Raw genomic sequence first — 236,387 nt, 5'->3', positions numbered from 1 at the left:
ATTTATTGGAGCGACAGAATTCAAATTTAAAATATCTATAATTTATTTAGAATTTATTTATTTAAATTTTAGAAGAAAATTTAAGATATCTGGAATTCACGTTATTCACATTTGGATAGTCAGAACTGAATTGTAGATATCTTAACTTCTTTTTCCCATTTAAGTCAATGGGACTTTCGCACTAGTCAAAATGTAATTATAGATATCTTTAATTAAAATTCTGTTTAAAATAAAATGTAGTTGCAGATATCTAAAATTACAGATTTGACTAGTCATAAATATATTGTTGATATCTAAAATGCAAATCCTTTCTACCTGCTAAATGTTAAAAAGGCTTGCCATATCGTATTGTATTTTTAATGTACAGTATTATAGCGGTTGGATAAGGTTTTTCTCTAAAACTACCAACTCTGAAACCACCAATTACTTCTAAAGGTCCTGTATTTAAATTTTCATTTCAAATTTTTGAGTTTGAGAAGTACACTTTTTCATTTTTAAAGTCATATCTAGAAAAAGCATTTACAAAAAGAAAATGCAATGTCAATGCTTTGGTGCTGAAAGGATTTTCCAAGCAAAGCTGAAAAAATGTGAACTGTTTGCTGAAATAGCTGAAAGTTTTGCTTTTGCTGAAATAGTTGAAACAAATTTGGGCTTCCTTGTATACTGGGTAAGCAAACATCAAAGCCAGATATCCTTAAAAACTTCAAAGGCAATTGTGCGATGCCACTGATGATGTTATCTATGTCTCCATCAAAGCAATAATTTTAAAAAGTGTAAGTTTAGAAGAGATTAAGCTATATACACGTAATAAAGTCCTTTATAAGCTGAATGTTTTATGGTTTAAACTGTGTTTCCATCTGAAACTATGGCACAGTTGTTAGGTGCCAAATCCATACAGAAGTCATAATAATGATAATAGTAATAATAAAGATTAGGATATCATTACAGTGAATGCTGGAGCCTTCACAGATAATACCCCAGTGTACAAATACACTGTTATAAATACAGGCCTACAATTCAATATGTTACTTGAGTAGAAGTAGAAGGAAAAAGTAACAGCAATATAACTAAAGTTACTACCAAAGTACTCATTTTTGAAATTGGCATTTTAGAATAATATATTCAATGTTGAAGCAAGTAAAAGTAGAGCTTTTTTAACCCGCGATATTAAATAATTTTTTAGTTAAAAAACAAACAGGAAAAAGAGGTTAAATTCTGTAATCCATCTTAAACGTATTTATGATATTCCATGTCTATGTTACTGTTAGGTTCTAGAACTTTGGTGAAACCTTTTTTTCCAAACACATACAACCAGGAACACAGAGAATAATTTTCTCTGCAATGCACAAGCCCAAATTCTGTGCTTTTATTTGTGAGACAAATATTTCCATAGGAACATATCTTGCTAGCAGGTGTTGACTTGACACGTTGACAGCCCCCGTGTTGATCTAGCAGTGGAAATACTGTCACCTTGTGGCCATTGAAGGTGAGTTACCAGATTCAAGATTTAAGATTCAAACAACTTTATTGATCCCAAAGGGTAATTTGTGTTACCTTGTTACAGCTGCTCTTCACGTAAAAATTAGAAAAGAAAGGAAATAACTTCCACCAAACCAGTAAACAAGTTAAAGTACAAACTACTGATCAATAATTAAGAAATAACCCAGCTAGAGCGGTAAATATAAATTAAATAAAAATAATAAATTAAATAAAAACTATAAGATTTGTCCATTTTGACCATTTAATCCCCCTCCTTTTTACAGAAGGGAGATGAGTTGAACAGTTTAATGGCCACTGGGAGAAATGATCTCCTGTGTTGTTCTGTGGAGCACTTGACTGTGATGTCTTTGTTCGAAAGTGCTCCTCTGTGGAGCCAGCACACAGAGGAGTGGTTGGGAGGAATTGTCCAGGACTGAGAGGAATTTAGACAACATTCTCCTCTCAGCCAAAACATGCAGAGGGTCCAGCTTCTCCCCCAGAACAGAACCATCCCTCCTTATTAGTTTGTCCAGTCTGTTACAGTCTGCCACCTTCATATTGCTGCACCAGCAAACCACAGCATACAAGATGGAGCTGGCTACCAAGGACTCATAAAACATCTGTAGCATGGTGCTGCAGATGTTGAAGGACCTTAGTCTCCTTAGAAAATACAGCCTGCTCTTTGTTTTCCTGAATGTTGATGCTGCATTAACTGACCAGTGCAGTTTATTGTCCAAGTGGACACCCAAATATTTTTAATCCAAAACTACTTCCACCCCCTCTCCCCATATGGAGGGAGGATTGACAGGAGTCCCAGACTTCAAGAAGTCCACCACAAGTTCCTTTGTTTTCCTAATATTGAGTTGGAGATGATTGTCCCCACACTAGTTAACAAAACTGTCTACCACTGATCGATACTCCGTGATATCTCCACCCTGGATTAATCCAACAACCTGAAGTCAGAGGTGTATGGGGTGAAGAGAAAGGAAGATAGAACTGTCCCTTGGGGAGAAGCTGTGCTGCAGGTCACAGTGTCAGAAAAACAGTTCTACAGACGGAAATACTGGGGTAGTTTCCCAACACATCCATCATAAGGGACTGAAAAGGCTTATTTCTATTCTTATAATGACTCCCCTTAACCTTTCACCTAAATTTCTTACCCCCTATCAGGTCTCTGTAAACTACAAAGATGTAAAATAGCATGATTCAGCTTATGATGAATGTTGGCTTTTCAAATGTACCATAGGGAGTACAAGGCACTTAAACATTTCTTACTAAAAGAACTTTGTATTCAGCTGTGTTTTTTAGTTTTGTGTTTACCATTAGTGCTCAGAGGATACAGAAGCTGGAAATATTTACTTACATGTGTCATAGTAAGTAAATATTTCCAGCTTCTGAAATCCTCATATTTTGAAAGGGTGGGAGGGTTGATCACTGTAGGTTTTTGTATATTTAGACACGTTCAAACCTGTCCACTATTTAACCGAACAAATCTCATGAGTCTTTGTTCCATCTCTGGGCTTTAGTTACCTGGCTAAAAAGAGAAATAAAAGGAGGAAAAATAAAATAAAATGTAATTGCCTTTGGTCTAAATGCAGATGAGTCATAAGTAAATGTTGCCATGTGTAAGAGGTCTGTAACATTAGAAACGTTGCTTTCGCTTCACAAAAATTAGTACACGTCATAGAACGTTCCTAGATATTTTACAACATTAAAAAAAATGAGTGCTACATGGGTGTAAACATATATATGTATGTGTAAAATATGGGAAAGATGCAGACTTATTAAGTGGAAGTACAAACGTCTACATCGGAGCATGAGTGCTACAGCTGTTTAACATCTCGGCTGTTCGCACAAACTCTTTGCTGCGTCTGCTTTGACAGCTACCGAAGGACCTCCGTTGGCGCATGCGCACACGGAACTCAGATAACTACAGCAGTAGTGATAACGGACAAACATTTAGTGAGAGGTCGCTAGCGTAGGGAAGTCACATTAGCAATTCTCTGAACAGAAGCTTCTTTGGGCTGTATAAAGTAATGAGGTAGATAGAACAAAAGTTAATTTAACTAACCTCGTTTGAAACAGACTGGCATTGTCACAGTGAAAATGGACCAGGAGTTTCAAGACATAGACTCGGAGGGCCGGTGGCAGAAACTGTACCTAGTAAGTCTGTTAGCATAGCTAGCATGAAGCTAACCTAGACGGTCAGTACTTCGTGCGCGCATTTAACTTAGCAAGCAAACAGCTCGACTAGCTTATTAGGAGTGCGATATAGCCTGCTAGTTACCACCGATGTCCTTTTTTATATCTTTATTACTACGCGAAGTTTTCAAATTTTTAAGTTTTGTTAAAAGACACACTTAATAGAGCAAGTTGTTGTCACCGTAAGCCTAATAAGCGTGTGAATGTGGTTGAAGCTCTCTGTAATTAGATACGCGATCTAATGTTAGTTTTTCATTTGTTTCTGTTTTTGTACTCCATAGTATGAGCATATTGCTGGAGAGCGTATTTTGTTCACTGCTGAAGTAGCTTAGCTGTGTCGGTATACACATATATTTGAGATAGGATGTGACTGGTTTCCTGCTTCGGCAGTTTAGCAATGACATTGAGCCCCTCGGCGTGAAAAAAATGGATAAACGTGCTTAGTGACTTCTTCTTTCAAAACAACCTTTCTGTTTTCAGGAAATCAGGAATCAGTCCCATGAGTGCTCCTACAAAGTGGCAAAGTATCCAGAGAATCGTAACCGAAACAGATACAGAGATGTCAGTCCGTGTAAGGAAACATTTGTAACAAGTCCATTTTTTTTTTTTTTTTACAGTTCACCATTTCTCTAGACCAACAGCTGTCTATCAGTTTTCAATTCATTAGTGTATCTTGTCGTTGTTGCTCCCTGCAGTTGATCACAGTCGTGTAAAGCTGAACAACACAGAAAATGACTACATTAATGCAAGTCTGGTAATAATGGAGGAAGCCCAGAGAAGTTACATATTGACTCAGGCAAGTCCAATACTATTTATTCCTTTAATAATAATCATGCATACAAGTTGGATTATGTAGCGACAAAACAATATTGTTTACTGATTATTCCTTTCATTTTTAGTCTTACGAAATGTAATAAATTTAAAACTTGTGGCACGTTTTCAGAATGCTTGATTTGTTCAAACACTCCATATAGGAAAGAAATTCAGTTTACTGAATATCACATAATTCAAAAGCAGAAAATCCTCACAAATAAAATTATTGTAAAATATTTTATTCACTAACTTCTATATCTAAACATTAAAAGACCTTCTTAAAATGTTGATTAGTTATTATTTAGATAATGTAATAATTTATGTAGAGTGATTCTGTGTTTGAGGCCAGTAATTAAAATACAGTTGTCAAATGCTCCTTTTGATGCTGTAACTAGTAAGAAAAGTAGTTTTTTTGCATGATGACACCACCAATTATATTGACAAATAGGGTGAAAATATTTCCTTGTTTAACTGAGTGGGTTTATATGATGAGTGTATTGTTCAGCCTTTATGCTATTTGTGTACTTAAACTATTACAGAAACCACTTTAAATGTCAGGATCACAGAGATTATAAATATAATTATTATATAAAAGAAGAAGATAATCTCCTTAGTGTTAACCCAGAAACATTAGTTTTATCTGTGGTGAAACAACTTTTTGAAAAACTTTTCTAAAAATTTGTTTCAGCATAAAAGCAAATTGATCAATATGGTTAAATCAGCCCATTACATAAATACAACAAAAAGGGAAAGCCGAATAGGCCAACATACCTGAAATACCACCATATAATCAATATATTACTGGTTTAGTTTCTCAGTATGGGTCACACTGAAATTACTGTAGTTTTCTTAGTTGTACGCTTCAGTACTTCTAGCATTGATATTTTGACTTTTCTTCCTTCCTCACTAGTGTGACAATGGAAAAACCGTCTTGGCTGACAGCACTTTTTACTGATCACTGATCATGATTTTGGTCCCCACATACTGAATACTGTGTCAGACAGGGATTTGTGGGATAATATCCAGGAAATACATTTACATAACCTTTTTGTAAATACTTTGAGTTGCTCAATGTCATGCACTGAATTGGCGTCACTGCAGAATAGGTGGTATTTAAAAGAATTGTCACAGTTCTTTGAGATGAGCCAAAACTAGATTTTACCATTTATCTATTATAATGTACTGCACAGCTCATAGGCAGTTATAATATTAATGGGTTTCTAGAATAAAATGCATAGGAAGAAAAGGCAAAAAAAGATATTTGCTTTTCCAGTTAATTATAGCTTTCCTGATTTAGTGGTAGATTTTTGTTTTATAGTTGTGTAGTTACCTACATCCTTATCTGCATGATGTCAAAGTTTGTTACTTTACATGATGGTGTTTATGTTAACCCTGTTTCTGAAACATTTTATTATATTTACACAACAAAACAAACGAGCAAAGCAAAGACTAGTTGACAGTATCTCAGCATTGTCTATGTCTTTGTATTTGTTATCTCTACTATATTATTTGTCAGAGTGGCATTTGACATTTAATAACTCAGAGTGACATTTTCTTGAACTAACCACATCATAACCTTTATCAGTGTTGACATTAAAGTAAACTCTTATCATTTTGCAAATCTCTGTTACACAGTTATTACTTTGATAAAGCCCAGCCTCGGCCTGTTTTTAACCTAATGAATTCAGTGGATCTGCTATTATTGTTCCTACCTGGTCCTTTTTCCTTCTGCTATGTAGAGTAGGTGATTAAAGTATATTTGTCATTTACAGGGCCCCCTAAGAAATACCTGTGGCCACTTTTGGCTCATGATCTGGGAACAGAAGACCAAGGCAGTCATAATGCTCAACAGGGTCATAGAGAAAGGCTCAGTAAGTGCACATCAAGCACAGACATCTTATTGTCTTATTATCTGCTGCAAATACACCCACATTGCATAAATACTAAGACGACCACAGATAGCCTAGTCATACTTAGACCACTTTGTTACAGTTTGCTCACTGACTGTGTGAAATATTAATATATGCAACTTGGTTAAGTAATGAGTTTTACATGAATGATCCATTGTGAAACATCCTTTTTCTGCCACTGGGATTGTTGGAATTTAGTTTTGACGTGTTTACGGATGTTTAAGGATACACCTTTAAACTCTTATTTCCAGTGATTTAGTGATGTTCTTATCAGACACACACAAATGCTCCCTAGTACACAGAAAAGCTAAGATATCTCTTTTCTTTCCTTAGTAAAGACAAGTGAAAAAAAAAACTTGCTGGGTTGTGACAATTCATTTCACAGAAATAAAAGTTACACAGACCTAATACATAGATATGCACTATTACTCTTATGAAGGCCAGCCCTGAATTCCAGTCTTGTCTGTTTACTAAGAAATCATTCATATGCATCAAATATGCACACAAGGGTGTTGTACCGGGGATTTTATTTTATTTTTTTGTGGTTTTCATTTTAAATCCAAGAAAGACCTGTTGACAATTTGTATTTGTATATGTTTCTTTGAGTGTGTGTGTGCATGCGCAAGGAGAGAAAACATAAAAACATTAAATGAAAACATAAAATCTAAGCTGATTTCAGCTCTATTCAAGTTCACATCCAGTTTCAGTTTCCTTCTCTTAGTTATCAACTGCTTTACTTCAAGGTCAACTTGGATTCTCAGATAGCATTTTCTGTTTATTGGGTCAGATGTTGGGGGGGATATTTTTTCATGTTTGTTTCTCGGCTCTTCTTCTGTGACAGGAAAAGTGTGCGCAGTACTGGCCAACGGCTGAGGAGAGGGAAATGACCTTCAAAGACACGCGTTACTTGGTCAGACTGTTGTCAGAAGAGACAAAGTCTTACTATACCACCCGAGTGTTGGAGCTGCAGAACATTAATGTAGGCCTGAGGATTATTTAGTACAAGGGTATTTTCCAGTACAAAGTGACAAAAGAGAACTGAAATAGTTCAAGGGTGTCACACCATGATGCCTTACATGCATCTGCTGCATATTGTATTTATGAAGTTATATTTTCAACCAAACCTCATAATATGAAGTTCTGTGTGTTGTCCTTGTTTTCAAAATTCAAATAAAACCACATTTTATTTTTTTCAAAATGGTAAATTACACCACCCCACAAAAAACGAAATGTCATAAGGAGCACAGGAACAGCAAGAATGAAATGCAGCTCCACACATGGTTTGCTTTTGTAGTGTCCGGTAACCCGAAACTGCAACTGAAAATGTTATGCTTGGTTCAGCTGTTGAATTCACATGAACTTCAAGTAACATTAGCCAATACTAAGAATCTGCTGACTAAGAAAATAAAAGTTTGTATTTTTTTCCTAATAAGCCCTCTGTTTGTCTGCTTTCACAGACTGGGGAGAAGAGAGAAATCTACCATTTTCATTACACAACATGGCCTGATTTTGGTGTCCCAGAATCCCCAGCATCCTTCCTAAACTTCCTTTTCAAGGTGCGAGAGTCTGGAGCATTAGGGGTGGATCATGGGCCAGCCGTGGTTCACTGCAGTGCTGGAATTGGTCGCTCAGGGACATTTTCATTAGTTGACACGTGTCTGGTCCTGGTGAGTCCTGCCTCTTTGTAATTTCACAGTTACAGCACTAGGCAAAAAGAATTTCCTTTTGGTGCTTTGATACTATAATTATGGATCTTTGCTTGAGCTAACACTTTGTTAAATTTTTACTCGGCAGCACTTTTGTATTTAATTTAGCATGTATTTAGCCTTACATGCTTGTTATGTGTGTATTTCTCTTAAGTGTATGTACATAAAAAGGCACAAAGCTACAGACATCATTTTACAGCTGTCTCATTACCAATTATTATGTAAATAAATAAAGATAAAGAAATAAAACCATTAAAAAGTGATATGACTGGTTGATAAAGTAGTTAAGTGAAAAGGTTTATGTGGTTGTGCACAACCCACAGGCCAAATGCAAAGTTGTTCTCTTTGGTTGTCTCCAAGAATTCCCAGAAATGCACAAAAATATTAGATAGATGAGGTACATCTAAGGGAAAAAGGTCCAATAAAGTATTTCATCTCAACTGTTGCACTAAACTGACTGAAGGAGGAAAAAAAAAAAAAATTCTGGTTAGCAGTGCTCATTTAAATTGGTGTCCTCTCTAGATGGACAAGAGGAAAGGCCCCTCCTCAGTGGACATAAAAAGCATCTTATTGGACATGAGGAAGTACCGCATGGGCCTGATCCAGACCCCTGACCAGCTGCGCTTCTCCTACATGGCTGTCCTTGAAGGAGCCAAGTACATCATGGGAGACTCGTCTGTACAGGTAACTGCAACCTACATGCCGTGACTACTTTAATCACTCAATCACTTTTTCCCCCCTGGTTGAGAAGACATTCTCTCAGAATCATTTTGATGTGTCAGCGTGTATTGTGTTTTTCCTGTGCCTTCCTCCATTGAGCCTACTTAATTTCAGAAAGTGTTGTACCTTGGCCTTGGAGCTCAGCTTGTATCAGTTTTAGCGATTCCCTTGTTTCTTTTTCTACTGTTCAGACTTCCCTTCAGTTCGGTCCGGGTTGCATTTTTCTTCTTGCGACCAGGACCAGGGAGGTTCACCGTGGACCTTAAACGTCTGCGTGGTCACAGGAACATCAAGCTGCTTAGAGATGCTCTTTACTTTGGCCGTAATATCTCATTAGACAACTCTCTGTTCTTCTCTTTTCTTGCCCATGTTCAGTGTGGTACACACCATGAAATAGTACCAACCACCACAATGCTACATTTTAAGTTCACTTCTGGTACAACTGATCAATAAATGGTTATAATGTAAGACATCTGTCATTCAATATGAACAGAAGGTTTGCTTAAAATAACACTACAATTCATTCATTTATGGGTAGAGAAAATTGTGGTCAGACCATTTTTTTTTTTTTTACAGCATCTTTGTTTTAGAATGATACTTTTCCTTTATATGTGGTGAGGTGCTTTTAACATGTTCTGATCCATTCATAGCCTCCACTCTTGCCAGTGACGCTAAAACTTTGACAGTGAAACTGATTTTTTTGGTGGTTTCATTCAGTTGAATTCATGTGGCTTATTGACTTTGTCAAGAATATATAGAGAGAGAGATTTAGAGAGAGAGTTTTTTACTGTGTTACCGCAAAGAGCCACATCATACACATGAGCACACATGAACATCACCCCATCCCTTCCTCACACACACACACACACAGACCTCTGATCAGCCAGACAAATTGTTTACTCAAATGATCTTGCCCCTACTGGGAAACTTTGCAGTACTTTTATCTCATGCACATGCGCGTTTGCCGAAAATACTGTATTGAACTCAAGCGAAGCGAACACACACATTAAAAAAAAAACACAAACTTCGATATGAACACAAAAGCCGCATGAAACCAGGGAAAGAGCCGCATGCAGCTCGGGAGTGGGTTGACCTGTGGTAGTAGATGAAGATCTTTCACTTTTCTCTTCCCACTCTCCTGCGCTTTTGCTTGTAAATAGAACCGTTGGCGGGAGTTGTCTAGAGAGGATCAGGAGCCGACATTGGAGTCACCCCCATCAGCTCAGCCTCAGGCCAGGTGTCCACCAGAGAGATGTAACGGCAGCCAACGAGGAAGTCTTCTTGAGGAGGGTGGTGACTACAGACAGGATGGCAAAGTACCCGCACAGTCTCACTGCAAGGAACAGGAGCTGGATGGGACCACAACACAGTCAGTACACACTGTCTGATGCACCGATTATTATCAGCTGAAAAATCATCAATGTTTACAACCACTTAAAATAGAAATGTTTACATTTCTGAATGAGAAATGTTAAATTAATTCAAAAAAAAAAATCATATTACTGAACTGTTACATTGCCTAATATATAAATAATGGTAATGACATAACACAATAATGCTATAATGTTTATTTCTGGTCTAGTGTGTATGTATAGAACACCAAGTATTTACTATTTCTCCCCTGATGAAAAATCTATGAGGTGGAATCTGGTTGACTCTTTTGCCAACCCCAAATCTTGCTCTGCCTTAAGTTTCCTAATGTTTTATTTTTTTTAATGTTGTAGAAAGATCTCTTAGCTCATTTTAAATGTGTTTTACTACAGCAAACGGCGCAGAGAAGACAGTATCTCCAAATCGGGCACGGCCAAAACATCCCAAAGCAAGCCCCGGACAAATGAATCGGACAAGAAGAGAAAAAGGTGAGGAAATCTATTGTCTGGAACCACTTTTATTCTCTATTTGTGATGTTTTATAATATGTACTAATTACCTTTTGACAAAAAGGAAACGCAGCCTTTTGCATCTTATGATTTAAAACAGAGAACAGAGAAATTATGACTAAATTTCCATCTTAATTTTTAACCCCACATAGGGAATCCAGGCTTTCTAAGAGCATGGCTCAACCTCCTTACAGCACAGACCTTTTAATAGTTTCTTACAGCACTGAGGCTTCATTTTCACTCTTTGTTTTTTCTTTAGTGTAAAATGTTGAGATTAGCTAACTGCCATCTACTTCATGTTGTCATAGAGCATATAGCAGGAATGTTAAACCTGATGAAAAACGTATTTCTGATGACTGTGCACATCTAAAAACAGCTCACAAAGTAATTTCCGAGAACTCTGCTGTGTGACATGTCAGTGTTGTTCCAGTAATAAGGCCAAAATGATGCCAATTGTGATGAAGTCTTATGTTGTGGTTCTTCTGGACAGTTTGGGTTGCATTTGCTGCACATGACAAGAGCTCGTCTGTCCAGTTGGGGGCAGTGTATCTTTACCCCCCTCTGAGGCAGAAACAACAACCATGAAGAGCACATATAGAGGAGGAAGTTTACCAGCAGCTTTTAAAAAGAACGCCTTCTCTTTTACATTGAGGTGTGTGTGTGTGTGTGTGTGTGTGTGTGTGTGTGTGTGTGTGTGTGTGTGTGTGTGTGTGTGTGTGTGTGTGTGTGTGTGTGAGAGAGAGAGAGAGAGAAAACTTGGGTGTGTTTTTGTTTCTCTTGGGGTTTTGATCTCTTCATGATTTGCTTGGCTCCTGTGGTTTGAGTTGTGTTAATTTTGGCTGCACTTTAGCATGGTGTGTTTGTGTGTGTGTGTACTTGTGGTTAATGGTTGTTGCTCTGAAATGTCAGACTGACATGGAATAATGCAAGGTGCTAATTTACTTTGTGCATTATATACAAATTTGGTGGCAGCTTTCTTTTTGTCTAATCCCACAAAATGTTATTGAGCAAGGAAGTACAATGCACAGTGTTGACAACAACCACTATTTTGCACATAAAGTACTACTATTGTATTGCAAAGTAATGTGGCTTTGACAGAAATATAAAATTACGTATGATTTGTTGAAAGTCATACAGTGTAGTGCTTAAGTAAAGAATAAATTCTTGTCCTGGTTGACCCAGTCAGTGCAGTAAATCAAATGAGGTGGGTCTCATTAAGGTTTGATGCTTGATCCTTCTTTTTCTTTTTCCTTCTATCTTTTAGATTTGTAATGAGACTTTTCTGAGTCTTCTGAACCTTAGCATGGTGGTGTTCCTAATTGTAATGAGGATATTAAAGTGCATCAGTTGGGCCTTGGCTTTCCTAAACTTTGATTGGTTTAGTTTTTATCAGGAGATTTCTGTTCAGGTCCTGTCAAACAGGCTAAAGAACCTGTTGAATAACTGAAGGTGTTTGTTACCAATATATGTACATTTTATTTACATAAACTGTTTATGCGAGTAGGTTATAGCACTTAAAAAGCACAAAACAGTACACAGTACAGCTAAAGCTAAGTAGCTTGACAACATCAGCTACCTAGGATTTTTCTCTAAACCATAGACTAAATAAATACAGTTTACAATATCAATCAACAATTGAACCGCAGAGGTCTTCACCCTTTTTGCTTGACAGTTGACCTAAACATTGGTTAATTAGTTCTTACCTTCAGAACCTTTCAAAATCATCTGGGACTTCAGTTCACAGATAATCAAATGTATTGACTCGTTATTATGCTGCAATAATTGAACTTTTCTTAAAATTAACACATTGTGACATGGTGCTTTTCAAAGGTCATGGCTGCTTTTGCTGCATAATTAAATGAACCTAATGTTGGTCATGATCAAAGTGATCCAAGATGCTGCATTGTGCCACAGCTGCAGTTGGCAGTTCAGCAAACTTCCTTTACATTCCTGCTCTTTGAAGTTTTATCTTGCAAATTTGACCAGGCTTAACCCTCTAACTGGATTTTGTGGCGCGTGTCATTTTGATAACTGTTAAGCTTCACTGACAATCTAGGGAAAAAAATGTGTTCAACATCTTGAAATGTTTTATGTCTTGTGACAGGGCGAAAACCAGTGACTGCTAACAACCTCCACCTATGGCCCCAGCTCTGGCAGGCCAATGTCGGCAGGGATGTCAAGCTCTCTCCCAAGCTCTGTCCTTCTTCCTCACCTCCACGTCAAAAGCTGTCGTCTTTTATTTTTTCATAGCATTTTTCTTTAGCCTAACAGCATTATTCAGCCACAACACACCTCTTCTTTACTCCTGTTGGCAGCGCATCATTCCCACACCCTCAGTCTCCTACATCTCTTCTTCTCTAAACTGTTTACAGACAGACACTCTGACATTCTGTGAAGTGAGCACATTAAAAAAGGCAGACACACCAGCGCTTTACCCCTTGGCCTCAACCACAGTCTGCGTAGCTTCTGGAGTGAGAAAATCTAATTTGTGCTTTAATATTATTATTTGTAGCTTGTCATCCTAATATGCTAATTTTGCATTTATAAAACTAAGACTGATAATAGGGGCTATGCATTGCCAATTTGTAATGGTGTTTGTGTATTTTTAGAAAACCTTTTTTCAAATGCAAAAGTTGGTAAAAATATTCTATTTTTTATAAGAGATTACTTGAAGTTTTTCACATTGACTGGGGGCGGGTTGACTGAGAAGCACTGCCACCTCCTTATAAATACAGTTGCAAGGAATGTTTCCATGATGTACATAGTGTTCTTTTTAAAAAAGACGTGTGTAAACAACATATTTTTTGCTTGTTTAAAAAGACGAAAATGTTACAGATTTGAAAACAGTAGAAAGCTGATTTGATGATCTGTTCTCCTTTTGAAATGTCTTAATTTGTTCTCTCTTTCAGAGTGTAATCTACAAATAAAACTGGTATCATCTAGTTTATGTAATAACCTGTTTTTGCCCTTCTCTTATTTTACCACAAATACACCTCAGAATTTGTTAGGTAGAAAGGATTTAATTTTAATTAATTTGAGGAAATATACTTTAGTGGCTGGAATTTGTAAAAAACAAACCAAAGTAAATCAGGACGTACAGCAGTCCACCAATTGCAGGGTCACTGGTTCATATGATGGTGTCTTTGAGCAAGATGAGAACCCCCAGCTTAGTTGCTTCATGTTAGTCAGGCCAGCTGCATGGGAGTTCCCCCATGGATTTCTGCTCAATGGGAGGAACAGAAGCTGTGTTAAGTGCTTTGGGTACAGATGAAGAAAAAGGGGAATACAAAAATATAGACCATTGACCATATTCTTCACAATTTCAGGCTAAATTATTTATGCAAATATACTTTGAGAATTTCCTACCATGTGTTTACCAACATTATTTAGGTAAACGTATTAATGGCTTAGTTAATAATAGATATACATATGGTAGTAGCTTTCTAATAATGGACATCTCATTTACAGAGCCAAAGTTTCATTTTATGGTGGTTCTGAGATTTCCTTGAGAGATTCATGCCTTTTTCTACAACCAGTCTACAAAAATCCCACCCAAAATGATTAATAGAAACCGCAGACTGGGGGCAAATAAGTTGTGCAAGGTCAAAGAATGAATCATGTCTTGTTAACACCATGTAACTTGTTTAACATGTTGGAGAACAGAATCAAATTACCGAGAGGAGGGACTACCAGGAACACATTGTGGCACCTAGCCAAACCACTTTCAGTTGAGTGGGCGGGGTGAAGGTCCGGCAAGAGTAACACAATCAAAGTCTTTATTATCTTAGATAAATTCACACTGGAATCTTGTATCAACCTTTTTATTGGAAAAAAACATTTAAATGGTGCAATACCAGGAAACTCTATTCCACAAGTGCATGTAGGGGCCAATTCCTGTACATGATGCAACATTTGTACATCTAAAGATATTAAATGAAACTGGAAACAAATTCCCAAGAGTGGAAAGGCTCATTATATCAGTATAACATTACAACTAGTATTATACACTATGAAGTGTCCAGTATGATCACTAAGCAGATGTGATACCATCCTTCAGTACAATAAGGTTTGAAAAGTACATTGCTGGACAGCACAAATTTCAGGGCTTTGCGGTATCAAAACAGTGCAGGAGGGATGCCACTCCCAAAAAGAAGACTCCAGGAGGTTGGGATTTTCCATTTGTTAGGCTGTTGGCTCTGAAACAGAGTAGATTATTCTAAAATAAATACTTAGACATACAACAACAAAAACCGAACTGCTGTGATGGTTGTCTTGTTTTCTTAGGCTGGTCACTTACAGGATTGTCGAGCAGATGAAGCCAGTCATTGAGGTGGTTGACAAGGGTGAAGGCATCTGGGATGTTATCACCTTCCGAACAGAAGAGCAGCAGCACAGCCAGTGGAACATCTTCTGCACAACTTATGACAACATCCAGCACAAATGGTCAAATATACAGAAAAGCCGTTTTAAAGCCAAATTTTAAAAAGTCCTGTAGTACACCATGTTATATTATCTGCATAGAAAGAGGTTATTCTGCAGGTCTTATTAGCGATATTTAAGTAGACATTGTAATGAATGCCACAGGAGATAATTTTTCCCTTTGCTTATGCAGATCAATAACAATATGAGGTCAGCTCTCTGTCTTTACCTGTCTGTGTAGAGCCCCTTGGTAATGCCTCCTCCAGGGATGTAAAGGCGTGGTTCTGTGTTGGCATCTGTCAGTCCTGGGAAGGCTGGCACTTGCTCCATCTCCCTCCAGCCCAGTTCCTTCAGAGCATCTGCACTTATCTTCAGAAGGGAAGGAGTGACCAGGTACCTCAGAGGAGTGCTAAAATTTACACATTTATTAGAGATTACGGTAAACAGCGAAGGAAAGGAAATGCAGTGATGCAGGTGAAGTAGAGCGTTGTTTACCCTTGCAGCTGTTGGTCATCCCTCTGGTAGGCATGGCTGCTGGACAGCACCACAGTTCTGGAGAATCCACTGGCTTTGATCCATGACACGATCAGCTGACGGAACTTTTTGGATTTAGTCTACGAATAAAACAGAGGTTGGACCTGTAAATATAATAAAGCTAGTTCCATTATCGGTCCATGGAAATGCAAACTACAGCAACATTAGGGATAAAGATGTAGTTTATGTTCTGTTAGAAATCTAGATTATCCAATTAAAAATGTTAGTTTATTAATTAAAATGTATTAATAAAACAACTACAGCAGTATTCTTCTTCTGTTACTTCTTTTATGTCAAATCCCACTGGATCATAAAATAAATTATTTTTACCTGAATAACAGGAGCTCTTATCTGAAGAACTGCCAATTTCAGTTCTGGTGCTGTATAAACTGTGAGAAAAGATCAGTTAGATTTTATTTTATCCTTTATAAATGGATACAGTTAATGAGAGAGAGAGGAAATGGCTTCAAAAAGGTTTCAGTATATATTTGTGTGTCTCAAGGTTAAGAATCTATCTTCTCAAAGAAAATGTTAAGCTAATTCTCTGCATAACCTTAACAGAATTTAATTCATTACAAAGAACATTTTCACCAAACAGGTCTCTCTGTGCTGATTTAATGAAAACCAGCAGTGATCAAAAGGTACCTTCTGCAGGGGTGTGAATCTCCTCAGAGTCTTCCTTGCATGTGGCATAGGGGTTGTTCCCAGCCATTGGGATGAGACAGTCTGTGTGTACATATCCTACTCTGTTCATATTAAGAGTGGACACAATGAGGTCCACTGCCAGCTGGCCCACGTTACCAACAGCCACCGCTGGCTGGAGGAAGAGTAAAGAATAATGATGAGCAATCTATGAATAGTCTTTTGAGTTTTTTTTAGTCATTTTACATGCAAACATTTCATAACACCAGCTTTTCGTTTGTATGTATCTGCTGATTTACTTTGTTCTAGATTACGGTAAACAGAATTACAATCACCTTGGGCTCTGGGTAACTGTGATGGGCATCAGTCACTATTTACTGATGTTATACAAATTAAAGGATTCATAAATTAATAATTAAGAACACAATCAGCAGGTTAACCTATAGTGACAATAATCATTAATTGCATCCACATATATACCAGTAAAATGCAGCCTTCACATAATGTGAGAGTAACAATAATGTAATGATATAAAAAATTGTGGTCACATTTTTAAACTCTTACACTGCATGACAAGAGTTTGAACTTTTGCATCAGTGCGTTTATCACTGACAACCTGTGACTGATGTAAGATAATCAACAGCCAACAGAAACTGGGCCATATGAGCCACTGGGTTTCACGAACTACAGATATCATTTAAAAATTTTCAGTGTAATATATCACAGTGAGGCGGCCGTGAAATATTGTTAGAGAAGTTACAGTCGTTGCCTTGGCTCGACTCACCATGACCAGGGTGAAATCTTTGAAGGAGGGCGTCGACTTTTCTGAAGCGATAAACATGATGCTGTTCAGGTAGCAGATACACAAAACCAAACAGGTACAAAAATTTGTTATTTAAATACTTCTATATTAAACAAAAGTATATCCTTCCGGCTCTTTCACTTCTATTTTCATGCCTTTCGCCGAGGACCTTCTGGTCTTTCGCTCAGCGTCGATTGTTGATGATGGAATGAATTTAGTGTCTGTTGTAAAGTGCCTGAATAAAATCTCAAAGTTAAACTTTTGTTTGGGGAAAATGTTTAGTAAAGGTCTACATCAACTGTCACAATCGATGTGTACCAGTCTGTATGTCTTCTTTAGGATATATAATGGAGAAATTGTTTTAGGTGCTATTTTATTAATCACGGCTAACGAAAGTTAAACCACAGCTCCGCAAAGATTAACTGCGTCGTAGAGATCTGCAACTCTCACGCTACTCCGAATCAGTAACATGTTTACCTCAGTATTTAGGTAGTAATAATAATAGTAATAATAATCATCATCATCATAATAATCATCATATTAATCATAATTAAAAAATTGTCATTACTACGACTAACCATCAGAATCCTCATGAACATCCTCTTCATCATCATAACCATAATCATAATTTCATTTGAACCATTGTTATAGATTGGACTTAAGTTTCAACCTTGCTCTTTCCTCAGGCTAATCATATAAGTCCTGTCATTTAATCATTGACCAATGTTACTTTAGTTGGATTTTATTTTCCTTTGTCTCCAAGTTTGAGGCCAAACAAAATAAGGTAATTGAAAAACAGCAGCGAGAGCACGGATGTTGTTACCAGTTTATTATTTATATCAAGTAGATTAATGAGAGATTCCATCGTTGAACCTTTAGGCTCCATCCACGCACAAATACATCGTCATGTATTATTCTTAGTGATATTATTGTTAGGTGAACAAGTGATCTGAGATTGTGCTGTGCCCCAATTTATTGAGAAATTAGGAGGACTGTGTAATGTGTGAAATTTAAGGTAGATTTATTGTGTGTGTATATTTATTTATATATTATAAACTGACAGGACGTTATCTGACTGATAGCAGATAGATTAGCAGTTACTTCATCTTGGTTTGACTTAATTTGACTTCATTAGGAACAGGTTGGTTGTTGACTACAGCCACAGCATTTTCTACCATAGTCTGTACCATTCTTCTTACTGTAGAATAAGTGTTGATGCCCATGTGTGGAGTGATCAGCACATTGGGAAGGCCAAGAAGAGGATGATCTCTGCACAAGGTGAAACAGAGGAGTTGTTAAAAGTGAGCAGAGAACTGGTTGAGTGACATTAAATGTTCAAGAATTAATTATAATTCAGTCTGGGTGTTTTCACAGAGGTGAGACCTTGGTAAAGGTTCAGGATAAGTCACATCTAATGCAGCTGCATGGATTTCTTCAGACTGGAGAGCTTTAACTAGAGCATCCTGGTCCACCACCAGACCTGAGGAGAAAGAGCCAAATTAGCCAACCGTGTTTCACATAGTGCTTGGTTTCTTCTTCTATAGGACACACATTATCGCCCACCTCTGCTCATGTTGATCAGTGTTGCAGTGGGTTTCATGAGGGACAGCTCTCTGTGGCTGATCAGACCAGTGGTTTCTGGGGTCAGGTTGACCGCCAGTATGACAAAGTCTGACTCCTTCAGCAGGTCATCCATATTTTCACATTAAGTTGCTCCCACTCCCTGCTCATCCTCATAACTCCTGCACATGACAGGGAAATATTTAAGGCACTAGGCAGAGAGCCTAATCTCTGTTCATCTTTAACAACATATTTCATTATTATTTTTTGTACAAAAATTTACACATTTTATTTGAATAAGACCCAGAAGATGACAGAGGGTGTGGAATACAACACACACGTTAGGATATTTTACCACTCTACTATCCACTATAATAATATCTTTTTAACTTAAATCACATTTTATTCATTAAACTTTTACCTTCTGCTTTTGTTATGATAGCGGATCTTCATGTCAAATCCTTTACTTCTCTGAGCAATTTTGTATCCGACGTGTCCCATTCCAATGATCCCCAGAGTCGACCCTGTGACTTCAACTCCCATTAGAGTCATTGGCAAATGGGTGGTTTGCGGATCAACAGCTATTTTGTTACCTGTGAAGAGAAACAACAAAAACACTTTAATCTTTATACTGTAGTTTTTACAAAAGTCTTCTACTGCAGGAGTCTGAAACACTCACGAATCTTCATGAATGTACTGTACTAACATATTATATATATTTTGAGATTAAATAATTAAACAAAAGAGCTTTACTTATTTTACAAAATATATTAAATGTTACTGTACAATAGTTCATCTTTAAATAAAAAATATAATAATAAAATAATCAAATTTTCATTCAAAAAGTGACAAAAAATAATTGAATTTAAAATGCAATTATTTTTAATCAATCAGGTTTATTTCAACTGTAAGTTAATTCAGATCTACTATCATGCAGAAGTTTATTTCCAAAGCTTCCACAGACAGCTGAGGGTTTTTACCAAATCGGTGAGTCTATCACTATCTAAGTAGTTCAGTTTTTTGTCATTTACAATACAAAACTGCTGAGGTCTTGGTTTTGGAATTGTTACATTAGGTCAGGTTTGAGAAAACCTCCAAACTCACCCTTAACAATCCTCCGTGCTGATGCCAGAAGCAGAGCCATGCCCATGTCTGCAGTGGCATTGCTCACCACATTGGGCGTGTTGGTCACCTTCACCCCAAGGCTGGTGATGTATTGCAAATCAAGGTGGTTGATGCCCACTCCTCCATTGGCAACCATCTTCAGTGATGGAAGCAAACTGAGCAGTGAAGGCTCGGATGCCGGACGGTTGAACCACACAAACATGGCCTGGATTTTAGGGCCGTGCAGCTTAGGGTTTTTTAAAAAGTCTCTGTAGCAGATGATGTGGAAGTGTTGTTTCATTATGTCAGTGACGCCTTCAATGTAACCATGTTCTCCCACCTCTGAGAATAGAGCCCACGGCTTATCCCTGTCGTTCATCTGTAGCAACAAATCAAGTAAATTATATTTATTAACACTTTTCAATACAGATGTTGCAAAGTGCTGCACAGGCAAATAAAAAGGGGAAGAACACTAGCACACAAGAGTAGCAATACCACTGTGTAAAGTTACTTTGTCAATAGTAAAAGTCCTTTATTCACTATTTCAATTTAAAGGGCGACTACTCTAACTAAAACCAAAGGAAGCAAGTTCAAAATCGGTGATCAGCGTCCTTTAAGCAGAAGTATTAGCGGCAGCAAATAGTATCAAAAGTAAAATATTATATTAAGTAAAATATATTACTGGATTACTGGCCAAGATGGAGCTAATTACTAATGCTTCTATAACAATGCATCACATTTCCTAAGAAGACACACTGGGTTATCTTCACAGAAGCTGTTATTTATTAATTTCCACAATGGATTCCTCAGTTACTTCGGTCACTTATTGGACCTCAGTGCATCACTTACCAAATACATCTGAAGTTACTATGAACTTAATAACAAACTGCACAGTTCTCACAGGTGTTCTGATTTCCTTCAGATGTTGAGACATAATGTACTTGTCAGATATTATTTACAAGTTACATGTCAAATTATTCAAGAACTGTTCAAAAAGTGCAATTTCAAAGTAAAGCTGATTTGATGTTTGAAGTAATTTGCATTAGAGGAAACATTAAGAACAAATGAAAGCATATTCACTCTACACATCAATAAACAAATATTAGATGCTGCATGTAGTATCAATTCATTTAAAAAATATTTTAAATCAGAATGAAATTCTCACCTTTTGAGCTGAGGTTTTCTCAACCTTTCCACTCTGGAGCACAAACAGGGTTATGACAAAATCTGTGCCCATTTGCTTTTAAGTAAACTAAGAGGGGAGGTGGGAAGACATTCATTAACCTCAATGGCCATGCTGGCAGGTGCCCAAGATTGCACCAAATCAGACATGGCAAATTGATAAAAGGTCACTATCCAGCCATCACCTATAGTATAGGAAAGTGAGTATGTTCAGGTCATTTACATTTTGAGAGTTGGTGGCTCAAAAGTCAATTGCACAAGCAGCAAGAAGCATGTCCAAATATCCAGTGGCTATGGATTCTAGTGTCAACACAGCGTGGACAATATGTGAAATCATATGAAATGTGTACACTATGACTTAAGTAAAAGTACAAATACAAACAAGTATGTGTTCTCTAGGTCTCTAAATGCACCTGTGTGCAACCCCTTAAAATTCTTCATCAATCAGCAATCAGCCCGTATTCCTCTAAAAAAGATGCCAAATCTGCTTTTTGCAAGCGTGGATTGAAGATGCCAAAGGCACATAATGATAGTTAGAGGCCGTGGTAGAAGGGCCTGAGGAAGAGGGGATTGCATGTGTGGTGGAAGAGTTGTAAGAAGAGCTCAGGCATCAAAGGATGTTATCAATCGTGGCTTGTGGTTTAAAAAGTTGGCATTTATTTGAATTTTTCAAAATGAGAATAGCTAAGTCATGATCTTACTGTACAACACTGCATTGCCAATTTTGATCACATACAGAGGAGCAAAATAGGCTTAAACTGGCATTCACAATTGTTACTAGAATCCATCACAGTTAAGATTTCACTGACACTTGTTTTGTTTATCTGCGTGTGTTTTTATTTAGCGATGCACTAAGTCACAGTGCAGCAGCAAACATTCACTCAACCACATGAAAGTGAGTGTCGAAGCTTCACATGAGAAAACAATAAAGAATGAAAGGCAGAGGAGGAGGATGGAAACATATCAGTCGAACCACAAAATCCAAAGTGACATTTACAAAGAAACAGGTCACGTTTGAGGTGATTTTGGCATGTGTATATTTAAAGGAAGCTCCTCGAAACCACCTGTGGAAACGTGTCAGCTGCAGAGTGAGGCTGACAGATTAAGGGTAGCCACAAATAACAAAGAAACCAAATACAAGCAAAACAAAACTGGTTAATATGAATGAAAAAAGAAAGTTCGTGACCACTAAATAAATGCATTGTTTCTCTCCTGGACTGGTCTATGACAGCAGTGCAAACTGAACTTGAACACGGTTTCCCCTTTAAAATTCAATACATAAAGAAAAAAATAAAAATCTGTAATGTCACCAAGCCTGTGCCTTTGAATCTACAGCAGCCTTCCCCTTAGTCATGTTAGGACATGTCATTTGACCTTATAATCACTAGGTGGCGTGTAAGCATTTACCTGAGTCCTTGTAGCACCATGTAGACAACATGTGCTTCAGGAGAAAGCTGCATCTCAGATTGCATCTGGTAGTGTGTCACTGTCCACCTGAGTCGTGTTTTGTCTTATAGAAATGTAGCAATTCAAAAGACTTCACACACCATATGTTTCACTGTCCTTTAAAAACTTTTCATTTGGACTCAGTCAGTTGTTTCACTTCAGACCTTTATCTTTGCATACATGAAGCTTGATTCTAAGTGCTACAATTTTGCAAGAAATATTTGTTGAGCACGCATGACACTTTTAATTTAGCTGCAAGAATTAGAACCGGCAGTCTCTCATGACCACGTTTCTATTGCAGCTTTCCTCAGTGACCTGATGCGCTGGTGATCAGTGAACCTGCAGGCTAATTTCAGTTTTCACTCTAATGATCTATAAATAAAAGTCGATAAAAAACTCTGCATAGTCACTTCCTTTTAAGATCATCAAGAACTTCCCTCCATTTGGTGCAAGTTGGTGATAAGGAAATGTGTTTGTGTGTGTATCTGATCTTGAAGTGGTGCGGGCCATGTGTGCATGGCAGCTGCAGATCAGCAGCAGCTTACCTGCTTTTCACTGTTGCATAATCTCCCGACTTACCTTGAGGTATCTGCTCCTCCTCCTTCTCTGCCCTTACACTCCTCCACCACTTCTGTGGCTGCCCTTCTTCCCCACCTTCTCCCAGCTCTACCTCTCCTCCTCCCTTGTTTCCCTCTTCATCCTTGATATACTGTAATTCTGCTGTGACTTATGAGGGTGCAACCTTCTCGCTCCCCTCTCAATCTCTGGCAGCCAGGAGCCATTTAGGCTTTCATTAAGCCAGTTCAGATCTCCAGCCAAGCCACAGTTCCATCTGTAGCCACGCCAGACAGCAGGTGGCCTTTTAGCAAAGTGCTGACTCACGTGGTCGGAGACATAGCAATTATTTCTGCATCATTACACAGCATTTTGAATCTTGTCATCAGTGGTCTTTTTCTGATCCAGTAACAAACATTGCAGTATGATCCAAGCCATGTCTGAAAGTCAGAAAGAGTTTTTTGCTAAAGAAATTGCATCACACCTTATCAGGTTTTCAGCTTGAATCCCATTTTCAGTAAGTCTCTTCCCTATAAACATCCTAAATCATGACTTATATGACAGCATTGTGCTTTTATGTCACGCTCCAATGTCTGCGAACAGGTGAGGACTTCGACTAGACGTTTGGTGTCACAGGTGTCATGGCACAGCATAGAGAAGACACTAAGTTAAATAGTCCCCACACAAACTCTGGCTGTCTCTAATAGATTAGCTGACATGTCCACAGGCCCATCCTGACTCAGCTTATTGACATCACACAGCTCTTTGAAGCCAACGTGTCATTGCTTTTCTGTCTCCTCTGAGCAGATAAAAATAAAACTCCAAAACAAGCTGCCAGTTGAAGGTTTTATAAATGCTGCTTGAGGTGCAGTGTCATATTTACTTTCTTGTACTTTCTGGCAGCAGCAAGCTGCAGTGAAAAGTTACTCTGGATTCTACATATACTCTTTATTTCTTGTCTACTATTGCAGGCAATTAAAACAGCTAAGGTGCATTCTAAATTTCAACTGAGTAAAAGTACTATTAAGAAACAAACTGTAACTATAGCATCAAGGGTAAAAGGTGCAAAATGCTTCCTGTCTGTGTTGTATTACTGGTCATTGTGGTTACTTTAATGCTTTATTTATTGATTAGGTAGTTTACTCTCTAAAAGGGAAACATGTTTTATTTAGTTCATATATTTACTGTTTTAAATATTCATCTGAAATGTGAAGTAAAGTGTACAGCAGTGTAAATGCAATTGCTAATAAAGTAGAAATACATTGAATTTGTGCTTAACCAGTAAAATGTTATTTTACATTGATGAGCAAACCTTTGTTTTTTAACATGTTTTTTGTAAACTAAAATTATTAACTGGCAGTCCTTAAAAAAGCTGATGTTGTTGACATTTTTTTTATATTTGTGTATATCAATTATGTTTTAATACTGAAATATTGTGAATTTGCATGTGTGTATATTGGGTTTTTGTGCATGTAACTCTTTTGGGATTTCTCATGTCAAACTCTTGTTGAGACTCTTCAGCATCTGTTGTACATTGCTCGGACTGATAAAATATTGAATTGTGGTATAATTAAACACATATCCAATGACTCAGAGATCGCCAATGCTTTTTGCTCATTGGCTGTTCCTGACCAACTTCCCAGAAATTCCCATCCTGTATGTGCCATCTTGCAGGTGTATATAATAGACACGACACTTATATCTCTTTAGTGGTTTTGAAGAAGCTCAACACACAACTCTCAGTATACTTGAGCATAACTTCATCTGCTGGTCTAATCCAGTCAGGCCGTGCTACAGTTTACTACTCATGATGCACAGTGCTGGGCAGGCTGACTCAGTAGAGTTGGACTTTACACCCCTCTGGTGTCCAGGGACTCCTGCTTTAAAGCAGGGAACACCAACAGCATCAATAACATCTGTAAGCATTCCTTAATGGTATCACTATAACACATAGTGATGGATTTGGCCCAGCGTCTGAAGACAGAACTTAAATTCAGATGTAAAAGCTGGTTCAGCAGTGTGCTGAGACACTGTGATACATACCTTCAGATGAATTTCAACATTATGGGTAAAGTGCACAACAGTGTGTAACTTTCAATGTCTTTTTCACAATAAGATCTCAGTCCTGATGCAGGCTTTTTCTGCCAGAGAGCTTAGCTTGCCTGGATACTTCTGGCCACACTCATCAGCGTGTTGAGAGCAGCACAAGGTTAGGACTCTGTGGTTAGGTAATAGATAATCGGCAAGAGGAGTTTGTCAGTTCTATAGTGTGCAGCTCAGTAGCTTCTTTGTCCAACATCAGCTACTTAACCTCGACTCTAAAGTCACTGTTACCTAATGACAGAGCCCGTGTAGAGCCATGGGCCAGCTAATTAAGAAGGTGACACTCCAGTTCAAAGCCTCTTGGCGTTGAACCTGGGGTACACCCGACCTCACCTGTGTATGTGTGGATGAGTATGAAGTTGAAGATCGCTCTTCAGTGGACAGTCGGATCAATGTTATGCAAACCTATTAGTCAGAGGCTGCAGTGCTTACTACACAGTACTCAAAGACTCTCCCTCAGGGTCAAAATCATGGATGAGCTCTGACTTATCTAGAGTGAATTACAATGTTATCTGCTAGGGAAGGCCCGTGACAGAGAACCAGGCATTCACAGCTCAAGGCAAAATTACCATTACACTAAATTACTAGAAGTAAAGTTGAAATCCAAAGGTGCTTATACATTTTGTCAGCAATGCACGAATCAGTGTCAACCCTGATTCTGCACCACACTAGACTGACAATCTTTGTAAAGCGATTAAAAATTATATGAATTCTGGGTTTAATCAGATATATGCATTAATATATAAAACTTGAAACCTCACAATTTGTTATTTTCATAAGTGGAATTGCACAGTGCTTTCCGTTTAGTGTATTAAAACTTGTATAAGTTTAATTCTAGAGAGCAGTCTTTAAAAGATTTGTTTTGTTGCACGTGTCACTATATATTCCTTCTTGCATTTAAGTTCTATTTGGCGTTTTGATACATTGCAAAAATGTAGCCTCCACATCATCTATATGCCATAATTGTTTATGAAACATTTAAAACCTATATTTTAATTTTTCTTACTTGAATTTAAGGAATTAATTTGTCAGTGGGTTCAGGGTTTTGCTGACTCAACAGCAGTAAGGGCTCCTCAATGTGCTTTATAAGGCCATTAAGAAAATGCTCTCGGGAAGACTGACTGAATAAGCTCTGGGGCTTTAACTTCTTTTAATCATCTTAGTCAAAGCATGGCTCCCAATGTGCCTCCATGGGAATACCTGTACTGGGCCAGAGGTGAGATACATGCTGCTTACCATCACCATATGCTTTCTCATCATAATCATGCAATCCCCAGAAACAAGTAAGGTTATTATGCTGTAATAGAACATTTCAGACAGAGACAATGCAATGAAATGCAAAGCAAGTAGACTATTTTAAAGTAAAATAAAGCCTTTAATTGTTCTTTGAGATTCCCTGCCAAAAGACTTGCAACTAATACACTTAATTAGGGAAAACAGCAAGACGATAACAAACGTAAAGCATGCAAAACAATAGTTAGAAATCACATTTGCATGAAAACACATTTGCATTAAATTGCATTACTAAATGCAGGACAAATACACGGCTAGACTGCAAAAACAGTCAAAATCTCTTTGTCCTCTTCCCTTAAAACGTTTTAAAACGCTATGAGTCTTGCCTTGTTTTCTTTCAATCAGAAACACAAAGAAATATTTAATAATGTGAGATGTTTTTTAAATATTGATGTAATTTTTTCCAGACTTCGACTAGTTTGAATGCAGTTTTTGGAAAAACTGTTCAGATTCTAAATTATAGTATTTTAAAATAGCCTAAATAAAGTTCCACATTTGCAATATTTATGAATACGGTATATGGTCGTGGAAATAAACAATAAATTAATAAAATATGACAAACCTACTACATGGGCAGAGTTGAATACGTCAAATCTGCTAGTATTTAGTTGTTTTTCCGTCCATATTTCGGTCAATTTATTTGGTTCTCTGCTATTTTCTTACAAAAATCGCCATCCAAGTGCCGGGTTCTTGTTGCCAGGACAACGTGGCTTCTCATTGGCCGCCGCTTCGCCATGTGACGAGGCTGTTGACGTCAGAGCAGAGTCTGCATGGCTAAGCGGAGTAAGATCCGCCGCTCTGGAAAAACCCTCCTGGAGTTTGGACTGTGAGCAGCCAGAAACTCCTGCTCCTGCAACCTGTTGTTGTCGTCGCTGAAACTTTTTACCGTTCGCTCCGGTGACGCGAGGTAATGGACTATTAAAGAGACTTTTAACAGCCCCCACACAACAACTTAAGTGAGGTAAGTTGCAGCTAATAAGACTGTTCCGCCCTTCGTTTGCAGTTTGTCCGCTTCCTGTTGCTGTTTTTTAAGCTTGCAACTCGAGTGAAAGGAGTTTCCAGGTTAAATTGGTTACCGTACCTCACTGGATTAAATAGCTGAAATTGCACGTTTATTCGTCCTTCTGCACAACTTGCGCAGCAGCAGCGTAAGATGCTAACAGCTGATAAAGCTTTAAGTTACCCATTTGTAATTGGATGAAGCTGCCGCTTCATGTCCTTAATGAAACCTCAGAGGAGCTGAAGAGGAGTCGGTTGTCTTTGCCTTTTTAATTGTAGCATGAGTGAGAGCAGGAAGTGAAATTGAGTTTTGCCCAAACACAAAGCTGCAGGGTATCTCATTTCAGCACAAACACATCAGTCAGTCAGGGGATTAAAGCAGGGAGAGGGAAGGTGGTTTTATAGGATTGGAGCTACTTTACCCTCACAAGTGAGTTGAAATATTTATATGTTTGGTGAATTAATGACTTCGATGCGTCCTCTAATTATTGCAAAAAGTATACAGGGTATACATAGTGTAGTAGCAGTGAAATGTGTTCTCATAATTCTGTGATGCTGTTGGGAGCTTTGGTTCATTCAGTGGTGTAAAATAAGACGATAACTCGAAATTAAGGTAATGTTGGTGAAACAATCAGAATGAATTATCAACAGTTTTAATAGTTTACAGTAATTTATTGAGAAAACATTGTTTTGACAATATTTGTTCCAAATGTAGTAAACCATTTTTAAAAGCCTTACAACAACGTAGGGACATAAGTTGTATCTAGACTAAATTTTTAATAAAGGAAAATAAGTTAATAACTGTCTTTCTGACATTAAACTCGCTGATTTAATCTGTAGACTATCAAAGTGGTAAACATGTCTATTGTAATTTCCTTGAGGCTAAGATAAGGTCTTCAAGCTACTTCTATTGTCTGATCTCATTCCCATTTACATACAATAATCATCAACTAGTGCTGAAGAGATTGGTTGGTTAATCAATTAGTCCACCATCAAAATCTAAGTGATTATCAAGGTTTACCTGCAGCCTTTAAAATGTTAGGAATGATTACTCTGTTGTGTGTGTATGTGTGTATAAAGGTCATGTTCACTTACACAGAAGAAACTATTACTGACGGACTCTGAAGTGATGTCTAGTTTTGCTCCCTGGTTTATAAACATTTGATATATTTAGAGGAACATTTCAACAAAAACTGAAATGAAACTACCCCCCTCCTCTTACCTCAGATGATCAGAGCAACAAAGCTTGCAAATTTAAAGGCCTGTGGAGGTGCCGACACAAGGGTGGAGTCGGGATAATGGCCCCCTTGGTGTCAAAAGCAGTCCTCCAAACAGTTCAAGATGCTGAATGCTTACAAATGTTTGCTAAATTTAAACAGATGTTCTATTTTTGTCAGTGTGGGTGTCTTGTGGGTTTGTTTTGGGCCAGACTGACCACATTGGCGGGATCCTCTCTAGTTGGGTTGTTTGAGCAGCAGTCTGCCCTGTTTTGAATTGAATTGAAGCTGAAGGAAACTGGCAAGTGGGGGATCTCTGGGAGAAACTGTCAGTGTCAGGAGAAGAATAAACTAGCAAGAGAGAACTTCAGAGACTGAGAATAAATACAAAACAGATTATGACCTGCCACAAAGATAATGCTTCGAATAGAAAGCCACATTTCTCACATGCTAGGCTTTGCAATGCTATGCAGTAGAATTAGGCAGCACACAGGGGCGGGAGTTCACTCATCTTACAGATTGACATTTCCATTTCTGCAGCATTTGTCTTTACAACAGGCTGTGTCAGAGAGGGTCACACTTAGAAATTCAGTGCAAAGTAAACAGCACTCTCCTCGTGCAATCCCTGACAGTTTGCTGAGAGTGTATGAGTGGTGCCGTGTGTGTTTGGCCAATCCCTAGTCTGTTTTGCAGCTCTGCCTGCCTTCTTGCAGTTGCTGTCACTAACACTTTTTATCTTGTTCTCATTTGCTCCCTCATAATGGCTTCTCTGTCATGATTGTGGTTTTGTGCAGTGTCTTGACGCACAAAGCTCTCAGGCTGACAATGGGAGCTCATGTGTGCTGCATTATGATGAAGTTGCTCTCTCCGGTTTCTCAAAGGCAGGATGGATGACATTTTGAGCAACATTTGGATGGGCAAAAATAGTTTATTCATTATCGGGCACATAAATGATTTTCAGCCATCAATTTATGAAAGTCACATTAACATATTTGAATAGAAACAAAATTCTGTTTAAATGTTCTGTATAACAAAAACATCTCAACTGTGCTAATATTGAGCTACATTGCCTGTCGTATTATAGAAATTTACAATATTCTGGATCCACCAATGTCCACTGATAAGACACAATATTAAAAATTTGCAATAAACACAAATATTAGGAAGTGTAAGTTGTTGCCGTTTTTGAATCATTGCTCTGAAAGTTTGTGTTTTCAGAATGATTGACCTTCATTCTCAGTTTGAACTGAAACTGTCTAATGTTTGGTGTCTCGTAGAGGAAGTTCTAAAACTGGAACAGGGTGACAATGTGGTAGTCATTAATGAGTAATCTGCGGGGTAATTTCTCAGTCCATCTTCAGAATTCAAAAATTAAGAAACTCCATGATCTCCAGAAGATATTTAAGATAGGTTGCAAATCTTCACATTTGAGAATCTGTACCCAGCTATCGGCTTCATTTACAGTCTTTATGATTGGCTGCCTGCTGAGGGAGTACACGAGAGGCTAACGATGCATGTACTGTTTGTAATTTCCGACATATTTTCAGAAATTATTATATTATTATTATATTATATTATATTATATATATTCTCGATTTGAAGTAGCTGCAGTCTTTTGGTGCACAAATCAAAAATAATAAGCCTGGGAACAATCATATACTAAACAAACAAAACCAATAAAGGTACTATAAAAATTCAATGAAATATTCCCTTCACAGCAGTATCTGAAATCCTTATTTTTCCTATTGTCAAGAGTTTGGATCATCATGCCCTCGTGGCTCAACCTTTAACCATGGAAGCACATCATCACAAAGCTATATTGTCAATATTGTTATATAATAAAATTCATATTATGTTTAAGTATTATCATTATATATTGTGGACAATAACAGCACTAGTTGCAAAGTTTCATTTCATTTTTTATGTGACCTTTAGAAGCCTTTTTTGTTTTGTACACATGGTTGCACGGTTTCTTGCCAGCCATTCCAGTTTCTTTGACAGAAACCACACAAAACCTGTGGCTGAAGACGTTTGGTTCCTCAGACTCAAGTACAGGTTGAACCAACAGTGGGCCAGCTCTGACCTTACACTAAATATCACAGGAGATAGAATTGCAGTCAGACATTCAAGACCACTAGAGCACACTACCCTGCACCCATCACGATGCTTGTAATGTGAGCATGGGAGTTCCCAAAGCTAAACCATGCCACCGCAGTTTGGTGGTTTAAATGGTGCAGCCGATTAGACACGTGATCACAACGGGCTGTAGCCAGAAGATGATCTCAGGAATGAACAGAAGTATGTGGTGTGATGAGTTTTAGAGCTCATAAAATTTGAGCCAGAATGGCAGGTGAGAAGTCAACAAGTATGACTTCACAGTGAATCCAGTGTGAGAAATCACTGACACTTTTTGCTACAGCATTTTAAGATTGTTCATATATTCCCAGCCATTGTACTTTACTGCACTAAAGTGATACTGATGATCCTTTGAATAAAAGGTCAAAGGTTGCAGTTGTGGGCTTAAAAGGCTGTACTGTTTGTGTTTTACATTTTCATGCACCAAATGTCAGTCTGTCCCATCATCTGCAGCAGAATAAACGTACCATGAAATTGGTTTAAAAGAAACAAAGGGGATTTGAAACGAATTTGCTTGAACAATATGGGCCTGCCTCATCCAACATTTCCCTCTTTTTATGGCATACGAGCAAAACGTCTGGTGAAGCAATGGTGGAAAAATCCTAACGTTCTTTTAGTGTCTTTGTCTCAAGTTAGTTAAAAATGTGTTTAAACTGTAGCAAAGGTGACAAAAAACAAAAGGCTTTTTCTTTTTTTCTTTAGAAACAAACTATTTTTAAAAATGGGTAGTGCGTTTGATGTTGTAAGAAATCAGAAAACATCCTAAGCCCAAGTCATTACTCATGAAATTGAGCTTCTGGGAGCTTTGACAGCAAATACATTCATTTTAAGCATCTTTAACATACCAGATAGCATTTTTGATACATTATTCGGCAAAGCCATGGGTTTAAACATTTATGAAAAGCAGGATGAAAGGTATTTAACAACTCATTTTAAACTAACTTGTCTTTAATTTCGCTTTGCTTTGAGCTAACACTGTAAGCACTGACAAGGTAAATGAGACTCAATAGTGGCACACAAAATGTTGATGGCTAAAATGCTTCTCTATGAAAATAATAAAAATGTTCAACTCAGATTATGTATCAGAGTGGCAATGTTCTTGCATACCAACAGACAACACAATTGAGGCAAGGCAAGATTACTGATAAATTATTTGATTTGAAAGCGGAGAAGAGATGGTGGCCTGATGGTGCAGTCCTCAAAATGGTGTGTGTCTGAGCTGTGGCTTTCAGGATGGTCCACATTGTCTTTGGCTCAACGTTTCTATTTTGAGATGAGCTAAACTTAATATCTCAATGTAGCTGAGTTGGTTTAATATTGAGCTGTAGGTGAATATCAGTTTGCACATCCTCCAAGTCTGGTAATTGCCTGTTCAGTCATCAATGGCTGCCCTTAGCCCTGCAGCCGGTCACAGATTAATCAAATTTCATTATGATTGTATCATTCATTGAGTTGTTATCTGTGATCGAGATTTGTTCGGTCATTCTGACTCCCTCTTGGTCTACAGCCAGCTCTCTGTTGCTCTCTCTGTTCTTGGATTATCTGTGGGACTCTGGGGTTGAGATTTACCTGCAGGATATAAATGGAGAGACTTCTGCCTGTTACGTAAGCGGGCAACGAGATGTTCTCGGATAAATGCTGTTTCAATGGCCTTTTGTTCAAGTAGCAAGGATGAGTCAACTGTTCAGCTGGTACACTGCAGAATTTTGAGGGAGATGCATGCTGCACAGTTGTGTGGGACGTCTTCATGTTGCTTGTGTCATGTCCGTACCAACAAACCAGTAACTAGAATATTCCTTCAAAAACTCTGTGCCCAGACAAATGACTGACCATGTCACAGTATGTAATAGTCTTTTGTCTCATTGGCTGATTTTCTTTTTTGGTGACAAGCAGCCCCAAACCAAAAGTTTGAATATAGAATATTCAGATTTAATTATCAAAATAATATATACATGACTCCAAAGGATAATCACTTATTAAAATTAGACACACATTGATTTTTCTTGACCGTTTTGATTTTATCTTGATTTCAGATACTTACCAGTTTAAATTACGAAAGTTTTCCAACTCAAACATTTCATGCTATTTAGTCAAGCTGAGAGGACAAAAAAAAAAAAAGTCAAACTTGTTTAAACTTCAACTTCAAAGTCATCCATAAAGCTGTTTTGTATATGTTATATTTAAGGTGAGTATTACATTATCTCCAATATTAACAACTAAATTCTTAAATTAACAAATATATACTTTTAAATTGCTTAATTTCTTATTACACTATTTGTGTTATAAATTAACTCAATATTTTTAATTTTGGACTGTTGGTTAGACAAAATAAGAATTTGGAAGACCTCTCCTTAGGTTCTGGAAATGTGTGATCAATTTGGTTTACCTACTGTATGTTCTGCTTATAAACCCTGCAGTATATTAAGAAAATAACACAGATTACTGTGTTGATACTTGCATATTGTCCTAGAATATTAGGGTTCTTCATATTCATGCAAATTGAAAAAAGTACTGACATTGTATTTCCTGAGCTCTAAATTTTTTTTCTTGTGTGCATTTTACACATTTTCTCATGTGTTGCTGTCAGAAGATATTTGCTTGTAGCATATGCATACAACATATACCGGTGTCCACAGTTAAATGCTGGCATTATGCAGTTGTTGCAGGATCCATGGTTAACCGGGAGTTAACTCTGTCCTTTCAGCACCTAATGTCCATAATGATGATGTTTGTACTGTCTCTGTTGTTATACACTGAACAGGACAGCCTGTTCTCTGTTGGTTATTACCTGACTGGGCTGAGATCACTGTAACTCAGATGTGCTCAGAAAGTTAAACCAGGTCCGTGTATTCACGCACTTGTTGTGACCTTGTGGGATAGGCAAGGCAGAAACTTGGCTCAACCACGTGACCTGCCCACTTGACAGAGCTGGGGTTAGGTAACAGTCAGGTTTGCCAGCAGCAGGTAAGAGTCTTAACAGTTAATTGAAGGCAGTGATCTCAGAGGGCCTGAAATAGCTGATTCGAAAATTGACAAGTTGAAAGGACGTTAAGTGGATGTCTGAGTTCTTTACTTATTCCTTCTCCTTTTAAAAACACTTGGCTGAATTATAAATAGCTCCTTACAGTAAATGTTTGTATAGTGTTTATAGGTAGCAATAGCACATCATGACAATGTACTTCACCTGCGTTTATGGACTGTGGGAGGAAATGCAAACTCTACACAGAAACTACGCCCAGCAGTGAAATCCGGACAACCAGAGAAAAAAGATATATAACACAAAAAAAAGCTGCAACTAACAGTTAATTTCATTATTGATTAATCTGGCTGTTTGTTTCCCCAATTTTGTTTTCCACTTATTGTCATAAAATAGTATAAATTATAATTGCAGTGCTTACAAATGCTGAAGGGGGATGTGTTTATTGTCCATTTATGAGAAAAAAGGACCAGAAAAAAAATCATAACAATTTTAAGACGTGACCTTGTGCTTTGACTAATTGTGACAGGCATTATTGATTTTTTTTTTTTTTTTTTTTTTTTAAAGCATCTTAGGATTGACTTTAAAAAATCTTTACTTTTAGGCTTTGTTAGAAAGTGTTTGAAATGTCAAACATCTAAAAAATAAATGGAGTACATCCTGTAGCTTTTGTTCTGTTGTTGTAAAGCCTCTATGACCCACACTAATTAACCATCTCTCCCTCTTTTAGAGTAATGGAGAGAGAAACATTTAGTTGGCTCTGTTCCTCCACATTAATGTGTAAACAGTCTGGCTGGAAGAAGTCTGTGCGATTAGGCCGGCCGCTGAAAGCAAACAATTAAACAAGCTGCCAGTCTTTACAGAAACTATGTGTTAATGAAACACTCTACTTGAAGTAATATGTTTTTCTGCCAACTTGCTGCCAAATCCGAAAGTGATTGTATGATTGGTTGTTATGACAACAAGGCCTCAATAATCATGGAAAGGTTCCACAGTTCATTCAATTGAAATGCAGATGGTAGAGTATTCGACTGCCACGGCATCAGACAAAGAATGAGATTATGAATGAAATGAATAGAGGTAGCCTGTAGTGTACTCTGGTTGATTAGCTGAGGTACGTGTGTCTGTGTCTGTGTGAGTGTAAGAGAGGAAGGCTTTAAGTAATGTTGCTAGTTCTGACTAAACTTTTCACATTTAGAAATTTGACACAGATCCATCCATCCATCATCTTTTAACAGCTAACCCTATGTTGCTAAGGGGCTGGACCCTATTCCAGTCATTCATCTCAGGGCCAAAAGGGAGAGACCTACACTGACAGACAACTATCCATACTTACATTCATGGCTATGACCAATTTAGAGTCACCAGTTAACCTAACATACATGTCTCTGGACTGTCTGAGGAAACCGGGGTACACAGAGGAAAACCTATGCAGCCATGGGGAGAATGGCTAGTTTTTTATAAAACAAGTAACAAGCTTTGGAAACAGCTGACAGGTGTGTGCAGGCTTGTTTTTAGTTTTAAAACCAGCACTTAACCCCTTGTGTGTTGACCAGGTGTTTATGGGTATTGTAGCAGATTAGACATCTGCTCAGGTTTAGATAGACTTCTCTCTTACAGCAGACATCTAATTCGGATAAGCACAGGAGTACTTAGATTAATAACATCAACTAACTAACATTAATATTGACTTGATGAAATAAGTTATAACTTATTTTATCTCAGTTGTTCCTCCTGCTGGAAAATGTCTACTGTGGAAGAGGCCCATTAGTCAAAATATATTGGAAAGTAAGTGAATTTATCAAGGTAAAGTGTCCCCTGTAAACGTGGAACTACAAAGTGATGGACATTCTCCTATGTTTCAGATGTAGATGTGCATGTAAGCATCCTCACATTAGTTTTACATAACATATAGCGGCCTAATAGATTTATGAACCCTTCCTAAACAACCCCCTCCTTTCTCCATCAAAGCATCAGGTCGAGTTTGCTTTCGTCTATTTTAAAGTCAGACATTCGTCCAGTCTGTTCACGCTGGTCCCTGACTGTGTAGCTGCGGATGTTTTGTTCCCTGGGTGATGAGTGTGTAAACGGGTGTTAATCTCCTTTTCACACCGCTCCAGTGTTCACACTGACATTAAAGTGAAAGATGGGTAACAGCAGGGAACGCATTAGAACTGGCTGCCACATTGCTAAAGCCCATTGTTTACTCGGAGTTAATTAAAGGATTACAGCTAGCTGTTTATGGTCCGAGCAAGTGAAATAAAGAGTTTGTGCAAAAAAAGAGTTGACAAAACAAATGGAATTGCAGGGTTTAAATTCACACTGGACTCATTTCTTTACAAATCCACTCAAATCCACTTTTTCAATTTAAATGCCCAAATTGCTAAACAACAGGTGTACCAAAGTCTGTCTTCATTACTCTGCTCTATATATGGCTTGGGTGGTTTTTGGACGGGTTTAATCGTTTTCAGTAGGGGCACTTTTCATTTATTTTAAATTGTTGGCAAGAAGCGCATATCTCTACTACAACATCTATTTTCCAGGGAAGTAAATATGATGTTTTCTTCCTCAGTTGGCCTCTATCAGTTAATGGATCAGTAAATGAGTGCACTGTAGACAAATCAAGTGGGATGGATAAGGGCCTAGGTTTGAATACAGTGTTGTTTTGAAAGGAAATGTTCCATTTGGCTGCATGAGTGTTGTAATCCATCCTAAAATACTCCACACAAGGGCTTATGTTATGTTAGGCACTAAAACATTATATGATCTATTATTTTAGATTATTTCCCCCCCAAATGTAAGAGAAGCTACAAAAACTGAAACAGTGATAGAGCTTTGTGTCTTCCTTAAACAGGCTACCTGTACTATAATTTGCTTTGATCATTATCCCAGTCTAAGCTTCTCTCTTGTATTTAGACTTTCCCAGCACCAACTAGTGGTCTCACAGGGTAAAGTGCTAAGCACATTAGCTGCAGGGTCAATTGATGTACTGCATCCTCTGAGTGCAAAGAGTGAGTGTAAATGACTCATTTATTTCAGAGCGGTGTGGCATTTAGTGTGTTATAGCTGCTGCGTTTGTGTTTTAAATAATGTGCTTGAACAATATTAAACATGCTGTTTAGACTTAAGTTAAAAAAGGACTGAATGTTTACTATGATATAGTCTGATTCAGTCTATTACTGAAGATTTTGTTTTAAATGCCTCATCAAAACTAAAGCTCTATTAATAATTTATTTTCAACTATTAAGAGGATGCGGATGTGTGTGTTACAGCATCAGAGTTCCTGCAGGAAATTGAAGCTGCTTCTGCAGAGATGCACGCACATGCACGGGGTTGTCAACAGTGTGCCTGCCAAACTCAAATTGTGGGTGTGTTTGTTGTATGTAATGTGTGTGGTAGTTTTGCACCATGAGAACATTTGGTGGTCTTGTGTTGCACGTGCATGGGAGATAGAGCTTACCTGTGCATGAGCCCATATACCGTACACCTTATCTCCTTGGTTTTCTTTTATCTGGTGTACTGTCATTGCATTTTGCATTATTCACATTTTGACAGAAAATGGAAACAGACTACATTTCAAAAGGAGATGCCCAGGCAAGATCATAATCTTGAAAGTTAATTTTCTCAACACACAAAAAAAGTGGTGATCCCGAAGCACCTTGTCTTGTGTACAATTCCTTTGGTAAACAACCAAGAGGCAACAAATTTACTTGTGTTGCTTAAGGTTTATTTAGGAAAAGACGTGGTTAAGAACAAAGCCTGCGACAGAAGCTGGTGCCATTACTATAGAAGTGAAGCCTTTTTACATGGTTCTTGTATTAAAGAAGGCACATATTCCCTGCCTGTCCTTCCTCCTTATTTTTGTTCCCTTTTGACATCACTGTTCCTCCTCCCTATCTTCCCCCCCTCAGATGATTCCTAACAACCCTGTTCTGTCTCTCACTTTCTCCCTCAGCAGTCTAACACACCGCCGCCCTCACACCAGCCGCAGCCTCAACAGAAGCAACAATGGGCAAGCAGAATAGCAAGCTGCGTCCTGACGTCATGCAGGACCTGGTGGAGAACACAGACTTCACCGAGCATGAGATCACAGAGTGGTACAAGGGCTTCTTGCGGGACTGCCCCAGTGGTGCACTCACCATGGAGGAGTTCAAGAAGATCTATGCCAACTTCTTCCCTTATGGAGACGCTTCCAAGTTTGCCGAACATGTCTTCCGCACGTTTGACGCCAATGGAGATGGGACTATAGACTTCAGGGAGTTCATTATTGCCCTGAGTGTGACCTCGCGGGGTCGGCTGGACCAGAAGCTGAAGTGGGCTTTCAGTATGTATGACCTGGATGGAAATGGATACATTAGCAAAGCGGAGATGCTGGAGATAGTAACGGTGGGTCTGCTGTGGAGACATGTTTGATCTTTGTCTTACTTTCTTCTGTTTTTGTCTTTCATTCTTTCAGCTGTTCACACTTTCTGTTTCTCTAGCTTTATATAGCCCTGAGTCTTTCAGTGGCTATTGCATGCCATCATAGTAACGTCATGTTGGTCTTAAATTCTTAAAACTACTCCTGCAGCGCAGCAAGTCTTTGCTCAGCCATCTACACCAGCTGCAACATCATATATCCATCTGCTTCAGTGTTCTGCAGCATCTGAATACCCACAGCAGGAAAACCAGCTGCTGTGTAATTTTAGAAAGCAGCCATTCCAGTCAGATCTAGGAAGAGATGTTCCCCCTTCGTTTCGTCAGCAGCTCCAGTGTTAACGTTATAACAAAAACTAACCCAGAGGCTCTTGGTCTTATTTGATGAGTGTTTCAGACTTCTGTCTTAGCAGATACACACAATCACACCACCTAGCAATCCCTTGCACATGTTGTTACATCACACATCACGGTGCCAAGTTAAGCAGAGTGCTAAAGAATGTGTAATCCTAATCCTTTATTTAGTCAGTGTGTTTTGGGATGGTCCTATACACTAAGAAATATCATGGGTACAAAATAAGGCTGCGAATATTTTTTTTTAGTTACTGATTAATTTGATTTATTCGATTTCCAAAATAAGAAATCTAGCTAAATAAATATAATAATTACCAATGTAACATTGTTGTAAAACCAAAATAAAGTATTTTAGTGATCCTACATAAAGGAAAAGCAGCAATTTGTCCTTTTTGAGAAGTTATCAGGAAATAGTTGAAATTTTGGTACATTGCTTAAATGTAACGTTCAGTCAATTAAATATTTTAGCTCCACTATTTTTACTCTAAATATTTGGCTTATTGCTAATTTTGTGACCTTTTTCTCAGTTATGTCACTCAATGCTGGTAATACATAAACACCAAATGAATAATAAATCATATAGGAAGTGTAAGTGCTCCAAACAACCTACTGCTTCTGACATTTGTCTTAAATACTTGATGAATTGATAATAATTCATTATTGATCTGAAAAATCAGTTATCTGCTGGTTCACCCTTCACATACGTTAAAACTGTTTGCTTTTCGCGATTATTAATAATTACTTCTTATGGCTGATGATCAGACTTTATTTATTTTATAGATAGTGAATTTACATAAATAAATAATCCAATAGTATCTTAATTAGTGACAATAAAAATAATTCACTACCTGCCACATTAGGATGTGTTTGTGTCTGTTATGGATTTACAGCTGCTTTAGTATTAGCCCATTTGCTGTTTGGCGAGATCAAACCAAAACCAAAACTCATTAGGGGAAATTCTCCACCAGCTCTGTGGTTAAAGTGTTTGTAGGAATAAAGGGAGAGGAAGTAAAATGGCGATAGTACAGGAGCTGAAAATGAAAAACGCATTTACAGCAACCATTTCACAAAGAATGTGCTTTTTGGGTTGAAATTTAGTTTGCAGGAGCAACACCTATTTATATCATATTTGATGTTTTACTGATGTTTTTAGACTAAATTTAACAATAACTTAGATGTATTATTAATCAGAACTTATTCTTGACTAGCAATATTATTAAACACTTTACAGTGAGGCAGTTTTCTCTTCTGGTTTCATTGTCTATGTAAAATTCTCAACTACATCCTTTAGAATTGACTACTTCCTGTTTCTGTGCAGTGATAGCACAAATCAGGAATTAGTCATCTGTCTTCCTACTATAAAAGATATAATTTGAAATACACCCACTTTTAGGAATTTGAAACTCTTATGGGAGGATGTTAAAAAAAGAGACATTTTAGTTTTACTCACCAAAACAGACATTTTTACAGAAAGTCTGGTACAAAAACTATAACCCCAATTCAAAAGAAGATGGTACAATGTGTAAAACAAAAATAAATGGAATGGTTTGCAAATCTCATCAACCCATATTTTATTCACTGGGACATTTTACCATTTCATGGAAAATATTACCTAATTTTTAAAAAGTTGGAACAGGGGCAACAAAAGGCGGGAAAAGCAATAACTGCAAACAAAAAACAAATGGAGGAGCATTTAACAACTAATTAGGTTAATTGGCAAAAGGTCAGTAACATGACTGGGTATAAAACTTGTAACATGATAAAAGGAGCATTTCAGAGAGGCAGAGCCTCTCAAATGTAAAGATGGGCAGAAGTTCATCAATCTGTGACAAACTGCCTCTTAAAAGTGTGGAACAATTTAAGAAAAATGTTCCTCAATTGTCAAATTGCGAAGACCCATCTTTACAGTTTATAATATCCTCTGAAGATTCAGCGAATCAGTAGGAATAACTGATTGCAAGGGACAAGGCCAAAGGTCAAAACTGGATGCATGTGATCTTTGGGCCCTCAGGCGGTACTGCAATAAACATTCTCTACTGGACATCACTGCATGGGCTCAGGAACACTTCCAGAAATCACTGTCTGTGAACACAGTTCACCGTGCAATCCACAAATGTTAGTTAATGCTGTGTCATGCAAAGAAAAAGCCATATGTGAACATGATCCAGAAACGCTGCAGTGTTCTCTACAACAAAGCTCTTTTAAAATGGTCTGAGGCAAAATGAGAAAACTGTTCTGTGGTCAGATGAATCAAAATTTTAAATTGTTTGGGGAAACCATGGATGCCTTGTGCAGAGGAGAGGGACCATCCAGCTTGTTACCAGTGGAAAGTCCAGAAGTCTGCATCTCTGATGGTATGAGGGAGCATTAGTGCCAATGTTGTGACCAGTTTACATAACTGGAAAGTCCCCATCAATGCTGAAAAGTACATAGAGGTTTTAGATCAACATGTGCCCCCATCCAGACAACGTCTCTTTCAGGGAAGACCTTGCATATTTCAGAAGATGATGCTAAACAACAAGCAGCATCCATCACAACAGCATGTCGTTGCAGGAGAAGAGTCCGGGTGCTGAACTGGCCTGGCTGCAGTCCAGAGCTTTTACCAATAGAAAACACTTGACTTGATCATAAAACAAAAAATCTAGCAACAAAAGCCCAGGACTGTTGAGCAGCTGGAATCCTGCATTAGACAAGAATGGGACAACATTCCTCTTCTAAACTCCAGCAACTGGTCTCTTTACTTTCCAGATGTTTACAGATGCTAAACAATGATAAACATCACCCTGTTCTAACTTTTTTTGAGATGTGTTGCTGCCATCAAATTCAAAATAAGCTAATATTTTCCATGAAATAGTAAAATGTCTCAATTTCAACATCTGACATGTTGTTTATGTTTCATTATAAATGCACATTGTTTTACACTTTTACAAATCAACTTTTTTGAATTTGGCTTGTACCTGTTAGCTGGTTATACTAAGAATCCGTACTAATGCTCTTTTAATTTCTTTCCCCTTTATTGCCTCATTCTTCAGGCCATTTACAAGATGGTTTCGTCTGTGATGAAGATGCCTGAAGATGAGTCCACACCCGAAAAACGCACAGATAAGATCTTTAGGCAGATGGACACAAATCGAGATGGTAAGTTTTGCTCAGTCGGTCACTTGCCTTCTCTGTATCCTGCTGATCACAGAACAGGATATACTCATTCAGCATACACGACCATCTGATGCTGCTCTTTCGCTGCATAACCTTAGCTCTGCAGTATTCAGTCATGATAGTTAAAATGACTGTAGCAGCAGTTTGTCAGTATGAAGACATAGATCAAACCAAGCAGAAAGGAAGTCAACATATGTGATTAAATGGATTGTCTAAAAAAAAATTTAATTATTAAAGTCTTTCTAGCTTATTTGATGTATCCTACCCAACCGGTGTTGGTGGAAGAATACAGCCAGTGATCAGTTGAGCTGGCAAATTGTCGTGGATGCTTCTTATATAGTAAGCACCAGGAAGTATCACATGGCTAAATCTTGCATTTGCTTTTGTTCTAATAGGTAATTTTAAAGAATGATTTGACTGAAGTCATGTTTTTTCTGAGCCCTCTCAGAGGTTTAACGGATGCCACTCTATCTGCCCTTCAGCATAATTTCTTGTTTTCCTTAAGCCTTACAATGGAGCCAGTGATGGCAAATTAGCACTGGCTATAGAGTCAATATACTTTCATGGGAAATACAGCAGGTTAAAAAAATTTCTTTTTAAATGGTTAGCTTAAATAGCATTTTGAAGTAACATTGCATCAAGCAAGTTATCTACTTTGTTTTTGATCTTGGTCCTTCTGCAATGAAATAAACAAGATAGTTAGCCGATAAAGTCTAATCTCTCTCTTTTTTTCTCTCTCTCTCTCTTTTTCTCTCTCTCCTCTCTCTTTTTCTCTCTCCCTTTTTTTCTCTTTTTCTCTCTCTCTTTTTCTCTCTCTCTCTCTTTTTCTCTCTGTCAGGTAAACTGTCTCTCGAGGAGTTTGTTGAGGGAGCGAAGAATGACCCTTCCATTGTCCGACTGCTCCAGTGTGACCCCAGCAGTGCTGGGCAATAGAAAACTGGACTTTTCCCACAGCATTTTCATTAATTTAACAAATTTCTTAAACCTCTCCCAGCTGACCCATCTGAGATTGACATTTGAGCTATAAAGGCACATGCACTCCCATTTATAAACAACATGTAGTTGTGCATACTATGAATACCAAAGCCTGATGCATTTACAATATTTCACGTGTTCACATGCACGGATGGTGCATGCGCCTCTATGCCTGTTTAAAAGCTAGAGAAGACACAGGTCTCATATATGGTATACATATAACTCAAAGACTTGGCCAACACTGAATCAGAGCTGTCCAACCTCTATCTGAGACGACAGCCAGTGAGGATAATCAGAGGTTTGTGAGGTACGTTGAGCTGAATACAAGTTCATTATTTTTTTTTTTTTTTTTGAGAGCGTAATTCCAAATTTTCCAAAGGGAATCATGCTCATTTTTTCTCTGTAACTGACTGGGGTTGTTGTTTAATCCTTACAAAGTATTGCAGTCTAACTCCATGTCAACACTGGATGAAATGAAGTATGTAAGTCTGGGACCACAAGTGTTCACAGCACAGTGTGGCTTTGTAGACAGAAGGTCTGGGAAATGTAGTTTTTATAGAAGAATTTTAAAAGGGAGGAACAACTTCTTTCTAATGTATATTTTTGGATGAATGTTACATACAACCAAAACTGACTCAGCTTTCAAATTGAAGGGCAATATTTTGAATATAGATTACAACTCTATCTGTTCTTTGAAAGTGACTTCTTATGCCAAGTTCTGTTTCCACACACAAACACACAACTCACATGATTACACAAATTCACATGTTCAGTTTTACTGATGAGTACAGAAAACTTGACATATGCATAAAAACCGAGCTGTGATTCTTTCTTCAACAATGGTTAAGAAAATGTAAAAAGCAAAAAAAAAAAAAAAAAAAAAAGTTAATGTTATATAAAAATATAGTATGTAGTAAATTTCTTTTATTCTGTGATTAAATTGTGGCAATTTGCTCCAATGTGAGATTCAATTTAAAAATTACATAAATTATTGAAATGTGATGATAAACCTTTTTCTTGACAAATATGAAATGAAAAAAACTTGTACAGTGTATTCACTCATATTTATTCTAGAAATGTTTAAGGAGGAGAGGACCACAGGTATTGCTATGCATTTAAAATTCAACATCATCTGTATTTTGACTTAGCTTTTTTTTTCCCCCTCCCAAAACCCCATGGCAGACTTGATGTTTTAAAAAGCCAGAAAATATTTGCAATCCTAAAAACTTTCAAATACCTATGGAAAACATGGCAGTTATTTCTGCAAATCTGAATGTGCACTTTTATTTATTTATGTTTTATCTGCAGCAAATTTCAAATGCAGTGATATAATTTTACAACTGACACAGTAATAGACACTTAACTGACAGATCAAAGCCCTGATGTTGTTAGTGAGACGCCACATTATCCAGCAAACTTTACGGTCCTTTTTTTGGGATTTACAGTCTTTTTCCTGACCCTGAAAACAACATGGGATACAGTAGTTTTCACGATGAATGAAGACTGTGATAACAGTTTTGATGAATTCTCTGGGCTCTGTACATTTCAAGTAGGTGGTCATCAGGTACGAAACATCCACATTTCAATTTAGTAGCATCTTGTGGTCAAGTGCCAAATATAAAGGAATATATAAAAGGAAAAAAAACAGTATTGTATCCATTTATACTGTACAGTTGTTACCTGTCGAACAAAACAACTTGCTGTATCATTTTGTAGATTTTTTATGTTATCTTGCAATATGTGTTCTGTGTAGGGTGTCCATTTTGTTATTCAAATAAAAACAAAATGGGAAATGTCTTGTTGTTGTTGTTGTTTTTTTATTATATAGGCACAAAGGAACATCTACTAGATAAGTAGCCATATAGGCAACAAAGCTCTGAGTAAACATTGCTAGTTGGTCAGTTTGATGGTTCACTTTATATAAACTGAATTTTGGGGATTTGCCACTTCTATGCAAAAATGCAACATCCAAAGGATAACTCATTTTTTGTGATCCCCTGACTTTTTGCAAATGCGATGTTCACAGTTAGGGTTTTGAGTGAAATGTCCAGGCTCCAACTATTGTTTGGCTTGGAACTAAAATTAGGTTTACACAATCATGTTTCTCAATGTTTCTCTTTGCTTTTAATATTTTACCACAGCAGGTCAAAGGACATTGGTAAGTTATCACCAAATACTTCAAACTAGTGAAAATTTTATTCTCACATATACAAAACATTAATAGTGTTAAATTACACTGAGCTAAGAAGGAAAATGTGTGCATGCTGATCTTAGCATTTTGCCCTAGACCTGTTAATAGCTACATGTCAAATTGTGCTATATAATTTTAATGACTGACTGATTTCACAATAAAACAGATTCTCATCTCTAGTCTAGTTAGTGCTATTTAGCAAATGTTGGCATGCTAGCTAAAGCTTTTTAGCAAAAAAAGTTATTTTACTATAATAATCTATATGCACCTAAAATATAAAATTGTGATGACTAACACATACAGTGCCTTAAATATGAAATAAACCATGGTAGTGCTGCAGAATACAGGAACTAGACTATTTACTTGTTTACCCTGAGTTATTTCTATCTGGAAATACATGACAGACATGATTAATAAGCGTTTTTTGTGAGAGTAACTTATGATCAAAAGAACTCTGGGTAAATTATAACAGGTAACTTTAGCTTTTTTTGTTAGCAACTGTTAGCATTAGCCAAAAGAAATATGTGCCTAGAGCCATTTGATGTTTTGTTTTTATCAAAAATTACATGTTTGTCTTTATTCATGTTAGAACACACACAACAACCAAGCGCCATTTATCACTACTCAGAAGTTGGTTTTTTTTTGTGTTTTTTTACTTCTGATCATGTCATTAAATCCATACAAATAAACACTTTGGCTATTCGTTGAAATGTACATATCACAATAAGTGGAAAATAGAGATAAGCTTTTCAAAACTTCTTGAGCCCTCTCAAAGAGGGTGACAAGAAGGAAAGTCATTGAAATGCAAACGTAAAGTACTTGAAATTCTTGGATAAATTGGCAAAGAAATACAAACCATTGTCAGTAAAAGCATTAATAAATAACACTTACAAAAACAGGCTGGCATGCAAAGAAGCTGCTACGTAAGACCAACTAATTCAGGCTGTGGGGCTACATAACATTACAGCACATCAGGTATTCTACGAGGCTATTCCCGATGTATGATTTGGCAAAACAATATGACTGTACAGAATAAGAATAAAGGTACAAAATCTTTTATACAATAAAAATATTCAGCAATGGTGGAGGACATGGATCTGTGCTCCAGTGAGAGTAAGTCAATAGAGCAAGTTAGTTTCTGTAAAGTCCTCTATTTTTATCGTCCTCTTCCTGCAGGGAAAATGCAACGTGCTTCATAGTGTAACAGTAACAGAGAGCGATCAGGAGTGGTGATGTTAAACACCACCACTGGACACTCTCCAGTGTCAGTCAGCTTATCACCCAATTAATAGCAGCCTCTTAGATTTCAGCCAGCCAGCAGTCATGGCTCATCTCTTTTGTCCCCTCCTGCAGTCTTTCAGGTCGACTGACAAGCTGTCAGATCTCTGTCAGCGTGATCTTGTAGGCATCTGCGTAGCTCTCAATGTTCAGGATGAAGGTGTCTTCATTGGAGTAATGCTCAATGATGTTGTTGTCCATGTTCACCAGGATCCTGACACACAAAGACACAAACAGTTCAAGTTCCATGCATAACTTCAAATCGGAATTAGGCCTACAATTGAAATGTGTTTGCCCACGCACCCTTTTTTACTTTTCTTGTACACTTTGGCTATCCGCTCCGTGGGCACGCTGTACTTCTCTGAGATCTGCGAATGAAGAATGAAGATAGTTTGCAAACAGGTGCTCTGCAAGAAATTGTGCCTTTCACGCTGTTTTCACATGTAAACAGAAAAACGTCACTCACAGCCTCCATCAGTCCTCTGAGCGTGGGAGACTTCAGCATCAGGGCATCAAACACCTCATCGGTCTCCTTTCTTACATACAGCAGCACTACAGAGACGGGAGAAGAGAATAAACCTTCCTTTACCATTAGCTATTAATATTGTTCTTAAAGGCGCGTTTGGAGGATGTATTGTGCAACAGTGAAAACGGGAGTTCAGGAGAAGTGTGCTGTCACTACTTCATCAGTCAACAAGGTGCTCAAGTAGTGTGAGTCCAGAGATTAAAAAGAACTTGGCGTCAGTGGTTGACAAATGGGAAAATACCGTCTAAATGTCTTGGTATAATGAAGAATATTTTTTTATTTGTCAACCATTGATGCCAAGTTCTTTCTATCTTGCAACAGTGAAGACAAACATGAATAAGATGGAGCGAGAAAAAGCACAATCAACATGCATGAAGTGTGATCTACAGTAAATAACATTCATTTCAAAATCAAGCTTGCTCTAATTTTTGCACATCAGATGTGATTATTGGCTACTTTTCTATCACTATAAAAAATAAAAGGAATATAAAAAATATCTTAATGGATGTCACAGTGGTTTCAGGGTAACAATCACCTGTAGAAATTGGGGAGGGTTACCTCAGGAAGGGCATCCGGTGTAAAAACTGTGCAAAATCAACATGCGGACAATGATCCGCTGTGGCGACACTGAACTCACGGGATAAGCCGATAGGACGTGAAATAAAATTACTATTTTATTCTATAAATAATCCACAATTCCATGACAACTGGGCAAATTAAATTTTAGTCAATATAAGTCCTAATTTACTATAATCTGAAACAAAGACAAGCAGCAAATTCTCACATTTTAGAAGCTATAAGACTATTTCCCTCATTTTAAATTGGATATAAACCTACAGTATACTTCTCTAGTCTCAGAGGCAAAGCTCATGTTAGATGCTTTGGAGATAAAGTGAGAGAGGCGGTTTGGACATGTTCAGAGGAGAAACTGTTAATACATCGGCAGAGGATGCTGAGGTTGGAGCCGCCAGGCAGGAGGTCTAGAGGAAGAAGGAGATTTATGGATGTAGTGAGAGAGGACATGAAGTTAATTGGTGTGAGAGAAGAGGATGCAGAGGATAAGGTTAGATGGAGGAAGATGATTTGCTCTGGCGGCCCGTGAAACAGCCGAAAGGAAAAGAAGAAGAAGAAGATACTTCTCAAGTGTTCTCGAGTGTATCTCTCTGTAAAGTAGATCATTTCTTGAAGCTTGCTGAATAAGATAAAAGAGAAAAGAGCTGATGAGTATAGGACAGAGTCTGCCATCTTCTACCTCTCTTTTGTGTCTCTTCTTTGATCTGTTTGTGAGGCGATGGACACAGATCTTCATCTGAGGACCTGAACATCCTCTTCACCAGCACACTCCTGAAAACACGCACACAAAAAAAAATGTCATGTGCATTATGTTTGCATTTGCGGTGACATGCTCTTCCTGTTGATGAGGCAGGTATTTGTACCCGGCTCCATTTGCATACCTTAGATTTGTATGACCTGATGTAAATGAAAATGATCATTTCCTAATGATGCACACTCACCCTTCCCTCTCGATCTCCTCTGTGTTAAAGGTAAACACCTGGCAATGGATCAAACAGAACAGAGAAACCCAAATGAAAAAGAAGAAAGACTACGGTTTAGTAGTATGTTGGAAGGAGTGGAAAAGCAATAATCATCTCTAATTACTGGTTTCATAAATTCCAAACACACATGAAATGCTTTGATCTCAGGCTAAAATCAAATCTATTTCACCTCTCAGCAGATGTACCACACTGACAGAAACCACATTTTCTCACTTTTGTTTATATAAATAATGTCAGTACAGATGATCTACCTGTCCGGCCCTTTGCAGGTTGCCAAAGTGAACATCAGGGATGAAAAGGACAGGCTGGGACTGCAAGTCAGTCATAGTCTTGAAATAGGTGGTGTCAGACTTTTTGGGAACTGTTATCACACCTACACCTCCATCCTTCCCTGAACATGAATGAAGAGAAAAGATTTAGAAGAAAAAAAGACGAGTGCATTAATTATTAGCATTTACAGACAACCAACATGTGACTGCTCAAATGCAAGAGGAGGTGTATTCAGCATGATTTCATGCAAACAGGAATATTTCTTCTGCCTCTCTACATGTTCAATTGGATTCTATAACGATGTTTGTCTATGACCCTGATACCAAACTTTTTTTTTATTAATTTCATTGTTTTGCAGCTCAAACCTTTTGACTTCTTGCGAAAGAGTTTTCTCTCCTCATCCCTTATTTTCCTCTCGGCTCCCTGAGATAAAACACACAAAAAATTGATTATGATGTGAACATGGTTTGGGGTCAGGGTTAGGTCAGGGTTGGGAACAGGGTCAGGGTTCGATCCCCGGTCCTGGCTATATGTCGAAGTGTCTCTGGGCAAGACACTGAACGCCTAACGCCCATTCCCATCCCCAGCTGTGCAGTGCTGGTCCAAGCCCGGTAGAAACTGGGGAGGGTTGTGTCAGCCGAAAGGACAAAAAAAAAAAAAAGTGTTTACAGAATGTGTTCAGGTGTGTCTGAAGGCTCACTGTGCAGGTGAGACCACTAGAGGGAGGACTGATGTCATTATTTAACTCCCTCACTGCATCTCCTGGTCCAACACAATGTAACACATTTATAACATAAACCTGTGCAGTTACACCGGTAAAAGATCTGAAAAGCTCCACACATGGGAGAAACTTTAAATTAAAAACACACAAACTTCACTTAATGTTATGGTAAAAATCCGATAAATGTGTTTATTAAATTTTGTCAGAATCAACAGAAAACGAACTATTAAGATAATAGTTACTTATTTCATATTTATTCCATACTATTTGATAGTTTTCTTTGTGATCTCATTATCCCTTTTTTAACTGATCATCAGAGCAGGGATCATTATCAGCTCTTATAAACTATGTTTACTTCTTCTGACATTCTATAAAACATATTAATAACTGGGAAATTACTTATTAAAGTGACTGATAATCAAACAAATCAGAATAAGTCACAAGTAACGATGAAACAAATCAGTCGAAAAAATAACTATTATTATTATGAAACTGTTTTTTAGTAATTTTTTTAAGCAAAAATGCAAAACATTTACAGGTTCCAGTGTTTCATCTGAGACACTGACCTCATACTGTTACACATCATATACCAGTAATCTGTTTAAAAAACGGTCCAACCGCGGTAGAAATTGGGGAGGGTTGCATCAGGAAGGGCATCCGGCATAAAAACTGCCAAATCAACATGCGGACAATGATTCTGTGTGGCGACCCTGAACTCACGGGATAAGCCGAAAGGACAAAAAAACGTGCATTTAAAATTGAAAAATAAAAATCATTAATTGATTTATTGTGAAAATAACTAGCAGATTAATCCTCGAAGATGACATATACTGCTGCATAATGCTACAACAGCTCACAACAATTTCAAACGTATTCAAATGATACCCTTTATTGGATATGTCGTGAATAAAGGGTGATTTCTCACCTTGTCACAGAAGACCTTGATCTGTGAGAAGGCCCTGTGCAGCGGCTTGTTGCTCCGGTTGTTGTAGCTGTATGTGTCGATCTGGATCATCAGAGGAAGACCCTTCACCCCCTTCTGAGAGGAGAAGTCTGTACTCAGACAGTTGACTGTGATGAAGATCTGCCAATGATACACAGGGGGAAAAAAGAGACGCTTTTACCTCCTAATTTAAACTTTCAGTGTAACTGTAGTTTTTTCTATCTTCGGACAACTGCATCATTAAAATAAATGTTGATTGACTGATGTTTTCATTCTTTAGTAAATTACACAGAAACAGAAGCTGCCTTCATTAAGGTCTGAATTTTAAGACCAAAGACTTTATGAATACTTTTACATAAGTCAAATTAAAAGTGCCTGAGGGAAGACTGTAATTGGGACACTGAGTCTTTAATACCACTGACTCGTTTTTCAATGCTTTGGGGAGCACAAACAAAATTCCTTTCATCTCTGTTGTATGTGGCTGGCAGCACATTCTTAGATATCTAACAATCCTGATAGATAAGAATCAAAACTATGTAACTGCATGGTTACATAGCTCAGGGGAGAGATGAGGATTTGTTTTCTTGTGATTTGTGCGAAGGGATGGGCTGATAAACTTGCAGCCACTACATGTGGTGACATGGACCCTCACTGCTAGGATTTGGCTAATTTTCAGGGGTCTCTTATAACATACCAGTGTTCCTGTTCTCATAGTCTCAACACAAATCAGCGTCTGTGTTTTGTATTTAATATCAATGTGCTCTACATCTCCAGCCAAAAGGTTGGTCATTAACTGGAGCCATAAAATCTATTTGAGCCACAGCAGCCAGGAAGAAAGCCTCACTTTAAATTATTATTACTTTAAATACATTATTAATCAGTAATAAAGCCAAGCACTGCACTTAGGTCAGTGTTTCCCAACCTTTTTTGGCTTTTGATACTTAAAAACAAGAAGAACTATTGTTTGATGCACATACCTAGCAGGTGATACCACTTCAAAAACAGAAAAATTGTTTTAATTCTGTTTGGTTTTTAGGTCTAAATTTAAAATCGTGCTATTAGTTCACATAAAAATGGTAATAATTAGAGGCAAGTCTGACAGAATCATCATCATTTCATCCCCATTTTCTGGTTCCTGTCCTGTTGTTTGACTTGTACGCAATTTTACTGATGTGATTAATGGTTGTTGGTTGTTGGTACTTAATCTTATTACATTATACTAATTCCTGATATTTTGTTTTCTTAAGTTTCTGTATTGATTTATTTCAGTTTTTTAGATAGGTTTCATCTGCAGATTGTTTTATTAAATATATTCTGGGCAACAACAATTTTGATTCACATATAAACATTTATTTGACTTATCAAACAGAGGGATGCTTTATTTGATAAATGATGCCATTATAAACTGAGAGACTGCCTTTCCAGATTAGTCATTAAAATATCATTAAATACTTTAATCTTGGTACATATGCTTAACTTACTCCACACTTCCTCTATCTCACAAAAAATGCCTAACCATGAAATGTTGTGACCTGTTGGCACAAGATGACACTTGACATATTGAGTTTTGTGATTTAAAAAAACACAACCTCTCTTTCTTTGGGCTATATTGTATGAATACTTTTGTTTGGTGTTAGAAAAGTACCAATTATGATGTCAACACTCAAGTGCTTTAAAATAAAGGCCAAGATTTATGTAGAGTTTAATTATTTTATTATTACTTGTTTAGCTTCTTCTCTTGTCATAGTTGAGTCATATCTGAAAACAGAGGGCTTGAATTTACTTTACAGGTAAAGCTCACTCATCCAGAATGATTTGATTTACTTTACCTGAGATGTAAAACACATTTAAATTTGAAACCTTAAACTTTTATTTTTTTAGTTATCCTTTTTATGTTGACACTACTTTTTCCCCTATGCAGAACCTTTACAAGACTTTTTGGATGAAGTCCTCTTTCCCCTCATTTCCTTTTCTTTTTAAACCTACAATAGTGGCATCATGTACAATAAACTGCCTGGGAATTACACCTGTTCAGGTATATTCAAGCACATAGTCACACAGATCAAAAGAAAGAGAGGGATAGAGAGCAAGAGTCAATATTGGCCAAGAGAAATGCGCTTGGATTTCCTCCAGCAACGTCTTTGGCCCTGGGCTGCCATTACAAAGAAAGAGCCTCATAACACACACACGCGCGCGCACACACGCACACACACACAAACACACACACACACACACTTGTATTCACAAAGAAAAATGAGGGCAAAACAAACAACAGAGGGTTGGGACGGGGATAGGTTCGTGTTGGCCCTTGGGGGCCTCTGGTGTTCAAACAGTAACAAGACTGAATTTAAGGAGTGGTCACAAATGAGTGGGCTTTACAAAGTCAAAGAAGACTAACAGTGCCAAAGTACACAACACTGCCCATCAGTTTTATGACAAGACAGTCAAATACATAAGATCTGAAGCCTGGGAAGTACTTTTACATCTATATTCCTCTATTACGACCACATTGTGACCATGTAACTCTTTTTTAGCTCCTAAGTTTACATGATGTCTTCAGGTTTTGCAAGTGTTTGCATCCCAGTTACATGCCGGTTAATTTTGTCAAGAGAGTGCATTTGTTTGCCAACACCTGAATCAGCACAAAAACCTGTCCTGCTGCTTTTTTAACATGTACAACACACCTCCTGTGAGAGTAAACATTGTAGAATGGTTTCTGGGAAGATTTCAATGACATGTAGTTTATTAAACACAGACAATGACTTTAATTATTATGCTTTGTGTTTTACCTTGGCCTCTTCGTTCACATCCCAAGTGAAGGAGATGGCATTGTAGGCGATTTCTTCAATGTTGCCAATTGTGTTGAAGCTCTCCTTGTAATCAGCTGTGCAGACAAACAGGGGACAAGGTTTATTTCTGCAAACACTACTTAGGCTACAAAAAGATCTTCTCAGAAATGTTTCTCAGAATATGTATTTTCTGTAATCTGCATCTGGGAGATACTTGTCATTTAGAAATGGAATCACACATTAGAAAAAAGAAAACTCCACACACACACGAACCGGTCAATAAATAACACAAGCAGGTAGCTATTGTTTGTCAAGATAAGCAATCAAATGGCACGCTTCAGTTTTATAAGATTAAGCCTTATCTCCTTGACCAAACAAACTCAAAAGCTTCAAAGGCAGCAGGAGGAAACCCAGGAGGCTATTTGGATCCGAGAACCATATTAAAAGTCAGTCAGATGAGCGATTGTTGTAGAAACAACCTAAGTTCACTTGTATGTTAGAAAAAAACTCATAGTGGATTGTGATTTCATTTAAATGAAAGGGATTCTAGGGGTCAGAGAAAATTGTCCAGTAGTGGTGATTTACTCTTTTATATTTTTTGTTCATTTGAACTTTCTGCAAAACCTGATAATTTTTGTGCAATCATTATTTTATGCAAATGCTGTGATGCTCAAGTGGAGATCTGGACTGTCCTAATTCTTAGTTCTATGGTCTCTAAATTACGAGTCTCTAAGCAGAGTCTTTTTAAGCTGATTTAAAGAATAAGTCCATTGACATTTGCTTTTTATCCCATAATTACTAGATCATCAAATGTATATTAATCCACAGCTGAACATTGTTACCAACAAATGCACATTTAATTCTTGGTTTAGTGGCATCTGTTAAAAACTACAGGGCTCAGCTGGAAAACCTGACCACTTTTAGTCTTTTTATTCCACAGACAGTGTGTGTGGCCCATTTTTATAAATATGTCTTCAGTAGAAGCAAGCTTTAGACTGAAAGTCATGGTATAAAAGTAGGAAAGCGTAGTTTGTTATAATGTTTTGTGTGATTTGTTAACAACAACAACAACAACAACAACAACAAACATCTAACATGAAATTGGGTTTATCTTGCAATAAAAAGTTAGTCTGTTTAAAACACAGATTTGCTTTGGGCTGAACATCTTTGCAGTCGCAACAGTTCTGCTGGCCACATCTCTGAGGATAAGCCCCCACCCCCAGCCCTGACCTCTGACCTCCTCCATCATCCTCCTGCTGTTGCAGCTGAACTTCCGGGTTCTTCAGCAGGTGCACAAAGCAGCAGGACATGCAGCAGCAAGCCTATATGCCAGTATCCACCGTTAAATAGCCCCATTCAAATGATGCAGCCCAGGGCCATGATGCCCCCTCCCTCAACCCACACTCACACAAGACACACACCGCTATTCAAATCTGCTCTCTGGGCAGCCTCAGGTTACATCCAGGCTGCATCCAGATACAGGACAACCTGGCTCTGAGAGAAAGGGTGGGGAGTGGGCTGAGAGCAGTTTGAATGAACAACCCCCAGGATAATGCTACACACACAATCAAAGCTGTTAAGTAAATAATTAAGCATCTCTAAAGAATAAATGCCTTAAATTCTCTGGGTCAAGATTCTAAAATGTGACTTTGTCCTTTTTTCTCTTTTCTTCTGTGATATTTAACTTTAGACATTGGGCGTTTGGGTTTGTTGGTAAATCACAAGCAACATATTGATGTAGGTAGGCACTGGTATATCTATAGGCAGAACATCTATAAATGATAAATACACAAATATGAGAATAAAACTAACCAGATGAACTGAATGATTTTTCAATACCCAGTTACCAGACACCTTAAGTATTTTAAGCAGTTTCTCGGCACAGTGCGTTTCACGTCACATTGTCTTTGTATATGCAGGAAGCATTTGTGCTTATCTATATGATGATCGGTAAGTGTGTTTACGCGTGCAAAATGGAAACATATTTCAGCCCCCTGGATCAAACTGTAGATGTACACTGTCTATGGGTCACACACAAACACAGACTCATTACACTGGCAAATTAAAAAGATAACACAACACACTTCCTCTTGACATGAATGACTTTCAAGGGGAAAAAAACTGTCTATTGAGACACTATTTGACACCAAATGGGCTGATTCACAAAATTTGCCAGATGTTTTCAACACATTTCCAAGCATTGTGGTTGCCAATGCTTCGTGACCGTTTGTAAGGATAGCTTGACATTTTGAAAAAGATGCAAATGTTCCTATATATAGACAATGCATTCTCATCCCACAGCTTCAGATAGTACCACACCCATTATGTCACATATTGACATTTATAATGTCCTCTCACATCTTCTATGGGTGCTACAGGAAAAATTCAGGCTAACATTAAGTTCAAATATAAAATACATTCAGTAAAAACTTCACATATGTACTTCCTCACTATAATCAACAGTGAAACGGTCATCATGTAAGCACACAGCGTGTCACAGTGGACTCGAACTGTGGTCTCCAGTGAGAAAGGCCTGTATGTTTTTGTTTTGATGCCTTAGCTGGAGACATGGAACGACTCTCGGCTGTGAGCTGAATACAAGGCTGCAGACAGGAGATGGTTTGCTTGGCTTATAGACCGAAAATAGGTTAATATTCTGCACTACCCGCTGTTTGAAGTTCAATACTGTAGATTTGTCAACAATCAGTGCTACAGTTCAAGTAAAATCGTATATATCAACACTTTATTATTTATGAAAAAAACTAAGCTTAAAAAAGTGATTTGCTCTTTTATTGGGGATTATGTTCCACGTGTTCTTGTTAACATGTTTTAATGACCTTTACGTCCTATATTTTTTTATTTCATGCAAAGTAGTAGCTAAGGGTATCTGGGGTAGCTAACTCTTTGAAAGAGGAACAAATAAATGTATTTTCCAAAATGTCCAAACTATTTCCTTGAGTAAAGTCAAGGCAAAATCTCTTTGAGAACCACTTGCTAGAGATATATGTTATAATAAACTACTAAACAAACAAATTTGTTTGCAACCTTGAGTTTTTTCTGCTTTCATATAACAGCAAACATCTCACAATCTTAAATCCATCTTTTGACGCCCAAGTTGGTAACAACTGCTGTAGCAGTTGTAAAGATGTGCATGAACTGTGGGTTGATTTGTGTTGTTGTAAATACAGGAATTAAGATGAAGATCTAAACTGGGCGCGAATCACTGTCAACAGACCAAGACCAGCCAAGGTAACAGTGTGGCTAGCATTCCTCTCCCTGTCCCAACAAGATGTGTGTGAGTGTGGGTGTCTCCCATCCACCCCAAGTCTCCCACATACCTCCGAATCTCTGCCTCTACTAGCAGGCCCAAGCTTGTCAAACGCAAACCGCCTACGAGCTTCTCACACACACTCATTCAACAAGGCGTAGAAAAGATCGGTTTAAATTCAAATCCATCAACCGAAAAAACACCAGCAGACAAAGGGTCAAAAGTGTGAAGATACATTTATGGAGTGGCTTCAGATCTGTACACGTACACCCGTGGGAAACTGGGAGAGAGAAAGTTAGTCACGTTTTTTTTTTTTTTTTTTTTTTTAGAAAATCAGTGTTTTGCTCAATCTCTCAGGCAATGTTAAGGAGATTAGAGGATTTATGTTGTGTGTCCCAGAAACACCTAGACATTAAGAGACTCAAGTGTGTGTGTGTAGAGCAACCCAGCCCCCTGTCTAATGGTGGATGATGGTGGGCAGCTGAACAGCCTCAGGCAGACAGTTGGGTGGGGGCTTGTTTGCTCTCGGTTTGGTCATGCCTTGTTTATTAGCCGAGAGCATTCCAGCATTTGTAATAAATCTGTCCCAGGCTCTTGCTTCATGTGTTTTCATTCATTCATTTGACAAGAATTCTCTGTTGATAACATATAAATGTTGACATTTGGATTAAAGAGCAGGGCCATATAAATCTTACCGATGTCCAGGACTCTCTGTTTGGCTGTGTGCTGCCTGGAGTGCCAGTACTTCCAATATTTAAGCTGCTCGTCCCGGTTCTTATCCTCGCTGAACACCACCATAATCACACTCTGAAAACAGCATCAAAGCCAAGACAAAATCAAGATCCATCTCAAATGTTAAACATGGTGCAAGATGGGAGGACATGTATGTTAAATTACTGTCACAAACTTAGCTGATCATACTGGGTAGAGAAAATGAGTTTCCCTGTGCACTTATGGATTATTACCAATATTCATGTTAGGGTGAGATATAGAAATATACATTAACAAACATTGTTTTCTTAGTGGAATATTTGTACTTTTGTCCTTGAGAAAGTTGAGTAAAGAATTTAAAGCGGTACTTCTTTTTTTACTCGAGTAATAAGTACTAACTTTGTGTACATCTGCCACATCTGTTCGTTTGGCACCATTCAGTACGTTTGTCAAAGCTTCTTTGCTAATCAAAGCTGCTCTGGGAAGCTTTGCTAGCAGCTTGAGAGTGAATTTGTAGTTGTAAAACCAAAACAATGAGCTTAAAGACGTTAAAATGCTCCATAACTGCAGAATTATCCCCAGTGAGTGCTAATGTAATGACCTCCTTCACACGTACAAAGTCATTTATTGTTCTAAAAATACTGATTATAGCAGCCTTTGAATACATTAAGACTTATGGTTTATTCATAGAAAGACTAATTACATGGGACTGAGAGAGTATAAGAAAATTAGGAAAAGAAAAGACTGAAATTATTTGCTGACCCGGACTTTGCTGATGGGGTGACGGAGGCGCTTGTTGGCACTGAGCTCGTTGAGCGTCACAGCGTAAAACTGGCCTTTGTTCAAGTAAGTCATTGGTCCCTCACCCTGTTTCTGACGCAGCGAGCGAGTGGCGTCCAGCGTGTACTGGAAGCTGTCACTGGATATACACACACATGAGATGTGATTAGAAATAACACAATTGCATGAAGGCACAACAATGCAGCCCTTTGCATTCCTCCCTGGATCACTTCCAGTGTTTTGATTTCAAAATGGCACACAGCTGAATATTTACACAGGAAACTATGGATAATTGTGCTGTAATAACCAGACAGGTTAGGTCTACGATTTCTGAGTGACTTACACGCCCTCCTGATGAAATAAGAACTCATTGGCAGCCAGGGAGGAAGGTGTGTGGTACCTCTGTTGAGAATAAAAAACAAAACAAAACAACAAACAAAACAAAACAAAACAAAAAACAGAAAAGAGGAAGTTATTTGGCCATAATGACAAGTTCATTTTGTTGGAGAGGAACTGGTTTAACAATGCTGCTAATGAGAAAAATTCAGACCAGAACAAGGAGATCTCTCAGAGAACAACTCAACAGCCACTTGATTCTTGTTTAAGCAACCAACCTTTGGACTTATAATGAATCATACTCCAGCATCTGTCGGCTTTTACATACCTTGAAACACCCAAACTCCACACAGAATATACTGTTACAGCTATGTGTCGTTAAGTCTTGTATTGCTGTAATTTACTTTTTTAGTGTTCCCATAATCCTCCTTCTTTTCTTCTACTTCTTGTGTCTTACTACATTTCCCAGAGTGTCTGTCAGCAACCCACAGTTCACCTAATAATTAATTAAGGTGTGATTAGTATGTGTAGACAGAGGAGATAATAGGAATAAATTAACAATAACAATCTCTGTAAGATCTGTTGACATAAAGGAAATAGCAACAGTAACAATTGTAAAAGAACACGGTTTTCCTGTTACATGTGCTATTTATATCTTGACAGACTCTGCAGAAATAAAATGCAATCTACAAACTGGACACAGATAAACAAACAACATCCCTTTTGACTTGTGTGCATTTAAAATAAAGCCATGTCTGTGTTTGGATCATTGTCACAATTTGAGCTTGTCTTTGAGCTGTAAATGATTATAATATGGCCTAATTTTAATCATCATATAAGGGTAAAACTTACCACCTTCTTATTAGACAAAAACAATTTATGGGTATAAAGGCAGTTTGAGAAACATAATTGTTTTTTTTAAATTCCCTCCATGCAAGTTATCAGGTGTATGTTATACACAGATTCAAAGCATCTGAACACTTCAGGACAAGACCCTGCTGGCCTTTCTCACCCCGTCACTCTCCTCTTCATATGGGCTGTCAGGTGGACTCTGCTGGTCCTCTTTCACATATGAGCTGTGACTGACGGTGGTCACCTCATACTGATTCTGTTCGTAGATCACCCTCGTCGACTCTTCTCCTTCCAACCTGTAATGAAGCCCCGTCCCTGCCATGAAGACGGGTGCGTACACCTCTGCCTTCACCAGTGCCACAGCTGGCGAGCCTCCTTCCCCTGTCCCCACCCCTAATGAGCTGCCAGACTGCTCCCGTTTGGTCTCCTGGTGGTCTGGGTTTAGTGACAGGTTGACAGGGACTGATTTGAGGACCTGCACATGGTTGTCCACTGTCTCCGCCTCATTTTGGTTGCTGAGGTTGCCAGGCAACGTCGACCTGAACAAACACACAGATTAGATAGGATCTGTGAAGCAATTCTGCACTTTGTTGTTTCTCTTTGCTGTTAGTGAACGGGCTTAACATGTTTGTATATAAAATGCTTCAATATACTACATCAAGAACGACATACAGTATGTGATGCTTGGCACGTTTCTATATTTTCCTTATTGTCAACAAGTCCTTTTAAAAGTCCAGAATCCTCAACAAATTGATCCACAAATAATTATTCTCTGTGTATCAAGACTGCAATGCTGCGATGTCCTCTGTGACATTTGGTTGTCCTATAAATATTAAAAACATGTCAGTGAGTCACTGTTGCACTCACTGACATTGTCTTTTATTATAGTAGTTTATTTTTGAGTCAGTCCTGCATAGTTCTGCTCCTGTAAACTCACTAGTGTAATAATATACTAAAAATCATTCTCCAGCTGAAAATAGTCCCCAACTAATGCAGGGATACACTGATATTATTACTGGCATTAAGCAAACTGTAGAATAGAATAGTTTGCTTATTGTTATTGTAGAATAACAATAACAGCCAGTGAATAGCACAGTACAACGTACTTTACATTATTGTACAAATTTGCACCAGACCGCACATCCATTTAGACTAATGCAGAAGAGCAAATGTCAGCTGATGCATCTCTACTGAGCGCTAGCTTTTTTGGTGTTTCACTAACTGCAGATAACTTACCCTCTTTATAGATAAATCTCTCTTATTCAAAGATCCGAGATGCTAAGATCCGAGATATTGTATGTTTAAAATGTTTTCATTTTTTGCCATTTTACCAGTCACATTTTTAGTGTCTTGCCTAAGATTCTGTCAGTCAGTATCCATGATTCAAGTAAAACAAAACTCACTCATCTGTGATGTTTGCCCACATGCTTGTTTTCTCTTACTATTATCTTCAGAACATAGTTCTTTATCTTAGCATGGAAATTGTTTTTAGTTCTTAGAAAAACTAAACGCTTTGAAAAATAACTGTTTTCCATGCGATCCTACGAACTGCAAGTGCAACATTTGAAATACTGAGCTTCAGGATTTAACTCCACAAACTGGAAAACTCTAATCACAGTTATCATGTTAAAGTCTTTTCTCTGTTTTTCTGTTTACACATGTGCAAACCCTGAGAGATTTGCTGACCTCTTCTCCTGGTCCTCTGCAGCTTCAACGACTTTAGGAACAGGCAGTATCCTCTTTTCTTTAGGTACCTGGAAGTAGAAAAAGAGTTAAGTTGGTCAACATCAATTAAAACTAAACATCACTAAATTAAATATCTTCCTAGTTTCATTTGACATGTTGTCTTCTGTTTATTTCAAATCAAAGAACAATGTACAGCATTTCTATTGTTTTTGCAGTTAGAAATGTGGTGACACAGTAGCAGTTGTGTTTCAAATAATGGATTCATTTGCTAATACATAATAAATTAATGCTTCAAATTATTTTTCTGTGCTTTCAGCTTGAGTTAATTTCCAGTCAAATAAGAAAATAAAGAACTATCTCACTTGAGCTTTCTCTTGAAGCAGAGAACATCAGTGAGTCACTGGACATAGTGTGTTGCCATCCACTGTTAACATTAAAATATTTGTAGCATAAAATTTCAACTTCTGCTCATACTTTCAAGTCAAGAAAATCTCTGGCCATAATTCTTTTAAATGTCTTTAAAGAAAAAGATAAAACCATGTCCTGCACTCCATATTTATATCAACTTTATGTTTGTGTTATATTTGCTTGTGTTCAAACTATACAGTACTATATATATTAGTTACTATATCATAAATAACCATAAGTTATTTGAGTATTTTTTTCAGACCTTGTAGTAGTCGTAGAGCAGCCCCAGTGCATTGGCGCTGTCCTCATCCCCATTGATGCTCATCATGGCCTTGGTGGCGGCTGTCAGCGGGTTCTCGAGGTACGACCTCCATGCCTCGTCCTCACTGGTGTAGGCCCTTCGCACTGCAGGAAATGAGTTTTCATTGGGGACCACCACCACCAGACGTTTACTGAAGAAAACACAGAAACGTACAGAACAGTGCAGGTTAGGTAGATTAGATTAACGAGTTTAGGTGATTTAGTTTAAAATGCTAACATTTGATTTCTCTCTCTCCCACCCCCCTCTCTCCCTGCTACGTGATGCTCTTTTATTATCTGCGACTCTCCGTCACTGTGCTCAAGAATAAGAATGAACCAAAAAAAAAACTAGTTCAATGTATCGGATCAGTTAGAACCTAAAAGTAACGTATATCTCTGCACTGCCGCTAGCAGTCTTCAATGAGCATGTTTCTACTAAAAAATTTTGAAGGAGTTACACACTGTAGCATTAAACTGAAACTGACACATGCTGTTGTCGCAACATCTCTCTGAAGTAAAGAAAATTATTAGTGAGGCTCTGAATGTGTCAACTTGCACTCGGAAAATGTTGCACAATGAACAACTTTAGTATAATGTCACACCCTTCTTAAAAAAGTCTTGGATGCAGTCAGTTATAATATTTTGGCCTTATATATGTTCATTTTGTGTTTGCATGTTTGTGTTTACAACAAAGTGCTGACAAAAAATGGTTCAATATCTCTGTTAACTGGAAAGACAACATAATAGATCTACAACGTAAAATTACTCATTTGAAACTCCTGATCTACATGGCAAAAATTAAACACGTGTCCCTCCCTCAATTTTTAATTCCATGCCGATGCAAACAACATTAACAGAAAATGGTATAAAGGTAGGAAAGAGGCAGTAAAAGCCAGGTTGAAGCTTCTCCATCATATCCACCTATGATAAGCTGGATGTTTTATTTGATACGTTTTACATTAAAACCTATGTTTTTTTCATCTTTGGAATAATATGTTTCATGTCAATTGATAGCTTTTCCCTTTTAAAGATGCAAATCAGACAGTTTTTCTCACACTGATCTTTTATTCAATTTGTGAATTAATTTATCTCGAGTTCAGCTCAACTTCTCCATGGTAACGACATGTGACAGGTTTAAAATAGCAGAGGTAAAGAAACCAAAGCTGGTTAAAATAATATCACCCCACTGTGTCATAATAGTGGCAGCCACCTGTTGTTACCACTGCACTGATGCGAGGATGCATGAAACAGAAACACTGCAGAGTGAGTGAAAAACTAGCTACAAGCAACCACATTTAGCTACTTAGAGACATTCAGCTGTTTAATGTTTAAATACATGTGACTGTGCTGATGCCAATAATACTAACAATAGTCATAAGTAAAATAGTAAATGATAAACAGGCTACTTTCCATGAAAATTTCATGTGTCTTTAATAATACAGTTATTCCCATTTAGAACTGTATTAAAATGTGCAAAAACTTAAATGTTAAAACTAAGAAGTATTGAGATGTGGTTCAACACAACAGCAAGTGCACACACAGTTATATTTAATTGTAAAAATCACTAGCACAGTCCTTCCTAGAAGTCAGTAATGACTGTCCAGGTTGCAATCAGATCCAAAGGCAGACTCTGATCCAAAGGCAATAATTTCTTATTGAAAGTCTATAAAGAAGTACAAAACATTATACTAGGCCGAACTAACTCAAACTGTCCTCTTTCGCACAGCAGATTCAGCGTAGGCCTCAAATATTAAACAAATGTAATGCAATGCAAAGCAAGAGAGATTTTTGGAAAATCCAGGCCTTGCACTTTGAAGACTTTTTCATCAATCAAAAATGGCGAATACAGCTCTAATGAAATCCACGGCGCCAAGTTTTGTTTGTCAATTTTTCCTCCAGGCCTCTATTAGTTTAATACTTTTCAATAATTGTCCAAAGGCAACAATTCCAGAACTGTGGCCTCTTCCCACATCAAATTAACTAATCCGGATTTTAAACAGTCTTTCGTTTGATTAAAGACCCCCAAAACACAAAAACGTGAAAACGTTTTTTCCTTCAACTTGAAATCTCCAAAGATCCTCTCCGCGGGCTCGATCACTTACTTGTCTGTCTCCTGTGACATGTTTTGCTTCCTCTCCGTTTCTTCCTTGTGAAACAGGACTTTCAAGTCGGAGCAGGTAATAGAGAGAGTGAGTTGCCAGAAGTTGGGCTACAGGTAAGTCGACTTTTCTCGCCCCGCTTCTTTTCTCCCTGCGCCTCTCTCTGTCTGTCTCTCCTCCACTCCACCTGGCAGGTAAAGTCGCTTTTGTCCCCCAGCAGCCAATCACGCTGCGTGAATTGTGTTCAGTGTGTACGTAAATTATGGCAAATGTCAACATATCCTGCTGCCATGCATTAGAACATTTGCCTTGGCTTGCTTTTCATGGCAGCGGATCCACTTTGTCTAAAATTCTTTCACTATAAAAGAAACGTGAAGGTGAGGGCGAGTCTGCCAATGATTGGCTGCTGCAGAGACGAGCTGGGCTCTGATTGGCTGGTAGATCAGCGAGGCAGGTAGAGGCCCACCTCACCTGCAAGAGAACGAAAAGATGGCATTGAAGGCAGTGCAATGACAGAGCACATGAACATACGAAGTTACACGCAGAATAAAAAACAATGGAACCTTTAGTTTGGATTTTATTCTTTATTCTTTGAGATTAAAAAGTGATTGATTCAGAATGGTTCAAGAGCTACTTGCCAAATAGCGGAGGGAGTGATGCATGACGGCACAGGCTCTAAATAGCCTCAGACTGACCACTTACAAACACTCAGGGGTTTTCTTACACCCCCCACTAAGCACACACATACACACGCACACCTCCTAATTTTAATAATGACTTTTCTTTGTGTGTTTCTGTGGGTTTCAGGTAATCTCAGAGCAGACCGAAGGCAGGAGGGAGGGCCACTGTCATTAGCTGACACAATGCCATTGTCCTTTTAATGAAGCCATTGTATGAGGAGATCCCAGTGTTTGGGATTACCTAACCAGAGCAAACAATGTGTGTGTTTGTCAGGCAATTATGGGGCACCTCTGCACTGCTGAGGTCATGACGACTGAACCTGTACATTATATAGCTGCACCCATAAACATACTCTTTTTCTGACTTTACTGTCTTTTTGTTTGTTGTACTTGTAGACAGATTGATGAGCAATACAATCATTAAAAGAAATATAATAAAATTATAGAAACCAGACAGAAACAAAAACGAGGACCTCTAAATTTATACAGTGCCTGGTTAAATTCTGACTAATAAAGCATTAGTTCAGGTCTAGTAGTTATTTTGTATCTCATAACATTAAAGTTGACAGTTGTGAATTCATTGTTTATTGTCAGAAGTGTCTAAGTACGTTTGTCTGATCATAACAAACTGTAGGGTTCAGTTTAATAATGTAACACTAAAAGTCTTATATGAAACAAAGACATTTTCATATGTGGCCAAAGTGTCTTAAGTACTGTCCTCCCTGTACATGATCTGAAATCTTCTAATAATGTCATAGCATATAATAAAAATGTCACCCAACTGGTCTGTACCTTTATTACCTGTAAATAATAATTGGCTTATTATAGATGTAAAGTATGAAAGCAGCACTTAAATAGTAAAAATATTTTTCTCCCACATACAAACAGTGCAGAATATTATTATTATATTTAGCCTCAGTTTGTCTTTGTATGAATTGTATGAAACAGTTGAGCTGCACTTACCAAACTGGTTTGATGTCTTTTGAGGATGTTTGCATGGCAGAACACTGGCCTTTTACTTATGAATACCTGTATGGAAATCTAGAAATTACGTTTCAGATTCAGTTTAACCGTCAGTGGTGTTGTGTGTGTGTATGAGGAGCCAAGTGTGTGTTTGCGTGTGTTATGGATGTTCACTACTATCCTCTTTTGTGTAATTTGTTTTTGATAGTCCCTGGGCCTTTGCTGAGCTCTGTCAATGTAAGTATGTGTGCGTGTGTGTAAATGGAACTGCTTTACTGCACAATCGGTACAGGTCGGGTCCTTTTCTTCCGACAAAACACAAACAGCCAGAAAGCAACGCTCTCTATTTTTATTACAAAATAAAAAATGTCATTAAAAATATTAGAAAAAACTAATACAGGAGGAATAGCTAATATGAGCATGTTTTTATGAACACTAAGAACATAGATGATCAAACCCACTTGTGCCCAGAACCTCGAGAGACCACAGAGACATAAAACTACAAACCAAGCTACTACAGAGACAAACCTGCAACACAGAGACAAAAAACTACCTGCAATGCAAAATGACCTCAAACAGAAACGGAACAACCAGACAAACACAGATACTATCAGACAGACATAAAAGAGACTCACAACTACTATTCAGAAATAAGGTTACCACAGACAAACTAAAATAGCTCATGGACATATGATTATCACACAGGGACATAAAACTATCCGAGGCATAAAATCTACAAAGAAATAAAAAAATACCACACGTACACAAAAGTACTACAAATAGATGCAAAATAACCACAGTAACACAAAACCATCACAAAGATACAAAAACACACCAGAGAAACACAAAACTAACAAGGAGACACATAAACCTACCACAGAAACGCTCTAAACTACCACAAAGAGATGCAAAACAATCAGACATAGAACTACCAAAGACACAAAACCACAACAACGTGATGCAAAACTACGTTAAAAGGGCCACAAAGACACACAAAGCAACAAAACATGTTCTGTGTGGGTGCACAGAGGGGGCCTTCTTATGTATATGTGTGCAGGAATCCATAAGCCATTAGGTGTGCTCAGAAAACAAAGTGGGAATGAATTTTTACTTGTCTAGATCAAAATATTGGTTGTATATAATCTTTGCTCTTATCTGCAGCTTTTCTCCTCACTGGAATGTCTGCCATGTGGCTGTTTGACAGCTGAGGTAGTGTGAGTGCTACCGTACAAGCTGCCACAAGCAGGTACGGGCAAGACGGGAAAGTCAGGGGCTGAGAGTCACAGGATACCTTCCTCTGTGTTTGTGTGTGTCCCACTATGTGAGAGAGGTGAAAGGTGTATCCTACATACCAGGAGTTTTTTCACTGGGAGAAGCAGCTTGTCTGGACTTGGCCGGGATTAGTCTTCCCGCTTCTGTGCTGAAAATCACAGCTGAGGCAAAGGTTGGGACAGAGCAGACAGGAGGTTTTGAGTGAAGGAAAGGCGGGGGGGGGGGGGGGGGGGGGGGGGGGTAGTGGGGAATGACATGAGGACGAATGTGAGAGATGACAGGAGAAGAAGAATGGGGGTAATTGCTCGGGTGACTGTATAATTCACGTCATTTTATTTCTAAAACCATTTTGAGAACATTAATGTCACCTGTGGAAGCATCTGTATTCATTGTTTTTGTCAAACCACCTGTTTCCATTTTTGTGTATGACTTTATACGGCAGGGCATCTTTACCAAACTGGGGACCTGGACCACCCTAAAGGTTTGTTAAAGGGTCGAGAAAATGAAATGCGAACAGTTTTCTCCAGGTATACAAAGCATGGTACAGTGTGTTGGGTCATTAAATATATACGTTTGTTTGAATAGGAATTTCTTCTTACATCAAAGCTACTTTTACTTAATCAGGGCTGAAAAACACCTGTATAAAAAAATAAAATTATATTAAAAGAACAACCTCTGTGCTTGAACCTTTGACAACTAAAAATCCTAGTTCAGGCTGTTTCCACACACAGTGTCAGGTCCTCATCATTGGATTGAATGCAGTTGTTAATGTTAAGAAAAAAGTTAAGTAGAGTAATTAGAGTAAAGCAGCAGTTTAGTCAGTTACAACAATTCAGACAAACAAAGAAGTAGTTATTGCATACTGTGTAGCAAAAGATTTTTTTCATTTAAATGCTGAAAGAATTTTTAATTAGGTATTCAAATATTAGTTTTTCTTAAAGTACAGGTTTTTAAAAGATTAACAATTTTTCAAACACTGTAAGTCATTCAGTTGTGTGCTCTATGTAAAATTGTTGTTTATAAACATTTTAATGAAACAAACCCAAATTAAAGTTTAAATCATAAACTGAAAAAGCCAACCAAATGGTTGTCACATCAAGTTTTTCATACACTTTATATTTTATATTTTACAGTTATATGATATTTATGTGGTATTTAATATTCTATATATTAAACTGACATGTATTTTTTATGTTTTTTATATTACATTTATGTTTTCAAATATGTTTTCACACAATTTGACGATTATCTGCACTTTTCTTTTTCTCACTTTCTTGTTGTAGTTTCCCAATTTCATTGTTTGTCACATGTCATTAATTTTAAATCACAGTGATTTACACTGTCTAAAGATTTCTATAAAATGAAATTTAGATTTTTGAAGGATATCTAACTAGCAACTCATTAACATTTAACAAAAAATTGCCCCCCCATCCAAAAAACACATTCTGTAAAAATTTATTTAAACCTCACATTTTCCCCAGTGTTGTTGATTTGACATCCACAGTTATCCCAAATATCAAAAGCTGGTGCTGTTGTTGAGGTTAGCGAGTGCTGTCACCACTTTCACAATCAGCCTCTGTCTGACCAGCTTATGGCTGGCTCGACCCCAGACCTCGGGTCTCTTTCAGTTCCACTCTGTGTGTCAGTGTGTTTGTGTGTGTTGAGGTAAGAAATTAACTTTTTCCCCCTTAAGGCATGGTTTGCCCTTTTGATGTGATTTCCTGGGGCATCTCAGGGTCGGTTTTAATGAACCAAAGAACAGATGCATTTGCATTGCATAAGAAACTCCACTCAGTCTGCACCATTAAGTTTGGTTTGTACTCAGAGAAGAGCTCACCTGCTGAGATTTGTGTGATATTAGTGGTTTAATATTTTACTATTAAAAACTCCACCGACGACTCCACCAAATTCTGTGTGAATTGCATATGTCAATCAAGTGACATGATACAGTGTCTCTGGAGGCAGCAGTGAAAGTTACCATGAATGTGTTGTGACTGTGTCATGGCTTGTGTACAGCCCCGACTGGTCTTGCAACATTGTGACATGTCACGTCGGTGCAGCATCAGCGGCAGTCGGCTGTGGCAAAACCTGTTGGTTCGGAAAAAGAACAAGAGGAAATCATGAGGAGGGGCAGCTGGGAGAGGAAGTAGTTAACGGGGAAGATGAAATCCAACTTCCTCTTCCCTCAACAGCCTCCAGAGAAAGAAGGAGGTCACACTAACCCCTGACTTTCGCTCTGTTTGCTACCAGGTGACATTTGGCAGCCAAGTGAGGCAGAATAACTGTGTCTACCCTGAAATGCATCTTTACTTGAGTCTGGCTTAACCTCATGAACAATCAGTGACCCCAGATACAGTAAATAGCCATGCAGTGAGAAACAAACACCAGAAAGGACAAAAAACAAAAACACACACAAAAATAGGTGCCCTCATAAACAACTTGGCTGAGCTGAAAGGGAACCTGAAAGCCCTTGTGGCTGGAGGAGAGGACCAAAATGTGGAAAAAATCTCAGGCTGTCTGCGGCGAACCCCTGTTTATTCATAAGCACAATAGACAGCCAGATAATATGCTCCTCTACTATTGAATAGCTGACACCTGGAAGATTTGCTTTCACACAGGCCCTTAGGCTGGACAACCCCACCCCAAACATAAGCTAGCAAGTCCCTGCACAACAACCTCCAGGGTGGGGGAACTTGAGCAATGTGTGGCTTTTGTAAAAAATGTTTCACCTTCTTTCTTTTATATTTTGCACCCCCTTCTGAAAGCATAATCACATCCTTCTCTCTTGAGAGATATTTCCCCCTTTTCACAAAAGGCTGAACAGACTGTCTGTCTTTTCTTATGATGAGGGGAAAAAAAGGCAGGAAGGTGGAGAAGGGGGCACAATGGCGGACTGGAGGCTTTTCTCACAATGCTAAGATTTCTCTCAAGAAAGTCATGACACCTCACAGTTGGGAAGGTTTCCCACAGCAATAAGGGCTGGTGAATAAAAATAGCCCCATGCAGTGATTTCTATGTGTCTGTTGACTGATTTATTCTTTCTAATAAAGTAAAAAATAAGCTGAGAAGTTGACAAATAAAATTCACAAAATCATGATTTTATTTATAAACTGATTCATGTGTTGAACTCATTTCGAAAGCATAACAAACCTGTTTTTCCATCATGTGCTAACTGGAGATCCAGTACATTTACATGTTAGCAGAACTTAGTCAAATCCATGAGCAGAGGTGAAAAGCCCCACTGTTCCCACCAGACGGCTAAACCGCAGTCACAGATAACACAGATAAAAAAAATTCAGTGCAGCCCAGTGAGCCAAAATATGGTTTGTCCAGTCCATTCTGGCGCAGTGTTTGTATAGCTGTGATTAAAAATAAATGTTAGTAAATCCTCAACATTGAAAGCAGTTGAACTCTTAGCATTACAACCATTATTACTGAGATAATATCTGTATATTTGTTTTGTCCATGCATGTGTTAGATGCATTGCCTCAGTCATAGTGTATGCCAAATTCAAGACCATAGTTACAAGATATCATACTGTGCTGGTGGGACAGTATATATACACTATAACACTATATTTGATATTTCCCACACACACACACACTGACATACACATACACTATAAGATGCAGTATCACTCAATACCTGCCCTCTAGTGTTACATTAAGGGAATAAGCTTTTAATCACTTACAACTAACAGCTGATGATGATGCTTAGGCTCTCTGTACTGCACAAACTGTATACCAACAGATACTGTAAGTTGCAAAATGCTAAAAGCAAGTAATCTGACAGAAAGCACAGATAACAAAGTAATGGTCGAAATATCCACTTTGGGTATAAATAGGTGACACATTTAAATAATAAAAAAAGGTCAAAGTGCTTCCCAGTAAAGAGAAATTGTCATGAAACAAATACAACATATAGCTTCAAATCTTTGCTGCCTGATACGAAAGTTGTGTTTTGAGACGTTTTTCTAGAGTGATGAGGTCAAGATTAAAACCATGGAGAGACTCAACACCTGGCTAACAGGGTATCATGAGAATCTGAAAATAAAATGCAGACTCAGTATTATTGCTAAGAACAGGTTGGAAAAGTCATTTATCCCAGTTCTATTCAACTGTAGCTGCTTGAATATCTTTCAAATTGCGTGGACGTGTACTAACCGGACTTTGCCATTTGGGGGCAACATTGCCAATGTGATGCATCTGTAGCTGCGGCGTGGTGACTTCAGCCTGTCCTACTGGTGCATTCACGGATTCCTTCCTTTATCCACAAAATGAAGACCTTCCAAACTACCATGTTAATTAGTTTAATTACTTTACTTAATTTCAAAGGTGGAAAGTAACTAATTTGAGGGACCTGTACTGAGCAATGGAGAGCACGTGCATTTACTAAATACAATTTCTAATTTTAATTAAGAACTTCTATTCTCTGCTCCCTCACAGGTTGACTTCACTACATATGTAGGCTAATACGTTATGTTCTCTCCAATAAATTAAATCCAATAAATTATACCAGCTGCAGCGTAAGACATGTTAACAAGGTAATGTATCTGTAATCTTGTTACAGTATTATACTGTAGCATATTATTCAGAAGTATCTAGAATTTATTTTTCGGGTACATTACTTATTTTGATGCTAACCCTTTTTTCATTTAAGTTTAAATTTTGAATGCAGGGCTTGTAACTTTTATTTACATTTCAAGCCTATCTTTTGTATAAAACCAATTTTTGCCAGTGTCTGTGAACGCAGCATTAGTCTTCAGTTGCGTGTGAATTAAGCAGCTGTCACACTCGTGTGTGAGCACCCAGCAAACAACTCGTACCCTTACTCTACACGGGTAAGAATGCTTGTTTTTTAAAATATATAACATAAAAGACGTCGCGGAGAGTGTTTATAGTTAATTTCCTACAGGCTGAACGGAATATCTTTCATAAGGCAAGTTAGTGAGCCGGCTAGCTAACGATTCAGCTGCTAGCATATAGCTAGTAGGTAAACCACGTAACGGCTGATTGACACCTGCATTTTAGCTCTGGCTAACAACAGCTGGATTAGTACAGGGGGAAAAAAATCAAACTAATGTCACATCAAGAGTGTTCCAACGTACATATGCTTGTTATTAAATGTTTTGTCTCTGGAAACCTAATCTGAGATAACTTACACAGCACTGGATAAGCTCTGAAACCTGCGAGCAGAACAGCAACAGTTTGTTTCCCATCGGGAGAAGTATGTCGCTGAAATCACCCATTACATTGTGTTCTCCGTGTCCATGCGGTCCATTGCAAGTACTTTTTAAACACTTCTAATAACATCTGGGGGTGATGGTAGTTAGCATTGAGTATTTAGAAGGTTTACCAGTATTTGTTTTTAACTAACCAACACCAGGTTACACCGAATACTTCGCTGACCAGCTGACTATTTATAGAAGTCCTTGTATGAAAGGCTGGATTACTATCAGGGCAAAGTGGGCTTCGATCCTTCGAGCTTCAGGGGCCTTAGCAGTATTAATGTAGTGTGTATTAACTTAATTATTACCACATTTACTAGCAATATGTATTATTTATGCACAACATAAACTAAAGTGATACAAGCCCTATAGTGGGTGCTGAATTGTAACCTAATCACGAGTGACAGTTAACTAAGGGGCCCCTTATAATTCAGGGGGCCACAGTTAATTTATATGATAGATAGACAGATACTTTATTTATCCCAACCTGAAATTCACAAAATAGGGTAATGTGCACACACTTGTGGCATATTATTCATTCTGGAATCTTATGTATATTTATAAATCTAATGCTGAAACAGGTCAAGGTAGATGGCCGCCCACCCTGAGCCTGGTTCTGCTGGTGGTTTCTCTCCTCCGTTGCCTGTGGCTTGCTCAAGGGGGATTTTCTGGATTTCCTCTACATATTTGTATAGTCTTGACTTTTTTTATGAAAAGTGCCTTGAGATGACTTTGGTGTAAATTGGTGCAATATAAATAAAATTGAATTAAATTAATAATTTTTATCTAAAGCCACATAAACCTTTATCAGGATAAGGTTTTATTGCCATCTACACAGAATGTACTTGACTGGAGAAATTAGTTTCACAGTAGAAATCCATATTTAAATGCCTGTTTGTACAAGAGGGAACTTGATGATGGCCATTTGATGATGTGATATACCTCTCTCGAAAATAACAATTGCAAATAAAAAAGTAGCACAACATGCCAAACCTGCTAAGTTGCTTCAGGGAAAAGGTCCATGCAGATTCACTAACCTAAGCATTTCTAATGTCTAATGTTTCTAATGTTTTTTTTTTTTCACTTTCCTCTTTTCACTTTCTTTCACTTGAGTGTTTTTCATGTTTTGGATTACCTGACTGTGTTGCAAACACCTGCATTTCACTTTAGGTCACATTGGAGCTTTTTCTTATTTACTTTGCCTGATATTGGCCATGTGGGAGTTTTTAGTTTTGTATCCATTAAACTTTAAACTGACTTGTAAGAAATGCATTGCCTTACCCCTTAAAGACACGTGAATTAAATAATATGTAAGACTCAAACTGCTTGTCTTGAAGAAAAAATGCCAAACCTACTTTACCTTTGGTGTCACAGTACACAGGATATTATGTAATCTTTGGGCACTAAAGGAATATGTAATGTAACAACAATAATAAAATGTTAAGACTGTCCACAACTGATGTTAACAGTAAATATTGAGACTTAGTCTTTGCTTCCTCCTGTCTAGGTTTTTCCATTATGGCACGTGGGCATCAGAAGATTCAGTCTCAACAGAAAAATGCTAAGAAACAGGCTGAGATGAAGAAGGCCAAGGGTCATGATCAAAAGACAGCTGCTAAGGCTGCACTAGTGTTCACCTGCTCTGTGTGTAAGGTGAGTATGAATCTCAAATGACCCAGAAGCCATAACTTCATGGATGGTAAAGGGCATTTATTTAACATTTTAACAATTAAATGGTTAAATGTGCTGCAGTTTTTAGATTTTAATCTAATTCTTTATCACTGAGAAGTCATCAACAGAATAATTTTCAGCAAAATACCTTTCCCTAAATTATAAGATTGTTTGCTTCGTCACCCCTTCCTGCAGTCCCAGATGCCTGACCCTAAAACCTTCAAGCAGCACTTTGAGAGCAAGCACCCGAAATCCCCCCTGCCTCCTGAGTTAGAGGGAGTAGAGGCATAAATGACTACCTGGATACCAAACTGAGTTCTTCAAGGCACTTCACCAACTCTGTATATGTCTCAGTCAGACAGCACTGGATGATGCAATGTAAACCACATGACAACATGTGCCCTAATTTAGGCTCTTACAGCACAAGTTGCCTTTGACACAGTCTTTTCTCCCATCCAGTCCTGTTTGCTTGTGTTTACATACATGAGGGGCTAAACCCACAGGCTGCCTTCGATTTTTAGGGTCACAGAAGTTATTGATCCACAAACAATTGTGGTGAATGAAGATCTCTTGCTTCATTCACACACCTTTTCACAACAAACTCCTCGCTGCCCTAATGTGTACTGCACATAGGAATATTTCTTGCTGCCAGTTCTTGTACCTCTTTATCTTAAACTTTGGTGGATTGTCTGATTAAACATTATAGCAAGCAATTTAATTTAGCTTTAAATGTTAAAGTGGTGGCAGTGCTTTTTTCTCCTAATATCATTTCCTCCGCAAGGTTGTCTGCTCTGTGACGCTGCAATCTTACACCTTTGTTAATGATCATTTTTATCACATGTATGTGAGATGATGCTAGCCATTGGAAAGATGCTACTTGAAATGCAGGTTAATAAAACTTTAAGCGCGACTTGTCATCAGAATTGCTTGGAAAAGCTTGGAAAATGAATGTATGCTCTGATAATGTATTATAGCTGTATATTATTAAATTTTACTTTGTTGTATATCTGCTTTTTTCTTGGAACTGAAAACTGACTCAGCCATCATCACGGGAGGCTGTGTTATTAATCTGTGATTTTTTTACATCAATAAATGAACTTGACAACAAACTAACTTTTATCAAGCCACACAATCTATTAAAGCTTTTACATGTCCTGCAAATGGAGGTTTAAATTTCTAGTGTCAGCTGGTCAGAAAATAACCTGTTAAAGGAAATTATGAATTATTACCATTTGTTTTAAAGTGTGCACAAAAATAAAACCCAAAGCACAAAATACACCACAAAGCCATTTCAATGATGATTTGGCATAAGTATGTTTATGCTTTGCATAATCTCATAAGCTGAAGTTAATAGAGAATAAAAAGCATTACATGTGGAATATATACCTTGTAGCAAACATATATCAGTGTTAAATCTGAAGCATATCTATTAGTGATGTAGTGTTGAGTCTGACACCTACTTCTTTCAGAAACACTTATAACAGGAAATGTGTCAAACTGCAGAGCCTGGTGTCTAACGAAAGCAGTGAATCCTGTCTAAACATGCTTGACCACCCAAAAAAAAAAAATAAAAAAACATCTTTGAGTCATATTCACAACAAAAAGCATGCACTTCCTGTATTTCCTTTTCCTGAGCAATGACAAATGCATCCATTCAGCTCAGAGTTAGTAACTGAAATGACATGCAATGTTGCCGCACAAACAATAATTCTCATCATTAGATTTTATTTGTTGGATGCCGTGTGAAGTGTGCAGTCACACAATCTATGTCATAATAACATAAGAATTATTGCTGAAGAAGAAAAGCTGGTTCTATGCTACCTGTTTTTTAATGGTTTAAGCATCCCATCTGAATGAGTCATAGCCGACATTCTTCTTCTGTGTCCTTGCACATAATCCACCTCCTTCCTTCCCATCTGTAGACTTGTGAATGAAACCAAATGCAACACATTCATTCACATAAACAGAAATGCACACATTTGCTATATCTCGTTTTTGTGTTATGGCATGTTACTTTGAATCAAAGCTCAGTGCCTGACAAGAAAATACTTGCACAAAATAGAATGCCTTAATTAGTCAGAGTAATTAATTAAATTCCCACTGGCTTTATAACCACCCACACACTGTTCAAGTGCACTTTTAATAAAGGGGTTTGGATTTATGTGCCAGTGTCTTTCAACATTCTGAATAATGGACAGTTATTTGTAGTTTTAGAAAACTACTCAATATTTTAAAGCTAGTGGCCACCATGGCTACAGCACCTAATATTATTTTATTATTATTATTAATCATCTCTGGCCCAAAACTATCTTCAGTCAGAGCAGAAAGCCATCTACTGGCCTACTTCCGAATAACTTTTAAACCCAAGACACACCCTCATGAAAACTTGAACATTGAGCAATTTTTCTTCAACATGTTGTAACTGGAATAGCTTATTAGTTGAATGAATGAATAATATAACTCTTGTAATATGTCTCTAGATCTTGTCATTTAATTTCGCGAAGCCATTTTAAATGTACATATGGAGTTTGCTATGTGCTATTTTCCATTTGATGAATCATATTTAAATTCTACTTGGGATCATAATTAATGTGTTAGAAATAAGTAAAAAACAAATTTTAAAGTAATGTCAAACAAAGTTGTCGTGCTTGCCACTGATAAGCAAACCCCCTGGCATCCGAAACATTTGCAAACATTTATTAAAGGGTGCTCACCCAATGACCCTGTAGATGTGCATGCACTCTCACACTCACACCTAACCTTATACTGAATGATTTCTTTTGAATTTTTTAAGATTGATAAAGGGATGTGATAGGCATGTGTGGTGCTAGAGGGTCTAATTAGTGGTTATTTCGAAACTGGTGGAACTAGACAAACGGGGATTGCGGCTGGACTAGGCTCCTGAGGGTAGATGAAACCACCTCTCCAGCCAGTTGGGTTGTCAGTGTACTTTCGGCTTAGCACATACACGTATGCTTACAGGTTGGTTAAAGTGCCGAGCATCATCACTTTGCAAAAGCAAGACTGGGATTCAAGGAAAGCTTTAAGGTACGTACAGTAAGGGTAAAGAATATGTATTCTGTCAGAATGTAGTAGTCTGTATTAATAACAGGCACAGCCTATGCTCACTGCTGGGCTCAATGGTCATTGTAATGCTCAGTACATTTTTTATAAAAAGAAAGGAGTTGTGGCATGACATTGTTTTTGTTGTATGTGTTGCTATTACAGGCCTACAAGTGTAATCAAATTTGTTAGATATGAATTTGTCTGTCTTACAGTGTTAGCTATTTAATTTGAAGCATGTCACGACTTGTTTTTCATGTAGTGTCACACATTGGAAGAAAAGGGCTCTATGTAATTGACAAACCTATTTGTTGTTAAAATTCAAATATTACTGTATGTCAGTTTGATTCATAGTGTGGACAGACTGCACATTACTCTCTATGCATGTGTGTGTATGGGGCTCTCAGTTAAAGCAAATATTTATAAATTGACATATTTTTTATATCCGTTACATCTCTCTTGCGGTGATGAGAAACGGAGTTGAAAAATTATATAAACCTGGTGCATTAGCATCCCCATCCTTGAGAAACAGTTTCTATAGCAACCAACAGCAACCTTCCATTAGGACACTTGCACAGTAGCAAAAAAGATGGTAATAAATAAATAATGTAAGATAATTTCGAGCTAGACAGTCTCCACTTCCGGGTTGTATTATGTTCTCCTAATTTTATTATTTAGTTCACTAAGTGCTTAACCAACTACATCTCCCATGACTCTTTGGGGCGTTGTTGGTCATACACTCAGTGCGAGACCCAAGAAAGAATCACAAAAGATATTTACTTTTTTTACTGAATATAAAAAGTGGAATGACAGTAAGCTGCACAAAATATACATTTGAAATTCTTAAAAAATATTAAAATTGTCTACTGAATTAGCTTACGTGTGTTAAAAAATTCTGCCTGCGAATGCGGTTGCCCTAGCAACTCGGTCGTGACGTCATTAGTCCCAGTGCGACCCTGCTGCTGTGTCTTTGATTGGAGGGAAACCCCGTGGACGAGCGGGCTAGAACATCAGCTGTGCGGCCGGGAGTCAGGAACAACATCGTGTAACGACAGACACAGGTTAGCTTACATTTATTTACTACTACTGATCGAAGTATGTTTGACTAAATATCGTTAAATTAGCCCGATGTGCAGTGTGTACGGGATTTCAGTGTTGCTTGACTCGCTGCGGTGAATGCAAAAGTGGAGACCAGTGATGACTCGCTGCTCAGTCATTGTTTGGCGCTTGCTGAATGGGAAGCGCAGCTGCATTGCAATCCATCAATTCCTTGTACTCGCTGTGCTCCGAAGACAAAATTCGGATATGGTTTTAACGTATTACCTTCTGTAATATTACTTACCAAACACCAACGTTTCATGCTCGCTAAGACAAAAGCTCTGGTTTGTTTTCCGGGAAGCGAAAAAGGGCGTTCACTGTGGACTGGACCAAGCCAGGCTCCTTTCATTCTTAGTTTACCTGATTCGCAGACAATGTTTTAAGGTTAAGGTTTTGTATTAACTTCGCGGCCTTGGAGATATTTTTTTTTTACATCACACATCCAAAATATTAAACTCAAATAATACAGAAAGCATTTTTTTTTTAAAAAAAAGGTTTGAATCCTTGCCCACTGAGGTTGGTGGGCAGGTGAGTGTGTGTGACGTGAAACTGGGTGGCCGACATTCCTCAGATGGGTGCAGGTGTCTGCATGCTGGTTAATCTGACTCACCTTTACTGTGTGATTTATTATTACTTTAAAAAAAATCTGGTTGCATAAGTCTTTATGTTTATTTTGATTTAAACCAGTTGCTAAAGCAAATATCTGTATTATTATTTGTGCACTGCAACATCCCTGCAGTTATTTTGAGATGAAACAATGAGGTTGTAAAATCCCTTTGCTTGGAAGTAGCCTACCTCTGAAAAATGAGCGGTAGCTGGGTGGTCTGTGACAGACCTAATGTTGATAATATATATTTAGATTAGATATAGATATGAAGATTAATTTGCTGTTTTGCCTCACCTTTTATTATTCTGAACACTGTATTTTAATAGCACTAAGATTTCTGTTCTGCATTTTGTTAAACATTTAAGTTTAAGTTAATTTAATTGTATGAAAAACTTAATAATGATTAACTCAGCGACAGAAAATAACCTTTTTATGAGTATTTTTCATTTATCTAGCAAAAACCTTAAATATGCAAAGGTTTTAGCAGATTTGCTGCTTGTTTATCTTACGATAAATAAATTTAATTTGTGCTGAATAGTAAATAGATGGAAATAAATGTAATTTTAATTTTTAATTTTATTTTATTTTTTACTATTTGGATGGAAAATACAAATGTCCATGAAAAGTGGTGTCAGCTAATGTAACATTCTATTTCTATTTTATTTTATTTTCAATTTTGTGGTCCTTATGAGGAAAGAACAACTGAACCCAGCCAAAGTGTCTTCAGCGGTGTTTAATTAATCTAGCAAGAAATAACTAAGTGTAGATGCCATTTGTATTTAGTCACCAGTGTAAATCAAGTCTGTGCTAGACTGAGTGCAGATGAGCCAATCTGGTTAAAATCCAAAGAACACTTTTATAAAGCTGGTGTGCACACACCCAAGACTCACTCACTATTGAAAAAAACATCCTAGGCATTGTCAGTAACTGAAACAGCTATATTGTAGCTATACTAAAGTAGCCAAACCCAAAGCAACTGCTGTTTTCAATTTAAAAAATATTTCTCTAATTCAAGCAAGGTCAAAATATGTAATGCCTGTTAGCCGATTTCCATTGAAATTCAGAAGCTTTTTGGGTTAAGTAATTTAGGTTGTTCAGGTTAGCCATGACATTTACATGTTCTGTAGCTATCCTTCATTCCTGTCCCCATTGTTTTGTCCCTCTCAACCCCCTCTCCTCTGTCCTTCCTTCCTCAGCCCACACAGGAGCCATGGCAGACAAAGAGGAACAGGTACAGAAGGCCAAACTGGCGGAGCAAGCTGAGCGCTATGATGACATGGCTGCAGCGATGAAGGCTGTTACAGAGGAGGGCACAGAGCTTACAAATGAGGAGCGCAACCTTCTCTCTGTTGCCTACAAGAATGTGGTGGGGGCCAGGAGATCCTCCTGGAGGGTGGTGTCCACCATGGAGCAGAAGTCTGATGACAGTGGCAGGGCTGCGCTGGCCAAGGAGTACAGAGAGAAGATAGAAAAGGAGCTGAATGAAATCTGCAGGGAAGTACTGGTAAGGGGATAAACTGACTAAATGTTGTTAGGTGGGAAAACAGTGAGTTAAAAATTCAGTTATTGCAGAGGAGGTGGGTGTGCTAGTGAGAACTGAAGAATCTCTGACTGGGGGCAGACATAATGTGAGAAGTAAATATTCGATGCGGAAATACAAAGACCAATATAGTTACATGAACAGAGAAAAGGATGCTTGATATTTTTTAGTTGGTCCCTATGGGGCCTTCTAGTTTTGCATGAATTTCACAGAGGACTATTTCAGTATATGTTGAATGAGACCTCATCCCCACACAGCCTGTTAATCAATGCACAAAGCTGCAGCATCAGTGAAGAATTAAAGGCAGAGTAGACAGTTACAGTGCGGCAGACAGCACCCTGCTATAAGACAGAATTTGAGAAACCCACAAAAGCTTTCCTTTTGAATTCTGCTAAAATATCCTTATCTATCTTATAAACAGGTACATGTATGTCTAGTGCTACACCTTATCTAAAACAGTTGATTGAGCCAAAAATCACCACTTAAAAAAGCACTGCTAATCTGAGCTTTCAGGCTAGGTAGCTAATTAGCTGGTCGACTGCAGCAACTTAAACATCATTGAAATGTACTGGCAGTTGTTGCTTTTGCCTGGTTAGATGCTGGTGTACTGCTTATTCTTTAGTATCACTCTCTGTCTGCCTGTGATGTAGAGGCTAGAGCATTAGTTCATCTCTGTGAGTTTGTGTGTGTATCTATATCTATCTATCGATACATCTACCCGTCTATCGATAGATGGGTAGATATAGTGATGCTTTGAACAAGTGAATGTGCTCTATTAATTTTTGAATTTCCTACAGATGCACAGTATTTGGGTAATACAGATATATCTTCTATTAACACAATCACTGTTACTACAAGATCCAAACCTATACATTTAAAAAGACAGTTGCTTAGCACATTGTGTTATTTATTTTATTTTAAGATTTCCATTCCATGAAAAAATGCTTAACTGTCAGTATATCCGCAAGTTAGAATCTCTGAGCTCTGTGGTACATTTAAAGAAGAGGCTGTGTTATATACATTTAAAAAATTTCTGTTAAGTTTTGTTCAAAGCTTAAATTTCCTACACTTACACTGTAGACAAATAAGACAAACCAAAGCAAAATGGCCTCAATATTAAATTAGGAATCTGCTTAGTTAATGAGCAACCCTCAACAGTGAGGATGGGCTTGAACTTTAAAGCAAATACGCTGAATGTGTGTCTCAAGGTTGCACGTTCTCATTTTGCTCATACTATGCAGGGGTATAGTCTCATCCACTGCTTCTTTGTGACTGATGATACTCAATAGATATATACATTTATTCACATTATTTATAAAATTTGTGTAATACTGTCCTGCCTTCTATAATGTTTAGGCCAAAGATTTGCCTCTTTACTCCATATTTTGAAATTTGTAGTAAAACCAAATCACAATTGGCCAAAGTATGTTTGAATTTTGAAAATTTTGAAACAGTCCTATATAAAATGTGTTTGTGTTTTTAAATCTCAATTTAAATATAAATAATAAATTGGTCTTTTCCCAATCATTAACGTATGCACTGTATAGTGGATGTTTCAAACAAAAGATACAATTCTTAACTTGACTAAATATGGTTGTGATTTAGTCGGTACTGAGGTATCACCCTTCCCTTGCAGGACCTGCTCGACAAACATCTGATCCCTAAAGCTACACTTCCTGACAGCAAAGTCTTCTATCTGAAGATGAAGGGAGACTACTTTCGCTACCTAGCTGAGGTGGCCACTGTGGAAAACAAGGAGAGTAAGTAAAGTAAACTTCTTTGTGTCCTGTAACACTTCCTGACTGTTTTTGTTGTAATGGTGCTAATAGCTGCCTTTATTGTTATCACTCAAAGAAATCAGATGGTTTTAGGGATTGTTATGATAAATGTACATTGAACATTGCAGGACATGCATACATCAGTTTAAATGGTTCCACTTAATCTTTTAAAGAGACCTTACTATGGTAATTTTTATGCATCTGAGGATGGGATGAACATGGGCACATTACCTCCAGGCTTGCTTCACTTGCTTCACCAGAATACTGACATCCTTGCTGTCCTTGACCTACAACTGGCAGCTCAAATGCAGGTGGAGGCTGCTGCTTGGTTGTTATGGCAACAGGGAAAGGAGGACTGTTCTGGAGGACTCCTGGCTGCCATGAGGCATTTTTAGAGTTTATTTGGTGGCAGTCTGAACTGCCACAAAGATGTTTTTCTGTTTTAACTCCTCATATTCATGTTGTCTTGTGTCATTTTGTTTTTTGTTTTGTTTCGGGTGCACATTTGTAATTAATATCATAAATAATTTAGAGCATTGTTTGACCTCATTGGAAAATTCATGATAATGCTTTTGGGTAGTCTGTCACATTTGCTTGTTTAGTATTTATTGCATAATCTTGCAACAATTTATTGGTTGTTATTAGCACAACACAAATGACTTTTCTATATTATCTCAGTTTTCATTGGAGGCAGTGATCTTCTGGATTACTTTTATTTTTTTTTTGTCAATCGTAATTGGTACCCAACATTTAGGGTTGTACACAACAAGAAATTTGAAGTTAAGGAACTAAGACCTGAGCCAGGATTCAGTATAGGGGAAAATTCTACTCGTGTCTTATTGTGTTGTTTAAACTTAAAGTCTCAGGTCTGTGTGTAATGTAGTAGCACTAATAGGTGACAGGGAGAATGGGAACTTCACAGTTTGAAGCCAATCAGATATTTTTTTAAAATGTGATTTCTACACAATTCATGTTGTAAAATCAGTTGTTTGGAAATTAATTCCATTATTATATTGCCCAGCTAATGCCTTTATGTTTATTTGTTGGTACACAATTAATATAGCTTTTAATTATTTATATACTGTAAGATCTCTGAAGGCCTAGTAAGATCTCTGATTTGTAAACATCACCTTGGGCTTTGTTCTCTGTTATAATATTTCACTGTTTAAATGATTGAGAGAATAATCAGTAGATTAGATTGATTTAAAATATTGTTAATAGCTGATTTACTCCCCCCCGCCAGCATAGTCTGGGCTTGGAAGACTTGAATGTTTAGAGGAGTATGGAGGCTGCTCATGTTTTGTTTTTGCTCCTTAATGTGTGTAAACACTGAGTAGGTGATTGCCAGAAAAAAGTCTGGAAAGCAGAAACATCCACAATTATGCACACACAGATGGTGCTCAGTGGAGTATATTCCCATTCATGGTATTTCAGGGTAATATGAACATTTACATTAAGTCACTTGGCAGATGCATTTTAACCAAAGCCACTTATGAGTGAGGTACACTTGAATAAGCACCTGGATATGTTTTCCCATGTGAAGTATCTGCTTACTGACTGGTCTGTCTTCCTGTGTGTAGCCATTATCAATAGCTCACAAGATGCATACCAGAATGCCTTGGATATCAGCTACAAAGAAATGGAGCCTACACATCCTATCCGCCTAGGCCTCGCTCTTAACTTCTCGGTCTTCTACTATGAGATCGTCAATGCGCCTGAGAAAGCCTGCCAACTGGCCAAGACAGTAAGAATCATCCCCTGCTTACGCTATTGTTTTTATTTCTGACTGCTTCCCTTTTGTGTTTGGTTTGATTCTATCATCTGTCTTCTACACTAATTCCTCTATAACACGTCCTCAAATTGTGTGAAACTATGTGATATGTGGTTAAAGTGTGTGTGTAGTGGTTTGTGACAAGTATGTTTATTTGAAAATCGAAGCTTCAGCATTCTGTGAAAAACATCTCTTCACTGTTTTGCTCAGAGTAACCCAAGACGTTTTTCTTTGTCTTTTATTGCTGTTTTCAATACTCCTGTACTGCCAAACATCTAAATCTTCACCAAGAACCCATTATTCACAAGTAATGATATTGTTATTGGGTAAGGACATGTGCACTAATAAGTTGAACCACAAAGCACATACACTAATATGCCAAAAACCATACACTAAGGATTATAGCTAAATAATTGAATCATGGGGATATACTATCATAACGTATATCATACAGCAGCCACTAAAAGAAGTGTGTTGATTTACTGTTTCTCTTAAAATGTTTTTTCCACTGCGTGAAACTGACTCAATACTACTTTTTTTTGGTACCAAGTACCTTGTTATCCACTGCTGCTTTAGTACCCTCTCAACTGGTTGTCATAGCAATACCAGCCGGAAACAAGGAAGGATTTTATAAAAAAAAAAAAAAAAAAAAAAAAAAACACAATTAAGGAGACAATTTTTGTTTCAGAAGAGTCTGAAGGCAGAAAGAATGAGTTCAGATGAAGAGATGACTGGTTGCTCAAAGGTGACGCAGTGGAAGTGACACTTCTCTCTGTCCAGTCAATAGTAGAGACGAATTGAGTTGAGCCTGTGCCATGTGGTGTAGAAGGCACTTTTATTGTTATTTTTTTATCACGTGTTTTCATATTTACTTGCTTTATTATACTCAGATTTTTTTTACTTTATGAGCACTGTTTCTAGAATCAAGCACAGCATAAATGCACACTTTTTCCCTTGAATACTATTAATATATTGTTACTGTTTCTGATGTTAGTTTTTAAAAATACATGTAAACCTGGGTTACAATTACTCTGGGGAACTCCCGCCTTGCTTATAGGTTAAAGCACTAATGGCTGTCTCTTCCAGGCCTTTGATGATGCCATTGCCAAGCTTGACAACCTTCAGAATGACTCCTACAAAGACAGCACCTTGATAATGCAGCTGCTTCGTGACAATCTGACAGTGAGTGCATTCACTTTATTTCCATTCTCTTTCTGCCGCACTTCATAACTGTGCTGATTTGACATTACTTGTTGAACTTGACTAAACATTTGACATGCAAAGGCAAGTGTGAACTAATCCTAGTATCATGCTTTATCGCAGCTTTGGACGTCAGATGCACAGGGCGAGGGTGAGGCAGAGGAGACGGAGCCAACAGCCGAGAAAAACTGAACCCAAGAAACAAAACAAACACATTTTTTACCTCTCACCAGCCTAAGTTGTGTGCGTGGTTGTGTGTGCACATACATGCACAGATATGTATGTTTACACTACACTCACAATGTGTAAAGTACATTATGTGTGTGCAGATACATTGAAGCGTGTTTGTTAAATGTATGAGCACGTCCACAGGGAAAAGAATGGAATAGATTTTCCTTTTTTCGACCATTACTCATTATGTGAACCAGTAGATGTTTAGGTTTTTTGTCCATGGTGAAATCCCATCTTAGATCCACATTAGCCCCACGCTATTTAACCTTAATCACTGTAGCAAACTGCTGCTGTTGCAGGAAAACACAAACAAAACTGTAAATTTGATAATTTGTATGTTTTTACTTGAACATTTACAATTTTTGTGACACTTAGGACTACAAAACATGTCTGAAGCATGTTAATTGTTAAAAATGGTCACAGCAGTTGTAATTTGCTAAATTTTAGGTCTCCCCTAACAATAGCAGTGCTCATATAGAAGGCAGGGTTTGTCCATGGTAAACACGTATTACCATATTGCTTGTATCCATCCTGTCCTGTCTGTGTCCAGTGTAAAAGGTGGTGATTTTATGGATGGTACATATGTCATGGCTCTGTGGGTTCTATGTGCATTCGGGCATAGGAATGCTTTTCTGTATGAATGACCCCTTGCGAAAACTGTAGTTAAACTTTGGTTGATAGTTTTGTTGAGAATTACATTCCATTTTACTGACACCTTTTCACTCAGTGAAAAGTGTAAACTATTATTTTCTGCAATTTTCCATTCATATGAAAAGGTATAGACAGCCTAAGACAATGTGAGCAACTTGACAAAATGGCTCAATACTGTAACCTTTTGATATTTTATCTTTTCAGCAGCACAGAATATACTTTTGCCATGTGCTTTTATGTGGCTTTCTACTATTTTCTATTCAGGTGTTTTTGTATTTTCTTTTTGTGTATTTTAATTCCCTCTGAATCTTGATTTGACTCCTGAAATGTATGTGGTTCTCAGTAGTATGGTGTGAGGGTTAGGCGTGCTTTGAAACGCAGTTTTTGCTTAGGATTTAGTTTGAACCAGATGGTTTACAGTAACATTAACCTTCCTTGAAACTACATTATGAAAAGAAACTAAAACTCAATATAAACTGACTACAAAAAGTAACTTGGTAGAGAGCTGCATTATGGCCATTTAGTAGTCACAAAGTAGTGCCAGTTTTTATGATTACAGTATATTGGGTTTTAAACTGATGGAATGCAGGATGCAGAACTTGCAAGTTACACTCCGAGTACGTTATTTGATTCTGTGCTTTCATGTAAGTGGAATTAAAACATTAAAATCAACTGTGCTCTGCTCATTGCATTTGTTCTCTCTCTTTCTAGGTACACAGATGTGTAGATATGGATAGAATATTTTTTAAATATATATATTTTATTTACATACTAATGCATGAAAAGCTGTGTTTGCTGCTGCTTCATCAGCTTAAACTATCACTGTGTTCTATACTAGCTACTGTCATTAAGATTTTCTCAGTAATCTGAAAATGTACCCATGTCCAAACTCAGAAATGAGAACGATTTCATTTAGTCCTTATTTCTGTGAAGTGGCTACCAATGTAATACTTCACAGCCAGAAATGGCAGTAATGGTCCACATGTTCATATCTATCAACTGGTATGCAGGCCACAACCTTTGATGTATGGTGTCGGACACAAAAAATATAAAATATATACAATAGTCATACCTGCCCTGAATAAAACGATATAAGAATAATATTAGAATAATATGTGTATGTAACAATTCCTTCTTTCCTTCCTTCTTTCCTTCTATCTTGAGTCAAATATCTGTAACAATATGGTGGATCTACAGACACATTTTGACCCTCAGCAATTTTATAAATGCTGTGGCTACACTACCGAAAAACTGGTGAGATTATAAAACTATTCACTACCCGCCTTCTGGTGAATTGAAATGTCTCACCGACATTTCATTTTTCCGACGTTTCACCGACAACACTGCCACCTGCAGATAAGGCAGGCTGTTAAGGGCCATGTTCTGTTGCATGTGGGAATACTGCTGCGATTTCACCGTGGGATAATTGCAAGTCCTCTGAAATGGCCGAAAACAACAGATCATTTGTCACAACACATGGACGTTGTTGTTACTCTCATATTAACAGGCAACAGTAAGTCCATCAAAAGATCACTTTTTATCCTGTCCTATTATAGTGACGTTGATCAAATAGTGACAAGTGGCGTGACAAATTTTGCTCTGTCTTGTTTTCCCTGACAGCAGCAGATACGACTATCGGGAAATCATTTGGTGGTTTTTACAGTAAACTGTGACACCAATTGCATGATCCAGCCCATGAATTTCATAGTACTGTAGGTTGTTGAGCAGGATGTTGTGACAGATAGGCACCGCTCACAGAAAAGCCGTGGAACCTTAATAACCACTCACGTCATCCCCATATAAAAACACTAAATAACTGGGTATTGTTGTCAATTCAATAAGTCCATTTTATCCTTTAACAATACGTTTAACTAGATTTCATCATCTGTACAGTTGTGGTCAACGCCCCTTTGTTGACTTTTTCCTATTATCCTGAACGGTGATTGGTCGAGTTTGGTGACGCGCTCAGCAGTATATAAATGACAACTTCCTGATGGTTTCCTCCCCCTCAACCCCGGCTGTTAGTGCTGTGTGAGTGCGCGTGTGCTCCTGAGCTCGCTCGGCACACATTCTATAAAAAAATAAAAATACAAAAAAAAAACTCAAAATATAAAAAACCAAAAAATTTTTTTTTTCTTTTTGTAACAAGTCGGTGAAGCTGGAGTAGACATTCGAGGACTGGACGGTAACGTACAAGAAGAGGCTGCCTAACGCTAAATCGAACGACAATTTTTTTGGAGTCGACGTGTTAACGTTACCGATAGAGAAGCGAGGCCAAGTAACGTTAATTTTGCTTTTATCATTCTGTCAAATTGGAATGACAGTTTTAATCCCTTTGGAAGTCGACAGTGTTCAATTTTATTAGACTCATCTTATAATTTTTACTCGAAAACACCGCAACTTAGAATCCAGCGTCTGCTAACATTCAACATCAGTCTTCTATTAGGAACTAACGTCGCAACACCAGTTTGCGTTAAACAAGCAACAATCTTACTGTCGCCGAAAAGTTTTTCTTTAGCTTTACTTTGGTAGCGTTCGGAGCCAAAGAAAATGAACCCGAGTGCTCCCAGTTACCCCATGGCCTCCTTGTACGTCGGAGATCTGCATCAAGATGTGACTGAGGCCATGCTGTACGAGAAATTTAGCCCAGCCGGAGCCATCCTTTCAATCCGGGTCTGTAGGGACATGATCACCCGGCGTTCCCTTGGATACGCTTATGTCAACTTCCAACAGCCAGCGGACGGTGAGTAATTTGAGAAAAATAGCGACTAAAATGTGTAAAATGTATCTTCTTAAATATGCTTGCCCCTATTCACTACACGTGACTGCGGCCGACATGTTGTCGGTAGGGTCTCTTCATTTGAACCTCCCAGCAGTGGCGTAGCAGAAAAGCCCCGCGTCCGCCCTGCCCACCCCAATAGTGTTGCAGAGCACTGTCAGCAGCCAAGTCACTATCAATGACTTTTTATCAGTATTCTGTCAGGGGCAACACCCCAACGGTTTAACCTCGGCTGCTGTCACATAACTTGATTAAATCCTCTTAAAATGCTTAGTTGCAGTATGATCATTTATCAGTATAAATTACAGGACTAGTATGCATTTTCAAAAAAATGTATTTGCTATTTGACAAAAAAGCTTTTAGTTTTTTTTTTTTAATTTATTTATTTATTTATTAAACATTAATAACAAATCTCCTACAGTGGTATTGAAGCACTGTCCTGTGGTACTCGCATTGTGTCTAGAACATGATTGATTTCTTTTTGTGGTAAATTAAATTAATGAAGGATAGTTTTGGAAGGCACACACATGTGCATATCAGGTACCACTCACGCTGCATGTCAAGACTAAACTAGGCTTCTAAATGGCGCTTAGGGGCCAGAACACTTGACTATAAATTAGAGATTTCAAATTTTGATTTTTAAAAATGTGGAAATAATTTGCATGTTTGTCATTGTTTGGGGCTTGATGTACTTGGTGAAATCTCCAACCCAATGTGTGTTTAATGTTTTACTTTTTTTAGGGCTTTCAACTATGAGGCAAAAGATGCAACGGAAATAGTAATATATATTTTCCACTTGTTCTCACTGAAATTGTGATTAACATTTTCTACACAGTGCTGTAATTTAAGCATTTGATAACCACTATGCACCTTGTGTACTGTTCGTCTGACCACAAGCACTTTGTCTGAAACTTGAGACAAATTTTGGATTCATGCAGTAACAAAAACTCTCTAGCTGCACCTAAGAGGCTAACACTATGAAGACTTCAAAAAGTAAATTTGTCAATCCAGCATGACTGCTTGCACTCTGGACCGCATTTTTTTCTAAATGGCCTTGGGAGAAGCTGAAAGATCCAGTTTGTGGACATAATTTAGGTTTTGTAATGATATTTACACAACCCCCTTGATACTAACTACCCCACCTTTAACCCCACCAGATATGCACTGGAATTCAGACCTTTTCCAGACTTTCTCTGGAGCCGGTGTATGTGTCAATGCAAACACCCAAGTCTGTTGGCCCTGACATTACCTGGACTTTACAGAGCCAGGTCCCTAGTGCAAAGTCTGGATTAAGCTCAAGCTCATTTGTGAATAGAGGTGATACTCCAGAGGATTCACCATGAGTGAGTGGGCCTGTCGATGACGTCCATTTCCTGCGACTGCCGCGTAACCGGGCAAATACAAATAACCGAAGTTGAAGAACTCATTCATTCATACGAACACAGCAACAATGTCAAGCTGGAAGGACAACAAAATTCGGTAAGGGCAGACCTGGAAATCGTCAAACAAATACAAGATTCTGTGGTATGCGACCAGATTACAAAGCAAAACACTGTCACTTTCGCAGCTTTGCTTTTGCGTCCTTTTCCCCCTCCCAAGCACCATCCCCTTGCCCAATTACACGGCGTATTTCCGCACAAGTGAGAACGCATCTCCCAGGGACTATTTTGTGATGTTGCTTACACAGTTGAAAGGGAAACTCCAGACAATGTTAGGACCTGATCCTCCTGACATTCTCTAGAGTTCATGTCTAAAATAGGCTATATACTGTCATGTCTTTAGATTGCGCAGAATGGGTGCATCCCCAACCTAACGCCAGATGAAAATTTAAATGTATTAAATAACACTGTCTCTATGTCCCTCCCCTCAGCTGAGCGTGCACTGGACACCATGAACTTTGATGTGATCAAGGGGCGGCCTGTCCGCATCATGTGGTCGCAGCGTGATCCATCACTGAGAAAAAGCGGTGTGGGAAACATCTTTATCAAGAATCTTGACAAGTCAATCGACAACAAGGCTCTATATGACACATTCTCTGCTTTTGGCAACATCCTGTCATGCAAGGTAAAATACCTGAGGTCATTTTCACCTTTGTATTTCACCTGAACCAGTGGGATGGTTAGCTATCATAGTTGTGCTTTTGGCCTGTGAGCATTACAAAAAGCGGCAAACTGTATATGTCAATAGAAAAACAAATATGTTCTGCTTTTTCAAAATAAAGGAATCCACACTTTTGCACCCCTACTGTAAGCTTCTAAAATGTGCACTGTTCCCCACAATTTAATCCTACATGCTGTTTCTCTGAACAACCCTAAACAACAGAAATGTATTAATGGGAAATAAGGAGCAGATATTATTTGTTTTTTGCATTCAAGTATCTTAAAATATTTATATTAAAACAATGAAAGGGGACACTGGGATAATCTAACTTGTTTAAATTGATATACTATGTGGCTCTCTATTGCCTACATTAAAAGCATAATTTGTCTTCTTCTCCTAAGGTGGTTTGCGATGAGAATGGCTCTAAAGGCTATGGCTTTGTGCATTTTGAGACTCAAGAGGCAGCTGAGCGAGCCATTGAGAAAATGAATGGCATGCTGCTTAATGACCGAAAAGTGTAAGTGAATGTGTTAGTTTTAATGTCTTAAATAAAAATCCCTGTTAAATTGATATTGCACCTAGTTTCATTTATACTTAAGCAGTTTTTAGCATTATAGTTTGTTTTTTGTCAAAGATCAGACTGAATATATAGATCTGGTAGATCTGATCCTCTTTGCATAGCCCATTTCATCAATATTGTCGTGTAAAATATGTCTGAATCTTTTCAGTCATCCAGGTATGGTAACTGCAAGTCAAGTCACATCAACTGGACTTTTTTCTTAGATGGAAATGGTGTTTGGAGTTACATCCTGACCTACTCACCACCTTTATTGTCCACTTTAACAAGCCTATTCAGGCAAACTTACAAATATAAGACCGTGGCATTGTTGGTGTGCCTCAAAGTTTTCTTCGTCAATTTATATGCAGATTTGTGGGTCGCTTCAAATCTCGAAAAGAGCGTGAGGCTGAACTGGGTGCCCGAGCCAAAGAATTTACAAATGTCTACATTAAAAACTTTGGTGATGACATGGATGATGAGAAGCTGAGGGAACTCTTCAGTAAATACGGTCAGTGTCCATATTTCATACAGTTTGTTGACATAACTTGTCTCGATTTGCAATACAATGTGGAAAAATTGTCACTAAAATTTAAAGCCTTCTTCTATTGTTCAGGAAATGCCATGAGTATTCGTGTCATGACGGATGACACAGGAAAGTCTCGGGGCTTTGGTTTTGTCAGCTTCGACAGGCATGAGGATGCCCAGAAAGTAAGAGATGAACAGAAGGGTTTTTTAAGCCTGTTCAATATTCCACACTTCTACGTTACATTGGTTTTCTTGTTTCCAATAGGCAGTGGACGAAATGAATGGGAAGGAGCTGAATGGCAAACTGATCTATGTTGGACGTGCCCAGAAGAAGGTGGAGCGACAGACAGAGCTCAAGCGCAAATTTGAGCAAATGAAACAAGATCGCATGACTCGCTACCAGGTCGAATTTTCTTTTTCCTCTTTTAGCACAAATTGGTAAAACTCCTAAAGGCAAAATGATGCCCCACAATACAACAATGAAAAACCACTAAATATATTCAGTGAGCTGTTTTCTGTCTTGATGGGTCATTGCCAGTTTTAGTCTCAACTATATTGTAGTAAAATGTAATTTTAAACCCCTTTTTATACTATTCATTCATTACCTTTGGACTTGAGGATTTTATTGAAAACCGCAGCTTTGTCAAATTCAGTGCTCCGTTTTCAGTAGGCTGCACTGGCCAAAATGGCTGCAACACTGATTGTAGTTCATGGGCCCCACATTACTTACAATGGTCTGTGGGGATAAATATGCACTACAGACAAGAAATTCAAATAAATATGTTCATGTTTTCAAAAGAGGACAATAAGTTTATACTTGTCTGTTTTCAGGGTGTAAATTTGTATGTAAAGAACCTTGATGATGGAATTGATGATGAACGCCTGAGAAAGGAGTTCTCACCATTTGGCACCATAACGAGCGCTAAGGTAGAAATGCAGTGTCTAACTACTGGCTGCTGATTTAGTATTGGCAGATTAAAAAAATAGTTTATGAGCAGGAATCCATATTTTGTAATTCATTTAAATGAGCTTTCACCTCAGGTGATGATGGAAGGAGGTCGCAGCAAAGGTTTTGGCTTCGTCTGCTTCTCGTCACCAGAGGAAGCCACCAAAGCAGTGACAGAAATGAATGGGCGTATTGTAGCCACAAAGCCACTGTATGTGGCCCTGGCCCAGCGAAAAGAGGAGCGTCAGGCCCACCTGACTAACCAGTACATGCAGCGGATGGCCAGTGTGCGTGCAGTGCCAAACCCAGTCATCAATCCTTACCAGCCAGCCCCACCCTCTGGCTACTTCATGGCAGCCATACCTCAGGCCCAGAACCGTGCTGCTTACTACCCTGCTGCTGGCCAGATGGCCCAGCTCCGCCCAAGTCCGCGCTGGACCACCCAAGGTGTACGGCCACAACGTGAGTATTCCTCTACCCTAAAGCTTTTTTCCATCACGTTGTCCTCATTTTAAAAGGGCATTGAAACACAATACAACATAGTCACACAATTATTTGTATTTGTCATGAGCCCATCATTTTTTTCGGTGTGTGTTTAAAGACTTCCAGAACATGCCAGGTGCCATGCGTCCCTCAGCCCCACGCCCTCAGACCTTCAGTACTATGCGGCCTGCTTCCCAGGTGCCTCGCATGATGTCTACCCAGCGTGTCGGTCAGTTAGCCGCACAATCAATTTATTTATCTAATGTCAACAATTCAAATGTATCACTGTTACTTTGGAGTTAGAGTTATTGTCTGTTTCCTCTTGACTCCTACTGCAGCCACTCAGAGCATGGGTCCCCGACCAGCCGCTGCAGCAGCTGCAGCGACTCCTGTCCGCGGAGTCCCTCAGTACAAGTATGCTGCAGGAGTTCGCAATCCCCAGCAGCACATGAGTGCTCAGCCACAAGTCACCATGCAGCAGGTAGAAATTGCACATTTGAAACGGCAGACCTGCTAAAGCATTCTGCCTTCATGTTCCAAAAAATTCCTTTTTTTTCTTTAAGGTTCATTTAAAATATTTTGGTCTGACAAATAATTCCTTATGCCCCCTCCTCTTAGCCTGCTGTTCATGTCCAAGGACAGGAACCGCTGACCGCCTCCATGTTGGCAGCTGCTCCACCACAGGAACAGAAGCAGATGCTGGGTAAGTGTTAGTAAACTGTTAGCATGGCCTAAGATGGCCCATTGCCTCTCACTAGACTATATGCATAATATTTTTAGTATATACAGTTCCCGCACCCACCCCCTTATAGGAGCCATAACACAGCTATAACCTTACTAGGTACTTTCTCAGTACATTTGCACAAGTGGCACTGAATTAATAAACCAAAGACAACATTTTAGTGTTTAGCCAATGTGTCTTAAACCCTCTTTTTTTACCGTAGGTGAGCGTCTGTTCCCACTGATCCAGAACATGCATCCGAGCCTGGCAGGGAAGATTACAGGCATGCTGCTGGAGATTGACAACTCAGAACTGCTCCACATGCTGGAGTCTCCAGAGTCTCTCCGCTCAAAGGCGAGTGTTTAGTTCATTAATATTGACTACTGCTCTGTTTCTGTAAGTTTACCAAGACATAAAATTGAAAGTAAGAGTGAATTCTGGCTTTAATGTAAATGTCATTGAAAACTATTGGCACTGGAGTTTTTTTAACACATTAAGCCGACATCACAGAAGTAGCACAGGTAAAGACAAATGGCCACATCCCTTCATGCCGACTTTGTCTGGACCAGCAATTAGCATTTGAACGCACTGAAAACTCTTCAGCCAGTGGCTTACTTGCATGGACATTCTTTCTCTGTGTGAGAGGAAGGGAACGTGAAGATCTAGGACTGCAGATGTGCCAACTGTAAACAAAGCAGCGTTTCCTTACCATTTTCATAGCTCTCTTGCTAACCACCGACTGTTTGTAGCTGCTTGTAATTGAAAATGTCTCAAGAAATAACAAGTGGCACTTCATCTTGTAGTTTCTTCTGCACTGAATATGCTAACCTGTGCGGCCAATCAGAGCGGTCTGTCACATACGGGACTAACACTGATTCAACGTGCTGGTGGGAGCCCAGCTAATGCAAAATGTGTAGAACGCAGAGCACTAAAGGTGGCCAGACTTTGGCTGATGGCCGGCTTGATGTGGTACAAGCTTTAGGCACAGGAAAGTGGATCTTGTGGAAATGAAGCACTTGGAGAATGCACCTTTATGTCTTACGTTTTCTAATACTAACTAAATCAATTTTTTGTAGGTGGATGAAGCGGTGGCTGTGCTTCAGGCCCACCAAGCCAAGGAGGCTGCTCAGAAGACTGTGACAAATTCAACTGGTGTCCCAAGTGTTTGAACCCAAGGTAGAACTACTTTTTCAGAGCTACATTTAGCAAAAGGCAGGACAGTTTTGTCAGGAGATCAGGACTCCTTATGATTATGTTGCGAATTGAGCGCTGGCTGTTAACATGTATAGTGTTTTCATTGCTGTGCATCCAGCTGTAACTTTGTATTGTAAATAGTGTGAGCTTGTTGATTAGGTGAATATGCAGATTTATATTACCTTTTTTTTTTTTTTTTTTAAAGTAATTTTTCTTTCTACCCACAGGAATGGGGAACCTTGAGACTAGCTTCACCGATGGGGGATAAAGACTAACAGTCAAAAACTTAAAAATACTCAAAACAAAGTAAAAATAAATCAAATAATATATTAAAAAAACTAATGGGAACAAGTGTCCAGCCAGGCCTATGACGAAAATAAACCCTAGGCTTGGTTTGCTGAGTTAAAATGAAAAAAAAAACAAACATTAAAAAACAGAAAAAGTTTGAATAAAAATGATGTATTTCTGAGGGGTTTTAGAGAAAATGTGACAAAATAACATTAAAATCATTCCTTTCTGCCATTTTATTCCTTTTAAATGTTTGAATGTTTTGGCTCTTGAAGCCTGCTATTGTGAAATCTCCCTTGACCTTTGCTTGCTTGAATAAAACTTATAAATGGAACTGTTGTGTTTGAGAAATTATTGATTTTGTAAATTATTGATTTTTGTAAATTAAAGCTTTTCTCTTTTAATGCCAACTTGATTATAGAAAGTGAAATTTTTGCTAGTCAATATCAAATTAATTTAAAAGTCAATGGTCAAGTCAATTAAAACACTCCCATAGACACATCATGCATAATGATACATGTAATTATGTTATCTTCCAGGTTTTTATTTGTGCTTTTGGACAGAGATGATATAATGTTAATGAGCACTCAACACATTTTGAACTGCTGTACTTCTGCCTGCTCTTTCAGGCCAGACATAAATGCGGGTAGCTTCAACAACTCTGTCCATGACGATGATGATGGTGTGGCACATTGCATTTTTAGGAACAACAGCTGGTTTAGTTGCCAATGGCCTTGGCTTGCTCAGTCAGCTTCTGCATGATGGCCTCCATCTGCCTCTGGAAGTTGTCGACCATGGGCTGGATCTGAGCCTGAACATTGGCAGTTAGGGGCCTGATCTGGTCCTCGACATTGGTGGCAACACTCTTTAGCTGATCCTGGATCTGAGTTGCTATGGGCTCCAGGTGGGTCTTGCTGTCATCCAGAAAGGTCCTGTCGGGTAACGAATGACAAAGGATCTATATTTTCTAGTGTGTAAACTTTGAATTTTAAAGTTTCTAAAGTGATTATCAAGTGAGTAGAAGCTTTCAGAAAAAAATGAACATGTAGCTTTCACTGTAAGAACAGAAATTTGCAATTTCATTTGAATGTAAAAGGTGCACAAGACAAGTACGATATAACTGAATAGACATGTAACAGTTAATGACTTTAAATCTACAGGCTGTATCCAAAGTACAAATAATGCTGAATGCCCTCTGTAATTTATACTTTTGGAAAATTTGTTGGATTAATATCTAAGCAATGGAAAATCAATATCTTGTACAAATTACTATTTTGTTACTATTTGGCCTCTAACGCTCATAACATTTTAAATTGTTTATAAAATCTAAATTATAACAAAAACTATGTAATAGACATGAAATGAGAATACTATAAATATATCAAACTTGTAAAGAACTTGGGCAAAGGTACTTCTGCCTCTTGGGTGTAACAACAAACAAGCTCCAGTGTAGTGAGCAGTAGAAGATTTTAATCATCCTGAACAAAAGGCGCCTCTAAACTGTGGCTTTATGTGAAGAGGTCGACAGTTCACTGTACTCACTGAGCGTGGGTTTTCAGGTCGTGCTTGCTGATCAGATCTGTCAGCTCCTGAGTCATTTTGTTTTTCAAATCCATAAAGTACTGACCGAGCCTTTCCAAGTCGGCCGCTTCTTGGGCAAAGCTTCCTGTTGGTTTCCAAAGACAGGTTGAGTCAGTGTGTAAGCATTGTTATCCACCATTATTTGAGTTGTATTTGGAGAATTTCAAATGACTGAGAAGATTTTACCCTGTGCCAGAGCAAGCAGGACAACTGCTACGATGAGGGAGAACTTCATGGCTGCTGACTGGTGAAGACCTACAAAAACAGAAGTTATTCTGTATGGTGCGGTATGAAACAACTAAGTCTCTTCATTTTTATCTTATGGTAAGTCGGTGTGGACTAAAGCCCTTTCACCTTTTCCCATAGATTTAAATTACTCTCTAATTTATGTGGCAACAGTACAGTGCACCATTTACTGAATTAATCATTTTTCCCAATGATATGTCTTTTTAAAACCATAATGATAAGCGTTGAATCTCGCCGTTTCATGTGGTTGTTTTCGAGAAGTGTGATGTAGTAAAGCCTGTTACTCAATCAGATGACTCACTGATTCAGGTTTTGTCATGAAATAATTAAATGTTTTGGTACTGTGTATTTGTACAAATCACTGCACACTCATTTGTTTATGTGGCTTATCACAGAACTCATATCAATGGCTCCAGTTAGGTCTGAGTCCCTGAATGAGATAAGTGAACCTTGAGTTCAGAACAGTGTATCACAGATAAGGTAAAACGTTGGCGATTTGTTTTTATTACTTTGAGTCAAGAGCATCAAACAATTAGTTAGCATTGTGTTGTTTTAGCTGTTAAAGTCTTCATTCTTTAATCATTCTTCAATCATACGGACCTTTAAAAAACAAATCCCAACAATAGATAAAAAAAAAAGAAAATGCAGCTTATTATTTTGTAACAAACTAAAAGAAGGGTCTAAAATGTATATTATTTTAGCATTGAATTTGCCCACATTGGTTCAAATTAGGTTTACTGTTGTAATCTATCACAGCAATAAGGTTCAAATGTAATTGAATAGGTGACAAGACAATGCTAACTCAAATTATTGTACACAAATGGCAAATTAAGACATGAAACTTTTAAAAATAATAATTAACATTTTGTGAAAATATAACTAAAACTAATAACCATACTGCATGACTTAGAAAAATCTACATAAATATTTAAAGGGAGAGGATTGCAAAACAAATGTCAAAGTTAAAAGTTAAAAAGGTAAAATGCCTTGAAGCAGAGAAAAAAAATAAATTACAATAGATGTTAACACATGGAAACTTGACTCACCTGTACTGCTGGAGAGTTCGGACCAAAAGGTGCCCTCCTGCTGGACTCCTGCACTTCTTATAGTCCTGCGCTGTGATGCAGCTCTGTCACAATGGGAATCTGATTGGACCAGATAAAGGAACAAAAGATTATTGGATGTTTTTGCTGGTGAGGGAATCACAGCGCTGACCCTTGCTGCTCAGTCTGCCACCAGGACAAACTAAAGCAAAGTCCAATTGTGCCTGTCAAAAGTCCAACATGACAGTGGATCTTATCATATTGATTAAATAAAGACATTTAATCATCGGTAACAGCATCATCATTATGATAGTGACGATGGGGGAAACATTTGATAAAGACACACCAGCTGCAGCAGAGATGATAACACAGAAGATAGTCTTTTATTTGTACTATGTGTGCTTTGGCTTTTTTGTGCTTTTGTTCTTAGACACTGTGTAACTTCTTTTTTATTTTTACAATGTTAGTGCTCCTAATTGTATAAAGAAAGTTTATCATTATTATTCTTATTATATAATCTAACTTCATAGTCATCTTCTAAAGGTTGGACGCATCATGATTATGACTTTTTATGTTTTTACTGTACTGATGAGTTCTGGTTAATAAATTGTTTTATTAAAGCGCTTAGTCTTATGTGTCTAAAGGTTCGATTGTAAAATTACAAATTAAGCTACACACTAAATAAAAGTTATACTAATTAAAGAAAATGCAACATTTTTACAGTTTTGTATTGTGGAAATGTATGATTACCCCTGACTTAGCATCACTGGGCATTCACTATGAAAGCATTAAAAAATCATTTCTAATTATATAAGACTTTATTTTTATTTATATAATATATTGTCCTTATGGTTATCTACATTATGTAACTAACATGTAGCTCCAACCATCTTTTTAGCAAAAATACAAAAGCCTGTATTTTTGAGTTGTAACATTAAATTAATGAACAGTGTTTGGTACAGGAATTAGATGACTGAACGCTATTTTTAAATAGAAAACAAACACATTTTTTAAGTTAAATGTGAAAACTGACCATGTAGACGTAAGCCTTCTACCTTTGGTTTACATCCATCAGGGTGTTCCAGCTGACAGTTTATCTTTATTGTTGGTTGTAAAGTAATTAATACTTTACCTCATTCCATCCTAATCAGTTATAGACAGGACAAATACACAAGTAGATAATAAACAAAGCAAAGTGTTTAACAAAATGTGAATATAATCTTGGAGAAAGCCCTGCACTGGAGTCAGATTTTGACTATAAAGCTTCGATTAAAACCAGATGTGGGAACGTGAAATTATTCTCTGTCCAGAGTTTGTGCACCACTGGCCTGGACTCCTTTGGTGGAAACAGTTGACAGTAGGTTGTTCACATCTAGCAAAGCCTCTTAAAATGTGATTGATGGCACAGACCATTCCTACTTCTGGTGAAAAAAAATGAGAAAATGTAAAGAAAGGAAATCTGTGGTTTGGCTGAATATTACATCGGGAACCGAAGGGCTGAACAAAAGAGACCAAAATAAACCCTGAAAACTTATTTTTGCTAATCTGAAGTGGATGTGTAAAGGTTTGACCTGATGCCTCACCCACACCCAAAGATTAATTTATCTGTAATGTGATAGGTGATACATCTTCACACATACGTGGCAGAGCAAGTACTCACATCTTCCTAAGGACGTCCTGATGCCACAATCTTAAATACGTACAAATAAGTCCTACATTTTAAGTCTTACACAAAACAGTGTTCTGTAAACATACTGTATAGACAAAATGTGTTTAAAGTATTTAGTAAAAATACACGTGCAAAAACAATGCTCCCTTCACTTATACATTGTATTTATTACGTGCTTAGATTTACACAGGTGCAAATGCAGCTAAATGTTAGATTTGAAGTCCAGTTTCCAACACTGGTCATATAACGGTCACATATTCTGATGGATTGTAAGATTATCAATGGGGGTTAAACGAGAAAACAAAGTCCTGGCACACAACTCCGTATTTATATTTTGAGCTTTTCTTTAATACTTGAACTTGAACAATGTTGAACTAAGGGCATCCGTGATGATTGGAGGGGAAATGTCTGTGTGAGGGAACGTCTAATGACTCAGGCATCTAACACAGGACATGGGCCTCAAAATGCGCAGACTTTATAATCTTTAATCACATGTTTTTCCTATAGAATCTGATTTGAAAACCCGACAATGGGCTAAGAAGTACACGATGTGGTCTGAAACAAAGAGTAGTATTAAATGTAACTTATATGTATGTGGTTGGACTTTGTTTGAAGCATCCTGTATCCAGCTCTATCAACGTCTATCAAGCATTTACAGAAAACAGCTGGAGAACAACATTATGAGCCATTGAAGCTGCATAGTTGAGGTTATTAAGTGATAAACTGCAATGAGAGCACGCCCTCCACTGAACAGAACTCTCATTACAATGTTGATATATAGTTTTGTGGATTTTTCTGCTGTGTGTGCACTCTGTTGTAAACAATGTCAACTGGCCATAGCCTCACATTGTTTTTTTTTTCCTTGTATGAAATGTCCACTCTCACTCTGCTCTAACATGTTTAACAATTGTTTTTCAGTGGAACCAGACAAACAGTGAATCTTTGTTTCAATGCAGATTCCGCATGAAAAAGATTCACATGGTTCCTTGTTCCCCCTCTGAACCCCTCTGGCCTCATCCCAGACCACAGAAAGAATGAAAAATTACACAAGGCCCACAACCTCGTAAAAATCACTTTGAAAGTACAAGAGGAGCTCCCATTTCCTCTCCAAGTGTTTGTGCTGTTGGTGGTCCAAAAACTCAAACTTAACCCCAGTAACTTTTATGATCTGTTTGGTTGTCTGTTTGAAGCTTGAAGTCACGTCATTTCTCTTTCGTTCTCTTATCAAGTAAACTGAGCCACTCTGCTTCAGGTTTTAATCACATGCCTCAGGCTGCAGAGTTGGAGCTGTAAATCCACACTGTAGTCGTACTATGTCGGTGCCAGAGGAGAACAGAGGAGGCTCAAATTTCTTGGCTTGATATTTCTCAGACTTTCCACTGCTGCCTTCAAGTTCTACAGAAAATGTCGGAAAAATTACTATAACATCAATGTATGTTAATGAACTACATGCCATAAAACAAAGGTGTAGTTGTCCTATACGCAGCTAACTGAATCATAACATTTAGGTATCAGTTGAAAAAAAATGTTTAAAGTTTTTGGCATTTTATTTATTTTTCCAGCTCTTAAAGCATAGAGACAACTATTGTTGGTCAACATTTGTAACCAAATAGTCACAAATTCACAAATGGCTACATGGCTATTTTTGTTTGGTAAATCAGATTTTAAAACGTGCACTTTATAAAATGGCCGATATGAACAGACAGTAGATATGAACAGACAGTACTGCATGTATGTAGTCAATAGGAAAAAACTGTAAATTACAGTTTAGAGAAAGAATGACATGAAGATTAGTCTGTCAGCTCACTGTTGAAAACAGACACAAAACAATAAAACACACTTTATTGTGACAATCAAGAGCCAAATATTCACAAAACCGTTTTCACTGCCAAAAATAAACAATAAGTCTATAACATACAAAAGTGCACAATGTAATAAATACAAAACTTTACATAAACGTTCACTACTTTACATACTAACAACAAAGTAGTAGTAATAGCAGCAGTATCATTCTTACATAGTACAGTTTCCTACATGTGGGATGTTTTTACCAGTAACTGGCTAAAAACACAAACATAATTGGGTAAAACGTGCAAAAATAACGGCGCAGTGGTCCTAAAGGGAGAACGAGGAGGATATGAGGAGTCCGTAAAGGCACCATTTGACTGACAATCCCGCAGTCTAATCCAGAGAGTGAGGATGCATAGCAGCAGTGTTGTGTGTCGAATCAACATCGGATAAGTGTTTCTTTAGGCTGTGATTGACAAAACCCTGCCACCACTTTGTTCATTCAGCCTTTACCGACCATTTCTGAGCCTGGATCAGTCGGGTTGATCGGCACAGATTTCCTCCAGACCCGGAGTTCGCAGACGTGACGTTGGGACAATGGAATCTAACGTGATCCCGGACAGTATCCGCCCTCAGAGGCTGCAGCCCGGGATCGGGTTCGGTTCAGGACCGACCGGGACCCTGCGCTCCTCTCTCCGGCCCGGGGTGACGGTCCCCATCGCGCCGCTGCTGCCCTCCCCGGCCTCTCTGGCCGCTTCGTCCGGGCCTCCCCCACCGCCCCCTCCGCTGCAGCTCCACAGCCTGTACGGCGGAGTGGGAGCGGGGCTTGGGCCGGGGGCTACCGGCCACTGTAACCCGGGGAACCCGGCGGTGCTGAAGGAGGCGGTGGAGGCTGTGGTCCGCAGCTTCGCCAAACACACACAAGGTTATGGCAGAGGTAAGTTTAATAAAATAATATGATGATGTTAATCTGCCGCTTCAGTTATGGTTGGGGAGGAAGAAAACCACTTTTAGCTGCGCCATCTGTTTAGAGTAGATTAACAAGGAAAACACTCGTATAGCTACACAGAATCACATGTGCCCAGTTTCTATTGTTTTGCCCTGTAATAAGATTCGTTTCACCTGATGTAGCTTCGCCACATTGTTACTTTGTGCAATTATACGTTTCCCTTTGTGCAATTATAAGTTTTCCTTTGTGCAATTATAAGTTTTCCTTTGGCTTTTAGTTACGGCCACAGCCAAATCTGTTTTCAGCCCCTTCTTTAAAGGATTACCAGCTCGGGGGCTTTACCTCCGAGTAACAATAGGCTATTGTACCCTGAGATCCACAGTAAATGTATCTTGTTTTATATTGTAGGTCAGTACTGTGAATTCCAACACTGAAAAACAAAGGAAAGTTTCTTTACACTTTGTCAACAGCAAGTCAACTCTTCTTTCCATCCATGGATTGGAGTCACGATAATAATCTGGAGGATATAGTTAACCCACCTGTTTATTTTTTAACATAACTACGCCACACTGACAGCAGGCATGATAAAAACTACAGTAAAAAAAAACACCAGCTGCTATGATGTTGGCTGTTAACTGGCAGACAATTCAAGTGTTCCTGTTCTGTGCTAATAGGATTTATTTCAAAAACATTGTCCCTCCTTGTTTTAACTGATAGCCCCTTCACTCCTGTGTCCCATTTAGACTGCTTAACACCACCAGAGCTACGGCAAACTGTCAGCACTGGACCATCATAGCTGTATTTCTGTCCTAATATCCTTTTTTACATAGCTTCCTTTCTCAAATTGCATTTGGCAATAATCATTTCCCCCACATTATTATGTAATTTGGCTATTTGCACTTTTTTCCATATAATTATAATTTCTTAACCAGGAAATGAAAGGACATTCTTTTTCCAATCAAAGCATGATTTAGACAGATTAATTTAATTTAAAAAGTACCTTTTCCTATCATGACCGATCATTATTGTCTTTGTAATCTCAACAGTCTGATGCACCTTCATTTTTGTCTGATACATGTTACCTACATCAACAACTGAATTCTTACAGTACAATGTGCATTATTTGTGAATCGAGTTGTGGTGCTTCATATTATTTACAATGTCTTAGGAAGTTTATGAAAATTGGAAGCAGGGTTGTCCTGGTAAATCAGTGGTCCAAGTCACATGTCATCTATTAAACAAGCTTTAAAACATAATATAAAACATACCACATTCCCCCTTCATTGTGAGGTTAAAGTCTGGACTAGCTCCACTGTCACGCTCACTGTCTCCCAGTATTTCCTGTCTGTTCCCACTTCTATCATTAAGGAAATTCTCAAAAACTGACCAAACACATTTTCATCTGAAAAACAGACCAAATGCAGTGTATCATTGTCCTGAGCTGGCAGGTGGGGTCTGAATATATTTTATTGTGGGTGGTACATCCAATGGCTCACCACGGATCTAGTGTTTAACTGGAGTTAAATGTTGAAATACCTAGGATAATATTTTTTTAAAATACACCAGGGAAGCTTCTGGCAGTCCCAAAACGGACTGATCAGACTCCAGAACTTGTGAGTTAGAAGCATCCTACATAACATGTGTTTGAGGTGAGAGGAAGGTGTTGGTGTCCCACGTCTCCCTGCAGACCCAAGTGCAAATAACCATCTATGACTCTGTCTTTGCTGTTGTTTCCTGCAGGAAGACAGGAAAATAATTTGAGCACGTAAACTGGAGTGTTGAGTGTGTCTTTAAGCAACTACTCCAAAATGATGCAGAGTTTCCTCTAAGCAGTCACCTCAAGGTTTTTTAAGCAGGAAAATCCCCTGGCATCCTTGAAATGACCTCCCCCCCACCCATTACATTTCTGTGTTCAGACAGGATGTTGCAGAGCAGAGCCAGCAATTGAAATGCAAACCAATCACAAAAAGCAGGACAAGACGTGCAGGATAAGATTTTTAATAAAAACAAGATTATTGCTAAAAGAATTAGTTGATATACCTAATGTAATAAAGCTTTTCTGTTTGTCTGTTTCCTCTAGTAAACGTGGTGGAAGCTTTGCAGGAGTTTTGGCAGATGAAGCTGACCAGAGGAGCCGATCTGCGGAACGGAGCTCTGGTTGTTTATGAAATGGTTCCGTCTAACACTGCTCCTTATGTTTGCTATGTCAGTCTTCCAGGAGGCAGCTGCTTCGGGAGTTTCCAGGTACAGTATCTGCATTTTTTTATCGTGAATGTTCAACAGAAGAGTTTTCAATTTTACCCTTCATACTGCATGATTAATGTAAATTGATGTTTATTGAAGCTCCATGTAAACAAAAGTCCACTAAACAGCAAATGAAGGGCCAGATAGAGTGATGCAAATGTACCTCCATATAAACGTTGCTAGTCATCAGTATATTATTTCATCAGACTAATGTTCATTTTTTATTTTTTTTTTAATGTTTGACAGTTCTGTCCCACCAAAGCAGAGGCAAGACGCAGCGCTGCCAAGATTGCCCTCATGAATTCTGTTTTCAATGAACATCCTTCCCGTCGCATCACAGACGACTTCATTGAGAAGAGTGTGAGTGAGGCCTTGGCCTCCTTCAATGTAAGTGGTTCTGAATGTTATGTGTTTAAGTTGACTACAAAAGCACATTTATTATTGAAATCTGGTTGTTGCTTTGCAAGTATGCCTTGGACTGACTTCCAATCAGTCACTTTTGACAAGGTGGCTCCTCTCTACAGCTGCAGGGACTTAGTTAAAAGCTGCTCTGTGGAGTAAAAGTGTTTGTATAAAGTCAGTGTGTATCTTTAAGCCCCAGTAAACATACGGATCCTATTTGATTTTTCTGGAAAAATTTGCTAAGCTGATCTTTCTTTTACTCGCCAAAACATTTCTCCAGAGTGGCATAAAGAGATCAATGTAGAAAAAAAAGAATATGCATCAGATATTTTAGTTGTCGTCCTCGGTGTCTGTGGCTGACCTCAAAGTCTAAGGATGCAAGTCATCACATACTACATAACTCAAGCTGCGGCTTTAAGAAACACAGCACACGGTTATTAACCATTTGTTCTCCTTTACAGGGAAACAGAGAGGAGGTCGACAATCCCAACACAGGAATTGGTGCTTTTCGCTTCATGCTTGAGTCCAACAAAGGAAAATCCATGCTTGAGTTTCAGGTGCATAAAAAACAGGAATGTTTGTGTCATGTTAAGCAGCATTTCATGGTACTAAGACGTGATAAAATAATGTGAACATTTTAGCACATGTTGAGCACTGGTTCTAGGTTCAAATGTGTTTCATGTGTTGAGCATGAATTTATAGTTCATAAAACAGAGACTGAAAATGCTGTAGAAGAGATTTGTAACTCGTATCCCTTGAGCATACTAGTGACACTCTTCTTTGACAAATGGACCATCACTCCATGTGAAAGCAGCTCACAAAGCTCCATTTTTGTTACATAGAGTAGATTAAATCCACATGGGATAAGAACTTGGAGCTAGAACATCTTTTCTTAGTGGAAATAGCTAATCTGAAAGCAGCATGCATGGTCATGGTTTGCAACACTGAATTAGTAGATACAGACTTTTTTTTATAGTAAGTTGGGTCTCAAATGTTCCTGCTGTGTTTGTGTTTCAGGAGCTGATGACTGTATTCCAGCTGCTGCACTGGAATGGAAGCCTTAAAGCAATGAGAGAGCGACAGTGTTCCCGACAGGTACTGTATAATATCCATCAATATGTCAGTTTTCACATTTAGTTTTTTTAGGTGAAGTAATTATATGTCAGCATTGCATCCACATAGACCCTTTTTCTTCTCACTCACATGAGAGGGTGCAATGTTATAAGCTGAAAAACAAGGACACAACAGAAGACATTTCGTAGGAAAACTGGCTGCATTAAAGATGGATTTTAGTTACTCAAGCTACACTATGTAACTTTATATGTTTTAGTAGAAACAGTGAGATTTTCCCAGGTTTTGTGTGATTGTAACCAATCAAAAACGGTCAATTATTTGTGCTTTTAGCTTTTTGTTTATTTTTATCGCATTAGAGTAATACCTGAAGGGCTGGACATTGTGGCAGAGTGGGCTTATTTATTCATGATACCACTAGTTCAATTCCCCAACGTTACGTATTGTGGTTTAAACTTTATTATTCAAGAAGTCTCACTGAGGGCAGCACAGTGGTGGAGTCTGTGGCGCTGCTGTTTGTGGAGTTTGCATGTTCTCCATGTGCTTGCATGGGTTTCCTCTCTGTACCCTGTTTTGCATGTTAGGCTAATTGGTGACTCTAAATTGGCTGTAGGTGTGAATGGTTGTCTGTCGCTCTGTATTGACCCTTCTGTACTGTAAATTTAAACATACATTTTAAAAATAGAAATTCACGCTTTAATTGCCACTGGAACTGTGTGCCAATGCATTACTGAAATTTGCAGGAGGTGCTGGCTCATTATTCCCACCGAGCTCTGGATGATGACATGCGCACCCAGATGGCTGCTGACTGGGTGAACCGAGAACAGAGCGTGGCGGGCACCATTGCCCAGGAGCTGGCCTCCACAGAGCGAGAACTGGAGGATGCCAGGCTGGCGGGCAGAGAACTGCGTTTTCACAAAGAGAAGAAAGATATCCTGATGTTAGCTGTGGGTCAACTCAGTGCGGCCAACACTGCCACCCTGCCCTCGCACTAAACTTTCCATGCATTGTGGAAACATGCCTTTACATTTTGTAGGATTCCTGGTTACAGTATTGAACATTTCCTAGATATAAGGGTGATTCGTCTGAATTTTAGGTTATGTGTCTTGTATTTTGTTATGATGACCAGGTAATCAGGCCTTGCTTTTACAGTATGCACATGCATCCATAAAACAAACACTTGCCACTATAGCCATTACCTCTTTGTGCCTAGTGCTTACAGGATATCAGTGCTTTTTAAATTACCTGTAAACTTGCTTGGCATACTGGCTGACTGGGGTTTACATAATGTTTTTTTATTTCATGTGTAATTTGGGAAACGTAGACCTACAGAAACAAAACCTGCCTTTCATCAGTGAATGTATGGGATATAACATTTATATGACCAGGCAAACCAAACACTTAGGATGAGGATAATAAGACACTTGTTTTTTGTAAGGCTTTGGGTGTGTTTACTTGCATATATTATTTTGGACTCTGGCAGTTAAAGATGGCAAAATGTATGGATTCTAAAACCCAGATAGAAGGTAGCTGCATACAGTAATACACAAAACATTTTTAAAATAATTGTGGTTAGAAGTGGTTACTCAGCAACACATCACCAATAAAGTGGATATTAGATCTCGGCGGTAGCATATCAGGAATGGGTATTTATACCTGCTACATGATCTTGTTATGTCTGTTATAATAGGACTTTGCTGTAATTATGTAAATTCCACTAAGCACAGAAAAATAATTATTGGCTCATGTAAAAATTTGTGGGTATTTTCTTGCAAAAATATCAGCAGGTGATTGATTGCTCTGACAGCAGCTCAGGTTTTTGAAAAATCAGATAGTGAACCATCACTTTTACAAGGATTTTGACAACTGTTTAGGTGTTCATCGTATGCTTGTCGACCATGACACTAGCTGAATGTATTTTCTTAGTGTGCTCTCATCTAATGGGCCTGCAAAGCAACTCTGCTTAGACTAGAATTACTCTTGTGATACAGGTTGTGTCTGCCATGTGCTTAATCTAATTAAATGTAGGAGAAGTATCTCAACAGAAACAGAGCTGAAGGATTTTAAAATGAAGTTTGAATTTTTAACAAGCTGATATGTTGTGTGTAAGTTCTGTAGTCTATACAAAACTGTACCAGCAGCACTTGTGCTTAATATATTGGAAGCAGAATTTGGTTGTCAGTTGTGCTATTATGTGTCACACCTAACAGCTTTTAAATATTTTATGTTGAAGGACCTAATTTCTTTTACACTGTAAATGTGATATGTTTGTTTAAATGCATTTGATACATTTTAAGGATGAAGGAATTTCAACAAGTAGCCCTTTAAAGACCCCTTGAAATGAGTTTTTAATCAATAATGTTTGGCTGGAAGAAAATGTGGGCAGCTAGTTGTGCACGTTAAACAGCAGGAGGGCTCATTGCTGCTGAATGCTGGATTGTCAGCAGAAGAAACCCATTACAGAAAATTTAAGGAGACAGCAAATAAAACCAAAAGAAGCAGGAGTATAAGTAAAGTGGTGTTACATTATGTTGCTGTATCTCTTCTCTAAGATAATTGTGCCTTTATGAAATTCACAGCATGCAATAGTTTGATCCTCAAATTGTTGCATTTCATTTATGGGGTCTTTAAAAAATGGTGCTACTCTACTTAAAAACATGTTCTGTCATTTGATATAAAAGTAATTGTATAGAATACATATTATATTTCTGTTTCGATACCTTAACATGTTGTTATGAAGAATTTGTTAAACATTTGGTATACATTTATAATCTCTCTCTCTCTGTCTCTCTCTTTCTTTCTCTTCATCTAAAACATTGTTGGTACTCAGCTTGCATACTATATGTGCAGCACCAGTGGAAATATTTTTTAAAAGGTTTAAACTACACAGTTGATCTGATATAATGCACAATTTGACCTCATTTTTCTGTAGCTAAAATGCAACAAGAACAAAAACAATAAGAACAGAAATGATTGCTTGTGTACTCATGATAAATCTAAAATATAATTAATAAAAAAACTCGGTGACCTGGTTATAGGAATGAGGCTAGACTTCTTTAATCATGTTTTTCGTATGTATTAGATGCTTATTGTATTTTTGATAATAAGGCAATAATTTCTGTGCTTTTTTATTTCAAATGCTTTTAACTTTTTTGGTGATCATTATAAATGAAAAAAAGGGCTTCTCATGATGTGTTGATAAAGTTTGGTTTTTATTTTTTATAAGTTTCATATATCATTTGTAATTTGTTTATTGAGGCTTATTGTGTATTTTATATGAACATTTTGTACTCAATGTTTATACTTTTAGTAGATTTATATAATGAAATAAATTACCTGATAAATGTTTATTAATTTATTCATGTGAGTTTTTAAGGCTGCTTAGAACAAGGGCGACTACTAAAACTTTTGTAACCAGAACTAACTATTTTGATAATAACGCAAGCATTGTTGATGTCAATTTGCGAATTTTACAAAGTGCTTTTTCCAGACATCTACACAAGTCATGTAGGTATATAGTAGATGTTTTCCCCCAAATCCCGTCAAATTCGTAAAGATACTTGAAGATACTAAGAACTTGAAATAGCTTGGTGAAAATTCCTGTGGTGCATATGTGGTGATATGAGGATATAAAAGGATCCTACACAATCTTTGATCTGTATGGCATTTTCTGTGCCAAAGAGACCACAGCATATTATGACAATCAAGTACCTAAAAACATAGGTATGCATACACTTGAAATACATACCTATGTTTCACATCGCTTAGTTCGTTACTACTTCCGTATCCGGCCCAAACCGGAAGAGGCGAGGCTTTAGTTTGAGACTCTCGCCTACTGTTGTCTATTCAACATGGCGGCGGGACCAATTTCAGAAAGAAACCAAGGTAACTGCTACTATTTAAAGATTCATATAGCATTTTGCTTTCGTCATGTATAAACCTGGTCGCGGGTTACACGCTACACGGCTCACATTGATTAGTTGAGCGTGATCGACGCACCAACCGTGTGTAGTAAACAACCGGTTCGATCACATGGAAGTGTGCAGTCGTTAGCTTAGCTTGTTGCAATTGTATCCGTTCATGTTTTTTGTTTTATTGTTAACCGGCTTGCTGCAGAAGAATCAGGTGTATCGCTTAACTGACCCACGTGGGCAAAAAGGTAGTAGTGGCAAACTGTGTGGAGCAGTGGAGCCGAAATATCGGGAAAAAAGAAGAAGAAGCTAATGTTCGAGACAAAGTTATCTTTGCATGTTACTCGTAAAAGTGTGTCAACTAAACCAGTAAAAACGTTTTGTTTCTCAGAGTACAGTAAAAAAAAAAAACAAGCTAGTGGTGGGAAATAGGGTACTATCTCATGGAAAACATCTTTACTATTCCAAATATTAGTGATGCATTTACATATTTCTATATGTTTGTTGTGAATATAACTTTAGCTAGTGGTCAGACAAATTCCCTCATCGGGAACTTTCTGAAAAGTCAGACATTTCTAGTCCTATTAGTCCTAATCCTTTTAGTCCTATTACAGCCTTAAAAAACAATAATATTCTTGTTTAGAAGCCCTCATCAAAAACAAAACCAGTGTTCGTCAATTATTACTGTATGAAATTTTGATTTGTAATATTCAACAGGGTAGGCTCGCAAAACGAGAAATACAAAACACAGATAAAAGAGGACGAAATCCACGCAGGCCTTGCGCAGGAAAGACCTGAATGCTTCGAGTAACGTCAGACCAACGTTACACGTACATGTTAGTGTGTTGGCGAAGTCGCAGGCTAAATCATTGAGAGGCGCTGTGTGCGTTAGTGTGGTGATGCTAGTACAGCATGTCAGTTATGACTGCTCATTTATGAAATATTGACTGAACACAACGTTACTTAACTTTCTGCAACTGAAAATTTCAGCAACGTTATAACAAGCCAACGTATGGCTGAGTAGACTATAGCAAGGTGGAGGGAAAAAGGTTTTCCCTATGGTTTACTACAGTCGACTCTTTTTTTTTTCTCAAGCCCTTATTTGGTTTCTCATTCATTTTAAATAGCATGGGCAAAACATTAGAACCATGTCTTAATGTAATGCACTCCTGTACGAGCCAACCACCATAGTATGACCTCAATAATAAACGCATATGTTTGCTTTACTTTTCACTAGTTGTTTTAATGGTGTTTTGTTTGTCGACTCAAGTTATGCTTTGATTTGCACTATACAAAGACAAATGGCCCTGCATTTTACATCAGTAACACACTTATTGAAAATGATTTGTCAAGTGAGTGTGTTTATTTTAATTTCTCAGTAGTTTTATTCAGCTTGTGTGTACTAGTTGACGAAAAGATGCAAAGTTTATTTTTTTCATGCTTATTTCTATTTTTCAGATGCCACTGTGTATGTTGGTGGCTTAGATGAGAAAGTGTCAGAGCCATTATTATGGGAGCTTTTCCTGCAGGCTGGTCCGGTGGTTAACACACACATGCCCAAAGACAGAGTCACTGGGCAACATCAAGGTCAGTGTGAACTAACAAAAATGTCCTTGAAGGGCATATCAAACCTCCAGAAGTCTTTGTATTTCTAACAAATGTCTATTGTGATTTAAACAACAAAACATAAAATTTCCTTTACTCCTTCTCAGGATATGGGTTTGTGGAGTTCCTTAGTGAAGAGGATGCTGACTATGCCATCAAAATAATGAATATGATAAAGCTTTATGGCAAACCAATTCGAGTTAATAAGGCCTCAGCCCACAACAAAAACCTGGATGTGGGTGCAAACATCTTCATTGGTAACCTGGACCCAGAGATTGATGAGAAACTACTCTATGACACGTTTAGCGCCTTTGGTGTGATCCTCCAGACACCAAAGATCATGCGAGACCCAGACACTGGCAACTCCAAAGGTTACGCTTTCATCAATTTTGCCAGCTTTGATGCATCAGATGCTGCTATTGAGGCCATGAATGGCCAGTATCTCTGCAACAGGCCCATCACAGTTTCGTACGCCTTCAAGAAGGATTCTAAAGGTGAACGGCACGGCTCAGCTGCGGAGCGACTCCTAGCCGCTCAGAATCCTCTATCACAGGCAGACAGGCCTCACCAGTTGTTTGCAGATGCTCCGCCACCACCATCTGCTCCTACGCCGGTCCTGACCGCACTGGGAACCGCAATGCCCATTCCAGGTATTACTGGAAGACATTGGTTATATATGCAGACTGTAAACATATACAGTGTTCTGTTTCTCCCTTCTATTATATTGCTATTTAACCATTTGACAATCAGCTGTCTCCTTTTAAACGTTATATATTAAGTTGGTGAATGCAGGGAATGGGATCAGTGAAGATAACAGGTTATAATTACAGGCAGAAACATGTAGGAAATGTAGAAGTTTTATGTAGGAAATGTGTGTTTTTAAGACTGGTGCATCTGTCATCACTGGGTAGTAATGAGAAGGAGTTGAGTCAATCTCGAGTGTGTAACTAAAAGTGAACATCACAACATACAAATAAGCTATGAGATGCTAATATAATACTAAAAATGATAAAATAACCAAGGCTATGATTAACTCTAATTTATCAGTCAGTCTGGCTTTTTAAATACAACTTGTTTCTATGCAGGCATGCCACCTCCTGGTGCTTTCCCTCCTGTTCCTCCACCGGGATCCATGCCACCAGCAATGCCTCCTAATATGCCAATGCCTCCCAGTGCAGGGACACCAGGGCCACAGTCTGCTGCTGGTGGGCCGCCACCTGGACCACCACCTTTCCCCCCAGGCAACATGCATCCAGGTGAGGTCTTGTAAAACTTTCAAAAATGTATAGGCTTTGTGTTGTATTTATTATTATAATTTAAATTTGGGTTGAAAGAGATTCCCGGTGGCTTAGTTGTTGTCATGCTGTTCATAGCCACAGCATCCAAAGTTTATGTCTAGCTAATGATGTTTTCCATTATGTCCTTTCAATTTTCAGCTATCAGCTATCTGACTAAAATGCCATTACATTTGGAAAATACCCCCCAAAAATCCTGTGTGTCTGTGTTCATTGGGTGTATTTACATGATTTAAAAGCTGTTTTTCAAACTGGCAGCAAAATATAATATGTGTACATTCCAGATTTGGAAAACTGTAAATCATAAGGGCATTTAAAATCACATATTGGCATTTATTGGCCATAAATGCCAGTGGTGCTTTCCCTTTTTCTCTTTGAGTAAATTTACTCTTTAATTACAAAATTTTTTTTTTTGACACATAGGTATGCCACACATGCCTCCTCCCGGTCCTCCTGGCATGGTGCCTCCACTTCCTGCTCCTCCAGGGTCAAATCAACCACGGGCACCACCACCCCCTGGCATGCCCCCACCCCCACCTATGGGTATGCCACCCAGAGCACCTTACGGACCCCCCATGGGTAAGCAATTTGTCTTTTTGTTGTCAAGCCTCTCTGCATCTCTTGAGTATGGTCTCTTAAATTTATGGTTGACTTAACGAGTCTCATAACTGATGTTTGTTGCATTTTAGTCAACAGTGACTTGAAATCTGTTGACAAATCTTATTTATGTCTTTTGTTATAATCTTTCAGGTCCTCCTGTGCCTCCAGGTATGAGAGGGCCTCCTCCACCAATGCCTCCACCTGGTTACGGTGCTGGGCCTCCTCGTCCACCACCTTTGGGCTTCCAGAGAGGGCCTCCAATGCCACCAAGGCCCCCCGGTGCCCCACCACGTGCTCCTATGAGAGCACCTATGCCACCGTAATACATCTAAGATTTCAGCAGCAGGCTCTAGTTTAGATCTTTTTTTCTTTTTTTTTTTAACACTTTCTTCATCTTCTCAAGTTTATTATTGTAAGGAATAATTTAACCTGTTTGTATTTTTTGTCATTGTACAGATGAAAGATCTTTTGGTAAATAAACTTTTTAGTGAATATTTTAACATTTTATTTCTGTTAATAATACATGTTAATTGCTGTTTTTTAAAACAAATATTAAAATTAAAATTTTTATTGCAAAAAACAAAACAAAACAGGGAACTCTTTAGGTCAGTCCAGGACACGGTGTACCTGTAAGTTAATATGGTTTCAACATTCACTGTATTTCCTTTTTCCCTGGTTGCTCTCACTGACACTCCTCATAGACGCAGTTCAGGATAATTAAGTCACTGGTAGTGTTATTGGCTTTCACTGTAGTTTTATCGACGTATTAAACAAAATGTTCACTGTTGTCAAAGGTCAGCATATTAACATTTCTCTTGTGTTTTAAGTTTTGGCCAAGTTAAATGGTCAAATAAAGGGACCACATGGGTCAAGGGTATATGAGCCGTTTTCTCTATTATAAAATGTTGCTCCTCAAAGATAAAATAACATGGTACAATGTTTTCTAAATTTAGGTGTATTATAATGTACTCTTTCTGTCAATGCAAAAATTGATAATATTTAGATATTTTAGCTTGTCGATAGGAATAACAAGCGGTTTCCCCCACAGTCTACAAAAAATTGTACCTTGCATCAATAGACAGTTTAATTTATGAGACAAATAGTAAAAAACAAAACTTCATTATCTGCCCATTATCTGAAACATTTTTTGAATGGTGCAGGTGATGGCTCACGTTTCTTCATTGCAGGTCTAGAAATTGACCAAGAATAAGGCAACTGGTTGGCATGACAACAGGAGTCAGGTGTTCCTGCACGTGTATGTTGTCTTCACACAGTTTCTTATTCACATTTACGCACGATCATGCATTCGTGAAAGGCGGGTGGATGAACATTTGTGTGCGCATGCGTGCGAGCATACGGTGTTTATTCAAAAAGGAACGTGCGTTTTTTTTTGTTTTTTTTTAGATTTGATGCACAAACCTGTCATCAGCATAATTGCCTTTTATACGGGGAAAGGTGTAAATTGCAAGAATTTACATGCGCACCAGCCCGAGTATAGCTGGAGGAAAAGTGGAGGTAGTGAACGCAAAGTGTGTGCAGATATGCGCCAAACCCCTCCAGATATGAAGGCGTTACTTTGCTACTGCGCTTGGGTTTGCATGGGGGAGGGGACCCCTGCGCATCATTGAGTGTGTGTGGATGGAGTGGGCTTCTCTCCTCCAAACCGCACACAGCATCATCACTCGGTTCACAGCAACAGCCTCGTACGCACCATCCTCCTCATCCTCCTCCTCCTCATCATCATCACCATCTCCAGGCTGAGGAGAGACACTCACATCGCGGGAATTAAGGTGAGCTGAAATTTGCCGTGAATAAGAATTAACAGTTAGCGGTCGATTTATTTTACTTATTTTTTGCCTTAAGACATAATGAGGGAGACACGATGGGCGTGTTCTCCAATCGTTTTCTTCAAACCGAATTTAAGATCGATTTTGTGAATCGAGACATCGGCCTATATAACCTAATCCAAGTCGTGACAACCTGCTGGCTGTGGTTTCTAAGAATAAGCACAGATGTCCGGATGCAGGCGAGCAGGCAATCAGCTGTTATTGGTGACAGATTTACATTTTAATCCGACCGTGTTTGGAGCTTGTGAGAATTGGCCTGTAAGCGACACGGCCTGTTTATCCTCAACATAACTGAAGACAGTTATGACAGGAAAGAAGGATTTAATTCGCACATATTTAATCGTACCGCTGTAAGCACATAATCTCAACATCTTCTCGCTGGAATAATTGCTGCATGTGAGTAATAACAATCCTTTAAGAGGCTATAAGACAACAGATATTAACTCCCTGTTGGAAATTAGGCTAATTACAAAATAATTTTCGGTCTGCAAAAACATTTGGGGATTTCTTTATCTTTGGTGTCCAGACTTGCCATCAACGCACTTGACGCCTGATTGAAATCTCCCAGTGCTTTAAAAAGCTTGTGATGAGATGGAAATCTGCTCATGCAAGGAAGTGGTAACCCGATGCTGATTGATTTTCGAATGAGTGAGGAGAAGGAAAAGGGTTTTCTTAGACCAGGCAGCAGTACATAGTCCTCATCCTCAGGCCTTCATCTCCTCTTCACTGACAGGGCTGTGTGGTCAACACTGCATGAGGCTATAGAGATGCTGTCAGCTTGAGAACAAAATGGGAAAGGATGTAAGAAGAGTGAGGAAAGTGAGCTCCTAGCTTTTTTTGGAGTCTGACTAGGGTTTATCTTTAATAATTTGTAGAAAATTGAATAAAAATGAGAATAAAACAAGTACCTGTTGCAGTTGATTCTTTCATCTGGGCAGACAGGCTGCAAATAGTGCATAAGCTCCAACATATAATGACTATGCATGTTTCATCATCAGGAACAGTGTTTCCATTTATTTATTTGACTGTGCTGATGTAATATTTACTATTTCATTATATATTTATTATTGCATTCACCTTTATTCATTGGAAACAATATGCATGCTGGCTCACTGTCATGGTCATTGCTTACTAAAAGATCTTAATACAACTGAGCTGTATCTGTGGTTTGCTGCCATGATGAGTCAAAATGTCTGCTGTGAAGATGATAATGAAGCTTAGTTTGTACCCACCCACACATTGCTGAGGTCTAATGAACAAAACAAGTGAAAACAGCTGTCCAGGTGGTGTGTGCTTGTGTGTGTGCATGTTTGTGTGAGAGAGAGCTTTAAAATAAAACCATTCTGTTGTTTTCTTGTTTGCTTATGTTTCCATATGCCCATATGGTTTTACACAGGCAAGTAAGCTTGTATTTTTGTAACAGATAGTGATTAAGGGCCTGTAAGTGCTTTCCATCCAAGATATTATTAGTTTAGTGTCCTACAGTTTAGCCTGGCTGCCCAGGCCTGCTGGGGTTCCTCTGATCTGTGCCAGTAAATCAGCTCATCATGCTGACAGTGAAGGATCTGCATCCGTATGATTTTTGACGATATTTGATTTAAATTTAATACAAACAAATAAACCAAGTGTTTGCAATGAGCAGTGTATAGGTGGTGACATAGCATATTTTTGGTAGACAGTTGATTTATTCAATATTTCAGTTAACCATTCAAGTGAGCCATAATAGCCAGCATTGTCTGGGCCCTGTTTCTTATTATTGACGACTTGCAGCTTTCTTTTGATTTGTATAAATCAGTATCTTTGGGATTTGGACAGTGTTTTTGGAGAGCACAATTGATGCCAATGTGTCACCTTGAGTTCTGGGATGTTGTGATGGACCTTTTCCACAATTTTCTCTACATAGAAGAAATGATGGATAAATGAATGATCAAAATAATTGTTAGATGCAGCTTTCAGCTCATCTATTAAACAATCTATGTACAATAACTTGGAGAAACCATAATCATTTCTAATTAGATGCTTAGATTGCTAATTAAGTCTTATGCACCTCTAAGCACACAAGAAAGCAATTTGCATGTGTTGATATCATAAGCAGATTTATCACTGAACAGTTAGTGTTTGTGCTGTAGGAGTTTGTAAGTGTAACGGTAGGTGCCTACTATGATTTTGTATGATTTGCACTAAAATTGAACCTATTTTATTTTGTTATCTAAAGGAGCACAGGAAAACAAACCTTTGGCCTTCACGTAATCACTAAAGTCAGTGAGCTCATGAACCTAGTAAAGAGCCATATTGACATTCTGTAATTGCACATTTTAAAGGCAGATAATATTGTAGTGGGGCTAAATACTAATACATACTTATATATGACTGTTTGTAGTAAACAAAAACATTAAAATAAATGAAAATGGAATGAATGGTTGCGTTTATATTCAGGGAGTTATGAGGCTTTGAAGAAGTTCATCATATAGCATGGACAGGGAAAAAAAGAGCACAGCTGAATGCACGAAGAAAGTCAAGTCCTGGCTCTGGTGTTGTGTGGTCCATACTTTATCCCTGATAAACATTCAGGTCTATTATTACCTGTCAGGTCTTGTTTTGGAAAAAGGAGTCACGGTAAATGTTGCTGTGATGTGTCTGCTGTTTCATTGCAGCACAAATTCAAAGTGACATGTTTTTTGATTGCACGGTGACCTGAAGCAGTCTGTGACTGAATACAGGAAGCATATGGATATGTGTAGTGAACTATACACAAGTCCGTGTGTTTTGGATAATCTTCAGGATCTCAATAGGAGGTGTGATTCTGCAATAGGCAGATTAAACAGAAATAATAGTTTGATTAACCCGATATTGTTAAAGTATTATGTTTGAGCCTGACATTTGATTACTTCCGTGCAGTATTATCTTAGTCTTCACATGGTTTGATGAAGAGATAATTGTCCATCCTATAACCCATGGGATGTTATGGGATGACCATGTAAACAGGGATATTCTTTTATTCCAAACTAGTGCCTGATCATCTCAGTCACATTAAATTCGAATCATGGCTATAAACTGTAGCTCTTCGCCATGAACGGAGGCACTCAGGGCATTTCCGCACCAGGAAACAACCATTACAAAAATCACTCTCGCTCTTCAATGCTGGATGTCCAGATCCTGTAATCACTTCTCTGGCCCATGTGTGACTCAGCAGACAGCACATGCTGGGAATATATGGAAATGCAACAAGTGTAGTCTGGACACACACTGGTTAGGTACTGTGGTTAGCTGAATGATAAGAGAAAAATGAAAAATAGAGAAAAACATGTGTCTGTGTGTTTGTTGTTGTCTTTAATAGCTTTGCATTTTGTCATTTTGCATCTGTGTTTAGTTCTGTGACTTTATAGGGTTGTTTCTTCTTTGTTTTATAGGGTTGTTTCTTCTCTGCAGTTTTTCATCTCCCTCTAACAATTTTGTGGCTCTTTGTGTTTTTTTTTTTGTCACTCTTTGTGGCTGTTCAGCTCATTGCAGTTACTTTGATTCTCTGTTTAAAAAAAAAAGGAACCAGACATAGGCAGGAATTGTGACACCCAGGGCACAGGGGCGCTCACACACCTTTGGCTCGTGGGCCTGTTCCCATCAAGCCTGTTCAGTAATCCACCTGTGTTAATGGGAGTGTACAGAGTGTACTTTCGTAATGAGTGCCTCTACATGTTTGAATTATTACAGAAAATCATTTGGCTAATTTATATTTCCACTGTCTTCCCAGACATAAGAAGAGCCTGTTGTCAGTCGGGTAAACCGGGAGTCAGTTCCCCAGTTCTGTGAGGCTTATCCTGAACAAACGGAAGTACCAGCACGTTCAGGAAGCCTCTGTACACGACCTTTGACCATTTTTGCATCTTCCAAACCCTTTTAAAATGGAGGAAGGCTACCAAAACCGGACCGCCTTCATTAAAGGTGCCAAAGACCTTGCCAAAGAAGTCAAGCGACAAGCTTCGAAGAAGGCTGGGCGATCAGTGGATCGGATGACTGATGAGTACAGCAAGCGCTCCTACAGCCGTTTTGAAGAGGATGATGATGATGACTATCCCGTGCAGGGAAGCCAGGATGGTGGCTACTACCGCGGTGACAGCCAGGCGGCCAATGACGATGAGGGCGGCCACAGTGACTCCACAGAGGGTCATGATGAGGACGATGAGATCTACGAGGGCGAGTACCAAGGAATCCCCAGGGCTGATTCAGGCAAAGGGAGCCTGGCTGGAGGTCCGGGCTCAGTGAGAGCCAGCGCTCAGCAGTTCAGAGATATCGGCGGGTCTGAGGCTGAGAGGAGAAAGGACCAGGAGGAGCTGGCTCAGCAGTATGAGACCATTTTACAAGAATGTGGTCACGGGAAGTTCCAGTGGACCCTGTACTTTGTGCTGGGACTGGCGCTCATGGCTGATGGCGTGGAGATCTTTGTAGTCGGGTTTGTCCTTCCCAGTGCGGAGAAGGATATGTGCCTGTCTGAGCCGAACAAAAGCATGCTAGGTAAGACTTAAGGTGATTGTTTCTCCTCTTCTTATGTGCAGGTTTATCTTCAGTGCCATGATGTTTTTTATGCTGTTACAAGAATTTGAATAATAATAAGCTGAAAATGTCACTTATTGTCACCAAATGCCCGACTGCCACAATGAATCAATCCTATTAACAAGCAGTCTCTATAGCCAAAGCTTGAGATCTCATTCCTCTGAGCCATAGGCTTAAGTTTTTGTCCAAAAACTATTATTAAAACATAAATGAGTCACACTGTTGCTCTTGGTGACACATTTCTTCATTACAGTGAGTAGTTTATTTTCAGCCAATCCCACATACACGTCCTAGATACGAACAATGCAGGTTTCAAACTTTTAGGAGAAATATGTTTTTGCAAATGTTTTATGAGAAAAGAGATGAGAGCAAGGACAAATGTACAACTCACCTTTGGAATTATATGTTCGAAATAGAGAATGAAGGAAAGGAGCTTATTGGCTTTATTTATCACACATCTACATATTTATGAACTATTTTTTTAAGAGCCACATCTTCAGATGGGGATGAAATTTGGGGGGGGTGCTGTAAACCACACAATGTGATAAACTGTTTACATCTGTAATTGTTTCATTTCATTTGCTTTCTCCAAAGGTCTGATTGTATATTTTGGGATGATGGTTGGGGCTTTCCTCTGGGGGGCTCTGGCTGACCGGATAGGCCGTCGGCAGTCTCTTCTCATCTGTCTCTCCATCAATAGTGTCTTCTCTTTCTTCTCCTCCTTCGTCCAGGGCTACAGCACCTTTCTGTTCTGTAGACTCCTCTCAGGTGTCGGGTAATTAATTTTGTTTTTCACTTTGGGTCATCTGTACTAGATTTTACATCATACCGGATTTGTTTTGACAGTTACTTTATGGTATATGTGCTGCTTTGCTTTCCATTATCCATTCAGCTACATCTTTCCTTGTCAATATGTATCTGTGTAGTAGTTTACTAACATTGTTTTATGGCATCAGAGTTTTTACATAATTAAAAACAGCAGCTTTTCTGGTTTACTGAAGTGGGAAATTAAAATTCTGAAATTGCTCCCACTTGTATTAAAACCAGTTTCTTTCCCACTGAGCTTTTATGAGTTAGTTTCAAGCCGAGACAATGGCACAATGCAAGTGTAGCCCTCGACAATAATGTTAAAACTATAGTGCAACAACTATTGCAATAAATTGAAGGCATATGATTCAAGCATTGGTGCCTTATTGAAAACAGTTATAAGGTAGATGGTGTCTCAGGATATTCAATGTGAAATAAAAAATATACCTTTTACTTCTAAGTGCAAAATTCTTTTAATATGATAATTTGCAATCGAAGTCGGAAAAAGTTCAACTCTGGGCTCAGTTTGTTTTTGATCTTTGCAGGATTGGTGGCTCAATTCCCATTGTGTTTTCCTACTATTCTGAATTTCTGGCCCAGGAGAAGCGTGGCGAGCACCTCAGCTGGCTCTGCATGTTCTGGATGATTGGGGGAATATATGCCTCTGCAATGGCCTGGGCTATAATCCCACACTATGGTGAGTATGAGGTTAGGTTAATGAGTAGTGTCCATGCTAGCTCATCATCTTTATTTAGACAACGTTTTGGGGAATGCACTAATTAAAAAGGGCTTTGATAAAAAAGACTGAAATCACTTTCATAATTGTCTGTCTGTTAAATATAAGGTTATAGCCAGTTATATTTTCTGGAAACTAGGGAAACTAGTCTGGCTCTTTAAAGCTCACTTTCAACTTGTTATATCTTGTTTATTTTGGACTATTTTTGGCTGTTGGCAGTTTCCAGTCACTGTGACAATCCAAGAAACAGCTCAGTACATTAACCTCTACATATTTGGACTAAACAAATGAGATATAATGTGTTAATTAGTGAGCTTTACAGGGCTCATAGGCGTGTTTTGTAAACTTTGGAACACTGTGGCTACTTCCAGTCTTTCCGCTAAGGTAAGTTTGGCCTTATCTTTAACACAAAGACATAAAAATGGTATCAACCTTAACATAAGATTTGATAGCTGGTTCACCCTCATTGGTTGATCCCCTCAGCCACAACATCTGCACTGAGCCTGACCTCCGACTAAGAACAGGGGCCCCACTGTGCCACATTGAGTTAAATTCTGTTTATTTGAACCAGGGCTTGAAAAGATTGTGTGACCCTAATGGTAATTGAAGGTGGACATACAAGCGCATTCCTTCCTGTTGTTTTTCCATCTTCTCAGGATGGAGTTTCCAGATGGGGTCGGCGTACCAGTTCCACAGCTGGCGTGTGTTTGTGTTAGTGTGTGCATTTCCATCTGTTGCAGCCATTGCTGCCCTCACCATTATGCCAGAGAGCCCACGCTTCTACTTGGAGGTTTGCAGATGTGCTTTCTGACAGTATTGGCTGATGTTGCTTACACATAGTGTAAACACCAAGATGGTACCTAAAGTCAAAGCTGAAATGTCTTCTTCTGCTAAATGTTACATCAATGACATTTGGGCTGCGAACAGGATGAACTTTACTTTTTCCTTTCAACAGAATGGCAAACATGATGAAGGCTGGATGATTCTGAAGCAAGTTCATGACACAAACATGCGAGCGAAGGGACACCCAGAGAGGGTGTTTACTGTGAGTATCTCTGAGAAACCACTCATATGGTTTCACTGCTGACATTAAAATACATCCACATAAACTATATAACATATTACCTTTAAAAAACACTGAGCAGCAGTGGACCTATACAATGGGAAATATAGATATCATTTTACAGTATAAGCAGACTTGGGAGGAAAATTTAATATATTTGTTAAACAAGTTTAAACAGTTTTCTAACATCCTGTGTGATAGGAGGTTCATATACAAGCATCAGGCTTCTGTATGGTGTAATGAAATCATGATGAAGTGGTGAGTTTCAGCGTTCAGCCGGAAAGAGAATAGTCCCCACAAGTCCACTTGGTAGATACTCTGGAGTAATAAATGTCAAACAAATATTTATGGAAAACTGAGAACTTTCCTGAGAACATTCCTTCTTTTCACTTTATCACCAAGCCAAAAGAATGGAAAAAAAAAAAAAAAACAGGAAATCTCACAGTAGTTAGAAAACTTGGTGACAATTTTTTGTCTCTCTTAAACAAGGTCACCACAATTAAGACAGTGAAACCGATAGATGAGCTGGTGGACACTGGCACTGACACTCCAGTCTGGCGACGCTACAGACTGAAGATTATGAGCCTTTCCAAACAGGTGAGTTAAGTTGAGAGGAGAAAAAAATTCTCACAGCTGAAAATATAATTCACATATATAATTGATTTTACCTGCAAAATCTAATAGTGAAACAGATTCTGTGGGATAAATTTGACAGAAATTTGTTCTTGGATTTCCAAATTAAAGCTAACTGTGTAACCATGCAACCATGTTTTTAAAACATTAAACAAAAAAGCCCAGAGATCACTGCTTCCTTAAATATGCAGTATCATTAATGTAAAAGGCCTCAGTAGAAAGAGACAATGTGGATGCATGAGAACGGGCCACTAGGTCCAAGTGTAATTAAAGGTTTGATTAACCATCTATTTCCATATCAATTATTTTGTGTTCTTCACCTAAAGTGTGGCTGATAAAATAAACTACTACGTTTTGTCCACATGCATATTGTCACATTTATCTCTTAAATGTGAATTTGATGAAGCAAGTCTGACATTTCTTGGACAAATATACATTTCTTAATGGTGATTCCCATGTTTTGCCTCTGTGACTGAATCCTGGACATGGAGTTTACAATCCATGCTTTTTTGGTGCAGCAACACTGCTCAGGGCAGAAAACTTTTGCCAGCTTCGTGCCTGACTTTAATTTGCAACCAGCCTACGTTTTGTTGCACGCAAACGCCTACATCCTCCATCTTTTTCTGAATCTGCTACTTCACCACCTGCTTTATGCCTACTAACAAAAAATGTCATGACGATAAGACTTTAAGCTTTGTGTTGAGACTGCATATCCAGTTCCAAGAGGAAGCCAGTGAGAGTTCACAGAGTGACATAGAAAGTTTTGGAAAACCAGCATGGCTGCTGTGATGTTGCATTCAGGTGACCTTCTGTCCCAAAAGTCCATTCTGGTATTACAAGCTGCATGTTCCTGCTTAGAAATATCACATCATCAGAATAAAGTAAGAGCATATGCAATGTGTGTGAAAACTGCCATTCAATTAGCCTTTTACAGAGCATTCTAATGTGCTCTCCAAAGCTTTCTTTATCAAAAGCTATGTGTTTTCTTGTTCACATGTTGCAGATGCGGAATAACATTCTTGCCTGCTTCAGCCCTGAATATAAACGGACAACTTTCATGCTCATGGCTGTTTGGTTTACCATGTCTTTCAGGTAAACTCACAAAACCTGCAGTGTTAGGTTATTTTCTTCTGTGAACCATGGGCATGTTTGAGGCCTACTTAATCTGTCTTGACTCTCACACCTTTTGCAGCTATTATGGACTGACTGTGTGGTTCCCAGACATGATCAAGTACATCCAAAAACAAGAATATGAATCAAAGACAAAGGTCTTTACTAAAGAGCGAGTGGAGCATATCACTTTTAATTTCACCCTGGAAAACCAAGTGCATCGCGAAGGACACTACTTCAATGATAAGTACGATTTTTGTGAGCTATAGTTTCTGCTTCAGAATACAGACAATGCGAACTACACATTGAAGAACAGTTTACAAATATGCGAATCAAAGTTAAAAAGTGAAAAATATTAACTGTTCACCAGGTTCTTCAACCTGAAGATGAAGTCCATGGTGTTTGAAGACTCCGTGTTTGAGGAGTGCTACTTTGAGGACATCACCTCCACACACACCTTCTTTAGAAACTGCACCTTCATTGCAAGCTTGTTCTATAACACAGGTAAAAATCAACACACATTTATTTATACCAAGAGGAATTAACATTTTGGCAACTTTTAGGAAGCCATACGAAATGAAGATGCAAAACAATGTTTACATCCATTTACATTTAGTCATTTGCCAGACATCACCTTAAGAAAACTGCTAAAACACACCGAGCAAACAAAGGTCATTAGCATTGATTTTGAGTAATGTTAGTCTGCTATTTACTGTAGCTCTGTTTCAGGTCTCCTGAGGGAAATCTTTGGCTCTCTAGTCACTAACTGTGTCTCTATGCTGTTTGGTGCTGCCCAAGTAGTGTACAGATGGTTTATCATTTTAGCTGAAATTAGTTGCATTTGGAAAATGTGCAGGTAAGAGCAGTGAGTGATAGACAAGCAGAACAATGAGTAAGTGATTATTCTTTTGGATCTTTTGATCTATCCAACTCACCAGGAAAGAATATGCAATCATGTTTGGGTAGGGTGAAGCACAAAATATCTAATTTAAGTGGATTGTTAAAATAAAATGACTCAAATGCATCAGCAAGAAAGTACTACTACACTCAAGTACACCAGCACCAATTGGCTACTTGTCTTTCTTAGGGTGTCTGGACCAGTGGTGGAAAGTAATGAAGTAATTAGTTAATGTCCTCCAAAACATGAAGAGGCACTGGTCCACAGAAAAGGACTGAAAAAAATGTCAATAATTTAAGTAAAATATGAATCATGTACTTACTTACTTTTACTTAAGTAAAAATTATAGCAGGTACATTTCCTTTTATATTATTTTTCTGTTTCTTTGTACTTTTACTTAAGTAACGTTTTTTATTCCTTTTCCACCACTGGTCTGGACACAGTGTGAGAAAAACCAGGGAATAAATGTCAGGATAATCAATCAATCAATAAGGGGTTGTTGAGACAATCATTTTTTTGTATAAATATGATTTAAGACCAACAAGTTCTCCAACCTTAATGCCCAAAAACGTTGCTGGTGGCCTCTCATGTAGATCTGTGAACCATTTTTTGAAATAGCAATGCCACACACAGGGGCAGGCATTGTCTATGAACTTTGCCCCATTTTGACAAAATAGTGGTTCCAGTTCCTGTCAATAAAGCTAAAATGGCCCCAGTTTCATAGTTATTTTTGTCTCTAAATACTCAAATAAACATTTTAAATTTTAAAAGTGCAATCATGGCAGTTTGGTTATGCACAAAAACATCAGAATTGGATATATTAGGGTTAAGCACTAATTTAAGATGTTAGACTAAGACTGTTAAAAGTCATAGTCTTCAGTTGCTTCTTTATGTCATGTCATGTGACACACGATGTTTTACAGTAACAGTCGTCTCGCAGTGGACTCGAACATGAACGTGGTGGTTGTAGCTCTGTTGGGAAGGCAGTTGTCCACAGACTACAGGCTAAATAAGAAGTGTCATTGCTCTACATATAAGTGCTATGCAAGCAGACAAAGTATTTACCAACCCATCTCCTGTGTGAAAGTCCTGTGTCTTGTGAGCAATCTACCAGCCCAGTCTGCCTCTTTACAAACTTTGAAGTACATTTCTAAATAGTACATCATGTTCTCACATTTACTACTACTACTGTCACTAAGTAATGTCATTTTTCACAGGTGGTGCAAGCAACATACTCTGTCTTATTTCACAGGACAGACAGCAGATCAGGGATAAATTTGAAACTATATGCTACCACTAGCCTAGTAGTGAAAAATGTGCATATTGTAGCATTAAATGCTTTTAGCACTCAGGACAGAGAGCTCTGTTTAAAACTTGGGGGGTTCGTTTTGTGTTTCTCAAAGTGAGATGATCACAAACAACATGCTGTAACAACATCAAAGACACCACTTGAAACAAATTGTTGTTTGTGTAAAAACATGCTTTTGGGAAGCTTTAAAGTAAAATGAGAAAAATAGCAAATCTGCTCTGCAGACATCAACCATGTTTTGGCAGTAGTGTTAATTACTTTGTAGGGATGTAGTCTCATAATCACTGTAATGTCATCATGAAAATGTGAATGATTATTATTATTATTATTGAGACTGAAAACTAATTTTTAATAATTTTTTTTTCCAGCCAAAGGGAAAAATAGAAAAAAGATGCTGCACAATAGTTCAGCAGGGCTGTAACTATGGAAACATTCTGTTGGCAGTAACCCCAGGTTACACTGCAGCACAACTGTTACCATAGCAGCATAAACAAATCAAGCTTAGACGTGTCAATGGCAGAGTTACAGAGTTATATGTAAAAGCAGTGCTGTGTAACTGAGAAAACAAAAACAGATGGCTAATTGGAACAAAACTCTTGCTAGAAACATGTTGACACACAAAAAATATGTGTTCATTTGATGTCCTTGTTTTTGGTCTCAGCATCCCAGTGTTCCTTTTGTACTGCAGCTGCAATTAATCTACTACATACTGCATGGTGAGAAAGCTGAACCCTGGAAGAAGAGATCACGATGTTAATGTACTAATAATAGCATCATATTCAGTTTTTTGTTCCTTACACATTTCTTCTGTTACCTATATTTTGTATGTTTCTTGTAGTTTTTTTTCTTAAATAATATATTTTAAAGCAATTATTATTAGGTCTGCAACTGCAGACAGAAATGCACAAAAAAGAGATGAAATGAACTAAAACTCTTCAGTTTTATGAAACCTGTACAGCCCATGGTGGGTTTTCTGGTGAGTATAAACTAATGTGTGTGTTGGATTTCTGCTTGTGCTTTAAACCAACAGGAGTTTGGTTTTGAGAAACCAAACCAAACCCAGCCCCAAAACAAAAGGATTCTATGCTAATGTACTGTAGCTGTTCTAAACTGTGACAGATTAACTTTTTAATCTCAAAATATAAACTCTCACATTTGCAGCCTCAGCAGGTTTGACAGTTGCATCTTCTAACCCCTGAAAACAAAGATGTTTAATGTTATTGCCATTTATGCATTAACAATTTTATGAAAAATGTTGCCGTATAAAAACATTATTGCATTAAACATTATTATTATTGCAGTATCATCAGAAAAATCCAATAAGTAATAAGTAATAGTAATAAGCAATCAGCAAATTATGAACAAGAAAAAAAATCACATTTAGGATCATCAGTCTCACCTCTCGTGACCTTTACTATTTATTTTAATTTACAATGAATAAAACAAGCACATTGTATTTACTTCTCCATCTCTGGTTTAAAGGAATTAAAGTAAATCAGAAAGTCATTAATGCAAGAGCGCAGGGTGCCAAACAAAAATTACATGTTCATTGTGATTGCAGTAGTACAGGTAGTAAAGCCATAAATTTGGAAAGCTTCATATTTTTAAAGCTTTAACCCAACTTTGAGTCAAGTTTATAGACAGAGACTCATATGAGTTTTTTTTTTTACATTTGGTTTATCTATGACTATACTGTACTATATTTAATATTTGCTTACGTTCACTTACCTTTTTAGGAGAAAAAAAATGAAATTGTTACTTTTAGATGCAAAAGATGCAGAGGGGGTGAAGAATGTCTGAAATCTTAAATACAGCCTGCATATAGACCCAGAATCCTCCAGACATAAGAAAAAGCAACTGGTTGCCTGAGATGCAAAACCCAGGGCCCAAATACCACACTGCTGATTGTTGGTGAATTGTGTTCAGTGCGAAAAGTGAAGGCAATTCATATATTTATCTGATTGTTTTGATTCAGCACTACAGAGCGGTAACACTCCTCTCTCTGTCTTTTTCTCCTATGTGCATCAGATTTGTTCAAATACAGGTTTGTCAACTGTAAACTGGTCAACAGCACGTTCTTTCACAATAAAGAGGGCTGTATGCTTGACTTCAGCGACGACTTTAACAATGCCTACATGATATACTTTGTTAACTTCCTTGGCACTCTGGCAGTGTTGCCTGGCAACATCGTATCGGCTCTATTAATGGACAAAATTGGGCGTTTAAGGATGCTGGGTAAATCTAATCACTGCAGATAGTAGTTACTTATATCCATGAAGGCTGTTGAACTTGATGTAATTGCTCCTTCTCTCTCCCTGAACAGCGGGATCCAGTGTCATATCTTGTGTCAGCTGTTTCTTTCTGATGTTTGGCAACAGTGAGTCAGGGATGATTGCCCTGTTGTGTCTGTTTGGTGGCATCAGTATTGCCTCATGGAATGCACTGGATGTGATAACAGTGGAGCTCTACCCCTCAGATAAAAGGTAACCTGAGAATCATTCTTGGTCAAGTTAAACAACAGGCCATTTGACATCCATTTTATTTATTAGTATTTGTCACTTATGTTTGTTGTTTTCTCTTTTCTGTTGGTTTTGGAAACTAGGTTATATGTTTGTTTCTTTGTTTTTATGTGTATGGTTTTAGCATTTTTATGATTTGGATTTGTTGTTTTTTGACCTCTATTTGACTTTGTTACACAATTTTTAATTCTTAGAATCGTGGTCAAAGACATTTATCCTTTATACTAATAAAAGCAATGTGTCACTTTGGTGCCGAGTGAATCAATGTTCTGTCATTTTCTCTGTCATGTTCATTGCAACTTAATTTGGTTAGTAAATCACAACACTTAGTGTATATGATTAATTGCTGATGATACCATTTAAGTATTCATCTAAGTGACTTCTTCCTGTTAGATTATCATAAAAGCCTAAATGTAGTTTTTTCAAGGAATCTTTTTTTCAATCTTCTTATTTGTTATGTCTTATATTATTCTATGTAAAAGACACAAATAATCTGAACTATTTATATGATTAAGTGTACAAATAACTATTATTTTAAAGAAACAAAAATATTTTTCATTTGCATTTCACATTTTACTTTTTAGAAATGACTGTAGTTGCTTTAAACACACCCGCCTAGCACTGGAGACAGATCAAATAGTTATTCAGTGTGTTTTCCTCCCTCTCTTCCTGTGCTCAGGACCACAGCGTTCGGCTTCCTGAATGCTCTGTGTAAGCTGGCGGCCGTCCTGGGCATCAGCATCTTCCAATCATTTGTCGGCATCACTAAGGCTGTACCCATCTTATTTGCTGCTGGTGCACTTGCTGCAGGCAGTTTCCTTGCAACAAAGTTGCCTGAAACACGAGGCCAAGTGTTGCAGTAAGTCAGATGACCTGCAGTGGGCAGCAGAGCACAGCTGGAGTGTGTGTTTGACAACCAGAGCCCAAACCCCCAGAGAGCTTCAGTGCTGCACATCACACACCAACAGAGCAGACAGCCATCCCCATTGTAAGCCAAGAATCCTTTGAAATATGGATTGCATCATTCAAAGTCTATACAGACACACAGCTATTATAGGGACATTGATGTAGAAACAAATGCCTGTGACTACATGCACAACTTCATACCCAAACACTTTACTTCAGGGTGGGAAAAAATTTGATCTTATAAAGAAGCACAATACTTAGAGAGTGGTGTGCAGTTAGGATAAAATGCCCGCAGATCTACAGTGAAAAGACAGAGTGGTCAAATGAAGATATGAGACTGAAAAAAGCCATTTCTGAGGGAACGTGGGAAAGATTTAGCCGGTGTGTGGTCATTTTTCAAATATGGTTGCGGTGTTTTTACTTTTCTTGCTGTCTGTCCTCGTCCTCAGTGACTGACTTTCCGAGCTGCTTTTGAATTTGCTGTGATGACACTTGTACCATTCAGTTCAGTCCTTGTTATTCAGACGCATAGTTGTGTTTGATGAAAAGTTTTCTTTTGACAAAACAAAGTAAATGCATTTTTGTTCGATGATATTTTTCTAAAAGCACCTGTGATCCTTGACCACTGCTGACTGCTGAACCCAGACCTGCTAAGCGCTGTTACTTTCTGTCAAATTATATCAAACATTTAAGTGAGGCGAGATTCACTCAGAAACATTAATGCAATTAATTTTATCCTGGCATAAATCTAGTCTGTTCCTTTATGTAGAGCCTCAAAACACAGACAAGTGAAGATGCATTTCAGAGGATTCTCTGTTGTAAATGGGAAGCAGGTCCTCAGTGTTCCGTGTTAAACTAATGCTTTTCCCTCCCTGTTGTTGACCATATGTTGTTGCCTGCGACACAGGAACGTCTGTGGGATGGATTTGGTGTAAATGTGAGAGCAGATACAGAAGTGTAATATTTGCCTAAATTAGTCTCGTGAGTGTATTTATATCTGTGTGTGTGTGTGTGTGTGTGTGTGTGTGTGTGTATGTGTGTGATTGACTGCATGTCTACACATGAGAAACTCCATCATTTCATGTAAATCAAGGCAGCCACGTTTTTCAGAAAATCTAATGTAACTCGTGTAGTAGCACAGGCGAGGTGGAGAGTTCACACTACATTTACGGCACAATTTTTAGTTTAGCACAACTGCAGGAAATTAGAATACATGGAGGATATTTCTGGTTAAACTTCACCTCCATCCTACAAACCTTAAATTGGTCATTTAACCTTTCAATGTTTTTTGATCGTTTTTTTTTTTTTCTCTTCTGGCTTCAGACCCAGAAACAGCAGAGATTTCAAAATCTAAACGATATCCTTTAAATCTTTTACAAATCAAAAAGCACCTAACCTGTATGATTCTAAATTACCTGTTCTTATTGTAATCTACATTGGACTCAGTCACTAACTGACTATCAATGAAACATATCACTACTCTAATATTATTTGGTGAAGGTGTACATCAAAATATCAGCTGACAATCAGTGAGGCAGGGCAGCATGTTATTTGACATAAAGAAGTACACTGCATTTTGTGTGTGTGTGTGTTCAGCAGACTGCAAATCATCTGTCACATATTTTTCTACTTTTTCCTGTTGCATGTTTTCATCCATGTGATGAATTCAGCTCACTTGGGGACCAAGAAAATATATTCACTCTAGGGAAAACAAACAGACTAAAAAAAACCCTAATGCAATATATGCAGTGTAGAATTTATTATGTTGTTCTTCATAATAGACTTGGGTGCTCTTTTGTTGATACAGTTCAGTTTTAAAAACAAATACCATCAATGAAAACCGGTGTCAGCGATAACGCATGGTCTGTTCCTTCGTTTAGAAATATGGAAAATGGTCACATCTTAAACTAAGACGACTACGCCCTGTTATCCTTCTGTATTCAACTGATTGTGACGCATGTTTGTATCGTATTGTCTGAATTCTTGGTCGTCCTGTATGCCAGCTGTTTCTGTCAAAAGCAAGAACTAGTGTTTTCATTGTTGTATGATGACATAGAGTTGTTGCTTTCAGTGATTGTTCCTAAATCAAAGTGGGGTTAAAAGTGGTGAAACTTAGGTATGTGTCAGAAAGTAAGTTAGTGGTGACTGTGCTCCTTGTTTACCTTGGACCAAGGACATTTTTTAAATTGCAGACACACACACATACACACACACACACATATATGAAAAACATATATATACATCTAAATTTTTAAAGAGGAAGCTTGTAATTGTGCAATTCATCTTGATACACATAGACAAGATAGTTATGGCTGGAGAAGCGCAATGACATTAAGTGTAGGGAGCTGGAAATGTGCACAAGTGATGCAAACAGACTCGTTTGTCCATGTGAGTCATTTTTAAGAGGGAAAGTGTGAGCAATAAAGTGGAGGCTTTCTCTCATTTTGAAAAAGAAGGACGTCAGTGTTAAACTGAAGAGACCATAGTTTATCAACTCATCAAAAGAGCGCCGTCTGTCAAACTGAAGCTCCTGTCCAAAATGTAAAAGATTACTATTTAATGTTACTATATGTAGAATTTTCATTCTAAATATATTTATATGTACTATCAAAAGAGACACTGGCTTGCATTTGACCGTAACAATAGAATTTATATTAGGTGTCAAAATAAAGTGAACACCAGCCTAAAGGCTTCCCATAATGAGGGTGGTCTGAAAAGGAGATGGAGGACTTATAATCGACTGATTTGTTGTTTTCTCGACACTAAAGAGCACATGGATCAGTTTCACAATGGGCTGATTGAGTTTTGGTTTGCATTTTCTTTAGTTTGACTCCGATTTCTTTATTGAATGATTAAAGTTCTACTTTAAATGTGAGTTCAATTCAAAAATCAATGTACTCTGTGTAGAAACTGTAGATGTTTGTATGTGCCAGTATGGAATCTGTGGATCAAGGAAAACTATTCAAAAAAAAAGTTCAATATGACTCGAAAATCTAGTATGTGTTGTCTTTGTGTTTTGTAAATGAAGACTGAAAATTCAATATTTATTTCTTCTGGATATTGAGAATATTTTAGTGATGCTGAAAAGGTGCTGTATCTATTTTATGTGAGAGTTGTTCATTATGCTGGGTTTTGCACTTCTGTGCCATTTATCCAGGCCATTGAAGAAAATGATATAAATCATAATGGAAATAAAACCTGCTGAAAGAAAAAAAACAATGTTGTGTTTTGCATTACAAATCACAAGATCAATTTATCTTTGATTCCTGTTTTGTATTTGTGTTTTAAATGGAAATGTTAGTAGCAGGTTGCATTTTGTAGAGGTATCTTACACACTGATTCCTTACTCAGCTGGGGAACAGCTTTGTCCTATTTGGAAACTTTAACAGAATAGAATATTTTCTTGTGTAGATGTATAGAGCATAACTTGTAGCGCAAGTTGTCCAACTGTCGAGCACACAGTGCCCTTCAGCAGTGCCATTGTCAGATTTATCCTGCAGTTTACTACCATCATCCCCAACCTTTTTTCTGAAGTGCTAAAGCACCGGCACAGCTCAAACAAGCTCAAATACCCTATTATTGCCACCAGTGAACCTAAAATTGAAATTAATTTGGATTTGGGCTAACATGTGGAATGGCAGAAGATGGAGAATTCATTTGTCCATCACTTTAAGCTCTTCATAAAAGGTTTTTTTGTTAACTGCTTTTCATGCACTCTCAAGTTAGGTGTGGACAAAATCCTTTTTTTACTTACATAAAGCAATAAGTAATACAATGGCAATTTATTTGAAACATAAAAATGAAAGCATAAAATATACAGAAATTAAGCAAAGGTATAATGCCCTAATCATTATACAGAATGGGCCATCCATGGGTAACATCGACATTTTATCTTATGGGCCACAGGCATTTTAAAATTGGTCCAAATATTTTTGCTGTCTGCAGATGATTTCTACTGAAGAAATTTAATTACGGGTGGATGATGTCTGCACAAAATTCCCAGAATTATATTTTTTAAGGCCATCCTGTCCTGTAATTGAATGGTACATGAACTTTAGTCAATGATTTTAGATTTCTGTAGAATGGTTCTTATTATTTATGAGGCTCATGTAAAACAAATATGGACTAGACTTGACAAAAATGGTAAATAGTCGCCTGTATAGCGCTTTTATCCAAAGCGCTTTACAATGTTGATTCCCATTCACACACACGACAGTGGCTGCGATACAAGGTGCTTACCTGACCCACCGGGAGCAACTTGGTGGTTCAGTGTCTTGCCCTTCGACATGTAGCCCGGAGCAGACATCAAACCACTCACCCTGTGGTCCATGGACGACTGCCTTTACCAGCTGAGCTTGAGCATTACAGACAGGACTCTGGCAGATATATACCCAGAGAAATCAGCATTTTAGTGGAGTAATTGTACCACTACTAGGTAATTTTACAGTGTGCATTGCAACATCAGAATTGGCACCTCTAGCCAAACCTAAGCTGACCCGAAACAACATTTCATTTGCAGACATTCAGGCAAAGACAGGGGACTCATATTCATCCTATACTCATACTCAGCTCATTCTAGTTCAAAATACAAAGATGGCTGTCAGATACTGGGTTTTGACGAATGAAATAGAAAATGTCTGCAAAGCTCTTGAATCACAAGGCCTGATCTATGTTTATGTGTGGTTTCTATCAATGCTGCTGCAGTCCAACAGGCTCAGTGGATTCAGGGCAACAAGGACACCCTTTATCTGGCCCCTTCAAGACCTCAAGGCTCAAAAGGGCCACACAAGCCCTTTTATTCCCTTTTTGAAGAGCTTATCTTACTTTGCTATGGACAGGACTGACCAAACCTTCAGTCCACACCCTGAGGTGTCAATAAGATGCTCACAGTCTTAGAACTGTGCTCCTCCAGCTTTAGGCTGCTTCAGCCTTCTCGTTTACTTCCTTAACTGTCTGAAAGGTCTAGTAAAGACATAAAATGGTTCTAAAATGGTATGCAAAATAAATATTTTGATCACATCCGTAATAAAATGTTACTTTGCACATTCTTTCCCTTAGCGTCAGTGACGCTAACTTTTTATCTTCTGCCTTCGAGTGCAATATCATTAAATAGCCCACAAATTTCCCGTTCACTTTCTTATTGTGATGCCAAACATTGTCATGGATTTCACTTCTGCCCATTTTGCCTGTAAAATCCTTCACAGCATCTAGTGCTTGTCACTGTCTCCATATATTTACTTTTGAGACATTGTGCTCCAGTTATCTCCTATGCAGCTCTAACACACTTTGGGATCTCTGCCAAACTGCCAAATGCTCAAGTGTGTCTCAAACATTGTTGCCAGTTTCCTGCAGAGTGTCAACACGTCACATACATACAGGCTGGACTGCTAAGGTTCTTGTTCAAAATAAAACAATAAAACTGTCCATATGTTTACATGGTCTCACTCCCTATTGCTTACAGATTGAGCAATAATCCAACAGCCAGAATAAGGAGACCACACTATAAAAACCAAAAAAACCAATCCTATATGTAGCAAAACAAATTCTTTTCTATCGTGCATTTGTACTGTTGCTGCTTTGCATTATTGCGCATACTTTACACTAATTTTGTTCAAAGCAGCAATTTCACATGAATTTCAATAAGTTTCTACATTTAATAAGTTATAACATCATGCATAATTATTAAAATTTTCTAACAGCAGATCTGAGAGTTAAAATGTGTTGTTCTAGATTAGACCTGTAGTTGCTGTTTCTACTACGACTAGAATCAGAAAAATGCTATACTTTAGAAATATTTCCAATATTTGCATTAACATTTAGTCATTTTGGCAGATGCTTTTATTTAAAGGAACTTTCAAACCAAGCAAACAAATCTATGTCAAAGAGAAAAATATTTTTCAGTTACAAGATGGATCTGTTTTACTGTAGTTCAGTTTATTCAGTTTAATGGAACACTCCTAATTGTCCAGATTGGCCCAGACTGGGTGACATGAATCACACTGCTCTACAGTTGAGTTTGAATTATGTGTACAGGATGCAGGTTTAAATGCACCCTGCAAGTATGCACTTTAGATTATGACATGAATCATATGACTGCACAGAGCAGGAGTCAGTTAGGCACAGTACAGTAAATGAGGACTCATGTTTGGTATTTAAACATGTGTGACACATTTTGTATCCACTAGGGGTCTCACACACATTTCTGACCAAAAATAAACTCCACTGGCACTGGTACAGTACATGACGTTTGACAGCAAATTCTTTTATACTGAATATGTCCAATCTGGTGATGTCTGGTGGGAAACAAGGGGCAACTCTAAAGGACACTTTCCTCAGACGGAAGAAGCTATTTTTGATGAGTAATTGGATGAGAGTTATACAAAAACATGAGTTTACATGGCTAAACAATAAAACATTCTCAGGTTAAATTAACTTATGTATTTTTGATATGATAAAAACAAATGAGTGGTGCATAAAATTGTGACCATTATATTTTGATACATTTTATTAAGAACTGTAGAGGGTCTTCACAAATTGTAGCTTGTCATAACTATTTTTATGCCTCTACATAAAAATGTAGCTGGAGGCAGTATGTTTGCCTTCAGGGAATTTCTTCAAAAGGATCAAGATAAATCTGACCCCATGTTGGTCCATTCTTAACAATATCACAAAAATAACTAGAAGGAAAACTCCAACAGGGACAAGGATAAACTGATTATATTTCCTAGGGTCAAAGGTCAAATATCAGTTACTGTGACCTCACATCTTCAACCCATCCCATTTTTGAAGACAATATTAGAGTAATGCCTCAAAAGAATTTCTTAATATTTTGCAAAAATGTCCAACAGAACTAAGGGTCAAAGGTCAAGGCCATCTTTAATGATCTCCTATAAATTGCTACTAGTTTTTTTTGGTTTTTAATATTAGTTTTTTATTTTGTGCACTGTCAGAAGCTGATGAGAAAAAACATTTCATTTGAGCCTGTGTATTTTATAAATACCATGTGTGAAATGACAGTAAAGAATTTTGAATCTTAAACTTTGAAGCTTGAATCCATTTTTGTGAACGCCATATTTCATGAACACAAACATCCACTTGGAATCAAGGATCAGCTTCTTAGGGTTTGGTGGTCAGAGGTCACAAAAATGCCTTAATTGAATTTTTTCAAATCTGGCACAAACATCTACCAGGACTCAAAGATGAACAGATTACATTTTGGTGCTCAAACGTCAAAGTCGGTATGAACTTAGGTCTATCCCATTCTTGCTAGCACTAAATCTCATAAAAGGTCTATAGATAATTTATTACTTCTGTCTACTTGAACCTATTGAGTAAGTGATAAGAATATGAGTATAAAAATACACACATATAAACCATCACTTGACTGTTTTTTTAGAGGCTTACAATCACAACATCTATTAGATGTTATCAGCGGTATAGTTCTTTTTCTAACACATTAATTAGGTCATTTAATGGAATGTGTTAATATAACAAATTTCTTCTGGCCTTGGGTCATATCTGGGAAGGAAAGGAAATGTATTGTTTTATATAATTGTTTAATGTTGTCAGGATATGTCAACATGAAATATATGTGTATATATCAGGGAGTACAGTACCTTTAAACAGATTAAAATCATATTTAAAAATACACATCATAATTAGCCATATATTGACATATATAGATATTCACAGAAACAAGTTAAGACAATTTGTTTAAAATCATAAAATATATTGAGCCTGGAGTCATTTTAACATAATATTTTAATATAGATTGTCTTGGTATCAACATCCAATCTGGAAATGTATTACTTCTTTACTCATGTTTAGCCGTTTCTCAGTCAGTGGTATTTGTCTGTGCCATAGACCTGTATTTACTGTAGTAATTGTAGACTTTTACAAAATTTCTGTTCTCCATTCATCCTCTTTCTGTAACCACTTAACCTATTCAGGGTCATAGTGGTCTAGAGGCTCTCACAGGTCACCGGAATGAGAGGTAGGGTACATCCCAGACAGGGAGAACACACCACACGGGGACCTTACCATACCGTAATCTCTGACTTTACTTATCAGCAAATCTTTTCTCCCCTCTTATACATCCACACACTAAACTTTGAGACTTGATCTCTAGACAGAAAACCCATTCCAACAACTTAAATGCATTATTACAAATAGGAAGAAAGAGAAAAAGTTTTCTAAAACACACTTATTTTACTTTCTCACCTCAGTGTATCTGATCTCCAGCTTATTTTACAAAGAGCTGCACCACCCAACATATCCTTCCAGCATGAGAGGTTGAAGTCACAAACATTCTATGATACAGTCATAGTATATTAAAAACAGCATGTGGGGAGAAATGCACATGAAAAATGTAAATGCAAAACTTGACCATTTGATTTGTAATACTAACTCTGTGATAAATTGGTAGCTAATAAATAGTTCGAACCATCCATCACTATTTTCTAATTAATTAATCACTTCAGCAACACACTGACACATATTTGTCATTGCACTTGGTTAAACTGAAAAAGCAACATATGAGCTAAACTGGTTATTTGGCAAAAGTGCTACTGCTAATGTTTGCTGCTAATTAATAGCACTGTCAGACAGAGCATGTTATGAGAGCAGCAAGTGGTTTGAACCCTCTGTTGAAAAGAAATTCACACCATCGAGGCACCTAACGTTCAGACCTACTGATTTATAAATGGGGACTGAAGCTGATAGAATCGGCTGTTCAGATGGAGGGTTTCAGCTCCTGTTTTCACCTGACTACCTCACAATGCTACATTGTGAACATCCCCATGTTGAATTAACCCTTTGTGTGAGGCTCCACCTCAGAGATTTGTATTTACCATTTTAACAGTATGTGAAAATTAGTATGTAACCAAACAACAAACCAACAATAACATAACGACAATATAAAATACAATTTATTAATATCAGAAAGTATTTTTTTTTATCAACTTACCTATTAATGCTTACTTTTAAAGCTGTAATATGTAATTAACATAAGACTTGAAACTCGTTTACTGTATTTCGCCTAGTCGTCTCTGTCCCTGCCCTTCTGTGATTTCCTGTAACATTTTTTCATGCACATTCGGTTTATGAGTAGAACAAAGTCGTACAAATGTAACTGTAGAAGATAGATTACCTCTAAAAAACAGGTGGGTTGGTTCAAAATAACAGAGGGATCACAGAAATGTGCATCATCCTATCTACTGGCTACAGTACGTACAAAAAAATGTTGATGTGTTACCCTACAGATCTTTTGAAATTCCAGAAAAACTTGGGATAGGTCATAGGATCTGATCAGGGGGCGGCTGTAGCTCAGTTGGCAAGGCACTCGTCCACGGACCACAGGGTCAGTGGTTCGATGGCTATATGTCGAAGTGTCCCTGGGTAAGAGACTGAACTCCCATCCCCGGCTGTGGAGTGCCGGTCCAAGTCTGGTAGAAATTGGGGAGGGTTGCCTCAGGAAGGGCATCCTGCGTAAAAACACTGCCAAATAAACATGCGGACAAAGATCCACTGTGGCAACCCTGAACTCACGGGTAAAAAATAAAAAATAAAAATCTAATCTGATCAAAATTCTGAGATTATCATTTAAGAATGCACAGATTACACGCCCACAGAAACGACCCTACACCAAATACAAAGACACATACAGTGGTCAGTTAGCTTAGCTCAGTAAAAGGTCTGGAAACAGGGGTAAAGAGATGGCCTGGGACATAGGAAGTGCAGTTTTTACATGGAACAACCAAGCGAGATATAATGTGTAAAGCTCAAAGAATTACACATTATTAGCTAATAAGCTAATGTTAGGCTGTACACCATTACGTTATTTCAGTGTTCATTTTGGCAAAGGGAATATTGTCCTATCCCTTTTGAAAATTATTTAACAAAGGCAAACAAATGGGTATTCTTTGAAAAAAAGGGGGGATTTCCAGCAGAAGTCACAGGAAACAACAATGATGAAACAATATGATTATAGAAGGACAGGAAGCTCTTATGCAATGTGGAACTTTGATTTGGCCAAAGCTATAATTGGCGTTGATCTCTGATCTTTCCTTTTCCTGAATCCGGGGTTGGATGGAAATTTGCTGACGAATGCAGGTTCCCTGAGGTACCAGATGGCAACTTGCTGACTTAGCAAAGGCTCTCCCTCTACTATGATCATGCAGCTTTCATATTTCTACAGCTGAGCAAATACACAATCAGTTTTATTCACCTATTCATTTGATTTTGATTTTTTTACTTTCATTGCATTTGAAGTGAGCATTTACTAATTAAAGAAGCAACTGTTTGAAAAATATAAATAACAAGATGAGCCGTGTGGGTGCAGTGTACATCTAGAACAAAACAAGTGTTAAAAAGGACAAATGAATTCACACCCTTTACTTTATGAGACCGACTCCCTGTTCTAGTGATGATTAACTTTAAACTCACCATAGCACATTTTAGTTCTTGTGTCACACTTACAGAAAAATGTGGAAAAGACTGATGCCTACTGAACTGCCTTTTTAAAATGAGTCTATGTAGTTGTTATTGTTATTATCTTGACTGACAGCCAGAAATGGTAAATGGGCTGTGTACTTTCATCCAAAGCACTTTACAATGTTGCTTCTCATTCACCCTTTCAAACACACACACACACATACACACACCCACACACAGACACACACACACATACACACACCCACACACAGACACACACACACACACCAATGAGGAATTTCTGCCATGCAAGGTGCTCACCTGACCCATCAGAAGTAACTTATAAGCCGAACAAATGTTATCTGCACTTCGGCACATTTTACACATCATTCGGCACATTTTACACATCATTGTTGGTAAATTTAAACTAGAAAGAATTAACAAAATATAAGGACTTGTAATCAGAAAGTTATTGTGATTCCCTTTAGCACAATATTCATTTTAAAAATGCAGCACTGCATCTGACAGGTTTTATCTATAGTTTTTTGTTTTTTATAGAACTGCTGTTTATTCACTGCAGGTCATGAATTTATGTATAAAAACCAAGTATAATATAGTAAGCATATTATAATAATACTAAGTTTCAAATCACTCTGACGGGCACGGAGCTGAAAAGATATTCCTTTCATTTCCATCTGGTGTCGCTCCTGAAATCTCTGCTTTGGCTGACCTGTGCCTGCCGACTGTCATCCAGTGCAGTGATCTGGATGTCGTCCAGGAGCTAGTGCATATAATCCCCCAGCATGCACCGAGAACAAGCGCATCCAGAACCAATGTGTTGTCGTTGCCATGAAGACAGTGAAGCAACAGGGGATCTGAATTGAATATTTCAGAATGGGAGGATGCAAAATTTCTGGTTATGAGAGGTGTATTTCTCTCACACTGCAGGTTTTATCTGGCTGTATTTTTGAGCAACAGAGGGATTTGAGTTGAAGCTGACAAGCTAAAAGTACTGTGCACTTTGAATTCTGTTCGCTACATATCATTTTTCTAGAGACACTTTTAGAGAAAAACTACACTTGTTTTTTTACTACTAAATTGTAAAAATGGAGCTATCGCAATGACAAGTTATCCAGACTGAAGAGATGGTAAGTTATATTACTTGATTTTGCATTCCTGTCCTTACAAATGACTGTAATTATGTGTCTTTCATATAACCATCCTTTGCGTTTGAGCTCTTCAAGCTGTAAAACTGCATTAAATGACTGCGATTTCACCTTTGTACACTATTTTCACTGTCTCGCATGGGCTCCCAGAAGAGTTCACAGTGAGTCAGACTCCATCATTCACTGCTCCAGGGAGCTGCTATCATTACCACCAGCCAAACTCTGAGCCCAAGTGATCCATACAAATATTGGTGTCAAGATAAAATTGCCATCCGAAAAACAGGAATTTAGACACAGTAACAGCTTCTCTCTGGTTTGTTTGCACAAATCTTTAATATTAGACCCAGTTTTTTTGTGTGTCCGGGTTCAATGTGAGGAGACTTTAGTGGAAAATCATTAAAAAACTCTTACAAACACGGGCACTTAATGTAGAAAAGTTTGATTAAAATTAATCAGTTAGTTTTAAGAATAATCATATCATACATTTTTTTCTTTTCATTCTTATGAGTACTTTTATAGTGTACATTTACAATCACAATTCCCCTTCCAGAAGAATCTCACGATTGCATCAGAAATCTGTCCGAGCGTTGTCTTCCTCTCACATGCACTGCAGTGCTGCATCCTTCCACACATCAGGGAAAGCTGAGGGTGGCATCACACTTCAAGGTGTTATATATTTTTTTGCTCTCTTGGCAGATAAAAAGGCACATTTCAGCAAGTCACACATTTTTGTTTTTTGTTTTTTTTTGATTACCTGATCTGCTAGTCATTATTACAGACTTACAGTTTGTTATGCGACTTGACATTCATGTTTCCACATTAGCCATGTTTCCACATTGTTTACATGTTCATTAGACATCATCCCACACGTGAACTTGAACAGATGAATGAATTATTTTGGCAATCACACGCCACAGTACACAGTGGACATCATGACATTTTTCCAAACTAATGCACAAATTAATTTATGCTTTTGCTGCTCCCTAGTGGTGGATTTACTGACTTTTAAAACGAGATTGTCTGACGACAGAGCAAATGGTCGTAGTGGTAATAGTCCCCAACACACTACTGGACCCTTTGATTTCTAACTCTTGCTGATACTGCTGCTTTAGTATCGACCAAATGATAACAGAACCCTATTTTACTCTTATTCATGTGAGTTCTTCTGGATCTTCATCCTACCTGCACTCTCTTCTTCACTTCCCTACCCCAGTCCTCCTTTGCACAGTTGACCCATCTACCTTTGTCTCTGGTTACTGCACCATTTCACCACCTTCTCCTTCATTTTTTCACTTGTACTCTGTTTTGCTCCTACTTCAGATCACGTCATCTGCATTTAGCATTACTTTGTGCAAAAAATATATATACATGAACATATTCCACAAAATAATTTAAGATCCACTTTAAATATGTATGCAAAATAGAAACATGAACATTTTTGTTTATTCATAACATGAAAGATATGAAACCAAGAGAAAGCCAAAAAGACAGGTGGGTTCTTCGTTGCTTTTTAAAGATGTTCACTGATCTGGCTCATCTGAGACTTCGCTGTTCCAGGATGGATGACACTGTTACCTCTGTAGCTTATCATCCTGTATTACTGCAGCACTGTAAACAACATAAATATAAACTGAAATCATTGACATTCATAGTCTGATAAGGATGAGCGTCAGCATCACCATCTGACAACTTGCTTTGCTTCCTGTCTTATTTTTTCATTAGTGTTTGTAAGTCTACAAGGAAGGGACCCTCCATCAGTAGCTGTCTGGTTATGAAAAGGCACTTCCTGTTTTGTAAGTGGTAAGAAAAAAATGTAAAAAACAATAAAGTTCTTTACAGTTCAGTTATAGTAGTAAACCAGATCTTAACTGTGGATGCCATCTTTACCCCTTTTTTCCTAGGGTGATGATTTTCTAGTTAATGTTTCGCTGTCTCTCGCTCTCTCTCTTTCCATACATGCAGGCAGGCGCGCAGATGTTTGAGGGGACTGCCATCCACCACTGGCTGTGCTGGGGAGCTCTCTACCTCTTAGCAGCAGGGCTGGCACTACCATCTGAAACACGCCGGCCGTGTCCACAGTCCTGTCACTGTAATACTGTACTGCTAGAGGTGAACTGCTCTGATGGCCAACTTAGCAAAGTGCCCGGTGATCTCCCACAAGACGCTAAACGAATGAACTTAACACACAATAACATTAAGACTCTGGCTCATCAGCAGTTCCAGACTTTAACACAACTTTTAGACCTAGATTTGAGTGACAACCTTCTGACAGCAATTGAAATGGACGCTTTTCTTGGTTTGCAAAATCTGCTAATTCTGCGTCTTGCCCGCAATCACCTAAAGATTATTCCTGCCGGAGTATTTACTGGCTTGACACACTTGCAGTTACTAGACATAAGCGCTAATGAGATCCTTGTATTCTTAGATTTTAATTTTTATGAATTGCCCGCCCTGCAGTCCATTAAAGCAGAAGATAATGATTTAGTCTTCATCTCCCATCAAGCGTTCAGTGGACTATCCAGTGTAAAGGAACTTCACCTTGATGGCTGCAACCTCACTGCTGTGCCAACAGAAGCACTCACACAGCTGAGTGTGTTGAGAAAACTTCATTTTCGCCGACTGACCCTCACCGCACTGCCAAACTACTCCTTCCACCATCTAGTGCACCTTAAGGAACTTGTCATTTCTTATTGCCCCAGGCTGGAGACACTGTCAGAAAACAGCCTCTTTGGCCTAAATCTTACATCCCTCACGATTAGACGCTGCAACCTCACTGCTGTCCCATACATCCCTTTGCATCATCTTGTATACCTTATTCACCTTGACCTTTCTTTTAATCCAATAACTTACATACAGGGAAACATGCTTCGGGACTTGTTCCGGCTTGAAGAGCTTCATTTAATTGGGGGATCATTGCTAGGCATCGAAATTAGAGCATTCACAGGTTTAACACATTTTAAATTGCTGAATGTATCTCGAAACCTTCTCAACACACTGGAGGTAGATGTGTTTCATTCAGTGGACACCCTGAAAACTCTGGGACTTGATAACAATCCACTGGCATGTGACTGTCGATTGCTGTGGGTGATACGAAGACGCCAATACCTGGACTTTGGTGGAGAATCGCCTACTTGCACTACCTCAGTTCAGCTGCAGGGCTGGAATTTTCTAGACTTTTCTCAGTCTGAACTAGCAGGCCTGCTCACCTGTCGCCCCCCTCAAATTCTGAACCACAAACCTCAAGTAGTGAAAGTAGATCAGGGACACACGGTGGTGTTTTATTGCAATGCCGAAGGTGACCCTCTGCCATCTGTCAGCTGGCTAAACCCACAGCAAAGACCTTTGTCTCCAACTGGTAGAATACGGGCTCTCTCTAATGGCTCACTGGAGGTTCGCTATGCTCAGCCTGAAGACAGTGGTACTTATCTCTGTGTGGCATCTAATGCGGCAGGAAATGACAGCATGCTTGTAAGCCTTCATGTCCGAGTCTTTCCATCATCTACCACAAATCTCTTTCATCTAGAAGGTTGGTTTGCTTTTCCATCTGCCTCTCCAGGTGTGAAAGGGAATCAGAAACTCCCTTTTGATGTCAAGACATTACTGATAGCAGCAACCATTGGGTTGATGTCATTTTTCAGCTCTGTGAGTGTGTGTTTCATTTTTATGTTTCTCTGGAGTAAGACCAAAGGGCAAATAAAGCACACAGCCACAATCGCATATGTACCACGAAGTACTATGTCGAGAAGCAATGTAGGCAAAGGAAATTATATGGAAACAAGCAGATTTACCATGAAATTAATATGAGTCAGTAAGTAAAGTCTGTTTTCAACTTAATAACTTAATAATAAATAAACTACTTGCTGAAATGTAGAACTACCTGACTTAAAGTATCCAATTTACAGAATGCATAATTACAATTAGTATTTAATTTTATCACCATGTTACCTCGTATACAGCAGAGGATGACAATGACTAAATTCATATAAAGTGAACATTTTACCAGCCACCTATGTTGTAAAAAAGACAAATGTGCTGGTGTCAGAGCATCTGGGCAAAAAGAAGATATTGCTAGAAAAGCTGGAAAGAAAACAACTAACATGAGCAGAATATGACTGGCATAGTGCATGCAAAATGCTAATTATTGTTAACTATTTACTGCAAATATTGCTGTTGATATTTATATGTAGAGACAAATTAAACGTCAGAGAATGTACAAAGAAACTGTTTTTATTCCAGCCTTGTAGACTAATTATGTTTGTTTTGTTTATTAACCTTGAGAAAAAAAACAGTTTACACAACTCAAGGTTCATATACTTTAAGCTTGCATCTATAAGCCTATTAGTACTTATAGCATGTCATTTGTATTCTACCATATTAGATTTTATATTTTCTGCTAATATTCTGACATTGTGAAATTTACTCATCAGATGTGTGTAATGTAATTATTTTTCTCTAATAGAGCACCTGTCAATTTTAAAAACTGGCATAGGATAAAATAAATGTGCTTTCAAAAATGTCACTTTGTAGTTTTTGGTGTTCATATTTGGTGGTGAAAAGTTCACATGAGACATACTAGATACAGTAAGAAGTTATATATATTTAAAGGGAATTTTATTTGTACAGATTTCTAAGATAGTAGAAAGTAATATAACACAGAAAAGACCTTTTACTTTTTAGTACTATGTGACTTTCAGTGTTATTTGGGCTTGTAGCCTATGGATTTTTTTTATTTATTTATTTAATAACTGTTATTATAACAGTAAATTAATAAACAAGCTGGGAAATAAATAACTTGTGAGTGAGACAAAAAGAGAAAGAACAAGCCTTTAAAAATATAATAATAATAAAAATCCAAAATATATTGTTGGTTGTCTATTGAACTAGTGATCATTTTAAATTGAGATATTGTTGCCTTGACGATACATTAGTTCTCATACATTAGAGTGCTAGGCAACAACTACACTGGTTTCCATGAGAACTATATAAAACACCGTGGCAGCCAAACGATTCAGATGTTAAGACATTGATGTGAATGAAATAAGGGTTTAAAAGATTAAAGTCAAAGTCAATGTATATATACATAACATATACAATATTATACATACATATCATATAGTATAGGCTGAAGTACACAAATGTTATGCTTCATTAATTTAAATTAGTATCTGTGAATATTAAGCTTTATTTTCAACGAGCCTTGTACCGGAAGTACATTAACTACCCCGGATATGTGTTAAACAAAGTCAGTAGCTAAGACCAGTTAGCTGCAAGTTAGCAACATTGTTAGCACCTTAAAGAGAGTTTTTTATAGCTTAAGTAAATATGACTACGAACATAAAACGCTAATTATGTAAGCGCGGCGAAAGTAGTAGTCAATAATTGTCTTTAACAGTACGGACATCACTATCTACTAGCTAACGTTAGCTAGTTAGATATCCAAACGTTATTGTTTTAGCATTATTTAGAATTTAAAACCATGAGTCTCGCAGTAGGCCGGGAACCCAGAAAGACTGCAGGTAATCGCATGTCAAACTTACTGGATGCTGAAGAAGAGGACGAGTTTTACAAGACCACTTACGGTGGTTTCAACGATGTGAGTAACTCGAATAATAAACACAGGCGAAGCTAACAAGTTAGCATTAGCAGCCTGATGAACCTTACGTTCACAGAAAGTGATCGCTTGCTTGCTCAAAATACATCATATGAGGCGGAAACATCATTTAGTTCCTACGTGGTTTTAATTTATTCATAAAATGACAGATCAAACGTTATAAATAACAAAATCTTAGTATAGACAGATCAGCTATAGACTGCTTACCGTCTATGAATGGGATTAATTGAACAATATTAGACTCCTCTCGGTATAATACACTAAGAGGTATAACACACTATAGTTCTGCTTCTGTTTCAACCAATGAGCGGAATCAATGTCCTAAAAGATTTTCAATAGTTAACATTACAGCTTTATCAAATAATATGTATTGCGATGTTTTTCTGGCCTTTTATGGTATAGGATGTGAAAATCTGAATGCGTGTGCTTCTCTGCAGTCAATACCACATCTAATAGTTACGTGTAAGAACTGCATATTCACAGTGGAAAAATGTCTCTTTATATGACTTGTTTTAATGAGTGGAACAATACCTATTCACTCTGAGTTCAGATATGTGTGTTAGAGCTTTTTTGACATAGTTCGGGCATTTACCAAAAGATGCAACATGGATGGGATGCACAAAAACACAAAATACTGTTCTCTGGCCTTCTAAGCTACCATGCCAAAGTAAGTCATATGAAACCGTGACTTCAAAGTATTGCTGGCTCTGTCCAGCTTTACAGCTAACATATCTGTGAAACGTGGATAAAAGGGCTAGTCATTTTTGCATCAGACCCAAAAGAGAGGAGAGGCTACAGTATTTTATCAACTTAATTATTGCTTACATGTAAATATGCTGATAATGGTATAAGCATAATGGTACCTTACTCAGCATACCTGTCCATTACATAAAGTACTGCTCCATGTACTTAATGGTTAAATTTCTCTTGTATTTATTTCCAATTCTTGATAAATACTTATTTATATACTCGTATAAAAAAAACCTTGGAGGGAATTGATATTGCCAAACTGATTCCAGGGTGGATTCTCATAATGGTTGCATACCAGAAAGTCTATTCATCACACTGTATTCCCTACATTGCTAAATATGCTGTTTTGTTTCCTTCTAGGAATCAGGAGATGATGAGTATCATGGAGAACATTCAGACACCGAGGATGAAGTTGACAGCGACTTTGACATAGATGAGGGAGATGAGCCAGACAGTGACCAGGAGGAGGATGCACCTCGAAGGAAAAGTCGAGTTGTCACTAAAGCTTATAAGGTAGGAAAAGTGGTTACAGATGCTCAGACAATAAATCAAGTATTTGCTTCAAGAAATTAATTAGATTTGTCTACATTTGTACCTGGGTTTTTTAAATTACATTTCCACATTAAATTGCTGTTTTTTGTGCTTTTTGTCTTTGAATATTGAAACATTTTTTTCTTTAATTACAATTTTCTGTCTACACTCCACTAGCTGGTAGCTAGATGCCAGATTGATGGGCAAAAATGACCATACATATCTATTTCAAATTTAATTTACAAAACAATAGAGTGCATAAAAAATGAAGGGTGGCTGAGTCACCTTATGCACTTAATTCAACAGGTGCACACATGAACATCTTAAAAGGGCTTTTTACTGTGGTTGCTCTGCATCCAGTGGCACTTGTGATAGTGCAGCTCCACTGGAGCCACTGGAGGTCAAATGCTGTTCTCTTGGAAACTCTTTGGAATTAGAATCACACCTTGGTCACAAATATTTCTAACTTGGTATTTATAGTATTTTCATTTAAATTTGTAGGTTAATTGTACATGCATGAAAGTGATGGCTTTTGTCTTTGTTTAATCCAAGGAACCTATTAAAGTAGCAAAACCCAAACCTAAAAGACCCTCTGAGGAACAGAAGAAGATTGAGAAAACTAAAGTGGAGCTCAAAAGGAGGATTCCACAAGAATTTCAAGATTTTGCCGAGAGTAAGACTGTTACCTTCCACAAGCAAATTTCGATTACATCACATTGGCAACAGAAAATAGCTTACAAAATAATCTGGATAATCTGTTTGTATTTCTCATGTGAAAGTTTTTGATTGCAATTCTCCAGCTTTATGTGGGTTGTTTTTTGAGATGTAAGCCTTAATTGTTGTTTAGCTCGGAAGTCTGTGCGACAGTCCACCAGTGAACATACACGAAAGACAAATTTGCGCTTACAAGAGCGTCAGGACGCCCCTCGGAGAAGAAGAGGTGCTCATCGTGATCGGCCCCTTACCCAGGAACAACTGTTGGCTGAGGCCAAGATTACAGCTGAGATCAACATTCGATCATTAGGTAAGAACATGTTGGTTTTATATACAAAAATTAAATATATAAAGTAAATAAAGTATCTATCTATATGAAAGAGGAATGTTTAATGGTAAAACTTCACTATATGGGATGTTGACTAATGTAATCATGTCTCACTTCATCAGTGACTTCATTTGTTTTTCCCATTGCATCTTAAAACAAACAGTTTTTCAAATTGCAAATATACCGCAATACAAAATAAATTGATAATAGAAATAGTAAGTGTACTGTTTAGCAGTTTAATAAGCCCAAGGATATTTAAACTTGTATTTTTTTCAGCTTTATTTTATTTGACACAGTTAAGACCTGTGTATCAAAAACAGGTATAGATAAGAATGTAGTTTAATTTGTGCTTAAATAGATCACCAGCTTTATTCCGACTATTTGTTCACTAACATAGCCCATTTATTTGGCAAAAGAGATGCACGGAATTATCATAAATATAATACATCTAATAACTTTAACTTGAGGTTAATGGAAATAAATGAGTAATGATTATACATTTTTATTGCTTTAAGTTGTCTAATGATTGTTTATAAATGAAAAAGTTGTTTGCTGAATAAACTTTAAATATTCAATTTTCTGTGTCTAGAGAACTATGAACGTCTGGAAGCAGACAAGAAGAAACAAGTCCATAAGAAGCGCCGATTTGAGGGACCAACCATTCGTTATCATTCAGTTCTGATGCCCCTTGTTTCTCCCTCAGTCCTAAAAGAAGAAAATGTGGATGTTGAAGGGTATGTATTATCCCATGCCAGACTCAGTTATTTATAAAAACAATTTGACAGATGGTTACAGAGTGCAGTTAAATGAAGAGGTGATGCAACACAGTGGTAAACATACCCCTTTCTCATCTTTTTGAAATGTGTTGCTTGCATGAAATTAAGAATGAGCAGTTTGTTTAGTTGTCTTTGTACTATTAGCAATCAGATAAAAAAGATTTAATCACTTAATTATGCATTTATTACATTTACACAGTGCCATGTGCTTTTGGAAACAGTTGTAGAAGATTATTATAAAAAATTATGTTTTATTATTTTCCCATTTCTAAAGGTTGGATCAGGAGGTTCCTCAGACCGCACCACAAAACCCCACCACACCTCAACAACAGCCTGTTGGAGGCTTGTGCTCACGTACCTACATAACATTCAGTGATGACGAGGCTTTTGAGTCAGTGTTTCCACATGGTGCCCAGTCAAGTCCTCAGCTACCAGTCCAGGAGGTTTGTCCTGTCACGCACAAGGCTGCATTGTACCGAGACCCCGTCACTGATATACCTTATGCTAATGCACGAGCCTTCCGCATCATCCGAGAAGCTTACCGTAAATATGTGGCCGCTCATGGATTTCCTTCAGGAAGCATGACGGGACTTGACTCTGGAGCAACAAAGGGTGCCCGACAAAAAATGGTTGTGAAGCAGAATGCAACTGCAACATAGGTTAGTTTAATGAACATTATTTTCAGTTCAGTGACATGGGGAAACCACCTGTTGCTCTGTTGTTGAGATAAAATCCTCTCTGTCTGCGTAGTGTCCCAGGAAATTGCTGTAAAAGTTACATTTTGGGATTAAGCAGCTACTGCAATAAGTACATTGCAGTTTTCTTGGTTAATGTCTTCAGTGCTGATGTTGGCTGGACATAAATCAATTTCAAGAAGTACAGAAAGTCAGTAAGATACTAATATTACAACAACTAAATGGGTTGTTGCATTTTCTGAAACTGCCCAGAGAATCTCATTTGTGATGCTTCTGTATACGGAAATGAATTTTGTACATCAGTAGCCTGATAATTTCATTTCAAAAAACAACAACTTTACTTTGAAATTCAAAAGAGAGTTTTCATGTGCACACTGGCAGCTTTTTTTGATGATGTCTTGTTTTTATAACAACAAAAGAATAAATATTTGAAACTTGGATTTATTCATATTTACTATTTCTTTGAACTCTGATATTTCATTTCATAAACATCGAACACTGTAACAACTCACAGTATGTGTGTGTTTGTGTGTATGACGATCTTGCCCCAGGAGCTTTGTTTAGTGCCTTATCTCACAAATCAATGTGAATGTTTTAATTCATCAGTGCATGCTTTTGCTCTTTTTTGTCTTTGTTTTTTTTTTTATTGACAGAAGAAGCATTTAAATATGAAATTTTGGTTTGTTATGGACAGCAGTCCTTTGTTTCTGAAACTTTTGCTTCCATTAATGTTTACTTTCTTCTATTAGAAAATAGACATTATCAGAGATTTAGATTTAGTCACATAGCTTGCAGTGCAGGTCAAACAGCAAAAGTAAATGTGTCTATAGCCTATATGTCTATTAATAGAAAAAATAAATAGCTTGTTTTTCAGCTGATGCTGATAGTTCTGCTGGGAACAGGATTGATGAGGATGATGGCGTCATGGCTGACTGCCGAAGCCGACCTTGAATTCCTTTGGCACATGACAAAATGATCCTTTGATTTTTTTTAATTAATTTATTTATTTTTTTTGCACCAGAATGAGGTATCATTTATGGTAACAGCAGTAAGTTGTGCATCTTTTTCTATTACACAAAGAGCTTTGTTGAAACAAATTGAGTCCAGAATAGAATGAATGGCACCCAAACAATTGGCTGAAATGTTGGGTTTAGCAAAGACTCAAGTGTGTCGAGTAATTTCAGTAGCCTGTTATGTGAAAACCCATATTAAGCACAGACTATGCACACAATTTGTGCAATGTCATTTACACTTTATTCTGCACTAATGCCCCAGGTGTAATTCCCACATGTATTCAATCACTAGCATTTACACTTCTTAAACATAGAGATTTCAAAGCCCATGTCGCACAACAACATGAATAAAGATTTGGAGTTGTTACAGTGTCACATTACATTCACACCAACTGCAAGAATCACGATTGGAAAAATTCTTTTTATCGTGGCTTTTCAACTCTGTCAACCTTAATGCTTGTTCTTTGAAAGCAACTGCCACTTGCTTTGGCAAAGGAAAAAAAAACACATTAATTCAGAAATAACAAGTTATCCCTTAAAGCGATGATGATGTATTCAGTGTCAGGCTAAGCCAACGTCTCTGGTGGATAGATGGATGTAATGTTAAAATATTTAGCCAGCAGTGTTTTAGAAGCATTACAGCTGAATGCATCTAAACCCTTCTCATATCATCTGCAACAACAGAACACTGAAAGCTTTGTCTCCCACATACTGCAACAGTGCATATGGTACCAATTGAACAGTTTTCAGAATAGGAAGACAGGGAACTGCATTATCACTTGTTCTAGTGTGGTAGTTGCCATGGAGATGAGTGTAGGTGGTGTACTGTGCTGTACTCCTTCCCTTGTCCTCTCCCCTCTTCTTTTGCCCACCCTCTCTGTTCTGCTGTCTGCAACATCCGCGTAACTTTCATTCCTTCATATTTACTCAGCCTCTCTGCTTGGTTGTGGCAGATTTGCATCATTGCACTTTGCAGATTTCTTTAGTCTGAAGCCACACATTCAAATCACACGTAAAGTCTGTAATCTAACGAAGACGAGACAAGAAAGACAATAAAGACAATAAACTGAAAGAAAGTTAAATTGGTTGAAAGGATTTTGGGCTTTACTGTTCGTGGGTTCATCAGACCTGAATGAATATAATGTTCTTCAAGTATTTTGACATTGTAGCTGGATAATTTTTGCATTTTAAAAAAAATATTAGATTAGTGATCTTCTTTAGCTTTTCCTTTATTCCATAAATTTGTTTCTTGCTGATCATCCAAGTTCTTATATCCTTTGTCAATCTCTTCTTTTTGCAGACCAGCTATTCTTTTATCAGTTTCCATGGCGATGTGTGTCTGTGTATGTGTGTGTGTGCATATGAGTGACTGAGTAAGGGTTGAGAGCGAAAGAGTGGAGATGTGTCATTTCCAGTTTATATTTTTGGTCGATTTTGGAAGCTTGTATGTGCCGTCCTCTGTCCCGAGTTAGTCTTTGACAAACAGTAAGAGGTTTGCTTCCCCCTGTCTGGTTTGATCTTCTCTTACTTACTGTAATGTCTTTACTCATGTTTCAGCTGTATTACACTTTAAATTCCGTTAGAATTATTACAATAAAACTAATTTATATCAGATAATAAAGTGCCAGAATAAAAAACAAACATTTACAAATTTACAGACATGTTACAATCCATAAACACAATGAAAACAAGCATAGTTTGTTTTCTTTTAATGATGTGGCTTTGTCCTTTGTATTTATGTACACATCTAACTTTAATGATTCAGATGACAAATACCATTTAGACTAAAACATTATCAATACATTACAGTTTATATCCACGATTAACCGCCAGTCTCATGTTTGTCATAAAGAAAAAAATTCTAACCAGGGTACACCATCTTTATCCGGCATTTATGTAATACCTTTATACATGCCCACAAAATGATCTATGACACATTCAGGATTTAACAATTAGCAATACACATTTATGTAACGTTTACATAGCAGATATCCAAATAAAAATCCTATGAACCACGACAATTGCTGCTGCCTCCACACTTCTCCACCTATATGGACAGTTTTGTTGGACTGGCATTTTTGCAGTGACCAGAATAAACCCAATTACAGACTATTAACCTCCAAATGAATCACCCACAGACTTGATTTCTGCTGTTTATGCTGTTTCTTTCAAACACATCAAACATCACTGAGAATTTTAAAGGATATATTCATACACACAACAAAGTACAATACTCTCTACAATACAAAATGCTCCACAAATTGAAGGAGCTGTTGGCCTTTGTACTTTCTCTACACCAACTGTGAAGCAATCCCTTCCTAGCAGAACTCCAATGTAAGTAATCAGAGATGAAATCCACAGTCCTCATCTGTGCAAAAAACGCTTTCTGTAGCATTCAGCGGGAGCTAACATTCGGCTCGAGTTAGTCAAATCAAGTGTGTATTTTCTAAAGTTGTGGTGCTTTTAAAACAAATTTGCCATTTGTGTTAATATACTTGCACTGCAAGTCAAAAAGAAAACACAGTTCAAGCACAAATGAGTGTGTGGAAAATACCCACTTGACATAACTAAGTCAGATAACTGAACCCTCAGCTTTGTCTGAACTTTAGAGAGGCGGCCAACCTTTATTCTCACGAGCATCAGCTCTTTGATTTCTTTGGTGTGTGTGGGGAGCTTTCCAATGTTTGAGAAAATAACCCCGATAATGTCATAGTGACATAATCGGGGTTATTTTAATTTGAAGACAAACGGGCATGTCTAAATATGCTGAGTTGCATTATGGGAGATGTAGGATCCCTATGATTCATATGAATGAGGCAGGTCTGGTGGTGCAGTGGCTGCATCAATAATAAAAAAAAAAAGACTTATCTAGAAAAAAAAGTTGTACTTTGCTAAAGGGCCAAAAAAGTTCAAATTAAGTAGCCACATATCAGTTCCTACACAATGAATCTGGGGCTTTGGGGGCCCTGGGGACCTTATTATCAGAAATGGGTTGTGCCAGTTGACACAGAATGAGCAGTTTTCTGGCCATCCACGTTCAAAGTGCTGCCAGTGCAGCTTGCAGCTGTTGAGAGCTACTGTCTTATTAAAGTGTTACATGGACGTTTGATCAAATGTACGGTCTTTGACTGGTCCCCAACCTATAAAAAGCAGCACTTTCCCACCTACTGTGCTAAAAATAAACCTATTTTTTCAAGTGTACAAACTTAAGCTTCATTACAAGTGCAGCATCCTTTAACTTTAAAATCTGTGTGAGACACTTTGCCCACTCTCCATATTCTAGAGGTAACTGAAATGAACTTTGTTATACTCCCCAGCCTCATTTCCATGGTAATTATTCGGCACAGTGGGCGGCCGGCCGTCATCTCTTCGTTTTATTTTCGGCTATTACAAACTCCAGAGATGGTACAGCGCAGGGCGGACTCGCCAGCCTTTGGAGGCGTTGGTTTCTGTTTCTGTCTATCTTACGCACTATCTCCGCCCTTGAGGGAGAGACTTCGCCGTTCACCGAGCCCCGTTTTTCACGCACTGCTGTTAAATCAAAATTAGGTGTGACGGACTGCAAAAGCGCAAAGGACACAGCGTCAATTCGCTACCGATTCCACCCTCTGCTTATGAATCTCTGAATTATGGGGACATCGTTATCCACGCAGGGTGAACTACAGACGCTTTCCAAGATTAAATCACCCGAGCGAGAAACGAAGAGCACGTAAAGATTTGCACGAATCAGATATTGTTCAGATGCTGCTGCATATATTCGGGATTTCGCCTGTAAATAGCTCTGGGGTGTTTATTTTGATGCATTTTGTGGTTTTAGTGCGCGCAGTGTGCAGTAGCTTCGTGTGTTTCTCAGAGTTGGCATAGCAGGCATCACCTTCGTTATTCTCCTCGTTTCAGTGTCAGTAAACGGCTTGATTAATGTGCAGCGTGCCGTAGTTGTAGCCGGACAACATCCGCGTTGCATCGTTAATTGCTGCAGAGTGATGTAAATATAAGTGACAAATGACGAACTAATTGCCTCTGTGGGTCGTTGAGCATCGCGCTAACAGGAGTTCGTATTGTTCCCAGATAATAAAGCGACGCAGGGGCTGTTTGAAGTCACACGTGCCCAGAACAAACAATTAAAATGACAAAACCCATCCTCAAAAGAGATTGTTGTTGTTGTTGTCATTATTACCGAGGAGACTGCATTGGGATCACATCTCAGTTCCTGGATTGCAACAGAGTTGGAGGACAGGGAGCAGAGGAAGAAGAGAGGGAGGAGAAGCAGAGGGGAGCTACTGAACTGCACAAAAGAGCCACTGCTGGTAGGCAAGCTTTGGTTTCCGTGATGGACTGAGCTTAAGGTGAAGGAATCCCTGTGACAGTTTCACATCTCCATCAACAGCCTTCCTTCATTTGCATGTAAGCACGTATGGACACACTACAACTTAGGTGGGAAACAAGAGGAGCTGCCCACTTTGAACACAACAAATTGGCCTAATGATTCAAACACCACTCTCTCACAAAGAGGATAACACTAGCCTTTTATTTGGAAACCACCTCTCAGGTCTGCACAAACTGATTCTACCTTTGCCCCCCACCCGCAAAGAAAGAAAACTCAGAACCTCAGTCCCTTCGCAAGTGCCCTGCAAACCCACCGGATTGTGTCTGCGACCACAGATGTAACTAAGTTGTCAAGATTTCGTCTCCAGGAAGTCCTGTGATTTTGGGTAAGTGTGGGATACAAAGTGTGGGCAGGAAGAAGAGACACATGGACACCAAGGGTTTTAGATCACAGCATAGTGTTAGTGCCATGTGTGTTGTAGATGTTCACTTATGAAGGTGCCAAAGCTGGTTGTCCACCTTACTGCCTGAACGTGTGAGCGTATTCCTGCAAGGCTAACTCGAGGCTCTAAACCAGTTGTTAACTCACCAGTGCAACTCAAGCGTCCAACACACCTGCACCGTAGAGGACATGTTCAGTGTCTTGCTTAACCTTTATGTAAATGCCCGTTGCAAAATGTCACTCGTGTTTTCTCAGTAGAATTCCTTGTTTTTAGAAACTTAGCAGTTTGTTTCTCATAAAGTTATACATGCAGTTTTGCTAATTTGGCCTGCACCAAAAATGATCTACTGTTAGTATTTGCTGTCTTGTACCAGTGGCCGGTTTCAAAATCTACAGTTCTGCTTATGCATAATGTTCAGCAGCATGTGAGGCTTCAAGCACTATGCGTTGTATACCTACAATGCAATCAGTGCTACATAATGTATTCTTTACCCTTTTTTTAATGAATTAAATTTAGTGGCATCCAAAGGTTTGCTAATCATTGCAAAATGGCTTTCATGAAATGTCAGTCATGTAAAAAATGCTATTCAAGGCTGGTATGCATTTTTGCTTTTTCATGGTACAGGACGCAGCATGTGACACTTGGTTTCCCCACACCGAGTCTTCTATTATTAATTCTCTCCTTAGGTGTAGTCAGTGCAGGGACCTGGTTGATCGGCAGTCAGTTAGAGTCTGCCACACTTTCCTTCCATTTTGCAGTAATTCTACTGATACCTGTAGTTTGCTAATTAGCTTACTTGGGGTGTTGCGCATTGAACACCTGCCCGTTCTACAGGGGGGCTTTCTGGGAGTTTGGTTCTGCATTGTGAGACATGAAGAGATGATTCTTTTATTTCCCTGAGTCTGAACAAAGTAAAAGGGAAAACTAAATTTTCCAGGGTTGGTTTGCCACTGACAAACTTCATGTATGCTTTTAATATCAATTCACTACATAAAAAATGAAGAAAAAGTGTGGTGAATTCGCACTTGATGTGTTTTGTATATTTATGAGCAAGAGATGAGCGGACTTTTATTTTACTTTTTCTTTTTTTTTTTTTTGCTGTTAAAAATTCCTTCCATCTCAACTGGCAGGAACAGATGTACGTAGGTGATGTTTAGACACATTATGATTTAGTGATTATATGATGGGTGGCCAGTATCTTCATGGCCCATTATATTGCACACTACAGGCTCTTGCATAGAATTTCCCATCTTCATGACAAAACATAATGCAGTGGAGAGCGGAGAGCTTCAGTTAATGAAACGTCTGAGGCTGCACACTTGACAGAACGAGATAAGTCCATCTCACTCTGACTCATTGCCCCCTCTAGGATTTCCTTGTCCTCCTCCATATGAAATGCCCATCTATTTAAGATATGAATGCTCATAGCATCTCTTCGTGGGACTATTTAGTTATTTTAGCTAAAATAGGAAGCTCTGAGTCATGAATGTCTATTAATCTTTCTCATGAATTGTGGAAAACTGACTCCTTGCCACTCTGCCACAGTTGTCAGCCAGTAGCCTGACAGCAGGCAAAGAGCAGATTCTTCTCCAACGCCCAGGTTTCGATCATAATTCAGCTCCTCTTCACCAATCTTCAATGCAATGCACTGAGGGCAGTTTTTTTTTTTGCTGCCAAGGACAGAAAGGTTTTGTCAGTGTGTTTGAATCTTAAAAGAAATAGGGATCCTGTCAGTGAGCTCCTGTCCTGCAATCTTCTCAAATTGTTGTCTTTTGCCTAAGGCCATGAATTACTTTCCCATCCTTTTTTTTTTTTTTTGAGAAAACCCAACAGAGAATGCACAAGGTATTTCTTTACCCTTTTGGTAATTCTTCTTCATCCAGAGTCTCTGTTCTAACTTAAAACAATCATGTTTTTACTCGCACTGGCCAAAAACTTTCCTTCCTATCCTCCCCCTCTTAATCTGTTCCTACATGGCCACTAGAATTAGCTACCCCAACAAGTTAGCGACTCCTTTGGCTGTGAGAAACAATTATTATTATGGGTGTCATGTCCGAGACAGTCTCAGTTGAAGCTGGCCGTGCCTCCTGTCATGAGAGAATAGTCACGTCTTGAATGCTTTCCACGTTTACAAATTGCCGCTGTTTGGGTAACAGTTAAGATATGTATTGTCTGCTTCATGACTGTTTTTCCCACACTGATGTGTCTGTAAGAACGCTTATCAATTAATCATTGTCACAGCTTGTGGTTAAGCAGCATCGTGACATTCAGCCTGTGACTACAAAGGGCAGCCAAATTAAGTTGAATGTTGCTTGTGCAAGCAGCCAACTCACTGTGGCCTTCGGGAAATTAAGAAGACTGAATCTGCACCACTCTTTTAATGGAACATCTGATTTGTGGCTTGACAAAGTTGTCACTCTGCACACATGTCTGTGCGCGCAGTAGCCCCAGTTTGTACCCACTAGCATTGCAGTCACAGAGGTAAGCTTTTCCTTTCTAGAAGATTGATCCCCTGATGATCCAGATGATCATTAGACAACACTTACTTGTGTTTTTCAAGTTATTTTCAGAAACCTGCAAAAGCATTTAGATGAAAATATTCTACCCACTTATTTCCCAGGTTGCTACTTTATTCCAAATCTCAATAGAAGCTGAAAGTTAAATATCTTTTTGTTTCATTTATACAACATAAACCAACATTATACATTTTTGATCATATTTGTCTATATTGTTACTTTCCTTTACAGTACTTGTATATTAAGGGGCTTTCCTCATTTCATTTTCATACATAACATTTAAAAAATATTTTTTGTTCTTTTTTTTTTTTTTGTCTGTAGTGTTGTGACATCAATGTCAGAAACTAAAAAGAAAACTTGTCTGTGCCATATAGCTGCATGGACACATCTTCAAAGACGTGGCTGCCGCATCAGGGTCAGTTTGGGTTGGTTGGTCAAGCGGAGGTTTGCTGTGGCGGAGCTGGAGTTTTAACCCCAAGTGAGTCAGTTTAGCCCCAAACTGGTCGACTTTTCTCCACTGTCAACTGTGCCTTCTGTAATTTCCCAGCTGCTTCTTCAGTCTGTCATGGTCTAGTAAGATTTTTCTCTGTTATATATGTTTTTATATGTTCCCCTTTAATCTGATGTTTTCTTTGAGATACATCAATATCACTGTTGCCAACGGTTAATAAAAAGTTTAACATACACTTCAGCTTTAGCTTTCCAGTGCTTTTCAGTACTGTTGAAGCTTTTCAAATGTACCTCAGTGAACTGAGGATTTGTTACCACTCAATCCTCCACCAGAGCATCACTTACCTTCTGAGCCCCACTTTGTCACACTCCCAGAGTTTTATTTTGACATCATCTAGGTTTGATAGTGCCATTTGCCTTATCCTCCTGCTTTGATACACTGTGAGTCTTCCTTTGCTTTTCGCTCTACGCTCACTTCCCCAGATGAAAGCAGCCATTTCTGCTCCCTCCAGGGACAGGAAGAGAAATAATTGTCTGTTACTTAGCGCAGCATTTAAAGCTGTTTCATTTTAAACATTTCAGACGACAGCATTGTTTGAACTATTATGATAAACAAGTGAGAGGCAGTTCATACTCTCGGTGAAGTCTTGAAAATCATCTCATTGTGAGGCTCTGGTGTGGTGAGATAATACCAAAGTACCTTGGGACAGTCAGTGTTAAGAGCTTCAAATTGCTGCTTCATCCCTACAATTTCATGTTCACTAGTCTCAGCTCTTTAATTTGGATCTGCACATTTACAAGCAGAGCAATAATGCTTCTAAATATATTAGTAAAAATGAGAGGAGTTTGATGGAGACCAGTGCACAGGCTACAAACATGTTCCTATGGTAACTAGGCCACACTCCCCTTGGCTTGCTCACACACAGGCAGAGGGACAAGCACAGCGGAGAGGCTGGAATGCTGGAAAACACACATGATGTAGAGCGAGTTTGTTTAAGTTACTGCTCTTAAGCCTCCCTCCATGCAGAGGGCATTAACATTTTAAAATCCAGACTGTGGGTACAGTGCGGGATGTTAGAAGTTATTTTCTCGACAAATATTTGTCAGTTTTCCAGCTAATCGCAGGTTCTTTCCTGTGGCTCCCTCACACCTACATTGCCATTGCTTCCTCAAACCCTCCACCCACCTGTGCTTTCAAACTCTGCAGTTCTGCCACTTCGATGTGTTATACATTTAAGTGATTACTGTGTCGCTTCTAAACCTAAAACCAAAGTGGTTCTGAACACAGTCAAAAGTGTCACGGGTTCTTTTTTACGCAGATTTTCTTAGCATAAAGCCAACAGCTATTTAAAAAATGAAATGAAAGCATTATTAACTTTTAGTGGCCTTTATATAGTGTGCATTGTATTTTGTGAGCATATTGGAGCTAATTTGAATACATCAACCTCTCCCAAGTTTGCAGTCAAAAGGCAGTTTAACTTCACCTAGCACCACACATCGCAAGATGAGTTTATTCCGTCAAATAGTTGATTATCTAAATGCCAGCAGTGTCCGTCTCTGTGTGCTCGGCATCACCAATGTCATTCTGAGTTTTGTAAATCACTGCTCATACTTAAACCGTGTCAAACCTCCTCTGGCAATGCTGCCGGCCTGTCAAAGAGTTGATGCAGCGAGCTTTTACTCCTGTCAGTCACGGAGGCTGATTGTTTGGGCGGCTCGCTGTTAATGACTGGCCTTAACTTTCTACACACATTCTGTGGATTTTCAGCAGCTGCGATGCATTTATAATGACAGATGCCCCACCTTTGAAGTGTACTTCAACAATTGGCATTTACTTTCTTAAACCGGTATTTGTAGAGTTAAATGTTGACTCGGAGAGTCAAAACCATATTTTTAACTGTCCTTTGTGCAGTCTTTTTTATGTGCAGGGTGGTTGTGATTTCATCCTCTGAATAGTCTGTTGCCACCCCAGCTTTCACTGAAACTCCTTTCTAGCAATGTAAAAGTCCCTGTGAAAACTGTTGACTGCAAAGTCTGTGCTGTTGAATTCTCATTGTCTGATAAAGCAACTTAACCACTTTTTTATCATATAAAAAAAAAAATCTAAAATCCTGAAAGCAGTAATTCAAGGTTTTGCCCTGTTTATTATTATTATTATTATTATTATTATTATTATTATTATTATTATTATTATTATTATTATTATTATTGCAAAAAAATGCAATTATGCAAAACCAAAGGGACCACTGTACAGACAACTTGATCTAGTTTTAAGTTGCTCTTTAAGGATGATAACAAAAACACAACTCTTTAATGCTGTGCATGCAGAAAGCTCATATTTTACCAAATGTGACTAAATTTCACCTTTTACATTTTTAAAGGATCCAGTGTTGTAATTAATGGGTCACTGTACATCTGTCTGATACATTGTATTTTATTAGTCAATCAGTTAATAAGTAGGCTTGTAGTAATGATGAAATCCTAATACAGATGATTAGGTGACCTGCAGTATAACTTTTATTCTTTTAAAAGAAGCAATCAATTACAAGCACACCCATTTATTTAAATAAAGAGAACAAACAGCACTTCTTTTGAACAGATACATAGAAATTGGGAATTGGCAAAAGAATGAATTGTCTCTAAAAGTAGAGAAATTTAGTTGGAAAGAAAAGCCGTTGTCCAGATGATATAAATTAGCATTAAAAGCCATTTTCATCAGTCCAAGAATGCAGGTTTTGCATTCAAACAACATTTAATTAAAGCTATCTTGACATATTGATAAAACTAATTGTATCCCTGTCATAAATACCAGCTGGTTGTTGCCATGAATATAATTTGAGACTTGACAGAAATGCAACATCTACCACAGCAGGTCTGTTTGCGAATCACCAGAGGATCCAGACCGGACATAACATGGTCTAACTTGTTACTGGAAACCCTGTTACTCAAAGACAAACTGGACTGCACCATCACTACTGTGAACAGTCACACTATAATCACACCCACCCGACTTCCTCGCAAGGCCCAGCTCCCACTCTGAGTGCAGTGAATTGTAAAATGTAAATTGCACACTTTGTAGGCCTGAAAACACTGGATGATATTCACAGATATGTCGTGAAACAAAGAAAACATGAAAACACGTGTAACATACAGTATAAACAATGTACACTCATGATGAGTAAACATGCAACCAATAACCAGGGATCTTTCTCATTATGTGGCATCAATTAAAAACATACAAATTGGCATTTTTCCATTCCATTTAAAATGGTTCCGTTAAATGCATCCAAACATTTTTGTTTTGAGTGATTTAAAATGTGCTGCCTTGATTTTAGTTACTAGATTGCATAAAACAAGCTTAATGGATTTTCTCTATTATGTTTATATTTAACTGCAGAGGTCTGTGAACTTATTTATTTAGAAAAAATGAAATAAAATATGCACTACACAAACCAATACACACATCGAGAGAACACTGTCAAAAATAACTATTCAAGCAAATGAAAAACAAGCGGGGCTGTTAATACCCCCTGATACTTGTGTAATGGTGTGATCCCTTGCACAAAGCCCCTGTACCTCTGTTCATCATCAGTGACTCCACAACATTGATCCACGTGGAAATATCTTGACAGCTATTGGATGGATTGACATGAAATTTGACACAAATATGCATACTTGCCAGTGTTCAAATCCTACTCGCCTGATCCTACTGAATTAGATCCTAATCAGAAAAATTGTAGCAAATGTTAGCATGATAAGATGCTAAACAAAGATCGTGGGCAAAGTTATTTGGTTTCTTCAAGCTTCTTATTGACTGAACACACACAAGCCAGGTTGATAATGAATGCCTGCTGTGGTATTATATAGCTATTAAAAAACAATTTTGTAGTTGTTTTTTGTTTGGGCTACTTACGATGGTATCAGTGAGAGAAAAAAAAAAATCATCCCATGAAAAAAGTTTTAGTTTATAAAAAAAAAAACAACAACAAGTTTTCGAATTTGTATTAATAGAGAGATATATGGTAAAGGTTGAGAATGTTTCTCCAACACCCACATGCAGTCTTCCTCTTTCTGTCTTTTTCTCCCTCAGTATCACAGTTAGCTAGAGGCTGTTGCCACCCACACACTCCGTCCTGACAGCAATTTACATTCGGAGTAGCCCATGTGAACACATCCGTGTGTTATAACATGTCACGTTTACTTAGAGCACCGCGTGTTACAGGTGACTATTTTAGTGGCAGTGAGGTTAAAACAGTACGTGAAATAGTCCACTGCAGAGTCATTCAATCAATTGGATGTAGATGTGCCTTAGTCAGGATTCACACCACGTTAGACACAACAGAAACCACAATATTTTCTCCACTTGAAGACGACCCCCTACACACACACACACACACACACACACACACACACACACACACACACACACACACACACACACACACACACACACACACACACACACACACACACACACACACACACACACACACACCAGCTCACCGACGTGTGTAAGCAGGAACGCTGTTTTGCTGCATGTAACTTAGTGTTTTTCATCCTCTTTATTGTGCAGTTGTGTGCCAATATCTTCTACAGTTCAAGTAGAAGCCCTTGGAGTTGTTTCCATGGATACCAAACAATTAGCTGGGATTCAGAATAGAACCTGGAGAGTAGCCTATTTACAGGCTTTGGGAGCGAGGAAATCATAGGATGACAGAGTGTCTTGATTCTCTGTTGCAAAGTGAAAAAAATGCTCCTTTGGGTAATGGGTAATTTCCAGAAAAAAAAAAAATGCCCCAGCAGATCAATCACAGGCAAAAATAGAAGAGCGGAGTGAATATCAACACGACATGAAACATGAAACACAACCACGTTTTTGGATTTAAGAAACCAACATTTGGATGAATCAGTGATATTTTATGCTACACAAAGGATCAAATAAAGGATTGGTGATTATGATTACACAACCAGCTTAAAAATGATAAAAGCCCAACATTATATGAATATGAAAGAGTTTAGCTGCATTGTACAACGAGCGCTCAAAACAAGCATCAAGTAAAAGCCACATTTTACCTTTAGACAGGCATCTATCTCACTTTTATATCTGTCATTTTAAACTGTGCACTATGTGGAGCCGACACTGTTCATGTTATCACATTTCTTTTTGAGAGGGCGTCTATTTTATCATGTGTTGCCCTGAGTAATGTGTCTTTTTCAACCGTGTAATTTTCCATTGGCACAGACTCTGCAGTAGCTGATGCAAAGATCACACAGTGAAAGTTAAGAAATATTTCTTTAACTCATCTCATATATTCAATCTCACCACTTGCCACCAGCATAGTTGGCTAAGTGGCTTGCTTTGGAGGAAGATAACATCCTAGTCCCTGTCCTGTCAGCCATTAGAGACAACACCAGACCCACTGTATTTAAATCGTTGAGTAACTTGGGCACGTGGGCAGCAAGACAGGCGAGGAATATAGACAGTTGTTCATGATGGAGGAAATGGATGCTGTGTACACTGTGCTCCAAAACGTGCCATCAGATACTGCACATAGATGGCTATGACATGGAACATTCATTCTGCTCTTCTTGCATTGCTTTTGTGTTTGTTTAGAGAGAGAAAAGGATTTTGCAGTGAGGAGCGAACAGCATTCACACTCATGGATCCTCCTGCTTCTATAGGCCTTGGCCTCATCTTTTTTTAGTCAACCCACAGTCATGTAGAGGAACAATCAGATTGGATTCCCTAAAGATAGACTCTCATGCATTTATAGATCCATCACCATGTTCCAGAGTTTGCACAACTTGGACAAAGAGCAAGATGACTGAGTAGTGTGTTTCTCGTGTGTCATGTTCTGCTGGCCTTGGAAACAAAACCTTTCTAGTGAAGTGAAATAACTTACAGTTGTTTTTTTTTAAAGTGTTACAGTGTTGGTCTGTGTGTGTGTGTGTGTGTGTGTGTGTGTGTGTGTGTGTGTGTGTTTGAAAGAGAGCTTGTAGCTCTCTGCCCCTGTCAGTGAGCTTCGCTTATACCTACTGTTCTGCGTTGTTGATGTGATTATTGTGCCTTCTGTCCTGATGTTTGATGCCATTTCTTCTTCTCTGTGTGACCCAAAGCAGAGACAAGGTATTGATGATAAGATAATGTAACAACTTGTCAAAACATAATCAAATGTTGCTTTTTAAAATTACTGTAAATGTGGGTTATAACATAAAGGTTGCAACATCTTATATATACTTTTTAAGTGATGAAATAGCATTGCTTACATAACTTATAAAAATATAATAATTCAAGCTATTACATTAGACACTATAATTACACTGTTTAGCTGATATGTGTTTTATTCCTGTAACACTTTGCTATTACACCATTGCATTTATTAACAGTTGTCACAGACTTGTCTGTAATTTAGTTCATGGCCTCATGTTGATTTATTTTTTGATAAAAGTGTCTGAGCACTTAGAAATGTGCCACATACTGTTAATTATCATTCAGACCCAATATGACTCAACGCTGGGGCTGCCTGTGCAACAGAGAACTCACTATTGATCTGTAGAGCACTTTGTCCTGCTGTTTTATTTTTTAGCAGAAAAAGGGGACCAGATATCACAAATGAAAACAGAAAAAAGTTTTTAAATTCTTCTTCTTCCAGTCTTATAAATGCACACATTCTGCAGATTCAGGGAGCTGTGAGAAATGGACGCCAAATTTAGATCCGATGGCATTTTAGGTATAGGCAGGGATGAATTTAAATGTCATTAATTAAAGCAAACAAAAAACACAAAGAAGCAGTTTATTTTTTAATAACATTTTACGTAGTTCAATTCATTTTAATGTTCTTATTTTTTATTGCGGCATTCTTTTGTCATAGACCAGTCTCGCAGGGCAAGTTTTGCCTCTGCACGGCAGTCAAGCATGGAAACTCCTCCCAATGCCACCCCACAGCCCTTCAGACAGCCGGTGAGTACAATAAAGCCTGATGAGCTTTTGTGAGGTGAAAATGACTAATTCTCTTGATGCTTGACTGAGAATTTCCAATCTTACAATACAGTGTTCTAGCTAAGCACATTTTAAATGTATAAATATTTTATTTATCAATCAGAATATCACAACAGTCGAGGAATAGTTCTCTACTCTGCTCTTATAAAATGTGGTTGTTTTTTTTTCTGTCTTCCCTTATTGAATTTTCAGAGTTTTCTTAATCGAAGGTTGAAGGGTTCCATCAAGAGGGCTAAAAGCCAGCCCAAACTGGACCGGACCAGCAGCTTCAGACAAATGATTTTGCCCCGGTTTCGCAGTGCTGACCAAGAGCGGTTTGTAAACTTTACCAATAATGATCGTAAAGATAACACAATGTGTCCAGCTTCTAGTTAAATATTCAAACTGAATGTCACAAGATTGTAGCCTGTTCCACCATGTTTTGACAATAGCCAGAACCAGATCAAAACATGTAATTTTTCAAATCAGTTAATTGTCTTTAATCCACACATTTAAGACGTTCACAAGTCCTGCTCTGAGCCTTTTCTCTGCGGGGTGGTAATCTTTACTAGTAAGTCACCCCACTCATCACAAATATACAGTACACACACAGAATTATTTATACACTGGGAGCAGCTTCGGACTTCAGACAGTACTCAACCATCAACCATCAAATCTTTTCTTGCTTGGATGGCTGACATGCTGCTTCGTGTACTGAGTGTTATTTTAGTGGGTTAGCTGCAACTAGCGTACACTAGAATTTCTTCTGCATTTACACCTTTTACATTTCTTACTCCAGCTAGAGTATTGCTATCTTCAGTACCTAGAATCAAGGTTGCTTCTGATTGTGCATTTTAATTACAGTGTACAGTATAGTTTGAGTAATCACAGTGCATTGTATTAAAGCAGAGTGATACAGTTGATGTTATTATTTTAAATGTGAAATAGTCCTGTTTCTGTAATGGATTGTTAGACTCACATTTGGCTCTAAAGGGGATCTTGTCTGTTGGGGAAGTCTGTCAGTTCAGTCCAGTACTTTGGCTCATAGCCATTTAAAGGCCCAGTGTATACCTTTGTGCAAGACAAGATATGACCTTAAACACACTGTAGACTTTAATGTTGAATCCATTACACCTTCCCTGTGTTAGGTCAACTAATAATGGTGTCTTTAAAGCAACTGACCTAAAGTTAAGCTTTGCAGCTTTGTGAAATCAAACCACAATATAATTAGACTCAAAATCAGTCTAATTCACTCTGCTTTTTTTTCCTCTCCCTCTCTCTCTCTCTCTCTCTCTCTCTCTCTCCACCCCCCCCCCCCTTTCCCTTCCTGACTGCTACACTTTATTTTGCACAGCTCTTCTGATACTGGTATTACTATAATTACGAAATTTACTATTCAAGCAGAAATAAGTGTTCTAAGGAAATATCTTTGCAATGCTCAGTAGTTGTCTTAAACAGTGAAAATGTCCCCATGTTCAACATGTTAGTTTATGGCAAGACACCTTTTAAACAGAAAACAATGTGTAGGAAGGGTGCAGGACAGAAAATGGTTTTCTTTTTCTTATAGACAAAGGTTAGGTATTTACAAAATTAAATAGGCCCACTGATCCCAATGAGGAAGAAATGCAACATTATACATACAAATCAGCCACAGCATTAAATCCCCCTGTAGTGGACAGGGGATCTCCTAGGCCCCCTGACTTAAAATGTTCCCTTTATTAATCGGTCTTACATTGCCCCTTGAGGGAAGATACTGTAAAGAAAGAATATCTTTTCAACTGTAACCTTCCTTTAAGGTGGTTCCAGTGAGTTCCCAGTGAAACTGCATCGGAAGATTACAATTCAGATAGCATGCTTACAGGCTAGCATTAACATGTGTTTTATCCTGCGGGAAGATGTGCTTAAATCCTCTCCTCAAAAAGCTACAATATACACTGTGCCCTAAAGAGCTACTTTCGTGTATATGTGGCTGGAGCAGAGACTGAATAAATCTCCCACTGCTTGCGGTGCTCTGTGGAGCCCACCTGACACTCTTCACTCGAACTGTGGCTCCTTATCTACCACTCGGATAAAAGCAAAGCACTGCTGAATGAAGTACACTGCCTTTAGTGATTCCTTCACAGATGGTTTGAGTGTGTGCTTTTTCCAAAGGATATTCATTTGAGTAATATTAAAAGTAGCACCAGAAAAGTATGTGTCTCCTTGCTTTAATTTCACCATCAGGGCTGTGCATTAAGTGTAAACTTAAAATTTGTTGAGTTAAGACTGTGGATGATATATTTGCCACTCCTTGAAAGAAAAACGTTTTGCTTAGATTTGTGCCGGAACATTAGAAAAACAGATTGGTAGGAGGAGGGTTTATTATAATGCACGTCACAGATGCCTAAGCCTAATGGGAATAAAGGCAGTGATGACTCTTAATTTGAGTAAAAGATGAAATTCAAAAGTCTGTTGGGCTTTCTGGTAAAATAGCTTAAATTTATAATATCAATGTGATTGCTTTCACACGAACATGTTGGGGATACAATAGCTCGCCGCTCTAGAGGCTCATGACAGCTCTTCTTCTGTTCTGACGTGTGGTCTCGTCCCAGAGGAGTTTCACTTGCATTGTGATCAAAATTTTATGCAGTCCTCACAAAATCCAGTCACGCTGCACGATGTGGGAAATGTAAAGATGTAGAGAGGGAGAGGCAGGAAGTAACAATGTAATGCTGACAGTACACTTTCTTCCCACCACTGGAGATGTATAATAGACATTTTTAGGGCAGGTGTGGATGTCCGATGCTCAGAGATGTGCATTGTGTCGTTTATATGTAAAAATGCTTTGTTTTAAAATACAAGCAGAGCACCAATGCAAAAGCCCAAATCTTACAACTAATTTTATATTAACCTTACAGGTTCAGCGAAGGCAGCGCAGGAGGAGGTGGAGGGGAAGCTGACGGTTGTTGGGGTTAGAGTCAGTGCTGTCCTCTCTATCTACAGCCATTCACCACTGCCTCAGACAGCTGCCTTCACAGCCTGCTTTGAGTTCTGCCCACACACACGCTTAATTCACTCAGTAGTGTTAAGTTGACTTTGCTCTAAACCCTCAGCATCCAACTTCACACTCGAGCTTTCCAACGCAGCTGCTCTACCTCAGCTGCCAACTCGTTTTACCAGAGCATTTTTCATGCACTGCATTCTGCAATGGCACTGTCAGCTCCTTAATCTATGTGAGCAAGACTCTGACCAACATGAAATCTGGCCTTAGATTTATGCTCCTCATTTGCTGCATAAATATTAAATGTTTGTTCACACTTGCTGCTTAGTGCCCCTATGCTGTTTGATGCTAATAGTGATGCAGAATAAAGTAAGTATTAGTAATATATCTGAGGAAATAGACTTGTTCGCTTTCTTACTGAAAGGGTTTGATGTGAAGAGCTTAGCAACAGTCTAGAAACAGAAGGAAACAAGTAGTCTTGCTTTATTTAAAGGTTACAAAATCAACCAACTTCAACCAAGTCAAAGAAGCAGACAGATAACAAAAGCAACTTTTTCTTGTTTTCATGCGGTTTCAACTAATGCAAATTGTTATGTTTTGATTTGTTTTCATTAGAGAGGTGTAGAAATCACTCACCATTTCCCCTTTAGCTGCTCAAGCCATAATTTGACACATAATATAGAATTCAATTTCTGTTTGCTTCACCTTAGCCTCAAAAGCTACAGCTGAACCTAAAGGTTTCACTCAGTGGCCAAGATTGTAACCAACACATGCTGTATATTGTACTGATAATAAATTTGTTTTTCCTTGCTACATTTTTTTTCAGTTGCCCCACTGACATTGCTTTGCCTGACAAAAACAGCCTTGACTTATGTTTCTGCTTCCGCTTCCACCACCAGTTGTGTTTTCTTTGATAGAGCTGCCCTCCTCTAAAGGTTACCCTATGATCAGGCCACAGTGCCTTTTTATAACTGCACTCCAATAATACCACAGACTGTAAGTGCTGAAGTGCTTCTTAGTTTACATATATGCTTCTTTTATATAATACCAATAATACATTTTCATTTTTAAAATTTGTATAGTTGTAGAGAACTACGTGAACAATTACATTTCCAGATTATACCTTGGGTGGCTTTCTAGCATGAAGCATGACTCACATGAGCCAAATGAACAGACCAAACAGCAGACACCAGAACTGAAAATCTGGTAGTCTTAACTTTTCCATAAACTCATTACAGAAGGATCAGATTCCAAAATTCATAGTGAAGCTGCAGAAGTGGTGCGGGAGTATTACTGCAGTGACTCATTTTGTACTATATAAAAACACAGATATAATCATATTTGTATTCTACAAGTAAATACATCTCTTCTTCTCTCATCAGGACACGCTTGATGCAAAGCTTCAAAGAATCCCACTCCCATGAGTCCCTACTTTCTCCTAGCAGTGCTGCAGAAGCTTTGGACCTAGTTTTGGATGAAGAAGCTATAATCAAGCCTGTCCACTCTAGCATTTTGGGACAAGAGTACTGCTTTGAGGTGCCTGGAGTTGTTTGACCTTTTCCTTCTCCTGTTTCTCCTGCCTACTGCACATCCTGCCTACTCTTTAATTTTCTTTCCTTTTTTTTATTCAAACAGATCCATACATTTTCATTGGTTGAAGTGTTTAGATGTTTTATTAAGCATTATTTGCAGCCATGTAAGAAAAATGTTATGTTCATAAGCACACTAAAACTATACAGTTTCTGTCTGCAGGTGACCACCAGTTCAGGAACAAAATGTTTTGCCTGTCGCTCAGCTTCAGAGAGAGATAAGTGGATTGAGAATCTGCAACGAGCTGTTAAACCAAACAAGGTAGATACATTTTACATTCTGAAAATTACAATTGTTCAGTGTTATTTTTAGTGTAATCTTAGGGCCAGATGTGAATAAGGACTGTTATAATGCAGTAATAGAACTCCGCATTTTGCTTTCAGGACAATAGCCGACGGGTGGATAATGTGCTCAAGTTGTGGATTATTGAAGCTCGAGACCTTCCAGCTAAGAAACGCTACTATTGTGAGCTGTGTTTGGATGACATGTTGTACGCACGCACCACCAGCAAACCCCGGACCGACACGGTCTTCTGGGGCGAGCACTTTGAATTTAACAATTTGCCTACCATTCGTAGCCTTCGCTTGCACCTCTACAAGGAAACGGATAAAAAAAGACGCAAGGTAAAGAAAGTGAGTTAAACAAACGTGACACAAAACAACTAAAGATTTATAAATTGGAAATAATTAAATATCTTATTTTGCTTGGTATTTAGGAAAAAAGCACATACCTTGGCCTTGTCAGCATCCCCATCTCCAGCATCACAGGCCGGCAGTTTGTGGAACAATGGTACCCCGTTATACAGTCCAGTGTTTTGTCCAAAAGCGGTGGTGTTGGAAGTGCCAAAGTGATTAACGCCTCATTACGTGTCAAGTCTCGCTATCAGACAATGAACATCCTCCCAATGGAGCTGTACAAGGAATTTGCTGAGTACATTACAAACAACTACCGGACACTGTGTGCAGTTCTGGAGCCGCTGTTGAGTGTGAAAAGCAAAGAGGAGGTGGCGTTTGCCCTGGTTCACATCCTTCAAAGCACAGGGAAGACAAAGGTTAAACTCTCACATTTTACATAATTGTAGTTCCCATCCCCCACTTCTCTGTATGAGCAGGCTTTTTCATTGCAGTAACGTCACAAAGATATGTCCTTCCACTAACGTAAGCTCCTCTAAACAGCAAATGTAATTTCTTCTCAGGAATTCCTGTCTGACATGGCAATGTGCGAGGTGGATCGATTCATGGACCGTGAGCACTTGATCTTTCGGGAAAACACGCTCGCTACAAAGGCTGTGGAGGAGTACCTCAAATTGATAGGTCACAGATACCTCAAGGACGCTATAGGTAAGTCGGCTGGAGATCAACCCAGCTGCACATCAATGTGTTTCCTGCTGCTTGAACGAAGGGACAATGTGAAGCTAAGGGCAAATCAAATATTTTCCTGAACTATGTTACACTTTGCTGAGTTGTAACATAAACAGCATATTGCTTTTCGCAAACAATATTTTGACATTATTTCATCTACATTTGTGATATACTTGTGGCATTTTCCCCTAATTGTACTTCCATTTTGGTAGAAGCTCTGTAGAAATAGTTAAGCAAAGCAAGTACAGTTTAAATGTCACATCAACAAATTGAATTGCTCTTTACTAACAATGCTGTGTCACAACATTAAATGTAAATCTCTTGTTTTATTTTCTCAAAAAAATAAGATTCTTGACACACAACATCTGCAATCCACTGTTTTACACATTGCAAAGGAAGCGGTTTTTCATGCTTTATTATAATATGTTGTTACTGTACAGTTTATTTATCTGTGTACAGCATGTTAATTTTTATTTCTACAGTACGTTTAATGATAAACTTTCTCCAAGCAGCCATTGTTGAATTCACATATTAGTTCATGTTAATATTTTCCACTGTGGTATTCATTTTTTTTACTTTTCTTTTTATCTCATTTTATCCCTTTTTTTTTAATGCTTAGTTCCTTTGATAGAGAGGGTGTGTATGTAACTGGATACTGATGCATGTTGTGATGTATTGCAAGGCTGTCTTGTCAGATTTTGTAAAACATAATATCAGAGTGATCTACGGCTTTCAGGTGACTTCATTCGAGCCTTATACGAGTCTGAGGAAAACTGTGAGGTGGACCCCATGCGTGTCCCGCCATCAGTCCTCGCTGACCATCAAGCCAACCTTCGCATGTGTTGTGAGCTGTTACTCTGCAAGATAATCAACTCTCTCTGGTCAGTGTTAGTGTTTTCATACCATCCAAAACCTGTAAACTGTTCTGTATGAATAATGGTGAGGAAAGACAAATTAGATTTGATTTAAAATCTTAAGCCAAAAAGATGAGCTGTGATATATTTTTGTAGTAAAGTAGAGAATTGGGCTAGATTCTAAAATAATTATACCGCATACACAATAGAAACTTACTGCATATGTAAAAAAAGTCAATGTCACTACATTTGAAAAGTGTTCACACACTTATTTACAGTTTGGTCATGTTATTTTGCTTCATATAAGCATATTCTCTATCCTGATTCGGGCATGGTCCAGTAATTTTCCATGTTTTCCTTTTTTTTTTTTTTTTTTCAGTCTTGCAACCTTGTTGAATTCCTGACAGCTTTAAATAGGCTCATCTTTAATTTCTCCTTCACAGCGGGAAATAAAAACATGTTCTTTTTTTTTTCAGCATATTTCCCAGGGAGCTGAAGGAAGTTTTTGCCTCATGGAGAGCCAGATGTGCTGAGCGTGGAAGAGAGGATCTCGCCGACAGCCTCATCAGCTCCTCCCTGTTCCTTCGCTTTATGTGTCCAGCCATCATGTCCCCGTCCCTGTTCAACCTAATGCAGGAGTATCCTGCAGAGCGCACGTCCCGCACACTCACACTCATTGCCAAGGTGATGCAGAACCTGGCCAGCTTCAGCAAGTGAGTCTCCCCTGTCCTAATGCACCATCTACAATATTTGATTCAGTTTATTTTTAGAGCTGTAGATGTTAACACTTCTGCTATGTGGGATGCATGTCACTCAGCACCATGGAGTACCATGATTGAAATGGAGGCTTGCAGGTTTGAATACAACGGGTATAAACTGTTACTAACTCAAAGGCAGCTCTGTCTTTCTGCTGTGACACATTTGGTCTTCCTTCACCGTTTACTGACATTTTGTAAAGGGACACTATGCCCAGGTCAGGTTTAGCGATTTTTGATAGTTTGAGTTTAAAAGAGTTTCTCTGCGAAGACTCTGGCCCCTCCCAAATTGTGATGAAATGGAACAAATTATGGGGACTAATATGTAAGGTATGTGGTGACAAACAGTCTGTTAGTAAGTTGACTTAAAATTGCCAAAAGTGACCTTTATTTTGTTCAATTATAAACATTACCTTTCTACCAACACACACACATGCACCAACCATTGCTCATTTTCACTAATTGCAGTTTTTAAAATAATTTGGACAGCCAGGTACAACTCTAGTGTATATTGCCCCTTAAAATTTCAAAACAATTTTCATATCTTACACAGACACCTATAATTAAGACAACCAACATTTGGTGGTAATTTAATGGATTCTGCAATTCAAGCTTCGTAGGCTGCAGCTTCTTCAATATAGAGATCTGTTGCTTTACTCTTTATTACGGAGGCTCTGAGAGCTCACGGCATAGCAAATCGAGAAAACACGTGCAAATAGATAAAACACAAGCAAATTAGAAAAAATACCTTGTCAATTTGACAACACAGGCGCAGCATTAAGAAATTTGCTGCAAAGGCCACAACACAACCAAATTGAGAAAGGCTCTGCAATAGGTTGCAGCTTCTCGAATATAAAGATCTTCTGGAGCACGTTTTGTCCTTGGGTTGTGCTGTGGCTTTTGCAGTGCCGTGAGCTCTCAGGGCCACTGTACTTTGGATTTTGGCAATGGGAAGTAAAGCCCATTGAGTTATTTTGCAGCCTACTGGTCACAATGTCATGAATTCCATAGTGTTTTACATACATGTACACTAGTATTGGTACATAGTAGTAAAAAATACAAAAATCATTATGATAAATAATGCAACAATGGTCAAAATTCTTACATAGAAATAAAAGACAGCAACTTATAACTTATTATTGCTTTTATTTTCCATTTACTAATGATCAGATGAAGACAATAAATCCAGTAGGCAAATTGTAAGTCTTTAATCCTTAATCCGTAACTCAAGTACAGAAACAACACCTTTGCTGGATGTAGAAGAGTCAGAGACACACTTGCACCCACACAGATGAGCAGACACTTAGACACTTTAATATATGTAAACAGTAGCACTAATACCCAGGGTTTCTCAGTGTTTCATCTCAATATCATATCCTGAATACAATCAAAACCAGCATAAGACTGAGATAAGATGAGATAGATATACATGTAACATACCCTGTGATGTTTTACACATTTTATTTTTCCCTTCTGAATTAATTTATGCAGAACATCACAAGTACAGCAGCCTGTGGTGTAAGAAACTGAAGAGATTTTATTAACATAACCATTTTTACACATTAGATCCTGCAGTGTTTCCACCATCATCTTTGTCATAATCTCTACAGGTTTGGGCCCAAGGAGGAATACATGTATTTCATGAATGAGTTCCTGGAGATGGAGTGGGGCTCCATGCAGCAGTTTCTTTATGAGATTTCCAACTTGGACACTGGGGGAAATGCTGGAGGGTTTGAAGGCTACATTGACCTCGGTAGAGAATTGTCCATGCTCCACAGCTTACTGTGGGAAGTTATGGGCCAGCTTAGCAAGGTGGGTGGAATAACACAATAAGTTACCATTAATTTAAATTAAACATTTAATATTTTATTAATATAGTGAATTATGTATAGAGGAGAGTGAAAATGTATCTATTTGAACTTTACTATAAAAGAAGGTGGAATTAGTAGTTTAATATTTAACTCTAGCGCTTTAATTGTTAATTTAATGAAATTATACTGTACTTATAATGTAATGAAAACTTAATATTTTATACTTGGCCCTAAATTGCTTTATAGGTTACAAAGGTGTAATATCTTTGTTTTTTGTATTTTTTTTTCTTTCTATTTCATGTTTCTCATCATATTTGAATTTCACAAGTGATTAGCTCAAAATAAATTGCAGATTGGGCCATGGCTAAATACTGGATAAATACTTTTACATTTGCTTGTGGATGGCAACAATACAATATGGGTAAACAAAAAACACGGAATAACAATTCAAATTCACATAAATTCAACACATAAACTTATGCAACTCTAACCCCTACTCTAAAACCTATAAGGTTCTGGCCAACCTTTCTTTTTCTCTCACATTTAAAAGTATTTAATGTGTGTTACAATTAAACAATTAAAAAATAGTGAGGCACATACAGATGATTGAATGAAGCAGAAAACATGTAATGATATTAAACTTACTTTTTTTTTTTTGCAGAATATGTTTTTAAATGTATCTTATTGTAGAGTGGTGCTGTCAAAGCTTCCTGTTAAGTCTGGTAGCAGTGCAGATAAATTTGTTTTTGAGGAAAGCTTTTATGGCTTCAAACAATGTCTACTTAATTAGAGTGTTCTGGATAGTTCTCAGGTATCTTGGAGCAGCACATTTTATATCAAATACTTGAACTTGGTGTACTCTGATCTTTAGTACCTCTTGTTAAATCCACAACAGGAGAAAGATGTTGACTTCAACTAGTTCATCAATAGTGACTTGAATTTGACTTTTATTCAGGTTCCAGCCAAAATGAAAACGTGCATTGGACATAAAGTTGGGAAACTCTGCTTCTGTAAATCGCATCGAAGCATAGGAAGTTTGGTTAACTTTTCAAAATGTTTCTGTTTTTTAGGATGCTATTCTCAAACTTGGACCTTTACCAAGGCTGTTGAATGACATCAGTGTTGCCTTGAGGAACCCGCAGCTTCACATGCCTACAAATCACCAGCCAGACCAGCCGAAGGACCGACTCTTCTCACGCCCATCTTTCAATCGCCTCAAGTCCTCTGACTTCCAAAGCCTTATGATGCGTGACTTAAATAGGTATGTTTAAATTTAAACATGACATTGGTTTTGCATATTTCTAAAGAGTGTGCTCCTCTGAGCCGTGATAGGAAATTCTGTCCCTTTAGACAGAGAACTCATCCATGCAGTGGTGTTATCAAAAAAGTGAATGGTTGTGACAGCAAATATGCATCTATTCTGCATTAAGATGAATTACAGTCTCACATGGCTGTAATTAATGGTCAACCCATAAAAAGAAGACACAATAAGTGAGAGCGAGCAATAAGTGAGAATTCAGTAGCTCAAACCATAACACTGTTGTATTTCTAAGAGCCCATAACGCTAATACTAATGCACCTCTTCAGCCTTTTAAAGTATTTTATCAATCAGTAATTGCCCGCACCATCTGCTCCCAGACTGTCTTACCCAAACCTCTTTCCTCTGTGTTTAATTCACTTCAGCACTCTGCTATTGTCAGGGGACAGTCACTGTCATTACAGCCTAACTGTTTAAATAGGAACTTTTTAAGTAAGAGAACAAAACAGTGGTAATATCAAAGGATTTAACAGCAACTATTATGTTTATTAAGTCCCTCCTACCAAATTCTCATAGGAACCAAAATCTGCAGCAGTAAACTTGTAACTGAATGAGAATGACTAAAATCTGCTGTCGGCAGGTGGGAACAGAGATCCAACCTCTGGAAATTCAAACAGATGCACAGACTGACACGCGCCACTCCTCACAGCTCTAACCCCAGAGGTTTCAGGCTGCGAGTGACAGATGAAGACATGTGTCCTTCTCCCTGGGTTTATGTATGCTTTGATATGTAAAAAAGTAAGATTGACAAGCTACTGTATAGTTTAATTTTCTGACCATGTAACATTTTTTAATGAAATGCATGAAACAGCAGAACATGGGTTTTGGTGACCTAGTGCAAAGTTTCCCAAAACAAGAGTGAGGGAGATCGTGGGTAGAAATATGATTGTCTCCATAGAAAAGCAGTTTTATACTCAACAGAAAGCCAATCCAACAATGCTGGTGGCTCCGTGGTAGAGCATTGTATTGGGTTGGGAAGCAGAAGGGCGCAGGTTCAAATCCCGCACCACCCTGGTGCCGGTCCCGAGCCCTGATAAAATGGGAGGGTTGTGACATGAAGGGCATCTGGCGTAAAGCCTAATGCCAAATCAACGTGTGCAACATGTTCTGCTGTGGTGACCCTCCACAGCTGATCTTTTTATTTCTGTTGTATGTCCACAGTTCAATAGACATCTCTCGCCTGCCGTCCCCTACGACTGGCATGTCAGCTGTAGAGTCCCTCTCATCAAATCTGAACATGAGGCGCCATGCTGAACGAGACCTCCGGTCTTCGAGAGAAGTTTTCTATGTGACCCGCCCACCACTGGCTCGATCCAGCCCTGCTTACTGCACAAGCAGCTCAGATATCACCGAACCTGATCCAAAGGTACAAGAAATTGTCCCATAACTGCTTATTGTCACGCTATAAGCAGATTTTTAATTCAATAATAATTTTTTTCAATAATTTATTCAGTCATAAAAACCGCTTTACCTCATATTTGAGCAAGTGGAATTGGTTGCAATTTATTTAATTTTCAAAAGTTTACATACAACTAATTTCAGTCATGTTTTTGCTAGTTCATTGATTTTAAATTAATTACTTCATAAACAAAAGCTACGCTAAGGAACAGCAAGGCAAGTTGATTAGCATAGTACCCTTGACCAAGCTATTTTTTGCTTTACAGAAAACATAACACAATATAAAAACAAACAAGATACTTAAGAAATATAATGATACAAGCCAATAATTGCATAATTAAATAAAAATAAGTTAAACAAAACTGTAAATATGCTACTTCTAAAAACATTTCAACTTAAAGCTGCAAAAAACATCTGTTTTTCTATACATTTAGTTTAAATGTATGATCAGATCAGTTCTTGAAAAAGCAGGAGTAGGTTTCATTTTACGTGGAAATGAGAACACTTCACTTGAGGTGAAGAGTGTTAAAGTGGGATGCCGTATTTTCAACAAAATCCAATTAAAAGTTAAACTGTAAGAAATGTTTTTCTCAGGTCCACAGTGTGAATAAAAGCGTGTCTATGATGGACCTTCAGGACTCCCGTATGAACAGCATTTCCAACCTGAACTCTGTGGGAGACATGCTCACCTCTTCTCAAGCCTCCATCGCCGGGCTCGGCCACAGCTTCGGGAACCTCGGCGGTCCGCTTCGTATGGGAGGGCATATGCCAACAGCGGGCTCCGGTTTGAGGCTGAGCCAGATGGGCCACATAGGGGGTCCAACGGAATCCATCTCTCAGCAGCAACAGCAGGCAGCAGCAGCCATGCACTTCCCCCTGTCTTTCCAGAACCCGCTATTCCATCTGGCCGCCCAGAACTCACCAGCTCAGTCTCAGCCTCCTCCACCTCCTCTCCTCCTTGCCCCGGAGCCTGAGAACGGCCACCCTGACTATGCTCCCGCCTTTGGCAACAGTGCTTTCTCCCGCAGCGAGGACTTGTCCGCCCTGCGGTCACAGAGCAGCCTGGTGCAGCCCAGCATTGTCCACTCACACAGTTACAGTGATGATTTCACCCGGCAGAATCAGAGCAATGACTACGCCTGGCACCAGCTGTCACTGCAGGTGCAGGTAGGGACCTCTTGCTTTTCCTCTCATATACAGAAAGACACATAATTATAATTCTATGCAACAATATTTTCTTTTTCCATTTCACCTCCTTGTTTAAATATCACATTTGAATGATTCCATCATCACATACCTAGGAATGTAAAAATAAGCGCTTTAATAAAAGTGATGGATACAAGAGTCTAATCATCAGCTCGTAATTTTAGAGACAGAAATGACTAAAACTTGATTGTAAACCTACATTTGTATCAACAAAACATCCATCAGCTTATTAAATAGCATTCATACATACACCAAACTGTAGCTGAATATGCAGGTGGAGGAAGTTCTATATATTAAAGAACACCACTAGATGGAGAACTTCAATTTTAACAGCCATAAATTCACAGTGGTCACACACTTGTTCATTTTAGATGCTAAATTGGTTTTATTTATTTATTTATTTCACTAGCTTTTGTTCCATTGATCTTTATTATATTTAGTTAAAAAAAAAAATACACCCTAAAATCCCTAAAAATTGCCCTTATTGTTGATTACAGGACAAAGCTCCTTTAATGTGTGGAGATGTACTGTACAGTAAATGGTTATTGATCAAACTACAATTAATAATTCTTAAACAGAGGACATAGGAGCTTGTTAGCTTTGAGCTGAGGTGGTACTCCAGGCTTCTAAACAACAATCCTAAAATCTACTGTATGAGCATGTCATGCACATAGACTGAACGTATTTACAGGCCATCTTGTTTGTTCTTAATAGGTGCTAACTGTAACTACATGTGGCAAATGAATGCAAATGCATTTTTAGCTGATGTGTGGGTGAATTGCTAAGCTTTTGTTCAGGGACAAAAAAAAAAAAAGATCCCTGGAAGCTAGTAGCTGATGCTTGTTTTGATTAACTAACACTTTAAATTTTGAGTGCGCATGCTTTCAGTCAAATAAAGACTATAACAATACTCAAAAAAGTTACATCTTCAGATTTTAAAGTGGATCTTGGTTTTAAACAAAACAGAAAACTTGAAAACCGCAAATCCGCTTTCATTATATTTTTGACTAACTCTACTAATTTGTTTTTGCAATCAGTCAAATTGAATACAAAAACAGCATCATCACTGCTGGATCTGCAAATGTTGTGACAAGGACAGTGACAGCCAAGAATTACATTTCCCACTGTTGTTAAAAACACCTGGATTGTTTTTTCTGTTTTTTATCCCAAGCCAAATTGCTGAAAACAAACTTGGAGCCTCATCATTTATTCTTAGTGTGAATTTGACAGCTCGCAACACAAATGTCTGCATGAATTACTTAATTCAGATCCGCCCTTTGTATTCATTGGATCCTGCTAGGCTATGTTCAAACCGACCGCCAGGTTGTAGAACAAAACTTAAACTTAAAAAAACAACAAAAAAAACAGGAAGTATTTTAAAATAAATGTCATTCTCTTGAGCAGTAGAATATGCAAAACTAACAGTAATGTAAGGGCACTTATCTCTCCCTCTGCTGAATCGTGTAGGGTGCTCGACATCTATCACACTGTGTGTCCTTGTTTCAACAGGGTTAGAAGTAGCTTGTCAGTCAATAGGGCAGAAAAGAAGAGTGGTATCTGCTGATAATACACGTCATTATGTTATACATACTTTAATCCACGGCGTACTACTGATCAGACCTATGTCTCCTGGGCCGAGATGTTAAACCAAAGCTAATAAACTTTAATGAAATCTGTCCCTTGTTTAATGGAGTTCAGAAGAATTCTTGTAATGTATGGAACAACTTTAATTAAACAAAAATCTAAGATTACCTTTTTGGTTTTGACTTGATGGTGCAATCATGGGCTGCTGATTTACAACACTGATAAGTTTACTACGGCGTGTCTCTGTAAAATTATAGTGTTTAATGATACTGTCATGTAGTCTTGAGCTATTTCTGTCCTGCTGCGTGGGCCTTAATGGAACAAACATCACAAGAGGCTCCTGTTTTGTAATAAAGATGGTGTTATCAGGACAGTGCTCAATGAATTAATTATCCATCCATCCATCCATCTCTGCTGTTGCTTTATAAAGCACTAAATACTTTAGTTGCAAAACACATTTTTAACTATCCAGACCCTGCAGGTACTCGGCGTTTAGTCAGTCACTCTCCTCTGAGTCAAAACATCAGTATTCAGTTTTTATGTTCCACATAACTGGAACAAACTCAGAAAATGTGTGCATGGCTCCAAATCAAGACTCAGAACTTTGTAGTAATGGATGAATGGAGCAGCATGGACAATTGGAGGTAGATTGTGTGTTAGACATCCACCTTTGTTGAGAGAGATTTTTCCACTTGAATGTAGAGTAGATGGCTTCTTTCACTCCTCTCTCAAATAGTCTGTCCAAAATGTTTCTTTATTGTCCTTGTGAATCCTTCAAATGTCCTTCTGGTTTGTGAATAGGGTTTTGGACCTAAACTATTTTGACAAAAGACAATGTTGTCTTTCAAAATGCGTATTTTCAAGTGCAACAAGAATATAAAACTGACTCCTCCATTATTCTGTCTACCCCAACGATTTATTATACCGTAACTTTTGTTACTTTAGCTTCTTTTATATGATTCAGTTCACATTAAAAAAGATATAAGTCTACTGAAGTTTATTTGATATGCTGTTTTTTAACAACTATACACCATAACCCTAATCCATATACAAGTTGTAAGTTTTATATATAATGGCTTTGAGTAAATGTTTGCCTTATTTTCACTTCTTCTCTCCTCTCAGGAGTCTCTACAGCAGCAGCACCTGATGGGTGTCACATCTCAGACAACCACTGGAACAGGCACCCCTGCCTCTTTGGCCACACCTCCCACTACAGTTCATCCAATGCGTCAGACATCCATGGCTCCGCCACACCTCAAGTCTCAGAGGTCTATTAACACTCCCGCTACTGCCACGCCTCCGAAGGTTCGCCCACAGAGCAGGAACCTCCTCCTCGACTCTTCGGACACAAACTTCAGCGGCAGTCATCCGAAATCGCGCCAAACTCAGCAGCAACAACAGCAGCAGCAGCAGCAGCAGCAGCAGCAGCAACAGCAGCAGCAACAGCAGCAGCAGCAACAGCAGCAGCAGCAGCAACAGCAACAACAGGAGACACAGCTGACAGACAGTCCGGCTCCCGGGCTCCCTTACCAGACGAGCTCTGCCAAAGAGAACCAGGCCCCATCAGCTGCTGCAGAAGAATCAACGGATACACCAACAAAAAGCACCAAAAAGCCTCAGTCACAACTGCAGCCTCCACAGCAACATTTGCTCAAGCCAGTTGTCAATAAACAGGTCAGGCTCATTTTACATCTCACATGAGACTTTACAAAACTGCATCGAAACAACTCAATAGTAACAGATGCAAACTGAGCATTTCTTCATAGAATCAGCTGGGTTGTCATTGTTGCTGTTGTTCCAGGGTTCAGGGTCGACCTTGAACACCCCAGCCCTCAATGAGCGGACAGTTGCCTGGGTTTCCAACATGCCACATCTCTCTGCTGACATCGAGAGCCTGCGGCCAGACCGTGAAGGTCAGCTGAAAGAGTACTCCAAGAGCATGGATGAGTCACGACTTGAGAGGGTGAGCACATGAATTTTTTTTTTCCCCCCACCTCTTTGTACAGTACACTGACTTGCTTCAGTTAACAATTGGTTTTAAAAGTACAATACTATTTTTGCTAACCTGGTTTGAAATATGTGAGTCAGAAAAGTCTGAGGTAAAAATATTTTACTCAGTGGACGTGTGTGCGTGTACATGTTTTTGTGCTTTCTCCAAAATATGTTATTCAAAGTGAAAGCTGAGAAACAAACTGTAGTTTTAAAGTAACAAGCGGAATCATGGAAATTCTGCGTATATCTGATTCCTGACTCAAATTATTGGATTGGTTTAGTTTTGTGCTTGAATGCTGGTTTTATATTTTCCTTATTAATTAATAGTATGTCAGCCATGAAATTAATACACATTAGCAAATACATACTTTACACATGACGTTTGAATAAACCTTCCTATCTGATGATGCATTACTGCAAACATCCAGCTGCATGTAATTGATAGTGTCCAATAATTTAGTCTTCATATTATATTCATTCCAGTTTAAGAAGAAAGATAATTTAGGCCTGCCACACTTAAAACACTCAACTGATAGTTGCACATACCAGCACAGTTTCTAATTCTGCCATAATGCAGTTTTATATTAGAGCTTTAAGAAGTTTAAGAAGGATTGTGCCCCTTATTGCATTTTCTATGATTAATAACTCCCATGCTCTTGCCTGTATTATAATCATTGTGCTTATTGCACTGAAATACCCTACACTCTAGGAGTCACGCAGGAATATCACATAATAACCTGAAGTCATTTCATTCATCTTTCAGGTAAGAGAGTACGAAGATGAAATACACTCCTTGAAAGAACGACTGAAGATGTCTCATCGCAAGCTGGAAGAATATGAGCAGAGACTTATGTCGCAGGAACAGCAGACAAATAAGATCCTACAGCAGTATCAGAGTCGCCTGGAGGACAGTGAGCGCCGCCTAAAGCAGCAGCAAATGGAGAAGGACTCTCAAATTAAAGGCATCATCAGCAGGTGAGGAGTGTTCAGGTTGAACTAAAGCTGGTTGAATGTAGCTGTGCCCGTTACTGTATGACTTTTCCCTATTGCATTAAAGTAGTCACACAAGTTTCTGCAAATTTAACAAATATGCATATTTAACAAATATTTCAATAAAACTTAATGCACTATATATTTTGATATTTTTATTAATACATTTCATTACACACAGTTTTACAGTTAGGTGTAATTAAACAAATAGTAGTTTTACAATAGACACAGTTATATCTTATAACCATATTTAATGCTGCTTCACAAAGTTGTTATAAAAACAATACTGAACAGTAATTCCACACGGGTACAAAGATTCATGCAAACTGGGGGTAAAAGTGGTGACCAGCTTTAGAAATTTGGTCGTTTGTTTAATTTCTCAGATGAGTGGCTATGTGAAGGAAAACAAGCTGTATTGCTTAGATATTCCCCACAAATTAAGAAGAGTTTTCCACTAAGATACAAATTGCATAATGTCATATGGACCCAATTTCAATAACCAGTTTAACATTTTGAGCAGAATGCATAGTTTTGTTTGCTTGATAGGAGTTAAAAGAGAAGATGCTCTGTATATCAGTCTCACCTATGCTCAAGCCAGGAGCTAATTACCATAGCGTACCATAAAGTCTGGAAGCAGGAACAGCAGGAAAATAATCTCCTATAAAAACACAAATATACAAAGTGTCCATAGTGCTCAGATTCTCATTGCTAGGTTAAATTAATGTAAATGCCCAATTATCAATCTTCTCATCTAATACTAAGAGAACAAAAAAGAAAATTTCCAAAAAGGTGGAACTATTCCTTTAAATGTATGCAATTCAAATATTACAACATCATGAAACGTATTATGAGGTGAAGTAAATTCATTAGAGCTTAATCTGATCCAGTCTTGAAGGAAATATTTCAGGGTATAAAAATATGACTCCCACTGAATAAAAGGCTTGTTGCCACAGTGACATTTTTTTTAACAACACAGCAGAATGATGCACACTTTGCTTTCCTGTACACACTCATTTCACACATTTGGTATTTGAACAACTGAATTTGACCTGTCTGGACTATTCTGAAGGCAGCTCAGATTCAGCTTGAGGAAACTGAGGAGACCTGAATTTACCCAGAAACATGTCAAGACCTTAATATCATCATATGGCCACATAATCCTACAGTAAATTTTAAGAACACCGGCTTTGTAATTCCATTTTTGTCAACCGGTATGTTTGCTTCTATTTCCCTGTTGTCAGACTCATGGCTGTGGAAGATGAGCTGAGAGGGGGTGCCATTCCTGATATTAAGCCTCGAATCCTCACAGACCAGGTTTGTGCCTGTGTCTACATCTTTTATCATCCCTATTCGCTAAACCAGTCATGTCCTAAAACATCATTCTTGCATCATATCCAGAACATTTGCCAAAGCTAGTGCAGGGGCAAAGTTTGCAGCTGTCATACGCTTCACCTATCCCCATCTCTTTAAAAGTACATTTATGTGGAGCAACATTTCACCATTTTCCTGCATATGCGTGGAAAACATTGCTGATCCTAAATGTGAAGAGCTGGATGGAGCTTGTGCAGGGGTTAATTTTAGAGTGAAGGAATATCAAGTCTTTAACACTGAAACTAAAAATTATTTAACGCAGAAAGATTTGTATATCACAGATCACATTCATCATTAGAAAAACCTTGAAAAAACCTTGTCTCACCAGCAGCATCACAGAGTAATTCTTCAGGGCTCAGCTTTGTGAATGCACCATGTGGGCTGAATTGTGACGCGTGTGTGTAGGTGTGTGTGTGTGTGTGTGTGTGTGTGTGTGTGTGTGTGTGTGTGTGTGTGTGTGTGTGTAGGTGTGTGTGTGTGTAGGTGTGTGTGTGTGTGTGTGTGTGTGTGTGTGTGTGTGTGTGTGTGTGTGTGTGTGTGTGTGTGCGTGCCAGTATAACTCAGAAGATACATTTTCTACCCTTTAAATACATTGCCACCTTCTTTCATCGTGAGCAAATGGACAAAATTAGCTCTTGAAAGCTCACACTCTGCATCAGAATGTGTCTCAACTGGGTCTGTACCCAGATCGTAGTAGTTTTACACCGGATTTTACAAACACGCACGTGTTTGATGAGGACTGATGCCCGAGCTCTAGTAAAGGATTTTTATGTTGGTTTCCCAGCCGTCCTTTTTGGCTCAAGTCAAAGACAGGCACTGTTGCTCAAATAATTGAATGCTGCAGTGCTCAGAGCCCTATTGAAAGCAAAGGCGGTAAACGTACACACATAATTAAGTAGAAGTACAGATATTTCTGTAAAACCCTGTTAAAGTAACGATTCCAATCTCTTACTCAACTAAATGTAAAAAAGTACATTGTCTGAAAGCAATATTAGTGCTAGCTGAATAAACATTGTAATAGGTTAAGTTTACATGCTGTGACATTGCATTCCAGTGTAAGAAGACACAAACTTAAACATAAACATAATAGGATTATTATGTTTAACTTTTAGCTAGTACAAATATTCTTTTATTACTAAGTGTATTCAAAACGTTTAATAAAATAAATTCTGTAGCAAAAGTTTGCATCCCCTTTGATTAATTAATTAAAAATTAATTATTTTAGAAAAATAAGGTTATGCAAACTTGAACCAAACTGTAGTTGCAAATCAGTATAAAATCAATATCGACTGTTCACGTGGATAGCAACTGCACAATGAGGAACGAGAAAGGGGGAAAAAAAACGTATAAATAAATAAAATCTAATAATTCCTTCAAATGCATTGAAGCTAAAGTAAAATTCTAAGTGTATAGAAATTACAAATGTGTTAAAATGTACTGAGTAAAAATAAATCAGAAAAGTAAGTACTGACGACAAGTTCAAATTTCTGTTCCAAGTATCATGAAATATTTGTCACGTCTCACCTCTCAATAAAAGAATGTACAAAGTGTTAAGATATGCTATTCCTTCACACTGGGAGAGACCTGTAAATTACTGTGTGTGACCATGAACAGGCCTGTTCCAGATATTTAGGATTTAACTGAACAGGTCAGTATTTTGAGAAATGCTTTCATGCCATGCAGTTAAATGAGAAGATTGATGCTACTCTCAGGTATTTACTCTAAATGTCATGATCCAGACAGTTGGCTTAGCATGAAAATTGTACATAGGATAAAACATCTAGCCTGGCCCTGTCCTAAAGTAATAAAATCCGACTCTTCCCTCCTGCCACAGAAATTAAGCCAAAACGCCTCCCTAAAAAGCAAACTGTTTTTACACATTTGCTTTCATATAGTTTCAGCCAGTTGAGATCCTAACAGAACTAGCAGTTTACTCCGGTTTCCAGCCTTTATGCTAAGCTAACTGCCTTCTGAATCAAGCCACATATGTACCACAGATCTACCCTTCTAGCTCTTAGCAAGTATCCACATACAGTATAACCCAAAAGGTAGAATTGTTCCTTTAAATGTACGACCAATTTAAAGCTATAAAAGAAGACGTAATTTCACGTTTACTCTCCCTTCAGTCTTTCAGCCAGGTCTATGGTGGGCTCCCAGGATCCTGACTACCAGTTCCAAGGTGACCAGAGTTCATGATGGTCACTCGTGTGTAAGAAGACAGACCCACTACAAAAACCCCACAAAGAAGACGACTCTCTACAGTGGATCCACCAGGATTACTGGAGGCTTCTTCTCACAATGTTCTTAAAAAAAAAACAAAAAAACTTTGCACATGTTCCATCTTTGCCTGTACCAGAACTTGACAATCAACTTAGTTTGAGGACCAATGTGTGCAGTGAATCTTCTGCACATGTTGACTGAAATATAAGCCAGTGTCCCAACAATGGCAATACTGAACCTAATGAGTTTCTTTATTTAATCAGAAGTCAGAAGAGATGAGTATAACACTGAGGATGAAGCTGGATTCATGATTTTCCCTGCTACAAGCAGCAAACTCGCTTTAATGACTGCAGACAAATTATACAAAAGGCTTTTACAAGCACAACTTCCCCCAGTGGTGACTCGTGTCTTAAGCAGCAATCATTTGCCATCTATGATCCTCAGATGCAGGTGCCCAAGGCCTGTGTAACTATTTGCTTATTTTGAAATGGCAAAGATGTTTCACTAAAAAAAATGGCAGTTATTTTGCATCCTCTACAGTACAGCCATCCCATATAATCAATCTATCAATCATAACTGCTTTAAACTGCTGTTACAATCTTCTGTTAGACCCTCGGTTTGATTTTTCTTCAGCAAGCAGTGTAAATTCAGAGAAGCAGTCTTTCAGTGTATAGAAGTATTTCCTAAAGCTACTAAACGTTTTTAACAATAGAAATATTTTACAAAATATTCTGTTTTCTTCACTTTGTAAAAAAAAATAAATAGTAGTGATGATGATAATTATAATAAAGTACATTTCAAAACATTGATACAAAGTGCTTCACATACAAGGTAAAGTATAAATGTGAAAATGTTACTAAACAGAGTTTAAAGGGAAATGAGATATCGAGGTCTTCTGCTACAGCTGTGTTGGAGCCCATGGATGTATGCCTTTGTCGATTTGATCATAAGATTAATGGATGCCTCCATCTAAGGTTGCCTGTTTTCTTTGTATGGAGGTGTTTTTACAAAAATGTCATGAAAGTAAAAGGAAGAATATCTCACTACAGCCCTTGAAGTCTGCTGTGAAAAATTAGAAAACACAGAAAAACACCTTTTTTCCAGCAAAGCGCTCCGAGGTAACGACAAACACTGATATATTAGTGCAGAGAATATTCCAGCCCATAGTACAGTAGGTGATGTTACACTGTCCAGTGTTACAAAAGAGGATGAAACCGGTCAGTGAACTGTATAACAATAAAGTGCTAGCTACTGCGGATACTACTTGAACCTTTTTCTGGGGTGCTTAAGCTGCTAGGAGATGGCAGAAAGACAGTGTGGTCATGTGGTCCAGATGTAAATTGGGTCTAAAAGTCAGGATATCTTTTATAAGCTCCCAGGTCACTGCAGCACCTCAAATTTACACTGTTTAACATCATGTCTTTACAACAATTAGTTAACTGAAAAAGTAAAATGTAGAAAATAAAACAATCTTTTTTTAAATTATTTAGCTTCTCAATTTTGTTTTTCCTGCTGGGTGTATTTCCACTGTATCTGGCTGAACCATTAATTTAGAGAACAATTGACAGATTAACTAATAATAAAAACTGACTTAATTGTCTCTCAGATGTAAGTACAGCTGCAGAGTTGGTCTGAAGTCAGTATAAAAACTTCCCAAACCTCAAACATAATGAGCCAACCTGAGAAATTAAGGCCTAAATCTTAGCCCTTCATGTCTGACATTTTCATTTCTTTATCCTTTTACGCTTTTTGTTATTTTTGTTGTGCAGCACTTTGTAACACTGCTTTGATTAATGCTATATAAATTCAGTTTTAATTACTACGGTATGATTGTAAACATAATGTGCAACTGGAAACAATTCATATTATAGCAAGTAGTGAATTACTCATCTGTTGTGTTTAATGTTTCTGAAGCATAGATGTGCATTTTTGCATGTGCTTTTTAAATGCGAGGACAAATAAGTGAGTTTGCTGTCATATTATTCTAATGTACAAAGAAAAAAAAAACTTTTGAATATGGCTTTCTTATTGAAACATCTTTTTTTTTTATCCAAATTGCTGAATACTTCTGTTTTGTCTTTCCTAGAGAGGATGGCATTCCGCCTTTTACATTATAAAACATTACAGTACAGAGAGAAATGGTCAAAAGTCACAGACAAACAAAAAGAGAAGAGACAATGAAAACAACAGAGAAAACAATAAAGAGGTTCAAAACAGGGATGTTAAGTAAATGTGCATCGGATTTGACTGCCTTACAGTCTGTGCCACTAGGCCCTAAATAACCATACCAATACAAACAAATCTTGTAAACTTTGTATATTAAATGTCCTTTTTTGTAGTCAGGTGATGAATTAATAAGCAGTGTGTTGGTTAAATCTGTATGTTAGTCAGAATCATTTATATTACAGAATTCATGGTTGATATAATTTATCTTAACCTATTGCCTTTAAGACATTTTCTTTCAAGATAAATATCAATGATACAAAGTTATATGTTTATGGTACCAGATGTATAAAATAGCTTAATGTATATCTATTCTTATATGTAAAATGTATTAAAATCAAGGGTAGGCCTTCAGGCATGTTGAACTTGTGGTAAAAACAATTCTTATAACTCTTAATGCTGCAATCCAGAAACAAGAGTGCTATGGTGTGACTGCATTCACGAGAAGAGCTGAATAATTACCCAACACAGTAAATTTCTGTTCAAGATATAATAATATGATGAATTTATTCAAATATCTCACCTATGTTTAACCAAAATAGCAGTGGTGCTTTCAAAAATAATGGATTGCAGTTTTAAGTAATATTCCTTTGAAACATGCATTTATTTATTTGGCCTCTGTGCAATACAGTATTTTGAAATGTAATATTGCACCTTTTGCTTTTCATTTTACAATAAGCTGCAATTCATAAACTGAAAAATGTTTTAAAGTACATATAAATATATGATATGCCCATGTATTGTTGAAACTTTCTCTGTATTAGCTGCAGTGGCACAGCGTGCTACCTCTGAAATCGTGCCCTCATCTCCCTTCCCTATTGTAATTAAGGAGCCTTATTTTGCTTTACCCAGACCTGAAAAGATACTTTCTTTCATTTGGCTAAAAATGTATTTATTAAAAGGGTCAAGCTTAACAAAAAGTTACAGTTTTGTCCACAAGCAGAGTCAGGTTTCATTCTTGGTTTGCTTGTTCATTGCTATTTTAATGAATGCTATTCTATAAACAACTTTTGCCATCACAGGGCCATTTCTAAAGTTTGTACTATTGTATTTATGTGTTACATTCACACAAATGTTTTAATTATGGGATGAGATTGATTGTGTTCCATGTTTTTGTGAGACTCTCAGGTGTTAGAACGAACACAGAAACGTCATTTACAATCTTTAATGCCAAATGCACAAAATGTTCAAACACAATCTTTGGCAACTGAACATTAGGATGAAACACAATTGAAGAAGATAAAATGAGGGGGTGTGTGGAAAGGAAATGCTTTTTTTTTGGTTTGTTCACCTCCATATAAATAGTTAAATTTATACCTTGTCTTTATTATTTGATACGAAGGGAAAGTTACTTGGTCCAAGTCAAAAATGTGACAAGTGGGCCACTGTAATTAAACCGAAAGTAACATTTAAAAGTGCTTTATGTTTACAGAATCGTCATTTTAGAAGGATGTTTGAGTCTTTGTTGACACGAGGGGCAAGAATTACTGCCGCTTTGCTGCAGCTAAAGCAGGACCTAATAGATGAATTAATATATCTTGTATATTTTGAGAAAGATATTTAACATTAATTAAAATATTATATTTATGTTTCTAAAGTAGATGTATAGCATTTTGGAACGGAACAACACATTTTCGTGGCAGCTATTATTCTGCACAATTGATCTACTGTGTCACAAATATCTAGTTGGTGGGATTTCTGACTTGAATTAGGCCTACTGGATGTAAAACCTTAATTTACTTGACATTTCTTTTGAAATAAGCCATGCCCCATGAATAAGCCATACCCTCCAGTCCCCTGATGTTGTATGGTGGATGTTTAATGTTGATAGTTTTATTTATTATGGCATTTAGTGTAGGTATGATTGCGCTTGTAATTATTATTATTAGTGTAAGTATACTTGATTGTTATGATTTGTTTTGTTTGAACAAAGGGAATGTATTCATTTTTCAGGTGAATTTTCTGAATGATTTAAATAAATTAATAAATACCTAATGGAAGATCTTTTATTTTAAGGGGAAAGTTATATAGGCTCATATTTACATGATAGTAAAATGTTGTTTGGATTTTCCTAAACACGTAATGTATATAGGATCTTGATATTATTTGTTAGAAAGGCCTAAATGTTTTAAGAAGAATCTCAAAGATTCCATAAGAAGGTAATCTGCAAGAGGACTTAAACAATAAATATGCAGTAACAGATATTTTAATGATTAATATATTTACCATGAGTGATCCAAAAATAACTGCTTACAGTGAGAAACCCACCCAGGATTGTTACCCAATTCTATACTTTCCCTCAGCTCCAAGGGTAATTTTTTATGTCTTTAAGCTCTCGCTCTCTAGCTAATCAGCTTTACGGTTGTGCTTTACTCTTGATGCTCTCATCTGCACCAGTCAGCTCTCATAAATGAAAAGTTCAAACAAATTTTCTGTACGGAATCCTCTCAACACTAAATGTCAAACAAACACATTTAGCAGCTAGCTGCTGAACGTAGCTGAAAACGTAACACACAAAAAATCCAGATATTTCTTTGTGGAGATGTTGGAGACAAGACATTTGTGGATGATTTGACTTCCATTCATCAAATAACCAGAACATTATTCTAAAAGAACATATTAGCTGACAAGTAAACATAGGCTGTTTAATAACACGTTCACTATATCAGAAGAATAAACACCAGATGTGTTTTTAACATGTTCTGCTGCCCCAACTGGCAAAACATCACCAATTTATGTCTTTATTGACACATTTTGGTAACAGTGAACATGATAGAGTCAGAGTGACCCAAAAAACAAACTTAATAAAATAAGTGAATAAAGTTTGAAAATACTATCATAAATAATAATCCATACAGTCAGGCACATCCGGGATGACAAGTGGCCGTTGCCGATATGTAGATTTCAAATAGATTTATGTTTTAAAAAATAATAATTTGCAAGATTTTTTCAGTCTATACAGGTCTCTGTCAGGTGTATGTGTTTAGACAGTTATCTTCTTACATACTCCAATGCAGAATTGTCCAATCTTCTATGAATAGTTTAAGTGGAGGAAACATCTTCTATTACTAAATCTTTGATTTGTCTTATTCATAACATACAGTGACATCCAGTGGCCACAAGCCATCAAAGCTGTTTCAGCAGCCTCACACTAAGTATGTCACATAACAGTGGACTTTTGATGTCCTAGTTTATCCTTACATATTAATATACAATAAACATCACTAATAACATAGTCATTATATTCCCTATGTGCAGGATACAGCACGCTGATATTTATCAACTTCTGTGACACGCTTCAGCTCCACCTTCCTTTCCAACTAATGACTACATGAAATATTTAAAATCTAATCTAATAAAACACTAACCATCATCAACTCCTAGCTCTAATGTGTCACAACTGTCATAGTCTAACCTCTTGTGCTGCTCAACCAAACCTGGCCTAGCACTCGCTGCCTGCTGCTCTCCACCAGAAACATACATGATGCCAGAGGACTGCTGACAGACAGACACCCGCTTGGCAAACTGTCTTCGGCAAGAAAATGAAGGTGAATCAGTTTCACTGCTTGCTCAGGTTCTTCTCAGTCACTGTCACACTCCGCAATGAGTCATGCTTACGTATATTAGTCAACTGTTATAGCTCTGCAGTGCAGTTTGCCTGCTATACATTCGGTGTTCTGTAAGATTTTTCTTACACAATCCATCCTGAAAATATTTAACATTTTTGAAATACGCTGAACAGCTTGTTGTTTCTTGATTTCTCTTCTTCTCCCTATTTCTTGTTCTACACAAAATTTGAATAGCCTATCTCCAACATTTAAATGATGGCTTTAGAGGGAATATAAAGGAACACTTCAGCATTCCTGTAAATACATGTATTTCCCAGTCTTTAAAGTACTCTAAGTGGTTGCTGGTAGTACCTTAAACTGACTTAAAAGCAAATGGTGTTAATCTTCTCATCTAACTACAAACAACAATGTCCCACCTATTCTCTCCCCTAGTCAGAAAAGGTCACTGTGTTTACAGAAAAAAAAATCTTCTTTAATCTGAAAAGCACCCAAACTTACACAATGTGCATCCATGTTAGAGTTTGTAGATCACTTCAGATCGAACTCAGTCCAAACAATTAATCAACACCACCATCTTGTGGAGTACTGAGACTACAAGGAGATTTTTCAATAACATCAGTCATTCAGTATCTTATCATTTTTATGTTAAATGACACATTTCTGACTGTGCAGACTGACAAAATGTAACATAAATGTAACATTTATGTAGAGATTTGGATTCTTATAGCAATTTTGCCTTTGGGCTCAAATAAAGGCTTTTAATGTCAGACAACCTGTTCAAACTTCAAGGTGTGGCATCAACAGCTTAGAAATTGACATTAGCGTTTGCATTTCAAACTACACTGATATTCACAAGATGTGTTTAAGGGATATTTATGCTTTCAGGACTTGAAAAAAAACATTCCGATGCCCCAGCATTACGCTCTCCACCACATGTCCAACTCAGCTTCACTGTTGTTCTTGAAGTGGCAACATGATCTGACACATCATTTAGTTTTGATAGCCACATTATTACCTATTAAACCACATTAAACACAGCACATCTTTAACAATATTCTTCTCCGCCTTATTACTTTAAACTTTAAATCACACATTCAAATCTACATATTTAAAAATTTGCTGCCCAAAGAACACAAGTACAAACACCCAGTGATTTCAATCAAACAATCCCCGGGGGGAGAAGGAGGAAAATTAGAAAGTGCACGTTAAGGACAATTTTATTTGTTTCAATTCAAACAAGGAACAAAAGTTTTTTTTAAACACTTGAATGATCTAAAACCAAGACAACCACAATTCAGATCTACAATGCAGCAATATTAACTGTTCCAGAACTACTGTAGTACATTTATACACAAAAGGTTTTCCGTGACTGTATTTTATTAAATGTTAATAATTCTAACAATACCAAGGAAAAGAAAGTAGAATAATGCAGTCATGCAGAGTTAATAGGATCCTTAAAGTTCTATTTGTAATAAATTAGTGACCATTGAAAGGGGTTAAAATGGTCAAAGAGCCAAGTCCGATAGATACATTGTGAAACAGAAGGCTCACAAAAGCTCTTTGTAACACATCTGCAATATACACAAGTCAGCTGAATAGATCGTGAAGGTGAACAGGGGCCAGCATTACATTTTCTCATGCTGACCCCTATCCAACAAAACATTAAGACCACCAAGTCCTAATGCTGTGGCCGACCAGTGGAAAACACTGATCTTTCTTAAGCGCACAATGAAACCTCAAAAAATAAGACATCATTGCTAGTACAGGTGTAAATATCACTGTGTACTTTTACTATGTGGAAACTTCTGTTGGAAGTGTTGACTGTGGTGCATAATTCCTTGTGTCAGTATGGCTTGTTTGGCTGTGCATATTGTTGAGAGGAATGGCCAGTTGCACATCTTGCGCTGTTCCCTCCTCAGATTTAATGCCATAGGGCATCTTGGACATTATAGCCAGGCTCAATTTGAAGAGCACATTGTGGAGAGCCACACGGTATTCTTTTCTAACCAGGCAGTAGATGACAGGGTTGAAGCAGCTGCTGGTGAAAGCCAAGCAGTTAGCCAGAGGGAAAAAGTACGTTTGAGCCAAGAAAAACGAGACGCTGAAGTCAACAATGTCAAGGTGGATCAGGACACCCCAAAAGGTGAGGACATTGTACGGGAACCAGCAGGCGCAGAATGAAATTACCACCACTGCCACAGACTTTGAAATGTCAGCCTTTGCCCGAGAGTTTCTGCCTTTCAGCGTGTGACGGCACAGAAAGCGCAGCAGGAGCAGGTAGGACAGGATGATGATGGCGTAGGGCAGCAAAAATCCCAGCACTACTCGCAGCAGCTGATTTATTCCCAGCCAGGCTGTACCATCTGGGAAGCGGAGCAGGCATGCTGTGTCATTGCCACTGCCCACGAGCCTCAGGTCTGCAAACACACCTCGGGGTGCTGCTGCTACAAGTGCACCAGCCCAGATAAAAGCTGTGGCGACCAAAGAAGTGCACGGTCTGCCGCACAAGGGCTCACTGGGTTTGAGCGCAGTTGCAATATAGCAGTAGCGGGTCACACTCATGGCTGTTAGGAAAAAGCAGCTAGCAAAGACATTCAGCCCAGTGAGTAAGGACACAGCCTTGCATGTGGCCAAACCAAAAGGCCAGCTGTAGTCCAACGCAATGTCCACAGCCCAAAATGGCAAGGCCAGGGAAAAGAGCAGGTGAGCCAAGGCTAAGTTGAACACAAAGAAATTGATGGTGCCTTTGGTGATGGTGCGAGTAGAAAAAAGCAGGAACATCACTAATAGGTTCCCCAACACTCCTGCAGTAGACACCACAAAGTAGACAACAGAGACCACTACTCTCAGCCAGCCTTCATCAACCTCCAGTCCACTGTAAAGGGTCTTGTTGTGAAAATTCAGGGAGGTATTACAGGATGGGCCTGCACCACAACCATTTAGCATGTTGAGGATGAACTCCAGTCTCTTGAAGTCAATGTTTGACATTTTAGCTACCTGAAGGGAAGTCCTGTTGAGGGTTGAGCTTGTCCAGCTGCTATTTATGTTTCTGCTTGTCCTCCTTGTCACTAATGAATTAAAAATGTAAGTACTGGTTTTTTGTTTATTAGCTGACAGTCATCTATCCCTGCAATGACAGATGAAATTATTATTACATAATAGGTGCAACAGTTTATGGGTAAATAAGTAGATTAGCCTTGTCAGATAAACAAATTACACTAAAGTGCTACCCACAGACTTCGTTAATCCAATTTATATTTCAAAGAATCAAACTTCTCTGGGAGGAAATGTATAAGCATATAAAGTGATTAAACTAATTTCACCCTATGAAGTAGATAAGCTTGTCAAGAATCTCACAGTCACCTTTTATCATTCAGAAATGTGAGTACACTATCCACATAACAACAAACGAGGGTGATAGAATACAAAGTACTGTACAGAACATTACAAATGTTTACTTTACTTGCCTCAATTAGCAAAACAGGCTCTATACTGTACAACAATTAATATATTGTTGATTCGATTTCTTTTAAATCAATTAAAAATTACATTTCAAGAAATATAATAAAAACTACCAAATATGTATAGAGTTTACCCTATCACAGTCTGATGAAACCAAGGTATATTTGAGCATGCATAGCAAGATACATGTGTCTTTTTTCATATAGATATATCTCTATCTATCCATCTATCTATCTATCTATCTATCTATCTATCTATAGAGATATAGATATAGTTTTGTTTCTCCTCATAATGGTGCTAAGCCACATGCATAAACATTTAAATTAAAATATAGTTCAGATGTTTATGCACCTCATTTATTTTTAATATCTAACATATACATTCATATAGATTGTAATGACCTACTACATTTACTGTTTTTAAGCTTTAAAGTTTATCTATTCTTTCAAAATGTGGTTTGCTTTACAACAAACACAGTCCTAACGCATTAAAATAAATCAACACAATTTGTTAAATCCTTTTTTCTTTGCCATCCATACACTTACTATATACTTAAACTAGAGAAGAAACTTACCTCAATATCACATTGGAGGTAAACCTACAGCTTTCAGAGGTTTGTGTTCTTGTAACCACTCACTCGACTGAACAAACTGGAGCTATTTCCAAGGAGGTCAACAACAACGGTGGGGATGTCACCCACATTGAATTCATGCTCCACCCCAGTGTATTCTTCACTGTGCAGCTTCACACTGGAAATCACCTGCGGTGTCACTACTAAAACACTAAAGCGCTAAATTGATTAAAAGGGACCAGGAAAACTAAAAACAAAAACACACACACCTACATCTAATCCTGACAAACAAAAAATGTCCTTAGAATATGCCAACTGTCCCATTTGCTGTGAAAATGTGCTTTTGGAATAGCAAACACTGTCTCATTATAGTTTTACTTTCTTGCTACAAAAATAGCATTATGATGATGGATCTGACTCAACTTAAAATTGATGGATCTGACTCAACAAAAATTCATTCTTATAGAAAGCACTTAAATTAAAAATATCTACTTTGTGTGTTTATTAGTATTTTTATACCATAATTACTGTAATTTTAACCTGATGTTTTATTGATATCAAGAAATATTGCAGCTGTGTTTTGAAAAATAGTATATGAATAAATTAATAAACAAATAATAATTAGGAAATAAGTAATAAAGTGGACCAACCTCCACTTTCATTTTTCATAATTTGAGGTTTATATTCTCCTTATTTAACCAACCTTGTTGATAAGGTTTCCTAAAAACAGGTTTTACATGAGTCTTGACTGAAATCAAATCAACTCCAGTTTGGGGAGCTCTTGGGATGGGTTAACAAATGTCCAGGGTTTATTGTTATCATTTGTTTTGTGTTTTTTTTAACTATTTATATCTGGGGCGTTGCTTCCAAATTCAATTGAGTGGCAGAAATGACTCTTCATTGCAAATTGTTGATAGTGGAAACAACATCAGCAGTGAATGTCTAAATGAGATTAGCTTGGAACGGGCGGAAGAGTGAGGAAGTTGATTAATGCAGATCTGTCTAAAATAAGCCATCTTCATAAAGAAGCTAAACAAAACATACAGCTCCCTGAGTGTGCACGTTTTCACCTGTAGCAACGTGCTGCAGAAACAGCATATTAATTCTAACCTAATTATCACGTGTTCCTTTGTTTTGTGCATATTTACTTTTTTTGATGAACCAATATTTGAGAACACAGTTGCTGTAACATGGATTTTATGAACTTTATAAACTAGATGTTTCCCTATTTCCAGTCTTTATGCTGTGCTAGGCTAATGCCTTATGGATGCAGTTCCATTTTAAGGATCCAAAGAGACCACAAAGCTATCTTAGATATGGATTTCCAAGGGAACATTTTCAAAGATTCCAAGATCGTTTTTGCACCCTATCAGACTGAAAAGGTTTGCCCATATAACAACCAAAGAACATAAAAATGTCAAAAGACATATATAGGAATTTAATGAAATTTACTAATTTGACACCACTCTTTAAAGCAAAACTTAAGTATTCATATTCACTTTTGCCCTTTACAAACTTGAAATCATGCCATCTCCACCACTATGATTTGTGTGTTTCTGAGCCTGTCAGCTGAGTTGTACCAGGGGGAATGAAGAGGTCTCTGAGGTAAGTGATTATGTCATACAGATGAGGCTTTGTCGCCACCTCTTGTAAGATGAGAATACAACACAGCCTATAGGCTCTCTCTTAAAGTGAGCCCTCTGGTGACAAATGTCTGCAGTAACAAGAAACAGCCTGAGACCGTTTTCTCTATAGAGAAAAGCTCAGGAAAAGACTATATTGTACATAAATAGAACAAACACAAATTCTTACTCTAAACCCCACCATAAACATAACAACAACAAAATTATCTATAGACAGCTACCTTTAAATTTTGAAATTCACATGTTGCAAATTACTACTTTTGGTAATACTGCCGATTAATTACCGTTTCAAATTAAAGTGTAAGAAGACTACAGATACGTTTAATGACAGAAACATATCTGAGCTGTCTATCCTATAAAAATAAAAAATTCAACTAAGAACTGACTTTGTGCTATTTTAAGGTTTTTCTGCACAATTAAAAGAGTTGGATCGAAGCAGACTGGGACTGGCAACGTAATAAAAAGCATCTCAGAGGAGATACCATCGCAAAGAGTTTTAGAAGTGAGCTTTGCAACAATGCGGAAACACTTTTTTTGATGCCATACATGTAGACAGAGCTCTAACTAGTGCAAAAGCCCTTCAACTAATCCGACATTCTGGGTGTAACGTCACATAGCTGGTTACCACCAGACCTGACACCTTGAAGCTTTGTTTATAATCTCCAAGGACTTTAATCCAACAACACCTCCCCCAAGACACTCCTCCACCTTTAACCAGTTTGACAATCTACAGCCGAGGGGTGGGGGTTGGGAAGAGGGGGCACTGGATAGTAGTGACAGCTTTGTAGACTAGGATGGCCTTTATCACCTCCTGCTCAACATCAGTAAAACAAGAACTTCAGGAAATCCAAGACCCCCAAAGTGGAGGTTATACAGACAAACACTCAAACAGCTGGTAATCTATTTGGACAATAAAGATTATGGCACTTTATGGAACAACCCAGAGGCCCTTTCAACATCTGCAACACGTTAATGTGTGGTGGCCAGGTACCATCGTCTATGCTTTTCTCTGCTGGGGCAGCAACATGAAGGTGGCTGACAATGACAGACTGGACAAATTCATCAGGAGAGCTGGCTCTGCGCTGGTTGTAGAGCTGCACTCTGTATCATACAGGGAGGTGGATGTTGTCCAAGACCCTCTCAGTCACTGCCAAGTGCTCCTCAGACCACCACAGGAAATCCTTTCTTCCAGTGGCCATTAGACTTAACTATTCCTCCCCCTTCTGTAAGTGGATGGGGTCTGGGTCTGGGACTTTTTTGTGCAGATTTGAACATTGAAAATAAATAAATAAAATCTAATTATATTTAAAAAGTGTTGGAACCCTCCCCAATTTCTACTGGGGGACCAGCACTATGCGACTGGGGATGAGCATGGGCTATTGGGGGTTTAGTGTCTTGCCCAGACATGTGGTCGGGAGGAGCAAGGCAGGAAAGTTAAATATTTTTTCCTCAAAATTTTCAGACACTTGATATTATTCGGTCACCGGTGAGGAACACTTACCCTACACCTTATTAATCTTAAGAATCCTTAATACAAAACAAACAAACAAAAAACGTTAATTAATTGGGATTGTTTTTCAGTCTGCTTCTTTACTTTTGTCAATTTCCCATTTGGCTGAATAAAGTATTTAAGTATCTAAGGCAGTCGTCTGTGTGTGTGTGTGTGTGTGTGTGTGTGTGTGTGTGTGTGTGTGTGTGTGTGTGTGTGTGCGCGCGCGCGCGCGAGAGTGAGAGAGAGTGAGAGAATGGGTGAATGAGAAGCAACATTGTAAATCGCTTTGGATAAAAGCGCTATATAAGTGGCCATTCACCATTATTTATCTAGGTTTTCATGTCTTTTTGGACAGAAAGCAGCTGGATGTTGAACTCTAAATAATCCGCGCGCACCCACGGGTCACCGCTCAGTTCTGTTGCGGTGTGAGCCGCGCGCACGCACTCCTCCCTCTCGCCGGCTCGCTATTACCGTTAATAACGTTATCTCTCGCGTCACTCTCGTCCCCAACAACGAACGCTGCTGCTGCTGCCGCCGCTGAGGACGACGACGAGTTCAGGTGCACCGCTGTGATTGAAAGACAGCGAAGTTTTTCAGGCCGCGGAGAGGAGACACAGATGAACCCACAGCCTGAGGAGTGGCGTCTTGATTACTCGAGAAGTGCGTGTGTGTTAAATCGCCATTGTTTTATCGGTGATGGGATTTCTCCAGGAGCGACCTGCCGCCTAACCTTTAAGGTAAGAGAGGAGGGACGCTAAACGACGGTTAACTCGCTAAAAACACTGTGTGTCGACCCGGGGGATGCTGTGTGTAGTTTCACAAATGTAGGTGTTCTGTTGTAGGAGTTTGTGCTGGGCGAAAGTTAACAACATCCTGTCTGGGGCTCAGTAATATGGATGTCAGTTATTGTCAGTTAAGCCCTCGGCCAAGTCGTGTGTCTCCTCATCCTGGCATCGCCAGTGCATAATTGTGCTGCCACAAACCGTCCGCTCACAGTATCCGAGTCATTATTAGGTTAGTATTGTCTTCACTCTGGTTCGGCACCGCCAGATGGGAACACTGTCAACGCACCCAAAACTTGTGGTAAGTGAGTGCAAAACGGGACAGACAACAAGGCTGCCATTGTACCGGATCAGCGGCGGATTAACGGAATTCCTTTTCTCTGCACTGTCTGAATGGCCTCCAGTCTCTCTCTCGCTGCCCTTCTACTGTGGGTACAACATCTTCATTTCTATCCAATTTCAACCTCTGGCACTTTTAAGCACACCACACTGAAACCCCTCATAGCCACTGAAGCAGCTGTTGTGGAACATGTGGATGGGACAGTGGTTAGTAGATGTACTTAGTAAAGTGGCGATTAGTAAATATAAAGGGTTTCCATTGTCAAACAAATGTTTAGTCTATAAAGAGAAACATTGAATTTATGTATTAATAAGACTTAAACTGGATTCATTTATGAATATACATTTGAGTAAACCTGCAAACATTCACATTTGATATGCTGAAGCAAAAGAGTAGGTGGCATATTTTTGCTCCAAAATTGACTTGCATCATGAAACACTTTACAAAGTGGTTGGCAATTAGGTTTCTGTCAACTGACGAATTGCTTCACCTTTAGTAAACAGCACTATGAGGTGATGTCACTGGGATTTAAACCCAGTGTGTATAGAGTTAATGAGCAAGGGAGGGCAAACCATACAGTCACATACTGTTGGTCCCCAGGGTGTTGTTTGTCTGCCCTGTTGATAAAAAGCTGTTGTCTCATGGCTGATCAGTGTTAGCATTCAAGTATAAAGGTTGGCTGAAAAAAAAAAAAAATCACTCGATCCCACAGACAACCAGACATGATATTGTGTGTGGCTTTTATGTACACAATAAGTAAACATTGGCCCAGATTTTGTATTCTTTACTCCTTCACTCCTCCTACCCTCCTTCCATACACTTACACATCACGCACAACATGCACGATCCACAGCTCTCCCCCTTCCCCCCAGTATGTAGCCAACCAACATGTGGGGAGGTAATCCCAGCTATTAGGGTAATCTCCTCAGCATGACAATCAATAGGGGAGGGTGTGCAATGACTACCAGACAAGAGTAGAAGGGAGACAAAATTTGTGCTAAAGAAAAATGATTTAATCATCTAGATTAGGTCAGGAGACTGGGGTCTGGACAGGGGCTTGTTGCTGGAAGGGGGGAGGGGGGCAGACAGAGCTGACAGGAAGATTTGCAGGGTAAGGACATCTACACTTTGGGTAGCTTCCTTGCGTGGTAATAGGCTAAATCATTTAGTTTTTATCCTAAACTAAACCAAATGAAAACAATACAGCTTAAAATGGGAGTGCTACAACAATGTCTGTGTCATGAAAGTAAAAATGGATGCAAACACAGTGAGCAATTACTTGTTTATCAGGGTATGCAACAACAAGAACACTTGTGCAATACTAATTTTATGAGTATGTAACATAAAACCAGTGGGAAATTCAAAAAGAACACTTTTTTAAATAATAAAAATACTGCTTGTACTCTGGGACAAAATTAGATTTAAAATATTTTAATATCATGACCTCCAATGCTGATGTTGATGACATCTCACATATGAGCTTGATCTTCATTTGAAAAAATAAACTCAATTATGATATTTGATGCCACATTTTAGATTGTATACTGTGGGTATCAATTAAGTTTGACAATTAAACTTAAAAGTGAATATAACTGCACTATTCACAGGGACATGTCTAAGTGTGCATACATGGGCATATTGTTTCAGAGTGAGCATCCTTTCATCTGATGTTATTATCTAGCAAAGCAGCATACAGACAGCCACTAAACTAGATTTAGTCTGATGTTAATATGGGCTTCATATGCTGTAGCTGTCTCCCTCATGTTGCTCTTTTTGTGTATGGGTTGTGTTGTCCAAGGCATGTGGACATTAGGGGCCAAAAATAAACAAATAAAAGTCGGTTTATAAAAGTAGATGGGAAATTAATGCGTTCTTAAAATGTGCTTGTTTATAAAACAACAAAGTGTTAACTTAGTTGATGTTGAATGCAACAAATAGAAATTAATTGCTAATGATTCGAAGAGAATAGTTTAAAAAAAAATGAAACTATTAGTCGCTTTGTGGACAAAATTTCATGTAAATTGTAAACTAAATGTCCCCATTTAAACAAAAATTTTTTTTAAATCTTGTAAATTTTATAGACCAAATGTAGAAGCAGAAAGTTAGCAAATGTTCTAGTACATTCTGGCAAAATATAACTAATCAGTGCAGTCTAGAAAAGACCATGGTATTACTGTTGTAACCAACTCAGTGTTGCTGCAGTTTATTTTTTAAGAACATGAGTGCTCTTTAAATTCAATACTGGCACATTGAAGTGCAGCATTCTTCTTGTTTGTTCTTTGTTTGTATGTAATTATCTCAATCACAAACAAAATATAAATTAAGCATTAAATGAGTTTGTAATGACTCAGATACATGACTGCAAAAAAAAAAGAACCTGCTGTTTACATCTACACTACATCTAGACTGCAAACACTGGCAAAATGTCCAGATGGAAGATGGGAGGGATGTAAGAGGCGTCCGCAGATCCCTTCTGTTTGGCCCCTTTGAGACAGAGGTAGACGAGATTGGATGGATCTGAAGGAGTCAGGTTACTATTAGCCCATTCTACTCCAAAGAAGTGGTGGTGTAAAAGATGCAGTACCCCTATAGGAAACCTAATCCAGACCCTGCTGCCAGCTGTCATTCTTTTACACCAGGGTAAAATCGCTAAGCAGGTATCACCTTACTCTTCTTCAATCCTTACCTTAATAATTCCAAGGAATAGGAAATTCTGCATGTTGTTTGGCATTAAAAAAAAAAATCAACATCCAGAATTTAACTTAAGCACTGATAAAGTGCTGCATTACATAATCAAAGAAATAGCACACCTCTAGGCTACGTAGTAGTTCCAAAACGTCTTGGAAATAGTGGTTGTAGTCCTGAGGTTTTGCTGTAGGTTTATTGTATTTTTTTATTTTAAAAGGCTGATATGGAATAAACAACACATGGTCTTTGGGATGCAGTAAAAATTACTATATTTGACCCCTGCAATCATTCTTAAGTTACTTAGAACTGTGCTTGTTGTGACAATATACTCAAAAGTACGAACACATATATGCAAGGGTGAGTCCACTGCAGATTGCTACATACAGTATTAAGCTATGTAACTGACATAATATACATTATTTGCGAGGATTGCATTCTGGCAGTGGGTGAATGTAAGTGCCGCACCTGCAGCCAATCAGAGTACCTCATCATGTAAACAGCTTCTGAAGCAGCCTGCTCAAGACAGATTGGAAAATGGGCTGTAAGGAAAGGAGGATTTAGAGAAATCTAACTTTTGCATAATAAAATGTCATAGATATGGTTAAAACACACTAAGCAGTTATAATAAAATTAGGCCGGGTCATAATAATATCTCTTTAAAATATCAAGTTTTGCTAAAAATCAAGACCAGATTCCAAAGAACTAAACACTTAAGTCTCTAATTTAAATAGTTTATTGGATATTACACTATGCAGACGGTAATGGACCCAGCTCACCTAAAATGTATGGTTAAAGTAACTTAATGACTACTGATAAAGATAATTAAGATAAACAGTTTAAAGTTCAACTCAAACTGAAGGCGACATCAGGGTTTAAATGCTACAATTGTGTCACTGAGGATGATTCAAGTATGACTGTAACAGCACTCGAAGCCAGATTTTCCAGTACAGACCACTTTTTTTTGTGAGCACTAAGCTATTTGACATGCAAACTTTTGTTTTCGTCAGACAAAGGCAATAAATTCTCAAAACTTTACTTTATAACATTTATGAGTATTAGACAATCTGATGACATAGCTTTGAGGTTAATATTTACTATTATTCCATACAGGAAATAACTTATCGAATAAAGCATTGACAGATTGAACAGGGGACAATAATCGTAGATTGCAGCAGTATTTATGCTACTAGTGAGATTTTTTTCACTACTCAAACAAACGTTGTATATATTTGTATAGACAGTTTCTCCAATATAAATGTGTGTGCAGGTAGATTAACATAAATACTGCTTACAGCATGCTGTTTTGTCATCTTTGTGCCTCGTTTAGAATTTCTTTTGTTCACACTAGCCATGTGGTCTTTTGCAATCAAGGACAGTGTTGATACAATATGCTCACCTGTCAGAGGTGGCAGTAAAAGATGAATTAAATAGAAAAAATGATGAGCGAAAAACCGATACAGTGAAAGACAGAAAGCAATGGGCAAGAGACATAAAGGCAGACAGTCAAAGTGAGTCAGAGCTGACCTTGCCATGATAATCTAATCCCTGCCGAGAGTGCTTTTTTTAGAGAGCAAGTTAATGCCAGCAGATTATATTCCAGTGTCTCCCACACTAGCCAATCCCCACTGAAATGCGAGTGGGTCTGAAGTGGATCCTCAGTAGATAAATTAACATCAGTAATAGAAAAACAAACATTAGAAATCATATATCATCTTCTTAGCTTCTCTGATTTTAGTGGTATTGTTTGGTAGGTTTTTGATCTTTGCATTTAGTCTTACACGAGAAATCTTGTGTTTTTCTATTTATTTATTTATTTATTTGTTTGTTTGTTTTAAGATTGCTTTAAGATTCCCACAACGGGTAAAAGCTCAGCCAAGAGTCTCTCATCTTCTCTTCATCAAACTCTTGCAATGTGTGCTTGCACTAAGGGGCATCCATGATAAAAGGCCACTCATTGAGCAGCTCATCTCATGCTACAAAGAGTAATCCCTGTGTATGTTGTGTAACCGAGTGGAGAGTTGAAACAAGACGGGGGATGGGCTTTAGTGTGTGTAAGTTTGTCTGTTGTTGCTTGTGACTGTTGAGCTCATGGCTGTCTGAGCTCTAAGATGCATTAGGCTGTTCGCCCACAATACTGTGGTGGTTCATTGGTTGTCATACAGTTAAGTAAATCGAATGTTGCTGGCATTAAATGCAGACAGAGTTATGCGCAAATAACACATTTGTACCAGGCTGTGTTCAGGTATATACTGTAGGTAGTGATCCACAAATCAGATGGTGCTGTGCAACACAGAGCTGACTTCCATGTCTTACAGCAGGTAAAGATACAGGCAGTGCATTTTGTTGAATGGGCGATAAGACATTGATATTATAGTTAACTGAAAGTAAACCCTGATCCAATCCTTTAAGGATTGGATTCTGATTTTGTTCAAGAGTGTTCACAGTGTGATATATAGTAGGATGTTGAGCATGCAATGTCAAACACCTGGGGGTTTGTGTTGCCTCGACTACATCTTTATAACACATCAGCAGTGTGTCAGCAAATAATGCACTTTCTGCATGCACTAAGGTGTTTCTGAAGGCAAACTAAACCCATTTCTTCTCTTTGTGCTTCAAATTCTGCTGCACAAGGAAAACATACTAGGCATGTTAGACATTGATCAACATTGGTAAATTTAAGTGTAGCAAGACCGAGCTAAACCCATTTCAGGCATTGATTTAAAAAAACAAAACAAAAAAACCCAAAAAACACCTTTTTGCGCTTTAAAGTGAGTGTAAAATAAAAAGCTTCCCAAAAAGTGCATTTAAACATTTGGCAAAGCATTTCATAAAATAATATTTAGAACTGTGTTGTGGATTCATTACAAATTGTCTACTGCTAATCAATACAATATTATGAATCACATCACAACAATGTGTATGCTTATTGGGTGACTTGATCTTAAGCCTAAAATGTAAACAGATTATTACTGGATCAATGATTTTAAGTGCAACACATAGCTTCCAAGAATTTGGCTTTGCCATTTGAGCCATATGATGAGTTTTTGTACAATTATTTCATAGCTGATGTGTGTTAAAAAGTGTAGGCGCATTGCATTGATTTTGTGCATCAATGCATAGACAGTGCCCACAGGAGACAGGAATTAAATAGGAAAAAAAACTGAAAAATATAGTCTCTTATATTATCACTTAATTTACAACAAAGGATACTTCATTAAGCTGTGTTATAATTTTGTTTTATGCCTTAGTTGTGCTTGCAGTTGGTGGAAACTGACAGGATTATTGGACAGAAAACAGTAGATGTGAGGTGAAGCTTAGCAATTGACTGTGGCTTTGAACACTAGCATAAGGACAGTCACATGCTATCTCCAGTCAGTGGTATGCTGGCACAGGCTTGTGGCCGGTTGTTGAGAACATTTGGATGATTTCAGCACACACACAGACTCAGTCTAGGGGTACACAAATACCATAGCAAAAACTGTCACACATTCTACTAGTCTACATTAAATAGAATTTTGCAAGTAGGAGCTGTAGATTTCTTTTGAAGAAAAGCAAATTAACTATTTCCGGTATTTCAGCATGTTGGATGCTATGTGGTGAATATTATTTTGAGCCCCTGGCAGAACATTATACATCAATAGTTTTGGTGCAGCAACCAGGCACACAAGCAGTGCATGAACACACGCACAGGCACGCACAGGCACGCACACACACACACACACACACACACACACACACACACACACACACACAAGCACTCAGCATCAGTGCCCTGACCATAGGGAGTTTGTGCTGAGCTGGTTGGGACGTCAGAATGAATCAGTGTGAGGACAGCTGACTGGACATGCCTATTCATCTGCCAAAGAAAAGAGAGAGAAAAGGGGAGTGAGGGATTCTAAAAGAAATGAGTTAAGCCCCCCAGAGCAACACGTTATGCTATCTGTGTTACTTTACAGATCTTCATAAGGGTATTCGGTGTTTATGGGATGAAAGCAAAAGTGCTGGAAAACATAGTCAACAAATAATCAGGGGAAAAATAAAAAGACAAGAAAAGAGGAAGATTTCTTTTTAAAATTAGGGTTGACTATTATTACATTTTAAAACATATTTCCATTTTTTTAAACAATAGTGCCACAAATGCAATGTCTGTATGTGATAGCAAAAGTTGGATATTGTAGATGAAAACATACAGCCCACACTTAGCATGTAGCCTGCTTTGAAAAAGGCAGGCACTCATACTGTAGAAGCAGCAACTCCATACTGATGGCCCGTTTATTCCCATCTGTTGCCTTCAGCTCTCTGACTTTATCCCTATTGTGTTAACTCATTACATTCGCCTTAACCTTAAAAAACCCTTAATTGCCACCCTCCAATTTCTCTTGTGTGCCACATTGCCCATGCACTAATCTGATGGCGTCTGCCTACTAAACACCTGCCATGTCCAGAAAAACCTTGTAAACTCCTCCCATATTGAAGATACAGCACCCACTTCAGTGTGAGCAGATCAGCACACATGGCAGCAAGCAGGCACGCATGCGAACAGATGCGACCATGGATGCAGATACAGATAATTAAACAAACAACCTCATCCCTTGAAAATCATATCAGAGTCTGTCTCATTTTTGTAGCCTTCACGTGTCCTTATACCCGTTTACAGATTTTTTTTTTTTTACCCCCTCAGCTTCAAAGAGTGAAATGACAAATAGTTTGTCCAGTCTCTTCCCCAAAATATGTAGGCAAAGCAGAGACAGAGGCTTCTTTGCTTTAACAATAACTTGCTTGACCCCCCCCTCCCCCAATTTGAGGGGTGGAGGACCAGACATGAGGCGATGTGACAATTCTGGTGCGGCCAACACAATAGCAGGTTTTTCTTTTGACTGCCTGGCTGGCTATACAAAACACAGTAGTCATTCACTGTTAACTTACACATAGCTTTGTTTACCAGAAAAACACTGAAATGAGGTCATGTCAACTGGAACTCTTCCTCTTAGAAACATTTCACTACTTATCCAAGTAGCTTCAACGGTCTGAAGATAAGTAGCAAAATGTTTACTAAGAAATAAGAAGTTCATTTGACATCAACTTCTAGATAATCACAGCTGGATGACTGAGACAACATCATACCAAAAATGCCCTTTCTCTTCCTGGATGTTTTTGTTTTGGGTCCAATTAGATGTCAACGTAATCTTCCTGGCTGCTAAGAATGTTCTTCACAAACATTAATAAAGGTTAACACACATTGGCATGACTAAGAAAATATTTCTCCCATTATTTAAAAAGTAAAATTTAGAAATGCAGCTTTTTTACCCATTATCAGCACATATTCTACAACCAGGGCAATGTGAGTCACTGTATGTGGGTTTTCTAAAATGAAGTTTGTTGATAATGGCTTATTGATCGTGAATTAGAGTGGACTGCCCCTCAGGGGCTTATCCTGGCTGGCCAGGAATGAATACATCTCTTCATGCTTCACCCAACACGCTCAATTTAGCTATAGGAAACAAACACATGTGCATGCGCGCACGCACACACACACACACACACACACACACACACACACACACACACACACACACACACACACACACACACAGCATTTTGAGACACTGACCCGCACTCTAATATGTACAGACAGGCATCGCTCATCCACTAAGGGACAAAGGGTATTGTAAAATCTGTGTGATGCCCAACCTCCTCATCGGACTATGTGGGGTTTATACTTATTTCACCTGAATAAAAACTTTGTACTTGTGTAATAAGTCAAGTATGTTCATCTCTGAGGATGGCATCTGTACCTAGATAAGTAAAACACTTATAGTGTGCTCTTAAGTCTTTTAATTATTTAAGACAGATTTTATGTATGTGTCAGGTCAGGTAAATTTTAATTACTAATGCAAACCTAAATTTCAATTCTTGTTGTCTTTTCAGGTACTCTCACAAAAACAGCATAAAGCTTGAAAAAAGAACATCTATTCAAATATCAGAATGGACACTGAAGCTGTGATGTGTTGCACATTTTTTAAGGATGTACTGAGAACTTACATTTCGCCATAAACATTAGATGATTATAGGATTTACTACACAGCAGTTGTTAGTGATATACCAGTGCTGCAGAAAAGGAATGGAGACAGAAGGCAGGAAGGATGTGTCACCAAAATGCACAGCTAATAAAAAGGTGGAGACAGAGGAAGACATGACCTCTGGCCACACCTGTGGGGTGTGTGGCCGTAGCTTTCCTCTTCTCAGCTCTCTTTCCCAGCATATGAGAAGACACACAAAAGAAAAACCATATAAGTGCCCATACTGTGAGCACAGGACAGCTCAGAAGGGCCGTTTGAAGGCCCACATTCGAAGCCATAAACTAGGTCTAATAAGCCATAACCTCAGTGACAAGGAGGGAAATGGAGATGAAGTGATGAAAGATAACAATGAGGCACCGGATCCTCCTGAAATCATCAGCACATCTGACAACGCTCATAATGTCAATGGGAAGGTGAAGAAGAAAGGAACCAAGAAAAAGATCAAGGGAAAAGATGGTGCTGAGTTCAATGATGGACCTGATGCTGGCTCTTTTTGCTGCACCATTTGTGGCCAGGTTTTCCCTCAGGTATTACTCCTTAAATCCCACATGAAAAGGCACCGGAGCTCCCAGGATCATGGTTGCCGGATTTGTGGACGCCGCTTCCGCCAGGCATGGTTCCTCCAAAGTCATATGCGCATTCACCGGGTCAAAGGCCATCTGAAGGGTAGCAAAAGCAATGAGACCCCTGCCACCATCAATGGTGTTCTTCAGGACCCAGCATCACTGATAAATGAAGAGTGCCTCTATGAGCTCTGTGCTGGCTGTGGTAACTTTTTCTGTGACCGCAAGACATTGCGAATACACGAAAAGCTACACAAGCTAAACCACAGCCGCAGTCAGACACTAAATTTACCACCAGAAGACCGTGATGCCTCTGACCTGCACATTGCTAAAAAGCATTTTTTGGAAAACCTTAATCTCTTATTTGTTGGACCTAATGAAACACCTAAGGAAGAGATCTTGGCAAAGAGAATTCCAGAGCTGGATCCAGTTTGTAGTTACCAAGCGTGGCAGTTAGCCACAAAAGGACGACTAGTAGAAGCCACAGAGAAGTGTCTGGGATGGGAGGAGAGACTAGCTGATGCATATGTGGCATATGACACTGAAAAGGGCGAGTATGTACGGCTGAAGCAGGATAAGAAGAGAAAGCAAATCGACACCTCCACTTCCAACGTAAAGAAGAAGAAAGGTGACATAAGCCTTGATCACACATCCAACATCTTTGCTCATACTAAAGGCAGTAACAAGAAGATTTTCCAGAAAGATCGTATTCTGTTGAATGGACTTGGTCATGCATTTTATGAGGCGCTACAAGCGAAGAATGTCAGAGATGTTCACTTCTCACCTAAACAATCAAAGACCATCATCAGGAGCCAAGAACAGGCGGGTAAGGCATACACAGCACGCCACTCTATCAGAGCTTTAGATTTTGTCAAGAGAGTAATTCAAATTAACTGAAAGCAGAAATCAATTACCATGCCCAGTTTGTGCTGAGGACAATTGTTGTATATTGAATACTGCACCATGTTTGTTAAATCAAGTCTAAGATCTTTTATTGTGATTTTCTGATGAGAACTACTGCAATCAATATAGACAGTGTTTTCCTTCTACTACAAAGTAAGATTGACCTGGCAGCCCTTCAGTATAGAAAAACGGAGACTACATTAAGTAGGAAAGCTGGTAGCACGGCATTGTGGAAAAGGAAGACCTCTAGTGAATATATCATTGAATTACAGCTACTGTAATTGTACTTGTATATGCAAATATATTTTGTTAAAGCACATACATTGAAGTTTACTCACCAAGAATTTAAATGATTTTGACAAAGTTAAACTTAATATTTTGATAGATTTAGAGAATAAATGTACATATACACTCTTTGCCTAATTGCCTAACAAACACTTGCATTGTTCAACTTGACTTACTGTATGTTTCCTATTTAGAAGCAGGGACACAAAAGCTGAAATTTTAATACTTCACTCAGACATTTATGTTTTATAAGCACAAATGCTTTTGTAAAATATACTGTGCTTATAGAAAATAATCACCCCCTTGTAACATTACAACAATAATCATGGTTGATTTGACAAAATAAATAATATAATAAAATAATACTTATAATAAAAAAAGTAAACAACAATATGTTATCTCCTAACAGATTGCCATTTAAATATCGAATTTAGTTTGGCCTCTACAGTCTTTCTTTTGACCAGTGTTTCTTCAGACCCTTCATGGACTTAATGTGTTTTTATATGTTTTGCTCTACACTACAGATAAAAAAACCTTCTCCTGCACACACTGTGATTTCCAAACTGTTGATGCCACATTACTCAGGTCTCACCTGCATAAGCACCATCAGGATGTCCAGGGTACCTATAGCAAACACAGCACCATTTTGGACAACATAAGCCAAAGTGGTTCCAAAGCCTCAAGATACATGGACTACCTCAGAAATAGAAGTATGTTGCTCAGTCAGCCATACTGGAATCCCTACATGTGTCTGCCTGGTGAGGAGTCAGTAGAGCCAATCAATAAAGCAGAAAAGTCAAATAGTGGTGAGGTCACAGAGAATGGACAGATAACTAATGATGCTAGCAGTCTGCTTAATCTGTCTGCATTACCCATAAGTGAACGAGACAGGACTGTTAATTATCAAGTAAAAACAGAGGTCTTTGTTAGACATCAGTGTCCATACTGTTCGCACACAACCAACTACCCGGAAGTACTGTGGATCCATCAGCTAATTGCACACAGAGTGGATGGGAGCAGTTCCATGGCACCCAAGTGGGCACCCTGCACTAACAATCAGAAAAATCTGAAAGCTGGAGTTTCCCAGTGGAGACGCACAGGGCCTCCGCCATTTCTCGAAGGTAAGGACTGTCCTGCTTTACCTGCTCCGAGAAGTCAACGCACACAGCATCCAGGTTCCACAACTAACAGGAGCAGCAGTGTCAGCAGCAAGGACTCAGCCCCTAAACCACAATCAAGTGTCTTTAAGTCCAAACATCCAGTAAAGGAGTCGTGCTCTTCAGATGGGACACACGCACGTGGCAGGAAGCCTGGCAAACATAACCAAGCTTTAGAGGGGAGAAATAAAAGCTCCAGGACTCAAACTACTTCATCAGGAACTACTGTTCATAACAAGAGTGTATCTAGTTGTTTTGAGCCTATCAGCAACCCCAACGAAAGAGGCCACAGAGTTGCAGTTGAAGGGAACTTCCCACAAGAGGGTTTGGGTTTTATGTTGGCAAGAAACAATAATGGAATGACTTCTAACACAGCTGCAAGTAGACCCCGTCCCCACAGGCAGTCATGTGACGTCTCAGGTCCTAAGGGTCCTGATCTCTGGGCTGCCATGAACATGTGGGGGCTGCATGGAAGCAAAGCATATGTAGAACCACTCCTTTTTGCTCAGGGAAAAAGCGAAACAACTGGAGAAGCGCCCATGGACATCGACATTTTTAGTCTCCTGAAAAACTACAGTCCCCATGAGCTGGCTGCTCTCTATCAGCACTGGGGGTTTGTTGATTCCAGGATTGATCCTCAAGGTAAGGAGGAATTTGTTTTTAATATTTAAACTGTTCAGTTACAAATTGTTGCAAACCTTACAAACTATCTTAGATGTACTTTTAAAATCAATAAAAACACCCTGTGTGACTTTTAATGTGATGTTTTTGTATAGGATAGGTTACCATGTTAAGTATCTATGACCTGAAAAACTGCCATGGGATATTTATGTTTAAATACTCTTCTTATGCTTCTATTTTTACAGCAATGTTGCAGTTAAATGGAAATTATGGAAATGAAGTCCATTCGTCCTCTGAAGCTTCCAAACAAGTATGTTTTCTTTGCAGCGTCCACTGACACTGTATAGGTTTTAGTTTATTTAAAAAATTGTATTAAGTAATTAATACATTTTAAAAGAATAAAATGCATAATTAATTGATTGACAATACAAATTATATTCCTGTCTAACAGCTGGTGGTAGGGCGCTGCTTTTGTTTGATTTTTATAGTAACATGTTAATTAGGATAGAACGGTAAATACATGCGGCACATCTTCACCAACTTTGTGTCCCTATTCTTGTGTCTATACCTTGTCTTTGTCTGAGTACAGTCTGTCATTTCTGTGCACACGTGCATCTGCGTATTTTCATGTATTTGCGTCTGTAGCTGTCAACTTTTGCAACCTGGTTGTCTCTTCCTTCACATTTTGGTAAGAGAGGCTGACAGGGACGAGGCAGAGGAATAATAAAAAAAACACTGTTGTCCCCCTCAGGGTAAAACTCACCCAGTATCTCCATATGTTGTGTCATCAGCCTGTCAGTCAGGCCTACCCTGATGCTACCTACAACTGTTATCGTTTTCTCCTTTTTACCCTAGAGTAATGTGTGGGCAACTTTCATAAGAATAATGAAGTCAAATAATAAAAAAGGATCACGTTTCGTAAATTAAAGATATAATGAAATCTCCACGTTTAGGAACAACTGCAAAACCTGCAAAAGTTTCTATTATAATTGTTTGTAGTATCTTGCAATTCCACCTAAAGGTGTGTACTAATGTGTGTACTAATATCTATCGTATGATTTTAAAAAATTGTTTTTCTGTTTGTTTTTATATTATGGTCTACCATTTATTTCATTGTGTTGCAAATCACACTCTTTTGGCAGGGAGAGACACCTGTTTTCCACATGACAGAGCATTGTAGTAACACAAACACACACAGAGGAAAGTAAAGGTGAATTAAGTTAGTATTTTTAAAGATTTAATTTACTTAGTTGTATCAAGCAAATAAAGCAGAATTAAACATCCATTTTGAGGGCAAGTTGTGTTAAATCTCTCTCATTTGGAAGGGAAAAAATGTGGCGGCCCCTGCAGCTTGTTCGCAACTGTGCCCAGTATCATGATATACATCATTATTGGGATATGAAATTAACTATATTAATCTATAAAATTTTGGTCAGACACTTTTGATTACACATTCAACCATCGGGGAGTAAGGATGATAGCAGTCGTGCAAAGATCTTTGGAAAAATTCTGCTAATTCTTCACAGATTATTGTTTTACAGCTAATTTTAGCTGGAGGGGTTTTTCTGTTCTGCCTTGAGCTTTAAAATACTCCAAAGGTGCTCTACTGGTTCTAGTCAGTGGAAATACTTTTTTAAAGAATCTGTGATTTTTGTCTGTGTTTTTTTTTGTCTCATCGTCTGGTTTCTAACTTGCATAGACGATGCCTTATTATACAGTCATACTGCATTGCATGAAAGGCCAAAATTGATAAGGCTGCTGTGTTTACAGGTGTTATAACATTCTTGATTATTAGCCTAAATTGGAAATTACAGGTACAATTATCATTTTTTAAAGGTATACTCACTGTTGTTGCATTGAAGTTGTACTGAAGCTGGGCTTCTAGTTCCAATGTAGTCAATCCAACCTGTTTGTTTTTTTTATTGCAGGGTTAAAATATTTCACACTTTTTGTTTAAAATAGAGTTAAGGTAAAATGGTACCTTTTTAAATCATTAGTTAAACTCTACTACTATATTATCTAATTGAGTCAAAAAGTATCATTGGAATGTTATTTTATGCTAGAATAGTACAAATTTGTGTGCGATATTAACAAAATTAAACTAACATAAAAAAAGTCTAATTTTAAATACTCGATGTGTATGTGTAACGTTTTAGACTTTTTAAATTGAGACAAATTAGCATCATTGTATGCTTTGAAACAGCATAATTATGCACTGCTGGTTGGTAATGATACAAGGAACTTATACACAAACACACAATCTAACTGGTGTGTCTCATACTTGTCTACTGCAGGTGAACAGCCATTCGACTTCATCCTCAGGGTCTCTGCATAAAGGAATATGAAGACACAATGTGCTCCTGGCTTCCAACCTGCATGATACAGAACTGCTGAACAAAGACTGGCTGTTCTGCAAAGGACAGAGGCAAAAGATGATGCACAATATATAAAAAGCACTGAGGTGGACTCAAATTTTATTTGGTCATGTGGTTGTTTTATTTGGAGTGTTACGAATGAGTTTTGTTTGTTAAGAGTGTAGATATGTTAGTTACAAAAACACACAGAAATGTTTTTATAGAAATAAGGCAGTCTCATAGACCTACTGTGAAAATAATAGGAGGAAACTGTATGGAGACAACAGCCCAGGTAAAAATTACATGCGAAGTCCAAGGTTAAAGGTGTTGGCTCTTTTGATTTGGTTGAAAATTTAGCTTTAACTTGGGATATAGACAGACCACAAAACAATAAAATACCAAATCTTGCACACAAGGATACCACTTAAAGCCAAGATGCAACCTGTGCCCTCAAGGTTTTACTTATTCTCTATGTCTATATATGGGTTAGCTTTATTGGTTTATGAAAATAGTATCACTTTTCAGGGTTAAATCCAAAGTATACAATTTGAGAATGTGTGATTCTTCCTAGATCTGATCACTTTTCTTTGGGTGTAGTGAAGATTTCTTTTTAAGTTTTTAACAAAGCACAAAATCATCATCCCACTACAAGTACTGACTCAATTAGAGTTAAATCCAACCAGAACCCAGGTTTTAGCAGGATTAGTTCATCATCCCACACACATTTAGAAGGAAATGATGCACTGGGTTTGCTAACATCACTATCAAAACGGAATCTTACTATTATTTTGCTCTGTAACCAACAGCATGAAGCAGTAAACTAGCTTCAACACTTGTTTGTCATTTTACACCCATCTATAGAATATATTTTTCCTTTTGTACACAAATTACATTGTTTATGCTGCAAAGGCATGGTATTTGTTAGAAAAAGAAATGCTGTTTGTGGCTATAGTTGTGGCAATTTGGAATCTTTTTAAAAATGAATCCTAGATGAGTAGGTTCTCAATATTATTTTTGATTTGTAGAGCATATTGGCTCTGTTGCATTGTATTAAGAGTTAGCACACTGCTAAAAGACATCAAAAGTGTAAAGTACCAGCTGAGTTCTACTTTAGTCTATCAGGGAACAAGTGAACTAACTTTTCTCTTTTCCTCTTTACAGCCTCAAACAACAACACTGCAGACAAATCAGCAGTTTGGTTAGAATTACATTTTTTTCTAACTAGGTTGACATCAAATTGTGGAAGTGGTGCTGTGGTTCATAACCGTTCATTTACAATTATTAATTGAAAATCAGTGGCTAATACAAACAGTAAAATCCAGAAAGGACTAACTGTATGATTAATTTGGTGGCCATCATTGAAGTGAGTCTTTTCCACAAGCTTATGTGTCAAAACCAATTGACAATGTTGTGTGGTATCCTGATTTATAATTCTTAGTTTGAAATTTAAGTGCTAGAATTTTTTGTGTCCAATAAGGAAAACAGTGGGAATATCTGCACTGGTTTCACATTGTGCTAGTTATGTAAGCAACCTATGCTGTGCTTTTTAGAGGTAGAAACTGTAGCAGTAATGCCTACTGATGTGGCCCTAAGATACGGCTACAAGTCCTAGCTACGCAATAAAAACATGTTATGTTTATTTCAGAGTTTCTGAAAATCACCTCATTCTTAATTTAATGTGTTTTCTATTTGTAAATTTGTTTAGTATGTTTATATTTTAGTTCTGATTCAGTGTATTCATCTCCCATAGAGAAATAGCCTATGCATTTGACAAAAAGCCATCAATGTTTATGGATTTTGGGAGATCTTGAGTATACATATTGTGCTATTGGAATATCTACTTCTAAAACTGTTTTTGATAAATATTGTAAATGATAGTTTTATTTAAATTGTCATATTTTGATTGGTATTTACTTGATATTTGTAGAAACAACAGAAAATGTTGACGTTTTTTGTTTTTTGAGTGACACACTTGAGACCTGGTCAAAAGGAAGTGATGCTCCTGCAGCAGGTACTAACCTTTCATGTGTTATACTGACTTCAGAATTTATATTTTTACCAGTTCTACATTTTGTCTGACTGTAAAATTACAAAAAATAAAGTTTGTTAATTGTTGATTTGGGAGGTCATCAAGTTGCTGAATTACAATAGCTTATTGTCATTTGTGTAATGACTGTATAATCAGTCGCTTGCTAGTGCACGTGACCTGTTTTTTGAGGGCAGTAATCTCCCTTTAAAATTTAAAAAATATTTCATGAATATAAATTATTTGAACTATTGCCTGAAAAATACTGTAAATGTAAGGGTTGTGAATAAATGCCAGTCACGATTGAGAGGTGTCAGAACAGTGAAATGCAGCTCGTTACTCATACACAAAGCTACACTAACCCCCCCAAAACTGTGCATATTACTAGGTTTATCACCGGGTAACTTGTGATGAGGAATTACAGATAACATATCTTCATTTAAAAGTATCCCACCTTATTACAGGTTATGCTTCTACCAGCAGATGGCAGACAACATCAACAAATAGAGAAGCCCAAAGCTACTTTGTTACAAATTCTAGACTTCTTGTTTAATTTCTTTGTGGGTCATATACAACTATATTTCACGTTGCATTATAGTTTTTCTTCACCCCTTTCTACCAGTAAGTCATTAAAATGTGGCTCAAAACTTCCTCTATAAGTTTCACTGAAAAATGAGTAAAATTATGAGTGGGACTGTTCATTCTCCATCACATGAGACATGATCAGCATCTTGTTAGATTTTGTAAATTTTAAACATTTTAAGCATTTGGGCTTTTTAAATGTGTGGATAAGTAGACAACATTTACTATATGAAAGAAAGTCAGAATTGCATTTAAATTCTAATATTTTGTGTGACTATCAAGATGTGTGGAGCAGACCTTATCCGGTTTTTGAGAATCCTGAAGGAGAAAATTATTTCTTAATAAAGGTAGTACTTGGTGATACTGTTTTCTTGCATGTCAACAAAGCATGAGCACTTGTCTGACTGTGCGTTTCTGTTTATACACTGGTGTGTGTGTGTGTGTGTGTGTGTGTGTGTGTGTATGTCCTTGTCACACTGCGTTTGTCAGTTGGTTGTGTTATATCTTGGTGCAGTGACAGCATCAGTTAGCTGCCTGAGAGACATCAGAGATCATGTTTGCAGTGCCACCAGCAAGAGGGCTGAGACTTTGTGCTGGCCACAGGGTCTGGGAGTAGATAATGTCAGGCAGCTCACGCTGGAGAAGTGCAGTAGCGTATGTTGTCTGACAGGAAATGCCTGGCTGTTGTCGAGCAGAGAAGAGAGATGGGCCGCTGGCCAATTGGATTGACAGCTGCCAGGATAGACCATGTGTGTGTGTGTTGTACTGCTGTCTGACCTTTACACCTCACAGCTGGGGACAGTTTTATAAAGTGTCTTTAGTTTGGCTGGTCCCCATTTTTTCTCACTGTTAGTTGATCTTTAGAGCTTAAGTTTAGGCTGAAAGTAAATTTGTATTTTGAAGTTGGTTAATACTGGAAACTTGCTAGTAAAATGTGATGTACACACATTTGACAGAATCTTTTTTTGTTCTAATGATTTTAGAGTGAGTCAAATCCACTGAATTAAAGTGAAACCCAATATTTCCTTGCTAAATACTAACTCATCTTTCAGATATTATGGGAGGGTGCAGAATAGATTTGTATTGGAAACCACTGATCTACTGTAGACCTTTACTAAATCAGACCTACTGAGCGCCATGTACCTGAGACTACTTCATACTTTTACCTTTATTTAAAGTAATACCGTAGAAGTGAAGTTTGTGAAGTCTTGCCTTAAATTAGACATTCAATTATTGCAGAGCTTTATTAAATTCTTTTAGCTTCACATGCAGCATTTCCATATAAAAGTACTTTAAAGTGTGCTGCAGTGTCTGAGTTTTAGATACTGAGACCCTACTGTGACAGTAATGACTAGACAGCAGGACCATATACCGAGCACCGCTTTAGACAGGTGGACCCTGGTGATAAGGAGATTTCCCAGCATTCACAGTAGGTGATTGGAAATGTTGTTCTGTATACTCTGATTGTGAGAGCAAAACATTATCATTGCCATGGTCAATTATGTGATTCCTACTTGCATTAGTGCACCGCACAGTAGTAGGATACGTAAAACATATTAAAGATAAACAGCCACTAAATGCAATATGTAGTATTTCACTCTTTTTTTGAAAGATTTTAACTATTTTACTTTTGCTTTTTAGATATTATCTTGAGATATTGAAAAAGTTTCTGAATCAACAAGTGAAATCTCACTTTACAACTAAGAATGAGACTTCAAATACAGTGAAAACAGGCATCATTATAACCATCATTATAAACCTGCTCTAAACAGAATAAAAAAACAAGATGAAGTGTGATTGTCCAGGTAGAGAGAGACACGCAGGAAGAAAAAGGCATATCCATCAGATTAACACACAGTAATGTCTTCCTGGTCTGGCTCCCAGCATCAGTGATTTATCAATGCAAAGCTAATAGCATCAATATGAATCTAACTAAAAATCAATATTTCATTACCTAATTGTTAGTGGAAATGAAGAAGGATGATTGTATGAGACAGCGTTTGAGAGCATCTTGAGTTCATGGAGACATCTGGAGGACAAACTCCGACAGAAACTGCACTCTCAGTTACGACACACTTTTAAAGAGGAAATATTCATTTGTTACCTAATGCTACTGCGAGTTAAAACATTGTTAGAACCTGACATTTTATCAAAAGGATCACAGACCAAGCCTTACACAAACACAAGCTGCAGTATGAAGAATACATTGAAATACTCTACTACTATACTAATACAGTCAGCCCAGACCTCCAGCATCCATCGCTGACATGTTGCTTAGTATCGGTCGCCAGGAATCCGCGTAATAGAATTTGGTGGTAGAGATACATAAAATATATTTAAGTTTGATGCAGCAAATGTTAACAAATGTTACTCAAACAGAAATAGATGGGGACAATTTTCAGCTGTAGATAAATACACACATGGTGGTCTACTGAGTATTTACAGCTGGGATGATGTGTGGGAGCAGAGGGAAAAAAATAAATAAAAATAGATTTCAATAGATTTTAGTAATTCCTCATAGGACTTATTATCCATATCAGCAGTAGTTAAAAGTAATATCACCTGTCCAGAGTAAAAGTAGCTTTTCATTTTCTATTTGCCATATAGGCTCTTCACTGAGACAGCCCTCACAAAAACATACAATCTTATACTATGGATTATGATTTTTACATTTTGTTTCATTTCTTACACAATTTTGACAGTGCGTGGACTATCGGAAAAAGTACGAGTGACACACCCAAGTGTAGGCTTTGACCATTGTTTAACAGCAGAAACCCCACAGCAGTACACGACATACAACTCAACAAGTGTATCTACCGGACATAATGCACATAATGTTTTGTACTGTATACATTTGGCAAATATTGAATGAAATAGGCCCCAGAGCCCCAGCTTTTTCATACATTAACTTTAATTTTACATTTTAAAAAAAATTAAACATGCTAAATATACTGTTTGTTTTCATTGCACGATACTACCACATCTGAAGATCCATATGTTTCATCTTGATAATGTACCATATTTACAGTAACTAAAGACAAGACAAGTAAAACAAAGGACAATTTAAGTGTGGTGGTACACTCGTGTTGCTTGCTGTAAACCTGCCTCCGTCTCAATGATCTGAGGTGACTATAAACTGGTGTGGAAATCAATTTCATCTTGTTCTTGAACTGTGATGTGTAACCCACCATCTTCCTACACATTACTTATTGTGCTTCCTTCAGCAGTTTCTGCAAAGGTAAGAAAGTAGACCAGTTTGCAGCTCGTCTTTAAGCTCAGGGACAAAAGAAAATTGAGGGAGTGAAAATTTGAAGAAAGGAGAATCTTATGTTTGTTTTACACATGTGCCAAAGCTATAAAACGGACCCACAGTTAGGGAGAAATTTCACTGCAGAACAAAAAAGCAGATTTAAACTGGTTGGTCTACTTTATAATCTTGCACACAGAGGTCAGTGAGACTTTGCTCTAAACATAATGGCTCTGAGTCCTACTTGCTCTCTGAGCTGCCTCTTTGCTCTTAGCGAACATGCAAATTAAGAGGCACTGACCATTTTTTTATATTGCCTTTGCAGTTTTATTAAAAACTAATGCTGCTATTTGGTTTAAACAGCATTCTTTATTTTTATTATTTTGTGACGTGAGGCATTTTAAATGTTCAGTTAACACCCTGCTATCTTACTATCTCAGCTCTGGGAACACGTGAATAGACACACATTGGTTATGCATCGTTTGTGCCTTGAAGGAACAACAGGGGAAGGAATGTGTCGCAAAAACAGTCTATGGACGAGTGTATCTGCATTATCTGAGACCTTGAAAGTATCCCAGCCATATACTCGGTTGTTAAAAAGACAAAAGGATATTATCTCAATGGTGCCAAAATAAAAGGCATCATGTAAAGGAATTATTTGTTATATCAAAGATCTCACTGTTAATGTTTCTGTAATTCATGAAATGGTTATTTACAGGAAAGAGGGGCTTTGGTTTAATTGCTGTGAAGCAAAGTACACGGCAAGGCCCAGGCCCTGGAAAGAAGCCAGATCGCTCCACTGTCGGGCACTAATAACACATCACAATGACAGAGATGCACCTCCTTTCTACCTTGCAGTATCGATCTCCCATCTCACTGTTAATAGTGCTGTTAAACACCAGCTCTCGGGTCTTTACCGTGTCCAAGTCCACTTAACAATAAAACTCCCCCCGCGCTCACCTTTTTTTAAAAACGCCTGTGAGCCAGTAAGACAGCCACAGGCAAAACTGTTTGTGCTTATGGAAGGGGATCACTTCCTGCAGAATGGCATGTTCACGTTTGTGGTCCTTACAATGCAAGTATAAACTGTGTTGCACATGTTGATTAGCCTGGAGGAAAATCTCTTGTTTAATGTATCTGTGTGGTTATGATAAAGTGCAGAGAGATTCAGATGAAAATGGTAATAATATGATGGAAACTTATTTCATTTAAAAATGCATTAACATAATAAGAAATCTCACCTCTCCCCAGGGAGGAATCTCGAACCTTTTGAGATATAAAATCTTTATATATATATAGAGTGTTTGTTCATGTGCACATGTGAAATTAGCAATGACAACAACAACGAGAGTCTCTAACTACAAATTGTCCTAAACAAATGGTAATAAACAACTGGGGGAGTTTCATCCATCTCCTCAAAGAATAAGGTAGGAGACTGATCTATGTACTTGTACACTTTTTCAGTTTTCTTATGTTGCAGCCTGACACTACAGTTGTTTACAAGCTAAAATATCACATGTACATAAGTATTCATACCCTTTACTCAGTACTATATTCAAGCATCTTTGACAGCAGCAAGCTTTGCACACCAGGATTGGGGGATTTTCTGCCATTCTTTGAAAATCCTGGCTGTGTGCTTAGGTTTGTTGTCATGTTGGACGGTGAATCCTCGGCCCAATCTCAGGTCCTGAGTGCTGTGGAACAGGTTTTCATTGAGAGTATCATTGTACTTTACTCCACTTTCCATTCTCACTGGCCCCGCTGCTGAAAAAGCACACAGCGTACAGCATGGTGCCCCCACCATGCTTCACTGTAGGGATTGCATTGGGCGGGTGATGAGCAGTGCCTGGTTTCCTCCAAACATAACATTTAGAATTAAGACCAAACACTTCAATGTGAATTCACCCTCACTACTTCCTTCTTAGTGCTAATTAGTAAGTGTCAGCATGCTAACACCATGAGCTACGATGGCAGACACATTAAATTAATCATTTTGTTACTCTCAGAATCTATAATGTCACATTTCAGCCGCCAAACACTGTTAGAATCACAGATTACATCAAAAATAAGCATTCATTTCTCTCGTATAGGGGCTAAAAAGTCACCAAAGAGATATAACAGGGCTTCACATGAGCATTAAAGATTCCTAAGCTCTGGTAAATGAGCATGTTTGGGTCATAAAGAGTGCATTAGATAATTACAGCATGGGAGGAGAAATTGTGTACTCAAAATAATCTAAAAGATTCCCAACCCATTCCACGGGGAGGTCTATATAGGACAAGAGCCTCCTTGCATCTCTCTCCCTCTCTCCGTTTTTGTTTCTCGGGTGGTGTGTAGGCATCTTTAGAAACAGCCTCCTTTATCGACAAACAACCACCATGAGTATTTGTTGTTATGGCTGTGAACATCACTGAAACAAACTCCAGTCCTCTGTGTCCGACAAAGCCGGTTTAGCAGAGCAGCCTGGGTAGTTTTAAGAGTTTTTTTGTGGCATCGGGCACCTGATACTGTATATTTTTAGATAGTCAACTTTCTTTTTAAGTGAATCATTAAGCTAACTTTTATCCATGTTTTATCTAAAGTGTGCAATGTAGCATGGAGTAATGTGATGGTGTTTTACCATAATTCCAACCCCAATTCCAAAGAAGCTGGGACAATGTGTAAAACATAAACAAAACCAAATGGAATGATTTGCATATGTCAACCAATATTTTATTTACAATAGAACTTAAACAACATAGATGTTGAAATGCAGAAATTTTACAATTTCATGGAAAATTTTAACTCATTTTGAATTTGATGGCAGCAACACTTCTCAAAAAAGTTCAAAGGGAAGGAAGAAAAGGCTGAAAAAGCAACTGCTGCAAATCAAAAACTAATGGAGGAGCATTTGAAAACTAGGTTAATTGGCAACAGGTCAGTAACATGACTGGGTATAAAACTTGTAACACAATAAAAAGGAGCATTTCAGAGAGGGAGAGCCTATCGAATGTAAAGATGGGCAGAGGTTCACCAATCTGTGACAAACTGTCTAGACATTGTGGAACAATTTCAGAAAAATGTTACTCATAAAATTGCGAAGACTGAAGATCCCACCATCTACAGTTTATAATATCTTCAAAAGATTCAGAGAATCAGGAGGAATCTCTGTGTGAAAGGGACAAGGCTGAAGGTCTAAACTGGATGCATGTGATCATTGGACCCTCAGGCGGCACTGCATTAAAAACAGGCAGGATTCTCTACTAGACATCACTGCATGGGCTCAGGAACACTTCCAGAAATTACTGTCTGTGAACACAGTTCACCGTGCAATCCACAAATGTTAAAGCTGTGTCATGCAAAGAAGAAGCTATATGTGAACACAATCCAGAAACGCTGCAGTGTTCTCCGGGCCAAATCTCATTTAAAAGGGTCTGAGGCAAAATGGAAAAAAAACTGTTCTGTGGTCAGATAAATCAAAATGTGAAATTATTTGTGGAAATCATGGACATCTTGTCCTGCGGACTAAAGAGGAATGGGAGCCATCCAGCTTGTTACCAGTGGAAAGTCCAGAAGACTGCGTCTCTGATGTGGGAGCTATGTGGGAGCATTAGTGCCTATGGTGTGAGCAGCTTACACATATGGAAAGTCACCATCAATGCTGAAAAGTACTTAGAGGTTTTAGAGCCACATATGCTCCCATCCAGACAACTTCTTTTTCAGGGAAGGTCCTGAATATTTCAGTAAGACGATGCTAAACATCATGCAGCATCCTTACAACAACATGGTTTCAGAGGAGAAGAGTCCGGGTGCTGAACTCTCCTGGCTGCAGTCCAGATCTTTCACCAATAGAAAACATTTGGTGCATTATAAAACAAAAAATGTGGCAACAAAAGCCCAGGACTGTTGAGCAGCTAGAATCCTGCATCAGACAAGAATGGGACAACATTCCTCTTTTAAACTCCAGCAACTGGTCTTCTCACTTCCCAGATGTTTACAGACAGTTGTTAAAAGAGGGGGGGATGCTACACAATGATAAACAAACCCTGTTTCAACTTTTTTGTGATCTGTTGCTGCCATCAAATTCAAAATTAACTAATATTTTTAATGAAATATAAAAGTTTCAACATCTGATATGTTGTGAATAAAATATGGGTTGCTAGGATGCAATAAATTGCTAATCCTGTTTTATTTACATTTTACACATTGTTCTAACTTAGGGTTGTACTATTATTAATTCAAACTAATTTGAGCTAATCTTTAATTCATTCAAATCATAATTTATCCTTTCTCAGTGCCACATCTCACCAATGATGAGATACATTTAAGGTAAAGAAAGTAATTTCCCACAGTTTCCAAACTTTTTTCAAATAAATCGACATTCCTAAAAACAAACATAGCATGTGTCTGTCTTTAACATGCTGAGATTAGAAAGACAAAAACTAATAAATTCTTAAGGGGGTGTGCTTCTTGTTGTGCTTCAAAACTTTTTTTTTGATAGTGTGTTCTATTTCCTGCTGGAGCACAGCTCCTTTTTAGCAGAAAAAATAAACATTTCAGTTACTAAACAGGAGCCTAAGTGCGATGTTTGTTGTTTTTGATTTTACTGATGCCTCAGGAAGGATTTTCTAGCTTTGGTGGTGAGGCTTTGAAGAGATTTTTCTTAAGGTGTGCAATGTTTTTGCTGTCTTAAAACAGCTTTTGATTTTTATTTATCCTGCTAATGTCACATATCAGGCACACACACACACACAAAAATAATAAAATAAACAACACACACACACACACTTAGATCAGAGAAATGTTCTTTTGAGACAGAATACATTACTGGGCCAGACCGTGGGATTATAAATGTTCATACCTTTATATTTCTGAACCAAAAGAAAAGGTCAGAAAGATTTTTACTGTTCTTTGGTCTTCTCAAAACAGCTTTACATTATTTGCATCCATATTGCCCTCCATCTTAAAAAAAACTGACTCAATATGTACAGATCTCCTTAAAAATTAATATACTGAAGCATCCATACACCCTGCTGAAAGCAGCAACCATCAACCACAACCAAGAGCCTGTTTTGCACATCAACCCCCATCTCTCCCCTCCTGTGTTTTTCTTCCACCTCTCAATTGTCAGCTATCAGAACAACCACACTGATGCTATGATTATTCCACTTCAAATTAAACATTTTATTTGTGTTTATATGTGACTGTTTGTTTTTGGGCCAAGTAACTAAGTTCTATTATCTATGTTTTTTTACAGGGCTTTCAACTGCTTTTCATTGTTTTCCTCTGAGAAATGAACACTGACCGAATCAAGAAAAAGATTTTTTTTAAAGGATGCCAGCTGGCACTATGCATCACACAAACAATCATTAGTTCTACATTGTTTCTTTAACTTCTTCTGGAAAAGACCCAAATTTGTATTTGCAGTACATTTTCTGCAAATATCCCCTCTTGACCTGGATAACAAATGCTACTGAATTTCTTAGCATTACACAATAACCTGACATTGCCCCCCTGAGATGTGTTATTCATTACTGTGGCGAGCTGTAAAGCTCAGGTGCTCCGGCTGTGTTCATGTCGTGTTACCAAATGATTCATAAACTCTGCTGACTCTGCACTTTGCTGGAACGGGAACATTTTTCTCCTGAAACGTTCACAATAATAGCTTCGTCCTGAATTATAGCATTGCTGAAGGTGGCAATCATGGTGCCAAATTAGTCTCCCTAATTTCACAAAAAAGGAGAAAGCACAGAGAATGACAACACATCTCTCTTTGGATGGAGCATCTGCATGCGTTTTGAATTTAGTTTCTTTCTAATTAAGACCAAAGGCACAGTCTCAGTGCAACAGCAAATCAATGCACTTAGTTGTAAACTGTAGTTCTATCAATACCAAAGCTGTAGCAGCTGTAGATTATCTTTGTTCCTTTATTGATTTATTTGAAATGACTCAACAGAGAGACAAAAGCAGAGACTCTCACTGTGAGGGCCCCTGAGGCTTGGCTCTTGGGTCCCTCACCACTACACAGGATCCATCATGCCTGTCATTTAAATGTTCCTGAAAGTTGCTTACTGAGAAAAGCTGGGGAGGGAAAGAGGTGAAGGAATATTCCATGATGTAAAATACATACATTTACAGTGTTAGTGTCTTGTCTTCTTTCACCAGCTTCACTATATTTGTTTTCCCCACTTACACCTGATCCTGGCCCACACTGCTTTGGCGCTCGCATATTTAGTTTTGATTATATCTGCTGCTTTGTTTGGACTTAGGTTTAACTCCCCAGTACACTCAAGTTTAACTTCTCTATTCATTTATATCCCATCCCCGCTTAATTCTAGTTTTCCTGGTTTTTGTTGTTAATATTTTATCCCATTCACGTTTCCCTGCTTTCTACTGTACACAGTTGTTTCACTCAGCTCAGCTCTTATTTAGTTTCCCTTATTCTTCTGGCCAGATAATTGTTATCCACACAGTTCCTTGTTTGTGTATGGATTAGTTTTGTTCTCCTTTCATACTTCTTCTTAGTTACCCATTTTCCATAGTTTGTGGTCTTTAATAAACTTTTATTTAGCACACTCCTCTCTCTGCCTCTTATTTGTGTTCACTCCCTGACAGTTAGTCTGTAACAATATTAGATTCCTGTAAAAAAGACTTATTAATGAGAGGGCAACTATGATTTACTAGTGTCTAACTTGTAAAAAACAAGCCTACAAGCGAGAGCTCTTTGAGAAGGTTTAAAAAGTTAATCATAGTACATATTAGTAAATAGTACTTTCACATTGACATGTACATGCAGTGATGCATGTTAAACATTACACATGCACAGTAGTTACATCCACGCCTAACCACACTTTCACATCCTTTACCCACGTCTTGGAAGAATGGTGTTTCCATGTGCTGCTTCCAGTTGCCATATCAAATGGATCATAAAATATTCTGTCCACCTCAGTCTTAGAATAATCTATCATCCATGGTGATTTTTAAAGTAGGACTAGTAGGATTGCTACTAGTTAGTTGTATGTACCTTAATATCCTACCATACAACGCTGTAAAGCAAAAAGCTACATCTCTGTGTTCACATGAACCCACAATCTTGTGAGCAGTGGACTCAAGCAATGTGTATTTAGTAGGAAAATCGCTCTAAGGTGAAGTCCATGAGGTTGCACATGAGAAGTCCGGAGGAACAATGTGAACCTTGAAAGCAGCCGTGTAAAGAAGCGAGCTGAGCTTCTCCACTGACCAATCAGATGGAGGCTGAGCCAGATGCCTATATCTCGCCCTCCCAAGCTTCCTAAACCTGAATAGAAATATACTCTGACTTTCAAAATCCAAATGATTTATCTGATAAATGAAAAATAAACTTTTCCAGTTTTCTATTTTTTAAATGTGTTGCCTAAATAGAAAATTTAAATAATGGTGTTACATGGACTAAATTGGCTTTTAGTTTCTAGTTCCTCTGGTTCTATAATTCCTGGAACCTGGATAATTGTTTTCTCTGTTTTCTGTGAAACAATATCTCATCATGATTGATATAAAATTCACTTATCTTATTGTGCTTCCAGCATTCATTTTACACTGTCCAATATAATTTTCTCACATTCACATTTCCCTTCTTTGTGATTTGAATAGACGTAAGGAGTGAAATGACTGGTTTAATTCTGTTACTGGGACTCAGTGCAACAGTTCTAAAACATCTGTGTCCCTATTATTTTATAGATTCAGTGTATGAAAGATGCTTTAATGTGATTTATATAGTGTATTATCACCTTTACTTTTTAGTATGAAGCTGTGTGGATTTTTTTGTCTAAATTTTTTTTTTTTTTGAGGAGTTTACCTTTGTGTCTTCCCCATAGAGAATATCTTGGCTTTCTTATGACACACAAGCTTCTCCGTCTTGTGTTATGGTCATTAAACACACACATCCCACACTATAGTGAGAGCACCAATATTTGCTTCCAGCACTGCATTAGACTGTGTTTTGGCAATCTTTTAAAATAAATGCCATAGTTGGTTTTAGCTGGAGCATTAAAGTCATTTCTCTATAGTGTATAGTCTGTACAGAAGAGGAGGAGAAACATTCTCTTAAATCTCATTGCAGTTTTTGCTGGTCACCAACAGAGGTTGATAAAGGTCATGGATGACTTCATGTCCTGTGGAGCACATAGTGATACAGTGCTGAGCATATTAAGGTAATGTGATATTTACAGTCTGTTGTGGTTCCTGCACTGGTTCCAATCTCTCCCCAAGCTTTCCTTCAATTGTCTCCAATTTAATTGCTTTACTGCCCCCTGAATACCCTTCGCTTTCTCTCCCTTTCTATCCTCTGTTTTTCCTTTGCTCCACAAACACACACACACACTTCCTCTGGCCTCGAGTCAGGCAGGGCAGCTGCAAAAGGCCTCACCAATGCGGGCTGACGAGAAGTGACAGCTCTCTGTATCACTCCCTGGCACTGACAACTGACAGATGGATACCACTCACACACACTGCAGGGGAAATGAGAGAGAGCGAGAGAGAGGGAGAATTGCAGAGGTCGAGGAAGAGGAAAACGCCAACGAGGATGATTCTCCAGCATTATTCTCTTTTTATGGAGCTGTTGTGTGATTGAGTGCTGGGTAGAAATACAACCTTGTGCCAAACTAAAGCTCTCTTCTCTGTGCAATCATAAACATGTACACACACACACACACAGTACCTGGGTTAGAGTGGGTCAAAAATAGGAACAATAAGACTACAGATACGCATATTTATATTTGAATGCAGGTTATATATTTACTCTTTTGGTCTACTATCCTTAAAAACATTCTAGTTATATTTTTCAATTTGTGAGCCACATGATCTGTAAGTGATCAACCTGGTAATAATTTCAATATTCCTGTGGATGAACACATTTGACAGAAGTTAAGTGTGCAAAAGAAAAATGCCTTCTCTTCTGCATTTCTTCTAATACAGCATGTGTGCTTATTATATTCAGTGAGCCTTTGTTTTCCTGATCAGTCACATGCCAGATATTTTTAACATGTTGTCACTGATGTGAATATGTTGCTTGAATGATGCCAACACATTCAACTTGTGAATATGAGGATATTTACAGCTCTCAGCTCTACCACACTGGAAAAACTACATATATCCATCAGAGCCATGTCTAATGTTGAATGAATAATACAAAAATACATGTAAAATATGATATTGATACAAAAGAAGATCCATTTTGAACCTGTGTTATCCAGAAGGTTCAAACATTGAATTAATCAATTGTAAACCTGATTAATAGTAGGCAAACAGCTGGCATTTATTTCAATTCTTACCATGACTGAAATGTATTTATTTAAAAATAAATAAATAAAACAACACACACAAAAAAAAAAAAAAATCAAAAACATTTTTGCTGTTAATTTCTGAGCACTGCAGAGGAAATGCATACCCCACTATAGGCTACTCATTAGACAGATGGCATTGAACAAAGTGCTGTGCAGTTTTCAAATACACATGCACCTATTAAAATTTGGGGCTTAAAGTCTTGCTCAAGAATATTTTTGACTAGTGCACAGGAAAAGACCAGCAATTGTGATTTACGGCCAACTCACTTTACTAAATAAGCTACAACTCCCACAGGTTTGCATGTCTGAATATAGGACTGAACAAAATGGACACAAAAAAAAAAGTGCAAAAAAAAGAAAAAGGGGAGTTTTTAATTGCAGGTTAAGCCATAAAATTACAAATTGGAGTCCTGTTTAACTTCATCATGTACAGATCCAGTTCAAAACAAAACTAATTGGCTTTTACTTTGTTAACAAAATTTGAATATGATGATTTGTTTGTCTACATTGTTGCATACAGAATCTCCTTGAGTTTTGCACTGCTGGTAGAGGCTAAATATGTAACTGTGGAAAACTTTGTGGACCTTTTATAGAATAAATGATTAATCTGCCAGTTATTGACTTCAATAATCAATTATAAAAACACTTAGTTCCTTTGGGAGGCAACATGTTGCCATGAAATTAGCCAAAATCTCCCATCTGTTTCTTTCAAATCAATTCGGACCTGGTGAGATCTTGGACTATTCTTCAAGAACATCAAAAAGATGTCAAATATCATTTGAAATAAAGGTTTTAAAAATCTGCTCTATACAGAAAATGTTCAAGGCCACGGTCTTGTGTACTTGTAGGTTTAAATTCAAGTTTTTAAATAAATGTACATATATTACACAGATGCAGTCTGTAAATCATGCTGTAGGTAGGCCTTCACAGAAGAGTGTAGAAAACATTTTGTTATGACACTGCTAGAGGGTGAAAAGAAAAAAAAAAGAAATCAAGCTGTTTTTCACAGTTTCTAGAAAAACATTTCATGCCTGCAGATTCAAGCATACTGAGTCACAAACAAATCTATTTTCACCTCAGTTGTTTGGCTTGGTTGTATTCTCACGAGAATCAGTTGCGAGGTGATGATCATGGTGGTGACTGACTCAGAAATAGAGAAGATGAAAGAAAATGTTACGGCAAAAGGAAACCCCAAAGGAATGACGCTAAGCAGACACAAAATAAAAATCTAAATGGACTCTTACCTTCGGATGACAACAGCTGACACTTGTACTGTACTATAAGCTTCACCTAAAAATGCAACACTTTGCCCACTATTCCTCAAACTGTCAGAACATTAAGTTGAAAGTCTCTGCTCCCAGCGTCACTGTAAAGCACCTTTTACTCTAATAAATCAAATTTCACACTGAACTGTAAGAGGCCACTCAGGGAGATTTGGCAAAGTTGGCATTCGAGTGCAACCTGCTCAGATTTGATTTTAAGTTGGCACACACTAAGCATGGGTGCTGAGTCTGATTGAACTAATAAGCTCATGCCTGAAACCTTAAGTGACACTCTAAAACAGCAGTAGTGTCAAGTTTCAAATGGGCAACGCCGCACAAAGGCGATGATGACACAAGTATTGTGTATAGGAGGTGAAGAGTATGGTAATGTTGTCAGTGCACCCTGAGGCTTCAGAGCCATCATGCAGGAAAACAAGAACCTCAGCGAAAAGCTGTCTCGTTACTGGCTGGCACATATTCTGTCAGTCTTCCCAACGCCAGACTGCTGCTCTGATTACTTCCTCTCCACTTCCTACATCCCTCGCAGACTGCTTGACCTTTTGTAATTACGTAAAATGATATTTACTTTGCTCTTTCTGGAGGGTAAAATCTCCCCAGCACAAAAACTTGTGATCATGATAGCTTGAGTCTCATGTGATCATCATAACCCCGGTCTCTCATGAGCATGAGTGCGAGTGTGTTGATAGCTAAAGGCAGCTTGTTTTCTTGGACTCTGACAAATTAGATTCTCAGCCAGGAGTAGTGGACTTAAAAAGGCAGGGGACAGCTGTCTGAAAATCCCAGTGTTATTTCATATGTATTTTACAACCTATGATTTTCTGTTCTGACATGAAGCAGAGTAACACTAAGATCAGAAACATATGTAAACCCATGGTTGCAGCTGAAGTCCAACACTTCTTTGTTTAAGACTCAAACCACAAGATACACTGGCCCAATTTATTCTCTCTAGACACAGAGGGACACCTTGACTCAAGGAATCTGCCAATACTGATTCTGAGTGCTCATTCAATATCAGCGCTCTCTTTTTCCTGACTCGAAACTCTGGAATGTAACAGTTAAAGACACCTGAGGAAAGAGAAATATAAAAGAGAGGTCCCAGAAACAACAATATTGTTCTCCAGCAAAAAAAAAAAAAAAAAAAAAACATTTATAGCATATGCTGACCCCTCACTGCTTCACTTTTTCATTTTCAGCAAATTGCTGCAGAATCTCCAAGCTATTTTTTTTCACCGACTTACATAAAAAGGTAATATTGTGGTGTCAATCATTTTTAAAAAAAATCAAGTCTGTACGACCTGTCTGTGCTATTAAACACGAATCTTTTTACAAAAGCAAATTAGCTTAGCATAAGGAATTAGGTGGAAAAAGGCCTGGCTCTGCCCAATGGTAACAGAATCCCAGCATTACCTAAACCCATAAAACTGCAGTGTGTCTGTTTTCCACTTTGGTTTTTTAAAAGGTGAAGAGCTAAGATAGCCAAACATTAAGAGACATTGCCCTGCTTGTTTTTCACAACTATCCCAATCTAACCCACTCCTGATTACCTGGATCAAGTGCATTAAGTCAACCAGAAGCTTGAAGATACCATCTTACATGTGGGTGGAGAGAACTAGTAGTGGCTCGCTCCCACTGGATTAATATGTAATTAAAAACAAGTTGACTTTGTGGCTGTTGGCTCACACTTCAGCCAGTCAACTGAAGCCAGGAGTCCAAACTACAGCAAGTCACATTGTAATTTCCTGAAGAACACTAAATAACTAAAACTGGGTTGCCATTTTATTGTGTTTAACCTAACAGTTTTTAATATGAAATAGCTGCCATTTTCTGATCTGCTTTTCCTTTTTCTAAGCGTTTTTAAGATGCGATAACATCAATATCTTCCACACAATGTTTCAAAATGACTTCCACACAAAACGAGTGAAACATTTGGCTTCATCAGTTGGTAGAATTTAAAACGTTACTTCAGTGTCTGATTAATAAGATAAAAATGTTTTAAATATCCATTATATCAAAATCAACGGCTTTCAGCTTGTCCCTTCAGGGGTCGCCAAGTTCAGCGCGTTGATTTGGCATGTGTTATTAGGCCGGACGCCCTTCCTGCCGCAACTCTCAGTTTGACCAAGGTTGCCCTTGGTGGCTGGGTGGGGCCACACCTGTTCAAACCCGTTGCCTTCTGCATCCCAACCAATACAAACATATTATGTTTATATATTCCAAAATATGTGCTGCATATATTTTAAATAACTTTTAATGTTTTGCCCGTAGTGATGTCTGAAATAATTATTTTAAAAAAATTTTCCACACAGTTTAAAAAGGATATTCCATGGACCATCCTCTCCTATTTATTCCCCAATTTCAGACCTGCTGTCACAACAAAAGCATTTATTGTGAAGCCCATGTTGATGTTATGAGGGTCAGCTTTGGCTTTACTAGGTCTCCTGGATCATTTTTGATCATTTAATATGGTCAATGCCAGTTCCGCTTAACAAAGCTAGACTCTTACTTCCACTTAGTGGGGATTACAAAATCCAATGTAGAAAAAATTGAGCTCTCTCATTTGTCACCTTGTCTCCAGAACTGCTGTTTTTAACTACAATCTGCATTTTAAAAAAAAAGTCAAATCTTCACATTTTCAGTAGCTAAAATAACCCTCCTACGCATGACACACACACACAGAGGAACACAGAAGAAATCTGCCATGAAACTTAATCACAAAAGGTCATGTTGGCGAGTGAGAAACAGATTAAATTAGCATAGTATTAGATATGGAAAATGATTTCTGTCAAACCAAAGTGTAGCACAATTATAATATGTTAATTACTTATTTCATTAGGAAAGTTGATTGCAGTTCAGAGATGAAATCATGCGGACAGAGACACCTGGAAAGACCTGATGAAGCTTGAAACCCTGTTTCTCCCTCTTCTGCCCCTCATTTCATCTATTCCTCCTTTGGCTTTTCGTGTGTGTATTAATTGCCTAAACGTGCCACACGAAAATACTTCAAAGGGTGCAGGACTTCTCATTTGTTCATTAGAGGAAGATGATGAGTAGTTTGAGATCATATGACCTGCCCACAAGGAGCAGAATCAGTGTGTGAGGTGGTCAATGTTCACACAGATTTGTCATTGAGCGGGCTGAATAAACAAGATTTTACCAATTTGTGTTACAATAGCATGGAATTGTTTGTATTAGTTTAAACATGTTTTGTACCGTTAAATTTCAGATATGACCAAAAATTCTTCATTTTAAAACAGCAGCTGCCACCTGCTTTTATTTTCAAACATTGATGATGGCTTCATGACTTGAGGATGTTTGATTACTGAGGTGAACAACGGCAGTATACGGGGTCTTTGGTTTATAAGTAGTTCCCGACACCTTCAACCCTGGACGGCCGCTGTTCAAAAAAACAAGTCACCAAAACCTCATGACCCCACCACCTACTGAACCTATATAGTAACCACACTATGACTGTATAGTCACATACGCAATGTACTTTTACGCCTCTACTACCTCGACTTGGCCTTCTTGGCCTTCTTTTGTCTGTCTTTTGTTTTTCCAAACTGTGTACCAACACAAATTGCTTGTACTGTATGTGAAAACTTACTTAGCAATAAACTAATATGCGATTACATTCACCT

At 38.1% G+C, this 236,387-nt stretch overlaps 16 protein-coding genes, 1 non-coding gene and 1 pseudogene across 37 annotated transcripts; 13 read left to right on the top strand and 5 right to left on the bottom strand.

Annotated features, from left to right (window-relative positions):
- Window positions 1-3,404: 3,404 nt before the first annotated feature.
- ptpn2b (protein tyrosine phosphatase non-receptor type 2b) lies at window positions 3,405-14,812 on the top strand. Of its 4 annotated transcripts, none has more exons than XM_067499880.1 (10): window positions 3,405-3,520; window positions 4,162-4,252; window positions 4,377-4,477; window positions 6,267-6,365; window positions 7,246-7,383; window positions 7,862-8,071; window positions 8,633-8,794; window positions 9,991-10,199; window positions 10,594-10,689; window positions 11,200-12,838. In XM_067499880.1, the coding sequence occupies exons 3-10, from the start codon at window positions 4,442-4,444 to the stop codon at window positions 11,222-11,224; spliced, it is 975 nt and encodes a 324-aa protein (XP_067355981.1). In that variant the 5' UTR covers window positions 3,405-3,520; window positions 4,162-4,252; window positions 4,377-4,441; the 3' UTR covers window positions 11,225-12,838. The 4 variants fall into 4 exon arrangements, with proteins under 4 accessions (XP_067355981.1, XP_067355972.1, XP_067355953.1 ...); XM_067499852.1 differs by having other exon boundaries at window positions 3,421-3,642; XM_067499862.1 differs by having other exon boundaries at window positions 3,422-3,642; window positions 12,814-14,812.
- psmg2 (proteasome (prosome, macropain) assembly chaperone 2) lies at window positions 14,515-17,298 on the bottom strand. Its single transcript, XM_067499894.1, has 7 exons — window positions 17,089-17,298; window positions 16,308-16,479; window positions 15,993-16,051; window positions 15,624-15,742; window positions 15,358-15,537; window positions 15,007-15,127; window positions 14,515-14,905 (listed from the first exon to the last, which is right to left on the bottom strand). The coding sequence occupies exons 1-7, from the start codon at window positions 17,143-17,145 to the stop codon at window positions 14,825-14,827; spliced, it is 789 nt and encodes a 262-aa protein (XP_067355995.1). The 5' UTR covers window positions 17,146-17,298; the 3' UTR covers window positions 14,515-14,824.
- Window positions 17,299-17,769: 471 nt separating this feature from the next.
- LOC137102224 (probable 2-ketogluconate reductase) lies at window positions 17,770-20,152 on the bottom strand (annotated as a pseudogene).
- A 6,945-nt stretch (window positions 20,153-27,097) lies between these two features.
- LOC137124959 (neurocalcin-delta B) lies at window positions 27,098-44,374 on the top strand. 4 transcript variants are annotated; one of them, XM_067499845.1, is made up of 4 exons: window positions 27,098-27,310; window positions 37,637-38,064; window positions 41,481-41,586; window positions 42,443-44,374. In XM_067499845.1, exons 2-4 carry the CDS (start codon window positions 37,687-37,689, stop codon window positions 42,535-42,537), a joined length of 579 nt encoding a protein of 192 aa, XP_067355946.1. In that variant the 5' UTR covers window positions 27,098-27,310; window positions 37,637-37,686; the 3' UTR covers window positions 42,538-44,374. The 4 variants fall into 4 exon arrangements, with proteins under 4 accessions (XP_067355946.1, XP_067355945.1, XP_067355948.1 ...); XM_067499844.1 differs by having other exon boundaries at window positions 27,099-27,310; window positions 37,634-38,064; XM_067499847.1 differs by lacking the exon at window positions 27,098-27,310 and adding an exon at window positions 27,642-27,778 and having other exon boundaries at window positions 37,634-38,064.
- A 1,027-nt stretch (window positions 44,375-45,401) lies between these two features.
- Window positions 45,402-63,438, bottom strand: grhl2b (grainyhead-like transcription factor 2b). The gene is made up of 16 exons (XM_067499843.1): window positions 63,297-63,438; window positions 61,157-61,346; window positions 60,487-60,554; window positions 58,961-59,339; window positions 57,956-58,014; window positions 57,595-57,751; window positions 56,817-56,928; window positions 52,854-52,948; window positions 50,047-50,205; window positions 48,766-48,823; window positions 48,382-48,521; window positions 48,089-48,126; window positions 47,827-47,918; window positions 46,515-46,600; window positions 46,352-46,416; window positions 45,402-46,262 (listed from the first exon to the last, which is right to left on the bottom strand). The coding sequence occupies exons 1-16, from the start codon at window positions 63,314-63,316 to the stop codon at window positions 46,148-46,150; spliced, it is 1,833 nt and encodes a 610-aa protein (XP_067355944.1). The 5' UTR covers window positions 63,317-63,438; the 3' UTR covers window positions 45,402-46,147.
- Window positions 63,439-70,950: 7,512 nt separating this feature from the next.
- On the top strand, window positions 70,951-74,215 carry znf706 (zinc finger protein 706). The gene is made up of 3 exons (XM_067499842.1): window positions 70,951-71,048; window positions 72,943-73,088; window positions 73,302-74,215. The coding sequence occupies exons 2-3, from the start codon at window positions 72,954-72,956 to the stop codon at window positions 73,395-73,397; spliced, it is 231 nt and encodes a 76-aa protein (XP_067355943.1). The 5' UTR covers window positions 70,951-71,048; window positions 72,943-72,953; the 3' UTR covers window positions 73,398-74,215.
- A 2,874-nt stretch (window positions 74,216-77,089) lies between these two features.
- Window positions 77,090-85,717, top strand: LOC137124894 (14-3-3 protein beta/alpha-like). The gene is made up of 6 exons (XM_067499840.1): window positions 77,090-77,230; window positions 79,071-79,378; window positions 81,051-81,174; window positions 82,773-82,936; window positions 84,050-84,145; window positions 84,287-85,717. Exons 2-6 carry the CDS (start codon window positions 79,085-79,087, stop codon window positions 84,353-84,355), a joined length of 747 nt encoding a protein of 248 aa, XP_067355941.1. The 5' UTR covers window positions 77,090-77,230; window positions 79,071-79,084; the 3' UTR covers window positions 84,356-85,717.
- A 1,318-nt stretch (window positions 85,718-87,035) lies between these two features.
- On the top strand, window positions 87,036-94,974 carry LOC137124858 (polyadenylate-binding protein 1). 3 transcript variants are annotated; one of them, XM_067499838.1, is made up of 15 exons: window positions 87,648-87,788; window positions 88,982-89,303; window positions 89,695-89,888; window positions 90,326-90,441; window positions 90,852-90,991; window positions 91,097-91,191; window positions 91,274-91,411; window positions 91,840-91,935; window positions 92,050-92,416; window positions 92,556-92,666; window positions 92,776-92,918; window positions 93,056-93,140; window positions 93,382-93,512; window positions 94,235-94,334; window positions 94,580-94,974. In XM_067499838.1, the coding sequence occupies exons 3-14, from the start codon at window positions 89,715-89,717 to the stop codon at window positions 94,325-94,327; spliced, it is 1,689 nt and encodes a 562-aa protein (XP_067355939.1). In that variant the 5' UTR covers window positions 87,648-87,788; window positions 88,982-89,303; window positions 89,695-89,714; the 3' UTR covers window positions 94,328-94,334; window positions 94,580-94,974. The 3 variants fall into 3 exon arrangements, with proteins under 3 accessions (XP_067355938.1, XP_067355939.1, XP_067355940.1); XM_067499839.1 differs by lacking the exon at window positions 88,982-89,303 and adding an exon at window positions 88,566-88,602; XM_067499837.1 differs by lacking the exon at window positions 88,982-89,303 and having other exon boundaries at window positions 87,036-87,788.
- On the top strand, window positions 91,642-91,775 carry LOC137103525 (small nucleolar RNA SNORA5). The gene has a single exon (XR_010911530.1). It is a non-coding gene; the product is annotated as a small nucleolar RNA SNORA5 (small nucleolar RNA).
- Window positions 94,975-95,163: 189 nt separating the features above from the next.
- LOC137124910 (type-4 ice-structuring protein LS-12-like) lies at window positions 95,164-97,604 on the bottom strand. The gene is made up of 4 exons (XM_067499841.1): window positions 97,514-97,604; window positions 96,408-96,476; window positions 96,183-96,306; window positions 95,164-95,572 (listed from the first exon to the last, which is right to left on the bottom strand). The coding sequence occupies exons 2-4, from the start codon at window positions 96,454-96,456 to the stop codon at window positions 95,359-95,361; spliced, it is 387 nt and encodes a 128-aa protein (XP_067355942.1). The 5' UTR covers window positions 96,457-96,476; window positions 97,514-97,604; the 3' UTR covers window positions 95,164-95,358.
- Window positions 97,605-101,305: 3,701 nt separating this feature from the next.
- On the top strand, window positions 101,306-108,983 carry lix1l (limb and CNS expressed 1 like). The gene is made up of 6 exons (XM_067499836.1): window positions 101,306-101,904; window positions 103,997-104,160; window positions 104,407-104,547; window positions 105,024-105,119; window positions 105,580-105,657; window positions 106,377-108,983. Exons 1-6 carry the CDS (start codon window positions 101,565-101,567, stop codon window positions 106,626-106,628), a joined length of 1,071 nt encoding a protein of 356 aa, XP_067355937.1. The 5' UTR covers window positions 101,306-101,564; the 3' UTR covers window positions 106,629-108,983.
- A 437-nt stretch (window positions 108,984-109,420) lies between these two features.
- Window positions 109,421-113,831, top strand: sf3b4 (splicing factor 3b, subunit 4). Its single transcript, XM_067499835.1, has 6 exons — window positions 109,421-109,518; window positions 111,003-111,131; window positions 111,257-111,799; window positions 112,235-112,405; window positions 112,868-113,023; window positions 113,195-113,831. The coding sequence occupies exons 1-6, from the start codon at window positions 109,485-109,487 to the stop codon at window positions 113,365-113,367; spliced, it is 1,206 nt and encodes a 401-aa protein (XP_067355936.1). The 5' UTR covers window positions 109,421-109,484; the 3' UTR covers window positions 113,368-113,831.
- Window positions 113,832-114,570: 739 nt separating this feature from the next.
- LOC137124800 (synaptic vesicle glycoprotein 2A-like) lies at window positions 114,571-131,510 on the top strand. 2 transcript variants are annotated; one of them, XM_067499832.1, is made up of 13 exons: window positions 114,571-114,834; window positions 118,640-119,400; window positions 120,034-120,214; window positions 120,792-120,943; window positions 121,639-121,772; window positions 121,938-122,027; window positions 122,535-122,642; window positions 123,682-123,770; window positions 123,871-124,035; window positions 124,159-124,292; window positions 128,024-128,230; window positions 128,319-128,478; window positions 129,194-131,510. In XM_067499832.1, exons 2-13 carry the CDS (start codon window positions 118,791-118,793, stop codon window positions 129,375-129,377), a joined length of 2,214 nt encoding a protein of 737 aa, XP_067355933.1. In that variant the 5' UTR covers window positions 114,571-114,834; window positions 118,640-118,790; the 3' UTR covers window positions 129,378-131,510. The 2 variants fall into 2 exon arrangements, with proteins under 2 accessions (XP_067355933.1, XP_067355934.1); XM_067499833.1 differs by lacking the exons at window positions 114,571-114,834; window positions 118,640-119,400; window positions 120,034-120,214; window positions 120,792-120,943; window positions 121,639-121,772 and adding an exon at window positions 121,791-121,838.
- Window positions 131,511-140,662: 9,152 nt separating this feature from the next.
- LOC137124747 (leucine-rich repeat and immunoglobulin-like domain-containing nogo receptor-interacting protein 1) lies at window positions 140,663-145,542 on the top strand. 3 transcript variants are annotated; one of them, XM_067499829.1, is made up of 3 exons: window positions 140,663-140,999; window positions 142,740-142,810; window positions 142,980-145,541. In XM_067499829.1, exon 3 carries the CDS (start codon window positions 142,992-142,994, stop codon window positions 144,819-144,821), a length of 1,830 nt encoding a protein of 609 aa, XP_067355930.1. In that variant the 5' UTR covers window positions 140,663-140,999; window positions 142,740-142,810; window positions 142,980-142,991; the 3' UTR covers window positions 144,822-145,541. The 3 variants fall into 3 exon arrangements, with proteins under 3 accessions (XP_067355930.1, XP_067355931.1, XP_067355929.1); XM_067499830.1 differs by having other exon boundaries at window positions 142,740-142,817; XM_067499828.1 differs by lacking the exon at window positions 142,740-142,810 and having other exon boundaries at window positions 142,980-145,542.
- Window positions 145,543-146,235: 693 nt separating this feature from the next.
- Window positions 146,236-150,862, top strand: vps72a (vacuolar protein sorting 72 homolog a). Its single transcript, XM_067499831.1, has 6 exons — window positions 146,236-146,610; window positions 147,739-147,891; window positions 148,462-148,582; window positions 148,757-148,933; window positions 149,541-149,685; window positions 150,002-150,862. The coding sequence occupies exons 1-6, from the start codon at window positions 146,494-146,496 to the stop codon at window positions 150,384-150,386; spliced, it is 1,098 nt and encodes a 365-aa protein (XP_067355932.1). The 5' UTR covers window positions 146,236-146,493; the 3' UTR covers window positions 150,387-150,862.
- Window positions 150,863-154,830: 3,968 nt separating this feature from the next.
- On the top strand, window positions 154,831-191,116 carry LOC137124687 (ras/Rap GTPase-activating protein SynGAP-like). 9 transcript variants are annotated; one of them, XM_067499823.1, is made up of 20 exons: window positions 154,831-156,147; window positions 159,095-159,198; window positions 166,043-166,131; window positions 166,363-166,484; window positions 170,512-170,665; window positions 170,882-170,980; window positions 171,082-171,351; window positions 171,435-171,770; window positions 171,915-172,059; window positions 172,817-172,961; window positions 173,411-173,647; window positions 175,300-175,501; window positions 176,571-176,761; window positions 177,980-178,184; window positions 178,853-179,383; window positions 182,129-182,680; window positions 182,808-182,969; window positions 183,762-183,973; window positions 185,230-185,302; window positions 187,486-191,116. In XM_067499823.1, exons 2-20 carry the CDS (start codon window positions 159,099-159,101, stop codon window positions 187,522-187,524), a joined length of 3,864 nt encoding a protein of 1,287 aa, XP_067355924.1. In that variant the 5' UTR covers window positions 154,831-156,147; window positions 159,095-159,098; the 3' UTR covers window positions 187,525-191,116. The 9 variants fall into 9 exon arrangements, with proteins under 9 accessions (XP_067355924.1, XP_067355926.1, XP_067355882.1 ...); XM_067499825.1 differs by having other exon boundaries at window positions 154,832-156,147; window positions 171,103-171,342; XM_067499781.1 differs by having other exon boundaries at window positions 154,832-156,147; window positions 178,811-179,383.
- A 3,540-nt stretch (window positions 191,117-194,656) lies between these two features.
- Window positions 194,657-196,482, bottom strand: LOC137102209 (relaxin-3 receptor 1-like). The gene has a single exon (XM_067481465.1). The coding sequence runs from the start codon at window positions 196,357-196,359 to the stop codon at window positions 195,163-195,165; it is 1,197 nt and encodes a 398-aa protein (XP_067337566.1). The 5' UTR covers window positions 196,360-196,482; the 3' UTR covers window positions 194,657-195,162.
- Window positions 196,483-200,974: 4,492 nt separating this feature from the next.
- LOC137124673 (zinc finger protein 516-like) lies at window positions 200,975-218,427 on the top strand. Of its 2 annotated transcripts, XR_010914017.1 has the most exons (6): window positions 200,976-201,276; window positions 210,278-211,818; window positions 212,705-213,979; window positions 214,204-214,268; window positions 216,253-216,419; window positions 217,474-218,427. XR_010914017.1 is itself a non-coding variant. In XM_067499770.1 (5 exons), exons 2-5 carry the CDS (start codon window positions 210,411-210,413, stop codon window positions 216,301-216,303), a joined length of 2,799 nt encoding a protein of 932 aa, XP_067355871.1. In that variant the 5' UTR covers window positions 200,975-201,276; window positions 210,278-210,410; the 3' UTR covers window positions 216,304-218,427. The 2 variants fall into 2 exon arrangements, 1 of the variants encoding a protein (XP_067355871.1); XM_067499770.1 differs by having other exon boundaries at window positions 200,975-201,276; window positions 216,253-218,427.
- The last annotated feature ends 17,960 nt before the right edge of the window (window positions 218,428-236,387 follow it).

Source organism: Channa argus, chromosome 1 (genome assembly GCF_033026475.1).
Source record: "Channa argus isolate prfri chromosome 1, Channa argus male v1.0, whole genome shotgun sequence".
NCBI lineage: Eukaryota > Metazoa > Chordata > Actinopteri > Anabantiformes > Channidae > Channa > Channa argus.
The sequence above is the reverse complement of the archived record's forward strand: the minus strand, read 5'-3'. Positions and strand labels throughout refer to the sequence as shown.

Coding starts and splice junctions, on each gene's coding strand:
- LOC137124894 (XM_067499840.1), top strand. CDS start 79,085: ATGGCAGACAAAGAGGAACAGGTACAGAAGGCCAAACTGGCGGAGCAA. Junction 79,379..81,050: donor AAATCTGCAGGGAAGTACTG/GTAAGGGGATAA, acceptor CTTCCCTTGCAG/GACCTGCTCGACAAACATCT. Junction 82,937..84,049: donor CCTGCCAACTGGCCAAGACA/GTAAGAATCATC, acceptor TGTCTCTTCCAG/GCCTTTGATGATGCCATTGC.
- LOC137124858 (XM_067499837.1), top strand. CDS start 87,596: ATGAACCCGAGTGCTCCCAGTTACCCCATGGCCTCCTTGTACGTCGGA. Junction 89,889..90,325: donor GCAACATCCTGTCATGCAAG/GTAAAATACCTG, acceptor TCTTCTCCTAAG/GTGGTTTGCGATGAGAATGG. Junction 90,992..91,096: donor GGAACTCTTCAGTAAATACG/GTCAGTGTCCAT, acceptor TCTATTGTTCAG/GAAATGCCATGAGTATTCGT.
- sf3b4 (XM_067499835.1), top strand. CDS start 109,485: ATGGCGGCGGGACCAATTTCAGAAAGAAACCAAG. Junction 111,800..112,234: donor AACCGCAATGCCCATTCCAG/GTATTACTGGAA, acceptor GTTTCTATGCAG/GCATGCCACCTCCTGGTGCT. Junction 112,406..112,867: donor CCCAGGCAACATGCATCCAG/GTGAGGTCTTGT, acceptor TTTGACACATAG/GTATGCCACACATGCCTCCT.
- LOC137124800 (XM_067499832.1), top strand. CDS start 118,791: ATGGAGGAAGGCTACCAAAACCGGACCGCCTTCATTAAAGGTGCCAAA. Junction 120,944..121,638: donor GGCTATAATCCCACACTATG/GTGAGTATGAGG, acceptor CCATCTTCTCAG/GATGGAGTTTCCAGATGGGG. Junction 124,293..128,023: donor AAGCTTGTTCTATAACACAG/GTAAAAATCAAC, acceptor TATGTGCATCAG/ATTTGTTCAAATACAGGTTT.
- psmg2 (XM_067499894.1), bottom strand. CDS start 17,145: ATGTTTATCGCTTCAGAAAAGTCGACGCCCTCCTTCAAAGATTTCACC. Junction 16,052..16,307: donor GATTCACACCCCTGCAGAAG/GTACCTTTTGAT, acceptor CTTTTCTCACAG/TTTATACAGCACCAGAACTG. Junction 15,538..15,623: donor GATGACCAACAGCTGCAAGG/GTAAACAACGCT, acceptor TGTAAATTTTAG/CACTCCTCTGAGGTACCTGG.
- grhl2b (XM_067499843.1), bottom strand. CDS start 63,316: ATGTCACAGGAGACAGACAA. Junction 52,949..56,816: donor ACAGAGAGTCCTGGACATCG/GTAAGATTTATA, acceptor TTGTCTGCACAG/CTGATTACAAGGAGAGCTTC. Junction 50,206..52,853: donor ATGTGAACGAAGAGGCCAAG/GTAAAACACAAA, acceptor TATCATTGGCAG/ATCTTCATCACAGTCAACTG.
- LOC137124959 (XM_067499845.1), top strand. CDS start 37,687: ATGGGCAAGCAGAATAGCAAGCTGCGTCCTGACGTCATGCAGGACCTG. Junction 38,065..41,480: donor AGATGCTGGAGATAGTAACG/GTGGGTCTGCTG, acceptor CTCATTCTTCAG/GCCATTTACAAGATGGTTTC. Junction 41,587..42,442: donor GATGGACACAAATCGAGATG/GTAAGTTTTGCT, acceptor TCTCTCTGTCAG/GTAAACTGTCTCTCGAGGAG.
- ptpn2b (XM_067499852.1), top strand. CDS start 3,586: ATGGACCAGGAGTTTCAAGACATAGACTCGGAGGGCCGGTGGCAGAAA. Junction 6,366..7,245: donor GGGTCATAGAGAAAGGCTCA/GTAAGTGCACAT, acceptor CTTCTGTGACAG/GAAAAGTGTGCGCAGTACTG. Junction 10,200..10,593: donor CTGGATGGGACCACAACACA/GTCAGTACACAC, acceptor GTTTTACTACAG/CAAACGGCGCAGAGAAGACA.
- LOC137124910 (XM_067499841.1), bottom strand. CDS start 96,456: ATGAAGTTCTCCCTCATCGTAGCAGTTGTCCTGCTTGCTCTGGCACAG. Junction 96,307..96,407: donor CCTGCTTGCTCTGGCACAGG/GTAAAATCTTCT, acceptor GGAAACCAACAG/GAAGCTTTGCCCAAGAAGCG. Junction 95,573..96,182: donor GACCTGAAAACCCACGCTCA/GTGAGTACAGTG, acceptor GTTACCCGACAG/GACCTTTCTGGATGACAGCA.
- lix1l (XM_067499836.1), top strand. CDS start 101,565: ATGGAATCTAACGTGATCCCGGACAGTATCCGCCCTCAGAGGCTGCAG. Junction 105,120..105,579: donor AATCCATGCTTGAGTTTCAG/GTGCATAAAAAA, acceptor TTTGTGTTTCAG/GAGCTGATGACTGTATTCCA. Junction 105,658..106,376: donor AGCGACAGTGTTCCCGACAG/GTACTGTATAAT, acceptor TGAAATTTGCAG/GAGGTGCTGGCTCATTATTC.
- LOC137124687 (XM_067499781.1), top strand. CDS start 159,099: ATGGACACATCTTCAAAGACGTGGCTGCCGCATCAGGGTCAGTTTGGG. Junction 166,485..170,511: donor CGCAGTGCTGACCAAGAGCG/GTTTGTAAACTT, acceptor TTCTCTCATCAG/GACACGCTTGATGCAAAGCT. Junction 172,962..173,410: donor AAGATAATCAACTCTCTCTG/GTCAGTGTTAGT, acceptor TTTTTTTTTCAG/CATATTTCCCAGGGAGCTGA.
- LOC137102209 (XM_067481465.1), bottom strand. CDS start 196,359: ATGTCAAACATTGACTTCAAGAGACTGGAGTTCATCCTCAACATGCTA.
- vps72a (XM_067499831.1), top strand. CDS start 146,494: ATGAGTCTCGCAGTAGGCCGGGAACCCAGAAAGACTGCAGGTAATCGC. Junction 146,611..147,738: donor CTTACGGTGGTTTCAACGAT/GTGAGTAACTCG, acceptor GTTTCCTTCTAG/GAATCAGGAGATGATGAGTA. Junction 147,892..148,461: donor TTGTCACTAAAGCTTATAAG/GTAGGAAAAGTG, acceptor GTTTAATCCAAG/GAACCTATTAAAGTAGCAAA.
- znf706 (XM_067499842.1), top strand. CDS start 72,954: ATGGCACGTGGGCATCAGAAGATTCAGTCTCAACAGAAAAATGCTAAG. Junction 73,089..73,301: donor TCACCTGCTCTGTGTGTAAG/GTGAGTATGAAT, acceptor CCCTTCCTGCAG/TCCCAGATGCCTGACCCTAA.
- LOC137124673 (XM_067499770.1), top strand. CDS start 210,411: ATGATTATAGGATTTACTACACAGCAGTTGTTAGTGATATACCAGTGC. Junction 211,819..212,704: donor CAGGAGCCAAGAACAGGCGG/GTAAGGCATACA, acceptor TCTACACTACAG/ATAAAAAAACCTTCTCCTGC. Junction 213,980..214,203: donor TTCCAGGATTGATCCTCAAG/GTAAGGAGGAAT, acceptor CTATTTTTACAG/CAATGTTGCAGTTAAATGGA.